At 46.0% G+C, this 288358-nt stretch overlaps 1 protein-coding gene across 1 annotated transcript; it reads left to right on the forward strand.

Annotated features, from left to right (window-relative positions):
• The first annotated feature begins 17829 nt into the window (after positions 1-17829).
• BLOC1S5 (biogenesis of lysosomal organelles complex 1 subunit 5) lies at positions 17830-223884 on the forward strand. Its single transcript, XM_078688082.1, has 5 exons — positions 17830-18107; positions 28853-28935; positions 80684-80813; positions 125752-125810; positions 222952-223884. The coding sequence occupies exons 1-5, from the start codon at positions 18026-18028 to the stop codon at positions 223123-223125; spliced, it is 528 nt and encodes a 175-aa protein (XP_078544208.1). The 5' UTR covers positions 17830-18025; the 3' UTR covers positions 223126-223884.
• Positions 223885-288358: the final 64474 nt, after the last annotated feature.

Genomic DNA, 288358 nt, shown 5'->3' on the forward strand with positions numbered 1-288358 from the left:
TCTTCTTTGTTGCAGTTTTTTGCTTAGATCTGAGGCTTGGGATTTGTATTTTCCTACATCACTACAGTTACGTCGTAGGCGTAGGAACTGCCCGTATGGTAGGTTCTCTCTTAGGTGACGTGGGTGAAAACTGTCATATCTAAGGAGACAGTTCCTAGCTGTAGGTTTGAAATGGGTCTCAGTTTTTAAATAGCCTGCCTCATGGTAAATGTTCAGGTCCAAGAAAACCATGGAATCATTGGACATCTGGTGGGTGAATTTGAGGAAATTGTTCTGATTGTTGATCCATTGCATGAAATCCACGACAGTCTGACCATCCCCTGACCAAATGACCAAGACGTCATCGATGTAGCGCCTCCAGGAGAGAATCCTTCTCCTGAATGAGTTATTGGGGTGCAGGATTTTGGTGGTCTCCAAGTGGTGTACATAGAGACCAGCCAGACTTGGCGCAAAAGTGCTGCCCATGCTCGTTCCGTGGCGTTGTAGATATAGGGTTCCTTCATATTCGAAGAAATTTTTGGTAAGGGCCATAGAGATACATTCCATCACTACCCCACGAGGGGTGTGATAGTTCCATTGTTTGCTGTGTAGTACTTCCTCAATTATGAGGAGGGTTTCGTCGTGTGGGAGGCTCGTATACAGGCTCTCCACATCGAGGCTCAGTAATATTTGTGAATCAGGGTTGAATGGGTGGTTTTGTAACATTTGGAGCACAGCTTTTGTGTCCTTGAGATATGTGTCAGTAGCTTGAACCAAAGGTCTTAAGAAGGCATCCGCGAACTTGGAAAGTGGTTCAAGTACTGAAGAAATGCCGGACACGATGGGGCGGCCAGGTGGATTCTGCAGGTTCTTGTGAACCTTGGGTATCGTGTAGAAATATGGTTTTCGAGGGTTTTTTTGTGTCAGAAATTCGGCCTCCTTTTTTGAAAGCCAATCATGGGCCAGAGCTTCTTCAGTCATCGCCCCAATTTGGATTCGTATGGACTCCGTAGGGTCCTCAGCTAGAACCTGATAGTTCCTCCTGTCTGAGAGGAGTCTTCTGCACTCCTGGTCATATGCCGTGGTTGTTTGGATAACCACCGCCCCACCTTTGTCCGCGGGTTTTATCACTATCTGTTTGTTTTGAGAGAGTTCCCTCATTGCTTCACTTTCTTGTCTGCTCATATTCTGGAATACTCTCGGATTGGTATCCATTTTGCCTAATTCCAGCATCACAGCTTTTTCGAAAGCTAGGACTTCCACAGGGAGTTGATGATCCTGTGGTGTGAAGGATGATTTAGGTTTTAAGCCTGTATCTGATGTTTCAACTATGGGTTCCCGGTCATGAAAAAAGGCCTTCAATTTGATGGTTCTGACAAAGTCCTGTACCTCTTGGTGTAGGCGGAATATATCCGGTTTATTGGTAGGGACATAACCTAGACCTTTATTAAGTACTTGCATCTGCATATTAGTTAGAGGCCACGGGGATATATTTATAACTAGGTCCCTCTCTTGCTCGTTGATGCTCGACCCGCTGTCATGCTCCTGGTGTGTACCCTGGGGTCTGTCTCGGGCACTGGCTGCCAGGTAACATTGTTCCCTCTCCTGTTCCGGCCCCTGCTGGATCCTGGGCCCCATGATAAAAAAGGCTGTTGATTTTGAGGTGGTGCAGTGGTAGGATCTTCTACCCACTGGGGGTACATTGGTCCCATTTGTGGGGGGCCGTATTGGTACTGTGGAATCTGATATTGGCCTTGAAAGGGGTTAAAAGGAGGTGGTCCTTGGTAACCTCTCCACCCTCTTTGGCGTGGGAACTGGGTTCTTTGTTGGCGGTAGCCACCCCTCTGTTGTCTTTTATTCCTGAATCCCCCTGAGTTAGTACTGGTGGTACTGCCATCTGAGTTGACGCTGTCGGCATCACTTGTGTTGCCATTAGATACATAATCCGCTTTTGTATATGGGTAAGCCCATTCTGCTGTAAAACGGTCTTTGTCTTTCTTGAATTTGTTAAACTTGCTCTGTTTCAAGGTGGCCTCAAAATCCGACATTTGCTTGTTAAGCTCCTCTAGCCCTTTCTTAAGATCTGCTGGTGAAATAAATGCTTTTATCTGGACTTCTAGTCTTTGTATCTCTGTTTTTAACTCCTGAGATTTTCGGCTGGCAGTCTGTACTATTAACACCAGCCAATCCCTGGTGCAATGCCAGGAGATCAGAGACCACGCCTTTTTGAAGGTGAGGTCGTCCTGGAAGATGAAGGGTTCGTTTTTTACTAATAGGCCCTGAGGGGCCAGTTTATTTCTTAAATACTCCCTCATCAGCAGACCATGCAGGGCAGCCCTTATCTGCACCTTCCGCACATTTGTCGGTTCATCCCAATCTCCTACTGTAGGAGCAGGATCATTAGTACTTAGTCCTTCGAATGGATTCTCTTCTGCCAAAATCCTGTCAATGTCATCCTCACTGAACGTTAGCCCATGCTCATCCTCCATGTTGGTGTGGAGGGTTTTCTACGATGTTGAGTGAAATGTGTGTCGCCGAACTAAGTGTGTTCTGCTAGATTGGGAGGGGCTCCCACAGATGTGCGCTGTCCAAAATACGTAATAAACAAAGGGGGGAGGGAGAGGAGAAGTGGATTCTGTCTCCCCTAGAAGTATGCATAAACAAAAGGAATCCACAAAAATGGGTTTGGTGATCCCTACAGTGGTGGGGAGCAACCAGTGTTGTTTAAATACCCCTCACACACCAAAAGGCCCCTTGGTGTCATGCTTCATCATCGGGGTCTTCGCAAACCTCTACGGAATGCGGCGTGCTACGACTAACGACTACGTAGGAGCACTTTTAGGTGAACTATGTGTTGGTGTGTGTGAGGGTGATATACTGTGAGTGGTGAGGTGAAAGAATGAAAAATTAAAAAATACCTGGCTCGTGGGTTTCAAGAAAAAATTGTATTCAGTCCCCGGCTGGTATCGTTAAAAAGTGCAGGGGAGGTTGTCTTTACTAATTAGGGTACGATAACCTCACAAGTGCGTCGTCAACATGTTTCGGAGTAGGAAACTCCTTCTTCAGGACAAGGATATGCACTAAGTATCCTCACCTTACTCACATGGGTGTAGATGTAAAAGTGTGCGCTACAAAAATAAAACTAGGTGAAATGTACCTATCTGTATTATTTAAAGTTTGTTGCGCCCAATTGGCGAAATAACTGAACCTGTGAAAGAACAAAAAGGTCACAATAAACCAAAATGTAGGACAAATGTGTCAATACACAACAGGGTAACAGAGAACCAAAATGCGGTCCAGGAACCCTAGGAAAGAAAAAGTAAAAAACGAAAACACATATAGACATGGACACACATTAATATTCTTTTGAAGATCATTATCTGGTACCATACTATGAAAAAGATGGAATTGAAGGCATGCTGTAAGGAAGTATGTAGCTTACTTATGATCACAGGTCTAGTAACCTCATGAGCCAGTTGCGTGGTATTGGGGGTCTCCTGTACTGCCCACTGTGGCAACCTATAGGATGTTTAAGCAATCAGGTTTTTAGGATCAAAGATATTAGATCCAGATTTTGGCAGAAAAAGCACCTCTCACATACACACACTCACGGTTACAGCAGCGCCCGCTTGGCTTCCTCCCCTCAACGCGGCTCCGACGAAGTGTCGGTCCAGTAGGAGGTTGCCCATTTTATAGTATCGCCTCAATAGGTTGATTGTCCCTTAATTGAAAACGGAAAATGCCCAAAGATGGATGTGGCCCTTAAGTTGTATCCCGGTATTGCGCGGGTAGACTGGGCGCGTCCAGAAACAAACTGCAGTTTTTTGCTTAGATCTGAGGCTTGGGATTTGTATTTTCCTACATCACTACTTTCGCTTGGGCTCAGACACAACAGGGTTAAATGACTCCATTCCATGGAGCCAGTTACGCTAACTAAAGGACAGAAGCCTGTCAACCTAATAAACTTCAGCCTAATGAACAATGTCGCCTCTCACTGTAAATAACCTCAGTCCATTGAATTATATGTCTCTCTCATTGCAACCCTCAGTCCTTATTCACTCTCGTAAAAAGGTTGAAAAATGCGATATCATTGACCCTTAATTTTGAGCATATAGATATCACCCGTCTCTTTATTTCTAAATGTACTGAAACAACCACATGCGTAAGGGGCCCACGCTGTACCATATCGAATAGACAGCGGGAGCAACGTCACTTTACTCGTACCCGCGCATGCGCAAACCTCTTCCGTTTGCAAGCCGGGTAGTTTCACAGACACTACCGCCGAGCGCATGCGCCGGCGCATAGTGGCCTTTTTCGGCACACGCTCAGTTTGTTTCTGGACGCGCCCAGTCAACCCGCGCAATACCGGGATACACCTTAAGGGCCACATCCATCTTTGGGCATTTTCCGTTTTCAATTAAGGGACAATCAACCTATTGAGGCGATACTATAAAATGGGCAACCTCCTACTGGACCGACCCTTCGTCGGAGCCGCGTTGAGGGGAGGAAGCCAAGCGGGCGCTGCTGTAACCGTGAGTGTGTGTATGTGAGAGGTGATTTTTCTGCCAAAATCTGGATCTAATATCTTTGATCCTAAAAACCTGATTGCTTAAACATCCTATAGGTTGCCACAGTGGGCAGTAAAGGAGACCCCCAATACCACGCAACTGGCTCATGTGGTTACTAGACCTGTGATCATAAGTAAGCTACATACTTCCTTACAGCATGCCTTCAATTCCATCTTTTTCATAGTATGGTACCAGATAATGATCTTCAAAAGAATATTAATGTGTGTCCATGTCTATATGTGTTTTCGTTTTTTACTTTTTCTTTCCTAGGGTTCCTGGACCGCATTTTGGTTCTCTGTTACCCTGTTGTGTATTGACACATTTGTCCTACATTTTGGTTTATTGTGACCTTTTTGTTCTTTCACAGGTTCAGTTATTTCGCCAATTGGGCGCAACGAACTTTAAATAATACAGATAGGTACATTTCACCTAGTTTTATTTTTGTAGAGCACACTTTTACATCTACACCCATGTGAGTAAGGTGAGGATACTTAGTGCATATCCTTGTCCTGAAGAAGGAGTTTCCTACTCCGAAACATGTTGACGACGCACTTGTGAGGTTATCTTACCCTAATTAGTAAAGATAACCTCCCCTGCACTTTTTAACGATACCAGCCGGGGACTGAATAAAAATTTTTCTTGAAACCCACGAGCCAGGTATTTTTTAATTTTTCATTCTTTCACCTCACCAATCACAGTATATCACCCTCACACACACCAACACATAGTTCACCTAAAAGTGCTCCTACGTAGTCGTTAGTCGTAGCACGCCGCATTCCGTAGAGGTTTGCGAAGACCCCGATGATGAAGCATGACACCAAGGGGCCTTTTGGTGTGTGAGGGGTATTTAAACAACACTGGTTGCTCCCCACCACTGTAGGGATCACCAAACCCATTTTTGTGGATTCCTTTTGTTTATGCATACTTCTAGGGGAGACAGAATCCACTTCTCCTCTCCCTCCCCCCTTTGTTTATTACGTATTTTGGACAGCGCACATCTGTGGGAGCCCCTCCCAATCTAGCAGAACACACTTAGTTCGGCGACACACATTTCACTCAACATCGTAGAAAACCCTCCACACCAACATGGAGGATGAGCATGGGCTAACGTTCAGTGAGGATGACATTGACAGGATTTTGGCAGAAGAGAATCCATTCGAAGGACTAAGTACTAATGATCCTGCTCCTACAGTAGGAGATTGGGATGAACTGACAAATGTGCGGAAGGTGCAGATAAGGGCTGCCCTGCATGGTCTGCTGATGAGGGAGTATTTAAGAAATAAACTGGCCCCTCAGGGCCTATTAGTAAAAAACGAACCCTTCATCTTCCAGGACGACCTCACCTTCAAAAAGGCGTGGTCTCTGATCTCCTGGCATTGCACCAGGGATTGGCTGGTGTTAATAGTACAGACTGCCAGCCGAAAATCTCAGGAGTTAAAAACAGAGATACAAAGACTAGAAGTCCAGATAAAAGCATTTATTTCACCAGCAGATCTTAAGAAAGGGCTAGAGGAGCTTAACAAGCAAATGTCGGATTTTGAGGCCACCTTGAAACAGAGCAAGTTTAACAAATTCAAGAAAGACAAAGACCGTTTTACAGCAGAATGGGCTTACCCATATACAAAAGCGGATTATGTATCTAATGGCAACACAAGTGATGCCGACAGCGTCAACTCAGATGGCAGTACCACCAGTACTAACTCAGGGGGATTCAGGAATAAAAGACAACAGAGGGGTGGCTACCGCCAACAAAGAACCCAGTTCCCACGCCAAAGAGGGTGGAGAGGTTACCAAGGACCACCTCCTTTTAACCCCTTTCAAGGCCAATATCAGATTCCACAGTACCAATACGGCCCCCCACAATGGGACCAATGTACCCCCAGTGGGTAGAAGATCCTACCACTGCACCACCTCAAAATCAACAGCCTTTTTTATCATGGGGCCCAGGATCCAGCAGGGGCCGGAACATAAGAGGGAACAATGTTACCTGGCAGCCAGTGCCCGAGACAGACCCCAGGGTACACACCAGGAGCATGACAGCGGGTCGAGCATCAACGAGCAAGAGAGGGACCTAGTTATAAATATATCCCCGTGGCCTCTAACTAATATGCAGACGCAAGTACTTAATAAAGGTCTAGGTTATGTCCCTACCAATAAACCGGATATATTCCGCCTACACCAAGAGGTACAGGACTTTGTCAGAACCATCAAATTGAAGGCCTTTTTTCATGACCGGGAACCCATAGTTGAGACATCAGATACAGGCTTAAAACCTAAATCATCCTTCACACCACAGGATCATCAACTCCCTGTGGAAGTCCTAGCTTTCGAAAAAGCTGTGATGCTGGAATTAGGCAAAATGGATACCAATCCGAGAGTATTCCAGAATATGAGCAGACAAGAAAGTGAAGCAATGAGGGAACTCTCTCAAAACAAACAGATAGTGATAAAACCCGCAGACAAAGGTGGGGCGGTGGTTATCCAAACAACCACGGCATATGACCAGGAGTACAGAAGACTCCTCTCAGACAGGAGGAACTATCAGGTTCTAGCTGAGGACCCTACGGAGTCCATACGAATCCAAATTGGGGCGATGACTGAAGAAGCTCTGGCCCATGATTGGCTTTCGAAAAAGGAGGCCGAATTTCCGACACAAAAAAACCCTCGAAAACCATATTTCTACACGATACCCAAGGTTCACAAGAACCTGCAGAATCCACCTGGCCGCCCCATCGTGTCCGGCATTTCTTCAGTACTTGAACCACTTTCCAAGTTCGCGGATGCCTTCTTAAGACCTTTGGTTCAAGCTACTGACACATATCTCAAGGACACAAAAGCTGTGCTCCAAATGTTACAAAACCACCCATTCAACCCTGATTCACAAATATTACTGAGCCTCGATGTGGAGAGCCTGTATACGAGCCTCCCACACGACGAAACCCTCCTCATAATTGAGAAAGTACTACACAGCAAACAATGGAACTATCACACCCCTCGTGGGGTAGTGATGGAATGTATCTCTATGGCCCTTACCAAAAATGTCTTCGAATATGAAGGAACCCTATATCTACAACGCCACGGAACGAGCATGGGCAGCACTTTTGCGCCAAGTCTGGCTGGTCTCTATGTACACCACTTGGAGACCACCAAAATCCTGCACCCCAATAACCCGTTCAGGAGAAGGATTCTCTCCTGGAGGCGCTACATCGATGACGTCTTGGTCATTTGGTATGGGGATGGTCAGACTGTCGTGGATTTCATGCAATGGATCAACAATCAGAACAATTTCCTCAAATTCACCCACCAGATGTCCAATGATTCCATGGTTTTCTTGGACCTGAACATTTACCATGAGGCAGGCTATTTAAAAACTGAGACCCATTTCAAACCTACAGCTAGGAACTGTCTCCTTAGATATGACAGTTTTCACCCACGTCACCTAAGAGAGAACCTACCATACGGGCAGTTCCTACGCCTACGACGTAACTGTAGTGATGTAGGAAAATACAAATCCCAAGCCTCAGATCTAAGCAAAAAACTGCAACAAAGAAGATATCCGGAAAGGATCATAAAACAGGCAATGAAAAGGGCCCGCAACAACAATCGGGAAGCACTTTTAGAAGATAGTCTTCCTAAAGAATTGACAGAGAACAGAACAGTCTGTGTGACAACGTACAGTCCCGTCTCAAACCAGGTCTCTAAACTGGTAAATAAACATTGGTGTATTCTGACAAGTGGCAGTCTAGAATTAGATAAACCCGTTTGCCCACAGGAGAGGAAGAAACCTAAAGGATATCTTGGTGCATACCAGACCCTGTACCCAGATGATCCAGCAAACGAGACTGCAAGGTCTCCATGGGCATCACCCATGTGGTAACTGCAACAACTGTCACCTCACCGAAAAAAGTCTCACCCTCGTATTCAGAAATGGCACGAAATGGGATCAGCGGGTCTTTACAAACTGTAACAGCAGGAATGTCATATATCTGATCACATGTCCCTGTGGGAAGGAATATGTAGGGATGACCACACGTGCTGTCAAAACCAGGATTAATGAACACAAAAGCAATGTGAGGTGCAAAAAACAGACCACAAAAATGGCATCACATTTCCTCGAGGCACAACACTGTGTGAACGAGATACATTGGACAGTCATTGAACAACTACCCTCTGAAAGGGGCCTTTTTGAGAAAGAACAGAGATGGGTCTTTTGCTTGGGCTCAGACACAACAGGGTTAAATGACTTTGTTGGAAACCGGCTATTTCGGGTAGGCTAAGGCTGACGCCAAAGCCAGGCCGAAACCACCGTTCCAGTCAGGGCAAGGAAGTCACACGCCAAGATAACCCCTGCTCACCCTGTAGGTAGCATGGCGCGAGCAGTCTAGGCTAAACTCGGAGGCGATGTGTAAAGCATTTGCGTCAGCGCACAACAGCAACAACATACTAGGTACACCACAAAAGAGACTCCACACAAGGTTATATTAAAATAACTTTTGTATTGTCAAAAACATATCAGATAGAAATCACACATGTACAATGTGCCAATGGGCACGGCAATATTCACAAGGGATTATTTACAAGACAGGGCCACATGGGCCACTGTCTGAAGCAACACTTTGCCGATATAGAAATACTTGTCAGTAATTAGAATAAAAGTATAGAAACTTCACTGTAACACAAAGTAACAGTTATAGATCACATCCAGTAACTACTGGGGACAGGTAAGTACCTCCTACGCAACCCTAAACTCCTGGGGAGAATGTCGCGCCGGGGACCAGGACCTCACTAGGACCACCTGTACTAAAAAGAACAACCACCTAAGTATCACACAGCATTTAGGGGTCTAAGAAAGAACACATTACCCATGATGCATAAATATACATTCAGAGGAGTAGTAAAGAAAAACACATAATGCATAAACCTACACCTTCAGCGGTGTTAAGAATAAAGCACATGATGCAATAAAATTACATTCAGAGGTACCCGGATAATACAGTAGCGCAATAGTCACATGATGTCTAAAAACATTCAGAGGTGCAGGAATAAGACATGATGCAAGAAATCACATTCAGAGGTACAAGAACCATACAATTGCGCAAAACCTACATAAGCCACCACCTGTGGCAGTCCCTAGGCCAACTGGCCTTGTTGGGGCTAGAACGCCCTGAGTCTCAATGTCAGGGGCCTAAACGATGCAGGGGCCCACTACTTGCTGGGCCCCTGGGAACACTCACAAGGGCCTAAACGTTGCAGCTGGCACTAAGTGCTGCGCAGCTGGGTAGGCCGGGCACCTCTGTGCCAACTCTATCCCTCTCAGGGACTCACTCTCCATCTTGCGCCTAAACGGTGCAGCTGCCCACTAATTGCTGGGCCGCTGGAGAATCATCAAAACTGCGCCAGGGCCCTCACTGGCCCTCAGGCGCAGACTGCGCCACGCTGGAGCCACACAGGCTCTACACACACCTATGTCCACGTTGGAGCCACACAGGCTCTGGCATTACTCGTGCCCAACGTTGGAGCCACACAGGCTCTTGAAAACAATCAGGGTGCTTTCAATGGCACCAGAACTACACAAGCTCAGGAGGAGACGGGCATCGACAATATGCCCCGAGGTGTCCCAGGAGCCATCTAGACTCCGTAAACAAATATGGCCTGCGTTGGAGCCTCTCAGGGCTCGTAGGGGCGTCACCCACCCCGTTGGAGTCCCACTCGGGGGACTCAGGATTACGACATGCACCTCAAGAGCCTCCACAGGCTCTGAACACGACTTGGGGCCGTTGGAGTCCCTCACGGGGGACTCGAGTCAAGAAACCGCCCTTCTGAGCCTCAAAAGGCTCACTAAACAACATGCGGGCACGAACCTCTCACGGGGCTCCAAGTAATATGCCCCGCGATCGTCGGGGCGGCCCCCTGCCAAGCGGGGCCGCCCAAAGCATCCTCGCTCCGTTGGAGTCCCTCACGGGGGACTCTGACACAAATACTGCCCCACACACCAGCCGTAGCCACCCCAGAGCCCACTGCAGAGCGGGGCGGGTGAGCGTACGGCGCCAGCGAGGTAGGCGACCTCGCACTTCAAATCCCCGCCGGCTTCCACTCACCGGCTCTCAGGACGTGGGGGGCCTCGCGTCTCCGTCGCCGCGCCCGACAGCAGCGCTTCCCTCTAGGGCGAAGGCGGGGCTCTTCCTGCAGCCCGGAGGCCTCGCGGCGGGGGCGGTCGAGCTCCTCTCTCTCTGCAGGGCTCCCTCGGCACACGGGAGCCCTGCCTATCGGTCGCCTGGTCTCCTCGGGGCTCCCTCAGCCGAGAGGAGCCCCGCCACGGCCGCCATTGTCCGCGCCTTCCTTCCTCCTCTTCCCGCCGACTGCGGGGGTGGGACTTCCGGCCGGCCGCGACAGGATTGGCCGGCCGGTCAGTCACTTCCGGGTCGCTGCGGGCAGCGCAGCGGCCCTCTCTCTAGGCAGGCAGGCGGGGAACCACGATCCGAGGGGTGGCACCCTCGCTACGAACAGCTCCCCATAAAAGTTGAAGCGCTATCAAGCGCTTGGGGCCAAGTAGCGCTGGGAAGACAAATAAAGCGCTCTCCAGCGCTTGGGCAATAAAGCGCTCCAAAGCGCTAGAAAAATAGGCGAAGCGCTCCCAGGCGCTAGGAAAGGCAAATACAGCGCTCCTAAGCGCTATGGACCAGCAAAGTCTTCCCAGCAATGCAGCAGGCAGGGGGGACAGTCAGGAAGAGTCCCCCAGCAGTCCATCCGCCTCCAGGGGCTGGGCAGCGCCCGCCCCGGGTAGATCCCAGTCAGCACAGAACAAGACAAGAAGACCCTTTTGGAAGGAGAACAGCCCCTTCTTATCCACAGAAAAGGCTTTGAAGTCGTTTGAAGTCTTTGTGTAGGCGAGCCCTAAGCCCTGGGTGTATCTGGTTTCTCTCTCCTGTCAGCCTCAGGTCAGAGGTGACAGTGGGCCATCAGGAGGGAGAGGCAGCAGGGTGGGCTGACAGGCACAGCCCAGCACCAGACGCTCTTTCCTCCCATCCCTGACAGCTGATGGGGGCCTTTCATCTACGGCTGACTCAGACCCCCCCTACTCACCAGACAGTCCATCTACCAGCAGGCCCAGGCATGCCTGGGCCAGGCCCATCAGCCAATCAAGTGCCAGCAGACTCACTACACAATTATGCCAACTTCTAAAAGTGGCGCTTCTGGACTAGATACAGCCGTGCCGCATATACCATTATGCAGCATTCAGTCTCACGAGTTCACACATATCAAACTCGCCCCTGCACTCCCCACGCATCAGGAATCTACCATGGGCATACATATTTCCCATTTATTCCTATGGGAGGGCAGGGCGCTCACCATCCATACACAGAAAGCACCCGCACTTTACACTGTACCACAGTGAAAAAGTGCGCAGAGGCCTAAAATCACCAATCCAGGTTCCAAAAACAGGCTAGGAAAAAGCAAAAAGTCACGGGGTGAACCAGCCCAAAGGACCGGGTCCAACAGACTCCATTCCATGGAGCCAGTTACGCTAACTAAAGGACAGAAGCCTGTCAACCTAATAAACTTCAGCCTAATGAACAATGTCACCTCTCACTGTAAATAACCTCAGTCCATTGAATTATATGTCTCTCTCATTGCAACCCTCAGTCCTTATTCACTCTCGTAAAAAGGTTGAAAAATGCGATATCATTGACCCTTAATTTTGAGCATATAGATATCACCCGTCTCTTTATTTCTAAATGCACTGAAACAACTACATGCGTAAGGGGCCCACACTGTACCATATCGAATAGACAGCGGGAGCAGCGTCACTTTACTCGTACCCGCGCATGCGCAAACCTCTTCCGTTTGCAAGCCGGGTAGTTTCACAGACACTACCGCCGAGCGCATGCGCCGGCGCATAGTTGCCTTTTTCGGCACACGCTCAGTTTGTTTCTGGACGCGCCCAGTCAACCCGCGCAATACCGGGATACAACTTAAGGGCCACATCCATCTTTGGGCATTTTCCGTTTTCAATTAAGGGACAATCAACCTATTGAGGCGATACTATAAAATGGGCAACCTCCTACTGGACCGACACTTCGTCAGAGCCGCGTTGAGGGGAGGAAGCCAAGCGGGCGCTGCTGTAACCGTGAGTGTGTGTATGTGAGAGGTGCCTTTTCTGCCAAAATCTGGATCTAATATCTTTGATCCTAAAAACCTGATTGCTTAAACATCCTATAGGTTGCCACAGTGGGCAGTACAGGAGACCCCCAATACCACGCAACTGGCTCATGAGGTTACTAGACCTGTGATCATAAGTAAGCTACATACTTCCTCGAGGGAGAGGTGTGGCGCCGCGGCCAGGGCGACTGACGCTGGAATCTGGGGACCACGGTTCGATCCCCGGCTCCGGCGGCAGGTTAGCCCAGCACCATGTGACTCTGGGCAATAGCTCGCTTAATCTCCCCGACGGCCCCCCAGCGCCTAGAGACCCTTACGGGTGATTGTGCGCTTTACAAATGTGGACTTTACAGCATGCCTTCAATTCCATCTTTTTCATAGTATGGTACCAGATAATGATCTTCAAAAGAATATTAATGTGTGTCCATGTCTATATGTGTTTTCGTTTTTTACTTTTTCTTTCCTAGGGTTCCTGGACCGCATTTTGGTTCTCTGCTACCCTGTTGTGTATTGACACATTTGTACTACATTTTGGTTTATTGTGACCTTTTTGTTCTTTCACAGGTTCAGTTATTTCGCCAATTGGGCGCAACGAACTTTAAATAATACAGATAGGTACATTTCACCTAGTTTGATTTTTGTAGAGCACACTTTTACATCTACACCCATGTGAGTAAGGTGAGGATACTTAGTGCATATCCTTGTCCTGAAGAAGGAGTTTCCTACTCCCAAACATGTTGACGACGCACTTGTGAGGTTATCTTACCCTAATTAGTAAAGACAACCTCCCCTTCACTTTTTAACGATACCAGCCGGGGACTGAATAAAAATTTTTCTTGAAACCCACGAGCCAGGTATTTTTTAATTTTTCATTCTTTCACCTCACCACTCACAGTATATCACCCTCACACACACCAACACATAGTTCACCTAAAAGTGCTCCTACGTAGTCGTTAGTCGTAGCAAGCCGCATTCCGTAGAGGTTTGCGAAGACCCCGATGATGAAGCATGACACCAAGGGGCCTTTTGGTGTGTGAGGGGTATTTAAACAACACTGGTTGCTCCCCACCACTGTAGGGATCACCAAACCCATTTTTGTGGATTCCTTTTGTTTATGCATACTTCTAGGGGAGACAGAATCCACTTCTCCTCTCCCTCCCCCCTTTGTTTATTACGTGAGTCAAGGTCATCGTCATCCATCCTGCAACACCCGACATTGGAGGGCATTCATCTTCCAAGTCTCCTGGTCACCCCTGAGTGACATAGACTCTGTCCCCTCTGCTTGCAGGTATGTCTCCTAGAGAATACACCTTCAAATTCCTCCGGACACTTTCTCCTTCTTCTTCAGCTGCACTTTTCTGAAGTTCTCCATTGGGTTTGACTGCGGTTTCCGACACCCCTTCACACCTTAGCTTCCCTGGTGTAAGTAACGTGGGTACTAGGGTATCCACGGGAGGGGTGGCTCTCCAACCCTCTGTCTTCCATGGTATTTCTTAAAGGTCCACTGGGAAGGGCCCTTAAACATTAAAAATCCAACCGTGAGTTACACGTAGAGTTGTACGGAGCACACAGTCGTGTTCCCACACTGCACACGCTCTCCGTGGGGTCCCTATCTACTCACCTCAGTGGCGATTGCGCGATGCAAAGCAGCTCCGATTCCCGGCTGTGTGTTCCCCTTCAGCTGCGCCAAGAGGACAAGGCCACCGATCATGGCCTACGCCCGCTCCGCATTAGGTCTCGATGGGTGTCGGGCAGTCAGCTCAGGCGGCCTGGATCTGCAATTGGATGGTATCGCCAAACACCCCACATGCCGAGCCAGCCGATGGAGCCAGGCAGGATAAACTTTGGGCCGCATTTATGGGGGAAATTGCTGCTGGGTTGGAGGTGACTGGCGGAGCTTCAATGCCGCGCGGTCATCTTGGTCGGCGGCTTGGCCACGCCCCCTGAGGTTCTTTTTCACTTAATCTATACTATAAGATTGCATTCTGGTAAAACAAGCTGCTTTACATTCCTTCTGGACAAAGCTTAAAGGCTGCTCTCCACAGCTACCGCTTCAAGAGCTTCAAATGTCGTCTAAGACCTCTTAAATCACCATAAGGGTTGTCTGGACTGGCGCAAGGTGCCCTTTTACAGTAGTGGACATCATATACCAGGCCATCAACAATCAATGACGATGGCTGTGTGTGTAACCAGAGTCACAGAATCTAATACCAGTTGGCGCAGTGGGCAATAGTGACTTGTGTAATTTTAGTGCTGCAAAGTCCCAGATTATTGCTGAAAGCACAGTGAATATGTAAGTTGTTATTTTAAATGTGCATTACACACAGTAAGATAGGCTACCACAAAAGTTGCAAAATGTTTAGGTTTGAGATTAAACAATTGTTTTTAAAATGTTGACTTAAGTAATACGCAACAAGACTGTATCTACTGGAAACATGTTATGTTTCTGTTAAAAGCATACACTCCAAAACTAAGCTTGTAACACCCTTACATTACCTCTCAAAAAGCGTACCTCTATGGCATCATGAAGCTTTTAGTGACTCCATCAAATAAAACCACTTTTGTCTCCCAAACAGCCTTAACATTTGCTGATTAATCAATTACACACATTTATATTTCTTTCAGGTAGTTTGCTCTCTCCAACTCCTTTGGCTGCACGGCACAGGAGACCCACTTCCTTTCCCTTTCAGCTGAGGCATCTCAGCTTTTGATATTAACTGTCCCACAAATGCTGTTATTTCAACAAAAATTAAGGGAACTGTCAGGGTTTTAAGTGGGGTGGGTCCCTCCATATCTTAGACCCAGAAGTAATTAAAACATGACCTTGAAACAGGTCCCTATTCTCTCTCTATTCAAGTCCCTTGTTTTATACAAAAACATTTCTGAACAATGGCTGTAAAACCATTAATTCAGTGTAATTACTGTGATTGTTTTACAAGTTTTACTTAATCTTGCCTTCCCTAAGAGTGTTTACTTTCTTCCAGGAAATGGTGTTCCTGTATTTTTGTATGCACCATATTATCCTTGTAGGGTGCATAGTGTGAACAGAGTCGTTTCTAGGTGCCTATACCAGTTCAGGCTATGGGTTAATAATTACATTGGGCCATGATGAAGACCTCTGGAGTTGAGGCTGAAAGTAGTGCGAGAGTCCCAGAGCGCATATCAGGGTGTGTTCAAAACACATACTCATCCAATGATTGTCGTTTCCATAGAGAACGCATCAATTGCCACATGTGGAATGGTGGGTCTATGCAAAAGTATGTGAAGGAGGTACACAGGTGCCAAAATACTTACAGGGAGATAGTAAAATAAAAGGTACACAGGTGAATGACTGTGCTGTGTGTGGGGAGATGGTTAAGAGAAGGAGATGCAAGGAAGTTCATGCAAGAGAGAGTGAAAAGAGGGTGCTGAAGTGGAAAGAGAAGAGGTGTGAGATATTCAGATGGAGAATATCAGAAAGATGTGGGGAGAAAAAGGGTGTAAGTGTTTAACAGAGTGAGGACCGGCAGAGAAAAAGGTGTGAAATGCAGAATGGGAGTGACAAAGACACTCCAAAGAGCCCTACACCTTCAACAGACCTTAGTAATATTTAATTCAAAGTCTGATATTTTTAGAATTGATACATTTTCAATTTTAATTATTCACAACAAAATCGTTGGTACTCGTTTATCTGATATGGAGATAGCATTGACAAAGCCAATAGGTTTATTTTGATTTAGGTGCACCTTTGGTATTGTGCGATATATCTGGATGCACTACCAAGAATCTCAGAGGCAGCAAAATACTGGTCGGGTGGCACGCTATGGGAAGTACCAGATCTTGGTTTAAATGTTTTAACCACATACTTATTTAAATAGACCGCACCTCTTGGAAAGGATTTCTAGTTACATTTCTTAGGCCACGTGCCTATTTAGAGACCACTCCTCCCACCTTTTATTTAGGTCTCGCCTAAGACAGCATGCATGCTCTGTAACTTGCAAAAGATATTCTCTATTACAAAGGGCTTGGAGCCCGCCCATTACTTAGCCTTTGTTGACTTCATTGTCACTCTTATTTGCTGAATCCTAATTGGCCAGCACATGCTGACTTCAATTCCTCTTCTTTTGTGTAGAGCATGGACCAAGTACATTTTGGTTCATCTTCAATAGTGTCCTTCTGCTGTGATTGAGGTACTATTTTTTATTTCTTCTTCCCCTTTTGTCCTTATCTATGTTGCTTCTTTCCCTCCCACCCCTCTTGTTACTGTGGTCTTTCCCTTCCATCCTCCCTTGTCTGTGTTGCTTCTTGCCCTCCCACACCCACCCTTGCCAATGTTTTTCTTTTCTGCCATCCCCCACCTTCCTGTTGTCTGTGTTGTTGCTTCAGTTCAGTACTTTTTCTTTTAATTCTGGGAGTTGTAGCCTTGTTTATGCTGTTATAAAACAGGACTTTAAGTCCCCGAATTAAAAAGAAAAAATCTGCACTGGAGCAGCACATCCGGCATGGAAATGGCAACTTTACAGCTATGCTACAACGTGGCTAAAACATTGGCAAAACCAATAGCTCTTGCCAAGGTGAAACCTGTTGGCTTTGTCGATGCTTATAATCCCACTTAAAGCCCTGCAAACTTTTTTTGTAAAATAAGTGGAAAGGCATGAGAGCACGCTGTACCCACTAAACCCTGTCCACTTCGGCCACGGTGCCTTTATGACATTATAAAGCGGTACTACGTGTACGATCATGCATATAAATATCGTGTCCAGCTTGACCAGCTAGCAGTGGAATCGGTAAACATGACAGTTGAATAACATTACTGGAATCTTGCATTTTTGTTTTTAAATAATTGACCAACTGACTCCCAATCGGTTTAAAGCGTAAAGCGTTGTAGCCTTTGCGCGTAATTCTTAACCATAACATAAAATTAAAAAAGAATTAACAAAGCTCAGTTATTCCATAATAAAATAAAACTCTCTTAAGGATTTTGTTTTCACATTGGGACCTCTCACAGTAAGTTCCGCACACATTGACGCAACCCATACAAACCATAAAGAGCACGCGAATAAACTGACCAATAAACATGCGGCTCACAGCTACCAATCAATGCCACGTTCCTTCTTGCAATCAAGAGCTGCCTTACTTCTGAGCTCCAGGAAGTAGTTTTCTGCAGAATGTTTCTCTATTGAAGTTGTCTTGTGACTTCGGTGCGTTTCTGAGGCTTCACTTTTACTCCTTGGAGCTAATGATCTGATGCTGACTAGAAAAGCAGCCAATAGCTGCAAGAGAGAAGGCTAGCGACACAGAATCACTGCCGAGGTTTGGAGATTGAGAACTGGGTCAGTATGAGCGGTTCACCCCTGCACACCATAAAGAAATGGGACCCTCTCACTTCACCAGGGACCTCCGCCCAGATTATCATTAAAGGTGAGTGCAGCATGCATTCCTGTACTTCAGTGTCCACGCAACGAACCTGGCAACTTGAGAAACTTTAGGTGGCAATGTTAAAGGACCCATAAGTTTCTGAAGACATTCTCGAGACCTAAATATTATTGGAAGAATTAGCAGATTCTGTTAAAAATTAGAACAGAGGGGACAGGGCGCAGAGAAGGTGGTGGTGTGTGTAGGGAAGTCAAAAGGAAGAGAAAACACGCAGGAAACGTGTTGGATGAAGACGTACCCAACAGTGTGTGAGAGGAGACTAGGAATTTTCGGGGCAGTGTGTAAGCAAACCAGGCACTTTGTGAGCGGAAGAGGCAGTGAGCCCCTGAAGAGTTTACTGCATTTTCAGGTTGAATACATGTAAGTGCCTCTGCCAGTTACTCACCCGTCTCACTTGCGATTCTTAGATTGTTTTTACTAAAAAATTGATTTTTTTTTTAGCTTGAACGCAATACCTTCCTATGATTTATGGTTTGCCTTCTAGCGTGGCTGTTGACTAGTAGATCGGGCTACAGTGACTTTACTCCTTGCGGGTTGTTGTGTGCTCATCTAGCAATCTGCAGGCTTTCAGCACCTCCTAGTAGTATGCTTTCAGTTTTATTTCTGTTTTGAATAGCAATTCTGCTATGGAAAATAGCAGTTCCACATGCTTAGAGAAGACACAGGGGCCACCTGACTGTAAACGCAACGCTACTTATATCGGCGCTGCTGCTGTGGGATAAGACAAAGATGGTGTTGCAGTGTTACTTGCATCCTTTTACCCATTTAAGGTCTCGTCTGTGACCGAGCATGCACTCTCGCTTGCAAGAGATATGGCATAAAACAAAGGGCTGGCAGCCTGCCCAGTGCTTAAACATTCGTTGTCTTCATTGCCACTCTTATATGCTGCTTTCTAATAGTCCAGCCTGTGCCTGTTTCACTTGCCCTTCTTTTGGCTGAAGCATGGCCCAGTACTGTGACAGAGTTATATTTTAATATTTTCTTCTTTTCGGTTCTCCTTGTTGAACCTCTTGCCATTTGTAGCTATGTTTTATTATGCCATATGGACTTCAAAGAAGCCCTTTTTTCATTTGAGATGGATAATTATTGTAACAACAGATATTATCTGCTTTTATTGTGACATTTGTTAGTTGCTCTAAATGTATTTTCTCTAAGGCATAGGTGCAATTGCTTTCTTCATGTGATAGGATTTTTTATGAAATGTATTTTTTTTTCACGCATGGGAAGATTAACTGATTTGCTTAGAATCACAAAGGTGTTGTGCTGAGAGCCAACAGGTCTTGCCTTTGAGACTATTGGCACTGCCATTGCCTTTTGTTCATGCTACACAGCATGAACATTGCCAACTTTGCCAATCTTGTGTAGCCATAATAATATAAAAAGGGCTATGAAGCACCCAGCACTAATGCAGATAAATAAAAAACCGCATTAGTCGTAGATGCAACATAATGCTTTTTTCAATTTAGTTTTAGCCACGCTGCAAAGCAGCCGCGCTGCTGTACAGCATGGCTACAAAACAATGCAAAAGCCAATAGCTTTCATGGGCAAGACCTATTGCCTTTGTCAATGCTTCCTCTTGTTATGTTAAGCAATTTTATAAAGCACAAATGGCACTTATTGCACCTCTAACATTTTGTTGCTGAAAGGTAAATGGGCTGTGGTTGTCGTTCTGCCCATGAAAGGCCTTCTGATTGAGTGTCTGGATACCAGCCCTAGCCCCAGCGAATGTGCTACTTTGTTTAGAGGGTGAGAGTTTTCCCTTTGGAACATGCTTTGTAGGGAGGTGAGTTTTGCAACCTGCCATCCATACTTGTGCGGCAGAGATACAAATTTTATCTGTAGGGTGTATCACAATAAGGCTTCGGATCTTGAGATCCTTTTCTGAACCTGTGCAACATGTGATGATATCTTTTGAATTTGGGATCTTAGTAGATGTTAAATAAGTGCCATGACTCTTGCTCTCTCTTAGGGTCTCTGTAAATGTTTACTAGATGGGAAATGCTGCTGCTGCTTTGTAGGTTACATTTTCTCTGTTAAAATTGAAATCGCGATGGTAAGGCCAATGCTGATGGTTGTGATCTGTTGTGTTTTCTTGAATGTAAGATTCAATTCTTACCTAAATCGATCTGTGGCTCACGGTTGTTGGAATGCTTTCTGTTAGTAGTCCTTATTCGCTCTCACTGATTTACCTGTCCATGTGAACATAGATGGCAGGATTCACAGTCCCTATGTTTCCTTTTTTATTTCAAAATATTTTTATTGAAAATAAATTTTACATATCCATAGAAAAAAACATTCTTAATACTTGTACTGGTCTTGCAAGATTGCGGCCTGGCGGGGCCTGAGAGAGAGAAAAAGAAAAAAGGAAGAGAGAAAGAAAAGAGAGGGGGGGGTGGGTTGTTATCGTTCCAGGTATGCGTCGAGAGCTTCCCACATGTTCTCCTTGGCCGTATGATTTGCCGCCTTTTGCTTGGCGGTGATGTTATCTGCCCCCCGGAGGAAGGTTACCCAGTTGAACCAGCGCTTGAAAGTGGCTTTGCTGGTGTCCTTCCAGTTACCCAAAATCGTTTTCACTGCAGCCGTTAGTAGTACATCGACCAGATCTCGTACTTCTTTGGACTGGAGTTCTGTTGCTAGGAAGGCAGTGGCTGCCCCGGCTAGTCCTCTTTGTATCTTACTGCCCGTTATTGTGTCTATGACGTTATAGACCTTGCCCCAGAAAGCTTTGACTTTGGTGCACTCGTATAGCATGTGAGATAGATCTCCCGTGGCTCTCTGGCAGTTCCAACATGTGCTGCTATCACTGGCTCCCACCCTCCCTAGTTTCGCTGGTGTCCAGTGCAACCTGTGGAGTAACCAATATTTGGTTTGGCTAGCTGTGGTGTGATTTTGTTTTTGGACGCTGTCATCCATAGTTTGGCTCTTTCTACTTCGTTCAGCTGTCTATGTATGGTCTCCTCCCAAAATGCCAGCGTCTTGTTGTTTAGGGTTGTGGTGCGTGGTGTAATTAGCTTGTAGATTTGTGCTGTTTGGTGGCCCGTCTTGTTTAGGTTGTGCGCATATTGTATGATGGTGGGTGTTTGTTTCGTTAGTCCTGCTTTGGTGACCGCTGCTTTTATTTTGAGGAATTCGTAGAACTCCTTGTTAGGTAGGGGGGTTGTCTGCTGTAGTGCCGTGTAGGAGAGTGGGTTGTTACCTGCCTCTAGTTGCGAAGGCGTGGTGATGCCTCTGCTACGCCATACCTTGCTATCTAGTGTTTTCCCTTTGTATGTAACTTTGGTGTTATGCCACAGAGATTCCCATTTGGTGCCTTTGATACTCACTGCCATTTCCCTGTCTACTCTTAACAGCGCTATCTTTGTGTTGTGGATTATTGCGTTTTTGGCTTCTGGGTGCTTGTGGGCCGTGAGGGCCATGATTGGGTCTGCGCCACCCAGAATACACCTTTCAAGGTCCAGCCACACCGGCATGTAGTCTGGCGTGGGGGCAATCCAGTGTAGCCCCTGTTTGGCCAGGGATGCCTTCTGGAAGGCTTTGTAGTTTGTAAGGTTCAGTCCACCTTGTTCTTTTCTGAGTCTGAGTTTCGCTAGGCTCATTCTTGGTTTTTTCCCTCCCCAGAGGAACAGGTTGATGCTTTTGTCTAGGCGTTTGTGGAATTCGGATGTGAACCCAGAAGAGTCAATTAATGCACTCGTGCAAACAATAGAGGAGTATGCACACGTCTCAGGCTACAAGCTCAACAGGGAGAAATCCGAATGCAAACCCATGAACTGCCACACCACCAAGGCTGTCCTGGGAACATCCGGCCTAGCATGGCAAACGAAACCCCTAAAATACCTGGGCCTCCTCTTTGGTAGGGACTTAAGAGCGACACTGGACCATAACGAGGAAGCGATGCTAAAAAAAATTAAGTCCAAGCTAGACACATGGGGCCCCAAATTCATAAGCTGGTGGGGAAGGATCGAAACAATAAAGATGATGATCACCCCCATGCTAAACTACCTGCTCTCCATGCTGCCTATGTTTCCTTTTAACATGTATTTAGTTTTGGAACCCTTTTGCTGAAAACTTTCTGCTTTAAGATTCCTCTTTCTTTGGAAATTGCTTCCTTAGTGTCTTTCTTTGCTTCTCCAAAAGTATTGTATCTCAGAAGCTGCTATTATTTAAGCATGTCAAAGTTTTAACACTGCAGTCTGGTGTCAATTAATTAAGGTGTTGGATCCTGAGAGCAAATGCCATAGTTGCGTAGCATATAGTTAAACTTCAAGTTTCATGTGCGATGTTTTATTGCACGTCATCTCGTGTTCGAGGTGAATTGGTTATCAAAGACTCACATTGGTAATTATGGTTTGTTGTCCTGAGTACTGAGATGGGGGCTCTGTGTGTTGTGATGTGCTTTACAAATGGAGTGGTGCTTCTGGTGTGGAGTGCAGAATTGACACTGGTGCCTGTATTGTGTGATCTAGCGAGGTGGTATAGAGGGTTTTGTGGATGGTATGTGGAGAAATGGGTGTTGAAGGTGGAATTCAAGGTAGTGTGGGATTTTGTGGTGATATGGTAGCCAGTGGTGCAGTGTGCTAACAGTGTAGTGTGGTGCTGTCTTTTAGGTATGTTGTAATAGGAGGGTGAACCAACTGGTGTGCTGGTATGTTGAACTGTGAACTTTTTTCAGCTCTTAGTAGCTATAGTGTTTTGCACCAGTGTGATAAGAGACGTTGTTGCAAGGTACATAGATGTTGAGTTGTCCGCGAAACCTGATATGTATTATATGTCAAATCGTATTTTGTTATTTGTAAATACCAATAAAAATAATAAATAAATAAATAAGGAATAGTCAAGCTATACTTCCCAGTATAAACTTGCCTTGATTATATTTTAGTCATTGATATTTTTACTATGTGGCGTATAATAGTGATGCATTGTTGTGAGGTGTGATGTAGCCCATTGCCATGATGTGCAGTTAAATAGAATAGAGCAACAAGCAAGTACCCAGAAAATTAAAATACCCCCCACTTTGAACAAAAAGATCTGATGACATAAAGCAAGAGAAGCAAGTGTGCCTGACCCTCCATAGAAGAGCTTCTTTGACTCTTACACCCGGGCATCCATCCATTCATTCTTTCTTTCATCCTTCCATCCAACCACTGATACCCACCATTTCACCTTTCCATTTTGTCAACCATTCATTCTTGCATTCGCCACATATGTGCCAAAGATTACTCAATTCTAGGTGTCCCCTAGACAGCATTCACGGGAACAAATATGTTCTGTAAAGTTAATCATATATTACAGCATTGGGTAGGTTGTCTTTTCACTGTAACACTTCTAAAATGAAATGAGTACTTGAGGCTGTTGGAAATGAAAGGTAAAAAGGAGTGGTCTCATCTGCACCTTTTTATGTCTCGCCTAGACAGCTCTTGGGCTGTCTCTTCGAGACATGCTGTATGCAGGATATGAGCATAAAGCTCCGCCTACTTACTGCCCATCTTTTTAATTGACTCCTGTCACTGTCCTTTGTAAATGGTGGCTTTTATTGGTGAATAGGCTTAGTAGTCCCTTCTTAGTACCGCCATATCTCTTCTTGTAACCTTTCATGAGTACACCCTCTGGTACATGTGTTGTTACTCAAGGCACTATTTTCTTAAATGGCTACAGGCAGGACACACACTTGGTCCTAAACTAGGCTGGCAGTGGTAACTTCACTCACTAGAACAACACACATTTATATGAGGCTGTCTATAAATTTCCCTTCATCCGCTCCACACAGAGTACAACCTAATCCGAAATTAATGTAATTATTCTTTTGTTACATTTCAAAGCTACTAATTGTACATATGGACATAGCTATTTGAGTGTACTCAAAGCACTGCCTTGCATGCAATGCATTATGGGTAAGGTGGATTTACCATATCTTCTGTAGGATGCAGTACCATATGTGGTCAAAAGAGGTCCCCTTTTGGCCACATATTGTACTACACCCTGCAACATGGGCAGGCAAAAAACATTGTCGTTTATAATGCCAGTAACTCCAACTTTGTAGACATGCAGTGCTGGTGCCTTGCACACTAAGGACCTCCAGGAACAGCTTGCAGTACTAAACCTAGACATGCAGTGCTGGTGCCTTGCTCACTAGGGACTTCCAGAAGCAGCCTGCGGCACTGCACTGAAACAAACAATGCTGGTTCCTGGCTCACCACACAAGCATTTGCAATGCACTAGGTCTCACATTACTGAAAGTATGAGCTATTGGTGTTGCATTATTATTTGCAACACCAATATCGTAAACTATCAGTAATGCGAGACCTATTGCATCGCAAATGCTTGTTTAGCATTTGTGTGCACAGGCATTTCTAGGTCGGCCCACCAGAGAGTGCAAGCTGTCTGGTTGCAAAAGACCTGTTTTGGGCTTACTAAGAACTTAGAAGAGCTTACAGCCCTCCCATTGCTTACAAGCTGTTTGCTTTATTGTCATTCTCATTTACTTACTTCTTAATCTATGGCTTTCCTTGTCCTAGCGTGTCTTCTTGTGTGTGTCCCTCCCCTGGATCATCTCTGATTGGCTTACTTCTATCCTTCCACTGCTCACTTTAGGGAACTACTTTTTTCTTTTTACGTAAGCAGTCCATGAGAGTCAATTTATTTACCATCTCTCTCTCTCGAGTGCTTCTTCAGCCCACCAGCAGCCCTCCTCCTGTGGTCTGTGTTGCTGACTTTGTCATGTTGCAAGCTCTCTCCGGTACTTCACCACCCTGCCAAACTCCCAGCTTCCCTGAGCTTTTTGTTACTTTCTTGTGTCTGTTTCTCTCCTGCCCCATACGCTGCTTTCCCCCTTTTTGCACCCCCCACACTGTCCTCAATTGAACCCAAGGCCATTGTCTTTGGACACTAGACATGAATTTATTGCCACTACCTCGGCATTCAAAACAAACATTTACAATGCAATGGTCTCGGCAGCATTAAAGGTAGAGCTATTGGCATTGCTCATTATTATTATTTTTTTAAAATCATAAATAAATGGCATTGTCATTTACATTGCCAATAGCTTCATCGCTTGCATATGCGAGACCTATTGCATTAGCACCCACACACACAGTAAGTAGTAGAGTGAGAAGTTGACAGTGAGTAGGAGGGAGTTATTAGTAAGGAGTATTAGAGAGCGCATCAGAGCTGTGTGAATAATAACAGCTGTGAGCCCGTGCCTGAGGTGCATCATCAGAGCTGTGTGAATAATAACAGCTGTGAGCCCGTGCCTGAGGTGCATCGTCGGAGCTGTGTGAATAATAACTGCGTCAGCCCCGTGCCTGAGGTGCATCGTCGGAGCTGTGTGAATAATAACTGCGTCAGCCCCATGCCTCAGGTGCATCATCAGAGTTGTGTGAATAATAACAGCTGTGAGCACCTGCCTGAGGTGCATCATCAGAGCTGTGTGAATAATAACTGCGTCAGCCCGTGCCTGAGATGCATCATGAGAGCTGTGTGAATAATAACTGCGTCAGCCCGTGCCTGAGGTGCATCATGAGAGCTGTGTGAATAATAACTGCGTCAGCCCCGTACCTGAGGTGCATCATCAGAGCTGTGTGAATAATAACTGCGTCAGCCCCGTGCCTGAGGTGCATCATCAGAGCTGTGTGAGACTGCTGATGAGAAATTCATTCTGCAATATAAAATCAGTTGCACCACCCAAGATACACCTGCTTCACCATCAGACACAATACCAGAGAAAATCTTCACCCCATCTAGCATAAGTCGAGTTGCTATAGAGGCGTCTTTAAATCAAATAGCAACAGGCAGACAATTATTGACGTATGCCATATACCAACCAGTACAAGACAAACTCCCAATAATACATGAACTACACTATTTGATCTCAGACAAGTCGCAATTGAAAAATCCTTAGCCCAACACCCAGACATGGTTCCAGTAACATGCCCTCTACACCAGCTGTTACCAAAACCCCTCCAATGACAAATCGATTTACACCCTTCAATTCCCAGTTCCACTTAAACAATTTACCAACAGTTTATTGAAGCAGCCAACTCACCTGATGCGCTTCTCGATGGTACTCTCTGCCTTTGATACACTGCCTCAGCTTTCTAACATCTGATGCACGCGGACCTCTAATCCTCTGTGCTGTCTCCACGCGTGTCCTTAGATCCAGGTGACGCGCCCTGTAGTGTGTGGTGGGATGGACCTCTCTCTCTCTCTCTCTCTCTCCCCCTGCGACCTTTTCTCCAGTCTCTTCCCCTATCCGGCTCCTGTCCACAGCTCTCGATGTCCTTGTCTCAGTATCCCCTCAGTGTGGGCAGCGAGGTTGGTGGAGATGTTTTGACACCTGCCACAGGCGCGGCTTTCTCAGACCAAGGGTTTTCTTTGGTGTCTCCGTGGACACTGGGTGGAGCATTAAGACAACAAGGATGTCAAGTCACAGCCTCCCCCTCTGTGCAAATGCTGGACTTGCCAGTAGTAAATGAAATGCGCGTGGGCCATTTTTTAGCAATTAGCGCTCCGAAGTACAATGGCCGCCCGCTAAGCCTTACAAAACTCTTCACAAATAAATACAGTGTCAGAGCAGAAATTCATCCATGTGATCACGTCCATTCAGCGGCCCGTAGGCCCATACATGTGTCTGTGCATAAGTGCAACTGTACATTCTGCCTGTGCACTATCGTTCCGCTCCAAGAACACAACCACACAGGAAACCACTACTTTTCCCTCGTGCACTGAGCTGTCCTTTCACCAGGAAGTGTCAGCGCACAATTAGATGTCCTGTGGCATCATTCACGTGTACGTGAAAAAGTGCAGGCACGCTAGTGGTAGAGCACTATGTACTAGCACATGCTGAGCTCACAATCCATACTACGAGTAAGTGTCAGTGTTTCCCCAGTAACCACGTACCATGATATTGTACGAGGATCAGTACACAATCAGACGTCAAGTCACAAGTCAGTGTCAGTGCACAATTAAATGCTGTCAAGTCATAAAGTGTCAGTGTACGATAATAAGCCCTTGTGTCACCCACACATTGTTCAGTGAACAATCAAATGTTTGAGTCATTATGTTAGTGCAACCGCACAATCAGATACTTGTGTTACAAGAAATCAGTGTCAGAGCACACTACACTGAAATCTGTGTCAGAGCACACTTCACCGAAATCAGTGTCAGTTCACAAACTCGTGACAGTACACAATTAAATATCATTTGCCAACAAGTCAGCGTCAGGGCAACAATGTATTACGTCCCACACCACCATCTCACATACCATGTTGACTTCCCCTAGCTACCAAGTGTCTCACAATACTTTTTTTGTCGCCTGCGAGGTGCATTAAGAGACTTGCAATAATGCTTAACACAATAACGCTTAGAACATTCTACGTTTACTAGCACACGACAGCATGCAAAGCAGCGGTAACTAAAGTTTACAGGCATGACGCTGGTGCCACTTGACAACCTTACTGTCGATCCCTACTTACTCTTTACCTCTGACTCCTTCGTCACTACCTAGGATGCTTTTTACTGCCCCACTGCACGTGCCTAGCTTCTTCTCGTTGCACGCGCTTTGCAGACTCACCCCGCCAAGTCTCCTGACGACGCACATGGACAACTGCATGGCTCTTCAGTGTACAGTCAAGCCTGTGTACACACACTACTGTACTGCCAACATGAACCTTTCATAACCTGCAAGTGTAGCAAAAGGCTCTGCGCACACGCGTTGTGTCCTGCCAAGCTGCCTTCTGAAGCCAGTATATGTGCGCCTGCGAGCTGAAGTACGGCACGCCGGGAGATGTCGTTTTTCGATCGAATTGCAACATTCTATTAGTTCTTTTGTTTAGAGAGTCAGCTAGTTTCATAGATATATGCTCCCTAAACTCTGTTAGGCCTCTCGCAACTCACAATTCACATGTAGGTTGGACAACAATCCTGTTATTCAAGCGGCTGGGAACAACAATAAAAATAAAAAAATGCCTTAACACGTCTCTGTACACGGGAGAAGAGCCTCTGACGCACACGTGCGCAGCAGATGCCCACCGTAGAAGCGAAGCTTTTATCAGCGCCGCACGCCTCTCTGCAGACTCCCCCTGCATTCCAGAGAGGCGCGCGACGCGATCCGGTCTGCCCTGCAATGCTGTTGAGACAAGACCTGGCCGCGCGCACAACGCTATCCTATGGGGAAACGCTGCGCGCGGCCAGGTCTTGTCTCCCTTTGGCGTTCTCAGACTGCTGGGACGCCGACTCTAGTTCTCTGGCGAGAACGCGCTTTCAGCGCGTTTCTAGCCGAGACCTAAAAAGGACATTTGGAACAAATCTTTCTTTTTTTAAATTAATTTACTGATTCATTTTAAGATTGGTAAATAAAAAAAAAAAAGAAAACACCATTGTTGATGCATGCAAGGTGCCCACAAAATTATATGGTCACTGCAGCTTCTCCCCCCAGCCCGTTTTTTTCTTTTTTTCTCCTTTACCTTTGAATGTGCTGCACAGCATCTTGCTGATGCTCTAGTATCACCAGAAAGCATTGGCAAATTGAAGGCGAGACCTATTGTCTTTTCCAATACTTGTTTTTCAGAGCTGCGGAGAGGTATCGGGTGGATGTTGAATAACGAGTCTTGCGGTTGGTGACATTGCATTTGTACACGAGCAGATAACATTTCTGTATCTAATTTTACTTGTACGTTGGAATTTTCTGTTATTTTTCCTGTCATGTAAACCAGACCTGTGTTTTACACTTGCAGATCTCGGTGAAATACATTCTAGGCTCCTGGACCACAGACCTGTTATTCAAGGAGAGACACGTTACTTTGTGAAGGAATTTGAAGTAAGTTTCTCTTTTCAATTGTTGGTGAGACTTTTAAAACTAATAAACAGGTGGTGGCCCTTTCTTTATCATTCCATTCGCCTGCCCTGTGATGTGCCTTTAGTCTCAGTTGCATGCAGGAGATGGGCTTCCTAACTTCTTCTTATTTTGTTTCAGGTTATTTATGTAGCACACAACTAAATCCAAGGGGCAGAAGTAGTGCTTTACAGTGAGTGTGGGCATGTTTCACCTCTTGAAAGTTAAAGGGCATAGGTGAAACTTTACAAAAATAAGGTGGAAAATTCATCATGTTGATTGGTTGAAATAAATTCGAGGTTAATGTTTGAGCACAAGTACATATTACAAGGGTATACAATGTACAAGATGTAAAGAATTGAGAGCGTTTACAGTATTCTTGTAGTTTGTACTGTGGCTTTCGTGATGAAGACAGTTCAGTTTTGGTGGAGATATATTGAGAAGAGCAGGGCCTCACATTGCTTTCTAATTGTTGGGAGAGGGTGCTAGTCTTATGTTTATATTGGATTTTGCCTATATGGCGCTGAAGGCGTGCTTGCAAGATCTCCTGTAATGAAAAAAGAATCTTAAAAGGGGCTTAGAGCCCGCTTATTACTTACCTTTGCTTGTCTTTGGTTGGCTCCCATGTCACTCTCATTTTCTTTCTTCCTGTTGCCAAGCGCAGCCTCCAGTTACATTACACAAAGGCTGGGGTTTAATTATACTTGCTCCTCCCCCTCTTGCCTTGAGGTCAATGGCGACTGCTGCAGTTTGGCGTGCTGAGCCGGGCATCTGGGCTCACGCCGATAGATTTCCTGGGAGCCTGCCGAGTTTGCTGTTCGGCTTTTCTGAAGGGATTTCGGATTTCGGAGAAGGATTACTGCAGTCCACTGTGGGGGCTCACGGACACGAGGCTCACGGAGATGATAACGGAGCCTCTCTCTTATTGCGAGGTGAGCGGAAACCACATCAGCTGCCAGGACACTTGGGCGGGTGATTTTCGGACCCCCTACCTGCTTCGTGGGGAGTTTCTACAGCCTGTTGGTGCCTGCCCTCCGTTCCCCTCCCGCCGCCAAAGAACTCCAGCTTGCGGCCGCAGTGGGGAGGGGTACTACATCCCCCAGACTCCTTTTCCGGCAGCACCGTGCCTGGAGGCGCTTCATAAGGGAGGGCAGCCCTCGCGTCGCGGGCTGAGAGAGAGGCCAGAAAGGCCGGGATGGGGCACGATTCTTGGATTACCGAAGAACCAAGGTAGGATCTTCACAGTGTATTGCCCAGAGCCTACCAAGCCTATCCCCGGACATAAAAAGGAAGTAGTTTAATAAACTGTCTGTTCACTGGTGTGGGTGAGTGAATTTAGCTGCCCCATGACGACTAAAGTACTCTACAATCAAACTCCTGCTCAGGGTGGATCCTTGAAAGGGACACTGGACCTGTATCTAACCAGGGTGACATCGGCCATTGCTACTATCGAACACAGCCTTCCCAAAGATGTCACATGCTGTGAAGGACCCCCCTCAACTCCACTTGATTCGCCGAACACTGTATTGTTGAAAGAGCTAAATGGGATTTGTAACACTAAGTATAACATTATATCGCAGGAGGATGAACAGACTGGTCCCTATTCACGCCCTGTGGGTTCTGGAAGTCCTAAGCCCAGAAAACCGCGGCAAGTCATTAACAGTTCCCCGGTAAACCCGGATGTTGCTTTAGTAGAAATTCCCACCGTCCAATCGATAGATTGTCCACAGGTTCCTGTCCAAGGTATTAAACGTAAAAGTGTAGCTTATAATGGGAGACCCTCGAAACACCCAAAAATCACCTTAAAACCACTTATGTTTACAGTTGCCACCACCCCTGAGAGCCCCAATCAATTACTGGAAAAACCTGTATCCCTCCTTCCAGCCACCCTGCTAGCTAGCCTAGAAGAAATGCTTAAAAACCTGCTTGTCCCGATAATCGACAGGATAGAGAGAATTGGGGTAAAGCTCGCAGAACTAGAGGTAAACAACCTGACAAACAACCAATCTCAGAGCATAGCTGCTTTAAATACCTATGACATCGTTTTCAATCATAAAACCCCCCTGGGTCAACCATCGGACCCTGAATCCCGAGCACCTAAAAGTAAGGAGCCTTTTAATAAATGCATTACAGCCAACTGCTCTATCTCTAGAGCACCGCCGACCCAACTAGGTAAGCTTCCCGAGGGTCCAGTAAAACCCAACAACTGCATACGTTTACCACCAGAGGCAGGACCCTATGTGTGCGTCCTATCGGGAGTGCCGGAGCTCACTGTTGGGAAAACTGAAGGCCATCAGGGCCTTAAAAACAAAGTTCAGTATTGGCTGACGAAAAACAGACCCCTCCCAACTAGTATCAATGGTAGAATTTTGAGTGTGAGAAGGGTGGGGTGGATAGGGCCTCGGCCTAAGAACATGGTAGGTGATTTGGTAATTGTCAATTTTAAGGATAGGCAGGTCGTTCCATATTTGCGTAGCTGGGAGCCACAAAGAGGAGATGGGCAAATAAAAACACGAGAATTGTATCACTTCTACCCCTGTACCGCATATACGTTGAACTCTGTTTAACATCATTAACTAAGGACAGAACGCTATAGCCATGATGCAGTCCATCTGCCCCACTTCTCCCGTTTATAACTGGTTAATGTACTTTTGTTCTTGTTTTTTAATTGTAAAAACCTTTTTTAATGTAATATCTTTTGCGCAATCTTGTGTGTATTTTAATGAAATGAATTTTGTATTCTGTATGCTTTTATGGTTATTTGATTGTAACCGAATAAAGTACTTGTGACTGACACAAAGGCACACTAATTTTTACAGGCTCTGAGAGATTGTGATTTTCACTAAACCATGGTATATTGACCAGCGCAGAGAGTCGAACCTTGTTCTCCAGCACCAAAGTCAGCAGCCCTGGCCGTATAGCCACCTCCTCTCCATGTTCAGTATTCCAGCTAGCTACACTTTAACATGCTGTAATGGGCATTTGTTCAAGAATATAAACTGCATATTAAGTATAGGGAAAATAAAAATGTATCTTATTGTTCATGCATTGCCTAAAGTTAAATAATAAACAAAAGTTAAATATTAAACTCTATGAAGTGCTCTGGCCACATAATATTGCTTTTTTTCTTAAAAGTTAAGCTATGTAGCACGGCAGCTCGCACTGCTGTGTAATATTTAAAAAAAACTAAAAAACATTAACACACTTTGTTCATCCATCTTAAAATCTGTAGCAGAAATGTAGTATGCCATCACTGATTAGCAGAAAATGTGTGTTTGTGAGGTTCAGTTTTGGTGGGCATGTCAAGTAGTATTTAATGTTCACTACTGTCAAATGAAACAGAGAGGTTCAGATTTCTATTGTGATTGCTGCTCAGCTTAATTTGAGTTATACAGAAATACTCCCCCCCCCCCCTCCCCCCCCCCACACACACATTTTTTATGGAAAGACAAAACAACATAAAGCGAGAAACATGTTTTTGTAAAGTCACAACCTCATTACAGATAAAGTATCACAAAGTGTCGTAAATTGGACCCCAGGCTCGTAACAGGTGCCCATGCTACTGCTTCCAGCTCGTATCCATCCAACAGGGATGCTTCAGCTTCTTACAGAGAAGTCAATAGTCAAGCCTCCTATTGTTTTATCTGTCATCTATAAGGCTATCCTATCAGTCATTCCACCCAGTGGTCTGTTCTGCTTCTTGATTATAGAAAACTGTTTTAGCCGGGTCTGGTGGCTCAGTGGACTAATGCTTCCACTGCAGGGGCCTGCGTTTGACCTCAGTGTCACAGGTTCAAATCCCGACGGGTCCACTTAGCCTTTCATCCATCTGAGGTCGATAAAATGAGTACCATCGAGTTGGGTAATAATAAACATCTGTTATTCAGCGCCAAAATACCTACGGGTGAACGTGCGCTTTACAAATACACATGTTATGGTATGTTAATGTTAACATCTCATGAAGCAATGAAGGAAGTTACACCGAAACAAGCAAAGCACGTCCTATATTTTCCTGTATAGGCACTTCCTTCATGCCTCGTTTGATGTAATTCCTTTTTTTCTATATCGACAAGAAAAGGATCATATGGGAAGTTAAATCTAAAAAAGTCATTTTTTGACCATCACCCCCATACAATTTTTATTTACTCCCACTTGACAAATGTACTTGAAACGTGCCATTCCGATCGATTATCGGATAGACATTTTTGGGAAATCCTTTGAGCAGATTCATTGAACTGTACCAATGTTAGAAAGAAAACAAAAAATAGGCGTTTCAATGGACAGTCAGATATAGCTGGATCTGTAGAGTCACTAGTGCCCCTTCTGTGATAAACTTTACTTAATGGTAAGGTGGTAGTCGTTATCCTGAAATCAATATTGTGGCATATGTCCAAAATCTGTAAATCACATGCCTATTATTCTCCAACTTGTTGCCTCTATAGCTCTATAAATTCCTTTGTGAAGAAATCTGGCCTCCTAAAAGCTAAATATTGAAGTACAGCAATATTTGGAAAGTAATTCTAGTGATTCTTATAAAGTCGGGAAGAAATGCATGTTAATAGGTAACTGTAGGAAGGTGGATACCTGACTATGGTTACCCCAGATGTTTTGCCTTGTGTTTAGCTGGTTTTCGACTTAGTTGGCCTGGGATCCTGCTAATCAGGGCCCCAGGCTATCTGCTCTCTCTTTAAATGGACTCCATGTACTATAGGTACATAACCAATTTGGTACTGGACACCTTATCAGCCCCTGTACAGTGCACTATAGGTGCTCAGGGCATAGGTGCATCCAAGGCCTACCAGGGGCTGCAGCATATCTTTTGCCACCCCTGGCTGGTACTTAAATCGACACAACTGGCTGTTCACACAGCTGGGGCAAGGTGGTGTACTCACCCCTTGCTTAGATAGATATAGTATACCTATGTCTAAACCTATATCTGGACACATAGACACCTATAAGTCACTCCTATGGCAGGCCTTTTCAGTCCTGAAGGCAGAGTGCTTGGTTTTATGTGAGGTGGTGCTCTAGCATGAGCTGAGCCTGTCTGCAGTGTTGGGACCAATTCCTTAATGCTGTTCCAGTGATACTGCCATACCATATACTCTTAAGTGCATTATAATCCTCGCGGTTATTGCAACTCTGGTTTTGCTTTATCAAAACATGTCGTGTTTGGTGTCATACACATTGGAATACTATCCCCTTGCCAGTCCTGGTAATGGGGATAGCATCCCACCCTTCTAGAGGGTGAAGGCATGTTACTTTACTGAAAACGCGGTTAATCCTAACCAGAGCCCCAGCATCACAAAATGGATGCTGCTGCCACAGACACATGTCTGGCCTCCTGCTGCTGACCGAAACTTGGCAGAGGACGCCTGGACAAAGGGTTTCCTGTCACAGGGAGGTGTCACACCACCCCAGACAGGAGATAGTGGATTGTAGCAGGGAGGGTTGAAAGAAACTAGACACTGCCTGGGGCGCACAAGGTGTCCCTGGGCAGATTTCAGTCAAACCGGTTCTGGGGCCATTCTGCCCCAGTCCTGGCGCGAAACTGGACAAAGGAAAAGGGGTGTAACCACCCTCTTCCTGGGTCCCACCCATAGGAGGGACCTAGCAGGTAATCCAGCCCCTTGATTTGACTTAAAAGTAGGAGCTGTGCAGATGCACATCAGATTATCCTGACTGAAACTTATGAAACGAAACTCTGGACCCTTCGACATCCCACTCGACGTGGAAGACTGAAGAATCTCCCTTGTGGTCAATGAGTTACCACCCTGTGCAAACAGGCACCATCCAGCACCTCGACGTTTGCTTTGTTGCAGTTCCCGCCGGAACTCGAGCGACAGAGACCGACAAGACCCAGCGTGCCTGCCTTCTAACAGCCCGATCCACAGTCCCTGCAGAGCTGAGACCCGTGGAGGCGACCTGAAGCGCGGGGCCGGCCATGTTGGAAAGACTACGAAGCGCTGACCGTGCAGCATCCGAGGCTCCCTCGAAGCTGTACATTGGAGTCTGAGAAGCTCCAGCCCCGAGCAGCTTGTGCACCGAAGCTTACCCCTCCACACTCGACGAGTGCTGCGTGGGGCCCTTTTGCATTTTCCTGCTCGACGCGTTGGTCCGGTCGCTTGCCCGTTGGCTAGTGGCCCCAGTACCGACGAACCTTTGAATTTGCTCAGCTAGTCGGGTTGCTCCAGACTGGCCCTGGCTCCACTGAAAAGGAGCACCCGCTCAGACCTTGCTGGTCCGAGTATTAAGCCATCTTCGAATCCTGCGTGGGTTGCATTTGCCAAGGCCTGTTGACTCCGATCTTGAAGCCGACACCGCCGACAGCGAGAGCCTTCGTGGGACAGCTCGTGATTCACTCCAGGACATCCTCGGTGCCCCAGAGACCACGTGGCAGTGGAGAGAAGCTACATGACATCGACCTGATTGCGCCCGATATTGCCTGGTTCCTTCCTGGTTCCTTCCTGGTCACTGGCTAGTGACCCAAACTCTGTCCCCTCTGCTTTCAGGTACTCTACAACTTCGATCCACCCTTGGATCGCACTGGACACTTCTCTTCTGGACGCCTGCAGCATCTTCATCTCCAGGCACCCTAGATCTTCGTGACGAAACCCGACACATCTTTGCACCTGTGCACCCGCTTCCTGTGGGTGAGGTAACTCTTGAACACCGGTGCTCCTGTAGTGGTTTACACCTCTAGTGTCTAACTCTAAAGTTTTGTCCTTCTAGTCCAGTCGGAAGACTCTTAAAACTGTAACTCGCTAACTTTTACGTACCATTGACTTTGCATTGGTGCATGCGTGTGCTTTAGGCACTGCACCCGAATCCCGCGGGCTACTCCCGTCCTAACTGCTGTTAGTCCAGTGTAGTCCCAGCGATTCACAAGGCCCTAGGCCTTACCCCTGATCGATTAGTGATTATTATACCACTTTTTTGATATATGGTTTGAGTGGCCACCGGCCTCATCCATAACTGTGCAACTTGTGTATGTTATACTGTGCTTTTATTTAAGCGCTTGTGCTTCATTGCTCATAAAGAGTAGTGGGGATTATTCTAAGAATAAATACATATATTTTGATAATATATAACTTGTGTGGTGTCCTTTCATTTGGTATTACAGGATTGCATATGGTAAAACAGCTGGCTTCACTCACCCTCTGAAGTTAAAGCCTTTAGGCTGCTTAGTCCATGCTACCTCTAGGATAGCTTGTCTATAAGGTTGACTTACAACCACCACCATAAAGGATTGTTTGGACCGATACAGGGTGCCCACAGAACTGTGGACATCATACATCAGGCCAACTTCTCACATTGGCGGCAGCGGTGGGATACGAGCTTTGCTGTTGTTTTACCTCTGCAATCTTATATCAAATTGAAAGATCACATTAAGTACCATAGGTGCATTTAAATAAAAGATTAGAATATTTAAGTTCTACTGAACTTAGTAGTTGTAGGTAGAAGGGCTTAGCACACCCTGACTACAACTCACTAGCAAGGTACAGTAGGAAAACACTTAGTGTAGGTAAGTGCATCACTTACACCACACTAGAGTCATGTCTGGCACAGGTGAAGCTACAGGCTCTCTACCTGTGACGGTTGACCCTCCACAGGCAACCTCCAACTATGACAAATTCATCCACAGAGACTTGAGTGCCTTGTGCACTGCAAGGCAGCTGAGAAAGGGACACAACCCTACCATTCCTATCATGATAGCCATCCTAGAAAAGGATGATCTTGAGAAAGCTAGAATAGTTCCCTCAGGGTCAGGAGAAGGAATGAATCCCCCAGATACTGAGAACACCTCCCCAGAAGTAGACAATGAGGAGGCAGACCCTGAATCAGAAGGTGAAGAGTCAGATCATGGGCAGGGGGATACCCAGGTGCCAGTTGTAAGGCTTAGCCAAGCCAACCTGGCCCTACATGGGAATGGAGAAGGACACTTCCCCAGACCCAATAGCAGAATTCTCCCAGGCAATAGGAGAGAGAGAACCCCTTCAAGGGATTCTCACATTTCTAGTGCCTCAAGAGAATCTCAGAGAGGAATGACTTCTCCTCAGAAGAAAGAGCATAAGGCCAGGATGAGAGCTGTTAATCTCCAAATAGAGAGGGAAGAATTAGCCCTGGCCCGAGCTAGACTTGCTTTTGCAAGAGAACAGAAGTTGAGTGGGGAGACTCCCACTGGTGGCAGCAATATCCCAAAGGATAAAGACAGGTCCTATGACCATAGAAACCTGAGTAAGATTGTGCCCCCCTACAGAGATGGGGATGATATCCACAAATGGATAACTGCTCTGGAGAGGGCCTGCATGGTACAGCAGGTCCCCCAAGATCAGTGGGCAGCAATCCTGTGGCTCTCCTTTTCTGAGAAAGGGAGAGATAAGCTCCTCACTGTTAGAGCTGAGGATGCTAAAAACTATGCAGTCCTGAAGAGTTCTCTCATTGATGGGTTTGGCTTAACCACTGAGCAATACAGGTTGTTGTTCAGGGATACCCAAAAAGCACAGACTCAGGACTGGATTGATTTTGTAGATTGTGCTACTAAGGCTCTGGAAGAGTGGCTACATGGCAGCCAAGTACATGACTATACAGGATTGTATAATTTGATTATGATGGAGCAGATCCTAAGTAATTGTCAGAACCAGCTTTTACACCAGCACCTGGTGGACTCCGATCTGACCTCTCCACAAGAATTGGGTAAGAGGGCAGACAAGTGGGTCAGAACCAGGATTAGGCCTAAGAATCAGGGTAATGACCAAAAGAAGGATACTTCCAAGGCTCAAGAGAAGGGTGGGGATAAATCTAAAGAAAAGTCTCCCACAGGGCCCCAAAACTCCAAGGGTGGGGGTGGGTCCCAAAACACTTCCTCTGACCAGAAGAAACCTCATTGCCATGTCTGTAAACAGCCTGGCCACAGGAAAACTGATAGCAGTTGCCCCAGGAATAACAATAAGGAAATCATACCTCCAAGTAAAGCTCCAACACCTCCTGTTACTGTCAGCAGTAATCCCCCAGGTGGTGGGAGCACCCCCAAGAATTTGGGTGAGTTTACTTTTGGAGCTCAGGTGGATTCTGGCCTAACCAGGTCCCCTAACACAGATAATCTTGTCTATGAAAATGGCATGCGGTTTGCCAACTTCACTGATTGCCCAAACACTTTGAGCAAGTATAGACAGGAGCCCATCATCAATGGTCAAAAAGTTGAGGCCTACAGAGACACAGGGGCTAGTATCACTATGGTGACTGAGAATCTAGTCCCCTCAAGGCAACTTTTACCTGGTGCCACATATCAGGTGACTAACATTGATGGAGTTCAGAAAAATCATCCCATGGCAGTAGTAAATCTCAGCTGGGGAGGTGTCACTGGCCCAAAGAGAGTGGCAGTGTCAGCAAACTTGCCTGTAGATTGTCTACTTGGGAATGATTTGGAAATCTCAGCCTGGGCTGAGGTTGAACAAGAAACCCATTCTAAAATGGTAAATCTCCATGGAAAGGTTAGTAGGGCTGTGCTGGCCGCAGCCCCAATCCAAGATGTCCTTCCTGAAAAGGTTGGTAGGGCTGTGCAAGACTCAGCCCCATCTTCAGCAGAATCCCTTCCTGGAAAGGTTAGCAGAGCTGTTATGGTAACAGCCCATACCCAAACTGAGTCCCTTCCTGAAAAGGTTGGTGGGGCTGTGATGGCCACAGTCCAAACTCAAACGGATTCATGTGTTGTGAAGCCTGAAACTATGGATCACTCCACACAAACAGAGAGCATTGAGGAGGAAGAGAAATCTCCCTCCCACCAGACATTAGGAAAGGATCAGCCTCCTCAGGGAACTGATCTTACCCCTTGTGAAGAAGCTGCCCCAGAGGTAGTCAGGCCTAGCCTGGCAGAGCCCCTGATGTCAGTGGACCCTTCTAAGGTGGGACCCAGTCTGGAGCAGGTAACCTGCCCCTCTCTACCCTGCCTCAGTCAGCCCAGGGCTGCAGAGGTAAAGGAGGTCAGTGAGCCCCAAAGGGCCCCCTGTCAAATAAAACACCCCCATCAGCAGATTAGGGGCACCAAAGCTAGCAGCCCTAGCAAGGTAACAACTTTAAAAGTTCCTGAGGGATCCCCCTTACAACTAGTTAGGGACCTCCCCCAAATGGACATTGTTGGGCACAGCCAAACCGGGGGCCCCAAACCTGACCTGTCCCTCAAGTAAGCCAACAGAAGGGACCCAGCCTCCAGCTGTAGGCAGCCAGAGGTTGACCCTGAGAGCACAGTGCAACTCAGTCAAGGAAAGAAAGGCACACATGGTGGAAGATGATTGGAGGAAGCTGAGCTCTACCTTAGTGGAGCCTCACTTCAGTACTCCATCTCAAAACCAGCCTTTTACTTTGCCATAACACCCCAAAGGTAGTGATTCCCTATGGTGGAGACCCTCTGATACCCCTAGGGTGAGGGATTGCTTAGTGGACCATGAGACAGGGGGTAACCATGCTAGTGCAGGTACTTCCTTATATGGCCACTTAGGCAATATAGGCATACCTGGTCAAGGATAGCCTTATCTCCTTTCGTTTGGGGGGGGGGGGGCTATGTAGGAAGGTGGATACCTGACTATGGTTACCCCAGATTTTTTGCCCTGTGTTTAGCTGGTTTTCAACTTAGTTGGCCTGGAATCCTGCTAATCAGGGCCCCAGGCTATCTGCTCTCTCTTTAAATGGACTCCATGTACTATAGGTACATAACCAATTTGGTACTGGACACCTTATCAGCCCCTGTACAGTGCACTATAGGTGCTCAGGGCATAGGTGCATCCAAGGCCTACCAGGGGCTGCAGCATATCTTTTCCCATCCCTGGCTGGTACTTAAATCGACACAACTGGCTGTTCACACAGCTGGGGCAAGGTGGTGTACTCACCCCGTGCTTAGATATAGTATACCTATGTCTAAACCTATATCTGGACACATAGACACCTATAAGTCCCTCCTATGGCAGGCATTTACAGTCCTGGAGGCAGAGTGCTTGGTTTTATGTGAGGTGGTGCTCTAGCATGAGCTGAGCCTGTCTGCAGTGTTGGGACCAATTCCTTAATGCTGTTCCAGTGATACTGCCATACCATATACTCTTAAGTGCATTATAATCCTCGCGGTTATTGCAACTCTGGTTTGGCTTTATCAAAACATGTCGTGTTTGGTGTCATACACATTGGAATACTATCCCCTTGCCAGTCCTGGTAATGGGGATAGCATCCCACCCTTCTAGAGGGTGAAGGCATGTTACTTTACTGAAAACGCGGTTAATCCTAACCAGAGCCCCAGCATCACAAAATGGATGCTGCTGCCGCAGACACATGTCTGGCCTCCTGCTGCAGACCGAAACTTGGCAGAGGTCGCCTGGACAAAGGGTTTCCTGTCACAGGGAGGTGTCACACCACCCCAGACAGGAGATAGTGGATTGTAGCAGGGAGGGTTGAAAGAAACTAGACACTGCCTGGGGCGCACAAGGTGTCCCTGGGCAGATTCCAGTCAAACCGGTTCTGGGGCCATCCTGCCCCAGTCCTGGCGCGAAACTGGACAAAGGAAAAGGGGTGTAACCACCCCCTTCCTGGGTCCCACCCATAGGAGGGACCTAGCAGGTAATCGAGCCCCTTGATTTGACTTAAAAGTAGGAGCTGTGCAGATGCACATCAGATTATCCTGACTGAAACTTATGAAACGAAACTCTGGACCCTTCGACATCCCACTCGACGTGGAAGACTGAAGAACCTCCCTTGTGGTCAATGAGTTACCACCCTGTGCAAACAGGCACCATCCAGCACCTCGACGTTTGCTTTGTTGCAGTTCCCGCCGGAACTCGAGCGACAGAGACCGACAAGACCCAGCGTGCCTGCCTTCTAACAGCCCGATCCACAGTCCCTGCAGAGCTGAGACCTGTGGAGGCGACCTGAAGCGTGGGGCCGGCCATCTTGGAAAGACTACGAAGCGCTGACCGTACAGCATCCGAGGCTCCCTCGAAGCTGTGCATTGGAGTCTGAGAAGCTCCAGCCCCGAGCAGCTTGTGCGCCGAAGCTCACTCCTCCACACTCGACGAGTGCTATGTGGGGCCCTTTTGCATTTTCCTGCTCGACGCGTTGGTCCGGTCGCTTGCCCGTTGGCTAGTGGCCCCAGTAACGACGAACCTTTGAATTTGCTCAGCTAGTCGGGTTGCTCCAGACTGGCCCTGGCTCCACTGAAAAGGAGCACCCTCTCAGACCTTGCTGGTCCGAGTATTAGGCCATCTTCAAATCCTGCGTGGGTTGCATTTGCCAAGGCCTGTTCACTCCGATCTTGAAGCCGACACCGCCGACAGCGAGAGCCTTCGTGGGACAGCTCGTGATTCACTCCAGGACATCCTCGGTGCCCCAGAGACCACGTGGCAGCGGAGAGAAGCTACACGACATCGACCTGATTGCGCCCGACATTGCCTGGTTCCTTCCTGGTTCCTTCCTGGTCACTGGCTAGTGACCCAGACTCTGTCCCCTCATCTTTCAGGTACTCTACAACTTCGATCCACCCTTGGATCGCACCGGACACTTCTCTTCTGGACGCCTGCAGCATCTTCATCTCCAGGCACCCTAGATCTTCGTGACGAAACCTGACACATCTTTGCACCTGTGCACCCGCTTCCTGTGGGTGAGGTAACTCTTGAACACCGGTGCTCCTGTAGTGGTTTACACCTCTAGTGTCTAACTCTAAAGTTTTGTCCTTCTAGTCCAGTCGGAAGACTCTTAAAACTGTAACTCGATAACCTTTACGCACCATTGACTTTGCATTGGTGCATGCGTGTGCTTTAGGCACTGCACCCGAATCCCGCGGGCTACTCCCGTCCTAACTGCTGTTAGTCCAGTGTAGTCCCAGCGATTCACAAGGCCCTAGGCCTTACCCCTGAAAGATTAGTGATTATTATACCACTTTTTTGATATATGGTTTGAGTGGCCACCGGCCTCATCCATAACTGTGCAACTTGTGTATGTTATACTGTGCTTTTATTTAAACGCTTGTGCTTCATTGCTCATAAAGAGTAGTGGGGATTATTCTAAGAATAAATACATATATTTTGATAATATATAACTTGTGTGGTGTCCTTTCATTTGGTATTACAGGATTGCATATGGTAAAACAGCTGGCTTCACTCGCCCTCTGAAGTTAAAGCCTTTAGGCTGCTTAGTCCATGCTACCCTAGGATAGCTTGTCTATAAGGTTGACTTACAACCACCACCATAAAGGATTGTTTGGACTGATACAGGGTGCCCACAGAACTGTGGACATCATACATCAGGCCAACTTCTCACAGTAACCAGGAAGGCTTCAAGCAGGTACACACGTTCAGACCTTCAGTTCTACTCAAGAGATCTCTGCATGAGCATTTGTATGTTTATGTGTAAATATACGTATAGAGCTCAGATCTTGCTAGTAAGCATTTAGACTTTTTGCTATAGTACTTCCAATAACCAGACTTCCTCACATGACTCTTGTCTCTGAACAAAAGCAACCCAATATTATATGAATACACCTGTATCTGCCACTTTTCTAATTATGGCTAATGCCCCATCTCAATTTAGGTACTTGGTTGAGGAAAACGTAGCGTGAATATGAATTTTAATCTAATTTGCCTCCTCTGATGAGGGATCTTTTCCCTGATGACTTTTCTTGAGTTTCATGGGTCCTGCTTGGTGTCTTCTTATTCACTAAATCCCCATACTCGTAAGAGGTTGCAACTGCGTATCTTATTGTTTTGTACAGTAATTGAATAGTTGTGGTTTACAGTTTTTGTCACTGCTTGGGAAAACTACAAGGTAGCAGACGTAAGTCTGATTTGTTGCACTCCTTAATATTCTGGGTCAAATGTTCTAATTTTCTGAGATGCCCTGCATATTACGAGCCGCTTTTTAGGTCGAGCATTGATTGCTGTTGCTGTTGTCTGCTTCTAGACCTATTGTCAGCCGTATTTGGGAATGTGGACAAGAGATGGGCACAAGCACAGATTGCACCTCGTGGGCGCGCACGGCGCCGTGCCCATCTCCTGCCTCGGAAGCTCCAACACGCATGCGCATACCCAGAGACACACACACGAGCACCCATGCACGCACCCATACATACAGAGAACGCACCCCGCCCTCTCTCTCTCTCTCTCTCTCTCTCTCTCTCTCTCTCTCTCTCTCTCTCTCTCTCTCTCTCTCTCTCTCTCTCTCTCTCTCTCTCTCTCTCTCTCTCTCTCTCTCTCTCTCTCTCTCACACACACGCTCCCCCTTACCTCACCAGAGACACACACGCTCCCCCCTTACCTCACCAGAGACACACACGCTCCCCCCTTACCTCACCAGAGACACACACGCTCCCCCCTTACCTCACCAGAGACACACACGCTCCCCCCTTACCTCACCAGAGACACACACACACACGCTCCCCCCTTGCCTCACCAGAGACACACACACGAGTGCACATACACACACGCACGCATACAGAGACACCCCGCCGTCGCACACATACACACACGCGCCCCCCCGCTCCCGAATACAGTCCCACTTACCGCCAATCCGGTGTTCTGTAGCCTCCGCGGGGCTCTCCCTCGGGCATGGGAGCCCCGCGTCACCACTGGTACTCGGGCCAGGAACTCCGTGGGCGCTGATTCGCGCACAAGACGGAAGTCCCGCCCCCACGCTAGGTTTCGTTTCACTTGTTCTTATTGAGATTAGTTCACGTTCAGTCCTGGTGGGCGATAAGTGGACAAAAAGACGAAACACAAACCAATCAGGTTTAAAACTGTCGCCTGCCTCCGAGTGTCTCCTCTGACTTATAAACCAGTTGCAAATGAAAGGCACAGTGTCAGCTAGACGTAAATGCCTATATGTGTATAGCTCTCGGGTGAGGCCGATCCGTGGCACAGGGAGGAGATGTTATCTGCCCTGGATCACACAATGTCATCACAGGGAAGTCGGGATTTCAAGAGAGGTGTCCTGGTTCTGTTGTTCCGCGCTCTATTGCGCGAAGCGGGCTTTCTCGATATATTGTGACATATATTGTTTCGCAACACAACGTTCGCTCAATGGCTATGTTTTTACTCTAGCGCGTCGTCATTAAACAGTGCGGCTTGAAAAGGAGGGCTGTGAGAGGCAGGTGCTTGAATGAATGAAGCTGCTTGCATCTGTTCAGGTGGGTGCGCGCGCCCGCTGCAGAGCGGGCACTGAAATGTGAGCCATGAGAGCGCAGCGGTGAACATGTCGGTGAGTTGAAGTCGTGGTGAATGCGTCTGGCCGAGTGTGCGGCTCTTGTGAATACGTTGCAGAGTCTGCATTCTTGTGAGTGTGTCGGCTAATGTGTTACTGTAGGCAAAGAGGTACCGCAGCAGGGCCGTAACTCAGCCCCCGAGAAGCTGCGAGGTCCCAAGCCTTCAGGGGCCCACCCAGCCCAAGGCCAATGAATATCTGTGGTGTATGCTCGACCCAGGGGGCCCTCAGCACATTCTACAGGGGCCCCGTCATTTTGCTTTCCGCCACGACGCCTCAATGTTTCTGTACTCTAGCACTGTTGAGAACAGGTATTCTTGTTACCTAACTTTACTGGCACAGTGTTGCATAATGTAGTGCTAAGTGGGCACCCGTTGAATGGTGACTATTATTTAAAGTTTTATATAGCGCGAATTGGACCCGAGGCATCGGGTATCAGAACGCTTTACACGAATTGACGAGTGTGTACCAGCGGGTATATAGTTTGGTAAGTGCCATTTTGAATGTGTTTCTGAGTGTGGACACTGGCAACTGAGCACTTAGGGGAGTGTGCTGGTGGGCATGCATGCTGGTACATTTGTTGAAGCTAGTCTACCCGAGAGGATATGCCAGAGGTGTGCACTCTGTTGAATGTGTTGCAAGTGTGAAAGATGAAAATGTTGATAATTGTGCACTCTGGTGAATGTGCTGGTACGTCGTCACTATGCTGAAATTATTGATGATTGCCCACTCGAGTGACTGCAGTCTAGTGAGTGTGTTGTAAGCGTGTACTGGGATGAAAACGTTGGAAACTGAGCACTCTGATGGTTTTGTGGGTAAGTATTCACTATGCTGAAATAGTTGATGATAGCCCATTCCAGTGACTGTATTAGTAGCCAGCACAGCAGCACTCTGGTGAATATGTTGGTAATTGTGCATCCACTATGCTGATTTGTTGATGATTGGCCGTTCCAGTGATTGTATTAGTGTCCGGCACTCTGGTGAATGTATTGGTAAGTGTGCACTCTGATGCTTGTGCTAGTAAGCATACCCTATGCTGAAATTGTTGATGATTGGCCGCTCCAGTGTTTGTATTATTGACAGGCGCTCTGGTGAATGTATTGGTAAGTGTGCACTCTGATGCTTGTGCTAGTAAGCATTCCCTATGCTGAAATTGTTAATAATTGTCCATTCCAGTGATAGAATTAGTGACCCGCGCTCTGGTGAATTTGTTACCTAGTTTGCATTGCGGAGTGGGCACACAAGTGAACGATATTGCGGCGTATGTGCACCTGGGGGAATGCTTGTTCGAGCTTTCAGTATGGTGAATGTATAATCTGGTTAAATATGTCTGTGAATGTGCATTTTGTTGCATCTGCTACCGAGTGCGCAACGTTTAGTCGTCGTTGTTTAGTATGCCTTCGGGTGCAGGTGTTGAAATACACACTCAGGCCAATATGTAAGATTATGGTCTGGGGAAGGCCTTGGCGAGTATACAGATGAGTGAATGCTCGTATTCAGTCGGCTATTGATTTTCTCTCTTGCCACCGCAGGCCGACAGAACCGCCGCTGCTTGAAAAAGGTCAACTGGTAAAACAAGTACGGTGACAGCTCATTCCTTTGAATGCATCTGTTAGTGTTCATTAATGATTGCAAGGTATGAATGTACACGAAAGTGTGCTCGAAAGTAACAGCGGTAAATGCGCAGATGGCGTTAAGATCTGCACATTGTGTTCACTCTCCCTTGTTACTCTGTAGTGAGAGGTGTATGTATGTGGGGGGGGAGCAAGGGAGGAGATTTCTTAATCTACCATAAATTAGTGCACCTGGGGACAAGTTTTGTGTGTGTAGGAGTGGGGGGAGAGGCACAATACCCTTTACCCGGGGAAGTATGTCACGAACTGGGGCCCATTCTAGTGTCAGGCCGCTACCTAGACCTGGCCATTAGAGTGACCGCGGCTTTTACCGCCCGGACCGCCGACGTAGCGATGTGAGGTGGATGGCGGCGGCGCGTGGTACCGAAGTGCGTGCTGGGTGGCGTGCACGTGCAGCCGGCACAGAGAAGATGCGAGGGCTGGTTAAACTATGGAGGTGCGTGTCCGGGTTAGTTGTGGGAGGGCTGCTGGGAGAATGGAGTGTTGTGCCAAGGTAAAGGGTGGGAGTGGGCGCTCGTGAACGGATAGCGCGAGGGAGGAGTGCAGAGCCTCAGCTCCGGACCACCGCCTCCTCCCAGGCCTTCAAAAGGGACCTCAAAGTTCTCCTCCTCCAGAGACACCTCCAAAAGTAATTCACGTCCTCTTGTTATTTGGAGGAAGACTTCCCACTACTGAAAATTTCTACTTTCCATGTCCATGGAAGTGCCTTCCCAGTGTGTTCTTGTGGTTTGAGTGTCTGCCTTTTTGCAGTATTTTCCATGTAATTGTGTTTGGTGCCCTTTTGTAACATGCACACACCACTTTGCCCTTGTAACACACGGTTTGCTACCTCTCACATGTTTTTACCTTTGATACTTGCACAAGTGCCACCTTTGCCTACGTAACGCTTGTTTTTGTGCCTGAGTGTCTAGCTCTTATTGCAGTATTATACCTCAAATTATACTTTGTTTTCTCTTGTAACTGCACACTTGTCACTTTTTCCTCTTGTCACTTTTTACTACCTCATGTATTTTTGGTTGCTCACAATTTTTACTACCTCATGTATTTTGTTTGCTCACAATTGTCACTATTACCTTATGTAACGTAACGTATGCTTTTGTAATCTGTTCTTGTGTAATGTTTCTCATTATGTTTCATTTCTGTTCCTATTGTGAAGCGCTCTGACACCTTCGGGTAAAGTCCGCGCTATATAAAAATGCATAAATAAAAAAATAAAAGATGGTCGAAAGGCGTGAGAGTGGGCAGCAGGGAACGGGGGGGGGATACAGTAATGCGCAAGAAAGCAAGACAGACAAATGGAGGGTGGGAAGCCTCGAGTGGTCGGAATGTTGGCTATCTGGACAAACGCAGGAGTGACTCGAATGGACAAGAGGAAGGGACACAGTTGATGGTGGGAGGATAAACAAAAACTTGAGGGGTGGAGGTATGTCCTGTGTAGGCGGAGGGGAAAATTGATGTGGGGTAGGGTGGTGCATGGATTTTGTGTTTGATAAATGTGGTGGATGGATCCATGAACCAACCTACCAATGATGCTCCTGTGAAGACTACATGTTTCCTTTTTTAGGTCTCACCTCTCAATGCGCATGCGCATTGAGCGAGACTATAGGGGCTTAAACAAGGTTTACCTAGACTGGCGATTTGATGCTGTGCCCGTGCGCTTTTAGGTCAATGCGCAAGCGCATTGACCTAAAATGCGCGTGCACATCATCAAATCGCCATCTGTTCCCCAGCAGCACTCCTCCCACTCCTTTGAAGTGAAGCTTAGCTTCACTTCAAAGGCCCCTGCTGCTTCACACTCGCCGCTCTCCCTGCTCCGCCCCGTGTCGCATTTCTCCTCTCCCCACAGCAATGCCCTCCGTCTTCTTTTCCCCTCCCACCCTTCCTTTGATGTCCGCCGCGCGTGGCTTCTGCCTGTCACCTCTCCGTCCTTCCCTGAGCTGCTTGTTATTCCTACTTTGAGCACCGTCTTTTTTTTGTGCATGAACAGTCCTGCCGTGCTTTAACTCCCTCCCCCCTCACCAAAGAGCACGTATTTTTTTATTCTTTATTTTCAGTCTATGCCACTCTTACATCAGCATTCCACTCTTCCTCTGCCATACTTCCCTTTTCTTCCGTGCTTCTAGTTATTTTAAGGGGCATGCTACATTTTACTTTCACTGGCAGTGTTTATTATATTTTGGGAATAACATCCCTCTACATTACTTTTTATTAGGCGCATTATCCTACTGTTGTCTGCTTTATCAACATGTGTTTAATGGCATCGCTCTCCATTAAGGATCACTGATCAAGTTCAGCCTCCTCCCTGACAGTCTGTTCTATGCACATAGCTTCGGTCTTCGTGTACACCCCCAGGCCATCATGTAGTTTGTGCACGAAGCCTAACTCTTTTTGTACTGTCTCCATACATTCTCTGCACACAGCCTGACTCCCTGTCCTGCCTTTATTTATTCCAGGTGTTTTCTGCATGCAGTTGGCCTCTCATGCACACAGACTCAGTCTTCCTGTCAGCCCCCATATCCCCATGTGCTCTGTACACACAGCCTCACTCGTTGTGTACTGCCTACATGCCCACATGCGCTCTGGGCACACAGCCTTACTCCGTGTTCAGACCCCATATCTTTCACGTTTTTTCACCACGCATTTTGACTTGTGCATTTACCTACTCGTACACACAGGCTCACTGTTCATGTTCAGCTTATATCCCCCATGTACTCTCTGCACACACACTCACTCTTCCTGCACTACCTCCATGTCTTCATGTGCTCTTTGCAGACAGTCTTGCTCCATGTTCAGCCTTCATCTTTCCTAGGTCTACGCAGTTTGCTTTCAACGCACAGCCCACTGTTTGTGTACTGCTTACCCCCCTCATGCGCTCTATGTAGACAGTCTTGCTCCATGTTCAGCTTCCATCCCTCCTAGGTGTTCTCTGCGTGCATTTTGCCTTCAACACAGCCTCACTCTTCCTCTACTGCCTCCATATGCTCTATATGCACAGTCTTACTTCCTGTTCAGCCTCCATCACTCTTACGTTCTCTGCACGTATTTTGCTTTCAAAACACAGCCTCACTCTTCCTCTACTGCCTCCATGCCTACATATGCTCTATGTGCACAGTCTTACTTCCTGTTCAGCCTCCATCACTCTTACATGTTCTCTGCACGCATTTTGCTTTCACCACCACATCCACCACCACACCCACCACCACCACATCCACCGCATCCACCACATCCACCACCACCACTTCCACCACATCCACCACATCCACCACCACATCCACCACATCCACCACCACATCCACCACATCCACCACCACATCCACCACATCCACCCCACATCCACCACCACATCCACCACCACTTCCACCACCACCGCATCCACCACCACCACCGCATCCACCACCACCACATCCACCGCATCCACCACCACATCCACCACCACATCCACCATCACCTCCACATCCACCATGACATCCACCGCCACATCCACCACCACATCCACCACCACCACATCCACCACATGCACCACCACCGCATCCACCACCACATCCACCACCACATCCACCACACCCACCACCACCACATCCACCACATCCACCACATCCACCACCACATCCATATCCACCACCACTTCCACCACCACTTCCACCACCACTTCCACCACCACATCCACCACCACCACCACATCCACCATCACCTCCACATCCACCACCACATCCACATCCACCGCCACATCCACCGCCACATCCACCGCCACATCCACCGCCACATCCACCGCCACATCCACCGCCACATCCACCGCCACATCCACCACCACATCCACCACATCCACCACACCCACCACCACTACATCCACCACCACCACTACATCCACCACCACCACCACCCCATCCACCACCACCACCGCATCCACCACCACCACCGCATCCACCATCACCACATCCACCGCATCCACCACCACCACATCCACCGCATCCACCACCACATCCACCATCACCACCACATCCACCACCACATCCACCACCACATCCACCACCACATCCACCACCACATCCACCATCACCTCCACATCCACCATGACGTCCACCACCACATTCTCCACCACATCCACCACCACCACCACATTATTTACAAAATTAAAAGCCATTGTTATTTGTAATATCAATACATCTAAGTCAAGTAATTACAACACACATTGCATTACAAATGCTATAGGTGTCACATTTGCGAAAGTTAAAACTATTGACATTGTAACTGACAAAGCTATTAATTTTGCTATTTTCAAAACCAATACATAAATAAAAAAGTGTCATTTACAATACCAATCGCTCAAACTTTCCTAATGCGAGACCTATTGCATTTCCAATGCTTGTTTTGTTGTGCAAATATAGCCTTTTTTCAACGCGGTCAAAAGTTTAATTGCTTCAGTTACTGCTAAGTTGGAAGTAAGCACAGATACTGGCTCAACTGCAGAGGATAAGCATGAGAACAGGAAAGTACATATGGAATAATAAACAATGTTTGTCTAACCAAATTGCATTAGTACCTTTTGGGTTATACAGTCTTTACCTGTTTTTATGCTGTAAGTTCGTTGATTCTGTGGTACATAGCCAATCAGATCACAGAGTAGAATCTTTAACTCTTGAATTGTCCTTAACTGTGAAATTGATGACAAATATGATTTGAAGCTTACTGATCTATTTGGTGTTTTCAGCAGTGTAAATAGGAGTCATGCTCCCTTACCCATAGTAAATCTTTATGTAGTCATTCTCAGCTGTTCATGTGAAGGCTTGCCGATGGTGAAATGTGGGGCATTGATCATACTGACATAGTAAACCCTCTATTTTTTATGTGAGGGCTGGTAATAGAGGAGCGAAAGAAACAACGGAAAGGCAATGAGGAATGTTCACCCAAAATAATAGCTTTTACATTAATGGCAATCTTAATTTGTTTTCATTTTTGGTGGGCTGTGTCTTCTCCAGATTGACTAAGCCAAAGGCTTAGCCCCGTTTCCTAGATTTGGTGTATATTTCCTGTTCATTTCCTTTGGGCGATTGTCAAAACATTTCCATTTCAATGTTTTAGTGTTGCATGCAAAATGCAATAAGAATCTACGATAGCAAACCGCTCATGTTGTTAACTTGTTTGCAAGAGCAAAGTGTAGTTCTGACATTTTAGGACCGGAAATCGATTAAGTAGCTGTTAAATCTGGGGCAGATAAAATCAGGCTTTCTGATAACAGAATACTAAAAAAAAAGAAGAATCAGAATAAAAGAACCTGACATAAAAGAAAGTACAAAACAAAGATTTTGAGAGACTTCTTTCAGAAGACAAGAAGTAGCTGACAAGTGAATTAAACAAGCATTTACAATGCAACGGTTTCGCCTTTAGAAAAGTTAGAGCTATTGGCATTGTAAATGACAAAATTTGTATTTATGTACAAAAAGTGTGAGTCCCGTTGCTCTAGGGGAAACGTGATATACAGTCCCATATCCAATGATGATTAAGACATCCACTTTCAACAGATTGTGGAACAAAATAGATCTGAACTGACGTGCATAATGCAAAGTTTGAGTTTACAGAGTACCTAAGCTGTAAGATTCATTAATACCGGCCCTCATATATGTACCCCTCTAACATTACTCAGTAATGAGAGCCCAGATTCCACTGTTGCGCAAGAGTGGAATGAAGGAGCCAGGAAGGTCCAATTACTTGAAAGTGCCTACCACCGCTCTTATAAGTATCAACAAATGCCACCTTAATGAAGCCACTGAAGACTTTACCCTTCCTTTAATGAACTCTAGTTGGGCTTCTGGGCCTAGACGAAATCTCGATAGCTTGGTATGCACAAGTGAATCGTCATTTCTATCAATCAACATTGATGATCCTTAACCACGCCCTCCATTTCACTTGCTGGTACGATGAAGCGCGCAGAATCCACTAATAAATTCAGTGCAACTCTCAAACTTCAAGTAAAGTGTCAAACAAAGGAAGTGGGTGTATAAATAAATGGCAAATCACGCAGACCTTCCTCTCCCAGCCACACTTCTGTAAATGTGTTAAAAGTCAGTTCTCTCGGATTCCATACTTCCTTTCTATAAACACTTTCTTCCAATTGATTCAATGTACACATAATTTAACTGGCAGCGTTCAAATATAGTTATTTCCAGAATATGTGTAAGGCCATATCACGACCAAATTGCATTCACTTATGAAAAAAAAATGCAAATAAAAAGTGTATGTCAAACTGCAGGCACATGACGTGTGAAGCAAAGTAAACAAGTGGCATTCGTCTGCTTAGACTAGCGAAAGCACAGTTTACATTTAAAAATTCCAGTTCCTCACACTGCAAGCAAACGAAACAGCACTCACGTGCACAGAAAAGGCAACCCACAACGTGGCCAGAAATGACTGCGATCTCAAAACCATGAAGATACCAGTCACAACAAGGCGCCGGCGGGCGTCGTGATTAAAAGGCGAAATTGTTTTCTAACACTTCAACTGCAGACAAGAAAAGCAGTGATAAAAAGGGATTTTTTTTTTAATTCATCGCTTTCGGTCATCGGGTCTCTGTGTTTATCAATTTGCATGTGGGAGTAAACTGTATAGTCCAGGTTACTTTGTATTGTAGTACATGTACTCTTACAACATACAAAAGAATAAACGGAAATGAAAATGCCAAAATGAAAAGGCAACTCAGGCACGATAAACTGCTCAGACATAAAGACTAACATTCTAGAAGAGGAGAAGCCCCTCCGTTCGGGAGGGATAGTGGAGCCATTCAGTAATGGAGTTGGGGGCAAGACGAGCCCCCGAACTCTTAAGGGCGTGGGTAACTCGTCCAGGCTGTGTGATTCTGTGATTTAGAGGGGGAAGAGGAAATCATAAAGCGTAACGAGAATGCAAGACAAATATAAACGTACGAGCCAGTGAAATAACTCACTTTTATAGACACAGAGACAGCGATGCGCCTTCCCTTGCTTCTTAAAGCCAGGCAGAGGCCGGCGTCAGTCAGTCAGTCGCAGCTTCGAGGCCGGTTGCAGCCCTGAGTCTGAAGCAGCAGCAGTTCCCCTCTGGGGCCCACACGAACCACCACAAGGAGGCGGGAGGAGAGACCAGCGCCGTGTCAACGCTGAAGGCGGGGCGGGGAGGAGGAAGTGAGTTTAAAATAGCACGCATCTGCTGTCTGGCGGATTCAAACTCTCTAAAACTTTGAGACATGGAAAAACAACAGCCCCAACTTGTCCCCGATTCCCCCCCCCCCCCCCCGAGCTATGACAGCCGAGTCTGTACCTGAGCAGCTTGGCAGGGCCTTCCTCACAGCATCGAACACAGACAGTGGGAGGGCGGGAGGGAGTTGGCACGGACAGTGGGCGGGCGGGCGGGAGAGAGAAGGCAGGACAACGGGAGGGAGGGCGGGGGAATCACAGCATCGAAAACATACAGTGGGCGGGCGGGAGGGAGGTGGCACGGACAGTGGGCAGGCGGGCGGGAGGGAGAAGGCAGGACAACGGGAGGGAGGGGGATAAACAAGATGTTAAGAAACCAGGTTGGACAGCATCGAACACGGACAGTGGGCGGGAGGGAGGAGGCACGGACAGTGGGCGGGCGGGAGAGAGACGACTAAAAAAAACAAGGGAGAGAGGGAGGGCGAGGACAGGGGAATGAATGGACGGGGTTGGGATGGGAGTGCGTGTAGGGATTCGGGGGCGTGTTTTTCGTGCTCTCCCTTTCCCATTGGCTGGAAGGTAAAATTCCAGCCAATGGGAAGAGGAGAGGGCGGTACTTAAAAAGACACGGAAACGCCCCCGAATCGCGTTTTCACGGGGAGAAAGTGATTGACGCTGATGTCTTCCAATGGCTAGCCTCCATTTACGGAGCTAGCCAATGGAAGACAGAGGCGGAACCAAAGCCCCATATCTAGGACATAAGATTTCGCCCTGGGCGGAGCAACTGCTATGCAGTTGCTACGGCCAGGGCGAAACCTAAAAACCAAACAAAAAAGTAAGGCAAACCGCAATTAAAAGCAAAACGTATTGCTTAGGAGAAAGTAAAAAATTGCCATTTAAGAACTTGTGGAAAGCAGAACATTTAAACAAGCATTGGCAAAGCCAATAGGATTTGTCTATGCAAGATCTATTGGCTTTGTTAATTTTCTTTTGTAAATTTTGCGCAATCGTGCGAGCTGCTGTGCTACATAGCTTAAAGTTCAGAAAAAAATATATAGTGGCCGGAAAAATAATAAATTGTTAAGAAAATAAAAAAATTAAAAAGAGGAAAAACTAAAAAAGTACGAAATTGTGAAGGAATTGAGAAGCAAAATCAAAAGAAACTATGAAAACACGAAACTACCAATATCGCTAGATTTCTTTTGCTTTGATGACAGCAAATTATCAATAGGAAAGCTTGAGAAGAGATGGCAGTCTTTTAACTACCCAGCCGATATTGTCTCTCAATCCTGCAGACAGCCACACATAAAGATCTGCTTCTATCTCACAATTTTACATAGTTTGCCATTGTAATTTCTCCTACAAGCAGTCATTAATTTGCCACTGCCAAACACGATTGGTTTCCACTCCCTTCAATAGATTCTTTGTTCTGAATATTTGTCACCAACAGTGATAAATGTTTCTAGGACAAAATTATCAAGATCAGTGATCAACTTCTAGACTTCAGTGGTCCTACGTCAGTAACTCTCCTACCTCACTACAACATTTTGACCTTGTCTTCTTTCTCCAACTTTTATATTGATAACTTCCTGAACCGCAAACAAATCTACTCGGCAACTTCTTCAATGAAATCGTCCTCAAAACTAGACAGCCTTATACCAGATAATTGTATTTATTGATATAGCATTCACTACCCCTGATGAGGCGTTGAAGCACTTTTCAGTGAGTAACCCGCTACTCCGGAACCTAAAGTGGATTAGTGGTGGAGTAGTGTAGGCAAATGAAAAATTTCCTAGTAGACACAAAGGAAAGTTTCAATTCTATTATGGACTCAGCGCCGAGGATAATGCTCTACTTTCTTTTTTTTTCCAATCACCAGCAGCATTCAACTTTAATAGAAAAAAACTCTCTTTCCCATGGAACATCGGGAAAGGCCAGTCCCAAAGGTGAGCCAATCAGCAGCTGTATATGTCCTGAAAGGTCCGGAGCTGCTGGGATACTTACTCTTTCTTGACTGCGATCATCCAGCCGTCATCGAATTTAACTAGTCCGTTTTGGTAGACTCTGAACATAAAAGAAGCCAAAGGATATCGAGATGAACCAGAACTTAATGACCACAACGTTCACCAAATAATAGTACAGGAGAAAAAGGTCGAAGATTAGAAAAACCCAATGCCAACTGAACTGTAAATCCATGTGGAAAAAGACCATGCTTTACAATGAGAACTGTGAGAATACGTATACCATACGGAGTGCTGATCCATAGTCGAGGGTGGGTGATGACTGAATCCTCAGGAAACTCCAGGCGGGAATAATCCTCGCCTCTGAGTCCTTAATAGAATTGAAACTTTCCTTTGTGTCTACTAGGACATTTTCCATTCTATGGCAGGACCGGAGGCGAGGATTATGCTCGTTCAAAGCTTTTCCACCACCAGGAAAACCTTTTAAACATAGTCTGATGACCAGTAGCGGCATTGATAATATCTTCGAGGAGTTCCCCGAGATAAAAGGCTTCTCTAACTAAGTGAGCACTGAAGTGTGAAGTATCAATGCCTGCTTCCCGCATGACCCATTTGATCCATCTTGCTATGGTGGGAGAAGAGACAGCCTTGAAGGGTTTCCTAAGAGATCTCAGCAGCTGGTTCATGCCATGGGGGCGATATTCGTCAGTCATGCTCTCGTAAGCCTTGAGGCAACGCACACACACAATTTAGGGTGTTTATCAAAAGCCGGGTACGAGATCACCCCAGAATCCGACTTAGTACGGCGGGAAATATGGAAAGTAACTCCTTGAGGGGTAAACGCCCGACCATGGAGATCCAGGGCTCTCACATCAGAAACCCTCCGACAGGAGACCAATCATAGAAGCATGGCCAACTTCGCCGAAAGCTCCTTAGGGGACAGGTACTTATTTGAGTGGCAGGACTTACAAAAGGGATAGCACCTTGTTGATGTCCCACAATTTAGAATATTTAGGTAAAGGTGGCAGGGATGAGCGAATGTCTCATCAGTTTGCAGACAAACAGGTGCTCCCCTATAGCGTTACCCTGCACTGGGTCGTGGCCCGCTGAGATCGCCGATCTGTAAGAATTAATCGTGTGGTATGCCAAACCCTCCGTGGCCCGGGAGGCCAAGAAGTTCAAGATGTTGATCACCTCACATCCCACAGGATCCTGATCCCGGCCAAGACACCAACCCACTCATCTGGCCCAAGCAGATCTGTATCGTTTGTTGGTGCTGTTTGCCCATGCTGCTTCCCGGATGTTTTGAGCTTCTCCTGATAAACCCCGGAGTCTCCAACAGTGCCGGAAATCCGCCAAGCCATGAGGGGCATCGGCAGGACCAGGGGATGAGGCTCTCCCTGGGGATCCAGAAGAATCATATGATCGTGGGGAAGAAGGATCGGAGAATCCCAGGAAAGTTCCAGAAGAACTGGAAACCATACTTGTGACCTCCAATAAGGCGTGTTCAACACTATCTTCGCCTGCTGTCTGCGGACCTGAGCTGAGAGGCACATTATAATGACGAACGGGGGAAAGGTAAAACCCTTCTCCGCCGACCAATCCTGAAGGAAGGCATCCGCCGCCGCTAGAGGGTCCGGCTTCCAACTGAAAAATCTGGGTAGTTGGTGATACAGGCGAGAGGCAAAGAGATCCCCAGAGAAGGGGTCCCAAAGGGCGTGTAGTCTCTGGAAGACTCTGGTATCCAATTGCCAGAGGCTCACATTCGACCACACCCGGGAGTACCAGTCCGCTGCCACATTGGATGCTCCCGGAATGTACTCCACTGTCACAGACACGTTGTTCTCTAGGCAAAAGGTCCAGAACTCCTTGGCCATATCTGCTAGCTCCTTGGATTTCGTGCCCCCCAGGTGGTTTATGTAGCGGACAACTGACACATTGTCCACCTTGAGAAGGACATTGCAGCTGATTCTGTCCTTTGTCCAGCACTTGATGGCAAAGGAACCTGCCAAAATTTCAAGCAATTGATGTGAAAAAGTTGCTCGTCTGCGGACCACTTTCCTCCTGTAAAGGAGTCCCCACAACGCGCTCCCCAGCCCGACCTGCTGGCATCTGACTTTATGACGATGTCCAGAACCGACCCAAAAATGGCCCTCCCGTTGCAAGCCTCCATATGGTCCAGCCGCCACTGCATCTCTAACCTCACCTCGTCTGTGAGAGGAACAAGCTCTACATACTGCAGGCCCTTCCTGAAGTGAGTGGCCTTTAGCTGTTGAAGGGCTCTGTAATGGAGAGGCCCGGAAAGATAGCTTGGATGGAGGATGATAGAAGACCCACCACCCTGGCAACTTGCCGGAGAGAGACGGTGGAGCGGGCTAAGGTTCGTCCCAGCTCCCGACGAATTTTGGAAACCTTCCTGGAGGGAAGACTCAAAGTTTTGTTGGCAGAGTCTATGACAAATCCTAGAAACGTAGTTTGCTGGGCTGGGATGAGGAGGGATTTCTTGTAGTTGATAATGAAGCCGAGGTTCTGCAACAGAGCTACGGTTCTCTGCAGCTGGTCCTTAAGCAAGGTTGGAGAATGAGCCAGCAGAAGGATATCGTCTAGATAAATAATGAGGCTTAAGCCTCGGGCTCTGAGGTATTCTACTACGGGCTTGCGCACCTCGGTGAAGCACTAAGGTGCGGAGGAGAGGCCGAAGGGGAGCGTTGTGAACTCGTAAACCTGTCCTCTCCACTGAAACTGAAGGAACCTTCGGTGCGGAAACAAATCGGAATGGATCAATATGCGTCCTTTAAGTCGAGCCACACCATCCAGTTGTTTGGGCGCAGGAGGTCGCGCAACAGGTGGATCCCCTCTATTTTGAAATGGCGGTACACCAACCAGCTGTTGAACTCCAGATTGATTACTGGTCACTGACCCCCGTCTGTTTTGTCCACGTTGCTCAGAAAACCCCTTGGATGGGGGGGAGGAGCACACAATTGCCCCTTTGTGTAGGAGATCTTGAACCTCTTCATCTACCAGGACATTCTTGCCTGACGTAAAGACCAGGGGGCGGGGGGGGGAGTTCTGGAGAAAGGTAGCCAACCTGACAAATATTTCAGGGGTGATCGACACCTTGCCTGCCATGGTGGGACGTGGGCACCCGCAAACAGGCCCTAACCTCCTTTTCTAGGGGCTTCCTCATGCGGCTTGCTACAAATTCAGCCACCTTGTCACCCGGGATCCATTCTGAGGAGTGCGGGTGCAGGAGATCCTCCAGGACTAGCATGTCCGGTGGGGGCTCCGTTACACTCACGGAAGGACACCAGGGCCTAGAAGGGCCCAGCTCCTCCAGAGACTCAGTGGGGGAATCATCACCATCGTTGTCCCCCCCCCCCTCCTTCCCCCCCTTCCTGGGGATAAAGGGATCACCTCCTCTACTGGTTCTATTGGCCCCAATGAAGGACGGGCCAAGAAGCCATTTTTAAGGTGTTCAAACGCCACCAGATCTACTGCAGAGTCTTGCATAGTCTTGCTTTCGTTTAGGGGGGTGCGGGGCGGAAGGTAGTTCCTCAGAGGGTGGTCCTCCTACATAGGAAAAGGCTACCTGCATAATACGCCTCTCAAAGGGCCCCATAGCTACAGCGACTGCCTGGTGGATGAGGCATCCACCGCATCGCAAAAGTTATCATCTAGGGTCAGAACCTGAAAGGTTTCCTCCTCTACACAGTCCCCTTCCATGGCAACTAAAGGCCAGCAAATGTGACAGACCCTGAGGTCCAAAAAATGAAGTGAACCAGAGGTTCCGTGAGATTGTCGGGTCTGAAAACCCTGGATTTTGGCCTGCGCAAGTGCAAGATTAAGGGTAACTAAACCTGGGGGCCCAACACCCACTGATCAAGGGGGTAATGAGAAAAAAATATATATATGCCCTAGCGGCTGTCAGCGTCACCGCGGAGCCCGCCAAAACACACAGCCGCGAAAGGAGCGATGAGGGACGCTCCCGCGGCAGGACAAACGCGCATCGAGAGAGCCGCTAGTCAGAGAAAACCAAGCGCGCGCGCTACCTTACAATCATCCAAAAAGCGCTCGCGTTGCCACAAACATTGTCAACAATTAACGATTTAAATGTACAGTGTCACAAAACCATTAGAGAAAAGAAACGCGACTTAACTGCTGGTGGAGCAGGAAAATAAAGAGGAAGTACCCCAGCAGCCCCGGTCCTTACAGGATGTATACAGCTGCTGATTGGCTGACCTTTGGGACTGGCCTTTCCTGATGTTCCATGGGAAAGAGAGTTTTTTTTCTGTTAAAGTTGAATACTGCTGGTGATGGAAAATAAGGAAAATGGAGCATAATCCTCTCCTCCGGTCCTGCCATAGAATAAAAGTTGTTTATTGGAGCGGTGGACATGTGAGTCTGTTAGTTCGATTGAATAAGATAAAGGAAGGATAGAGAAAGGAAGAGTCTAGAAGGTGTTATTTGGGAGATCATAGTAGTAAAATGGGGTTTAGGAAGAGTCAAAGGAGGGATAGAGGAGGGAAAAGTCAAGAGGTATTTTACCAATATTTGCTCGCAAGAGGCCTGCCTGTCTGATTAGCCCAATTTCAATACTGCTAAAAAAAAGCTCACCCCTACCCCACATAATCTCTAGATCCAGGCCTGATCTCAAATATGCTATGTTTATTTTTATGTATTGATATTTCCATAGTGAAAACTGGGCCGTTAGTTGATACAAGATTCTGTACATGATATTAAAACTGGCGTTAGAATCCAGATCTCAAGGTCCAAAAGTCAGAGGATCAGCCACTAGACTGTGGTAAAATTATTGAGGAAGTGGTGAACCTCCAAATGCATGATGGCATCTCGAAGAGCAGCCTTCTCTACAAATATCAGTTTTGCGTACAAACTGAATGCAGTATGGGGTGGATACCTGAAGGGTCGGAACGATATAAACAGCTGCCCGCCTCTTGGTGTCTTTTGAGACTGCCAACTTTCAGATCAGGCTCTATTTTCTTTCCATGTGACTGGTTACTTTAGATTGCTTGCTGAACTGGTTTTCTTCCTTTAAGAAAGGTAGAACTGAATTCATTCAGCTGCAATCCTGATCTCATACAGTCTGTGTTCCCACAAGAATTTGGAGTTTATCACAGCTGAAATCTTTTCCCTGCTCTCGTTCTAAATGTGCTGGGGACACAGACTGCAGGAGATGGTGTCTACTGATCAATATGCAGGGGATACCCAGTTAGAATACATCCCTTTATAAAATCAGGAAATTGATGCTGGGTTTCTCCCTAAAATTTAATTCCAGTAAAACTTGAAATGTCACTCTTTCACACTGGTAAAGTCCTCCTTGACCACAAATATTGAATTGTGTCTAGAACAGTGCACACCCCTAGACATTACCCCATTAGCATTAGCCCCGTAAGATTTCCTAGTGTTCACAGTGATGCCCATTCAAGATGGCATGGCCAAAACTACAAAGGCTTCAATGTATCCATTAGACTTTATCAAGAAAATCAAAACGCCCATCCGTGCAAGGGCATGGTGCAAGACGCATTACCAGGCAGATTATTCCGCCTGTGTGAGCAAAGTCAAACATTTCATGCCGAAATCAGGCAAGCCTGCTGCATCCATTTACCCAGCAACATTCATAATGCCTACACAAACCAAGCGTTTTCATTGTTGTCAAAAAGTTATCAGGTTCCCTTTTGCCTGTCTTCTCTGTCCCAAAAAAGTCCAAGGATCTCTCTCTGCTTTTATAGCAAGGTAAGGCTACATTTAAGCTGTTGTGCACTGGTATTTCATCTTCTGTCAGAGGTAAATTCATGGGAGTAAATACTTGGTTCTTTCAAGGAAATTCTGTTAGTATCAATGTTCTTTTCATCAGCTACATCACTGCATCTGTCTTTGTCCATGTTTCACGAAATACATGCATTTAGTTCTCTTGTACCATCCAGCATTCCCTAGCTATCACAGTCCAAATCTCCTTTTCCGGTACAAATAGTAGCAACCACATTAAACAACATTTGGTGTGAAGGGCGCAGCCAAATGTTTTCATGCCTGGAGCAAGTGTGTCTGAGGTAAATGAAGTATCACTTGCAGAGCTTAATGATCTAAGTAGGTTTTCCTTTACACCTTTACATAGACTTCATTAATCCACAGTCCTCTGTTTCAAAGCTTGTTCATAAGTTTATTTATGGAAAAGTCCAAATACAGACCCCCAAACAACACGTGTTTCGAGGAGAATCCTCTTTCTTAAGGCTTATGTTTCGTGGTACTTTTATGTTCAAATCCTAACATAACGGTAATTGTGGTAAAATTCTTCTGTTTCCGTAATACCAGTTTTTGGACTTTATCCCATTTTAATTCATCTAGTTAAGTGTAGTTGTGAGGTATCCCTTGTTCTGGCAGTATCATCTCAATTTCAAATGATTATCTCCCCCACATATTAAGTACCAGGATAACGAATTTCCTCAGGGACAGTTTCAATTCCAAACTTGGGTTAATTAAATAGATGTAATGGTTTTAAGAAAAACCTCTTTGGCACTTCATTTAATAAGAACTCACCATTGGGGTTTGGTTCTGGAGGATAAGGCACTGGACGATATTTCCGGTTTACCCCTATCTGTGGCTTAACACGGGTAGAGCTTGCACAGTTATATATGTAAATACATGTGCATTACAAAGGTTAAACTCTGACTGATCAATGTGTTAGATTCTTGCAAGTGCAGCAAATATGCATTTGCTTTTATAATGTCAAGGGCATTGCTTTTGACTCATGGGTTAATGGGCAGGAACTGGTTTAATCTGCTCTTTACCTTTTGGTTTCCAGTTTTAACACTTGTCTGCATTAGGCCTAAGAAATCTGAGTAATTGTGTAAATGTTGTGTTTCTCTTCTTACAAGAAATAACAGAAAATTATGCAGGCACGCCTTTTAGTAATGAAGATTAATGCCCCAATTGTGGGTTCAAATAATTTTTATTCGTATAAGCATCAGACACATCTGGTTCAGATGATGGTCAACAGAGTATGTTCGGTCAACCGATCAGCAACTCTCAACAGCGTTTGGTAAAGGCTTAGTTGTGCCCGTTTAGCGCCCAATTCTTTTAAATTTCACCACTGTTGTATAAGTTGAAATTCTGGGGTTCTCGCTCTACTTTTTAAACTGTTATGTTGTTACTAAAAATGTTATAGAAAAAACGGAATTTGGGTCTATACTGGGGAGAATGTTTTGGGACTGTTGAGTTTTTGCTGCTATTGTGTCGGAGTGTGTTATACTCCTTTCCTCTGCATTTTTACATTTGCGAGGCTAGTCCCGGCCTGCAGCCATCTTGGACGTGCCTCGCACCTTCTGCCTGCAGCGCTCTAGTCGCTGCACGTCGCACACCACTTCAGCCTTCCTCCATTTAATGGCCCCGCCTCGGATGTGCAGCGAACACGCGCCGATGGCGCGCCTAAGGCAAGCCTGTCTGCGCCAAGTCAGTGCCCAGGGCCAGAAACGCTGTCCGTGAGGGACCTTTAAGCAGAAAGGATAACCATTTGTATAGAGAGTTCCTTCTTCATTGTAGACCACCTCCATGCCCCACATAGTGTTGCCACCCACCATTGTCTAGTATGTCATTTATCTGCCCGGACTGCGGGTTCAGGCTGACTGGTGTTTCTTCTCGGAGCACTTTGTTTTAAAAAAAATCATTACCTGGGCCTCATCCCATTAAGGCCTGATTAATGGCATATCAATGAAGAAGCACTATGTGGACATTTTTAATCTGGTTGCCGATCATTCTGTGGACTTTCTTTTAATTACTGAAACGTGGCTGGATGTTTCATCAGACCCTATCGTTACTCTGGCCACTCCGCCCGGCTATAAATTTCATCGGGCGGATCACCTAGTCGGTAAGGGAGGTGGCCTTGCCATTATGTGTAGAGCAAATTGGGTTCTTCACAGTGAACCTACTAGCCTTTGGGGTGATTGTGAAGCTCTAGATTTTAGTGTGGAGCTTTCCGCCCATTTCACTTTGGGTGGGTCCCTTATCTATCGGCCCCCTGGTACACTGAAGGGCTTTTTGAATGCATGCGGTGACGCTCTTACAGAACAAGCTTTGCGCTTCTCTCACTATGTGATTCTTGGGGATGTTAATCTCCATCTGGACCATCAAGAGGCCTTGGAATCGGCTGCCTTCCTCGATGCACTTCAAGCTGTCCAATTAAATCAATGGGTCACATATTCGACCCATGAAGCGGGGTCATACGCTTGATCCCATCTGCTCATATTTTGATACCCAGATGGATAAACCCCTGCCGGTTTCTTGGTCGGAGCACTTCCTGGTCTTTTTTTCTTGGGAAGTGGTGCGGCCAGCTCAGGCAGCGGGCTGCCATCATCCTCCGGCCTGTAGCAAAATTGACCCCTTCAGTTTATTAGCTCCTTGGCTGCCTCCAGACTCCCCCCCCCCCACCCCCACCCCAAGATAACTTAGAAGGATATGTTAATGGGTTTAACTCTTGGATCTCAGATTCAGTATCAGCTTTGGCTGCTCCTTGCCGATCCAAGCTGGCCAGAGACTCACCCTCCAATCCATGGTTTTCCCAGGAGCTGAGGGACCTCAAACATGAATGCAAAGTTTTGGAGCGGACTTGGCTTTCTGGGGGCTACAGCCCTGCATCCAAACTGGGCTAAACAAAAAAGTTATGACTCTTCCATTGTCGCCGCCAAAAGTCTCTACTATGCCTCACGGATTGATTTGGCTAATAATAATTCAAAGGAGATACTTGCTATAGTCCAAAATGTCATGGCCCCCTGCGCTTTAGTTCGAGCAATGCCTGCCTCAATCACCTGGTGTAACACGCTTTCCCATTTTTTTGTGGACAAAATAAGTAGCATTCAAGCTTCTTTTTCTGCTCAGGCGGAAAGACTTACAGTTACCACACCGGGTCATCCGAGTTCTGGCTTGGCTAATAGGCTGTCAACTTTTGTACCGGTTGATCCATCGGACACTTTAAAAATTCTTAAAGCTTTGAAGTCCCGATCCCCTAAGGACCCTTGTGCAGCCTGACTCCTTGCCGCCGCTACGGACATTATTAATCAGGAAGGTAATCGAATTATTAATATATCCCTCAGTGATGCTATGCTTCCAACACCACGGAAGCAGGCACTGATTCTCCCTCTCCTCAAGAAGCCGTCACTCAACCCTGCAATACCCGGGAATTATAGGCCAATCTCGCTTCTACCTAGTTTAGCTAAGGTTTGCAAGAAAGTAGTCACCAATCACCAACCTATGGTGAGGTATTCGGCCTGCTGCATCCAGCTCAACCTGGCTTTCAGGCGGCCTACAGTACGGAATCAGCCTTGGTAGAGGTGGCGGAGGCAATTAGAGAGTGTTTGGGTGCCAGCGGGAGGGCTGCATTGGTTATGCTTGACCTCTCGGCGGCATTTGCCACTATGCAGCATGCTCTGCTCCTTAATCGCCTTTTGGAAATTGGCGTCTCTGGTTCCGTCTGGGGTTGGATCCGGTCCTTTCTCGAAGCCCGCACGCAGCAAGTCTGGCTCCCTCTGTGTGCTTCGGAGCCTCAGCAGCTGGCCCCGGTTGTCCCGCAGAGATCACCCCTTAGCCCCCTTTTGTTCAACATCTATGTTTCGCCGCTGGTCTTTTTAGCGGAATCACTGGGGGCTACGGTGATGGCCTATGCCGATGATACCCAACTTCTGTTCTCTTGGGGAAGAGACGATGAATCGGTCCAGTCGGCACAACACTGTCTTGCCTCTGTCTTCCATTGGCTGGCCCAGGCTGAGCTGAAGAGCAATGAAGGGAAGTCCGAGGTTCTCTTGTATGGAACTTTTCCGATCGTCTTCAGAGCTAAGCTGTGGCCTCCGGGTTTACCCCTGCCTAGTGCAGGGAATAATACTGCACAAAATCTAGGGATTTGGTTCTTTGAATTTCTGGACACAACTTAACAAACTTGTCGGGACATGCTTCAGTACCTTGAAGGCCCTGAGAAAATGACTTCCCTTTCTCCCAAGACATGCTAAGGAAACAGTGTTTCGCGCTTTAATTCTATCTTGCCTGGACTACGCGAATGCCCTGTATGTGGGCATTCCTGGTTACCTTTTATGTAAGTTGCTGGTTGTTCAAAACTCTGCCGCCAGACTCCTGTTTGGCCTGTCAAAAAGGTGCAGTGTGCGTGCGCATTTGCACTCCCTGCACTGGCTCCCCGTGGAGGTTTGAATTCAATTCCAATGCCTTTCCATTGCCCACAGGGCCCTTTATGGTAAAGGCCCGAGGTATCTCCAGGATAGATTTGTCTTCTACTCCCCTGCTAGGCAGCTGAGATCCTCCTCTTAACTCTTGTTGCAGACCCCCAGATTCAAGCGCCACAGATTGGGCGGCTGTTCGCTTGTCAGGAAAGCTAGTGCAGCCTGGAATGCTCTGCCTTTGGCGCTTCGGAGCATTCTGGACCATGCGATGTTCAAAAAAAGTATAACATTCCTATTTTAGATGTTTTCTTGGTACTGTCTACCTTTACCTCTGCACGTGCTGGGACACTCTGTCGAGTAGCTGAGCGCGATACAAATGTATTTAACATAACAAACATGAAGAGAGATGGTGCGGCATGCAGTGCCAATGAGGTTAGGGAAAAGTATTGCATCACAATAGCATACATTAGCATGTCAATACATCATCACAACATGCCTGTTATATATTTTGGGTAAATCCCTACCCAAGAGCACAGTATCAGACCGCGAGCGACTGCCGCTGTTCCTGTTACTTTGCATTTATTGCTATTTACTTAACACAAAATGCATCCTCGGGTCCATTTTGGACGAGAGGGTGCCTTTAGGGCTAAGAAATAGCGTATAATCCACAGTTATGCTCCTTGTATAATTCCATGTAATTTCACGTCATTTATCTGTAATTTCACGAATTATACGCTACAGCAAATTACACAGATTACTCCCACCTCTAGTCTTCATCTGTCACACATGAAACCTCGAACCCAAAATTATTACCTACACACCCACATCTGAATCTTCTGCAACCTAGTGGTGCTACTTTTTTCCCAATCTAACATGTACATTTCTGCACAGGGATTTATGTATAAATATAGTCCATACTGCTCCCCCACAGCTCTGTTTCGTTCAGCTGTATTTATCTTCTCTGGCAGAACGGCTGCCACTCACTGCCACACACAAGACAAGCCTATTCATTGGTTCTCCTTTGTTAGGTCCTATGACGCAAAGAAAAGTTTTTTTTTTGCTGTCGCAGTACGATTGTATTGCAGCAAACGTGTGCACTTATATAAAAAAGCATTTGCAATGCAAACAGGTCTCGCATTTACGCGAGTCTGAGCTATTGGCATTGTAAATGACAAAGCCTTTTATTTATGTTTTGGTATTTAAAACATACATAAAAGGCATTGCCATTTATAATGCTAGTAGCTTAAAGTCTTACAAATGCGAGACCAATTGCATTCAAATGCTTGTTTGTAAAAGCACCCTATGCTGCGATTTTACTTTAATGGCAGCCACGCCCCTTTCTTTAGATGACCCGCATCCAGAGAAAAACACTCGTCTGCCATTAAAGTGAAAACGTGGTATGGGGCGCTTTTACAAATAAAAAAAAAATACAAAAAGGCTGTTTGTCAAGTTGAACAACAAATGAGAGCAAGACAATATATTAAAACCATAAAACAACAATTTTCAAATTCAATGTTTCGCCTTGCCCAAACTTCTTCATAATGCAGGCATAGCTAAAGACATGGAAGTCCGATATTTGGGCAGAGAGTTGGCTAAGCAAGTGGACAGGCGTATTTATTACATATCTTCACTTGCTCTGCTTCCGCTTGTCCGAGCCTGCTTGGCCTTTGATGTATTCCTAAATATTTTGTATTTCTCCCTTGACACCAGCACACTGTAACTTCCACAGAGCAGGTTTTAGCACTAAGCAAGAACCAGCACTATGCACTGGTGGGCACAATTATGCCAGACGTGCGCGGAAAAGGTTATGAATTCCTGTCATAGTTAGGACACACATTTGATTTTCGGGTGTCAAGGATGTGCCCAGTGTCGAGAATCACAAACAGTGTGAAATTAAAGTTTCCAATATGCCAGAAATTACCACAATTCTGCCAGCATAAATATGATACTAAGTATGGAGATGAATATACAATGCATGCCTACAATGTGCTGCCGATTGCCAACTTAATGCCAGGGCCACTATTAAACTATGGGTGTGCTCCACTGTGACATGGATGCACATAATATATCAAGAATTAACATCTACTTAGTCTAATACTTCGCCAAAGATAGGTGCCATCATACCATGGATGCCCACAATATGCCCGCGATTACCACCATTATGGTAGGGTTACTTTGCACATATGGGCAGTGGGCACACTGCTCAAACCCACTCCACACACACGAGCACAGGACGTGCACACTAATACAGCATTGTTGCACGTGCCATTCATACCCTTTTTCTGCAGCTGTCCAGAGAGAAAGGAAGGAGAGGAGGGTGGAAGTGCGTCAGGCATCCCGGGGTAGGGAATAAGCATGAGATCCTAGTCCGGCCTGGAGTCCTTCATGATACTCGAAAGTCAGTCCTGCAAACCAGTAGCTTCACTGCAGGATTTCTTTACCAGCTCCCTTTCAGCTGCAATGTCAGCACAGGGTAGCTTGGGTGTACACTTGCAAAGAGGGTGGAGGTTTTTCCACCGCCCATAATTAAGTCAGTAAGGTTCTGTATCACGGCCACTAAAGTGAAAGCGGCCCGAACTGTTAAAGCAGACTGCCATATGATTTAAATAAATACATTACTAAAATCATGCTGCGATGTCGTGGGTGGAATACGGGAAGATCGATAAAGAAAATAGTGCTCACCGACTTATAAAGCAGACCGTGTAACGGCACAAGTAAAAAGTGAAGTCGTTGCGGGAGGTTACAAATGCAGACAAGTCGGTACCAAAGCGGGACTATTCAGCCTATTTACAAATGAAAAGCAACAAATTTGCAAAGACAGTAACAGGAGCCAATTGAAAAAATGGGCGTGAAATGAGCGGAGCTTTTATGCCATTTTAGCATACCTCGCAGAGCAGCCCATGTGCTGCCCAGGCTCGACCTAAAAAGCGGGTCCAAGCGCCTTCTGTGTAACAGAAATATGAATGTGTTCATGGGAAGAGAAATAAATAAGTCCAAAAATGGATGTTGGGTATACAATGTTAAATAAAATCAAGGAAAGTCCAAGTTATGTACACGCTTCACCGAAAATGCATTCAGATGAGCAACATTTTACAGAGCAATGCAAAGTATTTGCATTTCCGCCAGAGCTTAACACTTTTGCTAATGTACATATATTCATTGCTTGAGAAAGATCAGAAGACATTTTACATGTTGAGATTAAAAAGAAATATCTGCCGGTAAAAGTGCACTTTCATAATTGACCAAAACTTATAGGAAAGGTGGGAGCGAAAGGAAGGAAATTGGGGAGAGCGCGAGGAAGAAGAGATAGAAAGAAGAGAGATGAATAAAGCGATGGAGGGATCTAGAATTCTAGCTGTAGCTGTATTTGCATATCGAAGCCTGCATATTTCAAAGTCGTGGTGTGTAATTTCGCTCTGTTTAAAAGTTCTGCTCCATTGGCTCGATTTCTGAATAACTGTGGCTGCTGGTTTCGCTGGGTTTTCGTTCACGGTTTTGCCACACACCCTCTTAAACGACATAACAGCAGATGCTTTTACCATATGATACCTTAAACCGAAGTCTAATTTTCCATGAGGGCAATATGTTGGCAAAGTCTGGTGAGTACGTTTATAGAAGAGTCATAGCCCCTCTCAGTCAAACTAGGACACCTTGTCAGTGATACACACGCCTAAAATAATTTGCCCAATTTTGGAAATGTTGCATTTTGGGGCACTCCAAATTGAAACAAAGCATATTTTTTTCCCCTTCATTCAGTATAGGGGAGGGGCATCAGTGCCACACAAGTGAGCTGCTGTGCAACACAGTCCATTCAGAAGGGCGACTGTATAAGTTCCAACATTGATTTCCACTAATTACTATTTTTATTCTTATTCTTAATGTTGTTATTACTTTGAAACATACGTTCTTTGTATGATTGTGCTTCACAACATATTCACTGTCACTTCCTGTGATGACTATCGTGACAGAGAGTAAGTGACATTTCTTTCTTGCAGTGATATTCATGTCGACCCTTAAGCGGATGGAACAATTGTAGCCTTGTCCCCATTTTAAAAGGTAGGGCCCCTCCTTGTTGTAGTGGACAGTCCACAGGCTTTGAACAATGTGTGGCTGAAATACGCTAAACCACTTTCAAATTTCATAGAGAAAGCATTTCCCCATTGGAGCAACCTATTCAACCAACATGCTGGTGAAAAATGGGGTGTGTACCAATTGCTTTCCCACACTGGGTAGGGATTTGCACTTACTATTTTCTAATTCATTTTTCAGACTGGGGATTGATCTGCAAAATGTTGATTGTTGCTCACAAACCTATGAATTTGTTAGTGTTCATCGATTTTTTTAGGCAACAGTCTTTCAACTTTCCAGGTCCCTTACAACTGGTGGGTTGGCGACAAGACAAAATTCAGTCGTGGGGAGGGGCTATATTAATACCTGCTAACCTGAGTAGTGCGTCTTGTCCTCAAAATTCAGAGGCCTCCCCCAAAGGGCGGAGATTTTGGGATTGTGGTCTCTCTTACTCTTCTTACATTTACGTCATATTGGCAACAAAAGTTGTGTGGCACACGTGCTTACCATGAAGTGCAAAGTTTTTTTTTAAAACATATTTTATTGCATTTTATATGATCACCACACAATAAAACATATACCACCTCATTCTCAAATATGTCTCCAGATTAATACCCAACTCACCCCCCCTCTCCCCTCTTAACGCCCTCCCCCCTACAGACTCGGTGGTGTGGGCACGTTTAGAGTCTCATATTCCATTATAGTACCAGTTGTACAGAAAGCTTGCACATCATTGTTCTCTGTATGATCATCACATGCATGAGTATTGCTCATTCATCCCCTTCTTCCGGCTGATAGTCTTGCAAAGCCTGAGCCAGGGCCTCCCAAGCTCTCGCCATCTCCAAAGCTTTATCACTACCTACGCGCGTCGCTTGTCGGAGCCTGACCGCACTCTCACACTTTGCCCACTTGCAGAATTCCGTACGCCAGCGCTTGCTCGAAGGCCCCTCTCTCGACTTCCAATGCCAAGTTATTTCATGTTTGGCCAACAATAGACCTAAATCAATAAACTTGCTGGTTATTTGAGTTTTAGCCGTGTGCGGGAACGAATGCAGCAAGCAGGCAGCCATATCGTAATCCAGCTGTCTATCCGTGACAGCAGTCAAAAGGTGTCCCACGTCTTCCCAATAATTCCCAATATTCAGGCAATGCCATAGCATGTGTTCCAGTTCGACATCCTCCTCCAAGCATCTAGGACACGCCGCGTCTTGGACCCGGAAGTACTTCCGGACCCCACCCGGGGTTAGATAAGCCAGATGCAGAATGAAAAACTGTATCTGTTGGAACCGAGCATTTCTGCTCCCTTTCCATGCCCTCTTAAGGATGTGTTCCCATGTTGGGTCCGGGATCGGGCGGCCTATACCCGCTTCCCACTTTGCCTTGAGGTCCGCCAATGGGCGCAGTCCCTCACGCATCATCCGAGACTGGAGGCATGTGACCGCCTTGAAGGTTCCCGCGGCCATTACGACATACTGACAGGCCAATGCGGTCACAGGTTCCGTTCATCCACCTCCCCAGTGCTTTTGAATCGCGTTTGTAATGGCTGCATGAATCAGAAAGTCGCCCTCGGGGAGGCCATACATGTCTTGCAGCGCTTGAAAGGGCATCAGTTCCCCATTCATGTATAAATCCCCCATCATGTGGATACCTAGTTGTTCCCAATCCGCTAATGGGGTCCAATCCCCCCCGTGTGAAAGCGTCGTCAGCATCCCCAATGGAATCTCCGGTGCATATGGGTGGGAAGCCCCTGCCTTACGCTGGCTACTATTCCAGCAAAGCCTCAGGGTCCGCTCCTCTATGATCAGGTCCCTCAAATCAAGCTTTTGCTGTAGGACTATGTAAGAGAGGACGTGTCGTTGTATCCCTTGTCCTCGCTTATGGTCGGGACCCCGAAATTCCTGTGCTATACTTTGTGTAAGGACCTGCAGCTGTGCCGCCAGGTAGTAGAGCTCAAAATCGGGTACCGCCAATCCCCCATCTGTTTTAGGCCTCATCAAAGTTGTTAGTGCTACCCGGCGTCTGCTATTGCCCCATAGAAAGCCGATGGTCAAAGACCGTAATTCTTTAAAGAGTCGTGGTGGGACCCAAATCGGCAAAGTGCGGAAGTAATAAAGCAGCCTGGGGAGTGCCACCATCTTAAGTAAAACGATTCTGCCTACCACCGATAGAGGGAGTGTCGACCAAAACGCCATACATCCCTTCAAGGCCCTGATACAGCGCCCTACATTTCCTTCCAACAGATCCATATTGTCGTGATATATCCTAACCCCTAAATAGGGGAAGCATGTCGGTTCCCAGGTGATCTCACCAATTGAAAGTGGCGGGCTCACGCCCCGACGGATCGCGAAAAGGCACGTCTTGCTCCAGCTTACCTTGAGTCCCGAGACAGCGTCATATTGTGATAACAAAGAGGTCCCCCCTTGTAAAGCGTCCTCAGTATCTCTCAAGAAGAGAAGCAAATCTTCTGCGTACAGTGAAATATAGTGTGGTATGCCACGGAGCTGCAGTCCCCGGTAGGCCACTCCCGCCTGAACCGCCAGGGGCTCTATCGCCAGCGCAAATAGCAGTGGTGACAACGAGCAGCCCTGCCTCGTCCCTCTCATAACCGGGAACTGGTCAGATATCACCTCCCCCAGCCGTACACTGGCAACGGCCGAGGAGTACAATACTCTCGTCCAGTTTCCGAACTGGTCGCCCAGTCCGAATCGTTCCAGCACTTTGTGTAGGAAAGCCCATTCCAGGCTGTCAAACGCCTTCTCCATGTCTATAGAGAGGACCGCTGGTGAGCACAGGTCATCGTAGCTCTCAGCTAGAACCCTTAGGAGGCGTCGTATATTCGAAGCAGTATTCGTAGTCGGGATAAATCCTGCTTTATCCGTGTGTACCAGCGTGGTCATATATGGAAGGAGTCGGGTCGCCAGGATCCTGCTCAGAATCCTATAGTACACTGTCAACATGGACAGCGGTCTATAAGAAGTCACATCCATGTCCGAGCGCCCCGGTTTCAAGTGAGGAATAATCAATGCCTCACGCATCGACTTTGGTAGTTGGCCTGCTTCCCCTGCCTCCTTGTAGATCTCCACTAAGTGGGGCGCCAGCGTATCAATATACTGTGCATAGAATTCAATGGGCAGCCCATCAGGCCCTGGCGTCTTATTCCGGGCCATGTGTTTAATTGCGCTGCGGATCTCGGCTAGAGTGATATCTTGCCCCAGTAGTTTTGCCTGGTCTGCGTCTTAACTGGGGTAGCGAAATCTCCGCCAAATACCCCTCTTCGTCCGTTTCCGCAGCTTCCCTGATTTTCTTGAAAATAATGTTTGATGCCCTCTCCTATTTCAGTTCTAAAGACCTGATCTTCCAGAGTTTCGGGGCGCAGACGCCACGTCGGAATCGCGGACCGCACTCGCCGCCAGTCAATCGACATCAACTATGGGTTGTGATCAGAGATGGTTCTGGTAAGATATTCAGTGTGTGCTGCCACGTGAGCAATCGAGTGGGAACAGAGAATTGCGTCAATTCTGACATGAAGCTCATGTATGGATGAAAAGAAAGAATAATCCCTGTCTTGAGGATGTTGCACCCGCCACACATCCACTAGCCCCCACCTCTCCTGCCAGTCAGATCAATTTTTAGCCAATTTCCGAACCGGCACGTTAGCTAGAGGAGGATGCGATCTGCCCATCTCTACGTCTGCTATGGCATTAAAATCCCCACCCACCACCGCAGGACCAGCCAAGTAAAGCGCCAGCACGCCTGATAATCTATCCAAGAAATGAGCTTGGTCTACATTTGGGGCGTATATACTACATAACACAACATCCCTACCATATAGCGTTCCCTCTACCGCAGCATACCTGCCCTCCGGATCCAACACATGTCTGGTGGCCTGAAAAGGGACGCCCGCCCTTACCCATATGAGCTCTCCCATGGCAAACGCCGAATACGCTGTACTGAACACCTGTCCCCTCCATCTGCGCTGCAGCGCCTGGCCCTCCGCTCTAGTAAGATGTGTCTCTTGTAGCAGAGCTATGTGGACTCCTCTTCTCATCAAATACGCATGAACCTTGTGGCGCCTAGTCATTGTGTGCAAACCCCTCACGTTCCATGTGATGCATTTCAAATCAGGTAATGTTGCCATTGCGCTTGCTTCGCAGCCTCAACCTGTACATGTTGTATGCGCCCACACCACCACCAGACCCCCAAATACCAACATCCCATGTAACACCCTCAGCCCTCCCCCCCCAGAACAGGACCCAATAACAAGCTATCAGTTCCCATCCAAACTTCTCAACAATACACACAGTTCTATCCTGTAGTAGTCACCACAGGTTGCCTTATGGGCAATGGAAGGGTAACTCGGCCCGACAGGCAGCAGCTTTCGCCCAAGCCCCACCGCCCTAGATCCCACATGGTAACATTCTGTAATCGGTCTGATCCCCATCGCTTCCAGGTGCGATAACCCTATTGAGCAGTTTGTGGCGGCCATCCAACCTCCAGTGTGTACTTAGATAGGCTATTCATCCAACATTCCTTCTGCTGTTCTTGGCGTGACCACAGGTCCCCTATTACTGTCCGATTCCGATAGCTCCGTGTCCGACCTCCTCTTATCTTCTTCCGATTCCGTTCCCACTGCTGACTCAGTTCTCTGCGAGCCCGTTATCTCCGCTGTCGCTGCCAATGCTCCTTGCCTTTCCATCGCCATTTGAGTCAGCTGCTGCTTCTTCAGAATTTTATTCTTTTTCCAGAGACGCTGGGATTTGCGCATCTGAGAGGGTTTAGGTGGTCCTGAGTGTCCTTTGACCTGACGATCAGTGCCCGCTCTGTATGTCTCGAGCCATGTCCATGCGTCCTCGGGCATCAGGAAGAACTGGGTCGTGCCATCCACAATCACCCTCAATTTTGCCGGGAAGATCAGTGAGTACCGGATCCCCTCTTCCCTGAGTTCTTTTTTAATTGCCAGATAGGAGGCCCTACGTCTTTGTATTTCCTGGGTGTAATCCGGGAATATTGTGACTGCGCCATTGCCCACTTTGAAGGGGCCTGCCTCACGCGCCCTTTGGATCAGTATGTCTATATCTTTATAGTGCAGTAGTTTAGCCACCACAGGTCGAGGAGGACGGCCAAGCTGCGGTTGCCGAGCTGGCACCCTGTGAGCCCTCCCAAGTGTGAAGAGGGGAGATAGCATCTCCGGAGCGACCTCTGTTTTGAGCCAGGTTTCCAAGTAGGCAATCATATCAGTTCCCTCTGTTTTTTCCGGCAGGCCCACCACGCGTATGTTATTGCGCCGGTTCCTACTTTCAGAATCTTCAGCTCTCTTTTCTAACATTGCTAAATGTCCTAGTGCATCTCCCAGCTTGGCCTCCATGGTAGCTTGCGCCGGCTTCAGGTCCTGAATGGCCAACTCGGTCTCCTTCACTTTGTCCGCTAGCTTCGAATGGTCCGCACGTAGGAGCCCCAACCCCGTCGCGACCTGCGCAATGTCCTGCTGAAGGGCGTCCTTCGTCGCCGCTATGGCCTCGAGTATCTTATCAAGGTGTTGGCGCAGCCCTATTTCCGACATCGCTTCCTCGGGCCCACCTTCTGCGCCATGAGTGTCATCCTGCCACGCAGCCTCCTTTTTCTTGTTCTTTGGTTTCATCTTGTGTGGCTAGTTGTTACTCTGTGCGGTACGAATACACTTCCCTGCGCAAGGACTTCTCATAAACTTTCACATGTCCTGAAATTTTAGGTAGAGAGAGACTGGCAGGACTCACACCCTATGATTATTCCATCTGGTAAAGCCCGCACCATCTCAGTGTTAATATACCAAGGAACTATCATCAAGCAGACCTTGGTAACAGTACCTTAGTCCCACAGCCAATCCTGGGAAAGCCCGGAGACCCCCGTAGCGCTCACCGGTTTGGGTTCACTGGTCCCCTCCGCCCAGATTTTGTGGTGCGTGTTTCCTGCTGCGCACCCAGTCACTCCCTGTGTGGACAGCGCAGCTCTCAGTAGTGTGGTCTCCTTTTTCCGGTGCTTATCGGGCCCAATGACTCAGAATCCAGAGTGTTGCCCTCCTTCAGACATACAAATGCCCCCCTGCTGGCGTCCACAGGTCCCGAACGCGCATTCCTCCCCCGTCCGCAGCGCACTCCGGGCCTGGCCTGCAATGTCTCTGCGCCCTGTGTCTTTCCCAGCTCGATCCCACACGTCTTGCTCGATGCCTCTGGGTGCGCGCCTCTGCTCCTGTTCATGCAATGTCGCAGACCTGCTCCCACCTCCGCAGTACCGGGTGCAGGCCCGCTCCACCACACTTACCGGGCACTGCGACTGGGCGCCACCATCAGTCGTTCACTCTTCCTGCCAGTCGGAGGGACCCTGATTGCTCGTCTGTCTGGCTGGGGTCATTCAGGGCCTCTGGGCGCCAGAGCTGTCTCGGTATCAGGCCTACGATTGCCGCGCTGCTCCAGTAGGACCTTCCGTGTTCCCTCGGCTCCCAGGTCTCGGCGTCCCTGCCGGCAGTCAGATACCAAACATAGCCGCACAGGTGCTGCCTTATCGGCCGCTGTACTCCACTTCTCCAGCCCTTAGAGTCATAAACGTAGTGCCCAGGAGTCTCACAACCTTCCGGCCGCCATTTTAGGGTCCAGGACCGTCCCGGAGCTCATTGTGCAGTCCAGGGACCAGGGCGCTCCGCTCATCAGTGTCGCCGCTCACTCATCAGGGGCATCAGGTCGGACCTTTTTGGGCTCAGAGCTCCCACTATGCTCACTCGCCGCCCGTGTTAGCAAGATCACTTGCCCGGCTCGTCCTCACTCGCTGCTCCCTGCCGCCATCTTGCCGCTTCCCCCTCGGGTTGTGCCGGCAGCAAAATCCGTGCCTGTGTCGCGCCTGGGCTTTCGAGTGTTGCGATGTCGGTCGGGTTCAAAAGCCCTGATGTTCCGACCCTCGCTTTTTCAATTTCACCAAGTTTCAGGAGATTTAGCAGGATATTTTCGGGATCGGGCACAGAGCTATCCGCTCATGCCGCCTCTCCCATCGGCGCTCAAGCCACGCCCCCCCATGAAGTGCAATGATGCTATGAAACTCCCACTTTCTTCGTACATTTATTATCATTTGATTACTGCACAAAAGCAAGTATCCAATTAAGGTACACAAGGAGCTAAAATGCAAAGCTGGACTAGTATAATTTAACATGGTCCATTACAAAATGTGTCCAAATCCTGCTACTTGCCCAAATATTGTATCGGTGATAGTTGTCATGACATCTTGATGCCCTTAAATGTGATAATTTGTACTCCACTTTCTTTATATACTTTTCAAGTGTGGCAGTAGGCTAGATCCCCTGTTTACAAACTCACTAGTATGGTTTCACTTACAAAATCCTGTGCAAACCCGCCCCATTCCTCTCTACTCCTTTACAGATTCCATTCCCACTATCAGAAATCACTGAAACACTACTTCATCCACTTGTTTCCAGCTAACCGCCATGTGCTATTAAGTAAACCGAACTCTTTTCTGTCCACTCTGATTCGTTCTCCCCCACCAAAAACCCCCAACCTAAAGCAGTTCAATACTCGTAGAAATGTGAAACAAGAACATAATGTGGCGCTGAAATGCTAAATGTTCCCACTAGATGGCAATATATTATTGCTTTTCCCTTGGTTTGTGGCGATGCATCCTTAAAATGTGTTGTTCCATGCATTCCCTCTGCTCACATTACAAAATCCTATATTGACATAAAAATGCTAATTATACTTCCCAGAACCTCTGTTTGCAGAACTTCTTTTTAAAGCCTGCGTATGTTCCTTCCTATGGGATACATACCGTTCCCATTACTTTCCAAATCATTATGAATGGACGACTAGTTGGGGCTAGACTGTATTCCTTTTTTCCCGGCGTCCATTATAGCCAGACTGGAAGAGGACAAGTGTACTACTAATAATTTTAACCAAAGACTGAAAATATTTTTTGTGTGGAGAAAGGATTATGGTGTTCCGCTAGGGATGCCATAATTTGGGGTCATGTATATTTTGCGTACTTCCTTGTAGTCCTAACTAAGGACTACAATTAGCTGTTAGTTAATTAAAGTTTTGAGGTGAAATGCTGGTCCTACTCAACTTTTGCTTTACAGTTCAGTGTCCTTGCTCGATGAACAAGTTAATATGGTAGTGGCCATTTTCTATGGTAAAAATGTTTGGAGAAAAAGTTCGTAGCTCAAGTGCGGGTTAATTGAGAGCTACTAATGCTGGGTAGATCAGTCCCACCAAGAGCCCTCCTCGTTCACAGGCACATGTTCTCCGGTGCCAGGGCCCAGGGTGTTACCACCAAGGACCACTGAAGACCACTCACCTCAGACCTCTCCCAAATTACTGTCCTAACTACCCAGGGAAACAGACAGCCTCACAGTTCGTGTGGTGTGGATGTTGAGCAGGAGCATGATTTAGAGCAGTGTTTCCCACACTGTGGTTCACAACCCACTGGTGAGCCTTGAGCCGATTTTTGGTGGGTTGCGAAAGTCTAAGCAATAAATTAAGATGTCTTTGAATTCTGTGTTTTATCTTGTCACATTTACTGCTCTTCAAAGACAAAAGACAGGGGTTAAATGTCAGGCTGTGTCGCCTGACAAATTAGTGCTTAAGTCTTTTTTTAGGTCGAGTCTGGGCAGCGCATGCGCTTCTCTGCGAGCCATGCTATATTGGAGTACGGAATAGAAGCCCCGCCCACTCTCCAACCATATTTTTGATTGGCTCGTGTCATTGTCCTTCGTAAATGCTGGCTTCTGATTCTTTAATAGGCTTGTTAGCCCCACCTTAGTACCGCCTTGTCTTCATTCGTTACCTCCCATGAGGACTGGCCCTTTTAGTTTGGTTGTTACACGGTGACTCTTATTTAGTCTGCAAGCACTATTTTCTTTAACGTGCAGTGGGCCCAACACACCTGGGGGGACAGGACCGCCAAGCTGCACATTGAAGCAGCCACTCAGAGAGGCAGTGAGAGGAAGGACTTGGTCCTGTTAGGCCCAGATGGATACCGACGTTATTGAGGCCTGTACAGTGAGGGGCCCCTGTTGGGACCTGGTTGTCACTACAAAAGGTGCTATTGTGGGACGGGACTGGGAGGCGGCCCCAATACTAGGCTCTTCCACACGGTAGATATAGGACACAGTGTGGTTCCCTGAGTTTACAGGGCAGAAATAACAGAACAAAATGGAACCTATGTTGAAAATATGTGCCGCTTCCTGTGTGGCGATGTCCTAAAAGTGGTCTTCATAGTGAAGTATGTGCGCCATGTGCTGGGTCCACACCATCCACCCGGGGCACCGGCTAGACCCATTTTTTGCCCGCCTGTAAAACTACAAGGACAGAGATGGAATTCTGAGGCTTGCCAGAGAACGCCAATCAGTCCAGTGTCAGGGAAATGCTGTCTCCCTATACCTTGATTTTACACTAGCAGTTCAGGATGCTCCCCGGGCATTCCTACTCGTGAAACACATCCTTCAAAACGTTGGGATCCTCTACTCCTTGCTGTACCCGAGCAAACTATGCATAATACATGGACAGTAAGCCTCATTACTTCACAGAACCCAAGCCGGCTATGAAATTCTCTTGCAAATTTGCAACCTCTAACATGGCTGAATCAGCCACCCCTGTACCAGGTACAGAGGGACACATCAGCGACATCGATTAATTAAGGGTTCATAGCTGCCTCAAGCTAACTTTTTACCTGTTGCGGTGTGGGAACTTGTGGGCAATTCCTGACACGTCCGGTACTCTCTCCTGACAGTTTGCTACTCCAGACTGAAGTTACAGGTGACCTCCCGAGCCTGCATCAGAGACCTCTCTCACCAGACTTAGCAATATGGCTCTCACACCGTACCTGTTCTGCTTTCTTTCTTCTAAGCCACCAAGTCCAGTGCCAACTGGGTTGTATGCCTGGACCTTTGGTGACTCCAAGAGATGTTTCCCAATGTGTTGAACAATTGTTGGGATGTTGAAATGGGTGGGGGTGGGCTGGGCTTATTCAAACAGTGGCTGGGTTGAAGTGTGTGTTGGGTGAGTTTTGCGTTGTCTTTTCACTGTTTGCTTTACACACTGTGCACTCCATAATGTTGAAGCACTTATATTTAACACTATACATACAAGCAGGTCACAATTTCCCCATATGCAGTCCATTACCTCCATGCCACCTCTGCACCCGATGGCGGCTACTACATGCCTAACCAGGAACATCCATGGGCTCAATGACCGATGCAAGGTGCAACTGGTCCATACCTACCTAAACAGACACCACATAGACATCTGCTTCCTCAAAGAGCTGCACCTGATTGAGGCAACTCACCCTCATCTTCAGGCTGGGTGGGCTGCTTAGATACTTACCTCCTTGTACTCCAACTATGCCCGGGGCACTGCCATCCTTTTCCACAAAAGGGCTCCAGTGGCGCACACATCGGGCGCTCTGCGACATGGAGCGTAGATTTGTCATAACACAGGGCACAATGTGCGGCTTTCCCTTAACTCTGGCCTCAATATATGATACTAATGAGGACTGACTCAACTTCTTTGCCAATTTGGCATGTGATCACTAATATGGGACCTGGGACGATACTCTGTGGTGGGCAGTTTAACGTGATACTGGACCAATTTGCTGGAGGTCCAACAACACTTGTTGCCCTCATCCAGATGCTGCCACCCATCTACACACACTCGTGCAGGATAACAACCTTCACAACATGTGGTGACTGAATCATGCCAACAGCGCAGAAGGCACATTCATCCCCTCCACGCATAACACCTGGTCCAGAATAGACTACTGGCTAGTTACACGAGATGCACTCACTAGGACTACCAACATAACCCACCTCCCAGGGACCTATCATACCATGCCCTGGTTCTGCTGGAAGTCTTGCCCCTCCATAGGGACACACACACACACGCACACACACACACATACACACACACACTAACACCAAGGCCTCTTGGAGGCTTGTCCCACACGCGCTTTTAGAACCTAACGAGCAGTCACTTGACTTCCCATCCACATTACGGGAAGCGTTCAAAGTTGCTATCCAAGCAGTCAGGGATACTAAAGACACTGCACACCCAACTGACCCGGCTGGAAGCTGACATTTGCGATCATTAGTACTTTGAAAATGGGAACACCAAGATGCTCGCTGATCTTAGAGAGAAACTGTCGGTCGCCCTGGGCCAGCGCATACATGACCGAACTCTGGGACAACCAGCAGTCCATTTGCACCGCTAGGCCCAGATATGGACGCTCTACATGCATTCCTTAACACGGTTCTGGTTGGACCTACTTTCAAAGCTCGCTTCCGGCTGCTGTTGCCTGGGAACTCATCTTAGGAGAAAATTGTATTTTTACTGTGGGAACTCTCTCTCGCACACCCGGCACTGCACCTGACTCCTTCCGTGCTTAAGACCCCCCTCGTGGATATTTTTTTTATAAGCGAACATGCGGTGGGGGAAACATTGTAGTTCTCATTTTCCCCTGTCTTTCAACAGGAGAAGCGAGGTTTTCGTGAAATGAGAGTTCTCGAGAATGTAAAGATCTCGACCTCTGAGGCAAATGAACAGACTGTGCCAGGATGTAAGAAGGCGATGCAGGACAACCTTAACAGAGCTCTACAGACATGTAAGTCCAGCGTTACTTTTAATTGGTGTAGAAATGTACTCTGTCATGCTGCCTTTAGTTGAAATCTAACCCAGGATCCCTTTGGCCTTTGGTTTCATGTTCTCGCCTCCCAGTTAAGAATACAGTGTCCACAGAACATGCACCAATCGTATTGCCTGTTACAGCTATCATTCCAAGTTGTCTTACTAGCGTTCGACTAACGTTCTAGCCCATTTTCTAAGTTTATTATTGCATGTTCTGCTGTCACCATAGTTTTTGAGCTGCCCAATACACATGGAAGGTTGTGTGCGTGATCTTGCTGGCCCTGCTCCACATTTGTGTCCTCCTGATTGACATATTGCACTTTCTTACTGGTGCAATTCAAACACTCAGGGGCCAATTCATAACTTTTTTGCTCATCTAAGTTTAACTCACATGAGCAACAACGACTTTATACATTTAAAAACTAAGTCCCGAGTCGCAGACTTAGGATGGTGCCTTTTTACGTTCACTTGGTGCATCTGTTTTGCACATACCACTGGCATGATTGAATTTGCACAAGTTTGGGTTTCTGAAGAAATTGTAGGTGTTTCTGGATGGGTCGCACACCTGTATATATGTGAGTATTCACGTTCACGTTTCTGGTAGTTTCCCACCTATATTTGCTCCTATCATTGACAGAAGTAAGTGTGTTTCCAGATAGGGAGACTTCCCATATTTAAATGAGTTGAAGTACAGGGGTTTTTTCCCGCATGGAAAACATTTTTTCCGTGAAGGTGGAAAAAAGGCAGACTTGCATCACATATATGCATGCAACATTTTACTTGAAATTTTGCATACATGAATTTTGAATACATCTCCTTGCTCCTTTTACCACATTGAGATTGGCTTTAATTGTAAATTTGGTGGAGCGTTATTCCCAGTCACGATACTTCTAAATGACGCAGTATTCCTGCCCTCGGATTCGCCTCGTGCCATCCTACCAGGCCTGAGTTTACCGACAAGAAAATCCAGGCCAGTAAAATGACATGAGGCTCGGGCTACCTAGCCCCCGTTTAAGGCACAAGAGAGCACAAAAGGCGCTTCCTGCTCGACTCCAGCCCCTGATGAAGTGATAGCAGAAAACCTTTTCTGTGGATCTCTGCTGCGTCACTGCCGCCCAGCAGCCGCCGCCTGACAAAATGGGTGCGACCGTTCATGAGTTCTACACAGACACCGTGCTTCTCCTGTCTCCATGGAGACAGTAGTGTCGCCCATGTGGGTACTCAACTGGGCTCCTCCTGGGAAGGAACATGTGAGTCCATCTCTGCGCCCACAGGCCGATGCAGCGAGAGAGCTGCAGGAAGGCCGCACTCCCCTCACATTGATAAACCGACAAAGGACTGCAAGGGGCTAGAGGAGGGTTGTCTAACGCATCGATTGTAAGCCACTAGTCCACAGGCTGCCTTGACGTAGCTCGCTGCCTAAACTTTGGAAGCATTTCTGTCAGTGCTGCACGTAAAGGCCTGACTCGCAGTGCAGGAGCAGCATACTGCACACCCTCTTGTGAAATACAAGTGTGGTGCTGCTGCCTGCTAAGAAGCCTGCCTACAAAAAGCACATTATTACCTCTCTAAAAAACTCCCTTGAAAAATATTGCTTTAATTTACTAATTAGTTTTTTGATGATGACTCTGTCAGAAGTTTATTTCAATACTGTCAATGGAACGTAAATATGTGAAGGGTCTTCATACAAATGTGCATTATTTAGTGTAGCACAGTATGTAAATATTTTTCTATTTTCTTCCCTTTTGTTTTTTCTCTTCTTTCTGTCTATTTCTTTGTTTCCTCTCCTTTTCTGACTTTTTGTTTTTCGTTCCATTTCTTTCCTTGTTTGTTTCATTCTCACTTTGTACTGTTCTCACTGTCTGACTTTCTTTGTCTTTCTTCTCTCATTGCAATCCTTTATTCTGGTTATTCTCCCCCGCTTACTGTCTTTCTTTCCTTGTCCCAGCCTTAACTTTTCTTTTTGTTTCTTTTGTTTCCTGTCTTTTCTTTTTTGGTCCTTCTTTATTTGTGTACTCTTCTTTGTGCTTCCTTTTCTTCTCTCCTTTATTTTCTTACTTTATCTCCTCTCCTCTCATTTCTTCCTTCTGTCCTTTCCTATTTTTCTGTTACACTTTTTCTTCCTTTGCTCCTTTTCTTCTCTCCTTTATCCCTTCTTTCCATATCTCCTTTCTGTTCCTTCCTTTTACTTCCTTCATACCTTTAAATCCATTGTTCATTCCTTTCTCTCCTTCCTTAATTCATTTTTCTCCTACCACTTTTCCCTCTGTCCATTCTTCCTCTCCTGTTTCGCTTCCTTCCTCTTTTCCTTCCTTCATTACTTTGTCCTACCCTTTATGGACACTTGTTAAATCCATATATAAAGTAGTCGCACAGAATGATTTTCGTTTATCAGAAGTAGACTTCTAATAAGCTCCAGCTAGGCATTAACTTGTTCCCACTAATACTTCAAATCTATTACTGTCACCCACATTTACACAGAAATCATGACAAGGAAATAAAGTGCTTAAGTGGCTGCTGAGCAACATAGAGGGGAAATTTGGGAGGACCCAGAGGTCTCTTTTTGTGTAGAGACTGTGCTGAGACTGATTATATTTGATAATTTTTTGTAGTTTATTTCTCTGTGTTGGTTGGACAAAGTAATTTTTTTTTCTTGGCTTCGTATGCCTAGAAAGGGGGTTGAAAGTATAATGCATGTCTCTAATCCTGACAGAGAACCGTGCTGGTCACTGCTTTGTGTAGCATCCCATGTAATTATTTATTTTATCTGTGACAGTAGCGGACTGGACCCTCCATGTTTAAATCCCATTTGAGATTTCTTGTGTTGCCATTCACAGGTAATATGGCCTAATGTTTTTCACTGGACTGCCCACTGGAGGAGGGTCAAATCTTATGCTTGTAGCCTGTTTCTTTTGCCTAAGACAGAATGGAATGCTCCGTAGAAGAATTGCCAATATGTACGTCTGGCTCACACAGACCCAGAGATCACTTTTTTGTTGCTGTTTATTAAGACTCCCATAGTTATAACCAGATGTAGGCCAGAGCGTGTTGTCCTAACTGCCACGTGCCCTGCTTAGGCAGCGGAGAGCTCTTTCCCAGCAGTTTGCACAAAGATGCTAGGTTCAGTTCTCTGTGGCCTGAGTGTTCCCCAGGCAGTTAAACTGCAGTCTAAGGCCCTTGTGGGAGGAGCTTTTGAGGCCTAGTTCCCACTACCACTTCTGACAGCTCTACAAGGGTGTTTCTAGCTTGATTTGTCATATCAGAGCTTCATGTAGATACTACCCTCTGTAACCATTTTTGTTAGTTACTTTCATCCAGGCCTTTCAGTGTAGGGGATTGTCCAAGTAGGGTCTCTGTGACCAGTTTTACCACTGTAGTCGGCAGAACCACCCTTGTGAGGTTTGGGGCAAGATTGAGATATAGTAAAGTTACTGCGGATGTGCTTTTCAAAAAAACATTGTGAGTTACTCAAAATTACCCTTTGTGGGAGAGAAAATGATGCAAACCTTCTTCATCCTATTCTCCCCACTCATAAAACATTCTCTAGATGCTGCAGCGGGAGGGTGAAGTTAAACAGGGAAAGGCTGGCACCTAATTCAGTAGATGTTTTCTTAATAGTAGAGCAAAGTTGCCACACCAGAAAAATTACTTAACAAATATCTGGACAATGCAGTTTCACCAAAAATATTTGAATAAAGGGATATATACCCTACTGCCTGTTGCTCGGTACTATCCTCACCAATAAGTTAATAACAGAGAATTTGCTCAATGGGAAATTCATTAAAGTTTGAAAGCTTCACACAGTAAAATTATTTAGTCTATATTCGCAGCCCTGCTGTAGTCAGGCCTTTTTCATACAAAGTTCTTTATTAAGAAGTTGCCCCAAATGCAGTGGTGAAAGCCCATCATGAAGATATATTGCAGAGGGCCCTTGTTGCTTATATCCTGTTTGGGGCATCCCTCATAATATAATCATAAGAATAGACTGGAAAAATTTTGCTGGGGCAACCGAGTTTAGGAAAAGCTACAAATGCTTGTTATGACCTGTGATAATTTTGAAACCTAATAAGAAATCAATCCTATGAAAGCCTTGAAAAGAGGGGTTCCTCATTTGGCTGCAGCTGTTGGATTAATGAAAATTTTTAATAAAGATGTTTGTATGAAAATTATTGGACTACAGTGGATCTGTGAAGATGGACTAAATTAATAGACTGACAACTTTAAAAGGTTTATGATAATGACATGTTTGATGGACCTCCCATTGAACAGATTGAGAGTTTTAAAGCTTATGTGTTCCTGAACTTTTCAAAGAGATGAAGCCAGAACTGTCCCCGACGGCATAGATTATACCAAGCATTCCGAATATTGTGTTTGTGGTCTATGTCGAACCACATTTTCCTACCTCTCTTCCTGAGCTAATTAGGCTACTTATATAATTGCTACTAATTCTGCTTGCTGTACGTAAGTAACATTTTTGTAATTATTTGGGATTTGAGATTCAAAATTCAAGATTCAAAATGCTATTTCAACTTATTCAAAATCCACCCCCCCCCCGTTTTGACAGCCTCAGCACCATGTTAACAACAGCAATACCAAGCACGTTTTTAAATAAATCATCAAATCATAAGATGATCTACCTCTATACACCAAGTGTTGGACACTGCTCATTTTCAAAAAGAAAAGAAAATTTAACTAAACTTAGGAATTCTCACTTTGAAACTATCTTCTAGTATTGTAACATCTCGCCAAAGCAACTCAGTCATTCAGTTTTGGCCTTCACCTATTATTTTCTGTGACCTGTCATTAGATTATTACATCACTGCCTCAGTAACGACGCCATTCAGTGCATAGAGAAAAGAATGTTAATTCTTCAGTGCCTCCTTGCGAACCAAATGGGGATCCAAAGTCCCTCTTGAAAGACGAACCTTAAGGTGGGACTAATCCTACTGGTGGGTGAATAAAGTGTTCCCATATCTGATAACATGCTTTCAGTTACAAAGGCTGCAAAGTGTGCATTTATTTACTCTCCAACAAAACACTTGGCTGTTGTGGCTAAGAAATTGGAAAATGGCACCCTTTGTCATGATGTACTACGAAATGCGGAATGAAGAATTTTTGATGTTATGAAGATACAGCCTGCAGAGCTGTAGTTACTCCATTGTTTTGTCATTTTCAGTATTATAGGAACTTCCCAAACTTCTGAGTGTGTGTGCTTAGGAGAATTTTAGCAAAAGACACACAATTGAATGACGGAATGCAGAACAATTCAAAATATTCACCCCCAGTCAAGAGATCTGTGTTAAGTGCATCATTCTTTTGCTCACCATGCCACCCCAGTTTAGACCTGGCCATGTGCAAATCAGTCTTGACCCTGTGCCTCATGGGAACAGTCCAGACCGAACTGCCAAGCCAGGTCCTCCCTAGACTGTAAACAAGCATCCTAGGACCGGTTTTAGGGTTTCACCCCTTATCAGCTAGGTTAGCTTGAATCCAGTGACACAGTGAGCCCGGGACCCACGTCTGGGCATACCCGGCGCACTTAGGGCGAGAAAGCAAAAGACATACAATTGATGGTCGGAATGCAGAACAAATCAAAACATTCACCCCCATTCAAAAGATCTGGGTTAAATCAATCATTCTTTTGCTCACAATGCCACACCAGTTTAGACCTGGCCATATGCAAATCAGTCTTGACCCTGCGCCGAATGGGAACAGTCCAGCCCAAACTGCCAGGCAGGAGGTCCCTGGACTGTAGACAAGCATCCTATGACCGGTTTCGGGCTTTCAGCCCTCATGAGCCAATATAGCTTGACTCCAGTGGCATGGAGAGCACGGGACCCACGTCTGGGCATACCCGGCCCACTCGGGGTGACAAATGCAAAAAGAACAATTGATGGACAGATGCAGAACAATGTCAAACATTCACCCCAGTACAGAGATCTGGGCCAAAATTCATCATTTTTTTGCTCACCATGCCATTCCAGTTTGGACCCAGCCATATGCAAGTCAGTCTTGACCCTGCGCCCAATGGGAACAGTCCACCCCGAACTGCCAGGGGGTCCTCCCGGTACTGGAATCTAAACTGTTGGCATCTGATTCTCTAACTAAAGGCCGAAGTATTGTTTTAATATTCCACTCTGCCCTACAATAGTTGTCCTGTAAAAGTCTGTCCTGTACCTCTGAACCCTCTGTAAGACCCACTAATCAGCGATCTAAATTTATCTGTTGCGCCAAAAACCTTTGATTCTCTGTCCAGCTATTACGGGGATGAAGGGATGGTCTCATTTGCACCAATTCCAGTATCTTTCTGTTCGTCTTCCAGCCTTTGTTTGGGAGGAAGGTATTGAACCTGTGCTAGTACTTCCACTTACTGACTTACCTCCGGCGTCCCTAGCAGCTTGAGAGTTGGACTGACTGATCTGTAATACTGGTAATATTCCCCTTAAATGTGAACAGAATCTCCAAATAATAAATATATATCTCCTCCTCCTGGAGAGATCCTCAGACATATGAGTAGTTGTTTCTTTACACCTGTCTTCGATGTGAATTGCTCATTAATAGCCATGCTGGATTCTGAAAGCACAGTAGGTAGTTGTGTCTTTCTACTGGCTTACGATTGGACAATACTAATCTTAGAAATGTGTGATTTTAGGTCTCGGCCTGCCTAGGCTGCGCTTGCGCAGTCTCGCTGGCGAGATCGTATGTTTTTCAGAGTGGGGCTTGAACCCACCCCTCTTCTTCATTGGCTGGCTTCCTAAACGGAGGCCCCTGTTAACAGGCATCAGTGACTGCATGCAGCACATTAGTTAATGCACCAATGCATGACTAGGCCTCGTAAAGGAAGTTAGTGGCTCCACATTGCATGAATCAAAGGGCCGAGTAAAGAGCATCAATGGCAACACTAGAGGACTTACATAAATGCCCTAGTAAGGTACTCAAGTTGCCCCATAATGTGCATGCATGAATGTGCTTGTAATTGGCATTGGTTGCCCCGTGCAGTGTATGGATCCGAGTGTCTAGCATGGATATCTGGCCCAATACAATTGAGGTGTCAATGGGACTAGAAAGGAGTGTCTGTCCCGCCCCCCCATAATCCCCCCCTTTGAGCTTCTCTTTGGACACCGTGTAAGGGTGACCATTAAGTTTGATAAGAGAGAGGTGGGAGAGACCTCTGAAAAAGCCCAGACAAGACAGAGTGGAATACGTAATAGGCCTTCATTCCAGGATGGCTTAGTACATGAAGAAGTGCATGCATCGATGGTTCTTGTAAAGACCTGCCAGTGTCCACAAGGAATGGATGCACGATTGAACTGCAGTGTGTGTGGGTGTGAAAACAAGCAGTCACACTAACTTTGCTGGTGATGTACTAGGCCTTAGTAACAGGCAAACTCAATCAGGAAATTCTTGTAGAGACAATAGGACAGATCGTACTAAAATACTGCAATCTAATTTACAGTTGGTGATTTCAACTTACATGTAAACAATGCTAAGCTAAACGCATTTTGAATCTAATGGCCTGATTTGGGCATCATCAACTAATTAAAGCAACCACACACATCTGGTCATTGGCTGGGCTTAGGGTTCATCATAAGAATCTCCAAGTACCTCACTTGGTAAACAACCTCTATGCAAGTCTATGGGCAGTCCAGCAAGGTTCAGCCAGGGATGGGCCTAATCTTTTAAAGATTGAGGGCCATATGTATCAACATTCCGTTTTGCGATTCCTAAATAGCGATTTTTAAGGAATCGCTATTTAGAAATCGCAAAATGGTATGTATGTAGGAATTGGCTATTGTTTAGTGATTCCTTAAAATTCCTTAATTGCGATTAGCAAATTGCTAATCGCAATTAAGGAATAATTTCCTATTCATTTCTATGGGCCAGGAGGCCCATAGGAATGAATGTGAAATTATTCTCAATTTGCGATTCGCAATTTGCTAATCGCAAATTGAGAATAATTTCAAGGGTGCAGGGGTGTCTCAAGAACACCCTGCTGCACCCCTGAAAATGACATGTGTGCGCATATGGCGCACATACATGCCCTAAGGGCATGTATGAGCGTCACATGGCACCTTTGGTTTTTAAAAAAAAAGCTTTTTTAAAAGAATTCGCAACTTACCACCAACTAGAAGTTGGTGGTAATTTGCGATTCCATAGGGCATTTTGGAATTTCTCTTTTCCTTGATACATTGCTTTTAAGGAATCGCAAAATTTGCAATTACTTAAATGCAATCGCAAAATAAGGAATGGCAAATTTTGCGATTCCTCATTTTGCACCAAAATTGTTTAATACATACCATTTTGCAAAAATGGGTTCGCAAACGCCGAAATTCTGCGAATTTTGGCGTTTGCGAACCCATTTGGCCTTCATACTTATGGCCCGAAGCCAGATAAAATCAAACTCCTTCTCCTGGGAAGGAATATGCTCAGTTTGAACATCTGTTTATGGCCTAACTCCATGGGTATGCCACCAAGCCCCCAGGCCAAGGTAAAATCCTTAGGGGTAATCTCTCCCCATAACCTAACATTTGACCTTCATATTTCTTCTACAGTGAGCACCTGCTTCAGCATGCTAAAGGCAGTTAGGAACATTTACTCTTTCCTCCCATAGAAGCAGCAGATACCTGCCTGTGCTATCATTTTTCACTAAATCTAGACTGGACTACTGCAATGCCCTTTACTTTATCTTAACACAATCTCGGATCACCAGGCTCTAGCATATCCAAAGGTATGGAGGAATAGGGTTATTTGAGGAATTGGGGTATATTGTATGGTGTGGTTGTAAGACCTCACCGTGTAATACACTGCCAACCCCTTAAGGACCAGTCCGGTTTCATTTTTCATACCTTAAATCAACCCTGGGTAGCTATGGCTTTGAGTTGTTAAAGGAACACGTGTAAATAATTTACACTGCACCAAAACAATTGAAGGAGAATCCAGACACTGATGAAATCTTACACAAATTTTTAAATGTTTGATATATTTTTATGAATTTATGAACACCAAAATGAAAGAGATCCACAGGAGAGTTCCGGAGATACAGTATTTAAAAAGAACTTTTAATTAAGACTTTTTGCTTAACTGTACACAAGCATTGGCAAATCAACCGAATTTGACACAATCTTTTTCCACCAAAGTTTTGTGAGGATGGAATGTGGTTACTTAAAGTTACTTAGGGCAAAAACTCTCCTTCTGTGGGCTCATATGTACTCCAATGACTCTCTCAGGTCCAGCAGACTAGGGTGCTACTTTTGAGCATCGAGTTACGGTCTCCAGGCAGCACTGTGGCGAGGAGTGATGATTGGGTGATCTGGGCTACCAACTTGCCAAAGCTGGCTGCGTCAGCTTTTGTGGCCCAGTGCTGTGAACGGGAAGTCAACATCTGACTGTTGGAGTCTCTACCTCTGCCTAGGCTCTGTGAACGACTTCTCTACAAGCAGTACACAGCAGGCACAGTCCTTTCCTTCATTAGCCCAAGAAGCGGCAGGTGCAGTGCAACCTTGGTGCAGCCTCTTCTTTGCGGTTTGAAGGGTCAGCTAGTCAATCCTTCTTCGATCCTCTTCTCCAGTCAAGCAAGATCTGAGTTCTGGTTACAGGGGTGCCCCTTTTATGCCAGGAAAGTCCTTTCCGGGAAGGACGCGGTCACTAGTCAGTGGACTACTAGGTTTACTCCCACCTGATGACAACATCCTGTGAAGTGTGACATCTAGGTATCTCAAAGTGCTTTATTCTGACCACTTCTAAGACCCCTCTATTGGTGTGTGAAGCTTAGTATTCCGTCCTAGAGATGTGCCTGCCTGTGGGCTACACGCCCATAGACAAAATGGTTGGCCAGTGTTTCCCCCTCTCTGTCCCGTGATGCCAACTGGTCAAGCTAAACAAAAGAGCAGTCCCTCTCTAATGTTTTTAGCATTTGCCCTTCAACAGTGGCTTCCTCTTTGAAGCTCGCCTTTTGGCCAGCATCCCTTGTTGCTTCCTGCCAGGAGTAGGTAACACCAGTGGCTAAAGCCCTCTTTGTAATCTTCACCATGGTTGAGTTCCCCGAGGAGGTCATATTAGAAAGGGGCACTAATTGTAGGTCAGCTTATCTGAAAGCAATGTGGGATGAATGTGGTGTGAACTTTAATTTCAGTACCCAATACCACCCCCAAAGAAATGGCCTTGTACAAAAATTCAAGAAGACCATAAAAGGCTTGATCAAGGGTTTGCCTGAAAAACTCAGGAGAAGATGGGACATTCTCCTCCCATGACTGTTGTTTGCCTACAGGGAGGTTCCACAAAAATGGGTGGACTTCATTCCCTTTGAGCTACGCTTTAGACACCCTGTAAGAGGTGTCTTAAGTTTGGTAAGAGAGTTTCGGAAGAGACCCTCGAAAAAGCCCAAACAAGACTGAGTGAAATATGTATTAGGCCTTCGTTCCCAGATGGCTTAGTACATGAAGAAGGCAAACCAAAATTTGGAGGCCAGCCTGGAGTTTGTGAAGCACTGATGTGACCAAAAGCCCTCAATAGTTGACTACCGACCAGGGCAGTTGGTGTGGGTCTTGGAGCTTATAGCACCCAAAGCACTTCAGGGCAAGTGAACTTGGCCCTACCCTATCCTGGAGAAATCCCCTATCTCGTACACTTCGGAACCCCCAAGAAACCCTCATAGAGCCATCCATGTGAACAGGCTCAAAGTGCACAATGACAGGGCATTTACCACAATTTACCACAGGGGAAAGTGAGCCTCTCCCTGAGCTACTTTCATCAAGTGCCCAAGATGGTATAATGGAAGGAAAAGTTCTCTCCTCCACCCTCCTATACCAGCAACAAAGAGACTTCCAGAGGTTGGTGAATAGAGTACTTTCAGGCTTGCAAAGTTTCAATGCAGCATATCTAGATGATACTGCTGTATTCGGTTCCACCTGGGAGGATCACCTGTCCACTACAAGGAAGTGCTTCCGGCTCAGCGACTGGAAGGCTGACTATCAAGGCAGGTTAGTGCCAAATAGGACAAGGATCTGTTGTGTGCATGGGCCGCCAAGTGGTCGGAGGCCATGTGGGACCTCTCTAGCCCAAAATCCAGACAATTCTGGATTGGAACGCTCCTAAGACTCAGACCCACGTCAGAACATTTCTTGGCCTAACTGGGTACTTATGGAGTTTTGATGCTTATGGTACCATAGTGGCACCACTAACATATCTTGCTGCAAAAAAGCAACCCAATAAAGTTACCTGGACTGAGCAGTGTCAAAAATCTTTTGACATCCTCAAGGAATCTTTGCACTCAGCACATTTCCTGAAGGCACCTGCTTTTAGTAAGGAGTTAATTCTCCAGACAGATGTTTCTAAACATAGGATTGGGGTAGTGTTTTCACAAGTGAATGACTTGGGCCATGATCAACCAGTCGTCTTCATCAGTAGGTGACTCCTTCCCAGACAGCAGTGTTATTGTGCCATTGAGAGAGCAGCCTTTGCTGTGATCTGGTCCCTAAAGAAACTGAGACCCTACCTGTGTGGGACTCAGTTAAAAAGTTCAAACTGACCACATGCCTCTCATGTAGCTGATGCGGGTGATAGGAGAGCACTCCAAACTGTAGAGGTGGTCTGTTTCCCTACAGGTTATAGACTTTACAGTGGAACACAGACCTGGAAATGACCATGCCAATGCAGATGGCTTTTTCAGATTCTTCCACTTCGATTATGAGACCTACCCGGATAAAGCTTAGTTGCTTATCACCTTTCATCTGGAGGGAGGCCATGTAAGGAAACGCCTCTTTTTGTACTGTCACCCCTAAATTCTGGATTGCTGCTGCTGGTTTTTTGACTCGTGAGAGTGCACTGAGACCTGCTCACCAGTCCTCCGTGCTAGTACCCCGACTCTTAAACTTGTTTGTTTGATTCACTGATTCAGTTGGCTTTCGCTAACCCACTGCTAAGTCAATGTATAAGTACCAGGGTACCCAGGGCCTGTACATTAGAGTGTCCCCCCAGGGACTGCAGCACTTGTTGTTCTTCCCTGGGTTGGACATAGTAAAATGTGACTCCCAGTCTACCGCTGCAGACTGGTAGAGCAGTTTAAAACTGCTAACTCGACTTTGACAATGGCAAAGCCCACACTCCCGTTCTAATATGTGTAAGTCACCCCCTAAGGCTGGACTGTTGAGTTCCAAGGCAGGGTGCAGCATATTAGAAGGTAAACCTTGTGTTTAACATGTTCTGGTAGTAAAAAACTGTCAATTGGATTTTTTCTGGGAGAGAGACTGGTTTCTCCATTGGCAAGTACAGAGTTACATGCTTACTCCTCAGCTGTGCTAACTTTTGAATGGGGCTACCAAAGACAAATTCGTAACATTGAGCCCAACTTGGTGCCCAACTCAAAATTAATGTAACTTTTTGCCACATGTAACATTTAGAAAGTTGCCACTCTGTTGCCCAGATTTCCAGTGGCCATTTGTCAAGCCTGGCCACGAGACAGTCTTCTGCCCGCAGTGGAAACATGTCAAATGCTCCCATGATTGGTAACAAGACACCTGTGGGCAATGGTAATTGCAGGTTTTTACTCCCAGAGCATGTTAAAAACATGTTCTGCAAAATGCTGCACCTTGCCTTAGGATTCGATAGGCCTGCTGTAGGGGTGACTTAAACATATATTTGAATGAAAGTGTGGGTTTTGCCATTGAGTAAAATGGCACAGCATATTTAGCAGTTTTAAACTGCTCTACCAGTATGCAGTGGCAGTCTGGAAGTCACGTTTTACCTTGGCTCGCTCCGGGTAGCACAAGTGCAGTTTATGAAGGGACATTCCAAATTACAGGCCCTGAGTACCCCTGGAACCATATGCTAGGGACTCAAAAGAAAGTTAGCTTATGCCGATTGAGTATTGGCCAATCAAACATACTTGTTTCAGGGTCAAGGCTCTTGCACTGAGGTCTTGCTCGGAGGCCTCAGTGTATTCTTGAGTCAAAAACAAGCACCATCAGTCCAAAACTTTGGGGTGACTGCACTAAAAGAGGCATTTCCATAAGGTTACCATTTAGCATGAACTACAAATTCATGTCCACAAAGATAGTAAGCCACAAGCTGATAGTTGGGGCAGTTCTTCCTTTCTTAAAGTTCAACTGTTGAGTGCAGTAACTTCATATTCAATAGTACAGCTGCATGCCTGTCATAGCTAGTACAGCTGCATGTCTGCCATAGCTAGTCCACCATTAGAGACGGACATGGCCAGGACACATTTATCGAAGGCGTTCCTTCTGCCCAGAGGAAGGCATGGCAATTGGCACACAGTTTCTAAAAGAATTGTGTGGCTTCTCAAAGGAATAATTTTGGATAACACACAGAAGCCGGGGGAGAGCGAACATTTTGAAGAGGGACACCTTACCCAAATTGAAGTTTGGTAGAGTGCTCCAACCTAAAAGAGCATCTCACTTAGAAGGGCGCCCTATTTAGCTCCCCTGCATCTTTCTCTGTCTGTCATGATATGTATCCATAAATAACTACCTCTGGCCTGCTATAGTTGCAATTACCAACTGACTGCATGGGCAACCGCCTAGACTGAGGATATGTTGATTTTTTCCAATTAACAATCATTGGAGGTTTTTTCAAATGTATCTAGAATTTCCTTCAGTCGTTCCCCTATCCAACGCAGGTACCTTTCAAGCACAAATATTGTGTATGCATTAAGATAAACTTTTAATTGCAAAGGCGATAAGGAAAGGCAAGAGAGGACTTCCCTGCAGGGTTTCTTGGTCTCAGCAAAATGGAGTTGAGAGAAAATCATTCACCTACACTCATGCAATGAGGCTGATATACAGGAGTCTCACAAATGGCAAGATACAAGGCTCCAATGTAATTAATGAATGGAAAGCACCCAAAATATGTACTCCCATCTTAGAGAGTTAAAGGACTTTTCAGGATTCTGCCTCTAGACTGCCTACTAGGTCTGTCAGTGGTTGGAACCGGTGATAGCCATAGTTAAGGTAACCAAAAACCCAGATGCAGTGCGAATCTTGAAGTTCACAGACTGGATTGTGGGATCAATGGGAATAAATAATCTCTGATGCCCAATGTTGGGTGTTGAAAAGCTTGTAATTTATAGGTGATCCTTAGCTCAGCTAAGTTTTAAAGGTCCCACCATTGTTTATAAGACCACACCTATAGGTTGATTATTTAATAAACAATATATATTTTATTCACTGCCTTTGTTCTTAATTGATTTTTGTTCTTACTAAGATTTTCTGATATTTACCTCTTTTCACAGGTAGTCCTCGTCCTTCTGTGACAGGGACGGGCCAGAATCTAGAACGGAATCTTGCACATCTGTGTGCGGACAATCTAGCAAATTATTCCCACACATTAATGTCCCATTCTGCTGAATGTAGCTCCCTGGGGTTTAGAATTGTCAAATACTCTGTTGACACACACAAACATATGAAGTAGCTAGCCCCTGGTTGCACATTTTAAAAAAATGGTTGTACATTGTGTTACAAGTTGCATCAGTGACATACTTTAGTAAAGTTTATGAGGAGGCACTGCCCTAGCTGTCTCATTACAGAAAAAGGTATACCTTATGCTTCACAGAATGCGTATAAGAATTCTTTTGCAGTAGTGTATTTATAACCATATCTATTAGGCCTTTGATTTGTAATATGGGGATCTACAGATACATGTGCACAATATGTGAGAAAGTAGAGGAATCTCCCCAGATAGATTTGTGGATTGCTTCATTCCTGTGAGCTGGGTGGGAACACAGTGGAGGAAGAGAGAACCAGGCTCTTCATTATGCTTCAAATGGTGCTCTTTGATTCAGAGAGCGGTCATTGTAAAGGGGCTTGGGCACATCTCAGGGAGAAGATGGGGCTGATAAGGGAATCGTAAAGAGTAGGGCTGTTGTAACCTTTTGATACACTGATCAATGTGGTTGACATTCAGGTGTGAACCTCTAGTCACTTCAGTGTCCTGCGATGTGGGGCTATCGGATTTGGAGCTTGCTCCTGCTGTGACAAGCTCCTTTCTCTAGGAAAGGCAAGGGAGAGGAGAGGTCACTTCAAAAGGAAAAAGACCCCCCCACACAACATAAACTTTAAAAACTGAAACCCTAATTCGCATTTGGTGTCCAGAAATGGATAATAAGAAAGGGAGCTCAAGACCTCCAAAATTGGCAACTGTCAAACAGCCAGTCTGGTTGTGCAAGGAGGAGAAGCTCAGCAAGACTTCTGCCTTTGACCAGGACTGGAGGCAAAGCCCTGCCAGTCTCCCAGCTGGGTGGGAGACCATCACCCAGAGAATCCAAGTCGACCTGCCCATGGAGCCTGGAGCAACAGTGCCTGCCTGCTTGCGAACACCAGTGTTCCCTGTGAGGAAGGGAAGAGCGCTGGCAGGAGGGAGCTCCTGTGGGAAATCCTGGTGATGAGATCCTTGAAACAAGGTGTGAGGAGACGGCTTCTGTATCGATTGGGTCATAGCCTATCTGCAGAGGGAAGTCTGCGATCCCGTATGCCAGGTGGGGCTCCTGTGAAGGTTACTGCAGTGCTGATCGGATCATAGCCCGTGTGCTCAGTGAAGTCGGCAACCCTGTATGCTAGGTGGGGCCTCCGGGAAAAAGCAAAACGTGTGGTCTGGTCATAACCATCATCGAGAGGAAAAGATGTAACGCAAGTGGACCCATTCCCTGACTAAGGTTCTGCACCAGGAGCATCAAATTTGCCCTCCAGGAAATGTATCGGCATCAAAGGAGCAACAAGGACATCTGGGTGTTGTCCTTGCAGGAATGCGAGTGAGGAGCTCAAGGGACCCAACCACTGCCCTTATAGGGCCTTCTGTGTGCAGTACTCACCAGAGACAGCTGCTGAAGCTTCTGCGCCTGTGAGGGGGGCTCATGGAGACTCCAGTCGTGCAGGTCCTGCTGATGTGGGTTGGACTGATTAATTGGCCAGAAGGCCCTGCGTGAGTTTGTCCTTTAAGATGAGAGGGAGGCTTTCAGGCTAAATGCACAACCCTCCGCTCCAGCAGACTGATGCAGTGTGCCACCTCCTTTTAATTCACCTTCCTTCGATCTGCATATAGATGATTCACAAGGGTGACCAAACCTCTCAGAATGCTACCAGTCACTTTTGTCTGGGTTGGAATGCCTTTATGGAATTTCATTCTTCACAGAAGGTTCATTGGATAATACTACCACTTAAATGACCGGACAGCATGTGAAGAAACTACAAGTATGCCTTTCCATTTCCCTGAGAACTGGCACCATTGATCATTTAGGCATTTTTGTAATGCTCTCATGTAAAGACAGGCGTTGAGAATTAGGAAGGTGCAGGACACCATTGAGCCGAAGAGAGGTGTTGTATGCTTCAGTGTTGGATACGTTGTCTTCAGAGGAGTGCAACATTTTAGATGGATAGATAAGTCTCTCTCTCCTTAAAGCATGCATATTTGCCTGCCAAGTGCCTATTACTGCTCCTAGATAATGCAGTGTTTGTGCTGCAGATGATGTGGACTTGTGATTTCTGTGTAATACCAATCAGTTAAGAGTAGACACTATTATGTGGAAATGTCTGGCAAAGTTGATGAGCTGGCTGAGATATTGACAGCTTGATTAGCCATTTGTTTAGATATGAATAAATAAAGGTGTTCTGTTTCTTGACATACACTGCAACCACATCCATGCATTTTAAGAATATCATTGGTGCCAACTTCAGGCGAGAAGAACAACCTTGTACTGAAAATTATCTGTTCCTACAAAACCTCAGGAATTTGCAATGTTTCTTGGTCAATGACACATTAAAACTTTCATCTTATAGATATATGGTACATAGCCACGCTCCCTGCTGAAATTGAGAGTAGATTTGATGGAGTGCTTGCATCCTAAATTTTCCCCTCCGCATCCATTTGTTTGCCAGTTTCATGTTCAGAATGTGTCTGAATTCGTATTTTGTTCCTTTCTTTTTCATCAAAAGTATTGTAAATAAATTCCCAATTCTTTCTGGGAAGAGGGAACCCTCCCAACTATTTGTTTTGCAAGAGGGTGCTAACTTTTTTCTAAAGCTCACCTAGTAAGGATGATATTGGTTGAATCTTGGTGGAGGATGAGTGATTTTGAGACCCAAGCCATTCCGAACAATTATCAGCACCCATTTGATGTTGCCTTTGATGCATTTCCACTGTTCTAGGAAATTTGAAATACTCTCTGTAAGTGGAGTGGGTAAAAGATGAGGGGAAAAGGGAAGTCACTTCTTGCCTTCTGCTGAAAGCTTACCAGCTGTTGCTGGTGCTTGATGGCCTTCCTTACTCTGGACTGATGCCTTTGGTGTTGATATTCAACGAAAAGAAAATTGCCCCATGGGCTACATAAAGAAATACATTTTATCGCTTGTTTTACCCATTGTGAGTCAATCCAAAGAGCTCATTGAACGAGACTCCATAAAAATTGTGCTGTCTAATTACAATGGTCATGAAAACATTTATTTTTAGATTCTAGCACCATGGGCTCCAACTAGATGTAAACAATGTGTAATGCCTCACTAAGACAACCATATGCAACAATAAGGAACAACAAAACAGCAGATGAGGATGATATTCCTTTATGAGGACCTCTTTGATGTTCTTGTTCACATTTCAGTCTTCCTTAGGTGATTTATGGGGACCATCATCTTGATGTGGTGTATCAAACTATTAAATAGGCTTAAAACCTCAAAGGGGATAACTCTCAACTTGAAAACAGTGATACATGAAGCCTAGTGTAATTTATACACCACAGCAGTTTCTAAGAAAGACAAAAAAGCAAGTAGCTAGGGAGAACACTAAAAGTATGCATTGTTCAGTAGTTCCTTACTGAATGGGACGCCATCCCTGAAGTCACGATAATATAACCTGGCAGTCCCCAAGTGAAACAGAATATGTAAATACTAAAAGTGCTCGGACATTTAGTATCAGCAAATCTAAAGTGTCTTTCGGGATCAAATAATCTGCAGCTGTTTTCATCCAATATAATGATGCACCAAAGAATCAAAAGGTGTTAAGAGGAAGTCACGGCGTACAGATGAAACAACAATACTGGTTTCCCAAGTTTGAAAAATAAACTTGATGGTGTTAAGGCCCTTATTGTTACTGCTGACACCATCTTTTAGAAACAAAAATGATCATAAGGCATGTATATATGTTTTCTATGCTTTATTTTCTTTTATAGACCAAAGGCCTTCACCAGCTCCCTCCCAGACTTCCTTCGTGTCATTTTGTCATCAGTATTGATGCCGATTAGGTTGTATCCAGGGAATGGTAAATTTAAAATCCTGTGTTGCATCTATGGTTTGAGACCAGTAAGTCTCAACCACGAGAAACATCTCGACACCAGACCATGACAATGTCCATTGACAAGTAGCAAAGATGTGTCTGCCGCTGCATTGATGATTTGATCTGAAACCACCATGCCTTAATTCAAGATATCTGTGAAATCTTCTCTTCTTTTGCATGGAAGATTATTTGTGAACTTTTGGAGTTGCACAATGATCTGGAAAACCTGTCAACAAGGCAGTATCACTTGTAGTCTTTATCATGGTAGCGGGTGTGCTGCATGTCTTTCTCTTCACTGAATCCTCCAGTTTCATACTCCTTGGCTGGTAGGACAGTGGGCAAAGGAGCAATGACATACACTGACACAATATTTTTTTGCTGCAGCCAAAGTTACTGAATCTGGTGGAGGATCAGTCCTTAGAAAAAGAAGACCTTGCTTGAGAGGCTTTTATTTCTTTTTTAACCTAGAAGGAGCTGCTTTTGTTGCGGCTGGAGCCCAGAACAGAGCCATGTCCGGTTCTGGAAGACTCTGGACTAGAGGAAATTGCAGTCTTTTGGGTGGTTTTGCTGAAAGGTCTCAAAGATCACTGAAGAGGTTAAGTTTGTCACCAGCAAGGATGTTGTAGCTTATTAGCTCATGCAATAAGAACTTCTTGAAAAATATTAACACCTTGGCTGCTAGGGAGATTTTCCTGCTGTGCTGCATTTGGATTATTCCCATTGTTAATGACAAGGTCAGCTCGTCGTAAGCACACGACCAGTGTACTGCATGACGAGCTGAGCTCGTCATGAGCAGCGAAGGGGTTAATGTCGTCCACAGGAGAAATCCTCAGAGGAGAAGAGTCCGAGAGCGTTGATGAATTTCTTTCTGTAGAAGATGATGATGTCTGAAAAGAAGAGAAGTGAGATCTGGAAAGAAGAGGAGCAAGATCTAGATCTGTATCTGTCTAGATGAGTGCCTTCAAGAAGAGGTGTGCCTAGGCCATCTGGAGTGATGAGAATGACATATACACCTTGATCTTGTTGCTAGTATATGGGAAGAATTAGGTAGTGGAGATGGAAACCTAGAACGTCTTCGATGGGCAACAGTAGGAAACAAAGTTGAACTGGATGGTTGAGTCTCAGATGGTCATGGTGGTAGCTTTGGAGGAATTAGTGGTTGAAGTGGAGAAGGTAGAGTTGAAGGCGGTGGTGGTAACAGAGGAGGAGGAGTTGTTGCTGGATGATAAGGAAGTTGAAGGACTGGTGAATATGGAATAAAAACTGGAGACAAAGGTCTTGATGGCAAAGAGTCTCTAGAGTATTTGGAATCAAGTAATCTCCTCGCTTTCATCCTTCTTCATCACTCTGCAGTTTTTCCAACAGAAAAAGAAGTTTGTGTACCATGTGATATCCTTTGACATCAAAATATTTCTTAAAGTTGAATTTCTTGACCTTTTCGATGATGAATGTTCCCTCAATGTGGACTCAGCCCTTGAAGGAGAATAGTTTGGTGCTGTCCTTTGTCTCTACATCGAAGTCTTCAACATCAAATAGGGATGCCTTTTCATGATGCCTTCTACTCTATGATCTCCCCTTGTGGGATTCCTCAGAGATAGGGATGGGGCACTGGTTTAAGAGTAAGGTCCATCTCCTTGATCATCTGATCTTCTTTTTCACCCTGACAGGGACTCTTGCTGCCTCCGCAGTTCTCTTTTATGAAGGCGAATGTTCTCCCTCTTCCTCTAGCTGCGCTTGGAAAAACTCCTGTAGAGTTTGTACCTGTCGGGGACATGGGTTTCTAGAAGGCAAAGAATATAAATACTATGTGGTCTATTTTTGCCACGGTCCTACCATATGAAGGACATTTGTCAAAAAGAGAAGGACATTTGGCAAAAAGAGAAGCCATTTTTTACTACATTTTTATTTCGTTTTTGCGGATTGTACAAGAATTCCATGTAAATTAAGGGAGACTTGGAAAATTATAAAATATTTATCTCAACCTGTTGAGCCTATTGAGAAATGAAACTGAACAAATTCTGTTACAGAACGAACCTGCCAGTGCCTGGTAAGTAACAAATAACAGAAAGTGTAGGTGTATGTTTTCGTAAATAAATGAGTGGGGAATATCCCAGACACAGTAGACTATACTAGGTGGGAGAAGGGGGTCCAGGCATGGAAGCCCCATGCAGGATAGTCAGTAGCAACGTGTAGGGGTGAGGCTGCTATCCAGGGGGTCAAGGTCAAGGGAGAGTGGCCCATGGATCTACCACCTAAAATGTGATGAAACGTACAGTGTGGAAGTTGGAAGGGCGGGGGCAGTCCTGCCGCTACTCGGGTAGGAGGGTCCCACATTTCAGACTAACTCTGGGAGTCATGAGCGATGAGAGCAGTTCATTCATTATTAACCGGCATTTTTAACAACATGTAAAATACTTTCTGTCAGAAAATGACTAGAAAATACTTTGAACGTCTAAAGGTGTGGAGTGAAGATGTTTTAAAAGCGGTCTGGAATTATTTCCACCGAAAAAAGGCCAAAAAGACCAAGCTGAGCGCTCCAAGATCTAGTCACCAGGAGCTGGAGTAAAGAACTGAGGTAACTGCCAACTAAAGGGCATGCTTTAAAAAAGGTTTATGAAAGGAGTTTTCTAAATGTCACTTAATTTTTCTAGTGACATTTCTGTTTTTTTAAGTAGATTTTCATGTTTTTTAAAGCAAACAAATGGAATCGGCAATATAGCCCTCTCTAGAGACTGCAAAATGATTTTCTTGTCATAGAAAATTTCTGGCCTCCCCGAAGTAGTGAAGGTTTAACTCAGAAATGTACATTTGGAAGAAATTCTCGGTGTACCTCCAAACGCTAGGACTATTCAGTGCTATTGATGTCAGTGGAGATTAACTGATGGAGAGCATGTTTGTCTGGTGGGTCATGAACAGCAGGAACTGGGCAGCCTGGCTTTGTGTTGCAATCCTCAAAGTCTATGTTATATGCCTTCTAGGGGGACTCTCAACATTCTCCTAAGGCCTAAATGTTTCACTATAATATGACTTTGTATTTCACATTGTAATATTTTCTGGGTGCCTTTTAGTTGATACCCCCGTTAAACATTTTTCGATTGTAACTTTAATATCAGTCTCTGTGTATACGAATCTTATTTGATCATAGTTTGAGATCTCACCTGCCCTTATTTTTGAGAGTCACCTTTTTATGCTGCTGTTCTGCCTGCCATGTTCTTGGGTATTTTACATCTCATGCATTTCAATGGTGTTTTAGACTTGCTGCTCAGAGTGTTCATAGTTGCACTAAAATATCCTTAAAATATATTATTTTGAAATGTGCCAAAATTAATATTTTTTTAATGTCTGTAACGAGTTATTGTTCTTACACTAAGGGCATTAGTTTAAACGCTGCCTGGAAATGGCATGCCATGTCTCCCTCTAAAAGACTGCTTTTATTAATTTATGTAATTCTTCCAATGTTTTCTAAAACTTGGCAAAAAAAGCAGTTTTAGCACATCTTTAACATATTGAAGAAAGTCTAATGGCGTATCCATATGGTGCAGTAGCAATATTGTATGTGTGTCCTACTTTTTGCATGCCCGTGCACACCTGTAAAATTTCGTGTTGCTGCCAAAGCAATCTGCTTAGCTCTTGGTGTTCCAAATATTGCAGGCATATATTTTTTAGTGTATGAAAGGGCCGAGGGCATTCATTTGATCCAAAGTATGTTTAACTGTTGCCAACGATTTTCCGATTCATTCCACTATCGTTAACTTCTTCACAGACATTTATTTTGGTACATGTTTGGGGATAACACTGGCTGAAATGTTTATAATGTAAATTGTTTTCCTTATGGGCTTCTTGGGGCATGTATATTAGGAAATGTATATTTGTAAATACAAACCACAGTGGATAGTCCTATTTTTAAATGTTTAGTGCCCTCAGCTATAGGTTGGAGAAACATTTGGAGAATAGGAATATAGGATTTTTGTCTAATTTTGACGTTTGTTTATATTTTGTTCAACAACAGAATGCTATATGAGTTTATTGATCCATAGTTGTAAACGTATGTTTACCATTTTGTAGAAATTCCAACATAATATTTTGTGCTTTGTAAGCTGCTGTTGCTCTCGGATCATCCACATTTGGTGGGTGACGTCTACTGTACTTTATTTGAAATCTCTTAATTGCTGAACTGCAGTCCTCATGTTCACCTACTATTTTTCAAAATGACAGAATCCTGCAGCAGAGATCCTTGGTCGAAGAGTAACAATAATGTTCCTTGCTCTGATCATCTTACCATGAAACAGACTGCTGTCACACAACCTGAGCCCACCCTACCCCCCACTAGCCAGGGGTGAGAAGAGTGTAGCTGGCATGAGTGGCGGCTGACACTGCTCAAACTGGGGAGCAATGTCCTGTTTTTTGTTTAAGTAAATCATAAATAACTGGTTTCTGTGTGAAAAGCTCTCAGGTCCAGTGCTTTATAAACTACGATCTCTGGTTCAAAATGTTTAAACCAATTCTTGATGTTAACATGGTCATAACTAATTAGATTTTTTTGTATATTATATTTTGTGATAGTGATCAAACACATAACAGCTGTTGTATTCATTCAATAAGATTTGAAGTATCAAATAAAAAAGTGAGTAGTGATGGTCAGTCGTATCCAATAAACATTAAAAGTGAATTTGGTTGACCCCGACACGTCTTTGGACAGTAACTAATCAATATTTGTCAACCGCAATCAAGTTTGTAAAATGTGTATGTCTGTCTAGTATTTGAATGCCTAACAAGGCTTACTGACCAATAACAACAGAAACTCCTTCAGTAACCTTCATCAGGATGTAAACAAGTGTTGATCATGCATTGTATGATGCTATTCAAAGTGGTACCTTTTGTTAATTGTGAATTAAAAAGTAAAAAAAGTAAAGTCCACATTTGTAAAGCGCACAATCACCCGTAAGGGTCTCTAGGCGCTGGGGGGCCGTCGGGAAGATTAAGCGAGCTATTGCCCAGAGTCACATGGTGCTGGGCTGACCTGCCGCCGGAGCCGGGGATCGAACCGTGGTCCCCAGATTCCAGAGTCAGTCGCCCTGGCCGCGGCGCCACACCTCTTCCACAATTACAAAGCAACGAATATAGTTGGGCAATGTTTGTGGAATGCAAGAGATACATTACTGCCAGACAAAATGGGAAAAATGAACACTATTGTGAAATGCATTGATAGCATTTGTCGTGCATTCAGTCTGGACTTGTTCAAACATCACTATTCTTACTTTTAGTGGGGAGGTAACTATGTTCAGTAAACTATATTATTATTATTATTATTATTATTAAGCTTGTAAAGCGCCTGGTTACACTGTACTAGTGTGTCCCCGCGCTATTGACTGCCACGTTAAGCCACTCAGCTTCTAATTCTGCTCACTCGAACATAACAGAACAGAGCCCGGCCCTAATCTTTAGGAAACAGGAGTGTTCTCAGCTCTTTGCGGAACTTGAGCTCTCACTCCTCCAGCCGAATCTCCAGAGGAAGTCTGTTCCATTTTTGAGCAGCCAAGACACAAAAGGAATGTCCTCCCATTCTTACTCTACTGAACTTAGGCACCAGCACCATCCCTGTCCCGCTAGATCTCAGTTGACGGGTCGGGTGGTACAGCGTGAGCAGGTTGTGAAGGTAAGTGGGTCCTTTCCTTTGTAGGATACGGTGACCAACACATAGTGCTTTAAATACCACACGTTCCCAAATTGGAAGCCAGTGCAGTGTTCTCAGTGCTCTCTTGGAAGCGGCTCTTTTGGGCAGCATCAGAACCAGACGGGCCGCCGCATTTTGTTTGCCCTGCAGCCTCTGAATGCATTTAGCATTGGCTCCCGAATATAGGACGTTTACAAAGTCCAGCCTTGATGTTATTAGTGCATGGACCATGGTCTTCCTAGCTGTCACAGGCAGATAGTCCAATGTCTTCCTAAGGACCCTCAGCGTGCTAAAGCATGTGCCTGCCACTCGTTTGGTGTGGTACTCGAATGAGATCTTGTCATCGATCCACACCCCTAGGTTCCTCACTTGATTGCTGGGAATAGGTAAAGGACCCAGCGCTGGAGGCCACCATGCTGAGGTCCACACTGACAGAGCATTCCCCACAATCAAGACCTCTGTCTTGTTTCCATTCGGTTTGAGGCAGTTGTTGGCCATCCATGCCGCCAGTTCCTGCAAACATGACCTAAAATTAGCGGCTACCTGCTCCTTCGGCTGGGTCAAGGCCACCACTAGTTGCGTGTCATCGGCATATGACATGACTTCCAGCCCAAATCTTTCTATGATCTCCGCTACTGGTGTCACATATAGATTGAAAAGGGTAGGGCTTAGGCTGGACCCCTGGGGCACCCCCTTCTTAAGGCTGATGGCTTTGGACCGGAAAGTTCCCTGTGCCATTTGGAAACTACGGTCGGACAAGAAGGACTCCAGCCATTCCCATGCCTTGTCCACCACTCCTCCCCTCTTTAAACAATGTAGCAGCGTATGATAGACCACAGTGTCAAATGCGGCACTGAGATCCAGCAGGATCAGTGCCGCCGTGTGGCCTTCATCAGCATGTTTCTGTAAGGTTTCTGTGGCTAACAGCAATGCTGACTCGGTCGAGTGGAGTGCCCGGAAACCCGATTAAGTGGGATGGAGCAGTCTATTGGCCTCAATGTGGGCTGTCAGCTGATTATTGACGGCCTTCTCCGTGATCTTGGCGAGGTATGGCAGGATTGAAATGGGACGCAAATTCTCCAGTTACTCCATACTGATATTAGGTTTTTTTTCAGGGGGAGCACCACAGCCTCCTTCCAAGTTTTAGGTACCTTGCCTTCCTCAAAGGAGAGCTCTAGTAGGTGTCTAATATAAGGCTCTAGAGTCTCCACACTCCCTCTCAATGTTTTAGGTGACACAGGATCTTTAGGGGAGCCTGAGTTGATACTGCCCGCTATAGTACAAATGATCTCCCGAGATGGAACTCTAAAGGTTTGAGGCAGTCCGTGCTTTTCACATTGGTAGAGATGTCTCCTCCCGGGTGGCCTTCTCTTGCCGTTACTGGGAATGAGGAGTAGATCTTCTCTACCTTGTGTGAGAAGAACTCTGCCATCCGGTTGCAGGACTCCTCTGACCCTGTCATAGGAACCGTAGTGTTGGAGAGATTGGAGATCTCTTTGTAAACGGAGTAGAGTAGCCACTTCAACAGCATCTCGACCTTGTAATGTATTCATGCTTGGGAGAGAACCTGTCAGGACCTGGCAGAACAGGTATTTTCCAGTTATAAACCAAATAATCTAGAAATATCTTTTTGTATTTATTGGTATAGACTGAGAAGAAACTGTTGTCTTTCCTTCACTAGTTCAGTACACTACAAGAGCACATGTTCAATGCGTTCTAGTTGTCTTACACGTAACCTGAAACAACAACTGTCTAGAATAGAATAAACCTGGCCATCAGCCTGTTTGACCTACACAATATTTTATATACATATATATTTAGTCTCCTACTCTCAGTTCCAGTGACAAGATTTAGTAGTTTGGCAATAAATGTTAGTGGAGAAATTGCCAAAAAATAACTTGAAGAAGTCACCTTTCCATTTAAGTAGCCCATTTTTCCATTGCATGGACATTGGTGGATTGCCTTCTTGAATAATTGCTTAAACTTATCTTTAGTAAGGAAGAAATATCCGCCAGATCCTACAAAGCAAACATTTGTTCCATTTCATCTACAGTGGGTAGACCTAACATGAGTTTGTTGTCTCCGTGCATCCGTTTTAAGACCGCAACTGTCTCTACCCAAGAGTTCCATCCATCAATGGCATACAGCATCTCTAACACTATCTGCTTAAAATACAGTTTTGGACAGCACAAAATGTCATCAAACATAACTCTCAACAAGCATTTGCAATGCAATAGGTCTTACATTAGTGAAAGTTTGACCTATTGGCGTTGCTAATATTAATGGAACGGCAATAGCTCATACTTTCAGTAATACTTTGCTGAAGTCATCGACGCCATATCATTGCGCTGTGACACTCTTATAAACATGTTCCAAGTAACAAGAACTTACTAAGAACGAGGAAGGGGGGAAGCGAGAAGGACACGATGTCTAGCAAGGAAGATAATGGCTGCGGGCGGCAGAAACAAGAAACTGAATGGAATACAGTCATGTGCCAATGGAAAGAAGCGATGTGTGCACAAGAAAGAAACAGGAACCGAGTTAGATAAACGCATATTGTGTATCAAAAACCAGGAGTGCTTGCATCTAATGCAGAGTGAGAATACAGCACTGTAAAGAGGTCGAGAAAAAGAAAAACACTAATGGAGCTGTGTGAAAGAATTACAGATCATATGGCACGCAATAATATTTCAAACCAGCTTTTCTTGATACCTTATTATACCTTGGCGTTTACCATCACGTCTTTTCTTTTGATCCCAGTACTAAACCCCTAAAGCTGAAAGAGCAGCAGCTGAGTGCGCCCGGTGTACTCACTCAGAGAAGCCCTCTTAATGATCACCTGTCACAATGACACTGCTCTGCCAATAAAGCCACCGGCCCAGCCTGTCATCCTCAGACTATCCCACCTCCTTCATCCGCTGTATACAGCCAGATCCCGGGTCACCAACACCTCCTGCCCCAGAACAGAGTGGATATCAACCCTCTGCCAGTCTTCCCTGCTATTGACACAGTTGCTTCTCACTAGGGACACCCCAGCCTTCAACAGGTGATCACTGGTGACAGTTATCTATGACTGAACCAACTCTGCAAAGTGACTCCTCGGCGAGGATTTGCGCTAAACCACAGAGGACCAGACGTTGCCTACCCTTGTAAACCCCAACTGCTTGTCTGAAACAGACCTTGAAAAATTGAAGTATTTGTAACCCCTTTAATGCAAATTGAAAACATAATTCTACCCCGAGTGTATTTCTGTAAATTCTGGCTTTACCCATAAAAGACACCCACCCCGGAAAGTTCGAGAACTAATATGGTCCGTAATTAACTACATGTTCCATCATGCTTTAAGAACTGTCGTACTATACGTGGACCCAATTAGGGTAATGCATGGACATAAAAAGAGTTATGTGAGCCCTCTGAGCACACCCCAAGCTGCCTGTGAAGAAGAGGCTTGCTGCCTCGAAACGCGTTGGTGAAGAAAATAAATACAGAACCTGAAAAAAATGGCTGCCTTTGTATACTTACATCTCCTGTCGAGTGCGTCTTTAAAAAGCTTTGGGGCATCTTGTTTGAAATATATATATATATATATATATATATATATATATATATATATATATATTCACTGAAAAAACCATAGGTTATAGACCATATATAGTTAGGAATTAGCATTTAAAAAACCTTTTTTTACTCACACAAAACCATTGAAATTCCATATATAGTTAGTAGTACTAACTATATATCGCGCACCCGCAATCCACTGCTGATCATGTCACATATTACATCAATTATGACATGTTCAGTGACATCACTGATGACATCACTGATGACATCTCAAATGACATCACTGATGACATCACTGGAATAAAACATCCAGTAATTTTATGTTTCTGTAAAGTTTAAATATGTCTTACATATTGAAGAATGAGTGGATGTATAAGTGTCTGGATGAAGGATTTAGTAGGTGCATGACTGACTGTATGAGTGAGTGATTAAATATGTCTCACTGAGTGCATGGGTTATTGACTAAACTGTCTTAATTTGTGCATCATTATGTCTGTTGTTCTGTAAACTGCTGCATGTGTTGATCAGTAGCTATATGAGTAACTATATGGGTTATTGATTGATTGCCCAAGTATTTGTATGGGAGACTGAGTGTGTGTGTGGCTGGCTGGGAGGTGTGTGACTCTGTGCAGATCAATGTGTACTTGTATCAGTGATTGTATAAGAGAGTAAGTATGTGTCTAGTATATGTTTGAAAATGTAAGGTGTTCTATGTTTAACTGTAAAGATGAGAAAATGGAAGTGTGATTGATTCTTTACAGGACTGACTAGGTGTGTGAGTAACTCCATGGATGAGTGGCAGAGTGTGAGTGTCTGTATAGATGTATGAGTGCATATGATAGTGTTGTAAAGATGAGTGATTGTATGTATGAATGATTGTATGGGTGAATGTGTGTGTAGACGTAGGAATTAGTGAGTGCGTATGTAGTAACTAGTATTGGTGTGTCAAAGGTTTCAAAAATTATACTCTGTATTTAACACTGGGTGTAACAGAGGTTATATTAAAGTGTGAGGAGATGCATTGTATTGTCACATGAATGATATCATCAGTGATGTGATCATTGATGTCAAATGAGATGTCATCAGTGATGTCATCAGTGATGTCATTTGAGATGTCATCAGTGATGTCACTGACCATGTCATGAATGATGTAATATGTGACATGATCAGCAGTGGATTGCGGGTGCGCGATATATAGTTAGTACTACTAACTATATATGGAATTTCAATGGTTTTGTGTGAGTAAAAAAAGGTTTTTTAAATGCTAATTCCTAACTATATATGGTCTATAACCTATGGTTTTTTCAGTGAATTTTCAAGGTTTTGTAAATGCTAATTCCTAACTATATATGGTGTATAACCTATGGTTTTTTCAGTGAATTTCAATGTTTTTTTAATAGCAAATATCATAAGCTGTCGAATGTCAAGTACGTGGTAAGAAAAAACATTTTCGTGTTTATGCACACTGATCTGCTTTGAATGCTGCCCCCCCCCTCATTTCTATTAGGAGTACTCTCTCTTTGCAGATAGTGAAGGGTAGTTAACGCAGGCCTTTGCCCCCGTTGTAATCCGTCGTGCCTGCTTCTCTCTCCATTTGATTGATTGTTATCCAAGCATTTACTGTTTTAGAATTGGTTCTCTTTGGTTCATTCTCTATTTACAAACAAGCACAGAGTCGCAATACTCTGTTTAGTCTTTGCAGATAGCGAAAAATCGTGTTAAAAAACAAAAGGAATCGAGCAAAATCAGTAGGCCACTAATGGAATCTCTTTTTGACCTCGCTAAAATAGAAACATTAGGAACAACCCCTCATGAGAAATACGAAACTAGTGAGATGAACTGAACTCCACACCATGATGGCTGCAAGACAGCTCGGCTCCGCCACCCACCCCGCCCAAAATAACGATAAACTCTATGCAAATATTACAAATATATACAACACACCAGCAAAGTAACAGGGTAAAACATTTTATTAAATAACTATTTACATAACTATTTTATACTTTTTGTTGCCCGATCCGGCTAGCTCAATCGATCGAGCATGAAACTCATGCACTCTGATAATTCAAAGTTTTGAGGAGTGCTTGTAACACTGTCTGAAGCCTATTTGCACTTGCTACAGCTTCACTATTCTCAATGTAAGTGGGGGCTGTTTGAGGACGTGACTGCATTTGAAAACAATGTGATGCGGTGCCACCCTGAACCACTTGACGGAGGCCTCCGAGGGACGGTGTCATGGCGCGGACTCGGAGGGGGCGCTTGGCTCCGGCCCCCTCCGCAAGTCGTGTTGCCCTGTTGTGGCCTGAGATCGCCCCCGACATAGGTAGCCGGCTCCCGGGGTCAAGCGGAACTTTTTGCCTTTTGGTGACTCTTCCATTCTTGACCTTGTCCCACAATCCGTTTCACCTAAAGACACGCTGTAGTGGGGCGCCCCTTTACCGTTTCAGTTGCCATTCCGCCCGCTTGTGCTACACTGTGCCTCTTCCGCTATTCAGCTGTTTACCGCCCGCTCTTTCGACTACAGCGTCTCGCTCACCATGTACTTGAGTTGCTCCCGCTCTTGCGGTGCAGCGATAGGCGGCTGCCACAGGACTCTCAAAATGGCGGCCGGCTCTTCAGATTTGGGCGTGGTCCACTAAAATGGGCCTGCAACACCTTGGAACTCGGACGCTTGTCTGCTAGAGCTTGGGCTTCATTCTCGAAAGCGTCCCCTCAGCCTTGAAGATTCTACAAAAGTCTTGGGGGCCCCCGACTCCCGCAGGCTTCTGGTGGGGAGCGGCTAGCATGATTGCTCGTGGAATGGCCACGACGGAGCTACGAAATTGTGGTGCTCTCATGCTAATGCCAGCTTCAGTCTGAAACATCCAGAAACACTGTAGACTACCAATTCGATCAGTTCCGGTAGCGCCCCAACGTGACCCGGTAGAGAAAAACTTGCCCTCCCCTCTTTGACTGATGGTTCTTGTTGCCCGTCCCTTCTGTTATCATTTAACAGAACTATTTAGCCTGCTGAAAGGGGTTGTGTTCCGACCGCTGGTTGGTGGAGACATTTTGACTATATTCTGGACCTGCGTTGTCGCGTAATGCGTCATATGACGCGCCGCGTTAGCGCATCCGGAAGTGCTCCAGTGCGCGAAGCGCAGCTTCCCGGAAGCAATCCGAGGCGCGGCGCGCAGCGCGTAACGTAAGCATAACAGGTCATGTGACTTGTTAATAAAACTTTTCATTGGTTCATTTTACTTTTCTTATTCTAATGATGAAAGGCTTGGTCATATGACCTAAAAATTACGCTTTTTATTACTTACGAACATTATTTTTTCTTAAACATATGTTATAATGTTCCACGCTAATGTACTTTCCCGGAAAATTTACAACTGTCCTGCAAGTAAAATATATTCCTTTTTCGAGAAAAAGGGCGTTTCTTCGTCCCATGACGGAGCCGTTGAGCAAAAGAGGCTCGGCCTGCTGTCTTAGTCGCTGATACGCCTGAATATCAGATTCTTATCGATCACTTTATGTTGCAGAAGTAGAAACACAACAGCCCTTGACCATTTATCTTTACTGCGTTCCTGCGTATTATACCTTTTACCCTTCATGTAATTGGACTGCTTTATTTCACTTGCCTTTTACTGATTCTAAAACAGTGACTATTATTAAAAACGTTACCAATGTAAATACTACTACCATGTTTTCTTTTAAAAACCTTTATTGTGAAAATGTCAGTATACAAATACGGGCCTATAACCACGTGGGCCGGCCACGGAGCAAACTGTAATCGTATATGATGAGTAGACATTTACACTGTAGAGGAACGTAACGGGCGGGCCATTAGGTTGCAAGAACTAAGGTGTCTAACAGTTGCGGAATCGGTGGACGTACATTTTATAATTAAAATACGACAGAGCCAGTTACAATAAAATTATCTAGATATACATTTGCGGGCAAGTACCATGGGTGACGTTAATTCGAACTTTCAATAGTACAGTAATCAATAACACATCAGAACTTAATATCAATAGGGATGTCGAAATATTCAATCAATTCTCGTCCCCGCCCGCCATGTGCTTCAAAACTGCATACGAATCTCGTGATTACAAGGTTCAGCAACCAGTACACAACAAGGAGTTACGAGTCCCATTTATTCCGGCGCCATTTTGGGCGAGGACGGGCAGGTCCAGGATGTAGTCAAAATGTCTCTACCAACCATCGACTATGAGAATGTTCATATGCTGTATTTATTAGAGTAACACTCATCTGTCCACATGAAATTAATTTTCCACAATCTAAACATGTCATTTTAATCTTTCCAAAGTTCTTCTAAATATTTGGGACCGTTTCCCTTGCCTCTGATGCTGTCAGTGCCACTTCTTTGGTGAATGTACTGGCAGGTCGGGGGTTCTCCTCCAAATCTCTCTTTTGTGCAGCACTATAATTAATCGGTGCCACCTCTCCATATGACGATGCATGGTATAGTTACCATAACTATATTTTTTTTCGGTTCCTCTGGAGAGTACATCGTGGCAGATGAGGCAGGTAACGTACCGGGCATTTACCTTTTTTGCATGTAGAGGAAAGGAAAAAAAATTCGAGCGTCCGAGTTCTAAGGTGTCCCAGGGCCATTTTAGTGGACCAGGCCCAAATCCAAAGAACAGGCCGCCATTTTGAGAGTCCTGTTGCAGTCGCCTGTCGCTGTAGCATCAAGAGCGGCCGAAACTCAGCTGAATGGCAACTGAAACGGTAAAGGGGCGCCCCACTACAGCAGACGAGCCTCCACCTGGGAAGGCCCGTTCACGCCGCCTCCCCCCCCCCCTCGGGCACCCCACGCCGTTATTCGGAGCAGGATTGTAGGATGGCCACACCAGTGCGGCAACTTGCTAGACACCACCTCGGTGCCAACCGAATCTCAGCGCCTTGTGGTGTCTTCTAGTCAGAAAATATTGTTGTGCTGCCTTCGACCTATTCGCCACAAGTGCGCACTCAACTCAGCTGCATAGCGAGTGAAACACCAAGGGGCGCCCCACTGCAGCCGAGGAACCTTCATCTTGGGGGCGACGCACAGCATCACATAGATTTCCAATGCAGTCAGATCCTCAAACAACCCCCACTGACTGACGCGAACTCACAGGCCAACGGAGCGCCCCACGCCGACTTTCGGCACAGCATTGTAGGATGACCACACCAGTGCGGCAACTTGCTAGACACCACCTCGTTGCCATCCGGATCTTGGCGCGTTGCGCTGCCTTTGGCCCTATTCGCACATCGGTCCGCTACTGACGCCATCTCACAGGCCAACGGTGCGCCCCACGCCGACTTTCAGCATTGTAGGATGGCCACACCAGTACGGCAACTTGCTAGACACCACCTCGTTGCCATCCGGATCTTGGCGCGTTGCGCTGCCTTCGGCCTATTCGCACATCGGTCCGCTACTGACGCCATCTCACAGGCCAACGGTGCGCCCCACGCCGATTTTCAGCATTGTAGGATGGCCACACCAGTGCGGCAACTTGCTAGACACCACCTCGGTGCCATCCGGATCTTGGCGCGTTGTGCTGCCTTCGGCCTATTCGCACATCGGTCCGCTACTGACGCGAACTCACAGGCCAACGGGGCGCCCCACGCCGACTTTCAGCATTGTAGGATGGCCACACCAGTGCGGCAACTTGCTAGACACCACCTCGGTGCCATCCGGATCTTGGCGCGTTGTGCTGCCTTCGGCCTATTCGCACATCGGTCCGCTACTGACGCCGCCTCACGTGCCAACGGATTTTCTACGCTTTTTATACCCTATGCCGCATAACAGGTCATGTGACTTCTTTATAAAACTTTTCATTGGTTCATTTCACTTTTGGTTTCCTAATGATGGAAGGCTTGATCATATGACCTAAAAAGAACACTTTTCATTGGATGAAAACTTTTTTTTTTTCCCAAACGATGAAAGCCCCACCTTGTTTCTGGATGTTTCAGACTGAAGCTGGCGTCAGCATGAGAGCACCACCATCTCGTGGCTCCGTCGTGGTCATTCCGCGAGCAATCATGGCAGCCGCTCCCCACCGGAAGCCTGCAGGAGTCGGGGGCCCCCAAGACTTTTGTAGAATCCTCAAGGCTGAGGGGACGCTTTCGAGAATGGAGCCCAAGCCCTAGCAGACAAGCGTCCGAGTTCCAAGGTGTCCCAGGGCCATTTCAGTGGACCAGGCCCAAAAAGGAAAGAGCCTGCCGCCATTTTGAGAGTCCTGTGGCAGCCGCCTATCGCTGCACCGCAAGAGTGGGCGCAACTCAGCTGAATGGCGGATTTTGGCACAGTGTACCAAAAGCGGGCGGAATGGCAACTGAAACGGTAAAGGGCCGCCCCACTACAGCAGACGAGCCTCCACCTGTGGAGGCCCGTTCACGCCGCCTCACCCCCCCCCCCCCCCGGGGCGCCCCACGCCGTTATTCGGAGCAGCATTGTGGGATAACAAAACCAGTGCGGCAACTTACTTGACATCACCTGGGTGCCATCCACATCTCAGCGTGTTCTGCTGCCTTGGGACTATTCGCACAACAGACCGCTACTGACGAGCCACCCCCCGGGACGCCCCACGCCGTTATTCGGAGCAGCATTGTAGGATTCCCAAAACCAGTGCGGCACCCAGGCAACATCACCTGGGTGCCGTCCAGAACTCAGCACGTTGTGCTGCCTTGGGACTATTCGCACAACCGACCGCTACTGACCATTGTTCCTTCTTTTTTCCTAAAAATATTTAAATGTTTTTACTGTTTTTGTTGCGTTGTTTATATTTATAAGTTATTAAAGTTTTATAATCCTACTACTTTGTTGGAGTGCTATATATTTTTAATGTGACACATAATTGTAAAAACTTTGATGTACAAAGAGGCATCCCTGGAATCTTCCGCTTCAGGCTCGGTCCCCTCCCCAATCACAATACAGGATGGTTTTCAGATAGTAGGAACGCGTGTGGTGTGACGGATCTCATCGGGTGGGGGCCTTGATCTACTGTAACTCCTTTGAAGAGGGGTGATTCTTTACAGCTGGGGCCATAAAGTACATCTGCAGGGCTACCTGATAGCCTGGGACCGGCCTGGACAATCGGACACAGAGGAAGAGGAGTGTCAGAGGGTGCGGTAGTGAATAGGGCGAAAGGGAGGTGTCGGGCAGGCACAGAGTCTGATTCTCAGGGAAGAACAGCGCAGATGGGGGGAGGTTTATTGCCCATGCATAAGACAGAGAGCGGGGGTGACCAATGCCTGGGGGAGATGCTTGCGAGGGTGGGGAGCCATGCTAAGGATCGACAGCGTGCAGAGAGTGGGTCTGGTCAAGGCATCTAAAATGGCTGCCGTGCACGACAAAAGTGTGGCATTTCAAAAAAGGCAAGATGGCGCAGACAATTTTTTTCAACACTTCCTGATTTCCTTCTTATCGAACGTTAACAGACGTTATCTCTCCCACACTACCGGTCCCCCTGGGCTTAAACGCCGAGATGGTAGGGACTGCATCCCGTGGAGATAGGCCGAGACGTCACTCAGCAGAAAAAAAAGTAAAAAAAAAGTCTATAAACATACAGTAAGTTAAAAGTAAATCATTCTTGTTTCCTTGTAGTACGCTCCCCAGTCCGCTTCCCGTTACGCTAACCGGGCGCACCCCACCAAAAAAAACGATTTTTTTTTTTTTGCCCTGCGGAGCCCTTTTAAAGCCTCCACATCAAACCTATGGGGTCAGGGAGGATCTACTATGCCCCCTTATGGTCATTTGCCCCTTCGCTTTGGCCTCCTCTTGTCTCTCGATCCTACCGAGAGACAAGATGGCGGCCGCTCCGTACTGTTTGGAATGTTTACAGACACCGGAGAGCCAATCAGCTTCGCTTCGCAAAGCTCCGTAACGCGAAAAGTACGCGACCCGGATCGCTACCCGGGACGCTGTCACAGACATATATCTTTTTTTGAACGTTAATTTCTCAAAATCCACTGCAGCACATATATTGAGACCCAGCAAAGGCACATCGGGCTACCGGTCCCTACAATTTTGCCAAGTTTCATGCAAATCCATTCACCCGTTCGATTTTATTTATTATTTTTTTTTTTTTTTTGCCCCGCGGGGCCCTTTTAAAACCTCCACATCAAACCTAGAGGGTCAGGGAGGATCTACTATGCCCCCTTATGGTAATTTGCCCCTTCGCTTTGGCCTCCTCTTGTCTCTCGATCCTACCGAGAGACAAGATGGCGGCCGCTACGGACTGTTTGGAATGTTTACAGACACCGGAGAGCCAATCAGCTTCGCTTCGCAAAGCTCCGTAACGCGAAAAGTACGCGAAGCGGAGCGCTGCCCGGAGCGCTGTTACAGATATATATCTTTTTTTGAACGTTAATTTCTCAAAATCCACTGGAGCACATATATTGAGACCTAGCAAAGGCACATCGGGCTACCAGTCCCTACAATTTTGCCAAGTTTCGTGCAAATCCATTCAGCCGTTCGGGCTAAAAGTGAGGCCAACCGCCCTATGGAAATTAACATGGGAAAAACGCGTTTTGGGACCCCCCTTTTTTCTCGGCCCCCCCTTGACAAACCCCCCCCCCAAATATTCAGGGGCTGCTCAGAAACAAAATGTTCCATTTTCCTGAAAATTTCAGCCAATTCCGTCCACAAACGCCAAAGTTATTAGACCTAGAATTTTCAAAAATCCCATAGAGAAAAAATCCTAACTATATATACCTACTGGCGACCGCCAGTAGGTAATATGTATGTATGTATATACAATTGCCGCGTTTTTTTGCAGAAATCAGCCGGCACTCCAAAGATTTAGTCACTCAATTATTTATTGCAATGATGATACATCAACACGTTTCAACAGCTTCTCGCTGCCTTGTTCACGATATACATACCTTCTATGTATTAACAAGCATTAGAAATGCAATCGGGCTCGGATTTATTTGAGTTTGAGCTAATGGCATTGTAAATGCCAATGTCTTTTTGCCATGTGTTATGGAGTGTGTGCATGTGGTGTGTAGTGGAAGTATGTTGGTTGAATTGTAATTTTACCAATGGTGGCATGCTGTGCTTTATATGAATATGTTTAAAAGTAAAGTGTACCATACTGCGATTGCTTGGTGGAAAAGTGCACTGCCGGCTGGAGGTGTGTGTGCCTGGTGGAAGGGTGCACTGACGGCTGGTGGGTGTGTGCTTGGTAAAAGCGTGCACAGATGGATGATGGTTGTTGGTGTTTGTGCATGGTGAAAGCATTCATTGACGGCTGGGGGTGTGTTGTTGTGTGTGTTGTTTTCTGTGTGCTGGTGAGTGTGTGCTGGTGAGTCTGTGGGGGTGAGCCTGGGGAGTGAGTGTGGTGGTGAGTGTGTTGTGTTGAGTGGTGACAAGTGTGTGGTGTTGAGAGACTGCGGTGTGTGGTTTGTGTGTGCGTTATGTGTGTGTGGTGTATGTGTGTGTGGTGTTTTCTGCACACTCACACACTGCCCCGTAACATTCACACACTGCTCACCCGCACACTCCCAATGTCACCCTGCATAGTCACACACTGTTTACCCTGCACACTCATTCTGCACACTCACACAATGTGCACCCTGACACACTGTCTCTGCAGTCACTCTGCACTCACTGTCACTCTGCACTCACTGTCACTCTGCACTCACTGTCACTCTGCACTCACTGTCACTCTGCACTCACTGTCACTCTGCACTCACTGTCACTCTGCACTCACTGTCACTCTGCACTCACTGTCACTCTGCACTCACTGTCACTCTGCTGTCACTCTGCACTCACTGTCACTCTGCTGTCACTCTGCACTCACTGTCACTCTGCTGTCACTCTGCACTCACTGTCACTCACTGTCACTCTGCACTCACTGTCACTCTGCACTCACTGTCACTCTGCTGTCACTCTGCACTCACTGTCACTCTGCTGTCACTCTGCACTCACTGTCACTCTGCTGTCACTCTGCACTCACTGTCACTCTGCTGTCACTCTGCACTCTGCTGTCACTCTGCACTCACTGTCACTCTGCACTCACTGTCACTCTGCACTCACTGTCACTCTGCACTCACTCTGCACTCACTCTGCACTCACTGTCACTCTGCACTCACTGTCACTCTGCACTCACTGTCACTCTGCACTCACTGTCACTCAGCACTCACTCTGCACTCACTGTCACTCTGCACTCACTGTCACTCTGCACCCCCACTCTGCACACCCACTCTGCACACCCACTCTGCACACCCACTCTGCACCGCCACTCGCCACTCTGCACCGCCACTCTGCACCGCCACTCTGCACCGCCACTCTGCACCGCCACTCTGCACTCTGCACCGCCACTCTGCACCGCCACTCTGCACCGCCACTCTGCACCGCCACTCTGCACCGCCACTCTGCACCGCCACTCTGCACTCTGCACCGCCACTCTGCACCGCCGCACTGCCACTCTGCACTGCCACTCTGCACTGCCACTCTGCACCGCCACTCTGCACCGCCACTCTGCACCGCCACTCTGCACCGCCACTCTGCACTCTGCACCGCCACTCTGCACCGCCACTCTGCACCGCCACTCTGCACCGCCACTCTGCACCGCCACTCTGCACCGCCACTCTGCACTGCCACTCTGCACCGCCACTCTGCACCGCCACTCTGCACTCTGCACCGCCACTCTGCACCGCCACTCTGCACCGCCACTCTGCACCGCCACTCTGCACTCTGCACCGCCACTCTGCACCGCCACTCTGCACCGCCGCAATGCCACTCTGCACCGCCACTCTGCACCGCCACTCTGCACCGCCGCAATGCCACTCTGCACCGCCACTCTGCACCGCCACTCTGCACCGCCACTCTGCACCGCTGCACCGCCACTCTACACCGCCACTCTGCACCGCCACTCTGCACCGCCACTCTGCACCGCCACTCTGCACCCCCACTCTGCACCGCCACTCTGCACCCCCACTCTGCACCGCCACTCTGCACCGCCACTCTGCAACCCCACTCTGCACCGCCACTCTGCACCCCCACTCTGCACCGCCACTCTGCACTCTGCACCGCCACTCTGCACCGCCACTCTGCACTCTGCACCGCCACTCTGCACCGCCACTCTGCACCGCCACTCTGCACCGCCACTCTGCACCGCCGCACCGCCACTCTGCACCGCCACTCTGCACCGCCACTCTGCACCGCCACTCTGCACTCTGCACCGCCACTCTGCACCGCCACTCTGCACCCCCACTCTGCACCCCCACTCTGCACCCCCACTCTGCACCCCCACTCTGCACCCCCACTCTGCACCCCCACTCTGCACCCCCACTCTGCACCCCCACTCTGCACCGCCACTCTGCACCGCCACTCTGCACTCTGCACCGCCACTCTGCACTCTCAAACTGCACTCTCAACTCTCAATCTCCACTCTGCACTCTCAAACACCACTCTCAATCTGCACTCTCATACTGCACTCTCATACTGCACTCTCATACTGCACTCTCAAACTGCACTCTCAAACTGCACTCTCAAACTGCACTCTCAAACTGCACTCTCAAACTGCACTCTCAATCTGCACTCTCAATCTGCACTCTCAACTCTCAATCTGCACTCTCAACTCTCAAACTGCACTCTCACAATTGTCATATACACGTATGTGAGTGTGACAGGAGCAAGGCGGTCATGTTTTCTGCCCCCAAGACCACTGTAATCAGATGCTTTACTGTCTGCTAGAATAGTGCAACTACTCCATATAAACAGTCCTGAAGAATTCCAGTTAGACTTCTGAAAGGGGAAACCTGTTGACAGACAGCCTTTAGAGCGAAAGACAGTTGCCCCCAGCTTATCCCAGATTTGCTGCTTTTATGAACACTACACATAAACTTTGAGAATGCTATTAGGCTTTCAACGTCTTGCCCCTTATTAAAAAATATTATAGTATGCCACTTGTAGTATGTCATTGCTCTGCATTGTGCTGCTTTGGCATTTCATCTTGAAAAAATACTTTTGGATTGTCTTAAGATATGTAAAAAAAATATACACAAACCTTGAACACCTAAAGAGTGATATTTAAAGAGGATTGAAAGTGAATCTCTGAACTATATGAAACCAGTCAAAAGGTTCCTATCTCCCACTTCCGATAGATGCTTGCTTTTAGAATTCTTGAACTAATGAAGCCCTTTCCCGGCCTGGCATGGAGCAGCTGCGCGCTGAGCGCTGCTGAATGGTGAACGCGCCCGGCCATCTGGATTCACTTACGGAGGCACCCTGACAGCTCCTAATTATAATTACTGTACTTCTTTGCGCGAGCACGCACGAAAAATGCCCAACATGGCGTCCGAAAACTACATTTACCCTATCACTTCAAGCCTATTAAAACGACACCACAACGAAGACGAATCACTGGCCAGATGAGATACCAGACTAAGGAATGTGTGGAATTTGTCTCGCAAAAGCCCTAGGAGATACTTTTTTTTTCTCTTCTTTAACATTAGGATCTCGAAACTCCTCCCACTTACGTGGGCGGAGGCCTCGCCCTAAAAAGGATGGTTTAGGCTTGCCAAAACATTTATTTTGCCAAGTTGAAATGGCAGTTTAAAACTATACACAAGCTGTAATGGCAGGCCTGAGAAATGTTTCAAAAGGCTACCTAAGTGCACAATCAGTGCTCCAGGCCTACTAAGTAGCATTTCATATACAGGCCCTGGGTACATGTAGTACCACCTTACTAGGTTCCTATAGTTAAATGAAATGTGCTTTTGGAATGGGTGAATACGATGTCAATGAATGCCATGATATGTGCAGGCCTGAGAACAGCAGTACAAGTAAAGGCTGTATCAACGTATGCCATAATCTGTGCCCGCATGACCATGCCAATACTAGTCAGTGCAATGCCAATGTATGTCATGACCTGTACTCGCACAGCAGTGCCAATACCGGCAATGACGATATCTATGTATGCACAAATGACAATACTGTTACAAGTAAGAACAAAGTCAATGTACGTTATGACCTAAGCAAACCTAACCGTGTCAATACCAGTAAGAACAATGTCAATGTATGCTATGACATCTGTATGCACAATGCACATCGTGAAGGAACTCTCCAACCCCAGCTCCAACACCAACAACATCCCACCTTCGAAGACCTGTGCAACTCGCTGGCCACCTTCTTCCATCGCAAGATCGCTGACATCCACGACCGCTTCAACACCAAGATCACCCCTATCAACACTGAGATCTCCGCCCCATGACGAACATTCACACCAGCCGCCTGCTCTCCTGGACCAACATAAACGACGACGTCCCCATCAAGATCATGAACACCATCCAGACCGCCAACAAACAACTGACCCACTTCCTCGAGGAGAATAGCATCCTGGACCCGTCCCAGTCTGGGTTTCGCAGCAACCGCATCGCCACCACCGATGACATCAGGACCCTGCTAGACAACGGAGAGACCGCAGCCCTCATCCTCCTGGACCTGTCAGCTGCCTTCGACGCGGTATGCCACCACATACTATGCACACGCCTCTACGATGCCAGAATCCAAGAGAAGGCCCTGGACTGGACCACCTCCTTTCTCTCCGGCACAACACAGAGCGTCCGCCTCCCGCCCTTCCGCTCCGAGGCCACCGAGATCATCTGTGGCGTACCGCAGGGCTCATCCCTCAGCCCAACGCTGTTCAACATCTACATAGCACCACTCGCCCACGTCGCTGGACTACACGACCTCAACATCATCTCTAACGCTGATGACACCCAGCTGATTCTCTCCCTCATCAAAGACCCCCACCCCGCCAAAACCAACCTCCACGAAGGAATGAATGCTGTCGTAGAATGGATGAGGAACAGCCGACTGAAGCTGAACTCTGACAAGACGGAGGTCCGCATCCTCGGTTTCACCCCCTCGGCCTGGGACTACTCCTGGTCGCCGACCGCACTGGGAACAGCTCCAACACCCACCGACCACGCACGCAACCTAGGAGTCCTCCTCGACTCCACCCTCTCCATGACTAAGCAGGTCAACGCTGTCTCTTCCTCCTGCTTCAACACCCTCCGCATGCTCCGCAAGAGCTACAAGTGGATCCCCACCGAAAAGAGAAGAACGGTCACCCAGGCCCTCTTCAGCAGCAGGCTGGACTACGAAAACACCCTCTACGCTGGAGCCTCTGCCAAACTCCTGAAGTGGCTGCAACGAATCCAGAACGCCTCTGCACCCCTGCCTCGATATCCCTCGCCGCAGCCACATCACCCCTCACCTGAGAGACCTGCACTGGCTCCCCGTCAACAAGAGGATAACCTTCAAGCTCCTCACCCACTCACACAAGGCACTCCACAACACCGGACCTACGTACCTCAAAAGACGACTCAGTCTCTACACCCCCGCCCGCCAGCTTCGCTCCGCCGACCTCGCCCTCGCCACAATCCCCCGCATCCGAAGAGCAACCTACGGCGGCAGATCCTTCTCCCACCTCGCCGCCAAAACCTGGAACACCCTCCCCATCCACCTACGGCAGACCCAAGACCTGCTGACCTTCAGAAGACTACTCAAGACCTGGCTCTTCGAGCAGTAGCAGCACCCCCCCCCCCATGCACCTTGAGACCCTCACCATGGGTATGTAGTGCGCTCTACAAATTCAATGATTGACTGATTGATTGAATGTTAAGGATGTCGATAAAAATTATACCATTTACTCCCATATTATTTTCAGGCGTTATAATGAACTCTCCTCATTACTGTCAGATTAAACCAAGGTAACCTCCCTATCAGCCCAGAGTTAGTTTTACATGGTTAACAAGTCCTACGACCCATGCCTATCGAATACCAGGTCACAGTTGGGGTCTCTCTTAACCTAAAGACAAATACGCGCCAAGGGAAAACCCTGATCGATCCAGCAGATAGCTGCACAACAAACAGGGCCGAGGAAATTGACCCGAAAAAAACTTGTTCAGCCAAGGGCTCGCGTTCCCCAAAAATTCCACAAAGCTAGATACCACATGGAGATAGAAACACTCAACCAATCAGGACGCGGCATGCACACCACACGTAGTGATCAAGCGCTCCTCAGGCTGGACTTTGGGACACATGCACATTGGGTCACACAAGTGCTCCCCGAAATCGAGAGCCATCTGTGTTCTTATCAGATGTCCACATTTGTTGATTTATGGCTGAGATGCTTTTTTGGAATGTGGATAATTGCTTTATTGTACTCATGAACGGTATACAACAAAGGTGAACATTTTGTACACCGAGAGACTTTAAACAGGCGCATTCCTTTGAGGCAGCGTTTAATTAAACCAACGTGTTCCTGTTTTACCAAACGCCTCATGTCTTTTCATTTATTTAAGGTAAATTTATATCAGAGAAACCGTGCCAATTTGGGTGTAAGCCAATTTTACCATGTTTAAAGGAGAGAGCACAAGCACCTTAGCACTGGTTAGCAGTGGTAAAGTGTACAGAAACCTAACAGTCAACAAAAACGGGTTCAGAAAACCGGAGCGGTGAAGGTAAAACATTTGGGGGTGACCCTGCAGAGAGGGCCATATACAAAAACTCCTATGTATTTCAGTCTGTCCTTGTCTTGTAACTTCTTTGTTTATGGTTTTGGCACGTAGGTAAACTACCTTGGTGCCTCTGATTATTCTTGGTTTGTTCCTTTACCACATATTGGTGAACCCTGTGGACCCACTAGAGGGTATCTTGTGTCATCCTTGGGGTGCACTGCTGCATTTCCTACAACAAGCCAGCAGTATTCCTCATGTCAATGCTATAAGGTGCAAACTTGATAAGGTAGTTCTGGTAGTCTGTGCAAATGTGACGTTATCCCTCACAAGCTTTCCGATAATTGCCCAAGATCAGCAAGTCCAAGTTCTCTGGAACAAGCTGGGAGCACACCTTAGAGTCTTACACACAACACCAAAACTCTTTGCGCCCACACCACCTTAAAAACACTTTACCAACTATGTATAATAGAAGGTGAAACTATATATTAGACCCTCCTAAAAAATGTAAACCTCTTGAAGCCTTTGTAAATATCTGTATTAAACAGTGGTATAAGAAGAATCAGTATCGCTGATTGTAAACACATTGCAGCAGAAACCATCCCGTGTTATGTTATAGAGTATTTGGAGCATCATGGTGCTTTGTGGATCCCTGAAGTGGTCTTGCTCGTGGTCAGACTGCACATGGAAGACAGGAGCCAGAAGTCTTCAGTTGAATTGAATATTTATTCATTTACATGGAGAATAAGTAAAGCAGTCTTGAGGGCTCAGGTTAGCAGGTATAACTGCCACAGGAGCATTCTCTAATCATAAGCAAACATTCTCTAAACAAGTAATACACAGAATACATGAGCCATTACAATGTTAGGTATAATGTCAGGCATAACTGCCACAGGAGCATTCTCTAATCATAAGCAAACATTCTCTAAACAAGTAATACACCGAATACATGAACCATTACAATAGAACATTCCAATATAACCATATTCTATAAAAGAGTAGCACTAACACATATAATGTATATACCACAATCCCTAAAGAACACAATAACTGAAATTGGGAGAATATTAGATGAGTGATCTGCATAGAGCATCCGGAGCCATAAAGATCCAATTTTTCAGAGCTTTCCTTAAAGGGTTTCTGTTTGGATGAAACGTGCGCTAATATCCTTTGTACAGTTTCACTACATATTACATGAAGCAAATAAAATCACAATTTCCTTCTACGTTTCTGTGTGTGGAACGGAATACTTGGCCACTGTCTTACTCAAACCAGCAACAACAGTGAAAGGGTTGTAAAGGAAGACATCACAATGTTAGTACTTCTCTGCGCGCCTGCCATTCATTTCCAGAAGGCGGTTTTATCTTTCGCTTCAATGGCACTTGTGGAAACTTAACAGCCCCTTAGAACATGGCGGAGACAAATGGGCACAGGAGGTGGAAGCCATCGAGCAGTCATTAAGAGTATATCAAGCATTGTTGCCAAAGTACAGAAACAACACGCAGAGGATGCGGGCCTGTAACACAAACCGACCCGACTGTGTGTTCTGGCATCTTAATTCTCTTAAAATAAAAGGCTTGAAATAAAATGAGGCATAAAGAGTGTATCTATAATTGAAACGTTCCCACATCTGTTTCCAGGAATAGTTTTACAAGCATTTATTCCTTCTGGAGGGGGCTGAGAATGTTGCCAGTAGTCGTCACAAGAGTGACTTGGTGGTCTTTAATGATTGACTTCCTCAAGGCGTGCAGGGCGAGCGGCCCTAGTGGCCTCCTACCTTGCACTGTTTGGGAAGAATCCCTTTCTCGGGTGTTTGGCAGTTAGTCAAGGCCTGCGTCGTAGAACTTAGACCCCGTGTGGTGTCATGCTTTTCTCTCTGTATTGAAAATGTACTTCCCCTTCAAATTCACAGCTGATTAAACATCCGCCTTGTCTCTTTCAGTGCAAGTTGCCAATCAGACGATCTGCAGACTCCAGCAGCGGCAGCAGCAAGAACGAATGGTAAGAAATAAGCAACTGTTTTATTAACAAAATTAAAAAAAACTACCTAATGCCCTCACAGTCAAAACAGGAATCGTCTTTGGAATTATAATGTAAAATCCATATTTTGTCAAGTCTGGTTTCAAGCAGGGATTGTTTGTTCTCCTTCCCCAGGTCCCCCTCTTCCTTCCAAGGTTGAGTTCAAGACCTCCTTTTTCGACTCGTGTGATTTCATGGCTTTGCCACCCATTGCAATGTTAAAACACGGAGGGCAATTCACCACACTTCCCGTGGGAAATGTGAAACCTGGTTTCCTGTACAAGCCTCGTGCTTCGACTTTGAAGCCGGTTTTACAAGGTGCGCCTGGCAGACTGTGCTGCACATATTGGTCTAAGAGCGACGGCTTTTGAACGCAAGCCAGTTCCTAATCGTGCCACAGAAACAGAAAATCTCTTATTAAAATGAGTCGATTTATGTGTGGTAGTTATGGCCTCCAGGTTTGCGTTTGTTTGTATGTATGAAGCGTTCTGTGTTCATCTCTCCCTGTTTGGTTCATTCATCATTGCTCGCTCTCCTGTTGGGGCCAGATTACGGTGGTGAGGGGGTGATTTGCCTTTGCGGTGAAATCGATTGTGCTGGCTATCAATTGCTCCCTATAGAAGCTATTCATAGTTCCTGTGCTGGGAATGGGCACAAACATGCACACACCGGAAATACCTGACTCTCACATTGTAATTGTAGGGAAACGGCCACTACAACGCGGCCGTTTCCACGAATACATTAACCATGCATGCATTACAACGCATGCGTGGTTAACACGAAAGCCTTTTCCACGCATACCTTTACTACGAGGTATGTAGTAAAGGCATATGTGGTAAAGGTTCAAAATAAACAAGGGGGGCTTGGTGGGGGTTTCCCCCCCCAAATATAAACCTCACCTGAAATCACGTCATATTATGCAGGCAATCGTCGCCATTTAAGAGGAAAGGGAAAAAAACTTCCGTTTCCTCTTAACGACGTACGACGTCACCACGCAAGAATTAGAGGAAAAGGTTATGCGTTAAAAAATCATTCCGTTGTAGCGCATGCGTGGTAAAGGCATGCGTTGCAACGGAATGCGTTGTATAAACATACAACCGTAATTGTATTTATATAGCGCTTACCACCCCTGACGAGCCGTTGAAGCGCTTTATGACGCTACTCCGGGACCCAAGGTTAGTGGTTAATCAAGTTGTTTTGTTCAGACCCCAGGATTTTTGGCTTTAGGTGGCAAATTTCTCGGCCCCAAAAAACATTTGCTGCCCAAAATCAAAAAAATTGCGGTATTTTTGCGTTGGGCAAAAAAGGTGCCCACCACAGAAAATACTGAAGGCCTGTGAACTCTCACTGCTGGCGACTGTTTTATATCACAGTCTGTAACGTTGCTGAGTCTCCAGCAGCACCGCGCCTGGAACCAGAGGGCGTTTGAAGCCAAAGAGAGCAGATTACAATATGAAACCATCTCTTTTTGGCATCAGACAACCTGTGCGTGCAGGACAGCAGGGGCTGGCAAAGTCCGCAGGGGGCACTCAAACGTGTGAGGTGGGCTGCAGTCTAATAGCACAGGAGGGAGCTCTGTGCATTTCAGAGGCAGGCGGCAGAGGATTTTAACACCTCTGCGGCCCGGCCGGCTGGACTGTTCCTGACCCTTCCTTTACTGGCTCAGTAGCAGCACACAGCCAATAGAGGATGAACACCAGTTTTTTTTAAACATATTTTGTGGCCACTTTTGTAAGAATCACATGATTTTTACAAAAATGCTGAATACGCAATTTGTTTTGTGTGCAAATCGCAAAATCTTTAGAGGTCTGATTGTTGGTACTAGCAATTAGTCATGTGCTTTCAAGGAAAAAAAGCATGCATTTACTCCAGCTCCTTTGTGATAGATTATATTAATACTAGTTAGTTGTGGTCTTTAGTGCTATGCTGTTCCTGGTGAATGAATGGCTTGGTGAGATAGATAGGCTGGCAGGGATAAGGTAATGTTAGGTTTCAGGAATAGGGTTTTAAAGAGGAGAGGTTGTGATTTTTGAAAAGCGGTTTCAGCCAGTTGCAGAACTACAAGAAGAGGGATTAAAACAGACAGGCATGGTTTGAGAGGAGGCTACACTCAGAAATAGAAGACATGCAGACGCTGGAAGGTAACGAGAGGGTCAATCTGAATAAAGAATGGAGAGAAATCAAGAAGGAGCAAGTCAAGGTCAACTTTTCATGCAGAGTGTCATTAGTATAGTGGGAAAAGACTTTCTGAGATGGCAAACAATCTAGGATGTAAGCTGAAGAAAGAGCCAACAGTGCTCCATATCTGGGGCAGATAACTTAAACACATGAATCTATGACATGAATGAATGAAATGAAAGCAGAATTTATAACGCTACCGTCTACTCCGAGGAGTGACCCAGCGCTAATACAGTAAAGGGTGGTGGGTGATTACTGCATTCAGTTTTGAGAAAAAGCCAAGTTATAAGCTTCTTTTTAAACTGACATTTAGACTTTCCTTGACAAAGGTCCAGCAAGAGTTTATTCCAAGCCAAGGATCCCAAATAGGAAAAGGAGCGGCTGCCTGTTTTCGAAAGGCAAATCTTTGAGACTTGCACCAATATTCTATTGGAAGACCGCAGTTTCCAGTAAGGAAAATATGAATGCATCCTGGCCGATGGATATCTTGGTCCCTTTTGATGTAATGCTTTATTAGTCAAAAGTAGTTTTTGAGCAAAATTATTTTGTTCATGGGAGCCAGTGCAAGGCCCGACGAGCCCTCAACCGAAGCTTAAGTGTTAAGCCAGTAGCAACATTTTGTATTACCTGTAAATTATTTACTATTTAATGCAGAAATCGAAGATTAAATTAATTTGCATAGTCCAGCTTAGCCATAATTAGGGCAAGAATCAATTGCTGGAAGAGAAAGAAAATGCAAAAACTTTTTTGCGGTGCGTAAAAGGCCAAAACGTGTTCCATCACAGTAATTATTTGGTTTTGAAATGACAACTGTTTGTCAATCTTAGCTCCCAGATTTTTACAACAAATGTTTGTTTTTTACACTGGCTGACAGCGCCTTGCCAGTGTGCAGTTAGAAATGTACCTTATTTTGTCACCTGACCCCATTCTAAGTTGTTTGTAGGATATAGCAGAGCAACCGTTGATATGAAGGTACCTACAACTCACTTCCCAAGAGTAAGCTGTGCGTATTTGTGTATGTGGCCTATGTAGGATATGCATTGTATGTATAAGTGACGCAGAGTAATGGAGGCCTGTGGGTTCCAATTTGGCAGTCCCTTGTCTGTTCATGGCACGAGATGATTTGACCTTGTTTTTACCCAGATAGTGGAAGTGTATCAAGAGGAAGGAGGCCTAGATACTGAAGTGCAAACAAAGGGGACAAGCTCCTATAGCAATTCCATTAAGTCCATTTGCTGAAAGGAGCTGTTAATGAGCCCCCCCGTAGCACTGCCATTTGGTGAAGGGGTGGTGCTGCATTCTCTATTGTTAAAAGTCAGAAGGATGCTTTAGGTGAGTCTAGCCTTTGTGTCTCTCTGGATCACTGTTTTAGTGACTGTTCATAGCCAGGTCTAGATAGTTCACGCCTCTTAGTGCCTCTGTTGTAGGTGATTCAGACAGGAGACTACCTTGCTGTTGGGACCATCACCCCTCACACAGGCTGTGTCTGTAGAACAGTATTGAGAGGCACTTAGAAAAAGCAGTAAGCCTCTCCAAACCAGTTGTGTGCATCTGCTTGTCTCTAGGTAGAAGATGGGGTAGGGAACGTGCACGCAGAGTCCGATTTCAGGCACAGTTTGACACAAGAATTGCACTTGCTTTGTGGAGGAGTAAAGTAGTACCCATCCTCTATCCACTCCTCGACAATGATAATGCGCCATGCAGATCACATTAAGCCTCTTGCAGTGAGTCTTTGTGAATATTTGTATGTGTTTGCTAACACACACACATTCATCCTGTAGGAAAATAAACACCTTGGACGATACCATTAGGATGTGTATGTGCTTATTTCCGGTAAAATGATTCTAAACAACTGGTTACCTGTGGATTTGCTTGTGGCTGCTATCATGTCACTACATTTGTAGCAACTCTAACAAGCATCCTTTAGACTGTCAGTATGACTTTCCCGCCTGGGAGTTTACTAGGAATCCTTTCAGAATCAGTAGGGTAAATCGTCACAGGAAGCTGCGCATGACGTCTATCTCTGCAACATTGCCTGACTTGACCTGTGCTACTACTGTTGCCTAATGGTAATTACAGAGTCTGAAAGTGCCAAAAATGTAAGCTAACAAACACACTGAACTCTTTGTAGACTTGTTTTTCGAGGTTTGCTGTACTGTTCTGTTGGTTTGCTCCACTCACAGGATTTGGTGTTGATCCAATTAATATTGGCAACAGAGAGAGGAACTTGTTCATAGTTTTAGGAGCCATCAACATCAGATGAGTAAATGTGAAAAAGTAACTGCATGAATAAAAAAGCAAACCAATTTACATCTCACATAACGCAGAAACCTGTTCTCACATTTATTGCATTAACTTGCAGGTTTCACCGCCTTGTTTCAAAGACTATACCTCATAATAGCACCCTATAACTCTGCACCTTCTCTTATACCTTCCTCCTTCTTGCGTCCATCAACTCACTACCATCCACTTTTTCCTTGTCATCCAATAACTGGCCAGATCGACTCTCATCTACATTTACACTCTCCTGCTACTCATTCATTCATCTTCACACATTATCCACATCACTATCAATCTCTCAATCCATCCCAACTTTCGACTCATTACCTTTCTCACCTCTGCATCTACTTTCTTGTATATCAATCCACACACACAATTTTGTTTTTAACCCCTTAATTGCTGCCGTCGGCCAACGGTCGTCACGGCCACTACCTCCCCAGTGCTGCGTGCGACCGTTGGACGTCCATTCAGCACTAGTTCCAATGGACAGCGCAGCACTCGGGAGGGATTTACAACGCTCTTAAGGTGTTAAGTGGATTGATACTTTTTTATCGGAAATGGCGTTTATTCATAAATACGAGCCTGAACTAAAAGCATGGCAGCACAATATACAGTGACATAACATGATTCTCCTCTAGTTCAGGGACATGGACATTTTCTTAACCACTGCCTTAGACAGCTGTATACCCAAGCACAATAAATCAACAATAGTCTACAGGAAGTAGTCAAGCAAAACTTGTCCAGTAACAAACGTTCCTCTTTTCAGCGTTCTCTCTCCCTAGTGGATCCCCTCTCTGGAATCACAGCAGGAGGGTGAGCCAAGAGTAGGGGTCCACACCAATAGACCACCAGGGATGTGAAAGGGTACCCCCCTCCCCCATGGCGAAATTTCTCCCCACATCCGTTTTCTGACCCCCTGGGTTGGGGGGGGGGGAGTTATATCCCCATCTATCCCCACAGGAGGGCAGAAAGCCCACAAGACACCAGGGCTAGTTATTTTATTTTTTATTTAAAGTATTGGGGTGGAGAGGTCCACCTCGCATGGTATTGAACTGCTCCCACCACTGTTCCCAATACAGTCTCTCTTCCCTCCTGGGAGGCAGATTGAGACACTCCCACCAACCTCTGGATGAAGAAAGTATTTCTGCCCACTCTAGGGGAGCAGAAAGTCCACTAGACAATGGGTAAGGGTTTTGTTTGTAGGAAAAAGGCGAGACATAGGTGGTCAGTTTGGTCTGCCCATCTTCCAGTGGGTTGAAAGAAAACTAGACACCAGGGATCAATTAAATAAATAAAAAGAGAAAAAATAAATTGGTTGAGTGGTTGTTCAAACTTGGCATAGGGTCTCACCCGATCCCATTTCCAAGGTAATCTTTCTACCCTTGCTGCTGCAGATTGAGGCACCACTAGGTCCGCCAGATGGGGACAGATAGCCCACTAGACACTTGAAATGCCTCTTTATTCATGATCACCGCCAAAGCTTTGGACTGTTCTGGTTGCCTCTTAAAGTGCAACTAGGCCCCAGTGCCTGTGCTCTAACCCATAAAAAGTATATGTGCAATTGAGTGAACACCCCCCCCCCATTGGTATAAGCTAACTTACTTATAAATTGCTAGAATAAGGTACCAGGGGAACATAGGACCTGTAAATTGAGTATCCCCCGTGGACTGAAGCACCTACTGTGCCACCACGAGTGTGACAAAGCAAAGCATAATTCCCAGGCTGCCATTGCAGACTGGCAGAGCCTTTTTTAAAACTGCTACCTCAACTTTGCCATTCAAGCAAATGGAGAAGCCCCAAACTTTCCTTTTCAACATTTATAAGTCACCCCTAAGACAGGCCAACCAAACCGTAAACGCAGGATTCATTATAGTGAAAAGAAGGACATGTGTTTTTGATTACTTTACATCTCCTGACCGCAAACACCTTGCATTGTCATTTTTGCTGTAGTAAGACTAGTAACCCCATTGGCTAGTGTGGAGTTACGCACTGTCAACTCAACTGTGCTAACTTCTTAATTAGGCTGCTAAATCTGATACTTCAAGGTATCAAAAGAGTTTTTGCATTAAACCAGACTTGTTGCCCAAGTCAAATTAAACATAACTATTTTACAAATATCAACTTAAAAAAGTTGCCACTTTGTAGTGTATGTTTTCCAAAAGCCATTTTTGATTGCCAACAGCTGCTGTTCTCGAGACAGCCTCCTGCCCTCCTGGGGAGAGGTGAGAATGACTCTCGGGGAAAGAAACAAAAGACCTGCAGAGGGAAGTGGTGTGACCTCCTCTTGGCAGGATGGCCAGAGCAGGTGTTATCCCAGGCAGCGAGCATCCAAGGTGGAAGCCCGCCATTGAAGGGCAAATGGTATTCATTTAAGGAAAGGGCAGCTCTTTTGTTTAGCCAGACAGGCTGACAACTGGAACAGGTAGGGAAAACCTGTTTTAAACTGGTTTTCTGAGTGTTGCTCCCAGGTAGCCACACCTATGAGATGGGCTAGGTAGCTCCACACACCAAAAGAAGGGTCTGGCCATGTTGGTAGTGGGCAAATTGTGCATTCTGGGATAGCTAGAGGCCACACTTCACAGGAATTCATCATCAGGTGGAAGGGGACTTGGTTGTCCATTGGCTAGTTAGCCACCACCACCCCCTAAGTTCGTAATGGGCATAAAAGTGTCAGCACTGGCACAGATACCTCAGAAAGTGAAGGAAAGACTGAAGAAGGACTACCCGGTGCACCCTGGACCCAGTAAGGAGGGTCTTCACCAAAGTCTAGACAGCTCCAGTTGCAACAAAGAACTGAAAAAGAGAGGTCTGTGCCTGCTGTGCCACACTTGTGGAAAAGTTGTCCCAGTGTGCCAGGCAGAAGGAGTGACTCCAAGGGTTAGTTGGCTGACTCTTTATTACAGCCAAAGGGGCATAAATGCTGAGAAGCCTGCACCCTTAAAAGCCCAGCGCAAAAAACCTGACCGCTGCTGGATGCTGAAGTGCAGCCTGGTAGACCTAGTCTTGACCCTCACGGGAGTCCCCGAGTTTGCTGGACCCGTGAAGGCCGTCCGAATGTACACTGGTCACCCTGCAGGAATTTATTGCCAGTTAAAGGAAACCGCTGGGTTTGCTGTAATCGGAGACTAGTAGACCAGTGGCACCAGCCCAGGATTTTCAGAATCCTCTAACCCTCGCAGCAGGACCACCTCATTGACTTCAATGATGGTTTGTCCTAAGGATTCAGAACTGGACTGTCGACTACTAAAAGTTACAGGTAACTATCCCCATGGAACTGTTTGGCCCCTATAACTGGACTGGCTCACTATTGGAGCTGGCATGTCCATGAGTGCCCATATAGTTGTTTTCAACATACTTATCATGGCTAATCCTAAACCACTATCGTAGTTGACTAGAATGATTTATTGCATTGAGTGAAAAGCAGTGATTTGTTGTTTTCTTTTAAAAATACATATCTCCAGATCCCTCAGGTGGATCTTGATCATTCAAGTGTCTACTTAAAGATAAACATATAACCTATTTTTAAATTGGTATCAGATTTTTGTTCTATTGTGTTTTCTTACTATATTACTGTTTAGGTATTTCTTAATGCTTTACACAGCTACCAAGGACTGAGCTGAGGTTTTACCAACAAACCTGATTTGACCTGATTCAAAATGGTGTCATTATTAAACATTGCGGTTGAAAACCATGCCATACAATAATCCACAGCTTCTCACAGTTTTTTTTCTCCAAAACAAGGAATGCCGTTGAGGGCTGGCCCCAAACCCCATTGTCAAAGATGTTTTTTCTACGGTCTTGAGCACTAAGCCTGAATACTGTAGCCATTTCCGGTGGCAAATGAGAGACAATTTGGGTTTCTTTGGGCATAGTTTTGACATATGGGCTGGCAGAGAGGATAGTAAACCTCTAACCTCTCATTTTGGACCCCCCACCACCCCAGGTATGAAAATCTGTCTGATGCTCAGGGGATGTGGCTCAATACTGGTACTGGTCGGTGACCCATAGAAATCTTTTTTTTGGCACCAATGCCAATGTGGTGAGCAGCCGGTCTTGGCATTAGGCGATCCTCGCATATCTTTGGCCACAGATCGCCCTTCCACCACTTCATAAGGCATGCCTTTAGCATGCATGTAATTACTACATCTGTTTTACAATGTTTTAACCATATAGAATGTCCTTCCAAATTGGTATGTAGGGGTGCACTCTTGTTGCCGGTGCTTGCTAAGAGGTCATACCACCTCAATAATCTTTCTAAACAAGGAAAAGCAGCACTCCAAAGCCAAAACATGGATACCAAGCTAATGCGTTTCATTTAGACTATGCAGTCTTGATCAGCCGTGATCAAGACTACATAGGCGAAACACATTGGCTTTGTATCAGTGTGTACAGTGAATAAAAAACTCTTAGGAGTGCTGCTTTTCCTTGTTTAAAAAAATAAATATTTATATATATATTTTCTTGTGAGAAAGTGGATTATTAGTTTGGGGTTGTTGTGAGACTCGACCAAGTAATAATGTCACTATTCTTTATCAAGCCCAGTTAGATTACTTTAATTTAAATCTTAGCTCAGTCGAAGACTGCACCAACAAACAAGGCGGGGGAATCAACATCATATTCAAGGGAACCATCCAACACACCGTCACCAACAACGTCCCAACGCCTCTCATGGAACACCTCAACTTCTGACTACAGACCAGTGCTATGACTGTGAAAAGAGGCACCCTCGCTTACAGACCCCCGGGACTTCAACCAGTTTTCTGCAACGCTATCTCCAACCTAATCATACCCTTAGCCATTGACTCCCACAACTGCATACTTCTTGGGGATCTCAGTATCCACGTCGACAATGCCAACTCCAACACCCTTTTGGAGAACCGGAACAACAGCCTCACCCAACTGGTTGAACCCTTGCACAAAGCTGAACACACACTCCACTCCATTTTTACCTCCAGCAACAAAATCCAATTCAGCCATATCACAGAACTCACCTGAACCGACCACACCATCTTTCACTTCACCATCTCTGACGCCCAGCAGACCATCACCAAGCACCACAGCTCCTCTCACCCCCGCTGGGGCAAAGTAACCGGGACTCAGTGGACACAGGCCCTCAGCCCCACCCAAGCCAAAGCCTCAGCAGACCTATATCAAGCTGTCCAGAACGTCTCCTCCTGGATCACCTAAAGCGTAGACAGTCGCCCGCTGAGATCTAACAAAAGCTCAAAACAAGCCAGTTGGTACATCCCAGAGCTTATAACCACCAAGCGCAACTGCTACCGACTCGAGAAGCGATGGCGCATCACTAAGACCCCCTCTGACAGCAGAGCCGCTCACCAACCAGCCCTCAGCAACTACCACCTGTGCATCAAGGAAGCCAAGAGAACAGACATCACTGCCCGTATCGATACCACATCACTGGCCACAACCATATGAAGGAACTCTTCAAAATAGTCAAGGAGTTCTCCAACCCAACAGCCACAGAGAACACCATCAACCCCTCCAAGGAACTCTGCGACATCCTCTCGGATTAATTCCACAACAAGATTGCCATCATCTACAACAACTTCGACCCCCGAACCCACCATTCTCAGTTTTGACAACCTCAACGAACAAGCGAACACCAGCCTAAAGATCATCACCTGGTCTCTGCTAACTACTCAGACCACCACAGCCATCATATCATCCATCCACTCCAGGGCGCCCCCCACCATCTCTTCAATATCAGAACCAATCCAATTAGAACAGAACTCACCAGCATCCTCAGCTACCTTCCTGGACAGTTGGAAACAGGCAGAAGTCAAACCCCTCCCAAAGAAACCCTCCGCTAACCCCAATGATCTCAAAAACTGCAGACTGATCTTCCTGCTCCCCTACCCAGCCAAAGAACTTGAGAAAGCCATCAACCAACAGCTCACCTAATACCTAGATAAAAACCACCTATTCAATGCCTCACAATTAGGATTCCGTGCCAGCCACAGCATGGAGACTGTGCTGATTGCTGCCACGGACGACATCAGAACTCTCCTCGACTGTAGAGAAACTGTGGCCCTGATCCTCCTTGACCTCTCTGCTGCGATCTACACAGTCTACCAACACACTCATCAACAGACTCTACAATATCGTCATACAGCAAAATGCCCTCAAGTGAATCGCCGCTTTTCTTACAGGATGCACGCAGAGCATCCAACTGCCACCCCTTCACCTCCGCACCCAAGGACATCATATGCAACGTACCCCAAGGATCATCCCTCAGCCCCACCCTGTTCAACATCTACATGACTCCCAGCACAGATGCCATCAGACCCCACGGACTCAACTTGAAGTTCTGATCTTCGGGAAGAACACTTCCGTATGGTACCACGTCTGCTGGCCAGCAGAACTCGGACCAACACCCACATAAACTGACCATGCACGCAAGCTTGGCATCATCCCCAACAGCCTTCTGACTATGAAACAACAAGTCAACACAGTCGCCTCCTCATGCTTCCACACCCTTCGCATGCTCTGTGGAATCTTCATATGTATACCAATCACCACCAAAAAGACCATCCATCAAGCCCTTGTCACCAGCCACCTTGACTACAGCAATGCTCTCTATGCCGGAATTTCCACCCAGCTCCTCAGAAGACTCAAGACCATAGAGAACATGGCAGCCAGACTCATCCTGGACCTCACAAAAATGACTCACATCCCCACCTCAGAAACCTCCACTGGCTCCCCATCCAGAAGAGATGCCAGTTCAGGATCCTCACGCACACCTACAAAGCTCTACACGACTAGGGGCCGTCCTACATCAACCACCAAGTGAACTTCCATTTGCCTGCAAGACACCTGCGCTCCTCACCACACCCCCCACATCGATTGCAGTCGCAGTGGGGGCCACGCCTTCTCCTACATCGCTGACCGGGAACGACCTGCCCCTGCACCTCCGAGCAGCAAGACCTGGCTTTTTGACGGAGACATGGCACCCTCAGCACCCAAATACCTCTAGGGGTGACAGTGCTGCGCTACACAAATGCTAATAGGTTGATTAATTGACTGGGTAGCTGTGGCACAGAGCAGTGAGGGTGAACTCAAAGGAAAGCAAGTGTAAAGTATTTATCAGTACCAGAGCAGTTAATAAATAAAACACTACAAAAAATAAATCCTGTTCCAATTGATAAAAATAGTGCAGTACATCAAATAAAAATATAGCTAATCTGAAAATCAGTCAACATGTTTAATAAATCAACACAGCACTCAACCTCCGCCGGGTTCACAATGTAATGAGCAGGATACCCTCCCTTGACGCTACGCTTGCCTTTGATTCTATAGAATGGTCTTACCTTTTCGAGGTCCTACTCCGCTACGGTTTTGGTCCTAAATTTATCCAATGGATCCGACTACTATACACTGATCTCTGGGGTCAAGTTTATGTTAACGGACCTACGTCCAGGCGATTTCCCTTGCACAGAGGTACAAGACAGGGATGCCCTCTGTCCCCTTTGTTGTTCGCACTCACCCTCGAACCTCTGGCTCATTGGGTCAGAACCGACAGCTCCATCCGTGGCCTCCGATGGAATGACGACACGATTGACAAGGTCTCGCTCTACGCGGACGACATCCTCGTCTACGTCTCCTCCCCCAAATCCTCTCTTAACAGTCTGTTACACGTCATCACTCATTTTGGCAAATACTCTGGCTTTTCCATCAATTGGTCCAAATCACTATTATACGTTCTTCGTGGCCCACCCCCTCCCCTCCCACGAGACTACTCCATTGAACTAGCCCTGGATGGATTTAAATACCCTGGAATCTTTGTCACTCCAGACCCCAAACTATTTTATGACCGCAACCTCAAAGGTCCACTTCAAAGACTCCATAACGACATCTCACATTGGAGATCACTCCCTCTCTCTCCCTCCCAGGCAGAGCGGCCATCTTTAAAATGCTAGCACTCCCTCAATTTTTGTATGCCCTGCAAAATTGTCCATTTCCCATAGCTGACTCCTATTTCAATACACTCGAAGGAGACCTCCGCCTCCTCTTATGGGACGGCGGTTCTCCCCGCATTGCTCTCCTTTCCCTCACACAGGGGTGGTATGATGGGGGTATCGCCCTCCCAAATGTTCGACTCTACTATTGGGCTACTCAATTGACTGCTACTAACTCCTGGATCTATGGTTCACCCACGAACCCTGCTTTCCACCTAGAGAGATACCAGACGGGCCGCGGGGCTACCTTGAGGCTCTGTATGGTAAACACTCTCGTTCCCGATATATAGGCCCGATGTCCCACACAATAGCAATTTGGCACCGAGCGAACAAGCGACTCGGGTGGGCTAACACTCTTACATTATCCACCCCACTTTGGACCTCACATAGGTTGGGTTCCCTCTGTCACTACCAGGGCTTTGATAAGTGGGACACAATAGGCATTTCCACTTTAGGCGACATGCTTCACAAGGGCAAACTACTGACATTCGAAGAGCTCCAGAAGACACACGACTTAGCCCACTCTGAGGCCTTCCGCTACCTCCAAATTAAACATGCCATACTCGCCAACGTCCCTGATCTCTCTTCTCTTCCGCAATCCTCGAGGACAGACTCTTGTCCGAACCCCTCTAGGCCAAAGCGATATCCTACACCTATCGTAAATTATGCAACAACATGCCCAACACATTCCAGCTTCTACGAGACAAATGGCAGACCGACATCGGTGTCTTGGAGGAAGCTGAATGGCAGGCGGCGCTGATGTCCCCACGCGAATCCGCTATTAACCACAGATTTAGGCTTATACAATTAAAGATATTGCACAGAACGTACATGTCCGCTCCCCTTCTGGCAAGGATTGGTAGACGAACCTCTGACCTCTGCCTCCGTAACTGCGGTCAGATTGGCATCTTCTATCACACTCTCTGGGAATGCCCGGTGATTCGGGACCTGTGGGAGCGCGCCACCCGCAAGATGGCTGATGCTCTAGGAAAGTCCATCCCTCTGATTCCCAAATGTGAACTTCTCAATGTGTGGGACCCCACTGATCTCACTGCACTCGAACAGCAGTGGGCAGCTCTGGGCTTCCTCTTGCTGAAACGTGAAATAGCAATGCAATGGGGCTCACCATCTAAACCGCTTTTGATCAGATGGGGTGCTGCTATGGATGTGTGTATGTTGTCCGAAAAAACGGTTTATAAGGTTAGGGGCTGACCTGGTGTCTGGGATAAGAAATTGGGACAATGGAATATTTATAGAGGTCAACTGATATGGCACTGGCTCAACCTGGTTCCCCCTCGTAATTGTGCCTGTGATAGGGGGGGGGCGGAGCTAGCGAGCACCGAAAATGGCCGCATAGTACCCGGGCTCCGTCGGCACCACATACAATCCTGCAAAAATCCTGCACCACCCTAACTTGTTCCTTGCCCCCGACACCCCCAAAACTGGCGGAGCAGCTACGGATCGAGGGGAACCGACTTGAGAGAGATTCCGCCGGCCCCGACGGCGGTAGCTGGATCGCTCTCCTTTGCGCTGGGCGGGCCGCAGACCGTGGCCTCTGGTACGTCAGGCACCCGCGTTGCGTGCTGAGGTGAGCGGCGGAAGACGGCGGGCTCGCCCCCCCGGAGTGCGAACCTGCTGCGGGCGGCGATCGCGGACTCGGCCAGCAAGAGACACCGGAGGCCCTGGATCCCCGCTGCCCGAGGACACAACATAGCTGGTGAGACTGCCCGGCAGGTCGGAGGGGCTGCAGCGACGCCATTGAACCACGATCGGAGCGGGGCGCAGGGGAGGTTGTGAAGGCGCCGCGCGCACGGCACGGAGACAGCGGCAAGGCGGCCCCCTGGGAAGACCCCGCTCCTCTGAGTGCGCCCAAGCGACTGGGCTAACGATCCGGGGAACTATTGCAGTTGGGACCCAGGCTGGGTGTGTGACGGCGCCTGCAACGATCAGACACTTGGCCCAGTTTGCCTCCTTCTAGGCTCCCAGGGAAATATGCCTGGGTTCCACGCGTGTGGAGTGGGGCAATAACAACGCTGTGGGAGCAACACGTGAACCAGGCTGGTTAGACTCGCTCCCTTCCCACGCCATCAGGGAGGTGCAAGGGTGTAGAGACGGTGACCAGACCCCTGAAACCTCTCTCTTTGACCCTGAGAGCCACGCTGAGGCAGTCGATTGCGCCACAGCGGACTACACTTCGACTACGGAGAGTCACATTCGCCACAGGCCGCTATCAGTCATGGGGAAAGGGGACAGGACCCAGAGTAAGCTCCCCTTCTCACAGAGACGAGTGACAGTGCCGAGCCCTCTGACCCAGCGCGATGAGGAGGCGCACACTGGGGAGCCGCAGGAAGACAACGCGGACATTAAAACAATGCTCCGCTCCATGGAGCAGAACATCCAAACAAACATAGCGGCGCTGGGTTCCAAGATGGACGCCATGTCCTACAGAATGGACCGCATGGCGGAGCGCCTAGACAAGCACACGGAAAGACACGATATGGCTGAACGGCGCATTACAGAGGTGGAGGAGGCCCAAACGGACCTGGACACAGCGAGACGGAGGGCGGAAACACTCATCAGAACATTACAGGACAAAACGGAGGACTTGGAAGCGCGGTCAAGACGCTGCAACCTCCGCATTACTGGCCTGCCGGAGACCACCCAGACGGGAAAAATGGAATTATTCATAGAAAGGTTGCTCATCGCGCTCTTGGGAGAAGGAGAGTTCTCGGCAATGTTTGTCGTGGAGCGCGCGCACCGCACGCTGGGCCCAAAACCCAACCCGGGCCCCCCCCCCCCACGCCCAGTCATTGCGAAACTGTTGAATTACAGGGACAGAGACACGGCGCTCAGGCTGGCACGGACCAAAGGAGACCTACAATTTGAGGGGTCGGCGATCTCCATTTTCCCGGACTTTACGGCAAGGGTGCAGGAAGCACGCAAGCACTTCGCTCCGCACAAGAAACGCCTTAGGGATATGGGCCTAGACTATGCAATGTTGTACCCGGCCAAATTGCGTGTGAATAGACAAGGCCACTCACATATCTTCACCGACCCGGCGGAACTGCAGAAAGCCTTGAAAACTTGGGCCAGGGAAAAGACGGACAGGCAAGCTGATCAACAGAAGGAAGCGGACTCGAGCCGCCTCGACGAACAGGAGTGATCTGGCAGTAAGAAGTCTGGAGCTCGGAGAACTTATGAGGGGGACGCAGTTATCCTGGAGTTTGGAGGGTCGTCATTCTGGAAGAGAGTCCCAATGAGATGATGAGACAGATAAGTGGGGCTGGAAATAGGAAATAGGAACAGACTGCTAGAAGTACTGAACTCTGTCCCCGTAGACTATGTGTGCACCGGAAGTGGTGGTAACTGGTGGGGCAGAGGGGACGAATATGAGGTGGCGAGGGCGGGAGGGACAAACATGATGATCAAGGGGAATAATAGCCATACTGATGTGTGGGTTGGTGCATGGATACGTTGCTGGTGGTGCAGGGCGGAGGAGGGGGGGCTGGGCTCCTGAGTCGACAGTTGGGCTCTTGGGAAGAGTTAGCTGGCTACCTTCGCCTCCACGCGCTATGCACATGGGGCTGTTGAAATTGTTGCTGGGGAGGGATGGGTGGGATGGGAAACTGCATGACCGAATTGGGGTGGGTCTGCTGTGGGTGGCGGGGGGATTGTTGGGGTCTGTATTAGGGTATGAGTTGTTGTCTTGTTTTACTGCCGAGGTGCTGCTGAGTTCCGATTTACACGAGGTTGCCACTGACACGATGCGTCACCTGTTCACTCTTGCCCCGTCGGGGCACTTGACACTCCTGCATGGTTGCCTCCTCACTCACGCTGTTAGATATGGCGGGAGCTGCCGTCACTACACCGCAGATGGGCACTGTACAGACTCACCTACGGGCGCGGACGTGGAACGTCAGGGGCCTCAATGACTTTAGGAAGCTGCGCAAAGTCCTTAGTTACCTGCGTAGGCATCACATAGATCTTGCTCTTCTGCAGGAGACACATTTACCACTTACCAGCAAAATGCTGATACACAAAGGAATAGCGGGACATAGTGTAGCAGCGGGCTTCACCACTCACTCGAGGGGGGCAATCACGTGGGTCAACCCAAGCTCCAAACTTACACTGACGACACTAGAGACAGATCCTGAGGGGCGATATGTCATCTGTAGATGCAGGGGCAAGGGGCATGATTTACTACTAGTGAATGTGTATGGGCCTAACTACGATTCACCTGATTTTTACGTGGAGTTGGCCCGGAAGTGCAAGGCATACGATCACTCGAGTATGCTCTGGGGAGGAGATTTCAATTTGGTCCTTGACCCAACATTGGATAGGTCTGCGGGTCCCCCCAGAAGCCCGTCGGCGGCTGCCACGGTACTCCAGACTGAACTAGTACACTTGGAGCTAATGGATGTGTGGCGTAGTCGGCACCCTTCCAGAGGGGGGTACACTCACTACTCTGCTTATCACGCACTCCACACCAGAATAGATTACTGGCTTGCATCACAACAGCTATCCAATAGTTTAAGGGATTGCCAGATATTGCCACGCACACTATCAGACCACTCTCCTCTTCTCCTGATTCTGGAGACGCCGGTGTGCGGGATTCCCCCCTTCATGTGGCGTTTCCCCCCGTATTCTCTACTTGACGAGGTATTCAGAGGGGAAATTGCAAACGAAATTGAAGAATACTTTGAGACAAATACGGGCTCTGTGGAGAGTTTTCAAACGCTATGGGAGGCCTTTAAGGTCTACATTCGCGGGATAGCCATGGCTAAACACTCCAGTGTCTTGAAATCCATTAGACAGAGGCTGCAATTCCTTGAGAATCAGCTATCAGCACTGGAAGAGGAACAGCGGGTGGACCCTGAGGGTGACACCCTGGACCGAATTAAACAACTACTGACAGAATATAACGCAGAAGCGGACAGGGAGGTGCAACACATGGGTAAATATGCCACGGGCCGCAACTATGGCGAGGGTGAAAGACCTGGCTCCCTCCTGGCCAAGATGATTCGGAACGAAAGACGCCCAATAATCGTGGGTGAGCTGGTTTCGAGCACGGGAGAGATACTCACGGACGAAGAGCAGATTGTTGGGGAATTTAGGCAGTACTATTCCTCACTCTACGAATCTCAGTCTACTGGAATGGAGGGGGCAATCGACGACTACTTAAGTTAAATTAAAATTCCGCAGCTGTCCAACTCGCAAAGAGAATTCCTCATGATGCCCATCCAAAAGGAGGAAATAACGGAGGCGCTTGATAGCATGCGGTCAGGTAGCGCCCCGGGCGCTGACGGGCTGACTGTATGCTTCTACAAGGCCTTCACGGAACAGTTGGTCCCCTTCCTCTCAGTATTATTTGACGACATATGTATGGAAGGTTGCATGCCCCCGACCATGCGAGAGGCACTTATTGTAACGATCCTTAAGCCAGGGAAGCCCGCTACAGAGTGTGGCTCATACAGACCCTTGTCCCTGATAAATGTCGACGCAAAGCTTTTTGCCAAAGTACTCGCGACTCGACTCGCGCTGCTCGCCCCGGAACTGGTAGCCCCAGAACAGGCCGGTTTTATACCCTCTCGGAACCTCACGTACAATATACGCACAGTCCTGGGGACGATGCAGCACGTGAGGCCGGAAAATAAGGCATTGGCAGTATTTCTCGATATGGAGAAGGCGTTCGACTCTGTAGAGTGGCCATTCATGTCCAGAGTGCTCAGGAAGCTGGGGCTGGGCGAGCCCTTCCTACAAATGATAGGCTCCTTGTACTATAAAGCAACGGCCAGGGTACGAATCGGTGATAGAGTCACGGAAGCGTTCGGAATAGGCAGGGGCACTAGACAGGGCTGCCCCCTCTCCCCATTACTATATGCCCTAGTGGCAAAGCCTCTAGCGTGTGCGCTCCGGGAATACCACAGTCATGAGGGCATTAATTTCCCTACTTACAAGATTTGTATCTCCACGTACGCTGACGACACACTCTTGTACATTAGAGACCCGGAGCTTAACCTCTCCCCTGTACTCAGGGAGGTGGTGCAGTTTGGTGCCCTATCTGGTCTAAAGGTGAACTGGACCAAGTCGGTGGCGTTCCCACTGACTCCGGTGACAAGTAAATTTGTCATGGATTACCCATTACAGTGGTCAGAAGACCCGGTTAGGTACTTGGGCATACAGCTTCATCCTGATCCGGATGTGTTGGTGAGGGAAAACTATGGTGTAGCTTATACGAAGTTGACGGAGGATGTGGACAGGTGGTGTAGGTTACCGCTGTCCTTGTCGGGCCGCATTGCACTAATGAAAATGATAGTGCTCCCGAGGTTCCTGTTCCTATTCAACAATCTCCCGGTGATCCTATCTAAGGCCTTCTTCAGAACGATGACACAAACTCTCACGCGATTGGCATGGGGAGGTAAGCAACCTAGGGTACAGTGGCAAGTTCTCACCCTACCGTATGAGCAAGGCGGCCTGGGGGCCCCAGACATAGAAAGGTATTACAGGATTGCACAAGCGACACACCTGCATACATGGATACACGGGGGCCGTAACATTCCACACGTGATCCTGGAGACACTATTCACAAAGCCCCTCCCCCGCCGGCTACTGTATTTGAACCAGCCACGAGACAGGTAGGGTCTCTGGACTCGATCACGGCTACGAACCACGCATGGCACTCCTTGCTCAAGAGTCATGACTGCACGCTACTATATTCCCCACTTGTCCCGATAGACTGGGCTGTGTGGCTATCGCCACTACGGGAGAAGGGGGTCACGCGTGCCCTTAATCAACTAGGTATACATAAGCTGGGAGACTTGTTCAGGGACGGAAGAGTGGTCTCCTGGGCCCAGGTCGCTCCCTCCCGGCCTCCGGCGTCAATGCTGCACCAGTTCCATCTGCACAGAGTCCGCGCGGCGCTTCAGGACCTGTTGGGTCCACTGATGGAGGAGCCCGCCGAACTGCCAGAGCTGACGTATGTTATAAAAACCCCGACATCTAGCAAATTGATCTCGCGGTTATACAAGGTTGGGCAGTGTACCCGGGATCAGACAACTTCGAAGGCCCGACTGGCGTGGCAACGTGACTTGCAGACGGAGATTAGCGACTCAATGTGGAAATATTGCTGCCAAAATACGAAAAGGGTGTCGCTTAATGCCAGACACAGACTTATTCAATTTAAATTTCTGCAGCGAGTGTATTACACTCCAGAACGCCTGCATAGATACGGTCTACGACAGACGTCCGAATGCGAGCGCTGCCATACACCACTGGCGGACCTCCTACATCTGGCATGGTCCTGCCCGGGTGTTAACAACTTCTGGAAGGAAGTCTTTTTGGAACTAGGTAGAATACTTGAGATTGAACTCCCAGTCGACCCTGCGTTGGCGTTGCTGGGACACACCAGGGTTCTGCCTCTGGCGACACGTCGCCTGGCAGGCATGGGGCTACTTATGGCTCGACGGGTAGTTGCACAGTGTTGGATGAGAGGCCCGTTGCCAACCAAAAACAGGTGGGACAGGGATATGCTGTACAGTTGCACCCAATCACAGCTTTATAGTGAACTCCTACCCCCGGTTAGTAGACCCAAAAATGTTTGGGACCTATATCTGACCTATGACTCCAATAAACACACCGCGGATACAGATCAGGAGGAGACAGAGGAGCGTCGAACGAGGGAGGAGGGCCCAGAGGACTAGACACAAGATATTGGTGGTCTGGGGAGGTAAAGTAGGCGGGATGCCTGGGATTCCGGGTACCTGGAGGACACAAGACATATAGATTGCTTACACTGGGATATGTACAGGGCGGAGGGGCGGGCTGGGACAGGGACCTGGGCGGGTGGGGAGAAGGCAGACACAGCGTAGATGTGAGCAGGGTGACACATAGCATTGAGAAGTCGGAGGCACAATAGTGTAAGGCGCGCAGGCAGTCAGGGGAAGAGGGTGGGGGGTTGTTGGGAATGTTACGATAAAGGTGATAGACCTGGACCACGTTGACGGACACACACACTTCATGTTATTATTCGCACTGCATTGGAGCTGCCACGTGCACGCTTGCCCGGACACGAGGATAGAGGGAAAGGGGCAGCGGCATGCACTCAACACCATCGGAGCTGTACTATTTGTGATTTGGATCACCGGACCATTGGGTAGACGACGGTATGATTTTATGCGTTGGTTTTGATCACTGTACAGACGTAGCCCTTGATTGCTGCCGGCCCCAGGGTTGTAGGCGGAAAGCTGTGTGTGTGACTTGATGATGAATAAAAGTTTATAACCAAAAAAAAAAAAAAATTGTGCCTGTGATACACTGCGGTAATGTACGTGTTCTATGTCAAGATTGTATCTCATGATTATCTGCTCTGCTTTTTGTTCAATAAAATATAAAAAAAAAATGTTTAATAAATCAGTTATAAGGAATTAGCATATAGTGCAGAAATCAGCTGGCATTAAAGCCAGCAATATTTAGGTAAATAGATACAGTATGAGAAATTGCGGAAAATAATTCAGTCAAGAGTATTCAGCAAATCTATAATATATCGAGCAGCATCTCTAGCGTCTTGAGACATATCTCTGTCTCGCCATCAGATCCATGGGGTTTTATAAGAAAATTCACAATGGAAACCAATGCAAACAGCACAGTTAGCATAAGTTGAACAAGCTTAATGAATCACAATATACAACTCTACAATGTCATCTTGGTATTATTATTATTATCTAATGCCACCATCGTAGCAGTGTCCACTAAATGAAAATTAATTTGCCCTATTTAGACCTAATGTCCATGGAGTGACAGTGCAAACCTAGTTACGCAAAGCAACAAAAGTCTTATAAATAAAGAGGGCTACAGTCATCAAGCAGAAGGAGACCTTGGAGTGATGCATATTCACAAACAATTTCCTCTGAGACGCTCCAAGAAGTGTGTCATCACAAAGCAACCGTTCACATCCTGCTGCATGTGGTGTCAATGAGAAATGAAAAGTTCAAGTTCAAGTTCGAGCATTTATATAGCGCGCTACTCACCCAGGGGGTCTCAAGGCGCTTGGGGAAGGGATTATTATTTGTTGAAAAGCCAGGTTTTGAGTTCTTTTCTTAAGGAGATGTGGTTTTGAGTAAGGCGGAGGTGAGTGGGGAGTGTGTTCCAGGTCTTGGCAGCGAGGAAGGAGAAGGATCTGCCACCCATGGTGGATTTTCGGATGCGCGGGACTGCGGCGAGGGCTTGATTGGACGATCTTAGTTGGCGGGTTGGTTTGTAGAAGGACAGTCGTGTGTTGAGGCATTCGGGTCCTTGATTGTAGAGGGCCTTGTGTGCGTGGGTGAGAAGACGGAATGTAATTCTTTTGTTGACGGGAAGCCAGTGGAGGTCTTTTAGGTGTCCGGTGATGTGATCTTGGCGAGGGATGTCTAATATGAGTCTCGCTGATGCGTTTTGGATGCGTTGGAGTTTTTTCTGTAATTTTGCTGTGATTCCGGCGTATAGTGTGTTACCATAATCCAGTCGACTCGTGACCAGTGCGTGGGTGACAGTCTTTCTTGTCTCTAGGGGGATCCAGCGGAAGATCTTTTTGAGAATGCGGAGTACGTTGAAGCAGGAGGATGAGACTGCGTTGACTTGTCTGGACATCGAGAGAGAGGAGTCTAGGATGAAGCCAAGGTTGCGAGCATGGTCTGTGGGTGTGGGTGCTGTGCCCAGAGCGGAAGGCCACCAAGAGTCGTCCCAAGCAGCGGGGGAAGATCCTAGGATGAGCAACTCCGTTTTGTCTGAGTTGAGTTTATGTTTCATCCATTCGGCTACTTCTTTCATGCCTTCGTGAAGGTTGGTTTTGGCGGTGTTAGGGTCTTTGGTGAGGGAAAGGATTAACTGGGTGTCGTCGGCGTAAGAGATGATGTTAAGGTTGTGTTGACGCGCGATGGAGGCAAGTGGACTCATGTAGACATTGAAGAGGGTGGGACTGAGTGAAGATCCTTGTGGTACGCCACAGATGACTTCGGTGGCCTCTGAGTTGAATGGGGGAAGTCGGACTCTTTGAGTTCTCCCAGCGAGGAATGAGGTGATCCAATCTAAGGCTTTTCCATGTATGCCGCTGTTGCTGAGGCGTTGCAAGAGGGTGCTGTGGCAGACTGTGTCGAAAGCGGCAGAGAGGTCAAGTAGAATGAGGGCCACTGTTTCTCCGTTGTCCAGTAGTGTTCGGATGTCGTCAGTCGCTGCAATGAGGGCTGTTTCGGTGCTGTGTTTGGCTCGAAACCCGGATTGAGATGGATCGAGGGAGTTGTTGGATTCAAGGAAGGCGGCGAGCTGGCTGTTGACGGCTTTCTCAATGACTTTGGCCGGGAATGGGAGGAGGGATATGGGTTGGTAGTTTTTAAGGTCAGAGGGGTCTGCTGTGGGTTTCTTCAGAAGGGCGCTGAGTTCGGCATGTTTCCAGCTTTCTGGGAAGGTGGCAGAGTTGAACGAGCAGTTGATGACATCACGGAGGTGAGGTGCGATGATGGAGTCCGCTTTGTTGAAGATGTGGTGGGGGCAGGGGTCGGTTGGCGAGCCAGAGTGGATTGAGTTCATTAGGCGGGTGGTGTCTTCAGTGGTGATTGCGTTCCAAGCGCTAAGGTGGTTAGTTGGTGGAGTAGGATCTGAGGGGGGTGGGGAGGGTTGGTCGCTGGGAGTATTCTCGAAGCTGTTGTGGATGTCGGCAATTTTGTTGTAGAAGAAGGAGGATAACGCATCGCAGAGGTCTTGGGAGGGAGTGATGTCGTTAGATGCTGCGATGGGGTTGGTGAATTCTCTGACGATGTTGAAAAGTTCCTTGCTGTTGTGAGTGTTGTTGTCGATACGATCCTTGAATGCTGATTTCTTGGCGGATCGAATCAGTTGGTGGTGTTTGCGGGTGGCTGCCTTGAGGTTGGCCATGTTGTCGGTGGTTGGGTTTTTTGTCCAAGTTTTCTCCAAGGTACGGCATAGCTTCTTGGATGTTTTAAGGTCATCATTAAACCAGGGAGCCTTTTTGCTGGCTGATTTGATCTGGTGCTTTTTCAGGGGTGCTAATTCGTTAGCACTGTGGGTGATCCATTGTTTGAGGTTGGTGGCAGCTTGGTTTGGGTACGATGAGAGGGCGGGTGGGTTTTGGTTGAGCGATGTGAGGAGTTGGTCGGTGGTGATCTTGTTCCAGTTTCTCCGAGGAATAGGTTGAGGGCGGCTGTGGGTCGGGGTGGTTTTGTAGCTGAAGTGAACACAGCTGTGGTCCGTCCAGTGGAGAGCTGTGGTGCGATCGAAGGAGATGTGCTTGCTGGAGGTGAAGATAGGGTCGAGCGTGTGTCCGGCTTCATGGGTGGGGGTGTCGACAAGTTGTTTGAGTCTGAAATTGGCCAGGTTGTCCAGCAGGGTGGTGGTGTTGCTGTCTTGTTTGTTGTCAAGGTGGTAGTTGAGGTCTCCTAAAAGAATGTAGTTCTCGGAGGCGAGGGCATGTGGGCTGACGAAGTCCGTGATGTCATCGCTGAATTGAGTGCGGGTACCTGGAGGTCTGTAGATGAGGGTGCCTCTAAGTGTGGTCCTAGGGTCGGTGTGGATCTGAAAGTGGAGATGTTCGGCGGTTGCAAGATTATCGTCGGAGCTGGTCGTGATTTTGATGGTGTTCCTGTGGATGATGGCGATGCCTCCTCCTGTTTGATTGGTGCGATCTTTTCGGATAATCTTGTAAGCATCAGGTATGGCTTTTGCGATGTCGGGTGCTGATGATGTGTTCATCCACGTTTCTGTAAGAAAGGCGATGTCCGGTGACGCAGTGTCGAGTAGGTCCCAGATTTCAGTTGCGTGTCTGTGGACCGAGCGGGTGTTAAGTAGGATGCACTTCAGGTGGTTAGAGTCAGAGCTGTGTATGGAGAAAGTGGATTTGGTGAAGGTCCTGAAGCAGTTGAACTTGCAGGAGAGGCAGGCGAATGGGCCGTGGGTACGTCCTGGGATGGCATCGCAGCATTGTGGTGTGCGTCCGGGGTTGAGGGCGAGGAGAGTTGCGGCATCATATGTGATTTTAGAGGGTTGGGGGTGGCGGGGAGCAGGGGGACAGGCGCTGGGCGCGGTCCAGGCGCGGACGGGCGCAGACGGGCTTACCTTTGGCGCACCTTTGGCGCGCATAGGGCGCAACCGCTGCGCGTGAACGCTGCGCGGGAAAGCATCTGTCATATATTGATGGTGGGGGGGCGGGGGCGAGGGAGGATCAATCTGGGAGGCGGGGGCGGGGTGGGGAGGCTGGCTGCAGGCACAACAAACAAAATGGCAACGATACCCCGAGTGAAACTGGCCGAGATTGGGGCACAGAGGTGGAATATGCTATGTCTCGGTGCAATCAGGCCAAATTAATGAAGTTACGTTCCCACGTTCCCAAAAGCAAACGCACACAAAACACGCAGGTTGCACAATGCGAGCGCGGAACAAAATACAAAGCGGTATGATTTCTTGGCACAAAGCAGGCAATGGGGAGAGCGCTACGATACCAGAAGGCAGTCTGAAAGCAGGCAGGCAGTGTGAGTAGCAATGCGGGGCGAGCAGGGAGCGACCGCTTCTCACGGAGCAGCGAGAGAGGTCACAGCGCTATTTCCGGCGAGGCAGGGCTTTAAAGTCCGTGGGAGGGAGGATCAATCTGGGAGGCGGGGGCGGGGTGAGGAGGCTGGCTGCAGGCACAACAAACAAAATGGCAACGATACCCCGAGTGAAACTGGCCGAGATTGGGGCACAGAGGTGGAATATGCTATGGTCTCGGTGCAATCAGGCCAAATTAATGAAGTTACGTTCCCACGTTCCCAAAAGCAAACACACACACAACACGCAGGTTGCACAATGCGAGCGCGGAACAAAATACAAAGCGCTATGATTTCTTGGCACAAAGCAGGCAATGGGGGGAGCGCTACGATACCAGAAGGCAGTCTGAAAGCAGGCAGGCAGTGTGAATAGCAATGCGGGGCGAGCAGGGAGCGACCGCTTCTCACGGAGCAGCGAGAGAGGTCACAGCGCTATTTCCGGCGAGGCAGGGCTTTAAAGTCCGTGGGAGGGAGGATCAATCTGGGAGGCGGGGGCGGGGTGGGGAGGCTGGCTGCAGGCACAACAAACGATATGGCAACGATACCCCAAATGAAACTGGCCGAGATTGGGGCACAGAGGTGGAATATGCTATGGTCCCGGTGCAATCAGGCCAAATTAATGAAGTTACGTTCCCACGTTCCCAAAAGCAAACACACACAAAACACGCAGGTTGCACAATGCGAGCGCGGAACAAAATACAAAGCGCTATGATTTCTTGGCACAAAGCAGGCAATGGGGAGAGCACTACGATACCAGAAGGCAGTCTGAAAGCAGGCAGGCAGTGTGAGTAGCAATGCGGGGCGAGCAGGGAGCGACCGCTTCTCACGGAGCAGCGAGAGAGGTCACAGCGCTATTTCCGGCGAGGCAGGGCTTTAAAGTCCGAGGGAGGGAGGATCTATCTGGGAGGCGGGGCGGGGTGGGGAGGCTGGCTGCAGGCACAACAAACAAAATGGCAACGATACCCCGAGTGAAACTGGCCGAGATTGGGGCACAGAGGTGGAATATGCTATGGTCTCGGTGCAATCAGGCCAAATTAATGAAGTAACGTTCCCACGTTCCCAAAAGCAAACACACACAAAACATGCAGGTTGCACAATGCGAGCGCGGAACAAAATACAAAGCGCTATGATTTCTTGGCACAAAGCAGGCAATGGGGAGAGCGCTACGATACCAGAAGGCAGTCGGAAAGCAGGCAGGCAGTGTGAGTAGCAATGCGGGGCGAGCAGGGAGCGACCGCTTCTCACGGAGCAGCGCGAGAAAACATGTAAGAAAACATGACTTATTTGAAAACCAAGATAGATGTGAGGCCTAATTGAGGCTAAGTCAGGTCTAAACTAAGGAAAATATAGTTGTATACATTGCAGCTTTTTCGGTTTAAATGCAGAGCGTTAATGTTATTAAGCAAACCTTATTATTTAAAAAAAAAATCTTTTTATTGCAAGTGAAAAGAAAATAAAAACAGTACAACAGCATGGAGTGTAGCATTAAGACACAATCAATCAAAATTACTCTCACCCATATGTTCATGCCCCCTCTCCCGCCGCCCAATCCACAATCAGATTACACGATAGTCTCAGCAAGTGCTTGTACCGGACTATGAAAATCTGCTCCCAAAAGTCAAGGTGGGGCACACAGCCCCCAAGGTGATCATTCCACTTCTCCCAAATGTCGATCCATTTAGCTAGGCAAACCCTGCTTTCATACACCGCCCTCTCCGCTAGCATGCACCAGTCCAAGCCTAGTTTCCAATCTCCCAGTGCCGGTGGTTTTTCAGCCTTCCAAGCACGAGCAATATTGCGCTTGACCACAATTAACCCGAAGGTCATCTAGGTCTGGTCCATGCAGGTGAGGTCAGTTTCTTCCCATATGTATAACAGACACCATTTTGGGGAGAATTCCACATTTCTCCCACAACCATTATTCAAACAAGCCAGCACTGAAACCCAGTATCTCTGTATGGCCAGGCAGCTCCAAACCATGTGATAAAATGTACCTGTTTGCTCACATTGATGTAGATAGTGTGGTGTAGCTGCTCTACCCATCCTCACCAGGGTAGTATAGGCATAGTAGCACCTATGGCGAACCGTCAATTGTTAGATGTAACCTAGAGCATATGGCTACCTCTCACGGGGACGGCAGGGCTTCTGGCCTCTCGTCATCCTCTAATCCCCCCAGGTCGCGCTCACAATGTTTCCTCAGGCACACTAGGGTGTCGGTGAGTTGTTAATGAGTTTGTGATATGTGAGGGAAACCGCTTTTTTGGGCATATACTCAGTCCGTAATCTATCCTCAAGTGTGGAGGATTCACCGAGTTCCTCTCCTTGTGGCAATGCCTGACACATGGCGTGGTGAATGTGGAGGTACCGATAGGCCTCAGTAGTTGCTAGCTGGTATTCAGCCTGCAAATCCGTGAATGGGATAACCCCGCTCCGCCGCCACATGTTACCCACTTTTGCTGTTCCAATAAGATCCTACTTTTGGAAATCCGGTTGAGTACCCAGAGTGCCCACTCGTGCGGTGTCCCATAGGGGAGTGAAGCAAACTTTATTTTTACTCAAAATGACAAAATATTTCTGAAACGCGTAGAGGGATTGCCAATTGAATGCATTTCTTGTGGAAAGCAGTTGTGGTGCCGTGGTCTGTTGTTCTGTGGTTTTACCAGGAAAATGACGGATTTGGTGGAATATATACAATCATACATACATATAAGAAAAAAAAAAAAATATATATATATATATATATATATATATATATGTATATATATATATATATAGATAAGAATTATATATATTGATTGCTATTTTAGAATCTATGTATTGTCTTAATTTTCAGTATTTACTGCATATTGATTCGTATTACACATTAATGTATTAGGCGAGTAAGGGCTTTTTCGTGACAATGCTCTGTTGTCAATGTCCATTGTTGTTATATTGCAATCATGTGGTGATAAGGTTAAAAGAAGTTAGTTGATGACTCAGCGCGAATGTGAGCGGCTTCGGGAGTGTAATTGAGATATATATATATATATATATATATATATATATATATATATATATATATATATATTACAGCTAATATTATTGATGTCATTTGACAAACTTTCACGAAGTCTTCCCAAAAGAGTTGTTTTTACCTCTGATCCTTCCTGGAGAATTTTGGGGTGATCCATCACACGGGGGCTAAAACAAAGGGGGGGGGGGGGGGGGGGGGGGGGAGGGGGTCCAAAAACACAATTTTCCCATGCAATTTAAATAAGGATTTTTGAAAAGCACTAAACCCAAAACAGCTGAAAGGAATTACACTAAATTTGGCAGAAAACTAGATCTTGGTCCAGAAAGTGTGGTTTTTGTGATTTGGTGTAAATCCGTTCAGCAGTTTTTCAAGAATTAAGGTTGAAATATTTTGTATATCTGGACGGTTGGGTAAAGTAAGGTTGGCACCGGTACTCCTGGGGGCATCCAAACAGGCTTCACTAGGGGCTTAACTTATTAATGTATGAAATAAATAACAGAGGTGCTAACACGTAACCCTGCCGGACACCTCGAGGGACTTTAAATTCTCTGGGTAGTTCTCAATTAACCCCATACCTGATTTTGGCACTCATATCCGTGGATATACCCAGATAAATTCACAGGAAGGGTCAAGGAGTAGCCATTATGCAACCAGCTATAGTATATGATCTGAGTCTATAGAGCAACATCTTTTAGACAGCCAACTATGGTATATTCTCCGAGAGATCTATCCAGAAGCAGTAAATAAGTAGTCCTTATACAACTAGCCACAATGAATGCGTAGAGGAGTCCTCAGAGGGCAACACATGGTCATTGTAAGCAGTAATGCTATATTGTGTGAGAGGCCCACCCAGGAGCTGCAGCTGAGTGACACAGGAATTAGCATCAAACAAAGGCCGTTCTTTATGGTCTTAGGAGTCCAAACAGCAGTGTCAGAGTTGACACTCATAGGAGTGGCAGTATGTAACCAGGCTTGGTAAATGCTCTGAGGCATTAACTGAGGAAGTGGAAGTCAAGCAACCTATCGGAATGAGCAGTAAACAACAAGCAATGCTACTTGGACTGTGGAGTACACCTAGAAGTGGCAGGGAATTACATATAGGAATGGCCATATTACTGTCAGCCATGTTATATTCTGTAAGCAGTTCACCCAGGTGTGGCAGAGAATGCCCCAAAGATTAATTAGAAACAACAAATACATGGGCCTATAGTGACCACCCTGGAGTGACCAAAAGAGAGTGTGGTTTGTGGAAAGAATGCCTTTAGGTTACAGAGGAACACAGGGAGAGGCATGGGCCAGGTTTAAATAAAGATTAAGTAATGGGACAAATAGGGCAGGGCATCTATTCCTTTTAGAAATAGACCAAAACCAAGGAAGCTATTTCTCCACAATTCACCCAGATCCTAGGCAAAGGTAGGTAAGAGCAGGTCTCACTAAGGGGGCAAATAGTTTAGAGAAGAAAAAAGAGATTCAAAAGAGACGGCAGAGAAAGGGGAATGAGAGGGGGTGGAGAGGCAAGAAGGGTGCGAAAATGGGTAACAGCAGGCCTGCTTAGATAGGAAAAGAGAATAGAAGTGTAATAAATTGGTTGAAAGGGCACTTAAATTTAGAAAAGGGAGAAGACAGACAAAAAAAACTAAGGAGAATTTGCAAAGGGGTCAACTCTGGTGTCAAATAATGTATATGGGATTTTTGTGTTACACAAAATTATTACATGGCACTGCACAAACACAAGTCCTTGTCTCACTGCTGTCACCAAGGTAACAAATTGTGTTACTGTTGAAAATGGGGGGATATGAACCCTGTTCAAGCAATAGCCACAAACCCCATCATGGCGAGCCACAACATTAACATGTGCGTAACCCTCTGGTACATTGGCACAAAAGCAGCCAGCCTTAACTTTGAGGCAATGTGTAAATTATTTATGCATCACACAAATAGTAATAAAGTGAAAACACAACACAAGAAACATCCCAAACCAATTTAGAATAATAGAGTCAATATTAATAAATGATTTGACACCAAAATGAAAAAATTTCAGCCAGTAGAACAAGAGATATGCAATTTTAAAGGTTTCAGGTAAGTAAAGCCTCTAAAAAGCACAAAGCGACACTTGCAGTCATCTAGTCTTGCCAGACTGGGTGAAAGTCACTAGTTCAGGCTGACCGCGATGGAGCCCCAGCTGGTTACAGGGACCAGATTAGGCCACCTAAAAGAGTTACCTTCAAACTATAGCGCAATGAGTTCCGTTCATGGTGGAAGGGGCCATTAGAGGCTCAAAGAACGGCATGGAGGGTTATTGATAAAGTGCGAAGATCCTAGTGGGCCTTTCGGACGGTCGCTGTTGAAGCTCCACGTTGGCGAACATTGTGAGCGGTCGATGCTGTACTGCGAAGTGCAGATCTTGCGTAGCCAGGTGCTATTTGCAGTTGCTGTGGCACGAAGAGTCTGGTTCAACAGAAGTTCACATTGGCGGGCGGCAAGACCTTGGCGTGAACAGGCTCGTTCATGGAAAGCCCAAAGCATCAGGATTTCTTCTTTTCTATGGAGAGGAGCTCAACTGATGCCACACCAAGGGTCCAGGACCTCTGGGTTAACTTTTGGGGGTTAACCCTGCTAGGAACGTACCCCAGCAGGGGCTAGCAAAGCTCAGGCCGGTCCAATTGCAGGTCAGCTGGGCAGTTTCAATGAGCCTCTGGAGCTTGTTATATCCCTGTAGCTCAAAACAGGAAATCCATCTGCTGACCCTTGGAGTCAGATCAGCCTGGGATGAAGGTTGCAGGTCATATCTTCCTTCTCAGCAGACAGAGTAGCAGACCACAGAGTAGAGTGGAATAAGATGGAGCAAGGTAACCGAAAACCTATGGACCAATACCCTCAGCGCCTTCCCCCCAACTACACTTCCAACCTCGAGTTGGCCATCAAAAACTTCAACTCGTGAATCACGGAATGCGCCGACATAGTCGCCCCCCTCAAACTCCCCAAACCAGGTAGGCCCATCAAACACACCAGCTGGTTTACCCCAGAACATAAATCCACCAAACCCAACTGGAAACGACTAGATAGGATTTGGCGTGTCAGCAAAGTGCCTAACGACAGGGCCAACTTCAAACTAGCTCCCAACAAATAACACCAACGCCTGAAAAACGCTATAAAGGACTCCCTGACCGTCCGCCTCGAAGCCAGCTCCAACCACAGCAAGGAACTCTTCAGCATCGTCACAGAGCTCCCCAACCCCATAGCAACTGAAAACACCTTCGCTCCCCTCTCAAGGTCTCTATGACACCCTTGCAGACTTCTTTTATGGCAAAATCTACACCATCTACAAACATTTCAACCCCTAGCCACCTATCACCAGCATTCATAGCCTCCTCGACCTCAACGACTCCAACTCAAAATCAAGGATGACAAAGTGAGCCCAACTCACCATGTAGACCACTGCACCATCATGAGCTCCATCCACTCAGGAGCACCGAGTGACCCCTGCCTCCACCACATGTTCAACCATCACCAAGGAACTCACCTAAATCCTCAACTCATCCATCACCTCTGCCTCCTTCTCAGGGAGATGGAATCACACGGAAGTCAAATCACGTCCCAACAAACTATCCGCAGACCAGGAAGAGCTCAAGAGCTACTGGCCCATCTCCCTACTCCCTTTCCCTGCAAAAGTTCTGGGAAAAGCAATCGGTCACCAACCACGTAAAGAACAGCGACCTCCTAGACCCATCACAAGCTGTCCCTTTCAAATCACAGCACAGAAGCTGCCCTAATCGAAGCCACCAATGACATCAGATCTCTCCTAGACCAGGGAGAAACCGCAGCCCTGATACTCCTCAATCTCTCAGGATCCAAGGGGATGCCCTCAAATGGATTGCATCCTTTACCGGAAGAACCCACAGCATCCGCCTTTACCCTAGACCTAAGGCCCAAAGAACATCATCTGCGGCGTTCCCCAAGGGTCATCACTGAGCCCTACCGTGTTCAACACATACATAGTCCCCCTGGCTACCCTGGTCGGAACCAACGGTATGAACATCATATACGCTGACAACGCTCAGCTTGTTCTCTCTCCATCCGCAGCCTCCACAAACACCAAAGCCAATTTCCACATATGCATGACCGGCGTCGCCTGCTGGATGCAAAACAACTGCCTCAAAAGCAACATCGAAAAAACGGTGGTACTCCTCTTCAGGAGCAAGACATCTCTGTGGGATGACTCCTCGGGGCCAACAGAACTAGGCCCCTCTTCTACACACACAGAACACGCAAGGAACCTCCGTATCTTACTTGCCAGTAAGCTCACCATGAAAAAACAGATAAACACAGTATCCTCACCCTGCTTCATCACTCTCCACATGCTCTTGAAAATCTTCAAGTGGCCCCCCATCAGCACCAGACGCACCATCACTCAGGCCCTCATCACCCGCTGCCTTGTCTACGGCAACACCTTCCACGTACAAGGCCCTGCACAATGAAGGACCAACCTACCTTAACCATAGATTGACCTTCCACCAACCCCTTAGACAACTGCGTTCTGCTTCCCTCTCCCTCGCCCACACTCCCTGCTTCCACAAAAGCAGGAGCGGCGGACGTGCCTTTTCCTACCTGGCCACCAAGTCAAGAGATGACCTCCACCTCCTGACTTCCCCCACCCTGCAGGAATTCAGAAACAGTTTAAAGACCTGGCTGTTCGACTGACGAAACCCACCAGCAGCAATCCCCAAGGCGTGGATACATTCACTGGTGATAACAGTGCTTTACAAATGTACTTTGATTTGACTGATTGATAAACAAAGGCCAACTACTCAGTCTTGTGACCTAGGCAAGCCTGCAGGCACCAAATAGTTTAGGGCAGGAAAATGCCAACTTTCTAAAAGTACAAAAGGAGGTGGTGATGGACGGAGCATCTGAACCAATCAAACACTCACACCCAGTCAAAAGATCTGGGTTTAATCCGTCACCGTTCTTTAGCCCCCTCTGCCACCCCAGTTCAGACATGGCCATATGCAAATCAGTCTGACCATGTGCCTCATGGGAACAGTCCAGCCCGAACTGCCAAGCCATGCCTTCCCTGGACCGGATTCAAGCTTCCTAGGACCGGTTTCTGGCATTACAGCCGTCTTCAGCCAGGCGTGCTTGAATCCAGTGGCAAAGTGAGCAAAAGACGATCTATTAGAGAGAAAGGATTTAAACCAGACAAGAAGAACACTTGTGCTGCCAATGTCGAAAAATATCTCTGTAGTGAGATGTGATGATCAATGGGTTTGAAGTTCTCCAAGCGGTCAAGGAGCACCAGGACTCCTGAACTCCTTGAGTTATCTATCCAGCAGAGGTCATAAACTGCTGAGACCACGACCGACTTGGTGCTCCTACATGGTCTAAAGCCTGCTTGGTAGCTATCTAGAAGGCCATCGGATTCAACATACTCCTGTAATTGAGTGAAGACCAATCTTTCAAGAACTGTAGAAAGGAAAGGCAGCAATGAAATTAGGCAACAGTTGTTTGTGTAGTAGAAAATGATTATGTGTGTTTTTAGTAGAGGTCTAATAATTGCTTCCTTTAAATAGCATTGCTCCTTGCATCAGCGAACGTGTAGAAATGATTGATATTTCAGTAACGCTGTATGGAGTGAGTTGTTGGAAGTATTTTGCTGGCCAGATGTCTTCGTAACAGCAGGCAATGTTGGATGAGATTATTAAATTGGCAGTTGCAGCTATAGAGAATTTGTTGAAAGTGACAGAAATTGTTGGAGTGGTATTATGAGTGCACTAAGACTCCAATTAGCCTTTGCCAGTTGGCTGTGGGATGTTCAAACATGCACTTTCGTCCCTGATCTTCATATTGTTTTCACTGATGGAGGATACATTTTCACACTGTAACCGAGACGGAGAGAAAGTGGCAGCTGTAGCTATAGGTTGTTTGAGTTCCCCTACTATTGTAAAAGTTTCTCCAGAGAAATTGTGTGCATTACAGCTGCTTAGATGAAACGCAGTTTGTCCATGCAGTCTTCATAGGGAGTTTTAGATAGAATTTCAGCAAGTTTAGCAACAAGCTAGATCTTTACACAGAAAGTTTTTTGTGTGAATTGGTGTAAATCCATTCAGTAGGTTTGGCGAAATGAAGGTTCAGAATGTATAGGTATATTGACAGTTGAATTGAAATTCAAAAATTCAAGCCTTCTGATTGGCTCCAGGTTTTTTTTGGGGAGCAAATTAATTTTCATAAAGAAGTGGTTTTTCAAATGTCGGCCTTTTGTTGAGTATGCATGAAAACATCACAAACATGGTTTAGTTTATCAACGTGAGGTCTTTTCACACCACTAATTTCTGCAAGTGACACCACATCCAAATTAAGCCTGAACTTCAAAGACCCCATGTTCAGAAGCAGACAGACCTAGTGAATAGTTTCTCTGTTGTAATTCGGACCTGTACAAACTAAAGTACCAAAGTTGTAGCACAACTCGTATTAAACATATAATGTTCACATTATGACATTATACTGAGTTTCATAAGTATAAGTAGAGTTTTCATAAATAGACACGCGCATGCAATATTCCATCCTCACTACAGTGGTGCCTGTAACATCTGACTGCAGTGCACTAGTTGTACATGTAACATATCAGAGTACAGTGCGCGATTGCACCTATAACACCTCTAACAGCAGTACACCGGTTGCAGTCCTGTCAAGTATCACGCATCCGGTGTGACACTCACGCATTTCAGTGCAGTGTTCCGCATCACCGCACTGAAATGCGTTGTCACGCATTTTGCCACTTCCAGAGCGCACCGTGACCAGCAGCCTGTGCACCTGCTCTCTGCTCCCGAAAGACGTGCTGCGTTGCTGGGCTGAGTAAACCATTATTAGTGCTCTCAGCTCTGGAGTGGCTGAGAGCGCGCCTACAATGTATCAAGGTACTCTGACTGCCCGGCATCTGCCGTGTAGTCCGTCGCCTAGCAACATCAATGTGGCGATATTCTGGCGCGCGATTTAAATAGTCACGGGTGCCAATTAGGGGAGGGGCTGCCCTCGCGCATCTCAGCAGTACTTGGCTGGCGCGAAGGCACGAGGCTCGTTAACCCCGGAGGTGTGTAGATAAACGCGCCCCGCCTCGTACTGACGAGCCCTTATTGTGATGTGTGATGTCCGTGCTCGCGGCCGTCTCCGGTGAGGTGTAAAGCGCGAGCATCATCACAAAGCAGGCCTGATGGTGGCCATGACGTGTGCATGCAGATGAGGGGACGAGAATGCGAGGAAGGTGAGGCTTTTATTAGTGTATGCACATAACAGTTGGCGCCAATTCTGCGCGTGAATCGCTTTTTGTGCAAGTGCGAATTTTGCGTAAGTGAAATAAAATCCCTCTTTTCATGCACACTCTCGCTATCCTCACTCGGTGCAGGGGGTATGCACGGAAAAGCTAATCCAGGCTGTGCATATTTGCATACACCATTGAATAATGATTTTTTTTTACATATACACATTTATTAGCTCGGTCTCAACCTAGCTCTTAATACTCAGGTGTCCAAGGGAGAGCCGTACAAAGTAGTTGAATTTTAATTTTATTTCTTTGGTGACCCCGCTTGAAAAGTGAGTTAAACAGTACAGATGTGCTCCCAAAAACCCTATAATTCATTGCCTCTTGAGGCGGATGGTGAGGCCCATTTAGAGACTAAGAAAGGAGATGGTGTGTCAGCGGGAAGTTCTATGCGGTCGTTAGTGTGAGAGAAAAATTCTCCCGTGGGAATTGGAAGATGCGCTTTGTGTCTGGGGCCCTTCTCACCTGCCTGTTGCTGTCCGGCCTCTTGGCCCCTTTGATCTGCCCAGGAGATCTGTCACTGCTCTGGGCACACCCCTGGACTCATTGAAGTAATTACACTGCATGCCCCCAACGGCGCAGCCTCCGGCGTTGTGTTGGCTTTTAGCATATCACGGCCTTGTCCACCAGTTGCAAGGACCCTGCCCGCTCACACCGCTGCGTGCATAGGGGCGGCCATTATGTTACTGGTTCCACAGTTACATCGTCCGGCCATACGAAGGTACTGTCACCCTTCCCAGCGCAAAACACCGACCATTTGTTCACGTTTTAAGATTTTGCAGCGGGCCTAACATACTTAAATATAACTTAACATCAAACGTTCTCTAATCATACTAACATGGCCTTTCTATGTATTTTGAATATAGTCAGAACTCATTAATGCAGCCCCAAAAAGCTTGTTAGTGCTTTCTTTAATTTAGCATAGAAGGTATATTCTGATAAAGGAAAAATACCGATTGGGGTGAATTTGTTAAACTTTTGTACAACCTGGACGCTAAAATATTGGTCATGGTTGATAGGGTGTTGGTAGGGGAATTTTGTATGTGCCATTAGGATCGATTGAGGAGCTTTACCAAACTTCAGATGGTTTTTAATCTTTAAGTAATAGTAGCAGCTGAGATCTGCTCTTGCGCCTCTCAGCCATTAGGTTGGGTGGGGAGTTTTGTTTGCAGCAGAACCCTTAGTTATTGGAAAGTCGGAGGAACTTCTGGGTTTTTCTAGTGATGAAATTATGTAATTTAGGGGCATTGTAAAAGAAGGTTATTTCACGTCCAGCAAATGTAGGGGCACATGCTTGTCTTTGTTACATCTTCATGTACTTGTCATCTGGGACACGTTGAGGAGTTGTTTGTATTGCAAGATTTCCATGCATAATGAGCGAAATTAATAGAAAAGCACAAAAATACTAGTTACTGCTTAGATTTAATTGCAAAAAAGTGTCACTCGTTTGGTAATGAATGCCACTTATATGCACACTGAAACCACCAAAATGTCACACATAAGCAAGCAGTCTGAAAACTTGGCAGCTATGCTGGTCAGGGTGATATAAGAATTAAACACACTTACTGCAGTGTTTGATTGGTTTATTGTCTATCCAGCCACGTGCTGCTTGCTACAGAGGAATAAGTGTCACTAGTACCTTCTCCAATCCTTATTTAATTTGCTTTTAGCGCGTCATGCTCGTGAGCATAAGTAAACTCTCCGTTTCTGGTGTTTGGCAGCAGATTTAAGATATTCTTTCAGTTTCTCGTTGCTCAAATGGGAGCAATTCTTGATATTTATGTTTCCCTCATCTTCATTGCTTTGTTTTGCTCACGAGAAAGTGTCACTCATACTCGTTGAAATGTCACTCATAATTACACTGAAATTACGAAAACGTCACACATAGTAATTTGAAACCTTGGCAGCTATGCGGTTGTACGCGTAATATCTTAAAGTGCAGTCCATTGGTGCGGAGTATGGCATTACATTACAAAACATTGTTTTAAAGTGCCGAGCTGATACAGTGAACTTCCTTTCCAGGGGCACTACGTGACTTTCTAATTAATGAGCATACACAAACGCCTACCAAAAAAAAGACTCGCAACTCAGTTCTTTGTTGTATTAAGTTGAAGAAGGCATATCCTTACCAAGTACTTTAATGTTTAGCAGTTTACATCATGTAATCCTACAAATAGTATTTTTGGCGTCTGTACCATAGAAGCCAACCCTCAACAACACTCAACAGCATTAAACTTCATTATATACCACCCCACAACACAAAATACCATCCCACATAATTACAAACCAGACCACAAAATCTCACTCCACATATTTCCAATACACTCAATACCACATAATTACTATCGATATAATTCCATAACACACCATGTCACATACTTCCAAAACACAAATCCACTCCACACATTTCCACTCCAGACACTTACACAACTAACTAATCCACTCCTACACACATAATTCCTGTGTTGGTTACTGCCTTTGAAACCGGATTCTTTTTCTCTTTATTTTTGTATTATTCGCGCGGAAGCCCAGCCTGGTTCGGCAGCGGTGTATAGCTCTGTAAGCCCTTTGCCACACCCCATCAGCTCCATGCTCTTCCCTCTATACAGCGGCACAGCAGTGCATCTTGGCTTCGGCACACGAGCAGGGCTGCATATATTTGTGTGTGTGTGTGTGGGAGTATGTGTGCGGAGAAGGTCGTGATTAAATGTGCAAATATCCTCGAGGCTTTGTTCTGGGCGGAGCAGCGCGGCAGATTAATTAATTCAAGGTTCTGAAACTGGGAACAGCCGCACTACACTCACGTCAGTGGGAGGGGCAACATTTCTCAGCAATTCGCAGTAAATATGTATAATTCAAATATCTCCTTTGTTTACAAAAATGTGAAGGCAAAAAAGATGTGTAGGTGCTTGCATGATGCGTTGAGGTATTTCAGTCATGGATGTGTGTAGTTTAGTCAGTCCCCTATTCGGCGCTTTCACTTTAATGTCGGCCACGCCCCTTTCTTAGGACGAGCCACGTCTAAAGAAAGGTGCGCAGCTGCTATTAAAATGAAACCGTGGCAAAGGGCACTTTCACAAACAAAAAAACTTGTTAAACAGATGCTTTTTTTGTAAAAGCATCCCATACCGCACTTTCACTTTAACGGCGGCCGCACCGGTTTCTTTAGATGAGCCAGGTCTAAATAAAGGGACGTGGCCACCATTAACGTAAATGCGCGGCATGAAGCGCATTTCCAAAAATTGCATTTGCAATGCCAATACCTCAAATTCTCGTAAATGCGAGACCTATTGCATTGCAAATGCTTGTTTTTCTTGAGGGCCTGGCTACTGCACACTTCTACCAGGCTGCTCACGTCCCATTCTGTTGCTTACCTCTTCTTCCTGTTCTTTTTGTATTATTATTTTTTTCCGACACAGGTCTGGCAGTTACAGACTGATACCAGATTGCTTGCTTCTTTTGTTTTAGTGGTGAACATGAATATTTTTTTTAATAGCTTACCATTCTAAAATACCAATCGAATGATAGAACTGTAAATAAGAAATGGAGAAAATTGTTCCAGATAGTCCTGTGCATGCTTGTGAGCATATGCATACGTCGTGATGTACCAGCAGCCTGTTCCAAATGAATTGACTGCCATTTTAGAGCCTGTTATTAAATAAAATACATACAGAGGAGACATGCCGGCTCTCATCCTCCTGGACATCCCCACATCATTTGACAGTATTGCTCCTCATCCTCAACAATGCCTACATGACATCGGAATCCAAGGACACTCACTCTGATCAATCTGATCCTTACTGGCTGGAGGGACTCTGTCAGTCTGTCACCGTGCACCTTTGACGCCACTGACCTCATCTGCGTAGTTCCCCAAGGATCCTCCTGGAGCCCGACCCTCTTCAATGCATACATGATTCCTGTACTCGTCATCATCATCTCTCACTATATCCGCAGTCCTTCACCGATGACACACAACTCATTCGCTCCCTCACTGACAAGATGTCCAGTAACCGGATCAAGCTCAATGCCTGTGTGAAGGAAATCACCCACTAGATGAAGAACAACTGTCTAAAGCTGAAAACCCACATGATCTTCGGGAAAAGCACATCACTGTGAGACTCCACCTGTTGGCCAACAGAGATAGGACCAAGAAGCCCACCACCATCCATGGTAAGAACCTGGTGAACATCATCTACAACAAACTCACCATCTTCGCCTCATGCTTCCATACCCCGAAGATGCTAAGGAAGATTTTCAGATACCCCCAATTCATCACCTGAAAAGACATCACACATCCCCTGGTCGCAAGCAAACTGGACTACGAGAACACCCTCTATACCGGGATCAACAAAAAACCCACCTAAAGGCTGCATACCATTCAGAATTCGGCAACAAGAATGACCCTCAAACCCCCAGGACACACTCCCATCACACCACAACTGAAGGAGCTCCACTGGCTCCCCATTCACACATTAGCACAATTCAAGCTCCTCACCCGCACTTTCAAGGCATTACAAAACACTGGCTCAGCTTACCTTGACAATTACTTCTGTTTTCACAAACTTTCCAGACACTTCCACTCATTTGTACACCTGCATGCACAAATCCCACACATGGGGAAAACCAAATTGTTAGATTTGGGGTTTCTGGTTGGCTAAGGTATACACCCAAGCTGGGCAGAACTCACCACTCTAGTCTGGATAAGCTAAATACACTTAACTCACCGTCTGGAATCTTGGTGCAGGCTTGTCTAAAGAGGCAATGTGTGAAGTATTTGTGCAACACACACGGTAACACAATGAATACACCACAAAAAGGCTACACTCAGATTTAGAAAAATAGCTTTCTGTATTATAAATAAAACACAAATAAAACAATATAGATCACAGGTATGCTTTTCAAGATATGCTTATTCAAAAATATCACATTGAATACATCATTTAACAATCATGCTCGGAAGCACCTGGGCTTCTGTTGGGTTCAGGATGGTAAGCGCATTGGAGGAAGTAAGACAATCCCTGGCAGGGATTGACAAACAAACTGTTCAAACATTGGAGCGGGAAATTGTGCTCCAAAGTGTCTTGGGGGTAACTTTACAGAGATGAGAGGGGGAAACTCAGGGCCCAAGAGTTGCCGGTATGAGAGTATTCACCCAGACCCTCGCTACTGAGTAATGGCAAATTCCACCGCTTGCAGGCGGGCAGTGTGGCACCATGGACCACTTGGGTCCTTACAATGACTGTACCTTTTACTGTACAGGGCAGCGCGTTGCAGGCGGACTTCTGTTAATGTGATTTTTAGGAGATCCTCAGGTTTCGATTATGGGCCTTGGGACCGCGGAGAGCCGTCTTCATACGGCACTGGTGTGCAGCGAGTAAGCACGGCGGCTTCTCTCAGGTGCATCTGAGGGTGGGGCCCAGCGTTACCTTGGTAACCCCTGGCAACAGGAAGGTGGTAATCAGGGCTAATGTGCTGCCGCTAGTCTGGACCACACCATAGGTCGGCAAGAAATGAGAACTTCAGAGTTCTCTTTTAAGTGCAGAGTGGAGCGCTGGTGACTCACTCGTTCTTTCTGAATGGCTCTGAATAGCTCTTGCTGTGAGGACAGACAAAACAATTTTCATACACTTGATAGGTGAAATGACTTTTGTCCAGCCGGACAAGAATTTTTATTTTTATTTGATTTAGAACGATAATTATGAAAATGGAAGAACCATTTAGTATCAAGTGGGCACAGCCGTGACCCATACAATACAAGACAAGACAAGACAACAAAACAATAGTGGCCAAGAGGGCAAAGCAAAAATTGCATCTGTATACTATTAATCAGTTGTTACAGATTTTAAATTTCATTATAACACTCCACTGCAAATGATAATATTTCAGTCAAATATTGCATTTGGGGGTTCAGAGGTCGACGACGTTTCGATGCCGTATTTTAATCTAGGGCATCATCATCAGGACAGGAAATGACAGTTGTTGTCTTAACCATTATATTTAAACGAAGCCTTTAGTCACAATACTGTACATAAAACATTTACATTTATAAATGGGAAGAAAAGGGAAAAAGAAATATAAAGAGTATTTTGTCAGTTTTAGGCATGTTAAATTACTATACAAATCTTATAACCATTGTGAGGGTTTTGTGAGGATAAAAAGGGACGGCGGGTGCACTGTGAAAACGCTAATAGCATGCAACATGGTTTGGTGGAAAGTGATGGTCCAGGCTTGTTGAAAGTTATATTTCTCTCATAGCGAGAGTGCTTATGCCAATTCTTATAAGGTCGTCAACCAAGACTCCAATGGCATGCTTTTTGAACAAATCGCTTTTGATCATGCCGTGAGAATGTAAAACAAAACGACGGCGATTGATTTGCATGCTGTGGCTTATTATCATACTACGGGCGTGTGAAAACGTGTGGGCAGATTGAGCAGCGCGTGCGAAGCATGCTGCGGGTGGGCAGGTTACCTAGGTGGAGGCTTAATGTGGCCGTATTCCGTGACGAGGTCGGTCAAACTGTTTTTTTGGAATCTCTGAAGAGAAAAACAATTTTTGGTGTGAGCTTGGTGAGCATAACGTTTTTTAGCCGCAGTGAAAGAAGCTTGAGAATATTTACCGGGTAGCAAGGCACACTGTTGCCCCTGCCAGGATAGGGAGGAGAGCCCAATGGCTCGAATAAAGGTCTGCTCAATGGCGTCTAGAAGGAAAATAATAGCAATATAGAATCAATAAAATTAGAGCGTCTGGGTTCCTGACACTAGCGTAGGGGATGGGGATGGGGATGAGGAGGAGACACTTACTTGTTCACCTTTCAGACCGAGCAGCAATAGCAATCAATCGGTGAGTGACTGGCCTGCAGTGAAGGCTAATAAGCCACATGGTCCGTGGAAATGGAGAAGGGACTACCCATAGTGCAGAGGTGTATCGAGTGCTGGTAACCATGGCGGCCATTTTGTAATGGCTAAAGTGGTGAATCTTAGTGCAGGTGCTCGTGGTGACATTTCAAAGGAAGGCGCAAGTGATACCATTGGGGCACAAATTGCAGATCAGCGATCATGAATTAAAACATTAGTACCTGATTGAGAGCAACGCGTAATCTTCAGATCATAAAATAAAACAATGTAATTAAGCATTACAATAAAGAAGTCCAGTCTTTCTGACGGTTGAGCCCATTTCTAATGCTATCACATTTCAAAATCCAACGAAGTTCCTCTTTGTTGAGCAAATTTGCAATGTCTGCCCCTCTAGGGGGTGGTTTAATGATTGTCACTACTGTCCAGAGAATGTCCTTTTCAGTGTGGCCCATTTCGGCAAAATGTTCAACCAAGGGTGCATTTGGTGTTTGACATCGGATCCTGCTGCGGTGTTGTCCTATTCTCAGTTTCACCTTTTGGCTTGTTTGGCCTATATAGATAAGCATGCAGGGGCATAAGATAGCATACACCAGATTGGTAGAATTACAGTTTGAAAAACATTTCCGTGCATATTTTATGGTCTTATATTAAAAAAAACTGGCCTTCAATTGTAGAATCACAGCAGACACAGTTCCCACATTTTTTGTGTCCTGTAAGTGGGGAAAGGTTCCATGCATCATTTAGAGTTGTTTTCAATTGTTGGTGAGGAAGAGCTGCCCTCACCAAATGATCTTTAATATTTTTTGCCCTTTTAAAGGCGAACATGGGGCGCTCTATTGTTAATGTGCCGGCATTCAGCACCGACCAATGTTTAAGCACACTCTTTCTGATTTGATTAGACATTGGCGAGAAAGTGGTGACGCAAATTAATTTTTCTTCGTCTGTTTTTTGTCTGGGCTCTAGGAGGGATTCTCTTGGGCAGTACCAGGCTCTTTTCAAGGAACGGCGCACTAGTTTGCGCGGGTAGCCTCTGCTTCTAAGTTTGTTACTGAGTATCTTTGCCTCAGTAAAGTAGTCTTCCTTAAAATAACAGTTGCGTCTAATGCGCAGAAACTGTGAGAATGGTAAGGAGTCTCGCAGTGCTCGTGGGTGATTGCTGTTGTAGTCTAGCAAAGTATTGCGCTCAGTGGGCTTGCGATGCAATGAGGTCGTGAGACGGCCCTCAGAATGTTTAATTACTAAGTCCAGAAAGGGGATTGATTCTTTGTTGGAGGACAAGGTGTACTTCAGACCACCACTGTTGTTATTTAGCCAATGTTGAAAGCCAACAAGGTTGTCGGCGGATTCATTCCACACTAAAAAATGTCGTCGATATACCTTTTCCAAAGGCTAATGCCGTTCAGAAAAGGGTTTGATGTGTCCAGAATGCTGCTGGTCTCGAGATGGTCCATGTACAGTATGGCCAGGTTTGGGGCAAAAATAGCTCCCATGGAGGTACCCCTAACCTGGCCATAGAACTGTCCGTCAAAAAGGAAAAAGTTTTTGGTTAGACAAATTTCCAACAGTTGGAGAATAAATATAGATGGAACATTGTTGGGGCGCATACGTGTTTCAAGAACCTTTTCAATCACACGAAGAGACTCAAATTGCGGGATGTTAGTGTATAATGATTCCACATCCAGCGTGCACATAGTGCTGGATGTGGGATCAAACGGGTAATCTTCTATAAGATTTATCATTGCCATACTGTCCCTGATATAACAGATTGTATCTGGGACAAATGGTTTAATGAAAAAATCTATATAGTGCCCGAGTGGCTCAAGCACTGAGCCACAGCCCGAAACAATGGGGCGACCCGGGGGAGATATGGGATTCTTATGGATCTTGGGTAAGCAGTATATAACAGGTGTCCTCGGAGATTTTGTATTAAGAAACTCATACTCTTTTTTTGACAGGAAGCCTAATTCACAGGCTTCTGTAGTTACTTTGTTAATCAGTTCCTGAATTTCACTGGTGGGGTTGCGAGGCAGTTTGCAATAGTGTTCCCTGTTATTAAGTTGGCGTAGGATTTCACTTTTGTAGATTTCAATGTCCTGAATTACAATTCCGCCCCCTTTGTCCGCGGGTTTTATCACCAAGGACGGATTCGTTTTGAGGGTGGTTATAGCTTTTTTCTCCTCTAGGGAGATATTGTAAGGCATGAAGGACCTTTTTGTTTCTAGAGTAGTTAGGTGTTTGAGGACAAGTCTTTCGAAAGTTAATATCTCCGGTGGAATCATACCGGCTGAGGGACTGAATTTAGATGGTGGCTTGAAAGGAGTATTGGGAGATTTAGGTAAGGCAGGATTGAGAATGAAAAAACTTTTTAACCTAATTTTTCTGAAAAACCTTAGAAGTTCGGTTTGTATGTCCTGAAAATTTGGACGTACTGTTGGGACAAATGAAAGTCCTTTACTCAGCAGTGAGACTTCATTGCTTGATAAGTTATGAACTGTGAGATTGAAAATAGGGAGGAGACCACTTTCTAGTATATTAGTATTGTTACTGGAGGTTTGATCAAGAGTTGTTACCACTGGTAGCGCTGGCGGCGTGTGAATCACTCTCCGTGGGGGTTCGATGGTTTGGACCATGGTTGTTGTTGTTTGCCCCTGCCTCTTGGTTGGCCACGTCCTCCTTCTAAAAAATTCCGGTTAGAAGGTCCCAGGCTGTCGCTTTGATCGGACTGTCCCGAGGAGTCAGCAGAACTATCAGTGAATCCTACGTGTTGCTGTCTTTTATTGTACCTGCCCCAAGGTCTCTGGTTTGGGGGACCGTTGTACGGACGATTAGTATAGAAATCTTTAGCTAAGTATGGGTAAGCTCTTTCTTCACTGAAATTCTTTATGTCTTTCTTAACTTTGATTGTTTTTTTATTTAACTCTATTTTATGGAAGTCTTCAATAGTTTTGTTGATTTGCTCGAGGAGTTTATTGGATTCAGAGCTGGTATTGGCGTCTTTTATCTGGTTTTCTAGGTCGGTTATTTCAATATTTAGTGTTTGGAGTTCTTCGGTAGCAATATCAACACCTAGCACCATCCAATGCCTAGAGCAAGTGGTGCTAATATAGCTAAAGCCGTTTAGGTATTTAGGGTTGTTGGTGAAGGCCCCTGGTACGTTACGTACCTGTAAACCTAAGGGGATGGTATTAGATCTAAGGTAGTCTGTAAGTAATCTGATCATTAAGGTTAGGCGTACTTCTTTTTTCTTTAGTTTCTCTAAATCAGCTGTAAGTGAGGTACTGGGCCCTGTTAACGTTTCTGTTGAATCTGAGAGGAGGGAAGGACCTCCTAAGATTTTGTTAATGTATTCCAAATTATATAAAGGTGGGTGAGGGTCAGACATGCCTAAAAGGAAGAAACAGTGAGGAAAAATTTAGAGTGACACTAACGAAGGTGGGAAAGGGGAGAACCCACTTGAGAAAAAGGGGGCTAGGATTGCCTGAATCCCTTGCAATCCTGCGATTGCGCTAATTATTTTTACACATAAACAAGGGAACCCAGAAGGTATAGTATAGGGACCTTGGGCAGTAGCATATTTTATAAAACAGTGGTCCCTATTTTAGAAACGAAATAGTCTGTGAGGACAGACAAAACAATTTTCATACACTTGATAGGTGAAATGACTTTTGTCCAGCCGGACAAGAATTTTTATTTTTATTTGATTTAGAACGATAATTATAAAAATGGAAGAACCATTTAGTATCAAGTGGGCACAGCCGTGACCCATACAATACAAGACAAGACAAGACAACAAACCAATAGTGGCCAAGAGGGCAAAGCAAAAATTGCATCTGTATACTATTAATCAGTTGTTACAGATTTTAAATTTCATTATAACACTCCACTGCAAATGATAATATTTCAGTCATATATTGCATTTGGGGGTTCAGAGGTCGACGACGTTTCGATGCCGTATTTTAATCTAGGGCATCATCATCAGGACAGGAAATGACAGTTGTTGTCTTAACCATTATATTTAAACTAAGCCTTTAGTCACAATACTGTACATAAAACATTTACATTTATAAATGGGAAGAAAAGGGAAAAAGAAATATAAAGAGTATTTTGTCAGTTTTAGGCATGTTAAATTACTATACAAATCTCATAACCATTGTGAGGGTTTTGTGAGGATAAAAAGGGACGGCGGGTGCACTGTGAAAACGCTAATAGCATGCAACATGGTTTGGTGGAACGTGATGGTCCAGGCTTGTTGAAATTTATATTTCTCTCATAGCGAGAGTGCTTATGCCAATTCTTATAAGGTCGTCAACCAAGACTCCAATGGCATGCTTTTTGAACAAATCGCTTTTGATCATGCCTTGAGGATGTAAAACAAAACGACGGCGATTGATTTGCATGCTGTGGCTTATTATCATACTACGGGCGTGTGAAAACGTGTGGGCAGATTGAGCGGCGCGTGCGAAGCATGCTGCGGGTGGGCAGGTTACCTAGGTGGAGGCTTAATGTGGCCGTATTCCGTGACGAGGTCGGTCAAACTGTTTTTTTGGAATCTCTGAAGAGAAAAACAATTTTTGGTGTGAGCTTGGTGAGCATAAAGTTTTTTAGCCGCAGTGAAAGAAGCATGAGAATATTTACCGGGTAGCAAGGCACACTGTTGCCCCTGCCAGGATAGGGAGGAGAGCCCAATGGCTCGAATAAAGGTCTGCTCAATGGCGTCTAGAAGGAAAATAATAGCAATATGGAATCAATAAAATTAGAGCGTCTGGGTTCCTGACACTAGCGTAGGGGATGGGGATGAGGAGGAGACACTTACTTGTTCACCTTTCAGACCGAGCAGCAATGGCAATCAATCGGTGAGTGACTGGCCTGCACTGAAGGCTAATAAGCCACATGGTCCGTGGAAATGGAGAAGGGACTACCCATAGTGCAGAGGTGTATCGAGTGCTGGTAACCATGGCGTCCATTGTGTAATGGCTAAAGTGGTGAATCTTAGTGCAGGTGCTCGTGGTGACATTTCAAAGGAAGGCGCAAGTGATACCATTGGGGCACAAATTGCAGATCAGCGATCATGAATTAAAACATTAGTACTGGATTGAGAGCGACGCGTAATCTTCAGATCATAAAATAAAACAATGTAATTAAGCATTACAATAAAGAAGTCCAGTCTTCCTGATGGTTGAGCCCATTTCTAATGCTATCAGGACATACAAACCGAACTTCTAAGGTTTTTCAGAAAAATTAGGTTAAAAAGTTTTTTCATTCTCAATCCTGCCTTACCTAAATCTCCCAATACTCCTTTCAAGCCACCATCTAAATTCAGTCCCTCAGCCAGTATGATTCCACCGGAGATATTAACTTTCGAAAGACTTGTCCTCAAAGACCTAACTACTCTAGAAACAAAAAGGTCCTTCATGCCTTACAATATCTCCCTAGAGGAGAAAAAAGCTATAACCACCCTCAAAACTAATCAGTCCTTGGTGATAAAACCCGCGGACAAAGGGGGCGGAATTGTAATTCAGGACATTGAAATCTACAAAAGTGAAATCCTATGCCAACTTAATAACAGGGAACACTATTGCAAACTGCCTCGCAACCCCACCAGTGAAATTCAGGAACTGATTAACAAAGTAACTACAGAAGCCTGTGAATTAGGCTTCCTGTCAAAAAAAAGAGTATCAGTTTCTTAATACAAAATCTCCGAGGACACCTGTTATATACTGCTTACCCAAGATCCATAAGAATCCCATATCTCCCCCGGGTCGCCCCATTGTTTCGGGCTGTGGCTCAGTGCTTGAGCCACTCGGGCACTATATAGATTTTTTCATTAAACCATTTGTCCCAGATACAATCTGTTATATCAGGGACAGTATGGCAATGATAAATCTTATAGAAGATTACCCGTTTGATCCCACATCCAGCACTATGTGCACGCTGGATGTGGAATCATTATACACTAACATCCCGCAATTTGAGTCTCTACGTGTCATTGAAAAGGTTCTTGAAACACGTATGCGCCCCCACAATGTTCCATCTATATTTATTCTCCAACTGTTGGAAATTTGTCTAACCAAAAACGTTTTCCTTTTTGACGGACAGTTCTATGGCCAGGTTAGGGGTACCTCCATGGGAGCTATTTTTGCCCCAAACCTGGCCATACTGTACATGGACCATCTCGAGACCAGCAGCATTCTGGACACATCGAACCCTTTTCTGAATGGCATTAGCCTTTGGAAAAGGTATATAGACGACATTTTTTTAGTGTGGAATGAATCCGCCGACAACCTTGTTGGCTTTCAACATTGGCTAAATAACAACAGTGGTGGTCTGAAGTACACCTTGTCCTCCAACAAAGAATCAATCCCCTTTCTGGACTTAGTAATTAAACATTCTGAGGGCCGTCTCACGACCTCATTGCATCGCAAGCCCACTGAGCGCAATACTTTGCTAGACTACAACAGCAATCACCCACGAGCGCTGCGAGACTCCTTACCATTCTCGCAGTTTCTGCGCATTAGACGCAACTGTTATTTTAAGGAAGACTACTTTACTGAGGCAAAGATACTCAGTAACAAACTTAGAAGCAGAGGCTACCCGCGCAAACTAGTGCGCCGTTCCTTGAAAAGAGCCTGGTACTGCCCAAGAGAAACCCTCCTAGAGCCCAGACAAAAAACAGACGAAGAAAAATTAATTTGCGTCACCACTTTCTCGCCAATGTCTAATCAAATCAGAAAGAGTGTGCTTAAACATTGGTCGGTGCTGAATGCCGGCACATTAACAATAGAGCGCCCCATGTTCGCCTTTAAAAGGGCAAAAAATATTAAAGATCATTTGGTGAGGGCAGCTCTTCCTCACCAACAATTGAAAACAACTCTAAATGATGCATGGAACCTTCCCCAACTTACAGGACACAAAAAATGTGGGAACTGTGTCTGCTGTGATTTTACAATTGAAGGCCAGTTTTTTTAATATAAGACCATAAAATATGCAGGGAAATGTTTTTCAAACTGTAATTCTACCAATCTGGTGTATGCTATCTTATGCCCCTGCATGCTTATTTATATAGGCCAAACAAGCCAAAAGGCGAAACTGAGAATTGGACAACACCGCAGCAGGATCCGATGTCAAACACCAAATGCACCCTTGGTTGAACATTTTGCCGAAATGGGCCACACTGAAAAGGACATTCTCTGGACAGTAGTGACAATCATTAAACCACCCCCTAGAGGGGCAGACATTGCAAATTTGCTCAACAAAGAGGAACTTCGTTGGATTTTGAAATGTGATAGCATTAGAAATGGGCTCAACCGTCAGGAAGACTGGACTTCTTTATTGTAATGCTTAATTACATTGTTTTATTTTATGATCTGAAGATTACGCGTCGCTCTCAATCCAGTAGTAATGTTTTAATTCATGATCGCTGATCTGCAATTTGTGCCCCAATGGTATCACTTGCGCCTTCCTTTGAAATGTCACCACGAGCACCTGCACTAAGATTCACCACTTTAGCCATTACAAAATGGCCGCCATGGTTACCAGCACTCGATACACCTCTGCACTATGGGTAGGCCCTTCTCCATTTCCACGGACCATGTGGCTTATTAGCCTTCAGTGCAGGCCAGTCACTCACCGATTGATTGCCATTGCTGCTCGGTCTGAAAGGTGAACAAGTAAGTGTCTCCTCCTCATCCCCATCCCCATCCCCTACGCTAGTGTCAGGAACCCAGACGCTCTAATTTTATTGATTCCATATTTGCTATTATTTTCCTTCTAGACGCCATTGAGCAGACCTTTATTCGAGCCATTGGGCTCTCCTCCCTATCCTGGCAGGGGCAACAGTGTGCCTTGCTACCCGGTAAATATTCTCATGCTTCTTTCACTGCGGCTAAAAAACTTTATGCTCACCAAGCTCACACCAAAAATTGTTTTTCTCTTCAGAGATTCCAAAAAAACTGTTTGACCGACCTCGTCACGGAATACGGCCACATTAAGCCTCCACCTAGGTAACCTGCCCACCCACAGCATGCTTCGCACGCGCCGCTCAATCTGCCCACACGTTTTCACACGCCCGTAGTATGATAATAAGCCACAGCATGCAAATCAATCGCCGTCGTTTTGTTTTACATCCTCAAGGCATGATCAAAAGCGATTTGTTCAAAAAGCATGCCATTGGAGTCTTGGTTGACGACCTTACAAGAATTGGCATAAGCACTCTCGCTATGAGAGAAATAGAACTTTCAACAAGCCTGGACCATCACTTTCCACCAAACCATGTTGCATGCTATTAGCGTTTTCACAGTGCACCCGCCGTCCCTTTTTATCCTCACAAAACCCTCACAATGGTTGAGATTTGTATAGTAATTTAACATGCCTAAAACTGACAAAATACTCTTTATATTTCTTTTTCCCATTTCTTCCCATTTATAAATGTAAATGTTTTATGTACAGTATTGTGACTAAAGGCTTAGTTTAAATATAATGGTTAAGACAACAATTGTCATTTCCTGTCCTGATGATGATGCCCTAGATTAAAATACGGCATCGAAACGTCGTCGACCTCTGAACCCCCAAATGCAATATATGACTGAAATATTATCATTTGCAGTGGAGTGTTATAATGAAATTTAAAATCTGTAACAACTGATTAATAGTATACAGATGCAATGTTTGCTTTGCCCTCTTGGCCACTATTGTTTTGTTGTCTTGTCTTGTCTTGTATTGTATGGGTCACGGCTGTGCCCACTTGATACTAAATGGTTCTTCCATTTTCATAATTATCGTTCTAAATCAAATAAAAATAAAAATTCTTGTCCGGCTGGACAAAAGTCATTTCACCTATCAAGTGTATGAAAATTGTTTTGTCTGTCCTCACAGACTATTTCGTTTCTAAAATAGGGACCACTGTTTTATAAAATATGCTATTGCCCAAGGTCCCTATACTATACCTTCTGGGTTCCCTTGTTTATGTGTAAAAGAAACTGAATAGCTCTTGCAGCAGTAGTAACTAAAACAAAAAGATTTTGGGCCATATGTAGGTAAATTGCCAATACCGAATCCTTAATACCGATTCATACCGAATCGGTATTAAGAATGAGGTAAACGTGATGTAGGTAAAAATTCGGTAAACATTACCGAATCGTAGCAAATCGGTATTAAATACCGAATGTGAACAGATCGGTAATAAAAATACATACCGAAAGGCTATTACCGAATCGGTGATACAGATTCCACACCCAAATTCGGTATTACCGACTCGGTAATTCAAAAAATAGCGTTTTGGTGAATCAGCCAATCCTGATACACCCATTTACTTCCCAAACAGGAAGTTGCCACACCCAGCCAGGTGCACAGGGCCTGGAGCTCACTGTGAGGCAGGCAGGCAGGCAGGATAGCTGAGGAGCCAGCACCAACACAGTCAAGAAAATAAAAAGGAAAACCACTGAACAAGCATTGAAATGGCAAGCCAGGACAAGGAGAAGGAGGCAGGTGAAAGAAAAAGAAAACTCAAGTTCAGTGACAAGGAGCTTGAGATCCTGATTGAGGATGTCACACAAGAGTACCACAAGCTGTTTGGAGCCCAGTCCCAACAAGTGCCAGACGCACAGAAGAGGCAAATATGGAGTGGCATTCGGGACAAGATCAATGCCATAGGTGTGACCCTGCGCACAAGGAGGACATCAGAAAGAGGTGGTATGACCTCAGAAAAACTGCAAAACAGAGGATGGCAGAGAGACATAGGCTGGCAGGGAAAACTGGAGGAGGAAAAAATCGAGCCCCAGTACCTACACCACTGGAACAGATGGTAGAGTCCACCATCCAGCGGGAGAGTGTGAGTGGCATAGGAGATGCAGACAGCTCCGCCAGAGCAGCTAGAAAACAAGGTAAGAAGCATGCCCAGCATGCTGCCCTACCCCCTCCCCCACCCCAACCCCCATAGTGGTAAATGTGCTCCCACTCCACACCATGTCTTACTGCTTACCTGCAATGCATTCTGGGTGATGTAGTCAGTGTGAAATCATGATCAGGACTGTCAGGGCAGCTAACACAATAGCATGGTAATAGAATTCGATAGGTCAGGATAACCACTGTGCACTGTTGGCATGTACTTTAATGCAATGGCAATGCAGACAGAGCATTGAGAATATTTACATTTGTGTCATTGCAGGCGAGTCATCTCGCAGTGCAGCTGAGGGCAGCAGAGGCAGGTCAGCCAGGCCAGAGGGGAGTGGACGGGATGAAGACAGCATGCCTGCAGGGAACACCAGCTCTGCGCCATCGCAGCCAGCCAATCCTCCACCACAGCCATCACCACAGCGCCAGGGAGGTCCGCAATCCCCTCTCACTCAGTCACCACTGCGACGTTCACCAACACCACCACCACCACCACCACCACAACCAGTCAGGCAGGAGGCATGCCGTGAACACCCTCCAGCTGATGGAGTCGTCGGAGGAGGAGGGCAGCCAGCGCGCACAAAGTCCTATCGTAGAGAGATCCAACAGGGCGCGGGCTGGTTCTGTATCCGAGGGTGCGAACATCTCATCACGACGCCGCAGGGCAAGGCCAGACAGTCCAGTGGCAGTTCAGCAGGGTGACAGTGTGTTCGATGGACTGGAAGGCAACATGCTGAAGGTCCAGCGCCTGCAATGGAGGGAGATGAAGTCATTACACAGGGAGGTGGCAAACATTAACAGACATATGCACAAGATGGAGAAGGGTATCAGTGCCATGGGGGAGAATATGTCTGCAGGGATGGAGAGGGTAGCAACCTCGGTGGACAACCTCTGCAGCCAGCTGGAGCAGGACCGTGTTGGCATGCGCCGGGAGAGACAGAGACTCCAGGACTATACCAAGTCGGTGAACCGGCTGGCCACTACGACATCACTGATGTGTCGCCGGTCCATCGCCATGCAGGAGGAGATGGCGCATTGAAGCAGGGATGTGGCCAGGGGGATGGTGTCCATGACCTCAGTGCTAGAGCTCATGCAGAATGCCAAGGCCTCTAATATGGAAGGGGGGGGGGGGAACAGTGAGGAGGCTACCAGCCGTGGTAGCATTACACCCTCACCCACCGAGTGCAGGAGGCGTAGTGGACGTAATGCCCCAGCACAGGAACGGTCCGAGTCACCAGTCTGTGTCGATGGGGAACAAGCACGTGCAGCACGGGGACGCAAGAAGTGAAGGACACTGGCTGTCCACATGCATGTGATGGGTGATGTAACCCATGTCCAATTGGACTATGCTCACAATGCTGGAGGTGTGCCAAATAAACACCTCTACATGTAATTTGAAATGCCTCAGTGTCGTTACTCACTCAGAAATAGTGTGATGTAATCTCTGCCCGTCTATGTCTCCCGTCATGTTCAATAGCAGCACCAGCCGCGCTGGGCTCTGGCTGAGGGTTGTCCTCGTCCTCGTCCTCTGACTCAGTTAGTTCCACTGCTGTTCCTTTTTTAGTGGCCAGATTGTGTAGCATTGCACACGTAGCAATGATCTTGCAACATTTGATGGGGCTGTACAGACGCGCACCTCCTGTTTTGTGGAGGCAACGGAATCTGCTTTTGAGCAAACCAAAAGTGCGCTCCACCACGTTTCGTGTGCTCCTATGTGCCACATTGTATCTCCTCTCCCTTCGGGTGGTTGGGTTCAGATATGGTGTGAGGAGAAAAGGCCGGAGGGCATATGCGCTGTCACCTATGATGAGAAGTAAGTTGCATTGATTGGTGTGACCAACAGCTTGTGCCAGGGTGTACATCAGGGTGTGTGACATTTACTTACCAAGTATGTATCCGTCGGCAAATTCACCAGCAAGCAGACGTGTATGTATGCCACTGTTCCTGAAGATGTAAGCATCGTGGGTACTCCCGGGGTATTTTGCCACGATGTCTGTTATTATGTGTTTAGCATTGCAGATCACCTGCACATTGATTGAGTGGGTGGAGTTGCGGTTCCTGTAAATATATTCACTTGCTGCAGGTGGGCAGATGGGAATGTGGGTCCCATCGATGCAGCCGATCACGTGGGGGAAGTGGGCAAGTTGATAGAACTCCAGCTTGGTTCTCTGCAGCTCCGCCTGCGTACTGGGGAAGGATATGTAGTGTTCCATTCTGTCCATCATGGCGTCTAGGAAGGTGTTGAAGAACCGGGATAGGCAGCTCTGTGATACTCCACCCACTACTGCTATCACGCCCTGGAAACTTCCTGATGCAAGGAGGTGCAGGCAGCAGAGTACCTGGACATGGGTGGGGATTGCGTGGGCCCTTGGCGTCTGGTGCTCCAGATAGGGTCTTAGGTCCCGTATTAGATCCAGGATGGTTTGTGGGTGCAATCTGTATCTCTCGTGTATTTCTGCCTCTGTCAACTGGAACAGAGTGATGCGTACTCTGTACACCTGCTCCTCACGTCTCCAGATCCTCATTCCTGCTGCTCTCAGGCGTAGCCGCCTTGCTATGAGATAGAGGCCTGCCATAGTGTCCACAGTGATGCATTTTGGGTCTGTTTATATAGACTCCTCCTGTTTACCACATGCTCCTGAAACGTGGTAATTAACGAATCGGTATTACCGATTTTGGTCAAAATCGGTATTACCCGGGTTTGCTACATAGCATATTTGGGGTTATTACCGAATCGTTTATACCGATTCGGTATTCATTGTTTCGGCAATTCCGAGTCGGTAACTTATGTTTATTACCGATTCGTTATTATCGAACCTATTCGGTATTACCTACATCTCACATGGCTACATTTTTGTCGGTAACACCGGAAATGACCCTTTTTCGGTGTTAGCGATCGGTATTTGGCCACCTACATATGGCCCTTAGTCTTTGATGGCTTGAGACTTCGGGGAGCAAGTCAACAAGCAATTTGAGAACACTTGAAGTCACAAAGTAGAGGTAGCAGGCAGCAGGCCAGCACAGCAAGGCAGGTAGCAAAGTAGTAGTCCCTCTGGCAATGTGCCGATGTAGAGCAAGCAATGTTTGGTTACAGGTCTAAAAGTGTCTGATTAGAGAGGGGCAGAGACCCAGTACTTTTACCCAAAATTCCTTTTGAAGTTGAAGTGACTTTAAAGCAAAGTTTTTAATGGCCACAGGTCCGCTTTCAGTCCAGTCCTGTCTGCCAGGCTAACCCTGAGGGGTTTTGTGTGAGTGCAGGACACTACCTGTTGAAGTGTACCTGTCCGTTCCTTCCCTTCCCTCTGCCCAGGAAGACTCATCTGTATACAGATGAATGCAGATGCAGCTGGGTGTTCTGTGTCTGTGGCTTTCTAGAGGGAATGCACCTGTGGTGCCGTCACCCAAAACCAGACGTGTATTGGAGATAGGCTCAAAACACACAGAGTTATAAACGCACACAGAGAAATTGCCACTTGCTAAAACAGTAATGTGAAATCCAACTTCATCAATAAGGAGGATTGTCATTACCATTCTAAACATATCAAACATGAAAACGCTACTCGTTTCTGATCAAGAATTACCACTTAAAAGGGTATAAGGGAATTTCCACTGCTAGCCAATGAGAGTTGGAGGCCTCACAGTAGTGAAAAACTAAATAGGCTGTTTGTCACTACCAGGACATGCGAAATATAAAAGCACATGTCCTACCTATATACATAGCACCTTGCCTTAGGGGTGACTAATATGCAATAAAAGGGATGTTTAAGGCTTGGCAAGCAGTTTTAAATGCTAAGTCGAAGTGGCAGGAAACTGGACACAGACCCTTCAATGGCAGGCCTGAAACAGGTTTGAAAGGCTACTTCTGTGGGTGGAACAATCAGTGCTGCAGGCCCATTAGTAGCATTTAATTTACAAGCTCTGGGTATATGGTATAGTGCTTTTCAAATTACTTACAAGTAAATCAAATATGCCAAATAGGTGTAAACTAATTATACCATGTTTAGAGGAGAGAGCAAATGCACTTTAACACTGGTTAGCAGTGGTAAAGTGCCCAGAGTCCTGAAGCCAACATAAACTAGGTCAGAAAAATAGGAGGAGGAAGGCAAGTTTAGGGGTGACCCTGCAAAAAGGGCAATTTCCAACATTGATCCGGTGGTTGAGCCTTCTACATGGCTCCTAAATCGTAGAATTACCTTACGCTACATATAAGAGCCTCCTCTTCACTTCTTGAATGCTGCGAGAAGTTAAAGACCTGGCTTTTCCGGTAGTCCCACTAGGCCCTAGGTGTGCCTAGACTCCTGCCCAGCACAAGGATATCCTAGTGGGTGGTAGTGCGCTTTACCAATCTGCATAACATAACGTGCATTAGAACTAGTTCCTCTGCCCATTGCTTGTTAGCTTTCAGGTGAAGCACTTGATACATCTGTATTTCATACTTTAAGTTTGATGCCAGAACTTCTCTTGCCTCAATAGTGTTCTTAATTGCCATTTCCGCACTATTCTTACATTTAGCATCTTGAAGTGCAAGATGCCTGCAGAGAATCCTACTACTTTGAGAAAATAAAACAGCACTTTACTATAGGCTGTTGAAAGAGCAGGCAGCAGCGGGCCTTGCTTGCCTAGCTGAAGAAAGATTGGACTATATTCTATCAGTCAGACCTAGCCAGAAAACCAGAAGCTTTGGACTGGATGTATTTCTTAAGGCTATGAGGAGGTAAGAGAAATACCGTTTACGGAAGAAAAACACCCTCCATAATGGAAAGTTACAAGGATTTTCTGGTCAGATAATACATTGAGCCTTTCATATCACTTTGGTAATTTTTTACTAAATATCCCTCTCATAATTGTGGATGGATTCTTTCATGAAAGGGCGCATTGTAGGAATATGTTAGTCACTGAAACCCCACGGGTTTCGGGTGTTTGACTTCCATCTTTTGAACCTGCTCCAATTTTGCTAGTTGCTTTAAAAGAAATTTCCACATTACACCTGCACTTTCTCTCCCATCTCAGTTTATCCTTCGTCTCCGAGGCGCCTTAAAAATATTCCCAATTGAAGGAGAGGGTAGTGGAAGAAAAGCACGTGTTTCTTTCTGAAAAGCAGAAGTGTACCAAAGCTTTCCTACTTGGCAACTGAAGTGCAAGTCCCATGGCTGCATCCCATCACATGAACAGTTTTGTGTCAGTAATATTTGAGCCTCTGGGCATTAAAATTAGTCAGCGGTGTTTGCATTTGTGGTTGAAAAATGCATTTGTTAAAATACCACGGCCAAAAGTAAATATACATTATATGTTGCAATGTTGTACTAACAGCAAAATGCGCAATTTCTCACAAATATTTTGCTTATTGAAACGACAGATCTGTTTACAAAGTCAAAGTAATAACGCTGGCACTTGTAAGTACACCAAACTGTTTGCGTTATGTAGCCTAGAAAAGCTGAGTGACCGCTGCATTTCTTTCTCCATCGCACCATTTATTGAGGAAACAAGCATTTGCAATGCAATAGGTCGCACATTTGCAAGAGTTTGTTATTGGCATTGTAAATAACAATGACTTTTATTTATCTGTTTTGATAATTAACACATAAATAAAAGGCATTGTCATTTACAAAGCCAATAGCTCAAACTCTTGTGTATGCAAGACCTCAACCGCCTTTGTCCTGGACTGCTTAGAAAGTGAAAGCGTGCATGGCAGGCTGAATGTTGCAGGAAAGCGTGTCATGCCTGCCGTAAGAGAAACATACTAAATAAGAAATACCCTGTAACAACAGAGGCAAAAGAGTCAGTCCTATTGGGAGGTTACAAATGAAGGCAAGGCAATACTAAGGAGGGACTATTAAGCCTATTAACGAATCGGAAGCTAGCATTTACAAAGGACAATGACACAAGCCAATGAAAAATATGGGCGGTGAGTGGGTAGAGCTTCAAGTCCATTCTCGAATAGAGCATGCCTCGCAGAGCAGTGCATGTGCTGCCAAGGCTCAACCTAAAAAATGTACAAAATTGTTTGTCTCCCAGCCTTATATATTACAGCAGTAGTTATGGCTGTTTTTCATTGGGTACGAAAGCTTTGTCCTGATCAATTTTTGAAACGATTCTGCACATGTATTGGTATTTTTGTTTTGAATCCAAGCTTATTGTAATAAATATGCTATACCACAATCTTCACATAAATTTGGCTGCAGTCACAAATTCATAATGAAGTAGAAGCTAAATGGCGAGAATTAAGTGCATTTCAGGAGATCACAGAACTCCAGGCTCTTGTGGTTCACAAATCCTCTTTCATGTGTTAGTGTGATGTATATGCAGGAAGAGTGGCTAATACTTGTGAACATTGTGGATCCTGATTTAGAGAGTCTGAATATTCAGAAGTATACATACACAGGAGTCACAGCTGCAGAACAGGTGAAGAGTGTGCTGATTTTTTGCCAGTCGTCCTGGGCAGCTACAGGTGAGGTGGGTGTTTTCTAGGGGAGGATCTAGGAAATAGGCAAAGAAAAACAATATAAATGCCCAGATAGCCATAATTCCATGCGAATTCACAGATATTTGGAGTGCCTTTCTGACCCTTACCCACACTGTTCAGGTGAACCTTATCCACCTGGTATAAGCAGTGCAGTATGTGTAGGAAAGTCTACACAACACCACCATTTTTGTAGTGGTTGTAGAGAAAGTGTAGCCTTCACACTGTGAAGTTTTTTTAATGTGAACTTTATGCCTGCATGTGTTCTGTAATGTGGACAGTTACACATGTAGGGTATAGACAAATGCTTGTATGCTGGGAAACCATGGAAAGCAAACACAAGGAGTTGATGATGGAGCGCTGAAACTTTTCAGATGCTCACCCCCAGTCCCAGATCGGGGTTGAATCCATCATCGTTCTTTAGCTCACTTCGCCACCCTAGTTCAGACCCAGCTATTTGCAAATCAGTCTTGACCCTGTGCTTCGTGGGAACAGTCCAGCCCGAACTGCCAAGCCAGGTCTTCCCTGGATCTGACACAAGCATCCTGGGACCGGTTTTGGGGTAACATCCATCATCAGCCAGGCTAGCTTGAATCCAGTGGCAAAGTGAGCAAGGGACCCACGTCTGGACATACCCTGCCAACTTAGGGCAAACAAAGCAAACACAAGGAGATGATGGACGGAGCGTGGAAACTTTTCAGATGCTCACCTCCAGTCACAGATCTGGGTTGAATCCATCATTGTTCTTTAGCTCACTTTGCCACGCTAGTTCAGACCCAGCTATATGCAAATCAGTCTTGACCCTGGGCCTGTCCAGCCTGAACTACCAAGCCAGGTCTTCCCTGGACCAGAAACAAGCCTCCTGGGACCGGTGAAGGCTGAAATGAAGCAATATGTACAAAACCAAGGGTGGTGTAGACTTGTTGGCCTTAAAGATCTCTTTAAACCACCTCTTCTGTGCTTGTGGTTTGGGCTGTTGTTGGTTAATTCTTACGGTCAGCGTGGTGGGAAATCAGTTGTTTATAGAGGTCCTCCGAAAGCATAACAATAAAGGCAAGTTGACAACAGGATTATGAAAAAAGTAACTGACTGATTTTTTTGCTTCGTTAAGCAAACGGTCTGATGTTGAGCATTAGCATGGATACTCGATAAAAGGCAAAAACTGTGAGGAGGCAAATACAGAATAGAAAGTTAACAATGTATTTAGAGTCGTATGACTACTGCAGTGCCTGCTGATGTGTATAACTACATCTGAGAAGAATGGAAGGCAATCACTGATGCCCTTCAGGAATGAGGTGGCAAAAACATAATCAGTCCTACAAATCAAAATCAGAAATAGCACATCTAAGGGTCATTACATCATAGTGTAGGAGCCAGATTTTTACATTGGCACAGAATGTGTCCATGATGAGGCAGAATATAGAGACATTTTGGTGATGAACTCTGAAAGCAAAACCGATGCTGTGCTTGGACGGGGATGGCCCCTCCATTGTGTACAGTTGCGGCCCCTGCGTTAAGTGTTTGAGGGCGAGCATCTCATATCCTGTTTTTAAGGTCTTGGCTTTAGCCTTTGACTAATGTAGTGTATGCACAAAGGCCTCTGCTGGCCCCTTGACATGAGTAAGGTGCTTGACATGTCCTCAGAGACTTTCAGTGGTGCACCAAGCTTGCCCATTTGGCTGATAGTGGACTACTGCCCCTTTCATGTGTTAACATGTAGAGTGTTGTTGGCAGCATTCCGTGTTTTATGAATTAGTAAATGTGACCAGATTTTCTTTTTAAATAGATTTCACTGATTGGGAACTGCTGGCCCACTCATGTAAATTTCACTTCTATTTGTGAACCCAGATCCTAGCGCTAATATTTATGTATATGTTGGGTGTGTTTATATATGTGGCCTGTGTGGTACACGAATAACGTATATGAGTGAACTCAAGATTAGAGGCCTGTGTGTTCCACTGGCCTGTTCTTGCATACACAATGGTGTTGAGGTTATTTTTCTGGATAGTGAAAGTGTGTGAGACCTGCTTTGCTGAAAAGCCGTACTGTGTGTGTGTGTGTGTTACTGTGTGCGTGTGTGTGTGTGTGTGTGTTACTGTGTGTGTGTGTTACTGTGTGTGTGTTACTGTGTGTGTGTGTGTGTGTGTTACTGTGTGTGTGTGTGTGTGTTAGTGTGTTAGTTAGTTAGTTAGTTAACCAGCTACAGATCTGCGACCATCTTGGTAATGACCGGCTTAGTGCTGAAGGTCCTTGGAGTTTAATGGACCAACTCGGGCGTGAAAGCCTTAGGGGCGATGATCCTGTGCGGTGAAAAGTGCTCCACCTCTTGACCAATTAAGGGCGTCGCTGCCTGTGCCTTCTAGTTGTAGATTCTGCTCTCCCAGCAATTATGGCCTGGATCGTTGGGGGCAGTCACTTCCTGTACGTACCAAGTGCAGTGAGGGGAGAGGTTCAGGGAACAGCGACGAAGCCTTGCAGGCTCTCCCTAGTCTTGTTGAAAAACAGTGAGTGTTAACTACTTGTGCAGGATCTTAATGGTAGGGGGACCCTTGGCGCCTCAGGGCCCGACAGTGATGCTGCTATACAGAGAGCAGTGGGCTTCCCTTAAAACTTCCGTCCATCCACGAGGCGCTGGTGTTTCAAAGCTCCCAAAGGCTGCAGGGAGATGCCGCTGGTGACAGCGCTGGAGAAGGTTCAGCAGGCAGTATATGATGCGTAGCCGCCTCACACAAAGGGGTGCTTGCCGTGCAGTGGAGCTGTGCGCAGCTAGCACCAGTGTCCTTATGTTGCCCGGCCAGGACTCTGTCCCGAGGATGGGCCCGGCCGCGGGGGAAGCCGCAGGTCGGATTCGCGGGCCCCCTCCGGCAGCATCCATACCTCTCTAATGGCACAGACAGGTGGGTTCTTCGACATGGAGTTTCCTCCCCAGGGGAGGCAACCGGCAAATCAGTGCGGGGGGGGCCACCATCAGATGGTAAAATAGAGGTCGGTAACATCGCGGCTCACTTCTCCTGGCCCCCGGGCGTGGTCCCGAGGCTCCCTATGCGCCACCTTAGCTTAATTTCTTACGGTGATGTCGCGGTATATTTCTCGGCGATTCAGGATCGGAGCAATGCGATTTTGAGATCCAAATAATCTGCCAGCATTCCGATTGCTGGATTGTTGTTTTCGGCGTGATTAGAGTGCGGCGAAGCGCCGCTCTGGAAGCTGGTGTGCGGGTTCACCAGGGAGCTTCAACTCCGAGCGGCCATCATTGTCACTAGCACAAGGGCAGTGACAAAGACAGCGAAAGGCGTGCTGGCTGCCTGCAGAGGAGGACGATCCCCTGCTTCTTCCTGTGTGAGCCACACCTTCTGTGTACCTATCAGTACACTGATACATGACTATTGGACTGGTTTTGCTACTACCGTAGCCATAGTAAGACGGACCCCAGTACAATTGATGCAGATGACCTCAGCCCACACAACTGAGGCCCCGTAGCCCCTGCTTTCCCCAAGGTCCCACCGAATTAGATACAACATACCGGGTTCTGGATTGGGGGATTCTGGTTATAATGGCTTAGAGGTGACCATGTTTTAGGTTTTCTTAATGGGAAAATGAGAACACTGTGGGAAAATCAAAGGGCATGTGTATGATCATGAGCATTTATTGAAATACATTCACGGTATAACAGTGACAAATCAAAGCGTGAGTAATATTTTAAAGTACATTTTACCTTTGCTATCTCATCAGTAGTATTATCACATTCAACCTTTAATGTTGATGTATTGAAACATATATATATATACGGTTATAAGCACCAGTAGAGTAAAGAAATGTAGAATTCTACCATAGTGCTAAAACAATGTATATAGGCAGGCATATGAATCGTGACCGTAATAATGCGTACTCCTACCAAGCAAACCTAACTAGATGTACCCAAGTGTACCTATCAGGTAGAATTGGGACAATTCATCATTATACTCATAGAATGCAACTACAGTGGAGGGGACCGTTTTAGAAACTGGGCTTGCTGGTAAATTGGCGAGAGAGACCCGTTCAGTACTTTGGCATCATGACTACTATAGATTATGTGCATGAAACTAAATTGAATATCCAAAGTACCACTCTCAAAAATTATAGTGCTGCCTAGCTGTGCCTGCCTATTTTAGGGCTCCTAGACTGTTCTCCGGAGACAAAGTTTGCCATGTTTCCATAAAATGTTGCATAGGTTAAGATGGGGGTAGGGTAGAGAGGATTAGAGGGGATCTTGAGGTACTCCAGAGGAGAAAGGAGGAGGGTGCAATGCAGCACTCACAAGTAGAACATTTTTGTGTTGCCTCCTAGCCGAATTATAGAACAACTTGGTTCACTGAAGAACGAGGGCTGGATATAACTTTACTCATGGTGCTGGTGGAAGAATAAGAGCTACATCAGTTGTTACTCAATCCCAATGTGCAGGAAGAAAATATGCCCAATATAATTAAATTGGCCCAAAACACGGATCAAGTAGTAATAAGCTCCAGAGGCTACAGTATGGGACCTCAACCGGTTCCACAAGGTGCTTAACAATATAAACTTTGTACTATGGAGGGAGAGAGGAAAGATGGGAATGGGAAACCTATTCCTTCATGGCGAAATGCTCAAATTTGAGGGAATGCAAGAAGCTTACGGGGATCCACAAGCTCATTTCCTACAATATATAAGCTTATCGGAATCAGGCAGACTCGCGTGGATGCAGTTTCCAGGGCAACTCAAAATCACTGTAATATACAGAGTACTCATTGATATTACATAAACTAAAAAGATTATTTTACAGTTCTACAGGACAATTCTCCTCCCTTAGTTAAAAGTGAAAGAGAAATGAGTTCAGGATTGTGGAGAAGACCTATCAGAGTTGAACTGGAGCTACTCATTCTAGCTGCTGGCGTCCAGCAATGGTATGGTAGGTTCAAATTGTCCAATTAAATCTCTTACACAGAACATACACCACATCAGTTATGCTCAAAACAGACATCACCAAAAAATACAGATATCCAAAATATAGCTAGATGGTTGCTGACTTCTGTCACATGGGGTGGAGCTGCATATGCAAAGCTGCGTTTTGGAGGGAGATCCGTAACAGATCTGAAACATCAGTCAAGGCAAACATTGAATCCATGCTCCAGTCTTGTATATCTGATAGAGACTTCTAGCTACAGATTCCTTACCTAAGAATTATCCCTAAGTGTCAGACTCGTTCTGGAAATTTTTCATGAGCAGTATCCCTGCGCGTTGGTATGTTGCGTCGTTCGGCTCCACTTGCCATCGTCCACGCTGGAAATGACGTTTGCGATGCCTATATAGGCGCCACCCAGGTTCACTGACGTTAGTTCTTTTCTTTCCGTGCCTGCGATTGCAGATCCAGTAAGAGCTACCTGTTAGTCACTTTTTGACTAGGTATTTTTGACTATTTTGTTGAAGTCTTCGTTAAGCTTTACCTTCTGGTGTAACAGAAATGTCATCGAAGAAGGCCAGTTCTAGCCCTGTGATGCCTGTCAACGACAGATGTCAGTGATGGCCCGCACTTTATTTGACTCTGGTGCCTTGAGCTGCACCACAACCCAAAGCCCTGCCCCCACTACGCACTACGCACCTGAAAGCCTTCAGAGAGCGATCCCTCAAGCTTATGGCGGCTTGATGTGAGATGCTGGGACGCAAGGTCCCGGTCAAGAGGAAGATCCGTGAGCGGTCGCAGAGCCCTAGGTTGTCGTCGCACTTTAAGTGGTCGGGCCATTCAGATAAGTTGAGGTCCCACAAGAAGAAAATGTAGTCGAAGCATGCTTCGATTTCACCTAATCCGTCGGCCTACAAGACGAGTAAGCATCTCCACTCGAGGCCGACACCTCTGTTGAGCCAGTGCCTGAGTCAGCTCCGTGCCCCCCCAAGCCCTCTGACTTTCCAGGAGCTGGAGTATCCCCGTTCCCTCCGGTGCACCTTTGGGTTCAGAGTTGCCCCTCCTGGATCCATACCTATGGCTCCGGCTCCAGCCAGTCGAGCCCCGGGGATCCACAGGTGGATCAACTCTGGTCGTGCCACCTGACCTTCCCCACGCCAATACCGAGGCGGACGCTCCCAGCACCCACCAGCAGCACCATCCCAATCCTCATCCTGACTCCAACACGAATCTGAAGGGGCTTCAACCGACGCCGGTGCCGAATGGAGCAGTGCCTTTGATGCTGAAGCCTGAGCCCTATTCTTATAGTCTGGCACTCTGGGAGGAATGGGAGCGGTTGCTGGACCCTGAGGAATGCCAGCTTTATCTAGAAAAAATGGACTGGTGTGGGGATCTGGCTAAAGTCAGTGGACTGGATACTCCTTCCATGGCTATGGAGGAGGGAGCTTTTTTTGCAATGGTGGCGCGGAGGGCAACTGAGGTCCTCGACCTGAGCTTGCCCTCTGTGACAGTCTAATGTGTTGGCGGAAGTGCTTCAGCCGGGATTGTCCCCATCGGAGCCGCTTCTCCCTTTCAATGAGGCACTTACTGATGGCTTGCTTCAGACTTGTTTGAAGCCCAACACAGGGGCTCCTTTGAACAGGACAATTGCCTTCCACCACTGCCCCTCTCCAGGCGACTCAAGTTTCCTCACCCTACCCCGGAGAGCTTGGTGGTCCAAGCCTCCACGCTCCAATAAATCCTGGTGCATTCTCTACTGCACCCCCGGACAGGAAATCCAAGAGGCTGAAAAATCTTGGTAAGAAGAGGTTTTCTTCCGCCAACCTGGCGCTGCGGTCTGTGAACACCAGGTGCCTTTTGGGCCAATATTCCCATAACTTGAGGGATATTGTTGCACAGGTGCTGCCAACGATCTCGGAGGAGACCCCGGGCACCGGGCTGTTGCAGTTGTGAGGGATACACCCAAGTTCACCATCCAGTGTGGACTAGACAGCACCTACTCACTAAGAAGAGCTGTTTCGACGACAGTGGCCCTGCAATGCTACACCTGGTTGAGGACGACTGTCTTTTCTGGGGATGTCCAGTCCTCACTCATGGACAAGCCGTTTGTTCGACGACAAGGTGGATTATGCGCTAGAGCTCTTTAAGGACTGCAGAGTCCAGTCTGCGCTAGAGCTCTTTAAAGACAGCCGAGTTTAAGGACCTGGCAGCCAAGGACTGCCAGGTCCTTGGGCCTTTCTATGGCCCTTTGTCCCCCTCATTCTGCCTTTCGCTCCTTTCGGAGCCACAGTAGAGGTGTACAAACAGGTCTTTACCCGCTCAGCCACTGCACGCTCAAGCTTTCAAGTCTGCATGGCTGTGTATCCTACCAGCCCCGTGGGGTAGGTTGGGTGGTCAGTGGTCGGGTCAGTCCACCTGCAGCCTCAGTCTGAAAACCCTCCTAGTCTGCCTGTTTACCATTATGGGCACCAAATGGGTGGCAGGATTCTCCCTCACCTGCCCCACTGATAGTCCATAACATCGGAACGGTGGGTTTTGCAGATTGTCCAGAGTGGCTACTCCATCCCCTTCAAGACTACCCTCCCATGCCACCTACTTACGACAGGCTGATGGAGGACCACCTATCTTTTCTCCACCAGCCAGTGATGGCTGTTTTGCTCAAAGGGGTCATACAGAGAGTATCAACGCCAGAAGTAGACTGGGGTTGCTATTCCTGATAATTTCTGGTGCCCAAGAATGACCGAGGACTTCGTCCTATCCTCGACCTGCGCTCTCTCAATTTCTTCATCTAGAAGTAGAAATTCAAGATGCTCACTCTTACTCAGGTCCTGGACCCTGGAGGCTGAATGGTGGTGTTAGACTTGAAGGACGCTTATTTTCACATTCCAGTCCTACCTGCCCAAAAGTGTTAATGTTTGAGGTGCTCCCTTTTGGCCTCACAAGCGCCCCTCAGGTATTCACCAAGGTGATGGCAGTAGTTGAAACTCATCTGCAGAGATCAGGGATCCCCTACCTCAACAACTGGCTTTTGAAGGCAAGCTCGCCTCAGGCTGTCATCTCCCACCTCTAGACTACGGTCGACTTACTGCATTCACTGGGGTTCACTGTCAATGTCCCGAATTGACTCCTGACGCCCTCTTTGCTGCCCACTTTTTTTCTGAGCTGTTCTGGACACTATGCAGGTTCAGGCCTCTCCTCCCGGACAGCGAGTCCAGGATATTCGGGATATGATATCAATGTTTCAGCCTCTATCCCTTGTTTCAGTGAGAATGACTCTGAGGCTGCTGGGCCTCAAGGCCTCCTGCATCTTACTTGTGACAAATGGCCACTGGCATAAGCAGGCTCTACAGTGGAACATGAAGTTTCAGTGGGTGCAGCGTCACAGGAATCTCTTCAACTTTGGTCCAGATCTCAGAGGGAACTTCAAAGGACCTGCCATGGTGGCTTACGAACCGCGATTGGTTCAGCAGCAGAGCCTGGAGTTTACAAGGCAGCTCTCGCTCAGAGATGCTTTTCGTCTCAAGTGGAGCTCAGGCCTCCTGTGTGCTTTTCCACCCATACCACTCCTGCCCAGAGTTCTCAAGAAGATCAGGAAGGACCGGGCCCAAATCATCCCAGTGACACTAGATTGGGCACGGAGACTCTGGTATATCGAGCTGTTGAGCATGGCTATTGGTCCTACAACCATCTGCCACTTCGGGAGGATCGTCTGTCGCCGCAGCAGGGGAGGGTTCTCCACTTGAACTTCTCAATGCTCCGCCTTCTTGCATGGAGATTGAGCGCTGACAGTCAACAGCTTTCAACCTTCCACTCGAAGTCTGTAACGTTATCTAAGCAGCCAGGCGTCCCTCTACCAAGAAGAGATATGCCTACAGGTGGGCAGAATTTGTGGCATAGTGTACAGAAAGAAACATTGATACCCTTTCTGCCCCCTTTTTTCAGGTTCTCCTGTTCCTTCATTCCCTTACCCAGCAGGTCTCTGGGCACTGTGAAAGGATAACTTTTTGAAGTCTCTGCTTCTCTTTGGTTGCTTGACCAACCTTCCTTTTTCCAATCCCCTATTGTACATAGGTTTTTGAAAGGTTTGCAACATATGTTTTCTTCCACTCCTTTCCTTATGCCCCAGTGGGACCTCAATCTCGTCGTCACTTTCCTTATGTGCGCTCCCTTTGAGCCTCTGCACAATTGTCCACCACTCAGGTCCTTACTATCAAGACGTCCTTTCTCGTGACATTAACATTGCCCAGAGGATGAGTGAGCTTCAGGCCTAATCATCCAAGCCTCCTTATCTTAACATCTAACGAGACAATCTGGTGCTTTATACAAGAGCTTCCTTTCTTCCAAAGGTTATCATTCCATTTCACATCGGCCAAACCACCACCCTACCTACTTTTTGCGCCATGCCTCGTCTTTCCAAGGAAGAGAAGCAACTTCATTGTCTGGAACCAAAAAGAGAGTTGTCGTTCGACAGAAGAAGCCCATCTAGCGATGGATTGTACGCTGCATCAAAATCTGCTACGCATTGACTAAGAAGCAATCCCCTTAGGATCTCGTGCTTATTCCATCAGAGCTAAGGCTGCAAACCCTCCGTTAGCTTGCGGAGTCCCAGTCCTGGACATCTGCCAGGCAGCACCTTTGGCTTCCCTGCACACGTTCACCAAACGCTACTGTCTGGACAGTCAGGTCCGTAGGGATGGTCACTTTGCCTGTTTAGTTAACAGAACCACCTCTGGGAAATTTTGCTTTATTATCTATTCTAAGGTAGGGAATATGCGGCCAGAAGTCTCTGTCGGAAGAACAAGTTACTTACCTTTGGAAATGCCTTTTCAGGTACAGACAATTTTAGCCGTACATTCCTTACCGACCCACCCATCCTTCCCACTCTGCAAATTAATTTCTAGGGACAGGCCTTTCCCCTTTTAGGGCCCTAGTTTTCCACACCAGTTGTCAGTGTACTTCGTGGCTCTGCTCTTCTTATGTGGAAAGTCGCGAAAAGTAACTGACTTCAGCGCACCTGAGTGGCACCTATCTACAGCACAAATGATTACACATGGAGCTGAACTACGCCACCTACCAGCGCGCAGGGTTACTGCTCACTAAAGTTTTCGGAATCCAATCTGATGCCTGGGGATAATTTTAAGTTAAAGAATCTGCGGCTAAATAGAGTCTCTACCTGATATTGTGTTAATGGAGGTAAGTAACTTGTTCTTTGTGACTAAATACATCCATAAGTAAGAATAAATTAACAAGGAAAGCCACACGCTTGACTATGGTTCTGGTAGGACTTAGAATTGTCATTAAATGGATGCTACGGAAACCCCTTTCGTAACTGCCTGAGCTGAGGAATTTCACTGAATGGTCCACAGCGGAGGAGGTAAGACTGACACAGACTCAAAGTAATGAAAGGTTAGGAAACCTGGAAGACATTTTCCAGCAGTGTACTGTCACAAAATGGCTGCATGGAGTATTAGATGACCAATAAATATGGACTAGCGTAATTATTTCAGAGTGTAGAGGGGCGATGTGGTGAAATGGTTCGGTATGCATGTACAGCAAAGCTAGTGTTTACTAAGATAGATTTTATGGTCAACACATTAACTTGTTTTAATGAGGTACATGATATTTTGTTTTCGGCGGGAGTTATGGGTTTTGGGGAGTTCTTCTTCTGGAAGAAGTAAAGTATTGTTAGAAGGGGCGATCCTCGAGGGCCAGGCTATGCTCTCCCGACCACTCCGTGACCCACCTCTCCCACAAATAATGCCGAGTCTTAACGTGAGGTCCTCACCGGGGAGGACTTCGAGTCTAGGATCATACACACTGAGCTCACACCACACTTACGAATGGACACCACACCGTAGGTTTGCAGTAACAAGTTCTTTATGAACAGTAAAAAGGAATCGGCACTCTTATTTACAAGCGATCGAGGGATCGTAAATCTCAGGAATTCGGGAAGGGGGAAGCGGGACAGTCTCAGTCTTTAGGCCAGTACGAAGCGTACCCTGCGCACAGCTATCAATCCTCGAGCCGTGGGATACGAAAAGGTGATGATCGTACTGGCTGCTTCACTCACTTCAGGTCGACTCAGGTCGTGTTGGTAGCGTCGATGGTCCAGCCGGACCAGAGTACTCCTCGAGCCGCGACGAGGTCAGCAGGGCTCGATCCGGAGGATAGTTCTTGAGGAGCCGCGACCGCGTCCGCAGGGCTCAGGATGTTCCGTGAAGGACTCTTCAGAGTACAAGCTCGAGCCGCTCCGAGGTCAGCAGGGCTCCGAGGTTCTAGTTCCGTTCCTACAAGGACGAGCCGCGACAGCGTCAGCAGGGCTCCGATGTTCCAGTTCCGTCGTTACGAGGAGGAGCCGCGACAGCGTCAGCAGGGCTCGAAGAGTTTGAAGGTTCAGTTTACCCCAAGGGTCAGCCGCGATCAGATCAGCAGGGCTTTCTTGTCCAGGATACAACTGCCGGCTAGTTGTTGGCCGGGCCTTGATTTAGTCCAGTGGCCCTTTGATGTCCGGACCTTCTCAGGCGGAGGTCTCATGCCTTGGGGGCTGGTCGTTGGAGAGGTCCGTCGGTTGGCCCCTTGATCCCTTTGAAGATGCGTCCGGGAATTCCCAGACGCCCAGCAGGGTCTGGAGCCAGCACTCGGGGAGGCCAGAGGTGCGATCGAAACCGGCCCACAGGGGAAGGCTAGAGGTGAGATAGAAACCAGTCTCTCGGGGGAGGCCGGAGGTGCAATAGAAACTCCCTGTCTTATCTCACTCGGGAAGCCCTTTACCCCCCCAGCTTGGACTGGCGCGTCTGGAGCCTAAGTTTCGCTGGGGCCGGGGTCAGGCTAGGCCCAGGGAGTCAAGGACCTTGGGAAGGGAAAATGGCTGCCGGGGGCCCTGTGGGGTGATGCAGGTTCTGGGCGCTCGGAGCCGGGAAGGGGGACGGGGGACGGGGGTATGCGGGGCTGGTCGTTGGTTGGCGGGGTCGTGCAGGGAGTTTGGGCGTACATGGACAGGACGACCAGGGGCTTCTGGGTGCAGGGCTAGGCTAACAGGGGGGGGGCACGCCACGAGGCCAGGTCCAACAAGTACACACACAGGAGACTCATCAGTACTATTGTAAAGTGTGATTGCTATTTGGCTGCTACCCATTAAAATACAGTTCAAAAAGAGAGCGGAGTATTTAGGGTAAATAAGGCCTGCGCGGGTGGTGAATCTCTAGTATGTGTAAAATTACGCCAATAATTACCCTTCACGTAGCACATACAAAAACTGTTTTTGGACACATAATAACATGAACACACAAATAATTACATTTTAAGTAGACTTGCAAGGATTCAAGCATATGCCAAATCATAACCGACTGATTTTTTTCTGCCTTTCACCTTGTGACCTTTATATTACTAAGCCTGGGCGGAGTTCGCGGAGATCTGCTATGGAACTCTGCGAAGTGACAAAAAACTGGAGAGTTCTGCAAGTGGCGGAGTGCAGCGCAAACTGCCATTCGCTCAGGTTCAGATTTACCTTAAAGCAAAGGTGGTACCCTAGGAGCAGCAGATAAGTAAAGTGCCTTACTGTTGCACAGTTAACTCCTGGGGCTCAGTGGCTTGAGAATGGAAGGCAGGCTAGCAGGAAGTTGTGTGGGCTTGTGGGCAGGTAAAAAGGCTCTGGGGCTAGTCAACGGTGCCTAAAGGATTCACTCTTGGTGCACAGAGTTGGGGACAAGAATCTTGGACTCAAAATGAGAAACGGAAGGCCAGCAGAGGCGCTTTAATGATATCACAGGGTCAGCTGTAAGGGTCTTTGGGCTGGATGATCTGCCTTTCAGGTCTGGGTGTTAGTCTCTGAAAACTGTTAGAGAATGTTTATGGGGTTCTGTGGCCGGGGTTTTGGAATTTATTGTCTGGACGGCCCGCTAAGGGTTTCTTAAAAATGATAACAATAAAGTAATTTGTAGATCGCCTAGTTATTTCTAGCGAAGTGTCCCAGCGCTTGGATCTCACTAACCAAGAGTCATAAATGATAAAATATGTTGATGAGAGAACACAGTCAGGCCTACCTAAACAGCCAGGTTTTCCGATTTTTGCGAACAACAAATCAGTTTTTTCATGTCTGATTTGAAGAGGAAGAGAGTTCCAACGCTTGGCTACTAAAAAACTAAAAGAACATCCTCCATTGCAGGCTCTCTTTTCAGTGGGGTTGCAAGCCAACAAGACCCCTGCAGATCTTAAGTTCCTTGTGGGAGAATAGGGCTTGAAAATGGGTGACGTTGGTCCTGTGCTCACTGCGCCACTGGATTCAAGCTAGCCTCGCTGATGAGGTGTAATACCCCGAAACTGGTCCCAGGATGCTTGATTCCATTCCAGGGAGGACCAGGCTTGGCAGTTCGAGATAGACTGTTCCCATGAGGAGCAGGGTCAAGACTGATTTGTATGTCGCTGGGTCCAAACGGGGTGGCGTGGTGAGCAAGAAAGAACGATGGACTAAACCCAGATCCTTGTGGCTGGGGTGAATGTTTGCATTGTTCTGCATTCCGTCCATCTTTTGGTCTTTTTACTTTTGGATGTAAGCAAAGCCTGGGCTAATGTCTTCCTGGCAGATTTGGGGGAAGACCAAGGATCTTTTTAAGGGTTTTTAAGATCCCAAAACACTTGCCCGCTAAAGCCGTGATCTGGCTGTCAGAAGTGAGCTAAGTTTCAAATTAAATGCCTAGGTTTTTGACGTTAGGCTTTGGCCAAGTAAAGATCCAAGCAAGTTTGGCCACCGGGCAGAGGACCAGATCGAGGACTGCTTGCCTAAGACAAGAACCTCTGTTTTTCCTGCATTTAGCTTGAGACAATTGAGCTCCAACCACTTGGCGACCTCTGACATACAACTACTTAGCAGAGCAGCCACATTAACTTCATTATGTGATAGGATGATAGTCATCTGTGTATGAGTGGCGTACAGTACGATATTAAAACCGTAACGCTCGACAGTATCAGCCAGGGGGCGCATATACCGATCGAATAAAGTAGGGCTCAATGAGGAGCCACAAAGCACCCTCTGCTGCAGGGGGAAAACCTGATTGAAAAGGTTTTTGTACAACCTGAAAGGTTCAGTTCTGCAACAAAAAAAGCGAGCCACTGCCAAGCCTTGTAACCGACACCGTAGCTCCACAACCATTTAAGTAAGAGTTTGTGGGATACAGTGTTGAAGGCTGTGCTGAGGTCTAGATTCAGCAGAGCTGCAGTGTCACCGCTGTCAGCAATTTAGCGGAAGGACTCAGGGGCCAGTAGTAAGGCATACTGTACTATGAGAGGAGCGGAAGCCCGACTGAGTCCTGTGAAGAAGCTCCTGCCCCTCAATAAAGGTTGAGAGCTGCTGGAAAAGAATAGAAGCAATGAAATAGGTCTATAGTTTTCAGGCTTTGTTGGATCTAAGAGAGGCTTTCTAAGAAATGGGACCACTGTAGCGTGTTTGAAGCTCTGTGGAACCTAGGCCACCCTAAAGGAGCTATTAATTAGATCACCAAACACAGGTAGCACTGCTGCCATTCCTCGCCTCAGGACAGCGGAAAATGCGGTGTCTAAAGGGAAGCCCGACTTGACTGATGCCAACAGAAGGCACACTTCCTCTGGTTCAATGGGTTTAAAAAAAAAAAAAGACAGCCAAATTATCAGCAGGAGGTTTGTACCACAGATTCAGGCAATCAGGTAACAGTCTAACAGGACTAGCTAATGGTGTCTTGGGCCCCCCTGAAAGCAAGCTAAAGTTATCCTTTTGGGGGGCAAAGGGCAGTGTAATGGTGACAGTGGAAAGACAAAGACTCAGTAGAAGGAGCTAACGACTCGATAGGTAGCAGAGTAGGTCTGACTATCTGAAGACCACGCTGGCTGGTTTAAGACCAGAAGAGGATTGTCTATCTTGTAGTATCTTGTTTTTAAGGACTAGCTGAGCATCTATTAGGGCTAAGTGAGTGTTTGTGAGATTTAACCGAGTTAATGTTAATCTAAGCTAAGCGACCAGGAGAATTGTCTGTAATGACAAGCTGAAGACCTTTACAGCAGGATGTGGCTGAATGAGTGCAGCCTGAGGGAGTTACTGAGTCAAGTAGACATCTGGGGCTTGATGGTCTGCGGACTGATAGGGGAATTAAGTAAGTTGGTTGATGTCTCGGCAGCAAAGCAGACCTCAAGATTCCTAGTGGGTCCCTGCCCCATCCTGTGATACTCAAATTCCTTGGCAATGCTTATGAATAAATGTGTTTAGTGTAATGGTTGCCTCTGTGTGCTTCAAAGCTGAAATAATGTACAAGATCCCATTTGAGCCCCTGTGCTAATCACAGCAGAGGGTGTGTGCACAAGCTGATTATTAGGCTTACAAATCACAGAAACATGGCTACACATATGCAACATAGAGTGCACAAACCAACTTTTAGACAGGCGCAAATGCACATTGTTTATGGTGTGGCCCTAGCACTTTCATCCCTTCTCTATGTATCTCTTGTCCCACTTCACTCTTTCATAAGTGCCTCTGCAATTAATTCATATTTTATCATTCTTACCTTGTAAGAAATTTAATATTTTTCGGGGAATGGGTGATGTCCACCTCAAGGACTAATCACAACCTTTGTCGAGATAAACCCTTAAAGTCACTAAATTAGCCTGAACTCAACCCCCTGGTATCTGTGGCATAGAGTAGACCGGCTTAACCATATGTAAAGTGTTCATGCAGAACCAAAGCATTGATAGTCAAAATGCAAAACAATAAGAATTTCAAACCAAATTAGAAAAATAGAATACATTTTAATAAACAAAATGAGAAAATACAGTAAAGAGAACCGAATTTTTGTTTTATTGAATTTTTAAGCAAAAATAGCGCCAAAAGCACTAGACGCCAAAGATAGTCTATGGTCACTGTAGATCAGGACATAGGAGAGATTAGAGACTGACCACAACAGAGTGCAGGCCGAATACACCAACCATGTTCACCTCATTCAAAGAGTTTAACTTCTGATTTAGTATTTTAAGTCCAAAACCACCACAGGCGTACGCTTCTAAAGCCCTACAGGGGAGGCACTTCGAGACTCACAGGGTGTCAGGCAGAGGCCAAGAGAAGGGTCCAGTCCAGGTGCAGTTGCAGGAAAAGGCCACTTGCCGCTTGTTGTTTCCCTATAGCCACACAGGAGGTCAGCCAAACAAACCTTTATAGCCCACGTTGTCCTGGCTACAAGAAAGAGCACGTCCGGTCCTTCAGCGTTCCTCTCAGGTCACAAACAGCGGTTCCAGACTATTTTCATGGTGCAGAATATGTTCTGACGTGTGTGTGTCTGGAGATAGCACATGTATGCCTGGTGCGAGCTGGTAGGTGGAGTAGCTCTTTGCCCATCTCTAACCAGTGGGGTAAAAGTTCTTAGGGTCAACCCTACAGACTATTTCAGTAGTTCATCTTTTCCCTTACTGCAAACAGGTCCAACATGTTATGTGTCTGGGCATTTTCAAGATGGTGAAAACCTTCGCCAGATTAATCCTGGTCATTGAGAGCTGGTGGTGTGTGTGGGGTGCGTACTATGGTAAACCTAGTGTCTGCCCACATCTAACACAAAAACCCAGTTTAGAGCAAGTAGGGAACTCACAACAAACCCAGAGACCAAAGTTTGGTAGGTCAAAATCTGGCTCCTTAAGCAACCAAACCGTGGATTCATAAGAATTGTCTTGGCATGCTATTCCAAGGGGTATAAGTAAACCTGGTAGACCCGTCATGCAGTATTTGACACTCTAGCGTCAAAAGGAATACCCAAAGCCCCCCACTCTGCATATTCTGTTGAGTTCAGAGGAGTCATCTCTGCCTGTTCAGGCCAGCCTATTGTTTTCTCCTGGCATGCATTTCACACCTTTTCAAAACTAATCACGGTTTGGGAGCAGCTGAAGAATTGATGCTGATTATCCTCCAGGAACTTCAGTCAAGGAACATCTAACTTTCTAAAAGTTACCTTTCCAAAATATTTATTATAAATCTGACCTCTAAATTAAATTGGATTGGTAATAACTAATAAAAAATAGTTGTTGAATTATTTTTCTAGCTGGTCCCATTTCCAAAATACAGTATTGGTATCTTCAGTACTTAATTTATGTCAGTGGTTTCCGGTGCTCGGCACCAGCATTTAAATGTCAACACCTGTGCTTTTGATAGTCTGCCACAAGGTGGTGCTGTCTGGCTAATTTAGAGATAACAACAACAACAGTTAATTATTAATTCAATATACATAAAAAATGACTTTTACCTGCCACCCAAGTCATTCTTAATAATGTTAGAGGCCTGTAATAGTCCGAATCGTCACACCTGTCGATGTGTAATGGTTAGGAGTTGTGTTACTATCATTGTCAGCACGGCAGGGGCAATGTTTGGTGCAAGCTGCAGTGACCTCTTAACCTCCTGGCACTTATTCAGTTTACAAATTAAGTACTGAGTATATCTGTATTAATGTTTTAATCTGTACTCTAGTTTTCTATAACCAGGCCTACCACAGTGAAAATAGCTTTTCGGACCTTGTCCATGTATGGACAAGGTAGGGTTAATTTTTGACTAATCCCATTTTTAAATACCACCCAACCTGCCCGGTGGGCTACAAGGCTTGCATAGGTTTGGCAATTATCCACATTTTCTAAGGCCAGCAAAAATATATGGTACAGAGAAAAGGTGAAAAATCTAGGTGACCATGCAGAAAAGAGACCTTTCCTACATGACCTTAGTTTTAACTTTTCTCATTTTATTTAAATATCCTGCATATTTTCTGAGATTTACAGATGTTCATTAATTTGGTGTGTGTACACAGGCCACTGGAATTCTGTGCCATTTTTAAGAAAAACCACAAACTGCTGCTTTTGAAATCATCCGTTTCAGTCCCACGTATAAAAATGAGGAAAAGGTCACCATGTGGCTTTTTTTTAAATGGTAATTTGTCATTTTAGCTTAGGTAATGAAAAAACTGCTACTGTGCTGTAAGTGGGCTGCATTGAGAATCTAAAGACAGTGAAGTGCTTTTAAATGGGAAACTTGGCGACTTTATTTTTCTGAATGTGGTAAAGACTAAAACGATTTATAACCACAAGTATAACAAAGAAAAAAGTGAGCACGGTTTCATGCAGGACCGCAAATTTTAATTTGAGAGCCAAGCAGCATGATGTCACAGAAGTAGCCTGAACATAATCTCTTTCAACAATATTTTCTTTTTCTTTTTTTACAGAAAAATGGAACCAAAATATGACCATGACCACTTTGCCATGAAGTAATCGAAAAACATTTTAGCAGCAGGAAATTATTCAGATTACCTGGCTCTTCTGACATTTCACACTTGCCATTTGCTGGGTGCAGCCTACTATCCCACATCTCTCATACCCACACTTAAACGTGATTTATGTCTCTACTTCAGTCTATGACTTTCCCTTCGAAGACGTTAGTTGCTACCAGAGAGCCCCCAAAGGCCAGCTGTGCCATAACTATATTTTTGTAGGAGCCATCACTGGTTCCACCATGCAGCATCTTACACTGAGAGCATGCAGAGGCGTAGCTACCTTTGGTGCTGCAGGTGCAGTTGCACCGGGGCCCAGAGCCGCAAGGGGCCTAATGACCCCCGGATAATTTCTTTACTGTACTACTCTAACAGCAGTCAAGGTGGGCATTTTCCTTGCTTGCACCAGGGCTTGTGGCATCCTTACAACGCTCTGGAAGCATGGGCACAGAGAGTTGATGCATTTATTTATTTGTTTTCACATTTTATATAGCCAGTATGAACATGTGAAATGATAGCAAATTATTTAAATAAAACCAAGAAGCCTTGAGAGCACAGTACAGGACAGCTTAAAACTGCAATCAAGCCTGAAAAAAGTACATACATTAAGACTTTGCGGAGTGCTTTAAACTGACTTCAAAAATACCATAGTCTACCCTACCTCTCTCTTAAACAGAAGTATTTTTCAAGTTAGTATCTTGATTTAGACTTATCTTACCTAAAATATTCACTGTAAGATAGCTTTGTCAGTGAGAACCATCCAAATGTGGTCTGTAATCAAACCTTGCCTGACCATGTGCCGTAGACACATGGAATTTCAGTAGGTCCAAGACTGCTTGTATGAACCACCGTCACATGAGGTGGCAGGGCCTATTTCATAATTACCAGTTTTTGGGGACTTTAACAGACCCTTGCAACACTAGCAGCAAATCTTACCTGATCTAGAATTGTCTATACTTTTAGTTTGTTGCCAACCCTTCTAAGCCCTGCCATGAGTGCTACACAAATGAATCATGAAAGCTTTAACTCACATCTCTTATACAGTAGGAAATTGATTAAACTTATCTACTAGAGTCTAAACTTCCTGTTATGCCTAGTATTAGTATCCACCCAGTAAAGCTGGAAGCTGGACAGTCAGTCAGAATTAGCAGTTTGGGGACAACAACTAGTTATTTGTCCACTTTACTAGCATTCTGTGTCAGCCGGATCATTGTTCCTCCTGACGGGTTTGTATTTTCTTTGTACGGATCTCTCTCAACTGCCGTTTTCTTTCTTTTATTAATTTTTACCAGTAAGGCGTTCTCTAAGACCTCTCTGACAATCCCCGTGATGTAATCTATGGAGCTCAGCTAGGCACTGTGGCTGCAGGCAGGGGTAGTGGGGTATCAATCCAGGGATTCAGAAGACATCCACTGAGATATTAGAGGTGGGGATAGAGCTGGGCAGAAAAGAGGTGTTGGGGTTGTTGTGCAGGTCAATGACGAACAGAGAACAAGAGTGGGATCAGCTTCTGATACATATTGTGCCTCAGCGCCCCTTGTTGGTTGAGGAACACCATTGCCAATTGCCTTATTAGTCATAGTTCCAGGCAAGGCAATACTGGTTGCTTGTTTAGCTACTTCACTCATGCCCAAAATCGCCATATGAGGATGGGGAGGTAAACCACATCTATTGCCAGCCCAGTAGGATAGGAAATAATGCTCAAATATTTGTTTTCTGGCTTCCATCTTAAATATCCTCATTAAGACAGCTATAGATAACATTAGAATTCTTGGTTCTATTTGTGATTGCTGCCTACCCCATATTTCCCAAGCTGCAAATTATGCTGCTTATTAAATAGTTTGAGAATTAAATAATGTAGTTGCAATTTCACCTCATGGCTTGGGCGTAGAAGTGTACTTGCCACTAGTCCTTTTTAGGCGGAAGCCTACCAGACAGTGCAGCTGCCTGGTTCATTTACGACTTCCTGTGGGCATTCTCAAAGCGTCCCTGGTAATGCATTTTGTTCATTGGTTATTGTTGGCTTTGTGGATTGGAACTCATATTTGCTTGCTTTCTTTTTCTTGGCTTTATTTGCTTTCAACTGTCCAGCTTGATTTAGTCCCTCCTGTGAGAATTTCTTGTTCACTGTATCCTTCCAAATGCTCACTTTCTGTAACGAGGCCTTTAAATCTTATTCTTATATACTGTATGCTTCCGAGTACTCACTTACAGTAAACAGTACTTAGGACATTGTTCTTATCTTGTCACATTTGCTGCGCATTCGGAGACGGAGTTCAAACAGACTCTGTCTTCTGAGGGAGTTTGGTGTTTACTTTTCTTTCTCCAATTTCAAAGTGAGAGAATTTATGGGACAGTCCTCCTAAGTACCCATGTGAGAGGAGAGGGGGCTGGATGTTATTTGTCCTAGCACACAACAAAAATTAAGTGTACTGATGTTTCAGAACATATCAGAATTAGGAAAGTACAAATCAAGCACATTTATGTTTGTAATTCAGAAGTGATATGTGAACAAATACTTGAATACAATCTTCCAGATCCCTGAGAAGACCGGAATACGTACCAGAGGCGGGTGTCCTGCTTTTATGGATATGTGGCTACCAGCGTTCGCCCCTTCTGGATCTGCTTAAAGCTACTACAAACATCTAGCTAGTGTTTTTTACACTTAACCAGTGGGTCCGTACACAGACACCACGGCATGCACAGCACACCTTAGCGTGTGTGCTGTAAAAATCACCACACGTGGTGTTTTTTTGCCACAAAATCACCTTTTACTCGCAGACTGGTCCTGAAGAAAGCCTCCATACTCAATTTTTCTGAGACTGAAACATGTAGACCATATGGATAACTAAAACCACTTAGTCTTCAGGTTGTCCGACTTTTGCTTTCTTTTAACCTTGTCCTGGGCTGCTGGGAATAAAAAACTGGTCAGTAAGAATTCCCGGAGGCATTTTAAAATCTCACCACTTACCAAGCACTTTTCACACAACAAAAATCCAAGCTCAACTGGGTGGCACTCGGCTACCTGGTTGGGAACCCTATGATGAAGAATGCCACCAACTAGGTTGGTGGTTGAGGGTTCTTTTTACAAACCTAGTGAAATTCTTGGCACTTGAACAATACAGTATAGTCGTCTGTACCAGTGGGCTCGTCAACTTTTGTTTTCGAATACAATTAAAACCCATCAATACTCTAGGTGATGACTTTTCCTGACATTATCGTCTGTGCACAGTAAAACTGTATGTCGGTGCAAATGTAATGGTCATTTCAATTTAAAATGTGTTGTCTGGGATGGCAGTGCGCGACCACACCATGCAAACTCCACACTACACCTCTCCACTTTACTCAGCACAACTCAAAAACACTCTAATCCACTCCATGACCTTCCACTGTACACCACGCCACTTCAGTCTATGACACGACGGTCCATATATGCCCCTCCAATCTAAGATACTCTACGACCTGCCACGCCACTCGACTCCACACTGCCACTCTGCGCAACTCCACGACACAACACCATTCTACGTTAGACCCCTCAACTCCACACCACCTACCCCACTCCAATCTACCCCACACAAATCGAACCCAGTCCACCCTACGTCAATCTACCCTACGTCAATCTACCCTACGTCAATCTACCCCACTCCAATCTACCCACTCCAATCTTCACCACTCCAATCTACCCCATCCCACTCGAGGCTACCCCACTTTGTTATATGGTTCCCCTTAAAAAGGTAGGATTGCATATAAGGACAAATGATCAAAAGTTGCTCTAATTTGTATCTTTCTTGTGTTTACTGTAAAGCATGCATGAGTAAACAATGAAAGAGTAGGATATGTTTCCATTAGAGAATGTCAGCCAATTCCTGACTAGCTCACAGTGCTTTACCCTAGCCCCCTAACCTTATCTGGGTCGCAGGTGTTTTTGACAGCCTGAACATGATACTCTGATCCCCCAAAGAAATCATGGAAACATATCCTACCCTTTCATTGTTTACTCATGCATGCTTTATGGTAAACACAAGAAAGATACAAATTTGATTTACAATACATTTATTGAATCAATCGTAGTCTTGCATAGAAAGAATGAGCTATGACTATTAGGCAGATAAGACAAAACAATGTAGCCAGCATTACTAATATGGTGAAAAGAATAAACAATCCTCACTAAACATTAGTTAAAGCAATTACTTTAACTGTCTTTAAGCATTAGTTAAGCATTAACTGGTCGGTTAAGGCAGCCGCTTTTAGCTGAAATAAGAATCTGTTGGGGTTATTTTAAAATAATTTAATAACTCATACTTAAATTTGATGTACTGTTTGAATCTCACTATTCTGCTCATGAATTGCACATTGCACTTTGTACGCACCTGAACTGGTCCGCATGTTGGCAGTGCTGCGGGCAGTCTATGCGTTAAGTTCCTGGTTTGCAGCACCTGAACATGTTTTTTAATTTGCGCTGTAGTGTATATTTTAAGGGCAGTGCACTGGTTAATGGAAGGGGAAATCTGGGAACAGAGAGAGGCGCCATATTGGGAAAGACATGCTCTTGTGTTCATAGCAACAAGGAGGAGGAGTCTTCCACTCCTATCTCAGCATGGCCGCAGCGCGGATGTGCACAGTGGGCCCACCGCTGGGGGGCCGCAGGCGCGCTTAAAGCAAGTCTGATCATGGGCAGTGCTAGCCACTATGCCACTTTTGCTACCGATAGATGCCAGAGAGTTGTCTATATGGCTTCTACATTGAAAGGCATGAGGGGGAGGTACCTACAGCGTGTTCCCCATTTCCTCCTAGATTATGTGGGCCCTATCTCCTGTTTTCACTGTAGGCATAGTCTTTTCTCCAGCAAGGACAAGATTATGGGCCCAGTTCTCCAGACTGAATTTACCTGCTTTCGAGGTTGCTCTGATTAACACTCACTCCCTAGATAAACATGAGTTAGAGATATGTATTCTACTAGAAAAGAGTACATTGGACGTGCTCTGTATGACAAAAACATGGATGAGCGAAGAGTCCTGTCCCGATTTACAGTTAGCCATCCCTGATAAGTATGTCTGTGTGCATGCGGACAAGGTGGGCAAGAGAGGGGGAGAGTTGCTATTATTTTCAGAAAGACTTTAAAGTGCCAGATATTCAAACTGGAGGACCTGAAGGGTTTAAAGCCATTGGCTTTAGCATATCCCCCAGTGGCAAATACTGTTTTTCAGGTGTGTTGGTCTACCACCGCCCGGGCTATGAAGGGAATTTTTAGCATCTCTTGACCAGACCTTAGCCCCCTTTTACATTAATTATGTGAATATTACGATCCTAGGTGATTTCCGCCTTCTGGAATCTCTTTCCTCATTCACTCTAACTCATATTGGCATGGGTCCACACATAAATTGAGTCATGCTATTGATGGTATTATGTCTAACTTAGCAGTTCATTGGGAGAGCTCGGTACAGGTGTGCTGGTCTGACCATTTTCTGCTCTCTCTCTCCTGGCCATATATATTTGCAGTGGAAGGAAGAGCCTCCAACCAGGAGCGAGGAACTAGATATTGGAATAAGGCCTCACTCATTGATTTTAAAAATAACCTGGATAAGTCAAGACCCCCTCTCTCGGCTAAGGTCAATAAGTGTGATAAAGCGATCGCAACCTGGCTCCTAAAAGCTTCTGATTCGACAGTACCTATGAGGTCCACTAGGAAGGGGCTTAAGGCCTGCTCTGACGGATGCTTCTGCCATGAGGTGGTCTTGAAGAGAGCTGCTTGTAAAAAGCTTGAGAGTGTGGCAGCACCATTATCTAGAGGAGGACAAAGTTTGTTACAAACTAGTCCTTAATGTTCCACAAATTATTTTTTTTAAAAGCATGTGATTCTTTTTAGGCCCAACGCATAAGAGAGGCCGACAATGATGGCAAGGACATTTTTAAGATTGTCTCCAGCTTTGTGGACCCTAAAATAAAAGCCACGATCCCAGTGTCTAGTCAAACTATCTGTCTGAGATTGATTGACTTTTTTGAAGACAAGATCCTCAAAATCCATACAAATATGGGATTCCCCGTTCATCGTCTTTTGTCACAGTACCTGGTGACATTATAGGACCTTCAACAGAAACCTTGTTGGCTTTCTTTGTTACACCTACAATAGAAGCAGTTGGTAACATGCAAATCAGGATCACCTGAGGACCCATTTCCTCCTCCTATTTTGGCAGCTGTCTCTAGTAATATTGCTCCAATTTTCAGGAGCTGTAGACTGTCTCACTTTAGTTGGGTGTAATCCCTGATTCTTGGAAGAGAGCAAATATTGCCCCCCTCCTTAAAAAGGCTAATCAAGACCCAGAACTACCAGCTAATTTTCGTCCGGTCTCACTACTGATCGCTGCTACCAAAATTTGGGAAAAATGTGTAAACCACAAACTTAATGCGTTTCTTGCCGATAAAAGGCTACTGCAACCACTTCCAGTCTGGCTTTGCACTCAACATAGCTTTGCTAGAAATCACTAACGGGATTAAGTTGAGTTTGGATACCGGTCTTAATGTGGCATTGGTGCTGTTGGACTTGTCAGCAGCATTTGACACAGCGGACCACAGCATGTTGCTAAAAAGACAGGAACATCTGGGTGTGGAAAAGTCAGCCCATAACGCACCGGATGCCCAGGCTGCTGGCGCAAGGCGCCTCTTAGTTCCCATCGTAAATAATTACCAAATAAAGATACGGGCACTGGAAGCAGGAAAACAAGAACAGAGTTTTATTTCTCATGAGGAGAGCCTGTCATTTCGGACACTCCCATAGTGTCTTCAGGAGGTGCTCTAACAAGTTTCTCTGAGTCTTCGTCTTTTATACACAGGTTTATGGCACACCGACATCCTCCATTACAATCAAGACATTGTGAAGTATGAAGATATTCCAACACGTGGCTACAGTAGGGGCCCTTATCCTCCATACAATAGGAGGGGGCTGTCACGCAGCTGAGTGTTCTGCTGATTCCTTTAGAATGTGTGCGCCTGATCGAATCTCAGGGGGTGGGGAGGTCTTGATCAATAGTAGCCCCCTTTGAAGAGGGGCGAGTGCATACAGTAGTGGGCAATAAACTGTATCCTCAGGCTGAGGGATGACCAGCGGTCCGTGCAGACAATCAGGCTCAGAGGAAGGAGTCATAAAAGGAGGGGTATTCATGGAAGAAAAGGAGGTGTTGGTCAGGCGCGGGGTGTGATTCCCAGAGACAGAGTCATGCGGGAGGGGAGGGTTCACGACTTGTGCATGTGAGAGCGGGGGCGGTCAGGGTGCATGGGGGATGCTTGCAGGGTCAGGGAAGGGGCTGATGATCGATCGCAATCAGAGAGACCTTGGTACCTAAAATGGCTGTTGTATATATGTGTGCATGGGTCTATGCTGGCGGGATAACACAGTCAGTGTTTTGCAATATCCATTCTGCTTACGACAAGAGGTACAGCGAACACAAATGAACGCCGCTTATGTGCATATACATTGCTATTTTCAACAGTCGCCGCTTTTTAACGTAAGCTAGTTCTTTTGTGTTTACCCTAACTGACGGAGTGTACATATAGCCATGCGTGGCCAATGAAATAACGTTCGTAAATGCTAGCAGATTGAGTATAACCATATGTAGTCACAACGATTGGCGAAATGTGGTACGTATGAATTTACATTTGTTGGGTTATTCATGCAAGTCTAGAGATCGGCATAATACTTTAGTCGGGGTCAGTCAAGGAAAAATGTTCCGACACATTATAAAATCAAGTTCTTATTTTCTCTCCAGTGACATCAACATACAGTAAAAAGTGCTATATGAGACTTTTGGACTTGAGTGACCGATGAAACATTTTTGAAAGCAATAAAAAATTAGTTTGAGGGAGGAATTCAGTTCGATGTAAGCAACTAGTCAAGGGGTGGGTAGAAAGTTCAGGAAGGGGGGGGGTCTTAGTGAAAATGTCTTTTAAACGACGAGTCACCACTGGTAGACTCTGGTAGTCCGTTTTCTTTTCGTTGGCGCTTTTGAGCACCGGCGGTGGAGCTATAAGTCCAGCTCGGAATCATCCTTACGCGTTGCAGGGTGCGATCAGTCCTCTGCTGTTAGATCACAGTCCTGTTTCCTAACTGATCTTCTTAGGGGTGCCTTATGCTGGGCACCTGCGTGTCTTTTCTTCTTCCGTGGCAAAACCTAATTCTATAGTCAAAACTTATGCCAAAAAGGGTGAGTTTGTTGAATAATCGAGGGAAGAGAGGGCGGAGTGGGGCCAGATCTTTGAACACACCAAGGGACCAAGGGAGCAAAGGACAACGAGCAGGCAGGCCCATCAGTCGGACTCAAAAGGGGGCGGGGACTTCAGGCACGAGTGGGTCAGCAAGTCGAGGGCTTCAAGGCAGCCCTTCATTCCTTCATCTGCCGAGTTTGAGAGTTGTGCCTCGTCCCGTGTCTCGTTGCTCTGCGGCTCCACCTTTGGTTGCGGTCACATGTGCTTCATGATCTGTGGCCAGGCTGTGCGTCACGTCCAGCTCCTCTCCTCCGGTGATTGTATCTTTGAATGGGTACAAAACAAGTTTTTAGAAAAACTGGCTGGAGAAGACATTTATACATCTCAATTCCGTCCCCAACCCTAAGTAGGTAGGGAATAAGTTCATCGGTTACAGTCAGTAGTCACCACTTATGGAGTATGTAGGAGGACATTTCCACTGAATTCGTACTTTCTATCTGGCGTTCATACATGACGTACGCGGAGAGAAATCGGACTAGGCACTGACAATCTTACATTTCCCTTCGGGGTCGGCTAAATCTTGCAAGCAGGGGGTTATCATCATGAGGGGGGGGACAGAGGTGAAACATGCTTTACTTGGGGAGCGATAGTTAACCAAGGTCATCAATTATACTTCGGGGATAGCTGATATGGAGCTGGGGTCAATCTGGAGAAGCGGGGACGCTTTGGACATTCGCACTTAAGTGCAGAGGGGTGGGGCAATCTGGGCGTTGGGGATTGCATTTCTAACGAACTGAAAAACAGAAGACCATTGACGTTATAGTCCCCCTACAAAAAGGCCAGATTAGGGGACATCAGTCGTCTTACCTGTCCTTTCTTTCATTACCAACTCGGGTTCTATCGTTTTGCAGAAAGGAGAGGTAGTAATATGGCAAGTTACGATCGTTTTAGTTCCTGTCAATTTTGCCGAACACCTCTGTGTTCGAAGAGACCCAATTAGGTTTGTGCCGGTGGGGCACAACGTTACCACAAGGGAGGAGGAAACAGGGGGACCCTCAGAGAGAGAGAGAGAGTCGCCCGCACTCTAAACGAACCATTTAGTACACGTATGACGTGGAGAGAGAGAGAGAGAGGGAGAGAGAGAGAGAGAGAGAGAGAGAGAGAGAGAGAGAGAGAGAGAGAGAGCGTGTACAATAATGGTCCATTCAGTGCGCACACAACACAGAACAGCGGGGGTTAAGCAATACGGAAACACAGGCAGAGGGATGACGTAGATCTATACATCACGTACACAAGCTCAGATGGGGGAGACAGTGCATGCATTATATACAAAAATCCAAGACAAAACATAGAACAGTTATTGGCCAAAATGATCTCTTCCTGTACGCTGCGCATTCTCAGCATCCTAAGCTCTCTTTACTTTTTTTTTCTTTTTATTGTCGGCTGCCTTCACTGGAGGTTGGGGTTGCACACACTTACGCCTCTGCCAATTGGTCATGAACTAACCTGGTCGGGCTAATGCTCACGGTGGTATTTTCGAGTCATTTTAGCAAATGTGTTTCCAGGCTGAGACAACAGTTGGTGTCAGTTGGAGAACAATGGGGCAGCTTGGAGTTACATGTCTATGAGGATGCGAAAAAGGAGGTAGTAGGTTTTTTAAATATTGGCAATATTCCTAGTCCTCCCGGCGGAGGATACTTGTGTAAACCTTACCTCGGAATATTCCTTAAACTTTCCCTATTTAGTTAAACGTAGGAATGCATTCATTATTGTACGTCATTTTTGGTTGCATTATTCGGGGTTTGTCGCGGTTAGGTACCATAATCAAACCCTCTTTCCCGTCTCTTCGTCCGCTAGATCACCATTTTCGTACATTAATCGACATTCCGATGTGACCTGCAGAGAGAGGAAAAAAGAAGGGGGCAGGGGCTACATTGATAGACACATTAGCGCGCATAAACCCAGAAAGGCTTTTACTTACTGCATACTCGGCCTATCTCCACGGGATGCAGTCCCTGCCAACTGGGCGTTCAAGCCCAGGTGGACCGATAGTGTGACTTTTCTTATACAGGTAGCATATAAAGTATAGGCTAAATACCAGGATCTTTAGCGGTTGCTTTTGGCTGTACAAAAATTGCAAAACACATACAACAAAAACCTGGGCCGTTCATATTTGCAATATTTCTGAGCACTATACTTTTTAACTCTTAACTAATCGAGCTGAGCCATTCCACCTGTAATTTAGTTACATCGGAAACAGTAGTCATTTATTTGAAACTTACCAATTTACGCGTGACAACTGCGTTTGCTTTTTCCCCAAAAAAATCTTTAGTAAGAATGTCGGTGCACACATACGGACCTACAACCCCGTGGGCCGGCCACGGAGCAGGCTGGAACTGTACATGTGGGGACACTTATTAGTGGAAAACCTAATAGAGTCGGTGGTCGTTAATTTCTTAATAAAAAGTGCGACAAGTGCAATATAATCATATCGAAACTTCAGTGTGAGCGAGTATCATAAGTGTTGAAATTCGAACTTTCAATAATCATGATGCGTCAAAACTTAACAACAATTCATTGTCCGACTGTTCAATCGGTACAGATCTCATGTCAATTCATTGTCCTTCATTGTCCGAACACATAATCAGTACCCATCCCATATCAATTCATTGTCCGAACTGACAGTATACATCCTATATCAATCCATTGTCCGAACATATAATCAGTACACATCCTATATCAATCCATATGTTTAAAAACTACATACATATCCCATGACACCAAGGCTGAGCAATCGGGGTACAACAAGGAGTTGAAAGTTTCATTTGTACCGGCGCCATTTTGGGTGCAACCAGGCAGATCCAGGCATAGTCTAAATCTCCACTAACTCGTGGTTGGCCCAGAGCCTCTTTCGGCAGTCCAAAAGTTCTGTTAAAGGGCAAAAGAAAGGATCGGTGGTCTGAACCATCAGTCAAAGGGGGAGGGAGGCAACAATTTTCCTACCGGGTCACACTGGGTTTTCACCGGAACTGATCCGAACTGTAGTCTGCAGGATTCTAGTCATTCAAACTGAGGCTGGCGCCGGCATGGGAGCGCCGACGTCTTGCGGCTACATTTTCATCGTTCCGTGGGCAATCATGGCAGTCATTCCCCATCGGGGGTGTCTGCGGGGGTCGGGGACTCCCGCGGCTCCTATAGAATCTTCAAGGTCGAGGAGAACTTTTATGATGGTGGGACTCGTTTCTTAATCAACAAGCAGCCGGGCCATCTCTTCACCCCAGGCCCGCTCCAGCAGGATCGTCCGCCATTTTACGAGTGGGCGAACCCATGTCGGGTGAGTGGAGCGTTGGGGGTGCCCCTGGGGACCTCCACCTGGGGAGGTGGGAGAGACTCGTTTGCGCCGTCTCTCCCTCCCAGCGCACCCCACGCCGTTTTCCTCGGCGCTAATATACATGATGGCCGGACCAGGCGATGAGAGAGGGGGGGGGTCGGAGGCATAGGCAAGACATCCCCCCCAGTGTTGTCGCAGCCATTATAGAAGAAGTGGCGCCTAGTACGTTTCGGGCCGGGCCGGGCCTCCGATTGATGGCGGCCGGACGCTCTTCGCCACGGCCCCAGGAACGGGTCCCTTGGTTCATCCTGGGGACAGACCTTGGCGCGTGGTGCCGTCTTCAGGCTATTCGCATAGTGGCCTCTCCACCCCCAGGCCTCTTATGGAAGCTGGTCCAGACTGTCTGAGAGAGGGGGGGGGTCGGGGCATGGACATTCCCCCCTACAACTCTCCAGTGTTGTCGCAGCCGCCACCGCGGCCGGATCCCGTCGGCCCCGGCCTCTCCTCAGGCCCACCTCATGCGATGACCTCCGGCCGACGGCTGGCAGCAGGACCCGCCCTACATGTGTTGAAGATCTCGTCTTCCGGCTGGGCGTAGCCGCAAACCTGTTGCACTTTGGGAGTTTCCAGAATGGGGGCGGATGTCTGCTGACTTGTATCTTTCCCAGGTTGCCGTTATTGGGGCGTGGCAGGCGGTGGGACAGACTGTTTGGAGCAGTGAGGGGCGATGAAGCCTCGTTGCCTCGTGGCCGTCGCAATGTCAAGCCTGGCTTCTCTTATCATTTTCATGTTTCTTATTACGGGCTTATTTCTAACGTTTCTTGTTTCTAGGACAATCATATGTTTTATCATTAAGTATTGTTATCGTTTCCTTATTCGTTATTTAATAAAAATTTCATCAGTGGCCTACTGATTTTGTTTTCCTATTCCTTTCTTTCTAGTTTGTTTCGTGCTAAAGTTTCTGTTAACAGGATACAGTGATCACTTCGTTATTATTGCATATGTCCTTTTCACTAGGGGTGCTCTCTGGTCGGGCCAGATGACCTACCTCTAGTAAATGGTCCGGGTGGAACTGGTTTATCAATCATTGGGGAGTAGATAGGCATGACAGATTACAAAGGGGGACAAAGGTCCGCATTACCTACCCTTCACTACTTGCAAAGACTAGACAGAGTATTTCTTTTCTATGTTATTTGCAAACAGAGAATACCTCCAAAAAGAACAAATTCCAAACAGTCAATGTTCGGACAACCAATCAAATCAATGAGGAACGAAATAGGCACGACGGGTTACAATGGCGGCAAAAGCCTGCGTTACCTACCCTTCACTATCTGCAAAGGGAGAGAGAATATTCCTATTCTTCCCCGTTTGTAGGCAGAGAAGATCCTTAAGAGAGCCAACTTCGAACAATTCAATGCTCGATCAAACAATCAATCAGTGGGGAGAAAAATAGGCATGACGGATTACAATAGGGGACAAAAGTCTGCATTACCCATCCTTCACTATCTGCAAAGGGGGGACAGAATATTCCTATTCTTCCCTGTTTGTAGACAGGGAATATATCAAAGAGCAATAATCGATAAAGATCGATAACAAACAATCAATGGGGAGAAAAATAGGTATGACGGATTACAATGGGGGACAAAAGTCTGCATTACCTATCCTTCACTATTTGCAAAGAGAGAGAGACGTTCCTATCTGTCGCTGTTTGCAAACAGAGAATGTCTCCAAGAGAACCAATACTTCAAGTAGCACCCAAGGCTAAATGAACCAATCAATGAACAATACCAGTATCTAAATACCGTTTCCAATATCAACAATCAATCAATCAATCAGATGGATAAAGCCATCCTACCAATCAGACGTAAAGACGTCCTACTTAACCTTACCCGGACCGGACCGTGTGGACAGTTCTTCGCCTTCCTTTTTCCAGCGCCCGATCGTTCTCTTTCTCCATGTTTTTACCGCAGCATTCCTGTGGGATTCCAGTCAGGACAATAGGTCACTTGAGAGAGATCCGTTCGGAATCGGTGAAGTTCATTCAATCGGCAGCCGGACGAGGGCCCTCTCAAGGCAGGTATACTCCAATCGTTTAGATGTTCACCCCATCGTCTGGACCTCTCTTACCGGACCTTATGTCGCTGATGGACCCCGCGTTGGAGCGCCAATTGTGGAAAAGTCAGCCCATAACGCACCGGATGCCCAGGCTGCTGGCGCAAGGCGCCTCTTAGTTCCCATCGTAAATAATTACCAAATAAAGAGACGGGCACTGGAAGCAGGAAAACAAGAACAGAGGTTTATTTCTCATGAGGAGAGCCTGTCATTTCGGACACTCCCATAGTGTCTTCAGGAGGTGCTCTAACAAGTTTCTCTGAGGCTTCGTCTTTTATACACAGGTTTATGGCCCACAGACATCCTTCATTACAATCAAGACATTGTGAAGTATGAAGATATTCCAACACGTGGCTACAGTAGGGGCCCTTATCCTCCATACAATAGGAGGGGGCTGTCACGCAGCTGAGTGTTCTGCTGATTCCTTTAGAATGTGTGCGCCTGATCGAATCTCAGGGGGTGGGGAGGTCATGATCAATAGTAGCCCCCTTTGAAGAGGGGCGAGTGCATACAGTAGTGGGCAATAAACTGTATCCTCAGGCTGAGGGATGACCAGCGGTCCGTGCAGACAATCAGGCTCAGAGGAAGGGGTCATAAAAGGAGGCGCGGGGTGTGATTCCCAGAGACAGAGTCATGCGGGAGGGGAGGGTTCACGACTTGTGCTTGTGAGAGCGGGGGCGGTCAGGGTGCATGGGGGATGCTTGCAGGGTCAGGGAAGGGGCTGATGATCGATCGCAAACAGAGAGACCATGGTACCTAAAATGGCTGTTGTATATATGTGTGCATGGGTCTATGCTGGCGGGATAACACAGTCAATGTTTTGCAATATCCATTCTGCTTACGACAAGAGGTACAGCGAACACAAATGAACGCCGCTTATGTGCATATACATTGCTATTTTCAACATGGGCGTTGCAGACGTGGCCCTTGGATGGCCTTGTTCATTTCTGGAGGGAAGAGAGTAGGCTGCGGATGAAACCATAGTCTTCCAAAATCAAACAGTTGAGATGGGGGCACTTCAGGGATTCGCCCTGAGCCCTACCCTTTTTTACCTGTCCTCTCTGACATACTTGATGGAATTGTTTGACTTTTGATTATTTCTTATGCAGACGATGCACAGCTCCTACTAACCTATGAGGGGCACTCAGCGCCCCAAAAACATTTCCTCTTTGTTTAAAAGTGCTACTTGATTGGCTTACACTGGAGTTTGTTCTTCCTGGGCCAGACAAGACCGAGGTCCTGTTGTTTGGGCCAAACCCCCTACCAGGATAGACAGGAGCCTGGACAAATCTATCCTTTAATGCCCATATCTCATTGATTGTGAAACCCTGTTTCCAAATTCTTAGCCTGCTCAGGAAAGTTTTGCAACTGATCCCTCAGGAAGCGCAGGTTACAGTGGTTAGAGTTTTGATACTATCGCTGATGGATTATATCAATGTTGTGTATCTGGGCATCACAGAGTATTTAATCCATCGTCTACATGTAGTGCAAAATATGGTGGTCAGAAGGGGCTCCTCCCCTATCGTCCTGGCTGCAGGTCTGTGGAACCAGCTACTTAGACATCTGAGATTAATAATAGAGGAAGGTAGTTTTAAAAAGCGCTGAAAACGTACCTCTTTAGTTGTTAGGGTATCAGGGGCCACCGCCTGGGTCCTATTTCTCTGTTCCTGCTTCGTATGCTTAAGCTCTGGGACACTTTTGGAGTAGCTGTGCACTATATAAATAACCTTCATTCATTCATCACTTCACCTATTCTGAGAGCATAGTGGGTGTACCATCTGCCTGATCTCTAAGGTTAGCCTGTTCCCCCGGTACCTGGGTAACTGGGCCAGGAAAATCGATCTGAGGTGGAATTGACAAACCTCCTCTGCAGGATGGAAGATCAGCAGAGCTACATGTCAAACACAGGATTCGTTCCAGGACAGTCATGGCCGAAATGCTCCCCTGACCTCTCAGAGGTAATACACCATTTATATAAGAAGCCCACACTGTGTTAGAGGCACAGCTCTGATACAATGATATGTCTTGATGTTACAAGCTGTCTCCGAATGGGCAATGCAAGCACTAGGATATCTGTTCCATGTTCCTAGCCTTGAACGGAGTGTACTGGTGACATAGCGAGAAAGACTTTCTGAATACAAGCAACATGTACAGCCTCTTCTCTAAATAATGAAGCAAAGACATATCAAAATAATATTGCTATAACAATGGCAGCCTAAAATGTATGGAATATAAAGCTAAAATGAAGAACCAAAGTGGACCCAAGAAGACCTCACAACAACTCCACTTCAATACACTCCCACTCTATTAGACTCGACTCTACCCCACCCCACTTAAATCTACCCCAGCCCACTCCACTAACATCCAATCTACTACACTACAGTCAACCCCACTCCGCTACAATCTTCCCCACTCCACTCCATACCTATCTACTCCACTACAATCTACTCCACTACAATCTACCCAGTCTACCCCACTCAAAACCAAAATACACCACTCCACTCCAACATACCCCACTCTACCCCACTCTACCCCAGTCTAACACACTCCAACCAAATCTACCCCCACTCCAGTCCAATCTAACCAATTCCACCCCACTAAAATCTACCACAGCCCACTCCACCCCAATCTACCCTGCTCCAGTCTACTCCACTGCAATCTACCTCACTCTACTCCACCCCACCCCACCCCATCCCACTCTACCCAAACCACTTCCCAATTTACCCCACAGCACTCTACCCACTCCACTGTATCTCACTCCAATCTACCCCACTTCATTCTAGCCCATTCCATCCCAATCTACCCTACTCTAATCCACCCAATGTACACCACTCCAGTCTACCACACTCCACCCACTCTTCCCCAATCTATCCCACTCTGCACCAATCTACCCCACTCCACTCCCATTTACCCCAATATGCACCACTTGAATCTACCCCGATCTACCTCACTAACATCTATCCCCTCCAATCTATCCCAGTGTACCCCTACCTACTTGTGTTTATCTTAAGTGCTTCAGGTTGGTTTGGCCCCTTCTGAGAACCAGACTCTTGAGTAATTATATATTGTTACTGTGGTTATTTGTAGCTCCCAGAGCCGCCGGTAAACATGCTTTTTTTGCGGGTGCTTGCAGAAAATGATAACTTTATTTTTGCCCTGGTTCACCTGGTGTTTATTGTATTAATTGTACCTATGCAGTGTGTTGAGTGCTCTATCACTAATAAGAGGTCCCTGAGACACCCTCCCTTATTTGATGCCTGGTTTTCTTTTCCGAGCCTCAATTTAAGGTAAGTGGGTGGGCACAAGACCACTAATAAGCTTTTATTGAATGGTGGTATTCTGTAGAGTTAATTCCTACTGTGTGTAGTACGGTACCATTGAAATGTCCTCTAGATCTCTGTGGGTGTGACCTGTGACTCAAGGACTGTATGGCTAATTTGCCATGGGGTCTGACAGGGATTATCAACCAGAAATGTAACATTTTGAATTGTGAGTGTTACCTCATTCAGCTTGGCATCAGTCAGACGTACCACTGTTGAGGATAAATTAATAAGTTAAATCTTCATTAGTAAAGACATTCTGAAAGTTTGGGCCAGTCCTAGAGCTGCATGTCTCATCTCTGTGTAGTTGATGGCCAGAGAAGGTTACAAAATTAGAGAGGTGCTAAATGAAGTGTTTAACTTTGCTGTTTTTTTCCACCTTTCATAATGTGTGTGTCTGCCAAAGGTGTGCCATGCATGGACACTAGTCTTGGTTAGGTGGACTGATCCGATAAACTGCAAACCCGAAATAAATAAACCTCTTTAAAGTGCACATACATGCATTTTAAGATAGTTAATTTAGTGCGTTAGTGAGTGTGTTAGTGAGTGCTGAGTCAAAGTAAAACATCCGGGCGAACTACGGGTATCTATGATCACTTTACAGAGATCAAAAGTACTCGGGGTTAAAGGACCGCCCTGGCAACTTGGCTGCAATTTTATGGTATGAGTATATGTGAAGCGCAATATCACCCACAAGAGTATCCTGGCGCTGAACAGGTGTGTTTGCCTAGTCGTGCCTGTGGTAGGTTGGTTAATTGAAAAGCCAGCATCTTCAGTGTATAAACCCTGCAATGCCCAGCTGTGCCCTGCATCTGCTGTGTATAGCTTCAGCATCTTGCGTAATTTAACCCCTTCCACGCTCATGACGAGCTCAGCTCGTCATGAGTTACGCCTGTCGTACGCTCATGAGGAGCTGAGCTCGTCATGAACCGCGGCTTTTCGCAAAAGTCAGCGCACAGCGGGAAAACCCGCAGCGCGCATGAGAGGAGAAGAGAGGAGGAGGAGGCTCTGATGTAGAGTGGGAGGCCTTTCCACGCTTCAGAAGCAATGCAAAAAAACACCCTGATCTAGTTCTTTGTATGCATGGGTATGAGTAAGTCGGAGTCCTGCGGAACGGAAGTGTCAGGGTGGTTGATGGAAGAAAATGCGACTTTTCAGGTAGGTGCGGCCTGAGTTGTGTAGTGCTTTGAATGTGTGTGTAAGGCATTTGAATTGAGTGTGTTTGTGCATCAAGAGCCAGTGGAGTTTCATGAGGTGTTGTGAGATGTGATGTGAATTCTGTGTGGGAGGTTGAGGATGAGTCTGGCTGCTGAGTTCTTGAAGTTGCTTGGTGATCGTAGCATAGAGGGTGTTCCCGTATTCTGACTTGCTGGTGACTAGGGTGTGAGTTACAATTTTTCTAGTGTTGCTTTGGAGGCATTTGAAGATTTTCCTTACCATCTTCAGGGTATGAAAGCTTGTTGCAGTGATGATGTTGACTTGTGTGGTCATGTCCAATTTGCTGTCAATGATTATTCCGAAGTTCCTGGTTTTGGGTGTGTGTGTGCATCTGAGTTCGGACAGCCACCAGTTGGAGTCCCATGGTGAGGTGTTCTTGCAGATGATCAGGTTTTATCTTGTCGGTGTTGAGCTTGAAAAAGTTGGATTTCATTCAGTTAGCGACTTCAGTCATGCAGGCGGTGAACTTGTTTCTTGTGTTATGGGTCTTGTCTGAGAGGGAGAGTATAAGTAGCGTGGTGTATGCATAGGAGAGAATGTTGATTTTGTATGCATATATGACACTGGCTAAAGGGATCATGTATGTGTTAAAGAGGATGGGGTTGAGCGATGAACTTTGAGGCACTCTGCAGATATCTTTGAGGGCTTGTGAGGAGAAAGGTGCCACGCTGACAGCTTGTGTTCTATCTATTAGGAAGGAGCAGATACAGCGGAGAGCAGTTCCTTCAATGCCAGTCTCGAGCAGGTACCTGATGAGGATGGGTTATGAGACTGTGTCAAATGCTGCAGAGAGGTCCAGGAGAATAAGGGCTTCCGTGTCTTCTCTATCAAGGATCATGCGGATGTTGTCTGTGGCAGTGATTAATTCTGTTTCTGTACAATGGATGAGCATCACAGAACTGATGGTTGCTGAGGTGGTCAATGATGCATGGGATGATTAGTAAGGCCTTCGCTGGGTATGGTATGAGGGAGATGGGTCTGTAGTTGGAAAGCGTGGCTAGGTCATAGTATAGTTTCTTGAGCAAGGACATGGCGGTGGCATGTTTCCAGGTGTCCAGGAATGTTTCTAAATCGATAGAGGAATTGAGGATGGGTGTTAGCACTTCAGTTTTCATTTGGAGTCCTTGTGTGAAGGCGTGGGAGAGCAAGGGTCAGATGGAGCCCCTGAGTCGATGGGCTTCATGGTACTATCGATTTCAACAGTGGAGACAGCAGAACACAAGGTCAGTGTCCGTTCATCTGTTTTGATGGGAAGTTGAATTACGATGGTGAAAGTCTCCGGTTCAGGGGCGAATTTGCTGTTTATGGAGGTGATTTTGTTACAGAAGAATTCCGAGAGCTTGTTGCACAGGTCTTGTGAAGGAGGGAAATTGCTGGAGGCGCAGTGAAATCTTTTATGATGAAGATTTCCTTGCTGCAATTAGTGCTGTTGTCAATGCAATCTGCAGGAGATGTTCCCTTGGTGTTCAGCTTCTGGCTGACTCTTTCACGACTGCATAACATATGCAACTGGAGTCATTGCTTGATAGACCGTCCTTCAAATGGATACTATCTGTTATTGGACTGAACTGACATGAAAATATTGCTAGTAATTTTCAGGTTGGTGTAGCAAACATAGCCCAAAAACACATTATAAAGTGATGAAAATTCAGCAAACAGAATTTTTAAAAGACACATGAAGGGTCTTCTGTAAATGTGTCTGTGAAGGAGGCAATACACAGGATTTTTCCTATATTGCATTGCAGCTTTACAATATGTCACTTCTTTAGTACTCATTTGAGCCTTTTACACGAAACGGCCAGCTGCCTAGAAGGTATCCAGTGGTGGCAGTCCAGCCTGAACTAGTAAGTCACTGCCCTCCATCACAGAGCAGAAGCAGCCCCTCTAGTCAGATAAATAAGGTACATATAAGGTGAAGGACCAGTGCATTTAAGGTTTCTGCACATCCTCAACTCTGCCCTTATGTCTCACAGTGGGCCAAAATGCATTTGAAATCTGAAGACATTATGCATGACATCAGTGATGGGATGACCACACATAAAATTAGAAATGCTAACAGAATTATGTAGGCTGATTGATACCAATTGAAAATTCAGTTGTCAGAAAGCTATATATCATGAATTTTGTATATATTGTTCTTGAAGACCCCGTTACTCTTGCCTATAGAAATCACTATACAAGAAAGCCATGCTTCTAGTTTTTTTTTCTTTTCTAAAATGTTTTTTTTTTTTACAGAATGAGCCACTTAAGGCGAGTGATGAAAGGCGGAGAGCACAGTGGGAAGAGATCATGAAAGAACAGCAAAAGTGGCAGGCTGCAGTAGACGAAGAACATAAGAAAGCCATGGAACGACTGCGAGAGCAGTATACTGCAATGGAAAAAGAACTAGCAAAATCTGCTTCCTTCTAGGACCTTTCTTTACCTTCTGTTCACACTGTGCAAAATCGAATTGACCTCAAGCTGGGGAGGCAGGAGTGAGCTATGTTAGCCCTGAGTGTACAAAATGTAGACTCTCAGAGCCACATTCATTGGGCAATGCCAAGTAAAAAAAACATGTGCCCCCTTACCTCACTGTATTAAGTGCCTCAGTATCAGGGGCGTAACACAAGTCTCTGCAGTGCAGGGGAGGGGTGGGGGACAGCCTGTATGGGAGTTCCCAACTTTTCTGGGGTCCCCTTTAAGCCCATGACCAAGGAAAATCAGTAAGCTACAGGAGACTGATGGTCCCTCTTCACATTCTGTAGGGAGCCCATCATTTTATGTTATGCCACTGCTCAGTATGCTTGTGCGTTGGCGAGCGTGCATGGTGAAATACAGAGTACACAACTGTGGGCTTCTTTGTGTCCTTGAGCACTAAAAGCGGCAATAATTTACAGGCCTTGTTGCTTGTATAAGCAAGGTACTTTCCATGGTTCCATTCAGGACTATGTTTCCACTAATGCGTAGTGGCATACTGTGACGGTACTTCCTTTTAGTAATCTAAGAGGAAAAATCCAGTATACCCTTCGTTAGTTAACTACCCAGTCAACTAGGATTAGATAATTGAGATCCATAAACCAACACTGTGATTATTTCATTTGACAGCTTATGACAAATAATTTGAATCCAAGTGCAGTATTTTCTTTTAACAGAGCTATTTCAAATAAATATAGTACATTAACAACTTGACTTGATCTTTCGTCCATTGTTGTAAAGAATAAATGTATATATAATGTTTTCCTGTTTTGCACCGACAAAGAGCGAGATTGCAAAGAAAAATAAACATGGCATTATCCGAGTGTTGCGACTGTACAAAGCCAACAATGGCGGTCTGTGTTAATCTACGTCCTGGTGTCAAAGCTCCATTTTTGGCAGTGTGATGGAAATATGATTAAGGTTAGTGGAGGAGACGGAATAAATATTTGAGATTTCTTTCAATAACACTGAGCCGCCGCCAACTTTCTCTTATCCTCCTCGGTAAGTTTGACAGCCTCTGAAGCCTGTGACAGCCTCATCAGTCATCACCGGCTACCTGGTCTAAAAAAAGCACTCACCAGCACCGGGTTTTGGAATTTTGTTCATTCCAAGTTGTAAGTGAAAGACGCTTCGTGACTCTGTTTGAAAAAAAAAAGTTCCCCCACAGAAGAAGTGAGGAAACCCTCTGACTAATATTCCCCCTACGACCCCTTCCAGTGGAAGCCAATTTTTTTAATGTCTCCTTAAGCCTGTTCACCACAGATGAATAGGAGCTGTATCTGAAAGAAAGTCTTTATATATCCAGTGCTTACCACACAGGCACGTTCCTTGTCTTTGGAGGCTGAGTTTATAATATTTTTATTAATTCTTAGCGGGTGAGCAGATCATCTCTAGGACTTGGAAAGTTCAAGGTTTGCTTTCTTAGTAGAAGTTATAAAATATAAAGGTGGAAACGCTGCCATTTCCACTGCTGAGTGAAGACCGCCCATTGCTCGTGAGTGGCGTGAACCCCCTATACTGTATGAATGAATTTGGTTTAGCGCTTTGTCTTGTATAAATAACGACTCTGCCAGGTTATCCTAATGTGGCATGAAAGATAGCATTCATATGTTATTCATTTCAATGAGAATTCTTCGTTTTGATTGACAGCTTCCAGAAACAGTAGATTAACATTGAAGAGTATGGTGTGGTCATTGTCAGACACAATAGGATGCGCTGGCAGTGCTGGAGTCAAATTCTCCGTCCCCCTTTTTTGTCATTCTTTGCATAATGCGCTCCATGTATTTTTTTACTTTCTGAAATTGTTAGACCTTGTCTTGGAATTCCGGGGCAGTCGGTAGTGACTGCCTAGTATTCTGTGGGGGCAATGTCGCTTACTACTAGTGTCCTAGTACCAAACTACTGAAGCACTCTAATTGTAAATCCAAGTTGCTTCCTGTAGGCACTTGATTCTTTCAGGGAAGAAAGAAAGAGCAATCAAGGCTTAATGAAGGAAGTAGAGAGCATTCAAATCTCTGATCCAGTGTGAATCGGTAATAATGATATGATAATAAAATAATTTCTTTCCTTAATGAAATGAAAAAACTTTAACATGGCACATCGAATAGTTAAACATGATATCCATTCATAAAGGAGATGGTGCTAGCAACATAAAGGGGAAAGAAACCACTCCAAATGTTATTACCTATTCTATTTAGTCTCTCCTACGTTTTTGTTAACATAGGACCTAAGGCCAGCTGGGCTTGGGCCCGGTCGATTCGGGAACCTTAAGAAGTGCTTGGGTCTCTAGTACTAAGTGGGAGCTTAACACCAACTTCGGTTTAAAAGGTGTGAGAAAGGGATACAGATGCGTGCACTCTATACCGACTATTCCAAAGGTACCACTTTGTGCCAAAGAGGAAGAATGAAAAGGGCTTCCTTTAAAATAGACGTAGCCAGAATATAAGGTGTTGCCACAAAATATAGACATCAAAAAACTAACAGCAGATTCCCAACCACCAACAAAAGCCTTATGTAGTCTCAGTGGGTGATATGCTAGTGACCTGGTTTCCAGTTGTGAACATGATAACGTCACCCGAGCCCAGTGACCAGGTGGCTTACGTTTTCTCTCTGCTTTTTGTGTGACAGAATTTAAATTGTGGGCTGGCTCCCATTATAGAGTCACATTTTATGTGTTTAACTTCAGGGATATGTTTCTCAAAATATTCTAGTCTCTGTTAAGATTTTACAATGATGTGTGCAACCATGGGACCAGACACAGTCACAACAGTCCCACTTAGGAATTGGTCAGTTTAGGCTTGACTGGGACTTAAACTGTAAACCATAAGGGCTAGAAAGATGGTACAAACAGGATCCGAACAGTGCCTGTGTGAGGATTGCATTACAGAGAAATCTGTAAAGGAAGGCAAAACCATGGAAATTGCTTTCTAAACAATTAATTCTAGTAGCGGTGGATATAAAGGAGACAGTGGATGACATTCTATTGAAGCCATCTTTTCCCTTCCGAACATTACTGCTTGTTAGACTGCAGAGAGTCACTTGAAGCCCAAAATGTACTTTCCATGCTGTTGCTGTCCCTTGTAATTTAATCTGATGAAGGAGTCGCATGGGCATTTAAAGCAGGTAGGGGCATGCAATGTGTGGGTTTGAGCAGGTACAAGAATGGGTTTCTTTAAAAATCACCAATACATTTAGGGCTTAATTCATCACAAAAAGCCACAAATCTTCGAAGGCTTACGCAGAGGAATTGCAGCGATTGTTTACTTTCACCCAATTCACAAAAACCCTGATATATATAATATATGCAGAAATATTACACTTCTTATAGTTTCCCTGACAACTGACTGTTCACACAATCTTTGCATTTGGTGTGGATTGTTTGCCTTGTCGAAAATATACTCCAATGTGGGATTGGGGATACTGAGAAATGTCACTTATATTTTTGCTCACATGCAAAGATCTAACTTCGCCAGGCTCACTGTCACCATTTTACATAGATATGCTTTGCTCTGCCGTATCCCAGACCAAGTAAAAAAAAAAATCCACTTTCCTTTTCTTAGCCGTTACTCTTCCTTTACCATGAACACTGTGTAACTTCCACTCTCCACTGTCACTAAGTTCTGGCTCCTTGTGCCAAATGCTTACTATCTCCTGGTGCTCTACCCACAACAAACCACCTTACCATCAAACTGCAGTTCCCTCTTTAGAACCAACCATATTTCATCCTCCATTCCCATTTCTCCTCTCCACAATGTGTCTCCTATTCACAAGCCCCAGAAAATTACTTAGCCATCCTATTTATTTCTCTCACAACTCCATCACCTCTCTTATATTCAAATGTTCCCACAACCATGCTGAACAAAATATATTTTATGAACACAGTATCACTAAAAACTTGAAAGAGTTAATTCCTGTTACAGAATGCGTCATGGTCCTGCACATCATGAAAGTAGGCTGATTCTTTCTTCCATGATGCATTATCTCACATCATCACCTGAATAGTCGTTTTCACTACTGTTTCATTCCCTCACCTACCAATGTTAGCCCTAATTTAATTTGAAAAAAAAGCTCACTATTTTCATGGAAAGATGCTTTAGTTCAGTATCACGCAAACACATGATGGACTGAATGCTGAATGAATCATACATTCACCCCCAGTCAAGAGATCTGGGTTAATGAACAGGGAAAACATGGCGGCCGGCTAGCAGCGGGTCGCGGGTGTCTGTAGAGCGGCGGCGGTGCGGTGTGATTGTTATGGCCTGCGCGGCACGGTTTTTGGGCATTGGGGATTGACGGAGAAGGTTTTTGGAGCGGTTTGCCTTGAGACTCACAGTCCCTTTGGGTAACAGCGATCTCAGCGGTTTTTGGCGGTGCATGGTGGCTCAGGCGGCATAGGGCTCTCGGATTCAGAAGGAGGCGGAGCTAGCAGTGGGGACGGAGCTCTGCTGGGAAAGAGCGACGTTTGAGCTCGGGAGAGGTCGTCGCGCCGCTTCAAGGATTTTGTTCCGGGGTGGCGGGGTCCGTGGAAGAGGTAGGGAGGCATTTGTTTCAGGCAATGAAATAAAAGACAAGCTGCCTCCGGGTTTGAGCGTTGTGGACAATTTGCAGGTCCCTGGAGCTAGTGAAGGCATTCAAGGTTTAAAGCATAACAAAAAAAAGACCAAACCCTGAAGTTAAGACTACAGCAGCATGGACTCGGGTTTCGAGATAAGCCTTGAGGAGCGCTGGTAGGGGGGCGGGGGGGGGGGGGGGGTCTGAGAAGCTGTTATCCTATGTTGGTTCGCCTAAAGCAAATACTAAAAGTGTTGCAGTAAGTAAGCTTAAAAGTACAGTAAAAAAACCAACAGTAAGCAGGGTAGTAGTTGTAACAAGCTGGGTAAGGCAGGCTTGCTGGAGCGCAAGTTTAAGACAACCCCCTCTCTTACCTCATTTTTCACAACAGTGCCAAAAACTTTGATTTTAAAGGGGGAGTCTCTACCTAATCAAACAGGTTTTTCGGTAGCCCCTAAATCCGACCAGGCTTTACAGATAATAAACCGCATATCGGGGGGAGTGAGGGTCACTCTGCAAGTCCCAGCGGTTACAAATCTGCTGGATTAGTCTAACCATTTGAGCCCTAATCGTTAACAAGTTCTCTTTCTAGATATGGAGGAGGTGGATCATGGCCCCCAGGCTCAGACACACTTAACCGGTAGTGCGGAAAATTGCACAGATCAGCTAGCCCTTTTCTCTGGCGCAGGTGTCTGGCCACAGGGTCTTTGGAGACCCCAAGCGTTTTGGCTGTTGTGGCTGTTGAGTTGGAGAAATCTAATAATTTGAGCTGTCATAATGAGGAAGGGTTTGGGATAGATCCTGAACCAGAAGACTCTGATCTTACGGTTATTGCTCTTTTAAAAAAATTAAACATTGACATGCATAAGGGGTTTGAGGTTTCCAAATTGAATCAGGAAAGTATTAGAGCCGCCTGCAGTCTGCTAGAGACTACAATTGACGAGCTGAGTTCCCGCACAGTAGTGTTAGAGCTCTTTTGCCGTCAGGTTCTATGATTTTGTTGGCTTAGGTTGGTATGAGTGGGGTTAACTTAAAAGAGCTGAGAATCCTATCTTGGAATGTAAATGGACTGCGTGTAAAATCGAGGAGAGAGTTAATTTTGAAATATTTGAGGGATTCTTTGGCTCAAATTATAATATTGCAGGTGACCCATTTATCAGAGGTTGAAAGTAAGGAATTTTTTCAGGCTCACCGGTGGGTTGCTCATTCACTTTATACTCCTCAAACAGGGGTTACGGAAGGTGTTGCATGTTGAAAATTAGTACGTTTTGGTGAACATTATCTGCGCCATCTTGCCTCTTCCCCTGATGCCACACTTTTGTCGTGCGCGCCCGCCATTTTTTTAAGATGCCCCGATCAGAACGAACCCTTTTGCATGCCGCTGGCCCCTGACATAGCCCTTCGCCTTCACTAAGCCTGCACGCTGACCACCCCCTGCTTGCACCTGCCTTGAGTCATAAACCCCTCTTCGGCGCTGCTCTGCCCCAGGCCCTCATCCTGTTCCCAGCGCGACACCCCCCTGCTTCCCTTTCATGATCTCCGGCCCTTAGATGCAAACCCCCTTCTTCCCCGTGTGCCCGTTTTGTCTTCCCCGTTCCCAGGCCGACACCCAGCTCTGCCGATACCATTCCTTGCCCCTCCCCGTACAATAGAAAGTTTCCCCCATCAAAGGATCCCCGGGTTGATCAAAGCCCCCACTCCATGAGATCCGATCAAACCCCCCACATTCCGTGAATCGGCGGAATATCCAGCTGCGTGATACTCATCACCTGTTGTGACTAGGGTGGGGACTTCAACTGTAAATGTGTGTGGGAACGGGCCCAAAGGGGAGTTCCGGGAATGTCTTTTCCATACATCAAAGCTTTAACATGAATGTGTAATCTACAATAAAGTCATAAAACAGTGTATAAGAGGCCAGGCCTCAGAAATGTATCCAGAGCACCTCAGAACGATACCTTCTGCCGGTTTTGTTGTGTTCTCCTCCGGAGAGAATAAAAACCTTGTTTCATGCTTTCCAGTCTCCAGCGCCTGCCTCTTCATTGATTAAATAACTAGAGGGTCACAGAGGCAATACCGCCGGGCAAATATCGATTGTCCCCGACCCGACTCAGGTTTTAACAATTGGCGTCCCAAGCGTGGGGCCCATCAGCGACTCGTGGATCCAGTGGGAGAGGTCCCGACGACAGAGTGAACGACTGCAACGATCGGGAGAGCTCTTGCCCAATAGACCCTCGTCTGGCAGCCGATCATCCGAACTTCACTAGTTCCGAACAGACCTCTCTCGAGTGATCTACGGTCCTGACTGGGGACCATCAGGAGTGCCGTGAGAAATACGAGAAAAAGAGGACGATCGGGCGCTGGATTCGGAAGACAAGAAACTGTCCACATGGTCCGGGTAAGGTCGTGTAATCACGACAAGTTGCGAAATGATTGCTTGATTGTTTGATTGTTTAAAAATACTAGTATTGCTCTTTATTTATTTGGAGATTCACTGTCTACAAACGGAGAAACAACGGGCTCTCTCTTTGCAAGCAGTGGAGGATAGGTAGGGCAGCAGCCGTGCTTATTTTTTCTCCCCCACTCAATAATTACTTGAAACTGAACTGTTGTTCGCAAAACTATTGTTTCCTGGAGATTCCCTGTCTGCAAACAGGGAAGAGACCACCCTTTTTGCAGATAGTGAAAAAGGGTAGGTAACGCAGATCTTTGCGGACCTACTCATTCTCCCCATTGTTATTTATTGGTCTTTTTTTTTTGTTATTTTTTGATCCATGAGGTATTCACTGCCTGCAAACAACGTTGAATAGAAATATTCTGTCCAGTCTTTGCACCTAGTGATAAGATAGGCAGTGCTGACTTTTTAGTCCCTCGTTACGAGCCGTCATGTCTGTCTTCTCCCCACTGATTAATAGCCTGTTTAGCCCGGACCGTGTATTAGAGGTGGACCATATAGCTCCACTAGAAGGCACCCCTAATAAGGACATGTTCATAAACTATGGATTAGTCACCATAGCCTATAATAAATTGTGGCACAGGTATACCGAAGAGAGTCAAGACAAACAGTGGCCACTGGCAGGATCCTTTGACCTTGATAAAATAGAAACGTTAGAAATAGCCCTTCGAAATAATAAGACAACGCCAATTATGCTCGACAGTCTCGGTATGTGGCGCAGAGAGGCTATGCAACGACAGAGAAAAGACGAGGACAAACCAAGTAGAGAAATATACCGACAGGACAACCCCAGGACACCGCTACCCACAACTTATCCCCCGACACTATGCAAAAGACGACCAGACTTAGGGCCAGACCAATGCGCTTTTTGTAGGTATGTCGGACACTGGAAAGCCCAATGCCCGACTCTACTGAGCGTGAGTAAAGGCAAAGGGCCGACAGGAACGACAGACCGGCAGTATGAGAAAAAGCGCGAGACAAAGAAGAACCCGACTTACATAGACAGACCAGACAGAACCACCACGTTTGATTATGCCCGATGGCACAGATTTCGCCAGGACAATTTCAGCGGCATGCTCAAGTTCTCCTAGGTCGGGCAACGTCAAGACGGGAACCCAGCCTCGTTTCAAATTCGCAGACGGAAAGAGATAATTATGACCAATAACTGTTTTATATTCGTCTTGGGTCTTTGTATGTCGTACTTGTACTGTCCCCCGTCTGAGTTTGTGTGTATGTAATGTACAAATCTGCGTCATCCCTCTACACGTGTTTCCGTGTTACTCAACCTCTGTTAGCAGAAACTTAGCATAAAAGCAACCTGGAAAGAAAGAAATGGTAAAACAAAATCCGTAGACCATTAATGAACTTGAACTTTTAATTTAGCACAACAAACAAGGAATAATAACGGTAAACTGTAGAAAATGAAAGTCAAACAGAACATTCGCCCCCCCCATTCTGGAACCTTCCAAAGTAGGGCAGGGTTACGGCTACGCCCAACCAACGGCAACCCATATAAGGCGGGCCCGGCCGCCAACTCTTGGTCAGGAAATCTTAACGTATGGGGGAGCCGGAGGAGAGGCAGGAGCCAGCAGCCCGGGCAGTTGTAGGTAGTCCCGCCACATGTCTCCTCAGCCAGCCGCAACGGGCCTGGATAGACTTAAGTAGTCCCGCCACATGTCCAGAGAAGAACGAGGCACCTCTTTCTTTTCCCTTCCGTAACAGCCGCAGCAGCTCTGGACGGCGGGATGTCCTGCACGTACCTCCACAACAATTTGTCCAAGTTGGGCTGGGAGGGAGAGGCGACGCGGACGAGCCTCTCCCACCTCCACCGATAGGAGGTCTCCCAGCCCCCGGCCCGACGCCGAACACCCCCAGTCAGGCGATGGTGCCAATACTTCCACAGCACCGAACACACCATGGTGGCACCCCAGTACTTGCGCAGCACCGAACGTGCAATGGTGGCCATATTTTCGGAACACCGAACCTGCAATGACTGCACTGATACTCGTGCCGCGCCGAATGCGCGCCACAGGTGGCCATACTCCCACAGCACTGAGCACAGGACTTGGGGAACACCGGATGTTGAGAGACCTTCATGCGGGGCGATGAAAAGGAGCGGCATGGAGTGCACCGGGAGAAGGAGACGATGCGGACGAGTCTCCCTCGCCCCCCCCCCCCAGGTGGGGGCATCACAGCTGCACCCCAGCTGAACGTCCCGCTTTCACACAACAGGGACCTCTTCCTTTCACTCCGAAGGATCTCTCCCACTCTTGCAAACTCGACGAGAGTGGCCCCTGTAGGGCCTCAAAATGGCGTCTGGGTCCGCTGGAAGGCGGGCCCCGGCCACTAGAGTAACTTTGACCAGCAATATAACTCGAACATTTGCCCCCTGGAGCACGAGCCCCCATCTCCGACAGCATCTCCGCAGCCTTGAAGATCCTACAAAGGTCCCCGGCGGAACCTTCGGCCTTTGCAGGCTTCCGGTAAGGGACGGCTGCCTTGATCGCCAACGAAACAAACATGACATTGCCACTCCTTCTGTTAGCATGAATTCTAGAACTGCCGAAAAGGACTCTGGTCCAAACTGCCAGTAATGGGAAACATTTCCCCCTGATGCTGCCTCCGGACTGAGCCGGCCCCGCCCAAAATGGCGCTGGTATCAATCGGAACTTACGAACACCTCGTGGTGTTCCTTCGCACTAATATAAACTTGATGTTCTGAGATTTTATATGATCCTTTGTACACTTGGCTAGAAAAGACAAGGAGAACTCACTCGACGAACAGTATGAAAGGATCCCCGTTACAAATGTTGATTACAAATGTACAATGTATTATATTTTTATAACTGATGTAAACCTCATTTACGACGCACACGTACGGTATGCATATAGGAAATCTGATTACAACTATTATGATTATGCTTCTAAATTATGAAAATAAATGCCCCCGAACCCCCAGCCAATTAATAGACGTTTTAGTTTCTTACAAATGAATGAGTAAAACTTTCCGATGTTTTTATTGCTGCAAACGACACCCCCCACTGTACGCACTTTAGCCATTGCCACGACCGGCCAAATACGACCGCACCCTCATAATCCACATGCTGAAATGATTTTGCAAAATAAAGTTTTTGAAACTATGGACGGGTATTGCATGCTTTATTTTAAAAATGTGGGATCGGTGGGAAAGTTCTTTTCTGTGCACCCTACTCTGCTCTCTCTTTAAGGTTAAAAGAAAATGGTTGCCCAGCCCTGGAGGACGGATCGGATCGACAACACGACACTCCGCCTTCAAAGTACGCGACTGACCCATGAACTCTCGCGCAGAGGAAGACCTTGACTTCCAAGGATGGGTAAAACGAACGGTGTAAATGAGGGAATGTAAAAGGAGGGTGAAATGAAATAATGTAAATGTTATAAAGTACAACGTTCCAAAGTATCAGGGAACGGAGCTGACCCAAGAACCGAAGAACCTTAGAACGCCACAGCGTTGAAAGAGGTTTAAGGATCCCGATAGTGAGATACATCCTTTGACTAGATACCTCGCACTAAGCACCTCTGGTTTCCTTTTTACGTTTCCCCGCACACGACCTATATGGACACACTACCCCCCTCGACTCCAGAAACCATATCCCCGGGGACCCTGCCCCGAGGAGGAAAGACGAGTAAGAGGTAAGTAAAGAACTTATGAATCCATGTATTTGAATATGCGCGAATGCTGTCTCCCCCACCCCCCTTTTTTTTTCCTCCCTCTGCAGGTTACATCAGAGATTACAGCCGAGGTGTGGCGAAGATCTGAAGCCTTGCCATGTCTAATACACGAAGCGGACTAGCGCCGCAAGGTGGTGTCTAAGCACGCCTGCAAACTACTCACGTATCGAACAAACCCGAAAAATTAGCACAACCTGATAAAAAGTGAACACCCTTAAACCAGACCGGACGAATGAACCCATGTCACGTATGATGCGAAACTATGAGGGAATGTGTGTGTGTGACTGAGGCGTTGACCCAACTGGTCGAAGGACCGAGAATGCGAGAAAGTGCGACAAAATGGTACCTCCTTTCTTCTTTCCTTTTTCTCAAGGCACGTCCCCTCTACCCTGTCTAATGCTCAAACTGCATGATTACAAGATTCTAACGCAGACCCGTGAATGCCCTTTACTGTGTAATGCACTAAATAGCCTTTCTTGAATACACTGCCACCCTCTCTGTTGCACGTGTACTATTTAGCCTGCCGTTGCGCTCTCTCTCTCTCTCTCTCTCTCTCTCTCTCTCTCTCTCTCTCTCTCTCTCTCTCTCTCTCTCTCTCTCTCCCTCTATTTTTGCACTCCCACTCTTCCGAGTGATTAGCCCCGAAATTGGCAGACTGCCACCCCTAGCACACCACCTAATTGGCTTCAAATACCGTCAGTATTTGCACAAAAACTTGTCTTTAATACAATCACCCTGAGGCCGCGTCATTACCTCTCCTTTTCCGCTAGAAGTCAATGAACCGAGGTTGGGCCGTAAAGGAAAGGACAGGTAAGACGACAGAGGTTCCCTAATCTGACCCGAAATAAGGGAACTACATGTCAACGGCTCCTATGGTATAAAACAAGGACCTCAGAATACGCGACCCTCCCCTCCCCGAATTGTCGCAATACCCAAACCGGAAAAATGATCACCCCTGTTACCTCCCCTGTATCAGCCGCCCAAAAACTGGAATTATGAAACTACCCCTCATTTCCGGTTGTGAGAGATGGGTCGATTTATGCCCTTACCACAAGTTTCCTATGTCCCTGGTCGTTTCCCATAAAACCCCTGTCCTTCCTAATTAAGTAATCGGGCTGTAAAAGGTTACGTAGGATCCAGAATGATGTTTTACAAGGTTAACAGACTAGTCCAAGGTAAAGAAATCATCGAAATAAACCCCGTAGTAGTTGAAAAGCAGGATGCATCGATAGAAAGGAAATGTTTAGCCATGATCGTCTCTCAGCAAAATACCTGTGTAGTACCATGTTGACGACTCACAGTACCCTTTGTAAATGTAAAACTCTAGAGAACGGCATATCTTTGCCAGGTTCGTCTCACGAAGGTGGGTCACCATCAGATGAACTGTCGTGACTGTAATAAATAATTGTAAAGGAAAGTCATAGTAAATCCAACAGGCCCGTCACCGGTCATTCCTATGCCAGTTGTGAACACTAATATAACGGGCATTTTCATTCTTTGCCTGGAGCTGGGAGAGAAATAGACTTTTTGATTATCTTCATCTGCAAATTCTCTAAAGACTGTCTTTTCAAACTTGTTTAAGGGTACTGCTGTTGGAGGAGAGAAGGACCGGATGTGGGAGCACGAGGCCTGACTGCAGACTAAGGAACACCTGCGACATTAGCCAAGGCGAGACCACGACAGAAAAGAGCTGCAGGACGAGGCACTGTTTTCGACAACATGAGAAGAAAGGGTCGACCTGATGCCCCTGCTCGATGTCCAGTGTTTGTCGACAAGTCCCCGCTCTCTGAATTCGGTCACACGCCCGCCTATTTGAAGTCTCTCGTTCCCCTAGTTTGTTCCTAATTTGGCCTTGCTCCATCCCCCTTTTCCTCTGACCTACCCTATGGACTGTTTTGTACGCTCTTCTTCCATCTGAACTTTCTGACAACCACCTAAAAGGACACAGGGCGAAAAGGACCTTTCCGACCAGAAACGCGAGGAAAGGATCGTGCCCTGCAACGCAGAACTTAGAACAGAGCTGGACTTGTAGCTCCACCGCCGGTGCTCAACAGCGCCAACGAAAGGCAACAAAGAATGATGAGAACTCGTTAAACTTCGAACATTTGACATCCCCAATCGCCGTTTCTGCTAGACCTCATTTCTCTCCCAGCCGCCATTGTATTGATCATGCTCCAATCCGAACCTGATATATATGTAATAACCTGCCAGTATGAAATATACTTGCTGCTCTCGCTACAGAATCGTTTTTGTATTGCATTCCTATGACTTTCCTGCTAAACAAATTGATCAAAGTTTATCAAATAGGCTCACCTCCTAAAAACTAGAAATGTTAAAATGTATTGTTTACAACTCTTTTCATCTAGGGTTCCTACCGTTTTCTTTCTCATGCCCACCACAATAGAACCGAGTAGAAAATGAGCCAGCAAGATGTCTTGAATATGTTAAAGGGAGGACTGTTGAAAATTAGTACGTTTTGGTGAACATTATCTGCGCCATCTTGCCTCTTCCCCTGATGCCACACTTTTGTCGTGCGCGCCCGCCATTTTTTTAAGATGCCCCGATCAGAACGAACCCTTTTGCATGCCGCTGGCCCCTGACATAGCCCTTCGCCTTCACTAAGCCTGCACGCTGACCACCCCCTGCTTGCACCTGCCTTGAGTCATAAACCCCTCTTCGGCGCTGCTCTGCCCCAGGCCCTCATCCTGTTCCCAGCGCGACACCCCCCTGCTTCCCTTTCATGATCTCCGGCCCTTAGATGCAAACCCCCTTCTTCCCCGTGTGCCCGTTTTGTCTTCCCCGTTCCCAGGCCGACACCCAGCTCTGCCGATACCATTCCTTGCCCCTCCCCGTACAATAGAAAGTTTCCCCCATCAAAGGATCCCCGGGTTGATCAAAGCCCCCACTCCATGAGATCCGATCAAACCCCCCACATTCCGTGAATCGGCGGAATATCCAGCTGCGTGATACTCATCACCTGTTGTGACTAGGGTGGGGACTTCAACTGTAAATGTGTGTGGGAACGGGCCCAAAGGGGAGTTCCGGGAATGTCTTTTCCATACATCAAAGCTTTAACATGAATGTGTAATCTACAATAAAGTCATAAAACAGTGTATAAGAGGCCAGGCCTCAGAAATGTATCCAGAGCACCTCAGAACGATACCTTCTGCCGGTTTTGTTGTGTTCTCCTCCGGAGAGAATAAAAACCTTGTTTCCTGCTTTCCAGTCTCCAGCGCCTGCCTCTTCATTGATTAAATAACTAGAGGGTCACAGAGGCAATACCGCCGGGCAAATATCGATTGTCCCCGACCCGACTCAGGTTTTAACATGCAGTTTTAATTAGGCAGGGGATTAATATTTTGGTGGAAAGTAAAGCGGCTGATGTTAGAGGTAGATGGTTGATTGTGACACTAAAGATGGCAGGGCAAATGTTTACTATTACTGGTTACCGTGGTCCGAATCAGGACGATGTGGGTCCTTTAGATGAGCTTGCCAGGGAATTACTAAATTTTTCTGGTAAAATAATTATGGCGGGCGATTTTAATACTGTGTTGGACCATAAGTTAGATCAGTCAGAAAAGAGTAGAGCTATGGTAAATTCTAAAATGTCGAACAGAGTTAAGATGATGATTGCCCAGTTAGGCTTATGTGATATATGGAGATTGAGGTCCGGCCAGCAACCTGGATACACATTTTATAGTAAAAAATATAGTCATAAATCCTGTATTGATTATTTTTTGCTCGATTCTATACTGATTGATTGTGTGACTCAGGTGGGCCATGTTGGTGTGCATCTTTCTGATCATTCAGCCATTATATTGGCGATGGAGCTAGAAGACGGTTTATCGGGTTCAACATGGAGGTTAGATCGTACGGTCCTCTATGATCAGGAAGCATTAAAGATTTTAAGCGAGGAGACTGAAGTTTTTCTTGATAAAAATATGGGATCAGCTAAGATCGAGATCGATTGGGACACATGCAAGGCTTTTTGCGAGGGAGATTAGGTGCTATGGGAGCAAAGAAGAGGCGACTATATTATAGTAAGGTTTCAGATTTGGAGAAGAAAATACGTCAGCGATAGGCGGATATTGTAAATCTTGGCGGACTTGAGGTGGGTGAAAGGATATTGCATGAGTTAACAGAGTTAAAATCAGACCTGGTGGGAGTTTTAAATCAAAGGGTTAAGGAGAAATGGGATGCCAGCCAACTTGCGCAATTCAAATATGGTGAGGGGTGTAGTAAATTGTTAGCTTGGAAGGCGAAAAAAGACCAAGTTTGGAATCTGATTAAAGAAGTAAGAGTGGTGGAGTCAGGTCTGATGATTACAGACAGTAAAGGAATAGCGGCTGCTTTTTATTATTATTTTGTGAAAGTTTACAACGAAGATCTTAGGTCTGAAGAGCAGGCGTTAAAGAGCTGGCTAGAGTTGGTGGAGCCGCTACCTGACGACCTTCAGGATGTATTAAATCAGGAAATATCTCTATTAGAGGTTGAAGGGGCTATTAAAGAGGGAAAAAGGGATAAGGCACCTGGGCCAAACGGTCTTCCGGACGAAGTTTACAAATTAATGATAGGCATCTTGTCACCAATTATTTGCCAGCTATTCAATCTGATCTTTTTGGGCAAGGCTTTTCTGCCTTCTTCATTGAATGAGGCAAACATCATACTAATTCCAAAGCCAGGGAAGTCACCAAAATATATGGATTCTTACAGGCCTATATCGTTACTAAATTGTGATTATAAACTGTTTGCAAAAATTATGGCCGACAGGTTGAGCACTGTTATCCCGCAGTTAATCCATGAAGACCAAAAAGGTTTTATAAAGGGCAGATACTTGAAAGAATTAACTTTTTCACTCATTGGTGCTATGGATATGGCCTCAGCCTACGATCTTCCCTTGGCGGTTATCGCCTTGGACGCTGCCAAGGCATTTGATCGTGTAAATTGGATATATCTAAAGGCTTTGATAAAACATCTTAAATTAGGCCAGAATTTCAGTAGTTCTCTTGCATCTTTGTATCAGTCCCCTATGTCCCGAGTGTTAGTTAATGGGATATTAACTCAGCCAGTTCCAGTCATGCGAGGGACCAGACAAGGGTGTCCTCTGTCTCCACTTTTATTTGATTTATATATCGAGCCCCTAGCCTGTAAGATAAGAGCTGCAGAGAAGATGGCTCCGTTCGAATTTGAGGGTTGGTCCAAAAAGATCGGGCTATATGCCGATGACATTATTATTTACACTCCTAATTTACTTCAGTCAATGGAATGCCTTTTAGAATTGACCAAGGAGTTCGGGGCGGTATCAGGCTATGCTATTAATTAAGATAAAACGGAGATTGTGGCCTGGAACTCAAACGTCGAGGGAATAGCCTGAAAGTCCGAGATGAGATATTTAGGGGTGAGGATAACGCATGACATCAGGGATCTGGCTAAAGTCAACTTTTTAAGATTAAAAAAGGAGATAACTGCCACTCTTCGGGGGTGGGCACATTTACCGCTTTCATTGTTTGGCGTACGAATTTGGTGAAGATGATGTTTTTGCCAAAGATAACTTTTTTGTTTGAAACACTTCCGTTGATATTTAAGAAAGAGTGGTTTGCAGAGTTACAGAGCGAGATTAGTTCTTTTTTATGGGCTTCAAAAGGACCTCGCCTCTCTTGGAAGAAGCTTAGGAGAAAACTTGTGAAGGGAGGATTGGCGCTCCCAGACTTTCAAATCTATTCATGGGCCTTCCTGCTAAAAAACTGCAGAATGCTGTTGGGAACCCCTACAAATTCTGTTATTGGGAATATGTTTTATGCAATGCTCAGAAAGAACAACTATAACGAGCATGGCTTTTCGTTTAAGTTTGCTGATCTGAAATTTTTCAAAAAGGTTAGGTTAAACGTTCTAAGAGACCTAGCGGAGGTCTGGTTCAGATTTAGGAGGTAATTAAAAATTCCATACTATAGTTATATGGCTCTGATTTGGGACACACCAGGGTCTCCTCCCTGGTCAAGGTACGCTTTGGCTAGACCACTAAGAGAGGCTGGACCCCAGCGATGGAAAGATTTATTTCCGGATGGCAAGTTGACTTCGTGGGGACTTTGTAAACAAGAATGGGGTCGGAGCTTCTCCAGGTTTAAATATTTGCAGATACAGAGTTGGGAAACTAAGATGGGAAATCTAATTGGAGTTCATAATGAACTTGAAGAGAAGCTTTTTTCAGATTATTTGTTTAAAAAAGAAGTTGCATTATGGTACTGGCTGATACTTGAGATGGAAGATGGTCCCTTTACGCTGCCTGTGACCTTGTGGGGAGATTGCTTGCCGGAGATCGCGACAGAAGACCAATGGCAAGTAACAATGTCTATGCTATATAAAATAGTCTAACCTGCAAATTTAAGGCGGAACCATCTCTTTACGATCCACAGGGCGTATTAGTCTCCCCGAAGACTTTCTAAATTCAATTCCGGTGGTGTGGTAGTGTGCTCCAAGTGCAAGAGTCCCAATGAAGACGATTTACGCATGTTTTTGTTATGTCCGAAGATAAGAGAATTTTGGAAGGCTGTGAGTAGCGGTTTATCAAGAGCCCTAGGCTTGCAGATCAAGGTAAGCTCCGAACTAGTTATAACCGGTAGAATGGATCTGCCAGGTAAGGGTACAGATGATAACGCCAAACACTTGTTTTATGCTATATTATTGGCTCGGAGAGAGATATGTAAATTATGGTTCTCTCCGGTACCTCCGACAGAACTGAGATTCATTGCCAAGTTAGATATTTCGGATCAGACTTAAAAAAGATATAGATTTTGGACACCATTTTTGTTATGTTTTGGGTGAGGGAGAAGGTTTTTTGCTTGATTTTTTGTTAAAATATAAATCCAATGATTAAGCCTTTGCCTATCTCGGCTGGTTTTGAGTCTTCCCAGGCAAGGTATAGACTTGAGGATAGGGTTGCTACGTTTTGGAGGAAGACTCTCTGTCCCATTCACAAAAGGGGCCGTGCTCGGTGGAGGGTTCGGATTCTAAGTAACGTTGCACAAGCCTTTTTAGGTCTCGGCCTAGCGTTACACTGCGCAGCCGAGATTTTATGTCAACACAGTGTATGGGCTTGAACCCGCCCCTCTTCTCCATTGGCTGGCCTTGTAAATGCTGGCCAGCCATTGGAGAAGAGGGGCGTCACTCAGTTCAAGCCCCGTCTTTTTCGGATTCGGGGGCGTGTTTTTTGCAGTTTTTAACTCTGTGAAGTCATCCATCACTCAACTGCAAAAACCACGACCGCGAATGCAAAAATGGCGGCGCTTTTCTTATGCCATTTCGGCCCGACCGCCGCCAGAAGAAGTCACCGTGTCCTCCGCCCCATCCGGTGAGTGCTTGCTTTTCTGCCCCCCCCTGTTCCTCGTTCTGCTCGCTGCTCGCTTTTCAGCCCCCCACACCCCCTGTTAAGCGTCACTTTTGGTGTAGCATCAAAGTGCCTTTTTGGTGTACATTTTGTGCTTTAAAATACTTTTCCTTCATTAAGGAGTAAACTCTGAAGCGTTGCCGTGCAATGGTCTCAGCACAGCAGCCACTGGGAGTGCTGCAGACATGGTTTTAGTGCCTCAGCATGTCTTGGGTGCAGGGTTCAGGACTGGTGTGGCAGGGATACTGAAGTGTCGTATTAGCTGCATGGGAAGAGATGTGTGTGGTCTTTGGGAATGAAAGCAGGGAGTGTCCCAGGTCTGGATTGAGGTGCACTCAGCGAGCTACATTGGGCTCTGCATTAGAGCACTAAGGGGGTGGAGGGTGCAGTTTAAGATGTAAGAGGATTGGTAGAGGTCTACGAGAGTCTCACCACCTGAGTGCCGGTGCTCCTGCTCACGATTGAGGTGCATTGAGTGCAGAGCCGTGAATGGGTACCAAGACTGGAGAGCAAGATGGAGGTGCACTGGCAGAGCCGTGAGTGCGTACCAAGACTGGAGCTCAAGAAGGAGGCGCACTGGCACAGTCGCGTGTGGGTACCAGGGCTGGAGATCAAAATGGAGGTGAACTAGCAGAGCCAAGGCTAGAGATCATTATGACGGTGTACTGGTGGAGCCGTGTGTCAGTCTCAGTGCTCCACACTGTTGATGATTAAACTTTAATTTCCCTCTCGTGCGTTTTCGTCGTTTTCCATCTCGCGTCACTTGGGGCTGTGAATAGCTGCGGGGGAGGGGGGCGCCCTGTGGTGGTGCCTGCCCGGGAGAGACCCCCAAAGGGCACGGCTGAGATCACAGGGTGGTAGAGATGTATCATCGCCGAAGGAAGAGTGGTGAAAACATCTGCTGCACAGCTGGGGTCACGAGATGCAGTGGGGGACTGAGGGGGAACAGGTGAGAGATGGGACAAAGGAGAGATGGGACCAGGTGAAAGGATGAGAGTGGAAGAGAAACGGAAAAGAGACAGAGGAGAGGGTGAGGCGGAAGGGGGAGTGTGTAGAGAGAAGTGTCGTGCATGAGTACCACGACTGGAGAGGAGATCAAGATGGAGGTGCACTGCAGAGTCGTGGGTCGATATCAAGACTGGAGAAAAAGATGGAGGTGCACTGGCAGAGCCGTGCGTGGGCACCTAGACTGGAGAAAAAGATGGAGGTGCACTGGCAGAGCTGTGTGTGGGTACCAAGGCTAGAGATCAAGATGGCTGTGCACTGGTGGAGCCGTGTGTCAGTCTCAGTGCTCCACACTGTTGATGATTAAACATTCATTTCCCTCTCGTGCGTTTTCGTCGTTTTCCATCTCGTGTCACTTGGGGGCTGTGAATAGCTTGCTACAGTAGCCTCATGCACTTATGGGAACTACTTTGTAGACGCGCTCCATCTCTGTGTGTGGCTGTTTGTGTGTGTGGCTCTGTGTGTTTGTGTGTGTGTGTGGCTCACTGTGTGTGTGTGTGTGGCTCACTGTGTGTGTATGGCTCTGTGTGTGTGTGTGTGTGTGGCTCTGTGTGTGTGTGACTGTGTGTGGCTCTCTGTATGTGTGTGTGTGGCTGTGTGTGTGTGTGTGTGTGGCTCTCTGTGTGTGGGTGGCTCTCTGTGTGTGTGGCTCTGTGTGTGTGTGTGTGTGGGGGGGCTCTCGGTGTGTGTGTGGCTCTCTCTGTGTGTGAGTGAGGGGCTCTGTGTGAGGCAGGGTGGGTAGCTTTTTTTGTAGCTGGCTCTATGTGTGGGTGGCTCTGTGTGTGGGGGTGGCTCTATGTGAATGACTGGGGGTGGCTCTGTATGTGTGTGTGTGGGTGGCTTTGTGTGTGTGGCTCTGTGTGTGGGTGCAAATGCAATAGGTCTTGCATTTGCGAGAGATTAAGCCATTGGCATTGTATATAACAATGCCATTTATTTATATGTTTTAAAAACAAAAACATAAATAAAAATAATGTCATGAGCAGTGCCAATAGCTCTAACTTTAACAATGCCGAGACCATTGCATTGTAAATGCTTGTTCCTGTACAGCCAGTATATGAGATAGAAAGCCCAAGGGTGGCTTCGTTGAGTAATGGGCGACGAGAAGGCCAATGAGGATAAATAAAAAAATCAACAACAAAAAAAGAGATCTGGGTTAAATCCATCGTTCTTTTGCTCACCATGCCACCCCAGTTTAGACCCAGCCATATCAGTATCAGGCACAAACTTCATCAAAAGATTTGTCTCTTCATTTATGTCATATTGATATTCTATCACTGCGTAATTGGCACCTAGCCTAGTTTCCTTTTTTGAAAATAATATATTTGTACCATGTGTTAGCTACAGATACACATGCTATGCAAACTCCTGCCATCTAGTGTTGGGCTCCTGCCTTCTAGTGTTGGTCCCTAGCCATCTAGTGTTGGTCCCGGACTGTGCAATTTGTTTTTCCTTGAGAACGTTTTATGACTGGCGTTGTGCGTCTTCTCTCCTCCCGCTAGAGGTATTGCACATATTCAATGTCTCCTCCGCTATCAGGCTCAGACAGACTGTGCCGGTGCTCTTGAGGATTTGATGTCTACGGTAAAGAAAAATCAACCGGCAAACCAGTGAATTACATCCAAATGATCTGAGATGCCAGGAAGTGAGCACCCGGTGACCGACACACATGCCAGTCGAGAATGCCCATCTTTGGATGATGAAGATGACGAAAGACCTTTTCCGACGTTGCCCTCACTGCGGGGCCAAGTTTGCACACTCTAACACTGCTGAGGTTTGTAATCTGTGTGTATTCCCAGAGTACAAAGAAGACGAGTGCACAGCCTGCGCATTGTTTAAAAAGAAAAAAACGCTTTTGACCCGAAGGGATCGGGGCCTGACACACACCATGGAGCTGGCAGCCGAGGCAAAGTTCTCGCATGACAACGAGGAAGAAATCGAGGCCGGTACTTCAACAGAACATGGGGTAGTATTTGCCAGCTCCACTATGTCGCCTCCAAATCGTCCTCAGGCAATGGAGAAGCTCTGGTGTATGTCGAGGGGCCCACATAGCCATTGCTGATTTCTGGGTAGGGACCGAGAACCAGGGGGATGTCACGTACTGTTAGTACTGTTAACCCACCATGTGCCAAGACCATCTTGCACACACCTCCCCCACCTCGCCACAGTGAACCACAGCCCTTGGGTTCTGGTCGACACTGAGAGCATATATTGGAGCCGAGGAGGGACGAGAACATTCTCGATCCCAATCAGAGGACGAGGCCACATCACAGGAATGGCTCCAGCAACACATGAGCACCGTAAGCTTCCAAACAGACTTTAACCCCATGTAAAGCATCAGATCCAAAGAAAAGTTTAGGATTGAGCAACTCAGAATTGAAACAACCCTCTGCTCCGAGGACAGACAAACACCACAACACTTCGGGACAGAAAAAGAGCCATACATCTGGGGTTACAAAGCCACAGTTTCTGAGAACACCCCCACTGGTTCCAAAGAAACAAAATACACAATCTCATATACCAACTGAAGAACAGGGTATACTTGTTGAGGGACTGCAACAATTCATGCAGAAAAAAAATGCCAACAGACTGCCAGAACACTGGCACAAGAGCAAGATCTGCCCCTGCCTTCACCAGAGAAGGTGGCACTAAAGCACAGGGCCACAAGCCCTTTGACTTTTAGCCCACCTGTATCCTCACAAACACAACCACCCTCTCCACATGGGTGAGATCCCAGATGCAGATTCACAAGGGACACAAGACACCCACCACACTACAGACCTCTGGGATGACTACTATGGGGGCTCTCCCTGACCCAGACATGGAACCACCAGTACCTTCAAAAGCATCTCCACCGGTTTACACCTCCTCATATCACAGTGTCATTCAAAGAGCTGCTGAGTACCACAAGCTCCCAATGCACACCACTGACGAGTAAACTAATTTCTTAGTTGAGACACTATTGCGCACTGTACCGTACAATACCTGCCCATGATAGGATCCATACTGAATGTATCCAAAGACATCTTCAAAGACCCAGTCAATTCCAGGGTCTTAAGACCATGCATTGAGAGGAAATATAGATAGTCACAATTGACCCTAAGTACATCAAGGGTCAATTCCACCACCAGATCAGTGATGGTGGGAACATATAGCCAAGGCCCGCCTTTGAGAAAAAGCGAGAGCTGAAAAACATTTTCTGCGGTTCATGTGTTGTGTATTCTGCAGATCAGTACCTGCAGTGGAACAGTCAGCTATGCGTAATACAGTTCCCAGACGTTTCTTTGAATTTAGGCTGCATGAGACCTCTTTGCTTCCTTATATTTAGGAACACGAGGGATGTAATGTGTCTGGATTACATTACAATGCATAAAAGAAAAAAACTACTTCACAGAATAAGACTTTTTATTGGAAAGAAGCGCTATGACTTATGAAGAATGTGGTATTCAACTGTACATAATGCTGTTTAGTCGTGTTACTCTGTCACTCACTGGACATTGTTACAGGTTTGCTACAAGAGAATGGTCCATGGTTAGCACTTTATCCTGCTTCACTGAAAAATCTCACTAGGAACTTGAGGTGAAGTCAGGTTTTAAGGACATTCTTGGTGCAGTGTCTTTCTGTGACTGTCAGACATCAGTCAGAAGTAGAGCAAGATTGACTCACCCTTCCATACTTCCAAAACAGTGGTTACTAAATTGCCTGTATATTACAGCACTTAGAAACGGCCACATGCAAAATGTAGCGCTATATTTAAGTCATAAATTCTCTTTTTCTTTCCTGTCTGCCCTCTTTTTCATTTTTGAATTCTTCGATTTTTGCACAACATTGCCATCAACTTCTAGGTCAGAAGATCATGAACATATTCCACACCACCTACATTTGCTGTTGGTGGGTTCTTCAGTAGCTTGCAATGCATAAAGGCAGAAAGATGGAATTACATTTTTTGCATTTGCTATTACTGTTGGCAAAGAGGAGAGTCTCATTTACCTGGATGGGGCAGGGTGGGCCTAGTCTCAATGTTTGGGAGAGGGATGTGTGTGAGTAGGTAGGAAGCAGTGGCGGAGTGAGTACACTTCTGTAAAACCTGACCTCTGTAGTATTGCCCCAATTTACTTGTTATATGTATCAATAAAGTAAGTAAAGATGTGTTTAAATTAAAAATAACCATACACAAGCACTTAAAAATGTTTTTCGTTAGAAGCTGATTGCGAGTTCGGACAGTGTGTGTGAGAATGTGCACAGTAATTGTTTGCATTCAGGTTTGTTCTGACCTGTATCAGCTTCTTAAACACTTTTGAACTACTTCTGATTTTATATACAAAAAAATAGAACACACATATCTACACACTTAGCCAGTGTTCTAAGGCAGAGCTCAGTGAACACTGCATGTACACACAGGCACACTCCCTCATAGGCCCTTTCAGGATTCACACTCTCTCATACACTGCTTTGTATGAGCAGGCACTTAAACTCTCAAATACCTACACTTGCATTGGAAAAGGGGTGTGCCTGTGTTTTTTAGCACAACTGAAATACTTCCACAGGCAGAGTACCACTTCCCAGTGGTAGGCAGTATATATTCTGCCATAATGAGCACCTGATCTTCTAGCTGTTATGCCAACACTGTCTTTTCACCTTTTGACACAAATACATCACTAGCTTTGTCCATACCAAGGTCAATTGCTGCCCTGAGTCTGTCTGAGCCAGTGTCAATGCATGTATTACTCCTGCCCCACCTTATGCTGAGAGCACTGATTTCACATGATTATCTTCTACTCAAACCAATGTAGATTAAATGTTACTAAATTTAAGAGAGTGAGGACTGTAAGGTGTAAATTACATGTCATCCATACTAGTAGGCAGTATAATATATGTTAAACTTCGTATTTCATGTTCTTCCTATCTGTAGATTTCCACATTTCTTCCTTTTCCCGGAAACCCCATAGATTCCAGGATGCAGCAGTTCTAGCCACAGGTTTAGCCACTTTGGACACATCAGCATCATAGGCTGCAAGAAGTGGATGCATCAGCACTAACCACAGAAACAGCCACACTGCAGATACGGGCACCAGAGATAGCAGGCTTCAGTCACACAGAGGCATGAGAGGCAGCATGTTCTAGTTTACTATTAGTGTATCCCAGAACTGGTAATCTATTTCGTGAAAGCCTAAAAAAGGAGACACTTTTGAAGTTCAGAATTTGCTGTGGGACATTCCAGAGATCACTAGGCAAGGACAAGATAAGGCAAACAAAAACACAAAATGTATAAGTTTATAATTAAGAAGCGAAAAACTGGTGAAGATGGCGTTTGCGAGGAACAAAATGTAGGAGCTATTGATGAAATTACCCAAGAATCAACTGAAAGGTCTGTCTCAGTCCGTAAGAAGTGTAAAGGAAAAATCTCCAATCCTCGTTTATATAATAAAGCTTATATGAAACTGGGGTTCATATTCTCTGGTAATGAAAACCATCCTTGTCCCCAGTGTTTAGTTTGTGGGGAAATCCTTGAAAATGAAAGTATGATACCAAATAAATGTAAACTACATTTTACCACAAAACACAGCCATTTGTCAGAAAAACCTGTAGAATACTTTATTGAGCTTTCAAAATCTTTAAGGAAGCAGTCTACATCATTCACAAAGAGAATGAAGACATCAGAGAAAGCTCAAAGGCAAGTTACTTGGTTGCTCAAATAATTTTCAAAAACAAGGAACCACACACTGTTGCCAATTCCAGGATGCAGCAGTGCTAGCCACAGGTTTAGCCACTTTGGACACAGCAGCATCATAGGCTGCAAGAAGTGGATGCATCAGCACTAACCACAGAAACAGCCACACTGCAGATACAGGCACCAGAGATAATAGCACCAGAGGTAGCAGGCTTCAGTCACACAGAGGCATGAGAGGCAGCATGTTCTAGTCTAGTATTAGTTTAACCCAGAACTGGTAATCTATTTCGTGAACGCCTAAAAAAGGAGACACTTTTGAAGTTCAGAATTTGCTGTGGGACATTCCAGAGATCACTAGGCGAGGACAAGATAAGGCAAACAAAAACACAAAATGTATAAGTTTATAATTAAGAAGCGAAAAACTGGTGAAGATGGTGTTTGCGAGGAACAAAATGTAGCAGCTATTGACGAAAGTACCCAAGAATCAACTGAACGGTCTGTTTCAGTCCGTAAGAAGTGTAAAGGAAAAATCTCCAATCCTCGTTTATATAATAAAGCTTGTATGAAACTGGGGTTCATATTCTCTGGTAATGAAAACCATCCTTGTACCCAGTGTTTAGTTTGTGGGGGAAATACTTGCAAATGAAAGTATGATACCAAATAAATGTAAACAACATTTTACCACAAAACACAGCCATTTGTCAGGAAAACCAGTAGAATACTTTATTGAGCTTTCAAAATCTTTAAGGAAGCAGTCTGCATCATTCACAAAGAGAATGGAGACATCAGAGAGAGCTCAAAGGCAAGTTACTTGGCTTATCCTCATCATCAACACAGCCAAGCGCCTCAGTGAAGAACTTCTCCAAGAGATCTTGGATCTTGAGGAGGTTATCAAAGCGGATACCACCCTACAAAACACCAAAGATCAACTCGCAAAAATCCAAACGGATCTAGGCGAGTATAAAACATACATGGTAAATCAGAAAATTAAAGGTTTGAAAAGAAATCTAGAGAAGTTCACACACGAGTGGGCATTCCCTTGCACAGAAGACGCCTACTATCAAACCCAGGTGAATCAGGGAGCCCAAAGAGGTGGAAGTAGAGGGGGGGCGCAACCAGGACAGAAGAACCCCACAAAACTGGACCTTTGACAACACCAGTAGTGAGGACGACGACACCAGTGCCCAACCCTCCACATCCAATCAGGGTCGGGTCAGGTTTAACACCCAAGGGAGAAGTGACGAGGACCTAGGAGCGCTATTTAGGTCTTTTTTAGGACAACAACAGGCAGATCGAGGGCGAGGGGGAGGTCAAGCACAGAGAGGCCGTGGACGAGGGAGGCAGAACCCAACATGGCAAACCTTCTCCCCACGAATAACCAGGAGCAGAGGATACAAACAACCCCAGTTCTAGCTACATATGACAACAATATCGTGGTCAATTTATCGGACTACGTTCTCACACCCGAAGAGCATGAGGTGTTAAATAAAGGACTGGGCTTTGTCCCCACTCCGTCACATGATAGTTTCAAATGCCGGAGTGAAATATGGGAAGTGCTGAGAAAGATCAAATAAAGCAATTCTTTGCTGACAAACCACATGACCCTCCCTCACTGTTCACGACGAATCTACATCGTCCTTCGACCTTTTGCCCAGTAATGAGTACTATTGGCCCGGAGGTAGCTGTTTTTGAAGAGAAGGTGTTGTCCGATATTGAACAACTGGAGCAGAGCGAGAACAAACGGAAACACTCTAACATGAGCAAAATAGAATGGATGGCAGTAAAGGCTCTGGAGAATAACACCTCGATAACTATTAAGCCAGCCGATAAAGGCGGGGCTGTCGTGGTACTTAACACGACGGATTATGAGACCGAGGTCTATCGCCTATTGGGAACACGAAAAAACTACCAACCACTTATGCGGGACCCTACAGCGGAACTCCTCGCGACAATTACAACACTAGTAACAGAGGCAAAAGAAAAAAAGTGGATCACGGCAAAGGAAATGGATTTTTTAATTAATTCCAAACCGAGAACTCCAGCATTTTACATTGTACCGAAAATCCACAAGGCTCAGTCTCCACCACCGGGTCGCCCTATAGTGTCCGGTATCCAGTCTGTACTGGAGCCCCTGTCCCAATTCGCGGACTTCTTCCTGAGAGAGTGTGTCATCACTCAAGCCTCATACATACAGGATACAACAGATGTGTTGAATATACTGACAAACATGGAATATGACCCAGATCAACAATACTTAGTAACAATCGACATAGAATCACTATATACGAGCATACCCCAGGAAGCCACGCTGGTGGCAGCAGCGCGGGCACTGGAGGATAGAGAATGGTTCTATGATACACCGCCATCATTTGTCCTACAATGCATTGAGCTAGCACTGACCAGGAATTTCTTCCAATATAAAGACCAGCTATATTTACAAACATCTGGGACATCGATGGGGGCCACTTTTGCCCCGAGCCTAGCATGTATATATGTAGGGCAATTTGAGACTCATTATGTGTACCATCAGTCATATCCGTTCCAGGCTCACATCTGCCTGTGGAAACGATTTATCGATGATGTCCTGTGTGTATGGACTGGACCCGAGGTCATATTGCAGGAGTTCCTTACATGGTTGAACAATCTGGACCCCTGCCTTAAATTCACATGGCATTATAACAGGCAGACAGCGGTCTATCTTGACCTGGATATAGTAGCCCGCAACAATCTTCTCACCACTCAAGTACACAAAAAACCAACTGATAAGAACTCACTGCTTCATTACAACTCTTACCACCCTCGTGCACTCCGCGACAACTTACCGGTTGGTCAGTTTCTCCGGTACAGACGGAACTGTTCCACTGCACAGAAGTATGTGGAAGAAGCAGGTGAATTGAGGGATAAGCTTGAGCAGCGTGCCTATCCAAAGAGAATTGTGAAATCCGCCTGGAAACGGGCACTAAACACCCCCAGAGAAGTACTCCTTGAGAGAGCACCTAAGGAAAGAGGAGATTGTCTTCCAGTGGTCACCACCTTCGACCCGCTGTCCTCCAAGATCCGTGGGATATTGAGAAAACACTGGCACCTGCTGAGTACGAGCAGCTTTAACATGCCACCACCCAGATTTGCCTTTAGAAGGTCTCAAAATTTGAAGGACAGATTGGTACATTCGCGACCTAGACAAAAGGGTACAGCACCAGAGACACTCACCGGACATCACCCGTGTGGATGTTGCTCAGTTTGTGGCCTCACTAGCAAGACCAAAAGTGTCCAATTGATGAGCGGAAAAATATGGCATCTGAACAGCCTGACAAACTGTAACACGGCCAACGTCATATATCGGCTGACATGCCCGTGTGGATTGCACTACATCGGGCTAACATCCAGGAAGGCCAAAATCCGCATCCTGGAGCACCTCAGCACGATAAGGGCAGGACGACTAACAACAAAGTTAGTGCAACACTACAAAACTGCGTATCATCAACCTAAAGAGCTATGCTGGGTGATCCTCGAGAGAATCAAGGGGGACCCTAGAACAATGGAAATGAGGCTAGCGTCCAAAGAAGCCCGCTGGATTTACCAGGAGAAGGCAGACAAGATCGGTCTTAATGACCTTATTGAATGGAACAAAATATCGGCAAGATGAGTGAACAGTGGGTGAGGGACATCTGAGTAAAACTGCACGTAAGGGTGTAATACAGCAATGGAATATATACTCAATAAGTAAACAATCAGACCAAACATTCCGTTGCACGACCCTTGTTTTTGAAGAATTCCCTTTCCTTTTAAAAAATCCTGGTGTGGATGGGTATATATACAGCAGTGGCACTGATTAAAATGCACAGCCACTTAGTTACTATGCCCATTGCTAACACTCACCCTTGGTAATGACCAAATAATCCACAGGTGCATATAAGAATTGGCACAGCGACTGTTCAACTGAGTTCACATTAAGTAATTAAGCGGGGGCATAAATATACATGAAAATATCTTCGCAAAAGAATATTGAAAAAACGAGGCAATAATGAGCTTTATGTACAACATATAGTAACATCATAGGCGAAAGTGAAGAAACCCCCACTCCAAGATGGCCGCCACAGTTCGGGAGGGTCACGTGACACGTGACATCACACGCCTATGTAGTGGAAGGCGTCGAGAATACAGACGGTGATAGCGGGAACGGGAGCCCGTATTTCGAAAACATCGCCGAGGAGAGAGGCGGTAAGGAGACAGCAATAGCGGAGGGGTACTCGACTTTAATTAGCTCCACCAAGGTATGGGTCAGTTGGGCAGAGCACAAGCGGTCACCACTCGTAATCCAACACCCGCGCAGAGCGGTATACGAGCTTACTCAGTTCCGCTGGCAGTATCCACAAAGTTACAGGGGTGTGAAACAGAGCGGCACATTAGTGCCCTAAGTGTCACTGGCAGTCCACCATGAAATTATAGGTGAAGGACGTGATGGGAACAGGGCAAAAACATCGGACCCGATGTAAACATGTATAAAACATAAGGGGTAACGGGGAACAGCCACTAACAGGGAATGAGCAATAACAACTGTCTACATACTTGCAGGTCGACGTGAAGCGACCAACATAGGCAATTATAAAGTGGACCACACACACGTGGAAGAGGGTACGAAGAACCCTAGGTATGCCAGTAGGCACTGAAGTGAAGGTAATACCCCTGATATGTTCATGAAACAGTTGGATACAGATTACACCTCGGTAGAGGGGGGCCTGATACTAATGGATGTCACTCAATGTGTTTTTGTCTTTGTCTGTGTGTATGTGTCACTGTGTCTACAGATATAGCGGGTTGGCAGTGTCCAGCTGAGTGTGGCGATTGAATTACCCCCTGCCCTGAAGAAATTGCCGACCATTTCTGACAGGCAATGAAACATGTTGGCTTCTTATAATTCAAAACGAAGCACAACGGCAAGGTTTTGGTTTTAATAGGAGTAGATACCCAGCATGGAATAAAGTTGTTCGATCAGCTAGGGTTATCTAACTTCATTTTTAACGTTGTGGATCTCACTGAGTAGCAGTGTTGATACATTTAGCGGGTAGATGCACAAGAGTGCTATAGGGATACACACCTTTAGGTTGATTAGGATTTAATTTCATATATATTGTTTTCCATCTTCCTGTTTGTTTGTTTTCTGGTGGGAAGGAGCCGATGATGAGAAAAGGAACACACTGACGAGAACCAGTCAGTAGTTCCCAGGTGGTTGCTCCCGTGAGGTTCCTACCCACCACCCACACATTTTTCTTTGATCTTTTCTGAATAGTTCTCTTATGTGACCTGATGTATTTGTTTAGTGCACGGGGTGCATGAGGTTTTGACTGACAGTAGACACTGTAGATATAGATGCAGACACACAGAGAAGTGGCGAGGATGTTTTAATGATAGGCACACCTTGTTGTAACTTAGTCAAGTGGGTGTAAGGTTATGTGTAACCACACCAATGAGTCAACAAAGGATGCTGTAGAAAGAACAGCCTATGGAGTAAAGAACCAGGTTGTTGTGATTATAATGTTATGAGTGGAGGGTACCTGTGTTCTATTTCCCCTCTAAGCTCCTTTTGTGAGAGAAGTTACTTGGTTGCTCAAATAATTTAAAAAAACAAGGAACCACACACTGTTGCCGAAACCACCATAAAGCAATCTTGCTGTGCTATTGTTCGAACAAAGGGGTTGATTAGGATCGCGGTTTTCCCGCATCTTCAGGGCCGGCGGGAGCCACCGCTGCTGAGCCTCAAAAGACCCACCGCCATATTAGGATGGCGGTGGGTCTTGAAATCTGTCCGCAGCTTTTCCGCCGCGGTCGCGGCGGAAAAGCTTTAACATGGCTGGCGGTGTCTATCAGACACCGCCAGCCATATTAGGATGGTGTAGAACGTATACTTTTCCGCAGCGGCTTTTCTGCCGTGGAAAAGCATACAGACCTTCACTTCGGGGGCCCGTTGTGGGCCCCCTGGGTGAAGGGGGGTGGGGGTGCACATGGGGGGTACCTATGGTCCCCCCTGCATTTGCGTGCACAAAGCAGCAGGCACCGCACGGTGCCTGCTGCGATGCATGGATTTTTAACATTGCGGCAGGTGCAGCTTGAAGCTGCACCTGCCGCAAAGTTAAATATAGAGGATGTGACCGCCACCCTGGCGGTCACATCCTAATCTGAACGGAGGGAACGCCGCAGCCCATGCGGACGTTCCCTCCTCCTCTGGGGTCACGGACGGACTCAAGTCCGTCCGCGATCCTAATCTACCCCAATGTTTGGGCCAGAATTTGAGATACAAGTTAATCAAATCCCTTTGGCAGATAGTGAGAAGTGCCGGTACTCTCCTATTAAAGGTATTACATTTCCCTTGAGAAGTGCTGGTACTCTCCTATTAAAGGTATTACATTTCCCTTGAGAAGTGCTGGTACTCTCCCTCTCAAAAGGAAAAGAGCCGGTACTCCGTACCGGACAGTACCGGCCCATTTAAAGCAACCCTAACCGTGACCACTCATTCATGACCCAGACAGACATCATTTCAGTAATGTCCCCAATTTAAAACCTCTGAATAGTGCACATAAAACTCCCCCATATGAAAGTGACCTAGTGAAGTGAAATCCAGTAAATTGAAATGGAACCTGAATCTACGTGCTAAATAAAAATATAGCATGCGTGTGAAACCCATGACAACTGAAAACAAATTGCATACTTTCAAAAAGAACACCACTTAACCAATAATAAACAATGACAAAAGCCAACATGCCCACAAAGGGCTCAAAGTGGGAGGGAAAAACTGGGGGCCTCTCAAAGGGGCATGACCAATGTAATTAAGGGTGTGGCTTAAAAGCACCTAAGGTATAAAAAAAAACTATGCTCAGCTTTGTGTGCCTCCCGATCGGTAGTTTTCTACTTCTGTCATTACATCCAGATATATAATACAGCAAGTAATATTACACTGGCAACTAGTACTATTGGCTTTGACGATGGTTGTTAGTTGCATAACATAAATAAGCATTGCCCAATGACAACAGGGGGCGAAGCAAGGTGGTTGTATCAACAGCGAGGCTGGACTGCCTACGCCGCAGCAGAAGAAGCACATGGAAAGGGGCGCTGAAGAAGGCCGACACGCCGAATTGCCTTTGCCTGGGACCGTTCTGCAATAAAGTGCTTCTCCAACTTTTCCCTTGAGTCACTGCTCTTTCTTCTGGAGGAGGTTGCGAACATAAATAAAAAACAACCATGTATTCGTAGTATAGCCTATGGAAAATGCTTCAGTTCTGAAATGATGAGACTAAAATAACTATAACGAGTCTGTTTAAAGTGCATCAAAGGCAGTGAAGGGTGATACTGCTTGTCCAGAGTTAAGATTTTTTTCTTCACCCTGAGGGTGAGGGTGAGCTCGATAGGGACCAGTCTCAGCACCTGCTTTTTAGAACTGCTGGTGTTGAGCACCAGCAAGACCCGGCCCACCTAAAGCCCTGTGCCCATATCTGCTTACCAAACGTCAGCACAGAATTCGTCCCAGACTCGTGAAAGACCCAGTGCATCGATTCCACATTCGTATGGCCGGGTCATCTATCCAAATCCACCAATCATCATACCCTCCATGAATCGGGTGCTAACAAGCGACCCCACTCGTAAATGTGTCCAAACGGACCCATGTGCACACCAGTGTCCTTACATCTCCTGTGTTACTTCACTTGCCCCAGTTAGTCCATCCTCCTGAGAAAACAAACAAAAGACTTTCAGCATGCCGTGCACGGCGTGCCGTAAGCAATGAAATCCTCCCCCCCTGAAGTTAAAACAAACTGAACGCCTAACAAACTGCGCGCATAGTCCCACAAAATAATAAAAGTGCAAATAAACACTATCAAAAGAAAACTGGTCGCATAAAAAATGCATAAAACATGAGTTTAAAAAGTGCAATAAATCTAGAATCCCAACAACACTTAAATGCGTGCAGACACATAACTTTAAAAGAATACACAACTATTCGTCAATTATTTACAGAACACGCATAATGAAAATCATATAAAATTCAAGTACTGTGAATATGCTGAATGGTGTTTTCAGTATATCAATTCATGAACGAAAATGAGCCTCCAATGGATCGAGCACGTAGAGAGAACTGCATGCTGTTCTCGGAGGGAGAGGCTATGGGTCAGCGGCGAGAGCTGCCGACTAGGGAGCTGGGGACCAGTGTTCGAGCCTTGTCCTCGGCTCAACATTTGCAAGTATTAGCAAATACTTCAAATTAATAAAAATAAATAAACGGACGCAATTACTTTAAATTAACAAGTAAGAAAAAAAAATTGTGCGTGCGTGCCTCAAAGTAAAAAAATATATATACGTGATGGTTAAAACATTTGGCAGGGGCTGAAACATTAACATTTCAACTCTGTCAAAAAGCAAGGCACATTAAAAAAAAAAGCCCGGGAGTGTTGCGCTCGCTGAAAGGAATTTGCACCAGCGCGACCATCTGTTCCCAATTCACATAATTGGAAACAGATGGCGCTGCTGCACGCTCCCGAGCTGCCAAGGCAGAGAGAAGGCGGGCCATGCATCTGCCTTTGGCCAATTGCGTGCTGTCTTTCTTAGAAAGACAGCTCGCAAACCCAATAGCAAGTGATTAAAAAAAAGCAAACGCATGAGCGTATGTTTGGAATTCAAAAGCCCCAACTAAATGTCTCTCAGTGCATGTGCGCTGGCTCAGGCGAGACCTAAAAATGATGGAAGTATGTTAATGATGCATGAAGAGGGTGATTTAGACAGCTTTTGGTTTTGTGTTACAAAAATGTATCCAAACATAGGTAAATAAATGTTAAAAATTCTCATGCAGTTTTCTACTACATACATTTGTGAAGTATCCTTTTCAACTATGACAAACTTAAAGACACTGAAATGTGGAAGCTTGAAAATGCTTGATGATGAAATGAGAGTGTCTTTATCGAATATTCAACCAAATATTGACCAGCTGTGTTCATCCTATCAACCGCATATATTTCATTAAAATAGCAAGACAAGTGCTGTTTTTATTCAAAGTTTTTTTTAATTCTTGTGCTATGAGAGTCAAAATAGCAATTTGGAAAAGCAAAGTAAAAGAAGGAAATTTGTTGACCATTTAACATTGCTCGGAGAGAACCTTCATCATTACTTCCCAAATGTTGAAATCCAAGACTATGATTGCATCAGAAATCCATTTCTTTCAACTGCAACTGGGAACTTTTCACTTTCTGAAGAAGAATTAGCTGAAATAATACATGACACTGAAACGTGGAAGCTTGAAAATGCTTAATGACGAAATGCAAGTGTCTTTATCTAATATTCCACCAAATATTGACGAGCTGTGTTAATCCTATCCACCTCATTCATCTCAATAATATAGTACGTGCTGTTGTTTTTATTCAAAGTTTTGTATTCTTGCACATATTTACATATTGTTACTCATAAAGGACAACATGTATTGGAAATGTATGTGTGTTATATTACAAATCATATATACTTTTTTTAAATCAATGAAAGATTTCGTGAGATATGTTGTGTCCTCATACATTTCGATATTTACAATTTCTATGATATATATGTATTTGTCCTTATCTCTTATATGCAGTTAATTTTTACCTCAAAGTGCTGAATGGAAAAACATATGAATCTTATTTTCTCTGTTGGCTTTTGGCGCGCTGCCCTGAGGAAAGCGGTCCCACCTGAGTTCAATGCGGCTGATAAGTTGTATGATTGTTATACCACTCACAATTCCCCCTTCCTGATCAGATTTTTGTATAACTCATATTCAGCAAGGCAGCAGGCGGACTTTGTACATGGTTGAAAGGGTTGGCAGTGCGTGCACCTGCCCTTTTTGTGCCGTAAATCACTGGGTCATGTGTCAATGTGTGCATGATTATATTCTTGTTTCAGGCACAAACCTAACCTTGCTTACACCCAGTTTTGCCAGTTTCTGTCTTTGTTAGAACTGATTCACAATTGCTTTATTAACCTTCCTGCTTTCTCAAATTTGCTTGAAAATGCACCATTTGCCCACTATTTTTTCAATAGGTTGTTCGAGCTCGCTCGCATTACTGTGTAGCAAAATGATGATTGTCGAAAAAGTGTGTCACCAATATGAAAAGTTGGGAAAGATGTGCCATACATGGTCAGGAAACTGATCGCTTCTACATGGGCTCTATAACCATGGTACACGCCACTACTAGAGCTATCCCTAGTGTCTCACAAGAACGTACCCAACTATCCAAACCCCTTTACTCACAGCAGCAGCAGGGTGAGACATCCAAACACTCGACAGCTCAATCTTGCAATCTGGCTCCTGAAGTCATAGAGTCTGGATACTTAAATCTATCTCTAGAATGCATGTCGATTTCAGAAGAATCCAGCAGACCCACCACAGGCGCATGCTACGCTGCTAAATGGAACCGTTTTGTTCACTATTGTGCATCACAAACCATTAATCCATCCTCTCCAACAGAACAACAACTAGTTTATTACTTGTTACATTGGCAAAAAGTGCAGTTAGCATATACCTGCATACAACTACATTTAGCAGCCATTGCAGCGTATCTACAAAACAGGGAACATCAGTCACTTTTCCACATTCCTGTCATTGAAACCTTCATGGAAGGATTGAAAAGAGTCATTCCACCTCGTACACCACCTGTATTGACATGGAACTTAAACATTGTGTTAACAAGACTCATGGGCCACTATTTGAACCACTACATAGTGGTCAAATACAATTCTTAACGTGGAAGGTGACTTTCCTAGTAGTACTAACCTCGCTATGAAGGGTCATCGAAATACATGCACTCACAATTGAAGAACCAGATTTTCAAGTGTTCCCTGAAAAAGTGCGTCTATGCACAAACCCTAAGTTCTTACCAAACTTTAAATCACCTTTCCACTTAAATCTAACTTTGGAGTTACCAGTTTCTTCCCAAAACCAAATACTGTAAGGCTTATTGGGAAAGAGTCAGGTGAATCGGCTGAGGAGAAACAAAATTTTACACAAGCAAATAATGCAGATTGATATTAAACAGCATGTTCTAGGTGTGAAATGGGGGAGGATTCTTAATGTTATTAGCGGCAGACCAAAATCCACAAGGTGGATGCCCTTGATCATATGCGCGAAGTAACTGTTCAAAATGCTTCAACGTACAATATGGCGATAATTGTTATCTCTGTATCTCATGCTAAATCTTGGCTCTATATTCTTTTATTACTAATTGCACGGCGCGCTGCGAGTATTATTGTATCACTGTAAAATGTTTCAATAACATTTTTTTTTAAAAAGGTCTCCTCATGCGTTCTTGGAGTGTTATTCCTGTCACAGACTCAATGCTGTGGCTAGAGGTCCTCTCGCGCTCCACTCTCTCCCTCACATGAAGGAAGTAGCAGCCTGGAACAGCTTCAGTGCTGATGCAACATGACATTTGCTTCAGAGAGCATCATCTCCACCAGCGGGTTTATTGTGCAATGCCACAGCAAGGAAGTTGAGGTTGCCAGTTGATAAACTGACTATCTGAATGCGTTCCTTTTTTGCAAAGCACTACCTCCAGGGCTGATTGTACGGCTTGTTCAACTACCTCTGTGCTTCTATGCTAATTGTCTGATTTTATATTTGTGTTCATGGCCGAGAGCGGCCTGCACGTGTGGGTTTTCTGACCCTTCAAGCAGGGATCTTTGCAAGTCCCCGAATGCTCTGCTGTCAGAATGCTACCCTAGCCCTCTGGCAACTGTTTTGGATTCAGTTTGTTTGGGGTAACGGCTGGGATGTAGTCGCACAGCATTGGCATTCAAAGGTTCTGGGATCCCTGCTGGCGTAGAGCTGGTTTCTTGAAGTGCAAGAGTGACAGTTTCCTGTACATTGGTGTCTCTTTATTGTGGTGTGTGTCTTCAACACACGTCACTTCTTAGTAACTGCCACACTTCTCATGCCTCTCTATGTATGTGCCCCACATGTCAGTACTTCACATGTGCATATTGTCTCCAGCTGGCACCACAGTGCACTTGGGGCTTTAAACATACCATAATTGCTAGAGTAGTTTTATATGAAACTACATGTTCCAGCATGCATTGTGTTGCATGCAAATTGCTCAAGAGATGGAATAGCTCTAGCTTACATTACTGTGCAGAATCAAACCTTTCCTCCCTTCTCCAAACGTTGGGATCATAGCCCAGGGCGTATTCACACATCAAATGAAGCAACAAACTACCGACTGGATTCCCCGAGTCCTCATTAACGCCAATCAAAACTGTTCACAGTGACTGGAGTAATCACCTACTAAAGAAGGTTCAGTTACCCTAAAAGAACTGCATTTGTTCCTGTTCCCGCCAGAAGCCTTTCAAAGTGCGTCATGTCCTCTACTTGAGCAGATCTGACTGCCATGCCTCTAAAGTGAATGTGCCAGGGACGCACGCACTGCCACTGGCATTTATTTAGTGCTCACTACCCGTTATGAGGCCGTCCCTTTTCAAAGAGGTAGTACGGTGCTCTAATAGATCCAATTGTTAATGATTTATTCAGCTATAGCCGTTATAGTTAATCATGATGTTTTCATGCAGTGCCCTGCAATTTGTAGTAATTTTCCTCACTAGGATTGTGTAATTATTTGGTGGCAATCCCATATTGCCAGATCCCATGAGTGGGTATTAACTACATGTAGGCAAGTTAATTGTCCGCTTCACTCTATTAGTGACATTGTTCTACATACCTACACTAGGCTTCATTCTGTTTGTGGTTTTGTTTTCACGTCATTATTCGCGAGCCTAGTGTTTTTTTTAGTTTTATATAGCTCGAACTTGACCCGCCGGTATCAAAGCTCTACATAAGCAGCAGTTGCATTAAAGAGGGAGACATTCGTTGTTAGGCACAGGGAGATTAAGTGATTTGCCCAGGCTCGAACCTGTTCCCTAGCTTTAAAGTCGGCCACTCTAGCCCTTAAGCCACACTCCGTCCCCCAAGCAACAGCCTCTGCACATTAACTGTTATTACAGGGAATTACTCAGGAGTCACAGATGACCAACCATTTGGAGATCCTGTTGAACCACAAAGGAGTAATTTACTTAGTCCACTCAAAAGCGAGACAGGGAGCAACAGGAAAGAAACCAAATGGAGGCACTGCTAAATCACCACATAGCATTAGATGTCTGCCCAGGAGCAACGACCAGAGGAGCAACTCATTGGAGGCAGTGTTGAACGACTAAGAGGCAATATATGAACTCTACCCAGGAGCGACCGAGAAGAAATCCATTGGAAGCTTTGTTCAACTACTGAGTATTATATGGAGAAGAGCAATCAATCCACTGGAAGTCTTGTCAATAAACCGGGAGAATAATATTGAGCCCCGATTAGATGACTAAATAGGCGGAAGAATGGAAGGGATAAGGAAGGACCAGAAGGGAGAAGGGACATGGGTAGAGAGAGAAGAAAACCAGCACTGGCATAGCCAATAGGTCTCATCTATGGGATAGCTACTAATTGTGTCCATTTCTTTAAGCCATGTGGTATAGCAGTGCGGTTGCTGTGCAGCATGGCTGAAAGTAAGATGAAATGCACTATGATGAAACCAGCGCTGACTGCGAGGGGCAGAGATCCGTTTTCTAAGGATGGGATTATTCTCTGCCTTCACGAAGTTCGCTGTGCTAGCCACACAGGAAGAAAGCACCAGTAAGGTCATACAGATCAGGGAGTTCAGCTCCGTTTGCACCTTCGTAGCATCTTGAAACCGATTGAGAGGACTTTTGGGGGCTATTTTCTGGCGGGACAGGAAGAGGCAAGCAAAAAAGGGAGGGTGGGGTATGGACGGGGCAAGCAACAGCAGGGGAGTGGTGGACCAGACAAGCAAGAATGCAGGAGGAGGGTTAGAGGCTGGTCAAGAAACAATGCAGGAGGGAGGAAACTGGTGCAAGTTAAAGAACAGAAAGTACCTCTGAAAGTTGCAAGTAGTGGAAGGACACTGCATAAGGGAAACTGTACTTGGGCCATGACCAAGGGTAGGGACAAATACATGAAGAAGAAGTGAAGCTAGCACTCTCTGACCAATGAGAAGCAAGGAAATAAAAGTGAAGATGAAGTCAACCAATGGTAAGCAATGGGTGCCACCCTGCAAGTAAACAAAATATCTCGTAATTGACAGCATATGAGCTCTCTCAGGCGAGGCCTAAAGTATAAGGTGTGGGGGGAGGAAGTAAGGAGGGACAAAATGTCAAAGAGACAAAGGTGCCTGCCAAACTTACTGAAAGGCAGAAAACAACCAACAGTGTTCTCAAAACCATTAGGGACTCTAGGGTGCATGCAGGAGAGTGTTTAAAAAAAGGATGGGGATGTGTCTTGCCTGAAAAAAAGCCTTTGCCTTGCAGCCTATACCATGCAGTTTTTGTACGTGGATAAGTACCAAAGAGGTAAGTAGTTGTACCGTTACCACAGAGGACTTTGCCACCCAGATAAGTTTCCTTTCAAATAACATACTTTTTATGCAGTTTAAAAAAGAAAGTGATTTTATGGTTTAGGAACGGGTAGATGTAAAGGGAGGTAGGGGTGACTGTAGGGTTCAGAGGTAAGTAGAGGTAAAGGGTGGTGAGAGTGACTTGAGGGCTCAGGGAGGGTAGAGGTAAAGGTAACTGAGGAAGACTTGAGGGCGCAGAGCTGGGTAGAGGTAAAGGGAGTTGAGGATGACTTGAGGGCTCATGGCTGGGTAGAGATAAAAGGAGGCGAGGGTGACTTGAGGACATAGGGTGGGTAGAGGAAATGGGAGATGAGGGTGATTTAAGGGCTTGGGTGGGTAGAGGTAAAGGAAGGCATTTGGGAAGTGGTCTATTATCAGTGATGAATAGTGACTTACAACTAGTAATAAGGCCACAAAAACAAAAAAGTTCAGACAAGGTCTCAATAAATGATTCCCTTGTTCAACCCTTGGTAGCGGGCAACGAGCAGGCAGGCTTAACTAAGGAGTTAGGTATGTAAAACATTTAAAAACCACCAATATATTAAATAAGTAAGACACAACACACAATAAAAATTCCACTCCAAAATTATAAGACTAGACTTTCTTCGAAGCCACGGTCAAATCCTGGAAGTCTAGCGCTTCAGAGCTTTCAGCGGGGCGAACCTGAAGTCCAGGCTGCGTTTGAAGGGAGCTAGCTTGACTCTTGAAGTCAAATCGGTCACCTTATGGAACATTTTCCAAAAGTTGCTCCAAACTTCTCCAAACATCTGGGGTCCAAAGTGTCCAAAACACCTATCGAAAGGTCTGGAATCTCCTAGGTGGTCTCTGGGATGTCTGGACTACAATTCCCACAATGCACCTGGCCAAATCCTTAAAAGTCCACTGGACACACTCTAGAATGGGGACTCTTGGTGGAGATGGTGTTAACCTGTAGCTTGCAGGAAGTCTACTCCTTAAACTTTCAGAGTCAAGCAAAGTCCTACTGGTGCTGAGTCCCACAGTGTGCAGCAGGTGCAGTCTTGGTGAGTGCAATCCTCTTGATGCAGGCCAGGGAGCCAGCAGGGGAGTCCTTTTTCTTCTTGTTTCTTCAGGCAGTAGATCTGTGGAGCTTGCAGCCCTCCTATATGTATCAATGGTCTTTGGGCATCAAGCAGGGGGCACACATGACTAATGGGATGCAAAGTGCCACACAGGTGTATAACCATTTCCTCCAAAGTGTGGCATATTCCTATCCCAAAAAGCATAATTCTTTCAAAATTAAGCATCGAGAAATTCTCTCCAGAGGAGCTGGGTCAGGTTAACCCAACCTACGGGTGTGATTAATTGTCCTAAACACTCCCTTTCCAACCCTCTCCCTAATCTAAATACAGAGGCTCCTGTGTGGCTGAAAAAGCAGGATGTGGGGGTAGACCTGTGCTGTACTAAAGTGACATTCTCCCTTTGAAGACCAGTTTGACTATCCTTTACAGTCTTCTTGGCTCCTTGTACTTCTCTCCCCACAAGAAACCTATTGTGTCCCCTGGCAGGACACTTCTCGCCTCATCAGCCAGCACTGGCACAGCCTGGGAGCAGGCTGGCCAATCAGGAGAGGGCAGCCGGAATACTGGACTTTGACTCACAGAAAAGAAAGTTTAATAACGTATTTCCGGTAATTGTTATTACAAACCCAGCAGTGGCAAGTTGTTGGGTTTATCTCAACTATTAATTTGATATCTTGCAGTATATTTCTTTTTACATGACTCCTAACAATATACTTTAATAAAATAATATAATGCTAGGCTATGGAGCCATTCACTACAATGGGGGTAAACACATTTGGCAATTTCTCCCTCACCAGAGCTTATGAAACATATTTTATAATCTCCCTGCTTAAAGTTACAAGGCCCCTACCCCTGGGCCACCGAGGGTAGACCTTAGGGGTGACTTATATGTAAAAATAAGGTGGTTTGAGACTATAGAAGTACCTTTAAATCCAAAGTCGAATTTGCATATAATTAAATTTTAAACAGAGTCTGCAAAGCAGGGCTGCCTTTAAAATGACAATTGGCAACACAGCAGGGCACACACTAGTTTCAGGAAATCTACTGGGTCTCTAAACATCCTTGCCCTATTATCTACTAGGAATGTATAGGTAGTTTTAATCCCACTTTCCTTATTATATACTAAGGTCTGTCATTGCCACTTGTGATTATACCAACTGACCATGTACTTTTTACACAGAGCACAGGCCCTGTGTCCAGTTAGCAGAGCCCAGGGCACAGTCAGTGTCATAATACAAGCATCTAGTGGTCAAAACGGTGGCATAAAGTGGGGGAAGGGGGGCACTGCAAACAGGTCCTAATTTCTCACAGGAGGTGAGGGCGACTTGAGGATTCAGGGGTGGGTAGAGGTAAAGGGAGGTGAGGGTGACTTTAGGTTCAGTAATGAGAAAAGGCAGGGGCGGCTCTTCCATGTGGGCAGAGGAGCGTCGCCCCACTGCTTTCTCTCAGAGTGAGAAAGCAGAAGGGTTTGGTTGGGGGCAGGCGGGTGGGCGGTCCTGCTCTAGGGCAGGGGAGGAGTGGCTTGCCCTCTCTGAGGGCACTGACTGTCTGGTCAGCCCATGGGCCGATCAAACCAGTCATATCACTCTGCCTCAGTCTTCTCCATGTAGGCAGAATGCAGCCTACATGGAGAAAATGGCCTCCCCATAGACGCCTGTGTGGTCGGCGTCCCAACCAATCACAACGCTACCATTGCAGCGTTGTGACTGGCTTAGGGGAGGGGAGGGAGGCTGCATGCTTCCTATGAGGAGCTGAGAAGCAGAAACGATGCAGGACCGGACCGGGGTAGGCAAGTTAACTTTTTTAAAATTTAAAATTAAACCTCACTCCTGCGACCCCTGACCCCCCACAATTCATACCAGCCACAACTGAGAAAAGGTAAAGGCAGTTAAGAGTGATTTTAGAGGTTTGGTATGGGTAAAGAGAAAGGTGAAACATAAACCTTTTGAAAACACCTAGGGCCATATTATCAAGCAGGGCGATACATTATCGCCGCTTTTATCGGAAGGAAACTGCAGCTAAAGTGGCGATATTGGGCTTGATAATATGCCCCTGTGAATTCCCATAGAAGCCCAGGTTAATACCAGAACCTGGGCTTCTATGGGAATTCAGAAGGGCATATTATCAAGCCCATTATCGCCACTTTAGCTGCAGTTTCCTTCCGATAAAAGCGGCGATAATGTATAGCCCTTGCTTGATAATATGGCCCTAGTTTGTTGATGAATAAAACGTCTAAATTATAAAAGAGGAAACCAACAAATAAGGAAATTGGCCAGAGCTGCAAGCATTAATTCATGAAAACACATAATGTATGGCAACTGTCTTAAATGAAAAGTGTACGTTTATAGTTTCATCATCAATAGAAGCGAAAGGCGATCGAAATGTATGCTTTGGACAGTGGTCACATGCCACATAGTTTTGTTGTTGCTAGTTCTTTACATAAACAAAAGGAATCCTACTCACAGTGAAAGGGAAAGTGTGTTCACCACAAGTGTGGGGACACTCAGTGTTTTGTTAAATACCCCTCACACACCAACAGGCCCCTTGGTGTCATGCTTCATCATCGGGGTCTTCGCACCCCTCTATCGGGATGCGGCGTGCTGCGACCTACGACTACGCGGGAGCACTTTAAGTTGGACTATGTGTGGTGTGTGTGATGCAACAGTCAGCTGTTGGAAATACTAGTAAGCACAAGCTTAAACTGTAATGGTTTCAAGCTTGAAAGCAAACGCAAAAAGAAATGTACCACAATCTGAGAGCAAGCAGCACAGAAGAACACTAATCAAAAAATCACTCAGCACTTGGTTCATGCTCCAGAGAAGAAGAAAAACACCTGCAGCAAGTGAAGCCGAGAAGCGCTGGCACACAGTCACCAATAAAAAGGAAGGCAATGGAGCCAACTAATGTTAAGAAATGGGCAGTTTAAACGCCCCTTTTAAGAGTCTTTGTTTTAGAAGCTATGCTCCATCAGTGCATGGGCTGTCTCTTGTTAGACCTAAAAAGAGGGGACTAGGAGAGGAAAAAGACAGAAGTGGAAATGAGAGGGAAACTAGGGACATAGAGAGAAGGAGACGAAAGAGTAGACAAAGGGAGAAAAAAAAACCAAATATAAGGAGGGAGAGAAAGACAGAAAAAAGAAACAAATGTTAAAGAAATATAGCATAGGAATGATTTTTTTTAAAAAGTTGTACGTAACAGAATCCTTCCCAAGGAGCAGGTGTGGATTGCCTCCTGTGGGTTTTCAAAATGGTGGCTCTTATATGTGACTCGTCCTTTGAAGAACTGGGGTTATGGACGAAGGCCATCCCAGACCCTAAAAGGGTCAAACAGGGGAATTGCCACACCCTTTGCTTCAGACTTCCTTATCGACAAGAACTCTGTGTGATGGGACGGCCTTGAGGATGTGAATGATAATCCTGGCACCTTGCCACATGAAATACTGAGATGGTACAGGCAAGCCAGTCACAGTAGAGCAAGTAGTGAGCATCTCAGAACACTGCAACACTCAGTCTAGGAATTATTCACCACACAGTCTTTTAACCAAAACAAAATGACATTCGTTGTGTAACAAGTTACAGGCATCCCTCTTCCAAGCCCATGTCGTGGCAGTAGAAATACACAAATCAAGCAGCACCGTCTTAAACATTTACACGATAAAATACATTGCAACTGAACAGCAGTTTTCTAAAAACAAAACCTAACAATGCTATCCACAAAATCTGGTTCAATATGAAAAGGAAAAATTAGCCTATTCCTTGTAAGGATAAAATAAAGCACAAAAAAGCAAAGATATGACTTAGCAGCCGAGATTCAAATTTACCATTTATGATGCTCCGTCTTTAACATTTGCACAAGAAAACTAATTTAAACTACAAGCTTTTTCTAAAGCAAAATCCGCAATTTTTGCGCAGAAAATCGAATTCAGTGCGATATGTGGTGCGCGCGTACATTAAATTAGCGCTGCGGCTGCAATTAAACGAGGAACACAGCTTTAGTTTACAGCCGCATGGTCCCGACTCCCGGAGCCGGGCCACGCCCCTTTATTTTATAGCCGGCGCGTGACGACACATGCCGGCGCTAGACGGAGTCCTCCGAGCGCGGGTAGACTGCACCGCCACCCGGCCGGAGGACACTACATTCCTTCCAACCTTTATTAAACAATAAACAAAATACTGACAGTGTAGATCTGTTACCAGTTCTTAGGAGAGTCTGAGATGGGGTCCAGCTCGGGTGATGCGGGATGGTGTCTCGCACTACTCGGACCATGCTTGCCGGCCCCGGAGCTGCTTCAGTTGTGAGATGGGGTGTCAGTCGATATTCCCTCAGAAAGCTGTATATGGCTCTCTCAAGTGGTGCTTTGTCAGCATGCGCAGTGCGTATTACTTTGCCGAGAGTGCGCATGAACCTTTCTACTTCCCCATTTGCTTGAGGCCAGCGTGGGGTCACTTTCCGGTGTTGAATTCCCCATGCCTTAAGATAGTCTGCAAAGTCTTGTCCATGGAAAGGTGGGCCGTTGTCCGTCTTCACCATTTCGAATATGCCATGGGTCGCAATGGTCTTCTCGAGTTTAGTAATCACTTCCGTGGCTGTCTGGCTCCCTGAGGCTTGGCGCACTTTGGGCTTCACCGCGTTTGCCGTTTCCACTGCGACAAAGCACACAAAGTAATGCACTTAGGCTCTTTACCGCCTCGTTGCCAGTGTGATATGCGGCACGCGCGTACATTAAATTAGCGCTGCGGCCGCAATTAAACGAGGGACACAGCTTTAGTTTACAGCCGCATGGTCCCGACTCCCCTAACCGGGCCACGCCACTTTATTTTATAGCCGGCGCGTGACGACACCCGCCGGCGCTAGATGGAGTCCTCCGAGCGCGGGTAGACGGCACCGCTACCCGGCCGGAGGACACTACATTCAGCAGGAATCGAAAAAGTTGGCATGTCTTGTTTAGTAATAAAATAATACAACCATATACTTTTACACAGAGAAAGCAAGGAGGGAGCTGAAGACAAGGGTCCAGAAAGAGACCCCATCAATGAAAAGGAGCGCCTTTGTGGTCAGGCTACATGTGGGCAGGAACTCTGGAATGATCTGCCTTTGCACCTCAGCCTTACTTCTTTGTTGACACAATTGAGGGAAGGTTAAAATAAACACCTCTTCATAATCTTCATGCCAACCTAGACTCAATAGTTATCCTCCCCTGCCCTCTCCGTACTCTGATGTAGATTTATTTTCCATTAGTACTTCTATTGGCCAGTTCCCACCATACCTGCTTCTCTTTGTCTCCACACATGTTGGCTACATAGCCTGTTGCTTTGTACAGCGCTGTGTTCCCCTCTGGGATTGGGTTTGTGCCTCCACCAAAATAAAATAATACTAGTGGGACATTACTTTTCTAAGTTCATGTCAATTTCCATCCCATGTAGCTGTTAACTTTGCCTTCCTTGTATTATTCATCACTTTGGTAAAGAGGCACATTAGGCACTGGGGGAAGTCTTATATCTGGTTTCGACAGGGTGCTGAAGATGTGTCAATCTGTCACCCTCCTTGAGCCCCAGGGACGCACTTGGGGCCATATTATCAAGAACGACGATAACATTACAGCCGCTTTAGCGGCAGGTAACTGCTGCTAAAGCGGCGATAAGGGGCTTGATAATATGCCCTTGTAAATTCCCATAGAAGCCCAGGTTCTGGTGTGAACCTGGGCTTCTATGGGAATTCACAAGGGCATATTATCAAGCCCCTTATCACCGCTTTAGCGGCAGTTTCCTGCCGCTAAAGCAACGGTAATGTTATCGCCGTTCTTGATAATATGACCCTCGGTGTTAAGATGGTTTGCTGCTAAGCCCTCCTCATTTTACTGAAGGGTCCTCCACTCCTCTGTAATTGCCTGCACATAATATCATCACAGCATGGTGTGTTACCACTTAATATCACAGCTTTGGATCCTAATCTGAATGTTTGTCTTTATGGCTTAAAATACGTGAAAGGAGTTCCTGTTTTCCCTGTTGCTGCGAGGGCTGCGTTTCCGGTTGTTAGCTGTTGCTGGCTGCTGCTGGCTGTTGGTGTGCCGAGCCGTGCTGAGTTGAGCCTGTGGCGGAGCTCCTCGGTTTGCAGGAACCAGCTCAGGGTCAGGGCCGGACTGGGAACCACAACCGGCCCCGGCAAAGTGCTCGGCCGGCCCCCCTCCCCACTCGGGGGTTCGTAGGTGCAGCCGAGCTCTTTGCCGGGGCCGGTTTTCGGACGACTTTGTTCGGCCCTGTAATAAAAACGGCCCCCAGGTGCACACAACCGGCCCCACCCGTGCGGCGCGCCAGGAGATTGCCCGGTGCCCGCTATGGCCAGTCCGGCCCTGCTCAGGGTGCCTCCGTGGAAACTGCCTGGAGGCTCCAAGATCGGGCACGGCTGGTGGAGGTGCACCGCCTGCTACATTCTCCCTGCGCAGGGACAATTCTTTGCCAGCTCCACTGACCGGCAGCCCACAGAGAGCTCACGGTGAGCAGAAACAAACTGCAGCCGGCTGCTGCTGTCACACCCAACTAGTTTCAGCGGTCAGCTGGAAGGCAGCAGGGGAAAAGTGAACTAGCAGTAGGGAAAAAAAGGGGTTTTACCGGATTAGAGCGGATAGGCACTGCAGTGGTAAGGTCTACTCTAATCCTCAAAGTGAGCCTGCCCAGCCTTTGTTGGTTTTTCCTCTACTACATCTACAGCATCTGCAAGGACACTGTCCCAAGTGACCAAGTGGACAGCGTGGTGCAGCGCTAGAGAAAGGCACAGCATTGAATTACTACTCGAGATGAGTGGAACCCTGACGCTAGCCCTAAGGCATTTTTCACATCAGTAGGGAGGGGTAGTGCAAGCAGAGATCGCTCACCATCCCCTCCAACTGTTTGCGCTCTGCCCTCCCGCGTACTTGTCTGCGCAATTAAAAACCCCTATTGGGAAATTAACTAGGATCAGAAGCTTTGACGGAAGAGACTGATAAAGAGACTCCAATTGAACTCATATTGGAAAACAAGGACAAAGCAATTTAAAAAGAAGTCAAAGAGGGGCAGTTCTCGAGTTCTTTCCCATCCAAGGATCCTTTCCAAACGAACATCAATAAACTTAAGTAACCATGCGGTCTGGCAGGGTCAGGAAGACATCATGTGACAGAACAGCCATCCACAAAAAAGGAAATAAACTAAAACAAAAAGATAAACAAACTGAGGACAAGCCATCTACACTAAGGAGTCCATTAGTCTCCCCATTAGCTGTTATGTTTGGAAAACCATCTAAGCAATCCTGGAGTACTGCAAGCTCCAGATTTTAATTTCTGAAGGATCCAGGCTCCGCTATATTTGCTGAGACAGGAGACATGCCCGGTCTGATGACTCCACTAGCTCCTTTTAAACCTACTAGTTGGCATGCTATGTCCAGGTTGGAAAAACACGTCTGTAACCATACCAACTAAGCCACAGGACCAACTGCTCTAGCTACACCAGGAAAGCATTTGAACCATCATACACCAGAACCAAGCAGGGGAAACACAAATGGGGACCCTGCTTTGCAGCATAATTTAACAAAAACAGCACTTGTACATACCGTACCCATGGAAAATACTGAGACAGGCACTAACACGCCGTCACGCAATCAAATTACACTCGAAAACGGAAGTGTCACTGTAACTCCTGGTGCAAAGAAAGAGAGTGAGATTAAAGACAAGACTCTTGACAACCCTTTATTAGTTTCTGGCTTAAGCTCTGTTCAAGGCAGTATACCCAATACATCAATGTTACCCCCGACTAAGGAAGATTCTGACTTCTCATGGTTAAATTTATGGCAGCCACAAACAGAAAAAGAAGAACGAATAGACAGTACCTCTAAGGTAAATTTGGAAGAGGAGTCATACGAGGGGTCCGTAAGGGACTGCAAGGATGATTTGGACCATAAATAAAACCAAAATAAATTGCAAAGTACAAAAACAACACTGTACCAAAAAAGCACCTACCAGACCTACCCAAACCCTGGGTCTACTGAAACTCTCGCCCTTGAAGTAAATATCTCATCAAAAATTAATGAAAAGGATGGGTACACCTGCCCACTAACCAACGCCCTTCAAGTACAGGAAAAGGACAGGTCTACTAGTTCACGAGGGAACAGGGCCGGAGAAAAAACCTTGGACAAAGGCAAGGAAAAGGTGAGCCCCTCTGGTCCAATCGATAACAGGGCTAGTATCTGGCCTCAGACAGATCCTATCGCCCCGATGCTGACTGATCTTCAAGCATCAACAAAAACGCTGATTTTACAGTTAGATAAGTTAGACATTCAAATTGATCTAATGAATGTCATGGCCTCCTATATTGCCGGAATAAATTAAAAAATGGATAACCTAACTACTTTAATAACTAGAGTACAATCCACATACACTCCAGCTGAATCTGTATGTGCCTGCGGACCTATATTAGACAAACTAAGCCTGTTACCAAACTGACTGGAACAGATCATCTGCCTCAACAAACGCTTGATTAGTGCTCCGAAGGATAAAACCCAGCCTGGAACAATTATAAAAGATCAGTCTTTACCAGCAGCACTAAACAACGGGACAGGAATTATCAACTCCAGCGAGTTATCGATTACAGGAAAAATTGAGATTACAGAACCAGGTGAGATATCGTATTCAAAGGCAGTTTTGAGTGAACAAAAACCATCATTGCAAACCATAAGATAAGAAAAGAGAGAAAGAAAAACAAGAAATAAAATTAGGGAGCTCAAGGCGAACAATATAACTAAATTATACCCAATTTTCTCTAGGTCACAAAATACAAAATGTACTGAAAAACAAATTTGTTCTTGATTACCTGCCACTCCACTTTCCTCTCAAACTGATTCAAGCAAGAGGCCAGATATAACGCCCCAGGAACCAGTAGGGATTACCAAAAAACTACTGAGGGTTTCCAATACAGCGATCTGGGATAATATCTTAGCTGAAAGCGAAACAATTAAGCTTGAAAATGGAGAAAGCCTGCTCAAATTAGACACCAAAACGTAAACAGGCATGGAAGGAAAAAATACAAGGTTACCTCAGGTATCCTCAGAATCACACCTTGTACCAACACGCAAACTACAGTCAACCAAACAAAAACATTTAACTAGTATAATGGAACGTTCTTTGTCACATAAGACTCTATCAACAACAGTAGCAATTACGGGAGAACAACTCATACCAGATCATATACCAGGTTTTCAGCAGCACCACACAGAAGAGAGTACACACACAGGATCGCTAGGGCACTTACAAGAAATGGGACCTCTACAATAATAGCTGCAGACAATCAACATTTACAAACCCATTAAAATTTCAAATTACAGACCAGATTGGTTCTGCTCCAAGGGTTTGTAAGGCTAAGGAGGACTTGAGTGACACACGCAAACCCCGTGCACAAAACGGCAGATAGTCTGGACTCCTGAATATGAATCGCACTGTAGACACGATACATTAAATAGGAGTAACATATTAAGACTCATGACAGAAATACCGGAGCTACTACAGATACGTACAGTCGCCTTATTGGCGGTACAGTTTGTCTCATCAGGACAAAAAGATGCAATAGAACAAACACTAACAACATGGCAGTCCCCCGAGATAGTCGAACTAATACTAGAACATTTAGACCAATTTGCTGTATGGGGCATTAAAATATCAATACCAGCAAACAAACGATACCCCTCTTTGTTGTCGGTTCACCAACTGTACCAAACGAAATACAATAAGACAAGATTACTACCAAACAAACAGGTCTATTCCATACTACAGAATGCAAAGGGCAACAGCAGGGAAGCTGCATCACCGGACAGCTCAGTCACAGACCGAGAAACAGCAACCAGCCCAAGGCTACATAACTGGGGTTGGCTGACAGGCATTCTTGCCAACAAGAAGACTGAGTGACAAAGAATAGGGAAAACCAGCAAGTCTGAAGGAAACACGGTACACATACTGTCTTGGAACATAGCTGGTGCAAAAAGGCTTCTTGAAGAAGGACTTCCCCCCGTTGAGTGGGAAAACAAAGACTTGATTGCCTTGCAAGAGAAAAGGGCCACAGAAGAACTACCCATAGTTGGTTTTACACTTTATTCTGTGGCGGCGGAAAGATGTAATCACTATGGACGAGCAAAGGGAGGCCTGGCAGTCTACGTTGCATTAGCTTTAAAAATTACAACGAGCAGCTTATTTCTCCAGACCCAAGCATTCAACTCATTAAGCTTACGTATAAAAGTCACGGAAATATTAAAGTTGTAATTCTGATTAATTATGACACACAACAAATGGAACAAAATGAAAGGAAGAATAATTCACTTCTAATTAAAACAATTTGGGATTTACAATGTGCCGAACCAGCATGGAATATTATTCTGACAGGTGATTTCAATGCAAATTTATTTCACACTCCCAACGATGACGAAATATTGACAGCTGAAAATACTTTCTGGAATATAAAGCAACAGTGTTCAAATAAGTATATTTGAAAAGATCTTCGTGGACAACAGCTATTAACAGCCCTAGAATATCAAGTAATGAGAGTGATTAATGAAAGATCTGAAGAAGACACCCCACCAAATTATACGTATCACGGCCCACGCTCACATTCGGCATTGGACTATACGATCTTGACGCTCCCATTAATGCCACTTCTAGCACATTTTTATATAGAATACACCACAATAAGTGATCATACAATTCAACACGTTGTTTTCAATTTAGCCCTACCAAGGCTAGAAAAAGCCACTGACCTAGAAGGCAAATTGAATACTATGAATTCAAAACATTTAACCTGGACAAGCGTATAGCCTGATCAGCTTTTTGATTTAGTTAAGGAATTTCTTGCTGAGTCGGCCCTAAGGAACAGTAACGGTGTAAAAGCATGGTCGTACTTCCTTGCTAGCCTACCAACCGCAACTGTAAAATCAAGACATAAGGCAGTCTCCTCCAATCCATATATTGGGATAACAAGTGTGACTAAAAAACTAAGAAGGGACTTAAAAAAACCTGCTAGGAAATTACACAAAAATGCCAGAACAGATGTCGCATGGGAAACATTCAGGATGCAGAGAAAACTCTATAAAAAGAAGCTCTGGGAGAACAAAAAAGCAAATACGGACAATTTTTGGCTAAGGTTAATATACAATCCAAGACAACAAAATGCAAATAAATTTTGGCTAACAATAAATCAGCTGAATCATCCTAAGAATATTCTAGCATCAAATGTCAAGGCACAGGACTGGGCTGACTATATAGCTCAGAAATGAGGGAATCAAAACCACTCTCGTGAGCAGGAATTGGCCTACCAGGCCCCTTCAAGCCCTAGACAAAAATAAGGCACTGGGGCCACATGCACCACGAGTAATGCCACAAGCGCTAACTCAGACCGTCCACTTGCTGCTAGCCCAAACCACTCTTCATACACAGCAGTTGCCATAAAAAAACGTATTGAATAAAAGCAAAAGCGATGTTGCTTCCAGACCCAATGGTGTCCAAAGGCAGTTTTTAAACTTGACCCTGATTTTTGGAGCCTCCTAGAGACCCTTTTTGCTCGAGTTGATCTGTTAAACCAAATTCCAGACAGTTGGCAAGGATCAATCCTGACACCAATTTTTAAAGGGGGCGAAAGATCCAATCCCTCGAATTATAGACTGATTGCATTGCTTGACGTCGAAGCTAAATACTTAGCCTCCCTGATCCTGGAGGATCTGGTTGCTTGGTCTAAAGACCTAAATCTGATACCCACAAACCAGACGGGATTTAGAAAAGGGATTGGGACAATCTCGAATATCCTTTCCATTACGCTAATAGCGGTGAAATGCAAAATAAAACAACAGAGCTTGCACCTCTGTTTCATTGATTTAAAAGCTGCTTTCGACAGCGTGGATCGGAAATTATTATGGATGAAACTAAGGTCATGGAATATTCCAGGAAGAATTTTAAAAGGTTTATTGTTATTTTATATGGATACATGGGTTAGAGTAAAACTCGGTGATGGATCAACAGTCTCAAGAAAATGGAACACAGACAGGGGCTTTAAGCTTATTTAATTTGTTTTTAGCTGATTTATCTGAGAAACTCAATGTAATTAACTCTCATTCTCCACAATAGGGACCACTATCCCTTTCGCACCTTGCCTATCCCGATGACATAGTTTTAATCAGTTTGACTTAAATTGGGCTCACAAGGCTACTGACGACCCTCGCAGAATTTCTGACGACAAATAAGCTGGAAATGAATATAGCAAAAACTAAAACAATGCTGATCAGTAACCGGACAGCTCACCCGTATAACATCAACTTTAAAGGTAAAGTCTTGGAAAACGTCGCAAGCTCTAAATATTTGGGAATTTATCTGGACAACAAATTGAGCCAGCAAGATCAGAAAAATTACATAGCTCAGCGGGCAACCGCATTAACCTTTGCTTGTAAGACACTGTCTGGGAATCTAAGGGGCCCCTCATTCAAACCACTGATTACAGTAATAACGGATAAAACATTACCAACGTTATCCTACGCCTGTGTAACCTTCCACGGTAAAGATGCAACCATACTCAATAATTTAACAACCGGCATTTTTTAAAGGGGTTTTCAGCTCCCTCTAATGGCATCTCCAGCACAAGTGTGATTAGAACTTGGTTTACTGAATGAGACAGTTGGCAGGCAATATTCAACAATTAAAGTGTGGTACCGCATAAAGCAAAACACGGTGGACTCTAAACTAAATGAGGCTCGGTGGTCAGAGCAAGAGAACCGTCCCAATACACCACATAAGCGCTATTTGCAAAATGCTCTCAAATCCACTTGCACTTTGAACCTGTCGAATAAAAACCTGCCTTATGTTACATTTAAGTCCACAACTGCATTCGCTTTTGCTTGACAAAAATATTTTGTGCCATAGGTCCCACGCCTGGATCGTCCTTAACAACTACAAAATTCTTAAACCAGCAGCATACCTAGATTTAACATACTCGGTCCACCTAAAAAAACAGCTAATGGCATTACGTTTTGGTAAATATCCTTCACTGGCAGATGCCCCAAAGTGGAAAAATACGGAAGTAAAAAGCTATTGTCTATGTGGAAGCCCTACAGAAGACCTCATCCACTTAATATGCGTTTGCAAGAAACTTCGGCCTGCACGAGAGACCTTACTAAGGAAGGCTTTTTTGGATAGAGGAATACGAACATGTCGGGAGGCTATAATTAAAGGGCTTGATCCATCTGATCCCCAGATGAACTGTAAATTGATTAAGTTCCTGCCCATACACGATCAAGTAACAAAGTCAACACAACAATGAGAGGATCCGTTCACAGAAAGCTTGATGCTCGTTTCACTTGTTTTATGGAGTCATCACAAGGAGGGAGCAAGAGGTCCGGGGCATCGGCCTGCAGAGACAACTACTTTTATTCATACTGACTTATTGCTGGTACCGAAGGGCCTAACATTTGACATCTGTTAACTGTTGGTTCATAACTGTAATCCATGTAGAAAAAGTAGAGTACTGGCATTATTTTATCGAATTGTAGAATGTAATTATGATTTAACAGTGATTTTAATCTGTAAGACTCTCTTTGGTGCAAATGACGGTTGAATGATTTTAAATCTTGCTAAGTCTTGGCTGCTATCAACAGGGAAGAAAATTGTAATGGTTTTAATTAACAAAACAATACAAATTTTACTTACGTGCAAGGATATCTTCTCAAAATATATTTTGCTGTCCGCAACATATTCCACGCCTAGGATGTCCAGGGCCTCTTCAGAAGAGCGTCTTCCTCTGTCTCTCATTCTCCAGATCTTTGAAATTGACCGGACCGCTTGTGTATGATGTCATCAGCCCATTCCTTTGAAAGGATTTGCTGTTTGTGAGGTGTAAATCACAGCTCACTATTTCTGCAACACAAGAGTTTGTAAATGAGGGAATGGCTAACAATTGCTTGCTAGTTTTGACACACCTTCACAGATGTAATACTGTCTAATTTACCAGAATGTGTAAGGTCATTCAGGGCAATAGAGAACTATAATATCATGAGCAGAAAAGTGTGGTTTTGGTCAGTATTGGCAAAAATGTTCTTAATATCTTGAAGAGTTGTTAGACCCGGATAGAATTCGCATAGTCTATTCTTCAGGATAGAAGGGTGCCCCAGAGTTCCAACATTGCAAACTAATCTAGAATATTTTTACAGGAATTGAAAGTTGGAGTTGTGTCTGCAGTTAACAGGTCATTTCTTAGTAAGAGAGTTAGACAGACTTTGTTGGAAATAGACCCAACTTTAAAGTATGAACTGATGAGCGGGGTTATTTGGAGAACTATCGGGGGTCACAGCCATTAGTGGATCAGTACTTTGGGTTGATTTAGGCTAGAACAATAGTAGCCTATTTTGTTTTTGATTTGGAAAGAGGATGGGAGATGTGTATGTGTGAGTCATAGCATGGGTAGGAACAGTTTCTCTAGATTCCGGTGTTTCTTCAAGATATTAGTTCACAAAAGAGTACTTCTCTATAATCAATGAGTTTTCGTTAACTTTCGATGGCCTTTATAAATGTCACTTGTGGGTTTTCTTCTCTCTTTTGATTCTGTCAACGCCCTGGTCCACCCACAGCTCTAAATATATTTTGCCTACCTTTCAGCACCCAATAGCTATTGCCCTAACGTTAATCTTGCTTTCCATACCCTCGGTTGCGGACTCATTAGCTCCCTCTTCCTTTCTCTACTATTTGGGTAAATCTAGCCAAGCACATTCTCCCAGATATCCCTTCTCTGCTCCAACAAAATGTTTCTGTCTTCCTGTCAATATCTCTCCTCTTGCATATAGGACGCATACCAGTTGTTGGTGATGCTGCTGGAGGTTTAAGTGAATCTGACACAGCTCACACCGATCCACCTCCTTATATTACTCTTACTGTGTTGTTACTCATTATTGTGGTTACAAACACTGGTCTATGGATAAATGCAGATTAGACTTCTTGCCTTGCAATATGGGATAAGGTCCACGAGGTTGCTAATGTTAATCATTTTGGCGGTCACAGTGATTGGCCGTAGGAAGAAGAGTACATATTTAACTGTACTGTAACTCATGAATGAGTTCCTAATACAAACATTATCTTATTTGCAGGGTGTGCAGACATTTTGATTTGAAATGCTTCATTGCTTTCGCTCACACAAGGATATGATTCCTTTTCTGTACATTCAAGAATGCTATCTGGAAAGTAGGCTTTTAAGACTCATTGGCACTAAGGGCTTTGTCTGTAGGCCAACACGAGACTGAATGCCAGTTGGACTAGAACCTTACTGGAACTCACTAAGCATCACTTGAGTGAGGTGCATTTCAGGTAACGATCAATCCTATGACACATCACAGAGATAATTAGTGGAACTCAAACCCTCTTCCATCATGGAAAGGTACACTCAAGATCAATACCAGCGGAAGCACCTCTGCTTACAAAAGTAAATTGTTCGACACTGGCTAGTCAATTGAGTTCAAAACTGGTTCACTAGAAAGGTGAATCTGTTTGGGTATCTGTTTGGGTGTACACTCAAAAACAGCAGTGAAGGACTCTGCAGCAATTAAGGTTTCAGTGGGTGAAGCCCAACTTACATAGCATCATCATCTATCAAAGAGAAGCAGGAAGAACATTAAATTTGAATATGTTTGTAGTAGACAGAAGTTACATACGATCCTGTGCAAGGAGGCTTTACACTATTGCATTGTCTTTCAATATAACTTTAAGGTATTTTGCACTGCCCAGGTTAGGACTAATTCTGCAGCTGTGTCAGATCTGACTACAAACAGACACCTGTGGGTATTCGTAAGCCAATGTATACTTTTTATTTTGTACAGAAACAGTTCTCAAACTGATCTTTTTGGATTTAGGGACCCCACCAAACATATAGAGGTGTTGGTGCTTCTCGAAGACACTGAATTATGAGATAATAAATGGGTGTTATCCAATCTTTACATGAAAAAAAGTGACACAGAGGAAGAGGACATCTTGGGTAATGCAAGCCTTGACTACTCCAGGACAATTGTTGATTGGTAACACTTTATTCCTGTGGGTAAGTATGTTTAGTAAAATTGTCAACAGTTCAATTAATATTTCCTAAGAGGGTTCATAATGCCTAAATTGTCTTTCTACTACAAGGCCAAAATTAAGGGATGATAAAAAGCGGTAAAAAGCAATACAGAAGTTTGATCTCTTAGACATTCATCCTAACCTCGTTAGTAGATTTTGCGGGCAGAGGGATTGACTTAGGTAGACAGATTAGCTCATTAGGCAGTTACTCCTGGTTGCACTTGTCCGAAAAACTTGGAAAATGAACATCAAACCTGCATACAAAATACCATCACCTGCAGAGGTACTTTTATCTCTCCTCACAGTAGGAAGCAGGTATAAACAGGTCTACTGGAATTATGTGATTATTCGGCCACATTTTATCACATCATTATGGATTTGGCACATTTGCCACATAATTCACTATCAGTTGCAAAATCTGCAGATTTTGACCAAAAAAAATCTAGCTCAAATTGATAAAATGTTAGTAAAACTTGCAACATGTGCTTGTGCACAGTTGAATGCTCTTTGCAGAGGTTAATTGGTTACCTTTCAGTTGCTGATGAAATCTTTCTTCTGACAGTAAAACCATGTGTGAAATCACAAAATGAAGAAGTAATACTATAAAATAAAATTGCTGCATCATACAAAAACTGGGGTGGTGATTGAGGTGGGCTGGAAATTCCACTCAAGCAACAACCACAATCCTTGGCACGGGGAATCACAAAAGTCACTAAATGAATCTGTGCTTAACCCTCTGGTAGCTTGGCACAAAAACAGTAAAGCTCAATGTAGAAGCAAAGTGTAAAGTATTTATGCAGTGCACAAACAGGAATCGAGTGCAAACACAACACTAGAATAAACACAATTTAGAAAAATAGTGCACATCGTAATGAATAAAAAAAGCCCAGAATGACAAAAATCCAATTATTAGAACCAGAGATATGCCATTTTTAAGTTTAAAGTAGATATAGCACCTAAAAGCACAAATCATTGTATCACAAAACGACCCTACTAACAAGGAACCAGGGCATACAATATATTCAAGAAAACAATGGTTCTTGTGGACAATGTAAAAATACTTAATAGTTTGTAAGTATAATGGCAAAAATAACAATATACTAAGGACTTATTAGCGAATTAAATATGCCAACAGGTGTAAGCCAATTGTACCAGTGTAGTGCTAGAGGCACTCTTGTGGTCTGACACCCTGTGATGACCTTTGACTACCATTATTTTAATTGACTTTGGTGTATTATTTTACCATAGCCTGAATGTACGACGTCCTGCATATATCTTGCTTCTCGTAAAGGTTTATTTCTTTTAATCTTGCTATCTTTCTGTGGGAGCTGTCATGGAGTAGGGCAGCCTTGCCAAGAACAGATCGTGTGGGATGTGCATTTGAAAGCATGAGAGAGGGAGAGAGAGAAGTGTGGAGTGTACTTTTTGGTCTCGAAGTGCAGTGTTATGAGCAGTAGTTCACAAATGTGCACTGTGTTGTACATTGCGAGATGAAGCATGTGATGTTATGAGCAGTGGTGCACAAATGTGCACTGTGTTGTACATTGAGAGGTGAAGCATGTGATGCTATAGGCAGTGGTGCATAAATGTGCATTGTGTTGTACATTCAAAGTATTATTAGGTTCTTACTAAAGGCTTTGACATGGCCTCATGTCATCCTGGTTCTGACTCTGCCTGGTTTGAGCTTTATCTGCGTGCACAGCCACGCTTGCAAGTTGTTTGGGTTAATCACGTTCAAGGATTGTTTTTTGTGAAGGATTGTTTAATGTACCCTGGAAGGCTCTTGTGAGCTTCATCAAAATAAAGGCTGGAACATGCGAGACTGTAGAGGGAACGTGGGAACTCCTTCTTCCCATGGGATGCTTGCTTGGAAGCTGGCCAGTCCTAGTAAGAACCCTTTGGCGCGGGAGGAGATTCTTGAACCTTCTGGTGTGTTTTTGAGATTATAAAGCTGAGGGTTGTTCACTTAGGAGCCAAGATTTTGGAATCCGAATGGGGACGGACGCGTCTACTTCGGTACAGTGGAACCCTGGTTCCTGAGGTTCTGATCCCTGGCTGTTTAATCCCCCAGTCAGGAGTGGGCTAAGATGCAGTGTTTGCACCAGGTGAAGTGTTGATTTTTGATTATTCAAAATTAACAAAGGAGGGAGGTAGAGCAATTGAAGTAGGATTCTTACTCCACAGACTTATACGCATAAACAAAAGGAATCCAACTAGCAGGAAAGTGTTGCCCAACCAGGTATGGGAGCACTTAGTGTTTTGTAAAATACCCCTCACACACCAAAAGGCCCCTTGGTGTCATGCTTCATCATTGGAGTCTTCGCACCCCTCTAACGGGATGCGGCCTGCTGCGACCTGCGACTACGCAGAAGCACTGATAACGATGACTATGTGTGGTGTGTGTGGTGCAAGTGATAGGGATATTAATGTGAGTGGTGGGTTTTAGTGAAGAGTTAAAAAGTACCTGGCTCGTGGGTGTCTTGGAATTTTTTTTATTCACAACCCCGTTTTTCTTTTTTCAGGTCATGCGAATGCATGTATCCTGAGCCAAAAACCGCTGTAGGCACATTATAGCCTTTTTAAACACTTACATTTTTTTTCACTTTTTGTTAACCATCACAAAACTTTGGAGTTACAAACTAGTGAAACGTGAGTAAGGTGGGGAAGTTGTGCTCCCGTCCTGAAGAAGGAGCACATGCTCCGAAACATGTTGACGCACACATGAGGTACTGTCCATAATCACAACAGATTCTACCTCGCACTTCACTTCTTTTAGTAGTGCCAGCTCGGGGTTGTGGTGAATAAAACATTTTCCAAGACAACCACGAGCCAGGTACTTTTGAACTCTTCACTAAAACCCACCACTCACATTAATATCCCTATCACTTGCACCACACACACCACACATAGTCATCGTTATCAGTGCTCCCGCGTAGTCGCAGGTCGCAGCACGCCGCATCCTGTTAGAGGGGTGCGAAGACCCCAATGATGAAGCATGACACCAAGGGGCCTTTTTGGTGTGTGAGGGGTATTTTACAAAACACTAAGTGCTCCCATACCTGGTTGGGCAACACTTTCCTGCTAGTAGGATTCCTTTTGTTTACGAGTTTTGATTATTGCCATTGTGCTGTTTGGCCAGTGGCTTTGATCATTTGAGGTGTTTACGTTTTGATTATTGCCATTGTGATGTGTGGCCAGTGGCTTTGAGCATTTGAGGTGTTTTCTTTGTGATATGTGACTCAGTGAGGTGCACATCCAAAGTAATAATTTGATGTATCTAGTCTATATATATCTTTCTGATCTCTTGCAGGACGTCCAGCATATTATATTTGCTTGAGTCTTATCTCATATTATTTGCTGCTTGTTTATTCATGGTATTATTCATGCATTTAACTGTGGCATTTACCAAGTGTGTTATTATTGCTTGCATATAAATATATATATATCTCTGTGTATTTGAATGCTCTGCATTTGGCATCTGGGAAAGCCTTTCTGTTTGAGAGCATTGTTTAAAATAAAACCCCAAGCCTTATTCTAAAAAGAGAGTCTTTGCGTTTTGTAAAAACAAACCCTTTTCTAAAGGTGTTTTGTGTTATGTCTCCTGCTTTGCCCTTTGGGTTTGAGCCACCGTGTGGGAGATTCTGTATTATCTGAAAGGCGAAGCAAGACAACTAGGTTTTAGGGAGAGATTGCAAGCATTTTAGCACTGGTTAGCAGTGGTAAAGTGCAAATAGTCATAGTCAGTTAAAATTAAGAAAACAGGAGGGAGAGAAGAAAAAGAAAGTATTGGGGTGTCCCTACAGAGAGGGCCAAGTCCAACACAACCTCTTCCAGCAAAAAGCCAGTGTAGACAAATCTATTCCTTGATGGGCTTTCCTGCTTAGTCAATAGAACATAGACAATGGGCCTCTACTTCAGTGGCACTTGTCATTTCTGTGCTCCTCTGAACTCCGTTGGATCCCTCTGTCAACACTCTCCTGCGCCACTGGGCTGGCCCATGGGGAAACTTTCTCCTTAGCTGTGAACCCTATCTGTGAAGCACCTAACCTTAATTTGCTCACAGATGCAACTTAGCAGGCAGACAGTACCACCATGGCCAACAAAGTAATGTAGCCAATTCTGCCCCTTGGATTGGACTTTCTCGAACCCAAGGAAACCTCAATCCATAAGGACACACACAGCAGAGACCATTAACAGCTGTTAGTGCTCTTAGTGTCAAGAGCAAGGCCCTGGGCCATCCACTGCCATGTGAAGGCTTAAAGCGGGGGCCTTAAGCAGGCCTCAGTTCCAGCCTTGGGGCTAACAATGAGTTCCCTACTTGCTCCTGACATTTCCCAGACAACTGGTGTTTCTCAGAGTGGGGGCAACAACCCTGGTTTTTAGGCACCCAACCTCCACTTTGAATACTACCAGTACAGGGGTGGTAGCCTGAGACTGGTTCCCTAACTTAGAAGCAAAGTGTAAAGTATTTATGCAGTACTCAATCAGTAATAAAGTGAAAACACAGCACAAGAAAAATCCCAAACCAATATACAACAATCAGGTACATTTTAATGAAGAAAATTAAATGAAACCAGAACAATAAAAATCCAATTAGTAGAACTTGAGGTATGCAATTTTAAAGTTTTAAGTAGAAATATTGCCTAAAAGTATAAAGAGTAACTCTCTGTCATCTGGCAAAGCTAGATCAGGGGAAAGTCACAAGTTCAGGCAAACACAATGGAGCATATTGTGGATGCAGGGACCAGGTTAGTCCCACTGAAAAAGTTACCTTCTCAAATTCTGGCGTGAATCGTTCTATTGGTGGTCGAGGCGTTCGCAAGAGGCACACAGATAGTCACAATTGGCTGTCGCTGTAGCACGAAGAGCAGGCCTAGTGTCACAGAGAGAGGTCGCTGTAGCACAAAGATTTTGTCAGGTGTCTCGACAGTCCTTGCTGGAGCTTTGTGTTGGTGGTTATCATGGCTGTTAACCTGTAATTTGAAGGGCAGATCTCGCGTTGCTAGTCTCGTGGGTGGCAGAGTCTTGGGGCAAACATTGGGGGGGGAGCACACTGCTTTTTGTGCTGGACCCCATAAGGGACCTTGCACCTGTTGGTCTCTCACTCCCCTCTGGTTCTGCTGCAAGGGGCAAAAGATTTTCCTCTCCATCTAGCCCGTGCACTATAGCAAAGTTATTCTCCTCCACCTATATTTCATCCCCCTCATCATCCATTTCATCCACTGATCCATTTCATCATACTCCTCATCTTCATGCTCCTGAAATGTCAAGGCGGTACAAAAGGGGGTGGTGATGGACGGAGCATCTGAACCAATCAAACACTCACACCCAGTCAAAAGATCTGGGTTTGATCCATCACCGTTCTTTAGCCCACTCTGCCACCCCAGTTCAGTCATGGCTATGTGCAAATCAGTCTGACCCTGTGCCTCATGGGAACAGTCCAGCCCGAACTGCCAAGCCATGTCTTCCCTGGACCGGAAACAAGCTTCCGAGGACCGGTTTCTGGCATTCCAGCCGTCTTCAGCCCGGCTTGCTTGAATCCAGTGGCAAAGTGAGCAAGGGACTCACGTCTGAGCATACCCTGCCACACTTATGGCGGCCAAAGCGGTACAAAAGGGGGTGGTGATGGACGGAGCATCTGAACCAATCAAACACTGACACCCAGTCAAAAGATCTGGGTTTGATCCATCACTGTTCTTTAGCCCACTCTGCCACCCCAGTTCAGTCATGGCTATATGCAAATCAGTCTGACCCTGTGCCTCATGGGAACAGTCCAGCCCGAACTGCCAAGCCATGTCTTCCCTGGACCGGAAACAAGCTTCCGAGGACCGGTTTCTGGCATTCCAGCCGTCTTCAGCCCGGCTTGCTTGAATCCAGTGGCAAAGTGAGCAAGGGACTCACGTCTGAGCATACCCTGCCACACTTATAACGGCCAAAGCGGTACAAAAGGGGGTGGTGATGGACGGAGCATCTGAACCAATCAAACACTCACACCCAGTCAAAAGATCTGGGTTTGATCCATCACTGTTCTTTAGCCCACTCTGCCACCCCAGTTCAGTCATGGCTATATGCAAATCAGTCTGACCCTGTGCCTCATGGGAGCAGTCCAGCCCGAACTGCCAAGCCATGTCTTGGCAGTTCGGGCTGGACTGTTCCCATGAGGCACAGGGGTCAGACTGCTTTGCATTTGGCCATGTTTGAACTGGGGTGGCAGAGTGGGCTAAAGAACGGTGATGGATTAAACCCAGATCCGGTGACTGGGTGTGAGTGTTTGATTGGTTCAGATGCTCCGTCCATCACCACCCCCTTTTGTACCACTTTGTTCGCCATAAGTTTGCAGGGTATGCTCAGACGTGAGTCCCTTGCTCACTTTGCCACTGGATTCAAGCAAGCCGGGCTGAAGACGGCTGAAATGCCAGAAACCGGTCCTCGGAAACTTGTTTCCGGTCCAGGGAAGGCATGGCTTGGCAGTTCGGGCTGGACTGTTCCCATGAGGCACAGGGTCAGACTGATTTGCATTTGGCCATGTCTGAACTGGGGTGGCAGAGTGGGCTAAAGAACGGTGATGGATTAAACCCAGATCTGTTGACTGGGTGTGAGTGTTTGATTGGTTCAGATGCTCCGTCCATCACCACCCCCTTTTGTACCACTTTGTTCGCCATAAGTTGGCAGGGTATGCTCAGACGTGAGTCCCTTGCTCACTTTGCCACTGGATTCAAGCAAGCCGGGCTGAAGACGGCTGAAATGCCAGAAACCAGTCCTCGGAAGCTTGTTTCCGGTCCAGGGAAGGCATGGCTTGGCAGTTCGGGCTGGACTGTTCCCATGAGGCACAGGGTCAGACTGATTTGCATTTGGCCATGTCTGAACTGGGGTGGCAGAGTGGGCTAAAGAACGGTGATGGATTAAACCCAGATCTGTTGACTGGGTGTGAGTGTTTGATTGGTTCAGATGCTCCGTCCATCACCACCCCCTTTTGTACCACCCTGAAATGTCAAGGGCAGATCTCGCATTGCCAGTCTCATGGGTGGCAGAGTATATTATGCTAATAGGAGGGCCTGAACTTGCTTCTTCCCAGGTAATGGGCGGGATGCGATATTAAAAAAAACAAGGCCCATTTCCTCAAATGTGTTCTTCACATAAGCCAGCCAGGGAATTGACAAACCTTTGCGGCATGCTAAGCAATAGCTAATCATATCCCTTGGAGGCGTAGGGCAACAAAATGTACTTATTGTGTTGTCGAGGAACCGTCAAACCCTAGCTTATCAAATATTGACTGCTGAGAATGAATGAGGCCATGCATGAAGATTAAATAGTGGAAGCACTTAAAGCCATCCCCACAGAAAAGACCCCTGGCCCCAATGGGTTCCCACTTGAATTTGTTAAAAAATACACCTGACCCCTCCGCTCCTGGCAAAGTACAAGTAAGCCCTTGTTGTGGGCTCCCTATCATACGATCTGTGAGGTCTGTTATTACAATGATCCTCAAATGCAAGAAACCACCAACTGGCTTGATTCAATGCATTTGCCATATAAGTTTTGGCTGTTGGAGCAAATGGATTTTGGCCCACTCTTCAGCTTCCTGCTGTCTGACCCTGCTAAAGGACAGCTGGACTCTGCCTTCACTCCAAGAGTTCTCCAAGGGCTTGTTGGCTTATCTACTGTTGCTTGAGACTCAGGGATGTCAAAGTCTCTACACCTGCTCCTGTGCCTGGCTCACTGGAAGTGGCCAGATACTTTCAACATGGATTTTGATGCTTCTATTTTCTGCATGTAGCAGAATCGGTGCATCAGCCCGGTTGTGGGAGTAAAATCGGTGCATCACATTGTAACCAGCACGTTGCCTCCAAAGATCGACGCATTCGGACAGCTTAACGCCGCTGCTGCAGCTTGATGAGATCGACGCAAACCCTCAACTGCATGGCAGAATCCGGCATATTGTTCAACGCTTCTCGACCCCACGCCCATCTTCAGAAATGATGCATCACCTTCCCTGCATGGAAAAGATTGACGTATCCTGCATTTGCGGGCCTCAACAGTGACGCATTTAGCTGTTTGGCAAACAGGAAAGGTACTTTTTTCATTGGGCCTGCATGGGTCCTGTAGCAGGCCAGAGCTCCATCGCGGTCAGCCCAAACTTTGACTTGGCCCTGGTCCAGTGCGACCTAAAGTAACCTTTTTAGCGCTACTTGCTTCTAAGTTCCTTTAAAATTCAATATTTCAACTTCTAAACATTGGATTTTTGTTGTTCTGGTCTTGTTTTGTTCCTAATAAAATAACCTATTTGAATATCATTTTCTTATTTGTATAAACCTGTGTGGAGTTCCTTTGTGGTGCATTCATTATGTTACTGTGTGTGTGTGTGTGTGTGTTGCACATATACTTTACACAATGCCTCTTTAGATAAGCCTGACTTCTCTGTGACAAGCACAGGTTATCTTTTAGCGTGTACTTAGCTTACCTTGTGTAGAGTGTCGGTCCCTGCCTGACCTGGGTGAATACTTCCGCCAACCACAAATCCCATTTCTAATAAGTAGTATATGTTCTTGCTTTAACTGTTTAATTAAGACTAAAAATGTTCTTTCTGATATGTCGATGAAAAACTGTAAATCCAACAGCCATTATTTGTTCATCCCTTGGTGTTGCTTAAGGCTTTAAAAAGTACTGCCCAATCAACGAAGGTTGTTTAGGAAGTTATTCTGTGACAAGATCTTTAAATGGAGTATATGAGTCCCATTGTTCATGGAACTGCACAGTCACCGGTAGAGGTTGCAAAACTCAAGAGGAGGCTAATAATGATGGTTCCCCCTTTTGAACTCACGGATACAAAGGTTATC

Source organism: Lissotriton helveticus, chromosome 4_1 (genome assembly GCF_964261635.1).
Source record: "Lissotriton helveticus chromosome 4_1, aLisHel1.1, whole genome shotgun sequence".
Taxonomy (NCBI): domain Eukaryota; kingdom Metazoa; phylum Chordata; class Amphibia; order Caudata; family Salamandridae; genus Lissotriton; species Lissotriton helveticus.

What these genes read in the sequence shown, in the direction of transcription:
- BLOC1S5 (XM_078688082.1), top strand. Translation starts at nt 18,026, where the DNA reads ATGAGCGGTTCACCCCTGCACACCATAAAGAAATGGGACCCTCTCACT. An exon ending in TAACAGAGCTCTACAGACAT is followed by an intron (nt 80,814 to 125,751) that starts GTAAGTCCAGCG and finishes TGTCTCTTTCAG; the next exon opens with TGCAAGTTGCCAATCAGACG. An exon ending in GGCAGCAGCAAGAACGAATG is followed by an intron (nt 125,811 to 222,951) that starts GTAAGAAATAAG and finishes TTTTTTTTACAG; the next exon opens with AATGAGCCACTTAAGGCGAG.